A 260,036-nucleotide genomic window follows, 5' to 3' on the forward strand; every position below is an offset into this window, starting at 1 on the left:
AGTGATGTATGCCAAGTTGCACAGTGAGCAAACATAAGAGATAAATCTTCTAGTGTTTTTCCCATCATGCTATTTAACTTCTAAGAGCTAAATTCTACAATGGAACTGTTGGAATAGACATTCTTATGGACACATGTAGATTTCAGATGTACTAAATAATTCTATAATATTTTAAAACTGAGTATCATTAACATTAGGATACCCAGGAAATGAGGAAAATAGAGAATTTAACTATATATATACATATTTGTATAATGATAAGACCATTTTCACAATGTTTAACAAACTTCTGCCCAGCATACTGGCTGTCAATCTCTATGATCCCTCGTGCACCTAGAGGGCCTCTGAGAACACAAACTGCTGGAACTCACCCCCAGAGATGCTGACTCAGTAAGTCTGAGCAAGGTCTGAACACCTGCATTCCTAACAGGTTCCCGGCTAATGCTGAGTTCACAGGTCAAGAGACCACACTGTGAGAAACACTGGCCTGGCATTTAGCAGGTACTTAGTAAATATTGGCCAAGTATTATAGTCATTTAAACTGTAATCTCACCAAAGACTGAAATCTCACATTAGCAGAGTGATTATAATGCTAATTCACACAAAGGAATATAATCATATACTGGTAGAACCAAAACTAATTTACACCTTATTCAACTCAAGTTCTACACCTTAAAAAATGAACAAGTCAATAGTTTTAATGCTGATTACCAGAAAGAAGAATCCCTTTAATGATAAGCAATGGAACCAATATTAAACAAAAATAATTTTATATAATTTGAGATAGTTTTATCTCTTATGTATCTCTCTTTATATATGTATATGTATGTATACACACACTCAAAGAGTGTAAGTATGTTTTAGCATATATTTCTTATTTTTAACATGATATTTCTGAAGAATACCCCAAATGCCAAACTGAGCAAAACTTGAACTAATGGAGTTTGTATGCCAAGCTATATCTATGGGAAAAATGTCTATTGACATCAGTAGTATAAAAACAGGCCCTGAGGGACCATAACTGTCTCTTCAAATTATTTAGGAAAACGTGTACATGTTTAATCAATTAAATATAGCATAAAAGCAATATATTTTCATCATAAATAATCAATGTGATACTGTTAATCATGTTTACTAGAGTGAAAATACTCCTAAGGAAATTCATTTCAGTAACACCCATTTTCATTTCTTTAACTTAATTTAAAAATGCAAGCAATTTCAGGTACATTAAAACTATCTGTTTACCTGGAGAATGTACTGTAATTAAACTGCCTCATGCCTTTCCTCATTTGGAGAAACTCAAGCCGATGACTGACTAGTCAACTTTCCACTTAGCTTTTTGAGATAATGTAGCAAGTGTGCACAGTCTTTATTTTCTTAACTCATGGCATCCTGCCCAAGACAAGAACTTTGCTTGCCAAGGCCAGGTAGGAAGCCAAATTCTCTCAAGTAGGCTGTGTTTGCCTTTGACTTTTTAAATATCCATCTGTCTTTCCTATTAGGTGCCATCTATGGCATCATCATCTCTGATTAAATTTCATGAAAATCTCTGGCCAATCTCACAGTGCTGCTGAATTCTTACCCTGTTACTTCTCCAGTCTTTTTTGCAGCATTTGAAGAGATCCTGCTGTTTTAACTAATTCCTGTAGCAGGACCCAGTGTGAGAGTCTAAACGGGAATCCGTGTTATACTGTCTCTACTTTTACTCACAGAATGTGTAACTGTTCACTTTAAACCTGGGCTCTTCCCTTCAAGCCTCCTGAACACAAACCCTTCTGAGCCAATGCAGTTAATCCAGCATCATTCTGTGCTAGCATGGAATGGCGCTTGTACTGCAGCATTCACCTTGAAACTAAGTAGGCAGGATTTATTACTGGTTGAAGTCACATAACTGCCACGTTACTCAAGCTCCATGCTTACAGTATCACAAACAGTCACAACAGAAGACAAGGACAGGCAGACCTAAAGCTCATTTGCAAGGGCAGCAAATTTGCAACCAGAGACAAGGACAACGTAGCAGCCAAGAACTGCAGTAAATCTCTTCAAGCTAGTAGCCACTCTAATAATGCTCTCCTACAATATCTCCAACAAAATAGATTGTATTTAGAACTTAAACATCAAATCAACATTCATCCTTGATGATTAGAAATGATAACTGATAAGCAAATTCTAATTTATGAATTGTTTTACCACTTAACTGTCTTAAGGCTAGAATTACTAGAAGACTTTCTATGCTTATTCAAGCATGCTGAGAGAACTGGAATCTCTTTGTAATTTGTCCCTGCACCTCTCAGCATGGCTGACAGGCATCTGTCAAGATTGTAGTATATAAACCACTGAATCATGCAAAAATATTTACCCCCAAAAGATGTAGCAAAAGCTCAGCTTCCTCCAGCCTCCATAGCCCCTGAAGTGTTAATCGGAAGAAACAGTTCCATGAGTTTCCACAGGCCAGCAGTGAGTCTCCTACACTTGACCTAGACAGCCTTACATAACGAAGCATCAGTGCTGGGGAGCTTGCTGTATGTCATCACCAGCAAGAATAAGAAGAATTGGCAGCAGCAAGCAGGCAGGCAGGCTGAGAGTTTGCATGGAAATCGTGAACTCTTTCTTGTTTTCCTCTTTTGAAATGTTTTGGAAGGAGAGTTAAGAATAGCTCAGAAACTGGTCTCATTTTTTTTGTGTGGGAAGAATGGCCAGCAGCATAAAAGCTAACTCTTCCAGGAAGTACAGGACACCTCTGTTGGTGTCTGCAGTAAACCTAACAGGACAAATTGACGTCTCTTAAAGTCCTGTACCATGACACCTAAAATGAGGAAATGGGAGAGCAAAGCTATAACACAAAGGCTGGCACCGAGAGCTTTGGCTCACCCTTAACCCATTGTGGTAAGTACAGGGGAATGTGTGTAGATGAAAAGGGTTGATAGTTGGGATCTGCGTTGTTTTGCAGAATATAAACAGAAAACTTGTAAAGAGTTTTCATGTTCCTTAAACATATTTTTGTAAGCAAGATGATAGCATTTTTGCTCTCATATATCAAATTCAGAATGTGGTGGGTTAAATTGTGATTAATGTATTTCAGCTTCTAAAATTTTCATGCAAGTAGTAAGAAAACCAAGTACCTATCTATAAATGTCAGATTTGCTAACTGATTAATTCTGTTTTCTATATAAAATATAAGGGCTGAATTTCAGCATCAGATTTTGAGCTCTGAAAACAGCTTCTCAGAATGGAGAAGGGATTGTTGGTCTTTTGAGATGATTTTTGATAGACTCACTCCTAGATATCTGGGGGATACTTTAAACAGTAAATTAAAAACAATGTACCCTACATCTAATTTTCATTCAATTATCTCAAATGTGTGGAATACAAGCTATAACCTTAAAAGCTAGAAATAATATATTCAGTCCTCTATTCTGATTAATATAAGATGAAACTATGTTGTTTAATTATATATATAATTGTGGTTTTATATGGGATGCAGGATAAGATGTATGATTTCTGAGGCAACAGAAATAGAAAAGTCATGCATCATTTAAAAATAATCTTAATGTTCTCTCTTAGCTGGGGAGCTCATCTGCTAATGCAGCACAGCGAGAATGGAGTAGGGAAGTGAGAGAATTTAGGTCTATAAAAGATCATGTAGATCTAATTCCTTCCCATCATTTAACTCATAGGGAAACAGATAGAATGAAGTTAAATCATGTGACCCAGAAGAAGAGATGAGTGGACAATGGTTTTCCTCAAACTTACCCAGGATTTTGCCACCACAGAACAGTAAATAGTTTTCCTTTGATACTGGAGTAAAGGCCTTATGCCCAGAGATTTTATTTTTTTATCACAGTTATGATAGGAAACAAAGCAGAGGCTCACTAAATATCTGCTTTTGGCAGCAGTCTTATTTTGGAAAGGCAAGTTCTGTCACGGATGGAATAAGACATTTTCTTCAATTGTTTCCTGCAATTGTAAAGAACATATGGGGCTGCATTTAGGTAAGCTTTCAAATTATGAAATTGTATCCTGAACATGAAGCAATGTAGACATGCTGATGGTTCAGCTCTTTTTATTTTATAAATGATGATTGTGGTGATTGGCTTCTCCATCTCTAGAACAGATAATGTACATGAAAAAAACAGGAAGTGGGGAACCAGAAAATGAACAAATGAAGGATGGAAAGTATTCATAACCTGCTCATATGTCAGCTGCATTTACTGTGGCTTAAATGAGTTGTCTGGGGGGTCATTTTAACTAGTGTGTAAAATGACTTATTACTATATAAAATTTTAATAATTGCCTAAGTAGATAAATGTTTCTAAAAGATAGAAACTGTTCTTATAAAAAGTTTTTAAAAGATTTTCCTAATTAGGTCAGCTTGGGATGAGTTTGGCCACTCATGAGTCAATCCAGTATACACTAGACACTAAATAGATGTTCTGCTTTTCTGCACTGACATTAAGTCTGGTCCTAGGGATCAAACCCAGGGTTTCAGTCAGGCATGCTAGAAAAACACTCTACTGCTGAACCATAGCCCCAGCGCCCATTCTCCTATATGTTGTCTCACGGCCTCAAGCTGGATACCTCATCTCCAGCACCCTGACTAAATTCTAGGCAGGAAGGTAAGAAGAGCAAATAGTGTAAGACATTTCTCAGCTGAATCAGTTCTCTCTTTAAGTGCTTTCCTTAGAAGACCATCTAGAGGCTGACTTACATCTTGTAGCTCTTAAATGTGAAAAATACCTCCTACAGTGGAGTTAGAAATAATTGTGGTTTTAGTTGAGTCCATTGACATTGACAAATAAAGCTGGGGTTGCGTTTTTAAGGCAAATGGGATATTCCCCCCATTATGTAGTCTCTCTTAGTTATATAGTTTTGGTTACTGGTAAAATCTGAAAGCATTCAGTATGATTGGTCAGTTTAAATTGGTTTATATTCCAAAAGTACAAAAAAGCTCCTCATTTTATATCTGAGCTTTTTATGGAAAAACCTATCTTAATTTTGCAATCGAATGCTACTTGAGTAATAGATTTATAACTACACTGGTCTGATGGATGCAAAGTGAAAACTGTAGACAGACTTTTTAGAATGAAAAAGACCAAACAACTCCATGTTCTGCCTCAACCCATATTAATCCACACTTTAAAGTTGTGTAGTTTCTTTCTTAAAAGAATTTGACTGTGGAAGAATAGATGAATACTGAATTAAAACTCTGATATCTAATATCTCTGCAGTTAGCAAGATGCTTTCTCACTAATTTGTGCTCTGCTTATTTTCTGGTTAAAACCATGTGACTCATCCTGACCCAGGGAAGGGTTCATATGTTCTCCCAACTCAGTTTCACCAATGTTTCTCTAGACTGGAAGCCATTTTGCATTCTGGACAAGGAATAGTACTGACATCTTTGAAAGGGCCTGGAAAAAAATAGTTTTTTTATCTCCAAACTTTACCTCAGACATGTACCAGGTTTCCTGGCAGAGTGGAATCAAATTTCTCTAATTTTAGAGGAAGAAAATGATTTTTTTTAGTTTTTATTAAATGAACTCTTTTTTAACCTTAATAATGTCTTTCATATCTACTTGTGTAGTTTTTTAAAAATTTTTTTATTTTATTGTGCTGGGTAGGGATACATACATTGTGGCATTTACAAAGGTTCTTAACAGTGTATCAAATATATCATACTTGAAGTCATCCCCTCCACCATTCTCCTTCATACCCCCTCTCCCCAATTTGAGAAATAGTTTCTACAGGTATCTTTTTATTCCCATTTAATTCATGTGCACACAGTATTTGCACCATATTGCCCTCTTACACCCTTTCCCCACCTCCTCTCCCCCGCCACTGGTATCAAGCTCACTTCCCCACTCCCAGGCAAGGTCTGTTCCAGCCTCCAGTTCTCCGATTTTGCAAAAGAAAGTAAAAAGAGATGACATTTTTGCTTGTTTAAGATAGCTACACAGGGAATTTCCTTGTGGCACTTCCATGTATATTTGGTTCATCTCTTCTATTTTTCTTCTTTCTACTTTAGTCTATCACTTATGGTTGTTTCAATCAGTTTAAGAATTCTATATTTATTCTTGCATAGAGAGTACATCAACCTATTCACCTTAACTTCCTTCTTTTACCCTCCCCTTCTCATGTGTGACCTTCCCTTGGTGGGGCCTGTTTTTCATAATATTGCAACATTTGTATTAGGTCTATATTCCACATATGAGAGAAAACATGCAGCTTCTGAACCTGGCTAACTTCATTAAGATGACATTCCCCAGCCCTATCCATTTACCCGCAAATGATAAAATTTCATTTGTCTTTGTGGCTGAATAGAATTCCATTATATATAAATTCCACCTTTTCTTAATCTATTTGTCAGTAGTGGGGCATCTTGGCTGTTTCCATAGCATAGCTGTTGTGAATAATGCTGCAATAAACATGGGTGTGCAGATGCTTTTGTTATAGCCTGACTTACATTCCTGTGGGTATATCCTTAAGAGTGGAATTGCTAGATCATATGGAAATTCTATTTTTAGTTTTCTGAGGAGCCTCCATACTGTTTTCATAGTGGTTGTACTAATTTACTCACCAGCAGTGTATGAGTGTTCCTTTTTCTCCACATCTTTGCCAACATTTGTTGTTGTTTGTGTTCTTGATGGTAGCTATTCAAACAGGAGGGAGGTAAAACCAATTCTTAATGTGGAAGATGTGTGACTTCCTAAGCTAAATCACGAATAGCTTGAAATGACCTACTCAAAAACAGTTCCATAAAACCACATGGAATATAATATTCCTTTTAATTTCTTAAGGAATAAATAGATAAAATTTTTAGTATAATGTCAGATTAAATTCAGCCTAAGTGAAGACTGAAAAATTTTAAGATATTTAGTACCTGGCAAAGATGAATTTTATAATTCACAAATTAAAAAGAGAGCAAAGCTGTAACTATCTTCATTTTCCTATAAATTAATTTAATTTCTAACTCAATGTCCCATTTTTACCTAGTGGCAGTACTTTTAATTATGTCAAGTCCACTCAACCATGTCAGCACTTTTTCATTTTAGGTTTAACCAGTCAATGGGGAGATTTTACTTTTGTCCTTTATATTTGAGTAATACTAACTCTGGCAACAAATATACCCCAGTGTTTGGATGGCTTAGTAAGAAGAAATTACATTTCTTATTCATGCAAGTTTCTATAATTACTCTTGGGTAGCAAAGGGCCATGATGTCAACATTTATGGATTCAGAATCTTTCAGACTTCTGCTGCATCTTGCCTGTAGAGTTTGAGTCCACTGATAAGACAGAAAGAGATCATGAAGAATTATGCCTATCTCTTCAACCCAGAAAAGACCCATGTGACAAGCATGGGGAGAAATAGTTTCTATCTCCACCTAGATGCAATGGAAAACAGAAATGTTGTCCCTCGCTCCACAGTCTCTAGAAAGGAGCATGAGTTTTGGCGGTCACCCAGCTGTCTCTGCATATCTTTTGTGTTCACATTTGAAGCATCTTTAAAAAACATGTCATTTTTTTTGCCAGTTATTATTTTTCAGATCAATTTTGAAAACTTGGAGAAGTTAATGTGTGTGTGTTTAGAGGGCAACCATTCCTTGTGTTGGCAGTATTATTGATTATACTTTGTACCTCAAAATAGGATCACCTCCATTTTCTCACAGAGACCAGAGGAATTTTAGTATAGATTTTAAGATTTTTGCACTATAGTACCTAGGACTCAGGTCTCTCTTACATTTTAACTAAATAAGAAGAATAACTCAGCTCCCCTGAACCTTTAAAGTGTGGTTTCTGAGCCCACTTTGATCATGGTGTTCAACTGTGGATATCATTTCTGCATTTAGTTATGATGTAAGAAGAAGCAAAGATGAAGATGTAGAGCTGATATCAGGACAGCAAGTTTCTCCTAACTCCTTAATAGATGTCTTCCCATCTATTCTCATTGGCCAGAATTCTTATATAGCTATTCATAGGAGCAAAGGGGAAGGCTGGGGGAAAATACAGTTTTCACATTGGATTCATAGATGTTTCAGACAGAATTCATTTTTCTTAATAAGGAGGAAGGGGAGAAAAATATACATTAGATAAATAACAATATCCACCTCAAATTCCAGGGAACTTTGAGATGAACTGCAAATAAATTATAGGTATATTCTGGAATAATGGATAAATAGATTGCAAATCAATATAAACATAGACACATGTTCTGAAAAACACATCTTGAGCAGATACATTTTGTTTATGATTAATGCTGTGAGTTCCCCTTTGGCCTGGGGAACCTGGTTATTCCACATGTACTATTTTCTGTAGGAGTGAGGGGAAAGCAACTCTACTTAAGTGATGCTACAATCCTGCATCCAGTTTGTACATCTAGACATTGGACAACAAATCAAAAACCAAAGCAGGTGTTTTACCACATGGGCCATTTTAATATGGTAACTAAAGTAAGTGGTGGCCCACACTGAGGTCCTTTTAGCTCTGGTCATTGTTGGAGTTTTGAGTATCTGTTGTTTTCCAATATACCTTTTATTTTGGGTCAGATTTGTAGCAAGATGGAAGGAGGAAAAGTGGAAGGAGAAAAAGAGTGTGAAAGAAACAAAGATATAGAATCAGAGACAGAATGAGAGGGAAGATTAGCGCTAAGGATGAGTCCCTGGGCAATCCAGACACTGCTTTCATTCAAAGTGGCTAAATGGCTTAGTGACTAGTGAGTCAGAGTGTTTGTAAATTATGATTTTGCTATTCCATATTTTCAGTCTTAAATCTCTTCTGAACTTGCTGGGAAAAATACAAAGTTGGTGTTCTTCTTAGTCTAAGAAGAAGTACCCTATAAAGAAGCTTTTCATTCTTGCCTAATGCATTCTTGCCTAATGCAAACTTCTGGTTTTTCAGATAGAAAGGAAATTCAAATAGGTTAGTGTATGTGTGAGGACAGGAAGACAAAGTTCACTTTTTGTGCTTTCTGACATTTTTCTCTTTCCAAGTTGGTTTTCTAAGAGGGACCATTGAATGTGCAGACCCTGGTTCCTAATCCACTGCATTGGGTCAGCTCTAATAAACACCAGCATGCCTGGCACAACTGCACTGTCTTCTTTCCCAATCCTATTTCTAGTGAATCTCCATATAGTTAGCCTTGCTCAGGAGCTCCCTTCCAGAACTTTGACTAATTTTCTTACCAGATCAAGAGAAATGGGAATTTACCTCTCCCCACAACTCCATGCTTATTTTGGAGACTGTTCCAACCTTGTTGAATTGCTTACAGATGTCAGAAATCTTCATGCAATTTCACGGTCTGTGAATATACGCAGGCTTTTCTCTCTGCCAATGGAATTCATCTTCCTTCACCCCTACCTTTGGCTTTACCATCCTATCCATAGTATTTTCCCAAAAGCCAAAGGACATTGATACACTAATAGTCATCAGTGATACCTCTGATACTTAGGGTCTAGTTCTTTCACACAGACTTTCCCAATCCCTCTGTCCCCATTTGAGAGGAAATTGAAATCTTACTATGGCTCAAAGCCCTAGTGAGTTTGTATTTCATCATATTGAACACATTTCCTTATAAATCACCAATCTCAACTAATTGGCTATTTGAAAACAGCAGTTGTGGATTATTCACCTTTACATTTCTAGCACCTAAAACACAGCCTTACTGAGACAAACTGTTCATTGAAATAAAAATTGTGGTTACTGGTAAGAATGAAGGTGAACTCTACCTATTTTAAAAAGACAAAATATATGTAAACATGGATTTATTAAATATAAAATGTTATGAATGTAAACATGGATTTATTAAATATAAAATGTTATGAATAATGATGCATTTTATAAAAAGATACTTCACTTTGTAAGATATTCCTAAATTTTCATTTAAAATGTCATTTAAAAGTTATCTTTACACTCTGTTTTTCCAGAAAAAAATATGAAGATTTAAAAATAATATATTGTGGGTATGATAGAAAATCCATTTTGACTTTTTTCTACATATTATATTAAATACTATGTAATAATTAAATATTTTTCTTTTAATAAGCTAGACATTGGTAGTCTACTATTAAAAATAGTAGAAATGACACAAAGACTTTAGGACACTGGTCTTTAAATTCAGCATTTTTGGTCTATATTATATAAGATGACTTAGTTTCCCTAAACTCCTACATTTGGTTTATTATTTTATTATTATAATAACCTAGTAAAAGGTTAAAAACATATTTCGTTACTCTACCTCACATCACTCTTTAAAAAACAACAAAAACCAAACAAACAGCCCCTCCCCCCTCACCCCCAAGGAGAAATAGTGTATATGGCTTTTTCAAGATCTTACAGGTTTGTCATATATAGCCTTTACACTGTTGAGGTATGTTCCTTCTATTCCTAGTTTTCTTAGAGCTTTTGTCTTGAAGTGGTGCTGCCAGGCTGAAAAGACCAAAACTCTTATGTTCTCCCTCATATGTGGACTTTAGATCTAGGGCAAAGGCAGTAATGTCGGATTTGGGTCACATGCTAAGGGGAGAGCACATATGGGAGGAATGGGGACATGTAGGAAACCCAAAACTTGAAAATGTTTGATGTCCCTACTGCAGAGGAGCTAATACAGTAACTTTAAAATGACAGAGGTCAATATGGGAAGGTGACCGGGAAGTAGTGAAGAGGTCAGGTAGAGATGAATCAATTCGGGTTGTAATACACTTATGCATGGAAGCAATGCTAGGAATCTCTCTGTATAGCTAGCCTTATCTTAACTAGCAGAAACACTTTGTCTTCCTTATTATTGCTTATGTCTTCTCTTCAACAAAATTAGAGGGCAGCGTGGAGAAAAGACCCAAACGATGAATGCACATGTGAATAAATGAGCAACAAAAAATAAAATTTAAAAAAACCCCAAAAATTAGAGAAAAGGGCAGAACAGGTTCTGCATGGAAGTGAGGGGGGAGGGGGAGAGATGGAAGGGGCGGGGAGGCAGGGGGAAGAAATGACCCCAACAATGTATGCACAAATGAATAAAGAAAAAAAAAAGATCTCACAGTTAGGTTACTGACTCTTCTTTCTATCTCTTTGTTTCTGCAAAGTCTGCAGTCATTTTTAGTAAGATTCCTCAATTAAGCCACTATTCTTTGAACCCAGCTTTGGAAATGCAGTATTCAAACAGCAAGTCTCTAAATCTGTGAGCTCACAGAGCTGCAAACCAGCAAAGCTCCCTCTGTTGAAGGCCAGAGTTCTCCTAGAGGTGGAGAATGAAACTGAGGCTATTATTCTCTGAACTGGGTAATCTACACTGGCCCATGTCTGTCTTTTTGCCTGATCTCTTTTCAATCCCCAAACTTTTCAGTTGGAGAAAAGAACTGGAAAAAATTATATGACCTTCCTGAGGTCACATACCTAGTTGGCAGTAGGATTACAGCTGGATTGTGTAAACTTTAAAATGTATTTCATTTAGCAAAAGTTCAAAAGATGCTCTTTATAGTGACTATGTATACTGGAACATTATCTATTTGCCATTTTATAAGTAAAGAAGCTGGTGAGAATGTCAGGTTAATGACAGATAAGTGCTAATCATGATATGCATTTTGCACGAATAGGTACAATACTTTAAAAAGCACACTCATTAATTTGATCCACTGGTGGCCTAGATCCTTACCTATGAGGTGGGTAAAGCATTTTCTGATCAGATTACATGTCCCTGTGAGGATGGGGCCCAGGATGAATTCCAGCTCGTGGAGCTCTGTGCACAGTGCTCTTTGCAATGTGTCATCATATCACACTGTAGGGTTCTGTCAGCCATATGCAGACCCACATGGATATGAGGCAGAAAATGTCAGTGAAGAATATCTAATTCTAACCCAAACCTGCCACACACAGGCTCTGTTACCACTCACTCAGATTTCCACTTGGAATTTTGAAAGTGAATCTCATAATTTCAGAGATGGGATCAGACTTGTAAAATTCAGTGACGAAGAGCTTGTAATAGAAGCTGTGATCTTATCTTATTGTAAGTAACAATTAGTACCCAGATGATTTTTATTTTGGGGAAGAAAATCTTAGAAGTGATTAGTCAACTAGCTGAACAGCTGCAAATAACTTCAGATTTGAAATCATTGCTCTCTTTGCAGAGGACAAGGAAACAGGGCTCCAAATGCAAGCACAGTTTCCACTACAAGAACTATGTTATCAGCAAGCTTAATTAGGTAGCAAAAAACTGCCTGTAACTTCAGTATTAAGGCAGTTAAGTCAACCAATCATAGGATTCAGGGGCTGAGAGAAACATGAATTTTGCCACAGTTAATAAAGATGAAATTTCACTTCGATCAATGTTATTTTAAAATGTACTTCTAGAATACTTTCAGACACAATCTTTCTTTGGTAATATAAGACAAATTTTAAATGTAATATGTTAGTGCTTTGATAGTTTGGGGGACCTAATGAATTACTACTTTTGGGAGGGCTGGTACTTGGGTTTGAATTTAGGGCTTCACACTTGCGTGAGGCAGGTGCTCTACTTCTTGAACCTTACCTCTAGGCCTTTTTGTGTGAGTTATGTTGGAGAGACAGTCTCACTTTTTTCCCAGGCTGACTTGGAATATGATCCTCCTGTTTTAAGGTCTGGCCCTGTCTCTGGTATTACAGGTATACCATTTTTTTTTTCCTTAAAGAGTCCCACAAACATTTTTTGACTAGCATTGGCCTCAAACCACAATCTTGATCTCAGCCTCCAAAGTAGCTAGGATTATAGGCATGAGCCACTGGCACCTGGGTGATTTATTACTTTTTAATAAACAATAGTACTTGATATATTCTTTTGTGTTTAAAACTTGTTTATTTATTTATTTTGGCAGCATTGGAGTTTGAACTCAGGGGCTTGCAATTGCTAGGCAGGCACTATACCACTTGAGGCATCCCCCTAGCCTCTTTCTTTTGTGTTTAAAAACAAATAATTTCTTAGCAAACTTATTTTATAGGATAAAACATGAAAACTACTACTTATAAGAAATACCACATCTTGACTATATTCTCCTTTAAATTCTGGTTCCTTAGCATCCAAGGCAAATTTTGCAAGGGGTATTAGAATAATAATACCACACTAAAAGAACTGTTGTAAACTTTCATGGTAAAATGTATTCCAGTCAGTAGGCATGATGATAGGCAGTCAATAATGTTCACTTTTATCCCTCTCGCTGCCCTCACACAAAGATGAGAATATGTTTAGCCAGATAAATCTTCAGATTCAAGTAAATTAAAAATATTCTCTTTGAGTTCTTAAGACTTCTTTTCTGTTTTCACTGATCTGTTCTAGGAAAGGTGAGAGGGCTAGAAGTATTTCTTATTCATAGAGAAAACCCACTTTCAGCATATGTTCTAATAGTAATCAATGAATCTACTTAATTTTCAAAGTATACTTGCTTGTGATGCACTTACCATCTGCTGTGTTCACACTACTTAACAGCATACAGTATCTGTTGACTATGCACTGTTTCCTCCCATCTTTCAGAAGCATACAACTAAATTCTTTTGAAATGTCTCAGCTCTGAAGAATATGTGACATGGACAATATTACATGGCATGATCAGTGTTGGGGGCTGGATGTATAAAATACATTGGAGGTTTTTTCTTTACTGTTCTGTTGGGTGGGTGTACATTATGACATTTACTGGTTCTTACAATGTATCAAATACATCACAGTTGAATTAACCCCCTCTACTGCTCTCCTTTATCCTGCCTCCACTAATTCCTGGAACAGTTTCAACAGGTATCATTTTTGCATTACTTGCATATATGCACATTTTTTGCACCATATTCACTCTCCTATTCCCTTTCCCCACCATCTCCCCCCTCCCACTGGTGCCAACTCTCAGTCCCCACCCCCAGCAGGACCTGTTCCTCCCTCCTGTTGTCTGATTTTGTAGAAGAAAAAAAAGATAAAGGAAGAACATGATGTTTTTCTTATTTTAGATAAGGATAGCTATACTGGGAGTTCCCACGTGATATTTCCATGAATATATGTATTAGAACCCCAATTGGTTCATCTTCTCTAATCTTCTTCATTCCTCCTTAGTCTCCTTCCCATGGTGGTCCCAGCCTGTTTAAGACTTTTATAGTCATTTCTGTACAGAGAGCACATCAATCACATTTAAGTTCTTAACTTTCTTCCCTTGCCCTATCCTTCCCTTGCACTGCTCCCCTAGGTGTGACCCACATCCCGTAATATTGCTGCATTTGTTTTAGATCTATATTGGAGTTTCAAGAAGAATAAAAGTACTTTGTTCTTTGCTAGTCTTAAAAATCTTTGGAAAGTGAGAGATTTAGACAGGGGAATGGGAATGTCATAGTAGAGAATAGAGTAGTTAATCTTTGAAGGAAGAATGTAAGGAAAGTAATTTTCCAGAAAAGAGGAATAGTATGGTTTTATGTAGCTCAGGTTTTGTGCATCACATGCTTAATCACAAGAACAGTTGCCAAGATCCCATCATGAAAATATTCTCCAGGAGAATTCATCAGGTTCTCTTGCATATTAATTTCTATTGATGTATTTCGTTTAGCATCTTCAATGACAGAAGACACTTTTTTTTCTAAATGAAGGTTAAAAGATAAAGTTCATTAAAGAAGTGATTTATATATGATATTAAAAACTAACCAATGTTGACGTCCCAAGCAGATTCTGAGTGATTAGTTTTAGTAGGAGTTTACTGTGTGTCCTTGAAATCTCTAAATATATTACTTGATTTTTTACTTAATATATATTGATTGATAGTCTTTTGGTGTCTCATACTTATTATTTATCAAGAAATAATGAAACATGACAATTTAGAGTAAAAATAGCTTGGTTTATAATCATACTTTTAGCATTAAATGCTCTTTCCTTGTATGACTTTAAGCGTATTTTCCATCTGTGGATGCATGCAATCAAGCAAGAAATAAGTGAGACTTTTAAATACCTTTTAATCTCTTCAATTTCTAAAAGTATATAACATTACATTTTCTAAAAAGTCACAATCTTCTTTTGTTTTCATCCTTATAAAACATTCATGATGAATGGGATCTGCACGGTTCAAATCATTTTCCCCCCTTAGGCAGCAAGAGAATTTTTCCAAGGCTGCAAACCAGTGTAACCTACTTAAATCTTAATGTCAAAACCAACTTTCCAAAGAAATTTAATGAGTAAAGGAAGATTTTTTTAAGGTTGAAGGCTTGCAAGCAATCCTGAAATATGTATAATTTAACTTTGATCAAAGCATAACGCTTTTCAATTCAAAAGTGTATCACAGATACAATCACACTTGACCTAAATGACCTTTTATGAAAGATAATGAAGTATTCAAGCCTCAGTCTGGAACTGGTGAAGGGATGCTGTCCTTATGAAGAATTTATGCTGTCTTCCACAGGAAGGACCACAACTAACCCACCTCTGATAGTGTCACCGTCTCTTGCCCATTCCCCAGCAGGAAGACTGAACTCCAAATTTTGATTCAAAGTGTGTGTTAGAGCAGCTACTCACAGACAGAACTAACAAAGACTGTTGACCAAACATTGCTGATCCTTTCTAGCAACAAAAGACATGGGGGTTTTCTTACAACTCCTGCAAGAAAGTCCTAATGGATTAATGCATAGTCATAGCTTCTTATAGCTGAGGAACTCAGGCATTTTCAGAAGCCTGGACCATATATAGGCATGTAATTCTAGCTACACATAAATAAATAACATCAGTGCTAATAGTACATACACATTTTGTTGTGAGGTAATTTTCCCTAAATGCCTATTGCTATACATTTTTAATTCCCTCAGAATAAATCAAAGCTTTCCTTTACATAGTGGTTAATGAAAAATAAACCCTTTTATTCTGTTTTGCATTTGATAAGAACAAATGTATAGGTTGTATCTTTAAGGTTTGAAAATATAGAAGACTGTATCTCTATTCCCAAAAGTAGATTTAAATTTTCTATTTTGTAATATCAGTTTTTTGGTTCTTTTTTTGGGGGGGGTGGTACTGAGGTTTGAACTCAGGGCCTTGCACTTGTGAGCCACAACTTCAGTCCTTTTTGATCTGGTTACTTTCAAGATGGGGGTCTCGCTTTTTGCCAACATCCTCCTATTTTACACTTCTTGCCATAACTGGAATGACAGGCAAGCACACCACATCCGGATTTCTTTTCTGTTAAGATGGAGGGGGTCCTTGAAAACTTTTTCCCATGGGATGGCTTCAAACCTTGATCCTTTTGATTTCTATCTCCTGAGTAGTTGGGATTACAGGTGTGAACCTGGTGCCTAGGGTAGTATCACTTTTTAACATTTAAAAGGGCATTAAATAAACTAAAATAAGACTATGATTATGAAGAATCATAATTTATAATAATTCAGCACTACATAATCATTTTAGTTAGCTATTCTATAGAGTCCAAATCATAGTGAAACATAGGCAGATCTAGATTGGATTCTGACTTAACCAACCAATGCTATTGTGACTTCTAGAACTTCCTTGGATTTTCTGAGTCTTTGTCCTCATCTGCTAGATGGGGATGAAAATCTGAAGTCACATGGTTATAAAATAAAATAATGAGATAATGTACTTGGCACATCAAAGGTGTTCAAAAACACTCTCTTAAGTTGAAAGAACAGGGTGAAAATGTAATGAATGGTTCATTGACAAAAGAAAAAAATCCTATGATTTTTATCCTAAGGCTTCTATTCTTTGCATTTTATAAATTTACCTGGACTATTTTGATCTCTTTGCCAGCCACAATTAACACCTATACATTGCAGCCCTGAAATGTTTATCGCCTGTCTTTCATCAAGATCTTTGATCTATTTTGAATTGATTTATACATAGCATGAGAGATGGGGTCTAGCTTCAGTCTTTTCATGTGGATATACAGTTTCCCCAGCACCACTTGTTAAAGAGGTTGTCTTTTCTCCAGTAAATATTTTTGGTACCTTTGGCTATGGGATATTTCTAGAGAAATAACCAAATATGCTCTATTCCACTGGTCTATGTGTTTGTTTTTATGCCAGTATCATGCTGGTTTTGTTACTGTGACTATAGTGTAATTTAAAATCAGGTATTGTGAAACCACCAGTGTTGCTCTTTCTGTTCAGGATTGTTTTGGTTATTTGAGGTCTTTTGTGCTTTTATATAAAAGAAGATTCTCTTTTTTCTAGTTCTATGAATAACATCATTGGTGTTTTCAAGAAGATTGCATTGAATCTGTATATTGCTTCTGGTAATGTGACCATTTTAACAATATTAATTCTCCCAATCTATGAACATGCGGGAGTCCTTCCATCTCTTAGTGTCTTTTGAAATTTCTTTTTTCAGTGTTTTATAGTTTGCATTATAGAGTGTTCACCTATGTTAGGTTTATTTCTGGGTACTTAATTATTTTTGAGGCTATTGTGAATGGGATTGTTTTCTTGATTTCTTTTTCAGATGACTTATAATTGGTACATAAAAATCTACTGATTTTTCTATATGTTGGTTTTATATCTTGCTACTTTTCTAAACTTTCAGGTCTTAAAATTGTTTGGTAGAGTCTTTAGGATCTTCTAAATACAGAATCACATCATTTGCAAAGAGGGATAATTTTACTTCTTTCTTCCCTGTTGGGATCCCTTTTATTTATTTATTTTTCTTGCTTTATTTCTCTGGCTAAAATTTCTAGTATTTCATTGAAAAAGAGCAGGGATAGTGGACATCCTTTTCTCATTCCTGGTTTTAGAGGAAATGCTTTCTGTTCTTCCTTCCATTCACTATGATTTTGGTTGTGGCTTTGTTGTGTCCTTTATTATGTTGAATCTGATGCTTTCATACAGGATTTCTATTCTGAAGTAATATGAAATTTTGTCAAATGCATTTTCTGCATTTACTGAGATGATCATGTGATTTTGTTCTTGATTCTATTCATGTGCTGTGTTAAGTGTTATTTATTAGCATATATTGCACCATCATTGCATCTCTGGAATGAAACCAACATGACAATAATGATGTACAGTCCTCCTTTGGTTTCATTTTGTTTTTCAAATTGGGTCATACTAAATATCCCAGGCTGGCCTCAAACTCGTGATCCACGTGACTCAGCCTTCAGAGTAGCTAGGAATATAGGTGCATGCCACCACTCCCAGAACAGGAAACTTTATAAGGAATTGCTTACTAAGATAAAAGACTAGTTACAAATTGACTTAAGAGGAAATCAGACCCTGAGATTTCTGCAGAATTTGCCAAAAGCAAGTTGGCTACAGGGTTATATTAAAAAGCAGACTGTTATGTTGACCTCATGTCATTTTGTCCTCATATCCCATGGAACTTCAATTGGTTGCTTATTTTATCCATTGCAACTGCAATTGACATTGTGTCAAGATCTGATCCCTAACTTATGGCACAATGTTTCATATGTGATCACAGGTAGTGAACTTTCAGTTGTGGTCAGCCTCTCCAGAGGCTGTCAAAGAGACAGGAGATCCAAACCATGAGAAGGGCTGAGCATTAGATCTCCTTGGAGAGAACCTTGACTAGGAGGAGGCAAAAGGTGGAGGGAGCCAGCAGGCAATTACTTCTCCTTTCACTCCTTTTATGGACATCTCTGAAAAGCATAACATGCATCTGTAGCTTGTCCAAGGGCTTCCTGCATGACTGGGTGATGAGCTGTGTTTGTCTGTCAACCCTGTAAGTATGTCTTTCCTTCCCTGACTCACTTTCCCCTCCATTTCATTTGCTGCTTCATGATTGCTTCAGGCTTTGCTTTGTTTTCTGGTCAACAATGGCTAAGACTAGAGTATCCTATAACTTACGTTTGATGAATAATTATGAAATATTGTAAATTCCAACCACATATCAATATTTTATAACTCTAGCTTAATACTTTTTCAGGCTTTCTTGTCATTAAGGAAGTAATACTAACAGAGAAAAATGTGAAAGACTTACAGTGGTTTTCAATTTAAGTTTATAGGTATTTCTAGTTTCTATTTTCTTTTTTTGTGTATTGCTGTTTCCCATTTTTCTGTACTGTAGGCTTAATATCTATGTACTTAAAGAACAATAAAGACAATAAACGGGAGCATTTTCTATTTTATTTTTAAGTATAGCCATTTTTATAGCTTTTTTTATTCTAGAGATTTTTTTCACTGTTGTATTTCAAGTACGAAAAAGAACACTTAGTAGGTGCTCAACAAATATTGAAGTGATTTTTTTAAGTGACTATTGAAAGAAGTATGTAAAATAGGTATTACACTCATTTACAAAAGATCATCTTACCTCTCTACAACTGAAGCTACTTACCTTTGATTTCCACCATTTTACTACTTTAGTCCAACTCTCTATCATCTGTGGTCTAGACTATAGCAAAATCTTCATGATTACAATCCTTGCTTGCATGCTTGCTTTGTTTTTGCTCCAGCTAGTAGCCACAATGATCATTTAAGAGTACATAAAAGTACTTCATTCCACTTCTTAAATCTAGAAGAAAACCCAGATCCCTTATCAAGTCATCCAAAGCCCGTATGATCTTTCCTGACTGCCTCTGGTTTTGTTTCTTGTCATTCACGCCAGCCTTCTTTTCTTCTAGTAAGTGTACTCATTCCCACCTGAGAGGATTTGCCATACTTTATCTGAGAAGATCTGACACTGTATCTTTTAATTAACTACATTTACTAGTCATTCCAACTTACCTTGGATAGGATCTCTTCAACATGGTGTTTCTATAGCAAACCAGCAAAGCAATCCAACTTAACCCTTTTCTTCCCTGTTCCCACTCATAGCTTTCTTCCTTCCACCTCAGAACTTACCACAAGCCCAAATTATCTTGTTCATTTGTTTAGCTTAAAAATTTGGAAGGAGGAAACTTTTCTGCCCCTTCACCCAGCATATATAACACTAGAATGTATATTACTTGCATTCTGTTCAGTACCTAGAACAGTGCCTAGCTCATATCAAACACTGAATATATATTCATCTCATGGTATTTCTGGAGGATTGGCTCCTGGATCCCACACTGAGATTTTAACAAGGACTCATATTCTCTACATAAAATGGTATAGCTTTTTTCATATAACCTGTAAGCATATTCCCGCATATTCCCACATATTTCCAATCATTTCTAGATCACTTATAATATCTAATATATTATAAAACAATGTAAATTGTTGTAATGCAATACTATTTAGGGAATAATGATAAGAAAAAAGTATGGATAGTCCTGTAGCAGCAACTTTTAAATAATTTTTCCATCAGTGGTTTGTTAAGTGGACAGATGCAAGACTTACGGATTTTGACAACTGAATACAGTACTTTTTCTATTGATAATGGTTTCACTGCTATTTTATAATCTGCTTATTTAATCTTAGAAATTTCATATTCTGAATACTCCAGAAGTTTTTTCCTGAACCCAGTGAGAGGGAAAATAACATAGTGCAATATTTCTTAAAGTGCTTCATCAAAGAATTAAATGATAGCTACTTGTTTTGATCAGTTGGGTAAAGGATAGAAAGATCCTTAAGGACTACCTGCTCATTGCTCAAAACTCTCATATTTTGTTATCTCTTGATATTGTTTTTAAAAGGCATATTATAATATTTCTGGAATTTTGAAATACACTAGAGTACTCATATTTTAAGGTCAGTGTTTTCTACGTCTTATGGAAATTTTTGAGATGATCTTATTTGGGTTATCCTGGAAGCAAACACTTGAAGGTATTTCTTTGCAGAATAAGAATGGTTTCCTCAAAGCAATTTAGTCAATTCATTTTTCCACTGTGATCTAAAAATCTTCCCCACTGCTGTTATCAGGAATGTGGCATCTTCAAATAGTGAATCAAGAAGTGGTGATACTAAGGTTGGGTATGGTTGTACACATCTGCAATCCCAGCTACCTGGGAGCAGAGACAAGAGGATCATAGTCTGGGACTAGCTGAGAGATTTAGGCACTACTGGTAAGGAGCTAGTAATTCCAAACTTCTTACAGAATAAGCTTTGTTCTCACCATTTCTTATGATAATAGAAGCAGTGAAAAGTAAGACAAACATGAGATATAAACTATAGAACATTATTCTTCTCAAAAATTTTATATACTCAGTTTGTATATTAGTTTTTCCTAATCTTGTTATTTATTCTTTTGCCAGAGTAAGATCAGTTGGCAAATATTTTATAGACTTATGAGTATATCCAGATACAAAATGGGAAAAAAAGAGAAGCATTTCTAAGATATTTGCATTTGTTTGCAGATGCCTGATGACAAATTAGGCACCTTACCTCATGAAGTGTCTATGTTCCTATTACTTGTTTGTGGAACCCAGAGGTCACACAGTTTAGAAAATTCTGGGCATTAGAGATTGACCTCAGGTATACATTGTTATATTTTGTTGATTTTTCTCTTGCCACCTTCACTATGAAATGCTTATCTTGCCCACACAAAGTTCCTATTCAGTGTGAAGCGGTTAGAGTCAGTAACAATGTGACCTCAAAAACTTATCTAAGTGGAGAATGAGGACTATAAACTAAATGTATCCTCATCTGGCAACCTGCCTACTCTGTGCTTTCATAGTCAACCCACTTGTGCTTCTGATCTCAAAGCTCATATTTATGTTATAGGCTAATTCTACCTGATGGTAAAAGCCTCAGTACAATATCCCAATTTTAAATAAGCCTTTGAACTATGATCATTCCATCAGGTTATTTTTCATCTTATTATAGAATTTGCTTATCAGAATGAACCTTGATCTATAAGACCTCAAAGTTCTGTGCACTGGACTGTAATGGACATCCATTCTTCCAGTTGATCTTCATTTGGAGGCAGACCTTTCATTATTCCTCTTCCAGTGAAAGTGATGAGATTCTCTTTGGGCAAATCAACTCTCCTCATTTTTATACAGTCAAGGTGTCTTACTTTCTGCTGGTCAAAGTGAAGAGCAAGTAACTCCAGTTAGACCAATTGTTCTCACCTAAGTATGAGAACTTGAGCAAATTGAATATGAGAATAGAAAGGATGGCCAGAACCTGTTTGCTTTGATGATGGTGCTCTATTGCATCTGTCACTTGGCTTTTTAGAGCCATATTTGTATTGTGATTTTATTTTTACTTAACATTTGCATTTTGGTTTAGCTATCAGTAGTTGTATCTTATATGGCTTTATTAGACTGTCTAATTAAAACTTGTTTTGGTATGGAGATTATATCTTTTATTATTTTATATCTTCCTCTTAATCCAGCACAGAAATATATTCTAAGCAGATATATCATACAGCAATCACATGATTCATTGCCACATGAGCTATAGAAGCAACAGGTACTGTGTTGTCAGAGGCAAGTACAACACCTGTGTGCTGAAGTGATCTGAAGTTTCATAAAAGCTTGAAAGAGATTGTACTGAACAAATTCAAGAAGAAAGGGACATCTAGTGAGTCTCCCCCAACTCTGGAGAGCATGCTGTACCACAAAAAGGGGACAGCTGTGGAAGGTACATAATCACAACACTTTTGACTTGCATTCTGATGCATTGATACCTCTTTGTTCTTCAAATCATCTTCACTTTGGCATTCTGACTTTCTCTTTGCTCAAATTGCCTGACTTGGCAACTCATTTGGTCAGCTATTAGAGCTTTTCATACTCCTACTTTTCTTGCAAGTTGAGAATTACCTCCTTCCTTCAATATTGATTTTGGAATGTCTCCTTGGTAATGCCCTTCTTTCAATTAGATCCTCTCCTGATATAAAACTGGCCTTTTGAGCAGCACTTCCTGGCTGCACACCAAGCTTGTCTCCTTTACAATTCCCAAAGGTTGTATTCAAATAACTGGGAAGGCTTGGATAGACAGCGGGAACCATATATATTTAAGAGAGATAAAACACCAGCAAAATAGCATGAGTTAAAGAGCAGAAGAAGAACAGTATATGATATATTCAGGGGAGGAGCTCTGACTGACTGAGATGACAGTATTGAATGGGGAAATTGTGGAGGATTAAAATAATAAAGCTGATTGAAGTTAGTTTATAAGAGCATAGCACCAAAAATAATCAGTCTGGGTTTTATCCTGTTGGTAATGGTATCAAACTGAATATTTTTAATCAGTACTATTTATATAAACAATGGGCTTTATACAGATTAATTTGTGAACTTTATGCTCATTAGGTTGAAAACAGGAAGGTCTTGCAGCAACCTATACAGGAGATGAGAACCTTGGCTAGAATAATAATATCAAATATGCAAATAAGGAACTGACGCTGAGAGGCAAAATGATGTTGCTGAGATACTCAAGTGGTTTTTATTGTACTGTGCTTACACAGAATAAATTGTTAACAATTGTTCTGTAGTTTTCAAATACAGCCATGATAATAATAAAAATTGCTCTTACTATTTTGTTCTTCCTAACTGCTAATAATAACATGATTCTTCAAAATTGTTTTTCTTAGCCTATTCTAACTTGGATACTTTTGATTTCCTTCTCTTGCTCCATTGCTCTGGGATGAGCTAATAATATGTTAAATAGACATGGTGGAAGAGAGCATTTTTGTCAATTTCTAGAACTTGACATATGATTGCTGTTATAATATTTGGACAAAAAGCTTAAAAATTTTTTCTTTCAGTGTGGTATTAGCTATGAGCTGGTTGGACATTGCCTTCATCATGCTGCAGTATGTTTTCCCTACACTTAATTTGTTGAGAATTTTATCATGAAGGGGTATAGAATTTTGTCAAATGCTTTTTATGTATCTATTGAAATTATTATGTTTTAAATAATTTATTCTGTTAACATAATGTATCATATTTATTTATTTTATTTGTATGTGTTAGACCGTTCTTGCATTCCTGGAGTCTATGCCACTTGATCATGGAGAATGATGATGTGTTTAATATTCTGTTGCAATTAAACTGGCTCTGCTTTCAGATGACATTATCTTATATACAGAAAACCTTAAAGATGCCACCAAAAACAGATCTAATAAGTTAATCAGTAAATTTGCCAATTTAAAAAATCAACAAAGTATACAGTATTTCTAAAAACTAATAGCAAACTATCTGAAAAAGAAATCAAGAAAACAAGCCTATTACAAAACAAATTTAGAAATAAATTTAACCATGGAGGTAAAATATCTGCACAATGAAACTATAAAACATTGATGTGAGGTAAATTGAAGAAGACACAAATAAATGAAAAAACATCTCATGTTCATGGACTGGGAGAATTAATATTGTCAAAATATATCAGTAAAATTCTTCACAGACATACTACAAACAATCCTAAAATTTACATGGAACCACAAAAGACCATGAATAAACAAAGTCTCTGTGAGGAAAGAAAAGAACTGGACATGGTAATACATACCTATACCTTCTGAACTTGAGAGAATAAGGCAGGGAGGATGATAAGCCAACCTCACTACATAGTGAGACCCTGTCTCAAAAGAGACAAACAAAGCTGGGTCATATCACTACTTACATGACTTAAAAAAATATATTTTCAGAGTTTAATCAAAACAGTCCAGAAATAAAGCCATGAATTTATAGTCATCTGATTTTTGGCAAAGGTGCCAAGAATGTACATTGGGGAACAGATAGTTTCTTCAACAAATGGCATCGGGAAAAGTGTATATCCATATGAAAAAGAATGAAACTAGACCCTTACCTCTCACCATATACAAAAAATTAATTTAACTATATCACTTAAATGTAAGATCTGAAACTATGAAACTGTTAGAAGAAAATATCAAAGAAAATTCATAACATTGGTCTTGACAAGGAGTTATCTTGATAATATCTCAAAAGCACAGACAACAAAAGTAAAAATAGATAAATTGGATCACATCAAACTAAAAGTACTTCTACACAACAAAGGCAGCAATTGTCAGAGTGAAGATACAATTTATACAATGGGTGATAATATTCACAATTTATACACCTGACAAAGGATTAATATCCAGAACTCAAAACAACTCAGTAGTAAAAGAAAACAGGAAAATCCATAAATAAACCAATTTAAAGAATGGGGAAAATACCTCAATAAGCATTTCTCAAAAGAAGATATAAAAGTGACTAATGGATATATGATAAAATTCTTTTTTATTTTTTTTTCTTTTATTATTCATATATGCATACAAGGCTTGGGTCATTTCTCCCCCCTGCCCCCACCCCCTCCCTTACCACCCACTCCACCCCCTCCCTCTCCCCCCCACCCCCTCAATACCCAGCAGAAACTATTTTGCCCTTATTTCTAATTTTGTTGTAGAGAGAGTATAAGCCATAATAGGAAGGAACAAGGGTTTTTGCTAGGTGGGATAAGGATAGCTATACAGGGCATTGACTCACATTGATTTCCTGTGCGTGGGTGTTACCTTCTAGGTTAATTCTTTTTGATCTAACCTTTTCTCTAGTTCCTGGTCCCCTTTTCCTATTGGCCTCAGTTGCTTTTAAGGTATCTGCTTTAGTTTCTCTGTGTTAAGGGCAACAAATGCTAGCTAGTTTTTTAGGTGTCTTACCTATCCTCACCCCTCCCTTGTGTGCTCTCGCTTTTATCATGTGCTCATAGTCCAATCCCCTTGTTGTGTTTGCCCTTGATCTAATGTCCACGTATGAGGGAGAACATATGATTTTTGGTCTTTTGAGCCAGGCTAACCTCACTCAGAATGATGTTCTCCAATTCCATCCATTTACCAGCAAATGATAACATTTCATTCTTCTTCATGGCTGCATAAAATTCCATTGTGTATAGATACCACATTTTCTTAATCCATTCGTCAGTGGTGGGGCATCTTGGCTGTTTCCATAACTTGGCTATTGTGAATAGTGCCGCAATAAACATGGGTGTGCAGGTGCCTCTGGAGTAACCTGTGTCACAGTCTTTTGGGTATATCCCTAAGAGTGGTATTGCTGGATCAAATGGTAGATCAATGTCTAGCTTTTTAAGTAGCCTCCAAATTTTTTTCCAGAGTGGTTGTACTAATTTACATTCCCACCAACAGTGTATGAGGGTTCCTTTTTCCCCGCATCCTCGCCAACACCTGTTGTTGGTGGTGTTGCTGATGATGGCTATTCTAACAGGGGTGAGGTGGAATCTTAGTGTGGTTTTAATTTGCATTTCCTTTATTGCTAGAGATGGTAAGCATTTTTTCATGTGTTTTTTGGCCATTTGAATTTCTTCTTTTGAGAAAATTCTGTTTAGTTCACTTGCCCATTTCTTTTTTTTTTTTTTTCATTTTTCTTTTATTATTCATATGTGCATACAAGGCTTGGTTCATTTCTCCCCCCTGCCCCCACCCCCTCCCTTACCACCCACTCCACCCCCTCCCGCTCCCCCCCCTCAATACCCAGCAGAAACTATTTTGCCCTTATTTCTAATTTTGTTGTAGAGAGAGTATAAGCAATAATAGGAAGGAACAAGGGGTTTTGCTGGTTGAGATAAGGATAGCTATACAGGGCATTGACTCACATTGATTTCCTGTGCGTGGGTGTTACCTTCTAGGTTAATTCTTTTTGATCTAACCTTTTCTCTAGTTCCTGGTCCCCTTTTCCTATTGGCCTCAGTTGCTTTAAAGTATCTGCTTTAGTTTCTCTGCGTTAAGGGCAACAAATGCTAGGTAGTTTTTTAGGTGTCTTACCTATCCTCATATCTCCCTTGTGTGCTCTCGCTTTTATCATGTGCTCATAGTCCAATCCCCTTGTTGTGTTTGCCCTTGATCTAATGTCCACATATGAGGGAGAACATACGATTTTTGGTCTTTTGAGCCAGGCTAACCTCACTCAGAATGATGTTCTCCAATTCCATCCATTTACCAGCGAATGATAACATTTCATTCTTCTTCATGGCTGCATAAAATTCCATTGTGTATAGATACCACATTTTCTTAATCCATTCGTCAGTGCTGGGACATCTTGGCTGTTTCCATAACTTGGCTATTGTGAATAGTGCCGCAATAAACATGGATGTGCAGGTGCCTCTGGAGTAACAGACTTTTGGGTATATCCCCAAGAGTGGTATTGCTGGATCAAATGGTAGATCGATGTCCAGCTTTTTAAGTAGCCTCCAAATTTTTTTCCAGAGTGGTTGTACTAGTCTACATTCCCACCAACAGTGTAAGAGGGTTCCTTTTTCCCCGCATCCTCGCCAACACCTGTTGTTGGTGGTGTTGCTGATGATGGCTATTCTAACAGGGGTAAGGTGGAATCTTAGTGTGGTTTTAATTTGCATTTCCTTTATTGCTAGAGATGGTGAGCATTTTTTCATGTGTTTTCTGGCCATTTGAATTTCTTCTTTTGAGAAAGTTCTGTTTAGTTCACATGCCCATTTCTTTATTGGTTCATTAGTTTTGGGAGAATTTAGTTTTTTAAGTTCCCTATATATTCTGGTTATCAGTCCTTTGTCTGATGTATAGTTGGCAAATATTTTCTCCCACTCTGTGGGTGTTCTCTTCAGTTTAGAGACCATTTCTTTTGATGAACAGAAGCTTTTTAGTTTTATGAGGTCCCATTTATCTATGCTATCTCTTAGTTGCTGTGCTGCTGGGGTTCCGTTGAGAAAGTTCTTACTTATACCTACTAACTCCAGAGTATTTCCTACTGTTTCCTGTATCAACTTTAGAGTTTGTGGTCTGATATTAAGATCCTTGATCCATTTTGAGTTAATCTTGGTACAGGGTGATATACATGGATCTAGTTTCAGTTTTTTGCAGACTGCTAACCAGTTTTCGCAGCAGTTTTTGTTGAAGAGGCTGCTATTTCTCCATCGTATATTTTTAGCTCCTTTGTCAAAGACAAGTTGGTTATAGTTGTGTGGCTTCATATCTGGATCCTCTATTCTGTTCCACTGGTCTTCATGTCTGTTTTTGTTCCAGTACCATGCTGTTTTTATTGTTATTGCTTTGTAATATAGTTTGAAGTCAGGTATTGTGATACCTCCTGCATTGTTCTTTTGACTGAGTATTGCCTTGGCTATTCGTGGACTCTTGTGTTTCCATATAAATTTAACAGTAGATTTTTCAATCTCTTTAATGAATGTCATTGGAATTTTGATGGGAATTGCATTAAACATGTAGATTACTTTTGGGAGTATCAACATTTTTACTATGTTGATTCTACCAATCCATGAGCATGGGAGATATGATAAAAATTCTTAACATCACTAATCGTCAAGGAGCTGTAAATCAGAAACACAATGAGATATCACCTCAACAGACTGAGAATAACTTTTTATCAGAAAGATTGAGATAATGAGTGTTCGTGAAGATGTGTAGAAAAGGGAATTCTTTTTTTTTCATTCCTTAAAAATTTTATAGTCTTGTAGGACTATATATTGAACCCTACAATCTACAAATATTGACAAATCATGATTTTTCCACATATTCCTACATGTATAGCAAGTACATCAACCATTTACCCCTTTTTACTCTCTTCATTTACCCTTCCCCTTGTGTCCTCTCCTTAACATGACCTGTTGTACATTCCTGTGTTTCATTGTTTGAGTGTCAGTTGTTCAGTGGGAATTTTGCTTGGGTATTTTACCTCTAAATGTATTGTACTTAAGTCAGTCTAACTCCCTCCACTTCTCTTCACCCCCTCCTTTTCTCCCTACCCTGTATTATTCATACATATATATATGTATAGATAGATAGAGAGAGAGACAGAGAGAGAGAGAGAGAGAGAGAATTTTTTTAGTCCATTCATCAGTTATAAGACATATTGGCTGTTTCCATAGTGTGGCTATTGTGAATAATGCTGCAATAAACATGGGTCTGCAAGTATCCTGAATTGCATCCCTTTGGATATGTGCCTAGGGGTGGTATTGCTTGATCATATGGTAGCTTTATTTTTAGTTTTTTTTTTGAGGAACTTCCATACTGATTTACATAGTGGCTGTACTAATTTACATTCCTACCAACAATGTTGGTCCTTTTTCTCCACATCCTTGTCAGCACTTGCTGTTTGTCTTCTTGTTGATAGCCATTCTGACAAGAGTGAAGTGGAATCTTAACTTGGTTTTGATTTGCATTTCCTCTATGCTAGGGATGTTGAGCATTTCTTCATGTTTTCTGGTCATTTGTACTTCTTCCTTTGAGACAGTTCTGATCAGTTCACTTGCTCATTTCTTCATTGGCTCATTGATTCTTTGGGAGTTTAGTTTTTTGATCTCTGTAAATTCTGACTATTAATCCTTTATCAGATGTATAGCTGGCAATTTTTTTTCATTTTGTGGGCTACCTCTTCAGTCTGTTGACCATATCCTTTGCTGTATAGAAGTTTTTAGTTTCATGTAGTCCTATTTGTCAATCCTTTCTCTTAGTTGTTGAGTTATTGGAGTTCTATTTAGGAATTTGTTGCTTGTGCCTATCTGTTTCAGTATATTCCCTATTCTTTCCTGCACTAGTTTCAAAGTTTCAGGACTTAAAAAAGGAATTCTTATATGCTGTTAGTGAAGATGTAAATTAGTACAGTCATTACCGAAAATAATACAGAGATTCCTCAAAAAAATTAAAAATAGAACTAACATATCATCTACTAATCCTAATACTGGGTATAAATCTAAAGGAAAAGAAATCAGTGTGTAAAAGAGAATCTGCATTCCCATGTTTTTTGCAACATTATGCACAATAGCCAAGGAATGGAATCAATCTGGGTGTTCCACCAGTAGATGACGGTAAAGGAAATGTTGTATGAGGCTGGGAGTGTGGCTCCAAGTGGTAGCATACTTGCCTGGCAAGGTCCTGAGTTCAAACTCCAGTACCACAAAAAAAAAGACAAACTATAGAGATGCAAAATAGAATACAATTCAATCATAAAAAGGGTGGAATGCTGCCATTTTGACAACATGAATGAACCTGGAAAACATCATATTAAATGAAATATGTCAGGCACAGAAAGAAAAATACCATATATTCTCACTCATATGTGAAATCTGAAAAGGTTGATCTCATAGAAATAGATAGTAGAAAAGTGGTTTGCATAGCTGTAGTGGTTAGTAGGATGGGAAGATGTTAACCAAAGGAAATACGATTGCTATTAGATAATGGAATAAATTTCAAGGGCTCCATTGTACTACAAGGTGGTAAGAGTTGATGGTAATACATTGCATTCTTGAAAAATGTAAAGAGGGTGGATGTTATGTGCTCTAGCCATAAAAATGATTACCATGGGACATGCTGCATTTGTTAATTAGCTAGAATTAATCATTCCACAATATAGTTATACTTCAAAACCTCATGCCATATGCAGTCAATACATATATATTATCTGCCAGTTAAAAAACTCTTTAACTTGGGCTGGGCAGGCATAGAATAATAAATAATGTATTATTACAGTAATTAACATTCTAAAGTGTATTAATGATGGTTTCTCACAGACAGAAATATTTTTTCCAATTTAAACATAAATTAAAGAATTTATTATAAGCTCAGAATTACTTTTTAATGATAAAGAACACATAGTGGGCTGGTGGGGGAAGCTCAAGGGGTAGAGCATCTGCTTAGCAAGTGCTAGGGTTCAAATTCCAGTACCACCACCACCCAAAGAGCAAGTACACAAACAAAACACAAAATGAAGAAAGCAACCACAAGAGTATGCAGTTTTTGAGCATTTTCAAGAATATGGTATAATCAGTGTAGAATGCTATTTACCTAATCCTTTTGCAGTTTGGGTTAAAGCTTTTTAAAATCCTTTGATCTTAAAAGCCATAGAAAGCCATTAAGTCTCTGAAGTCAGTCTAGGAAAAATAAGATATTTCTCATGTTGCTACCGTTTTCAGAAAGCCAAATGCCACATGATTCTCACTCCTATTGTTCCTGAACAAGGGTCAGATTGTAACTGAGTCTTGTACAATGGAGCCAGGCCTGGCTTTGCTCCTCCCTGTCCCTATGTACACAACCATCTCTGCCTCCAATGCCTGGACTGTGCAGCAGAGCCCCAGGAGAGGTTTTATGATTGAACTTAATCCTGCATTTCTTAATCCTGTATTTCTTTTAATAAACTAGAAAATCTCTTTTAATTGCTGATAATAATAACCCACACTGAGTTTCTTTTAGAAAATTAAGACATAAAATAAATTCATAAAAGTACAAAAGATATAAGAAAACATGTCAATCTCATTATCAAGAGATTTTAATATATGATTTATATGCTTCTGGACATTTTTATGAATTTATACATAAGTGAATTTATGAGAGTTTTAAAGACTTGAAAATGGTTAAAATAAATAGAAACATTATCAAGTAATTCCTCTTTCTCCCTCACCCCGATGGGCAATATTTTCAAACTCATTCTAATTGTATTTCAACAACACTTGAAAATGTATGTGGGCCTGCTTATAATAGAAATTTAGATCTCATGTGATACTTAGGATCACAGCCTAACTCAGTAAATGTTTGTAACTCAAGTTTTTGCACAAATTTTTTTTTTTTTAGGAGTGTCTCCATTGGTAGAGTTGACCTTTGAAAGCAGTACTACCTGGTGTTTTTTGTTTTGCTACTGCTAAGAAAAAACAAAATTCAGGTTTTATTCTTCTGATTGTACTAGTAAAACAAATTAAATAGTATGTCTGCATGCAAAAGACTGGGGAGTGGGACTGTTGGTTAGGATCAGAGCTTTTACTAATAAGAGACAGAAGATAGATGACAGATATGCAGGTGGACAGATGAGGCAGAGAGAGCATACTCTGTATGATGAATCAACTGTAGCCCTGAGCTGATAGCACACATTTTAAAGAAATAAATGGTCTTTTATTGTTATTTAACATCCTGATCCTCACCAGATAATATGAAAACACAAATATCAGATTTGTTTATCTGCATAAGAAAAATAACTAGGAGGAAATGCATCCAAATGCACTATTTTTTAAAATCTCAAGACTATATGACTTTGTCTATGTTTTCTTGTTTAGGGGATTTTTGTGTTTTTCAAATTTCTACAAATAACACATATTACTTTTGCAATCTATAGAATTAATACTATTAAGAAAACAATAATAAGTGTATCTTTTACACTTTATGAATGTACTCCCCAAATATGTCAGACAGTGCAGACTCCTTTGAAATTAATGGTATGATTTGTCTGGACTGGTGAAATGTTTAAGAATCCTCCTGGCCTTGCCAAACTACAGAGGACTAATCTGTAATCAATGACTACTGAATGTATTGCTATAATTTGGTTCATTGTTGCTCTTACTTGGATCAAGGCAACAAAGGATAAAAACCAGATATGGATATAAACACAAGAAGCTGCATCTCTCCAGAGCCCTCTTTCCTCCCTAAAATACCTTAAAGAGAGATACTTGTGAGCAAAATGAATAACCTATGAGGACATATGAGTCTAGGACTGGCTGCTTTTTATACTTTTGGAAATCTAGTCACGATTTAAGACTTACCTACTATCATACAGAGGATTCTTGGTTCTTTAAAATCCATATCTTCTAGATCTATTTCTCATAAACTCTGAAGGTGTCTATTACATTGAGAGCTATTTGACCAGTGCTATGTTCCTAACCTGTTTCTTGTACTGTTCTACTTTCCTTCTCCATACTTTACTTTTCCTCCCTTAATTCAATTTACTTCTTGGGCCATTTTAGTGGGAAAAAATAATTGTGTAAGTGCTGTGTAAAGATGAAAGTAAATCCCCAGAAAACTGATGGATGCTCAAGTATGTCCTAACAAAGAGGACTAAGGAAGAGGATTCAGGACTGAAATTTAGTGCAGAAGATTATTAATTATTAGCAATGTCTCCTTCCACCTTCAAACTTGCCTGGATAGTATTTATTCCTAAAATTTTATTATTTAGCTAACTTCTCACATATACTTTATTTCAAGAGATATGTTGATAGTCATGTCATGGAAGGAATAATATCCTTTTATTGTGGCTAAATACACTGTAAATCAATCAAAACTAAATCATAATTGCCATAAATAGGGGTAAATATAATATCTGTTTAAGTGACTGTCTCCCCATTCCAAGAAAATATTCTGTTCCTTTTATTTAAAAAGCAAAAACAAAACAACAAATGAAATGACAAGAAGCCTCAATCTGAATCTCTAAAATACTAGCTAAAGTGTGTATTTTAACATTTAGATTGAATCAATTCATACTCACTAAAGCTGGAAGACTATTTAAAATTGTCTGTTTTAAAATACTGTATGGGCCTGTAGAGCCGCTGCTCCATATGCGTGGGATCTCCGATCCTCCAGCCCTGCTCTTTTGCCCCACCAGGGCTGTGCTATCCCAAACTCCCACCCCTCAGACCCGCAGGATCTCTGTGGGATGAACCCTTAATGCCAGGGATCCACAGACAAGCCACGCCCCCTCAGGCCTGCACAGCCCTGCAGGAGCTCCATCTCGCTGGGCCGCACTCCCCAGCCCTGCACGATCTCTGCTTTGCTGGCCACACCCCCAAAGCCTGCACAGCACTGCACAATATTCACTCTGCAAGGCTGTGCTCCCTCCCCAAGCCTGTCAAAGCTAGGGATCCATAGATACTCAGGATATCCACTGCACCCTTCAGGCATGCCAAGCCCATGCTCCAAAAGCCCGCTACTTTATCTCAGTAAAGGCCTCCACCCGAAGGCCCATGGGACCCCACCCACCATCCACTTGCCACAGGAAGGTTCCAAACCTACTTAACAGATACACACAGATAGGTCTGGATGCTAAAGAACTAACATCAGAACAACTAAGACTGCAATTCTACTGCTCCAGAACTGGTGTTTTTTTTTTTTTTTTAATTTTTTTCCCTTCTTTAAGGGATTTGCTGCCTGGTTTAGTGTTTGATCATCCACCCTCTCTACCATTTGTTTTCTCTTTTTCTCTCTACTCTATTCCTTTTATCTTTCCATCTCTCTCTCTTTTTTATCCTTCTCTCTTGGTTTTGTTAGTATTAATATTGCTACCCAGCTAATATTAAATTACACGTAGTTCAGGGATAGAAATGTTACCTACTGGAAATATGGGAAGAAGAAAAAGGGAAGGAAACTATTCCCCCTCCAAAAATAAAGTACTGCAGGATTTAGAGTGAAATGAAGAAAATGGATATCCAGACCCAGACTCCAAAAAAGATAAACTATACCAAGGAACCCAATGAAGCCAACAAGAACACTCTGAAAGAAGAAATCCTATAAGTAATTAATGAGAATTTCATAGGGATGTTACCAGACATGGTCAACCAAAATGTACAGGAGGCCTCAAGAAATTCCAAGAGGACAAAAATAAAGAACATGAGAAAACACACAAAAAAATAAATGAAATCATAGAAGCCCTAAAAAGATGCCAAATTGAAACTGAGACCACCACAAACAGAGAGATAAACGAATTAAGGTCAAAAATTGACAATATTAAAAAGGAAGTAACCCAAGATATGGAAAAACCTCAGAAAAAAGAATGAAATAGAAATACAAAACAAAATGGAAGGCCATTCCAGCAGAATAGAATGAAGAGAAGATGAAATGGCAATTAAAGGAAAAACTGAAGAACTATTAGTTAAACAACTCAAGACCTGTGAAAAGAAAATGCAAGAACTCACTGACTCCAACAAAAGACCAAACCTAAGAATCATGGACATTGAAGAAGGAGAAGAGGTGCAAGCAAAAGGAATGCATAATATATTCAACAAAATAATAACAGAAAACTTCCCAAATCTAGAGAAAACTATGCCCATTCAGGTACAGGAAGCCTCCAGGACACCAAGCACCAAAATAGAACTACCCCACAACATATTATCATTAAAACAACAAGTACAGACACTAGAAAAAGAATATTGAAGGCTGTAAGGGAGAAAAAACAAATAACATACAAAGGCAAACCCATCAAAATCACAGCAGACTTCTCAACAGAAACATTAAAAGCAAGAAGAGCACGGAGTGAGGTTTTCCATACACTGAATGAAAATAACTTCAACCCTAGGATACTCTACCTAGCAAAACTATCATTAAAAATAGATGGAACAATAAAAGTCTTCCATGATAAGCAGAAACTAAAACAATACATGACCACAAAGCTACCACTACAAAAGATTCTCTAAGAAATTCTGTACACAGAAAATGAAAGCAAACAAAATCATGAAAGGGCAGTCAGTACCAAACCACAGGAGAAAAAAAGGCAAGAAAGCAAAGAATAACATTGATTCAGCTACACACAATCAAACCCTGTATCAACAAAGACAACTACATGACAGGGATCACCATGTATTTATCAGTACTAACACTGGATGTTAATGGACTAAATTCCCCCATCAAAAGACACTGATTGACAAGCGGGATTAAAAAGGAAGATCAACAATCTGCTGCCTATAGGAGACACCCTCATTGACAGAAATAAGCACTGGCTGAGAGTGAAAGGCTGGAAGAAAATTTACCAAGCCAATGATTCCAAAAAACAGGCAGGGGTAGCAATATTTATCTTGGACAAAGTAGACTTCAAACATACTTTGATAAAATGAGATAAGAAGGACACTCCATACTAATAAAAGGGGAAATACACCAAAAGAAAATAACAATAATCAACCTATATGCACCCAACGTAATGCACCCAATCACTACCCCCCTATCACCAATAGATAGGTCATCCGAACAAAAAAATCAATAAAGAAATCCTAGAACAAAATCACACCATAGTTCAAATGGACCTAGCTGATGTCTACAGAATATTTCATCCAACTTCTTCACAATATACTTTCATCTCAGCATCCCATGGAACCTTTTCCAAAATTGATCATAACTTAGGGCACAAAGCAAGCCTCAGCAGATATAAGAAAATAGAAATAATACCATAATTTCTATCTGATCACAATGCATTAAAACTAGAAATCAACAACAAAAACAGCATTAAAAAACACACAAACAATTGGAAGCTGAACAACACATTACTTAACAATGAATGGGTCACTAATGAAATAAAAGAGGAAATTAAAAGTTTCTTGGAAGTTAATGAAAATGAAAACATGACCTACCAGAACCTATGGGGCACAGCAAAGGCACAAGCAGAAGGAAAGAAATAATTAAGATAAGGGCTGAAATCAATGAAATAGAACCAAAAAGAAACAAAAAAAAGCTGGTTCTTTGAAAAAAAAAATAAGATTGACAGACCCCTGGCAAACCTAACTAAAATCAGGAGAGAAAAAACCAAAATCAGTAAAATCAGAAATTCAAAAGGAGAGATAACAACAAACAACATGGAATTCCAGGAAATCATCAGAGACCACTTTGAGAGCCTATACTCTAATAAATTTGAAAATCTCAAAGAAATGGACAGATTCCTAGAAACTTACAACCACCCAAAGCTGAACCAAGAGGATATTAATCACCTGAATAGTTTCAAAGAAATTGAAACTGCCATCAAGAGCCTCCCAAAAAAGAAAAGTCCAGGACCTGACAGATTCACTGCTGAATTCTGTCAGACATTTAAAGAAGAACTAATACCAACCCTCCTTAAACTGTGCCATGAAGTAGAATGGGAAGGAACACTGCCTAACTCATTTTATGAAGCCAATATTACACTCATCTTAAAACCAGACAAAAACACCTCCAAAAAGGAGAATTACAGGCCAATTTCCTTAATGAACATCGATGCAAAAATCCTCAATAAAACAATGGCAAACCGAATCCAACAACACATCAGAAAGATCATTCACCACAACCAAGTTGGCTTCATCCCAGGGATGCAGGGGTGGTTCAATATACACAAGTCTATAAATGTAATACAGCACATCAATAGAAGCAAAGACAAAAACCACTTGATCATCTCAATAGACACAGAAAAAGCCTTTGACAAGATCCAACACCACTTCATGATAAAAGCTCTAAGAAAACTAGGAAAGAAGGAATGTACCTCAACATTGTAAAGGCTATATATGACAAACCTACAGTCAACATTATACTTAATGGTGAAAAACTGAAACCATTCCCCCTAAAATCAGGAACAAGACAAGGGTGCCCACTATTCCCATTCCTATTCAACACAGTACTGGAATTTCTAGCCAGAGCAATTAGGCAAGAAGAAGAAATAAAAGGAATAGGAATAGGTAAAGAAACTATCAAAATATCCTTATTTGCAGGTGATGTGATCCTATACCTTAAAGACCCAAAAAACTCTACCGAAAAATTCTTAGACACCATAAACAGCTACAGTAAGGTGGTAGGATACAAAATCAACTTACAAAAATCATTAGCTTTTCTATATACCAACAATGAACAAACTGAGAAAGAACATATGGAAACAATTCTATTCACAATAGCCTCAAAAAAAAAAAATCAAATACCTAGGAGTAAATTTAACAAAGGATGTGAATGACCTCTACAAGGAGAATTACAAACTCCTGAAGAAAGAGATCAAGGAAGACTACAGAAGATGGAAAGACCTCCCGTGCTCATGGATTGGTAGAATCAACAATAAACATGGCTATACTACCAAAAGCAATCTACATGTTTAATGCAATTCCCATCAAAATCCCAATGACATTCATCACAGAGATTGAAAAATCTACCCTAAAGTTCATTTAGAAACACAAGAGATCACAAATAGGCAAGGCAATACTCAGCAAAAAGAGCAATGCTGGAGGTATCACAATACCTGACTTCAAACTGTATTACAAAGCAATAGCAATAAAAACAGCAGGGTACTGGCACGAAAACAGACATGAAGACCAGTGGAACAGAATAGAGGACCCAGATATGAACCCACACAACTACACCCACCTCATTTTTGACAAAGGTGCCAAAAATATATGATGGAGAAAAGACAGCTTCTTCAACAAATGTTGTTGGGAAAAGTGGTTACTCATCTGTAAAAAACTGAAACTAGATCCATGTCTATCACCCTGTACTTGTATCAACTCAAAATAGATCAAGGACCTAAATATCAGACTTGAAACTCTGAACTTACTACAGGAAGGAGCAGGAAACACTCTGGAACAAATAGGTATAGGCAAAGACTTCCCCAATAGAACCCCAGCAGCCCAGCAACTAAGAGAAAGGATGAATAAATGGGACTTCATAAAATTAAAAAGGTTCTGCACAGCAAAAGAAATGGTCTGTAAACTGAAAAGACCGCCCACAGAGTGGGAGAAAATATTTGCCAATTATACATCAGACAAGGGACTAATAACCAGAATATACAGGGAACTTAAGAAGCTGAACTCTCCTAAAATCAATGAACCAATTAAGAAATGGGCAACTGAACTAAACAGAACTTTTTCAAAAGAAGAAATTCAAATGGCCAAAAAACACATGAAATAATGCTCAACATCTCTGGCCATAAAGGAAACGCAAATCAAAACCACACTAAGATTCCACCTCACCCCTGTTAGAGTAGCCATCATTAAAAACACCACTAACAACAGGTGTTGGTGAGGATGTGGGGAAAAAAGGAACCCTAATCCACTGCTGGTGGGAATGCAAGCTGGTGCAACCACTCTGGAAATAAATTTGGAGACTTCTTAAAAATCTAAACATAGACCTGCCATATGATCCAGCATTCCCACTCCTGGGGATATATCCAAAGAAGTGCAACACAGGTTACTCCAGAGGCACCTGCACACCCATGTTTATTGCAGCACTATTCACAACAACCAAGATGCCCCACTACTGATGAATGGATCAAGAAAATGTGGTACTTGTACACAATGAAATTTTACTCAGCCATGAAGAAAAATGTAATCTTATCATTTGCAGGTAAATGGATAGTACTGGAGAACATTATTCTGAGCAAGGTCAGCCAGGCTCAAAAAACCAAAAATTGTATGTTTTCCCTCTATGCAGACTTTAGATCTAGGGCAAATGCAGCAATGTTGTTGGACTTGGATCACAAAAAAAGGGGAGAGCACATACGGGAGATATAGGAATAGGTAGAAAACCCAATACATGAAAGCATTTGATGTCCCCACTCCAGAGGAACTAATACAGAAACCTTAAAATGACAGGTTATCACTAGCAGGGGATCAGGAACCAATATAAAGATCAGTTAGAGTTGAATCAACATGGGTCATATCACATGGGTACATGAGAGCAATAGTAGGAATCTTTCTGTATAGCTATCCTTAACTCAACTAGCAAAAACTCTTTGTTTTCCTTATTATGCTTGTGTCTTTTCTTCAACAAAATTATTCACAAGGGCAGAACAGGACCTGCCTGAAATTGAGGAGGGGAGGGGAGGTGGGTGGAGGAGGGGGGCATGGTGGAGAAATGACCGAAACAATGAATGCACATGTGAATAAATGAACAAAAAAATTTTAAAAAAAGAAGTTAAATTGTGTGTGTGTGTGTGTGTGTGCACATGTATACCTCTGTGTTTATGTAGAAAGTGTTGCATGAGACATTAAATAATTATTTATGCATTATAGCACATAAGTAATATCTTACCTGGGAATACAATTTCTAGAAGTCCCAAATTTAATGGTCATTCTCCTCAACCTTTGGGCTATGACAGGTATGTTAACACCTACTTATTTTCTTTATTTGAGAGCTCTAGTTCAAACTTAAAAAGAAGGTAAATTTTCTTACAGGTGAATTAAAATAATGGAATCTATTTTAGACACCAATTTATATTTTTCTAAGGTCTTATTTGAAAGTTATAAAATCTGAACCAGGTGAAAACTAAGTAAAATGTTGAATAGGTCAGAATAATTTTATGTGACCTATGTCACAGAAAAAGGAAACTATCAAAAAAGAGAAATGTGGCTAGTAGAGGTTTATTGTTTATGAGTTATGGTATTGAAAGAATCAAAAGTTAGGATTTAGCCCTAACTTTAATCAAATGAAGTGAAATATTTGTTTTGTTATTTCTTGAGATCTAGTAATAAATGATTAAAGATCACTGTATGTGTAAGTGTGTGTGTGTATTTGGTAAAAAAAATAAAAAAAAAAATAAAGTACCATATACCCTAAAGAACAAGGGTAAGTACATCATACTGGTCAAAGGTGCATCGGATAGACTGGGAACAAGGAGAGTGAGAAGTTTTCATAAGATTTATATTCACAATAATATTTTGTTCAAGTACACATCTTTTACATTCATTTAAAATTAACTTTGTTTTTCAGTAAGTTTTATTTCTACTAAGTTAAGTACATTGAACATCAAAATTTTTTCTGTACTTATTGGATCTAGATTGATTAAAAGTCTTTCTGCTAGACAGTAAAAAACAGCATGGTACTTGCATAAAAACAGATATGAAGAACAGTGGAACAGAATAGAGGACCCTGATATGAATCCACACAGCTTTGCCATCCTTATTTTTGACAAAGTCACCAATAACATATGATGGAGAATAGACAACCTCTTCAATAAGTGTCACTGGGAAAAGTGGTTATCTGCCTGCACAAAACTGAAACTACATCCATGTCTATCACCCTGTGCTAGTATTAACTCAAAGTGGATTAAGGACCTTAACATGAGACCCAAAACCCTGAAGTTAGTACAAGAAAGAGCAGGGAATACTCTGGAAGCAGTAGGTATAGGCAAAGGCTTCCTCAATAAGGAACTCCAGCAGCCCAGCAACTAAGAGAAGGGATGGACAAATTGGATTACATGAAATTAAAAAGCTTCTGCACAATAAAAGAAATGGTCTCTAAACTGAAAAGACTACTCACAGAGTGGGAGAAAATATTTGCTAGCTATACATCAGATAACAGACTGATAACCAGAACAAATAGGGAGCTCAAAAAAACTAAACTCTACAAAATCAATGAACCAATTAAAGAAGTGGGAAACTGAACTAAACAGAACTTTTTCAAAGGAAGAAATCCAAATGGCCAAAGAACACATAAAAAAATGCTCACCATCCCTGGCCATAAAAGAAATACAAATAAAAACCATACTAAGATTGTACCTCACTCCTGTTAGAATAGCTAGCATTAAAAACACCACCAACAAAAAATGTTGGTGAGGATGCAGGGAAAAAGGAACACTCATACACCTCTGGTAGAAATGTAAGTTAGTATAACCATTTTGGAAAACAATATGGAGTCTTCTTAATAATATAAACATAGATCTACCACATGATCCAGAAGTACCACTCCTAGGGATATACCCAAAGGAATGCAACTCAGGTTATTCCAAAGACACCTGCACGCACATGTTTATTGCAGTACTATTCACAATAGCCAAGTTATGGAAACAGCCAAGATACCCACTACTGATGAAGGGATTAAGAAAATGTGGTATTTATACACAATGGAATTTTACTCAGCCACAAAAAAGAATGAAATTTTGTCATTTGCAAGTAAATGGATGGAATGGAAAGCATCATCTTATGTGAAGCTAGCCAGGCTCAGAAGGCCAAAAATAGTATATTCTACCTCATATGCAGACTTTAGATCTAAAACAAATGCAGTAATATTATTGGACATGAGTTACATGCTAAGGGGAGAATGCATACAGAAGGAATAGGAAAAGGGAAGGAAACCCAAAACTCGAAAGTGTTTGATGTGCCCACTGTAGAGGAGCAAATGAAATAATCTTAAACTGGCAGAGGTCAATATGGAAAGGTGACCGAGAAGTAGTGAAGAGGTCTGGAAAAGATGAGCCAATTAGAGTTGTAATACACATGTGCATGGAAGCATTGCTGGGAATCTCTCTGTATAGCTATCTTTATCTCAAGCTAGCAAAAATGCTATGTCTTTCTCATTATCTCTTATGTTTTCTCTTCAACAAAAGTGGAGAAGAGGGAACAACAAGTTCTGCCTGGAGTGAGGATTGGGGGAAGAGGGAGGCAGTGGAGGGTAGGGGGAGAGATGGCCCAAACAATGTAATGCACATATGAATAAATGAATAAGCAATAAAAAAGACTATCTGCTAGATATTTCACCTCTAGAAATCAAGCATTATTAATGAGTCATTGCAGCCATTCATAATTTCTCATTGCTATTTTAGCATAAATTTTATAACTTTTTCCAAGTTATAATGAAAAATTGGAAAGAAGGCATGTAAGTTTGCTTAAAGTCTCAGAGACAGCCTAGCAAGGATTTTTTTTGGTTGGAATGGAGTTTGAACTCTGGGCTTTGTGCTTGCAAAGCAGATGCTCTACTGATTGAACCACACTGAGTCCATTTCTGTCTGGAGATTTTGGAAATGGGTTCTCTTGAACTATTTGCCTGGGCTATCCTTGAACTGCAATCCACCCAATCTCAGCCTCCCAAGTAGCTAGGATTACAGGAATGAGCTACCAGTGCCCAGCAGTAGCAAGACTTTTGAGTGCCAGGGAAGCAGTTTCAAAAAGTAAGAGTGGGGAGTGATGACTAAGGAAATTGGAACAAAACAAGTACAACAATCTCTCTTGAATACCTTGCAACATTAGAAAGATGAAATCAATGTAAACAATTAACAAAGTAAATTCCCAAGGGAAAAAATAAGTCAAGGTTCTCATATTTTTCTGAGTAAAAAACTACCTTGTTCTTTTTTTTCATTCATGCTGGACTAGCTTGTTCATGGACTATGAAAGCCAAATTCATTTTGGATCCTGAAGTCTTATTTCATTTGCCAGAAGATGGAGCTATTATATAAAGAATTTTTAAAATTTATAGGTCACACAATGGAAACACAATTTCTCCTGACTAGATTATTATTATTTTTCATTTATTCATATGTGCATACATTGTTTAGGCCATTTCTCCCCCGGCCCCCCACTCCTTTCCTCTCCCTCCACCCCCTTGCTTCCATGAAAAACCTGTTCTGTCCTTTTCTCTAATTTTGTTGAAGAGAAGACATAAGCAATAATAAGAAAGATAAAGCATTTTTGCTAGTTGAGATAAGGATAGCTATACGGAGAGATTCCTAGCATTGCTTCCATGCACAAGTGTATTACAACCTGAATTGGTTCATCTCTATCTGACCTCTTCACTACTTCCTGGTCAGCTTCCCATAGTGACCTCTGTCATTTTAAGATTACTGTATTACCTCCTCTGCATTGGGGACATCAAACACTTTCAAGTTTTGGGTTTCTTACCTTTCCCCATTCCAAGTACAACAACATTACTGCCTTTGCCCTAGATCTAAAGTCCACATATGAGGGAGAACATATAAGTTTTGGTCTTCTGAGCCTGGCTAACCTTGTTCAAGGTGATGGTCTCATTTACTTGCAAATGATAAAATTTCATTCTTCTTCATGGCTAAGGAAAATTCCACTGTGCGTAAATACCACAGTTTCTTAATCCCTTTATCAGTAGTGGGGCATCTTGGTTGTTTCCATAACTTGGCTATCGTGAATAGTGCTATAATAAACATGTGTGTGCAAGTGCCTCTGTAGTAACCTGAGTCACATTCCTTTGGGTATATCCCCAGGAGTGGGATTGTTGGATCATATGGCAGATATATGTTTAGATTTTTAAGAAGCCTCCACAATGCTTTCCAAAGTGGTTGCACTAGCTTTTATTCCCACCAGCGGTGTACAAGGGTTCCTTTTTCCCCACATCCTCATCAACACCTATTGTTGTTGGTGTTTTTGATGATAGCTATTCTAACAGGGGTGAGGTAGAATCTTAGTGTAGTTTTGATTTGCATTTCCTTTATGGCAAGGGATGGTAAACATTTTTTCATGTGGTTTTTGGCCATTTGAATTTCTTCTTTTGAGAAAGTTCTATTTAGTTCAGTTGCCCATTGCTTTATTAGTTCATTGATTTTGGAAGAGTTTAGTTTTTTGAGCTCCCTGTATATTCTGGTTATCAGTGCTTTGTCTGATGTATAGCTGGCAAATATTTTCTCCCACTCTGTGGGTGGTCTCTTCAGTTTAGAAACCATTTATTTTGTTGTGCAGAAGCTTTTTAATTTTATGAAGTCTCATTTGTCCATTCTTTCTCTTAGTTGCTGAGCTTCTAGGGTTCTATTGTGGAAGTCCTTGCCTATACCTATTGGTTCCAGAGTATTCCCTGCTCTTTCCCATACTAACTGCAGAGTTTGGGTCTGATATTCAGGTCCTTGATCCATATTAAGTTGATACTAGTACAGGGTGATAAACATGGATCTATTTCAGTTTTTTGCAGGCAGATAACCATTATTCCCAGCAACATTTGTTGAAGAGGCTGTCTTTTCTCCAGCATATATTTTTAGCACCTTTGTCAAAAATGAGGTGGGTATAGTTGTGTGGATTCATATATGGGTCCTCTATTCTGTTCCACTGTTCTTCATATCTGTTTTTGTGCCAGTACCATGCTGTTTTTATTGCTATTGTTTTGTACTATAGTTTGAAGTTGCATATTGTGATATCTCCAGCACTGCTCTTTTTGCTAGGTATTGCCTTGGCTATTTGCCATTTCTTATGTTTCCAAATGAACTTTAGAGTAGAGTTTTCAATCTCTGTGATGAATGTCATTGGGATTTTGATGGGAATTGCATTAAACATGTAGATTGCTTTTGGTAGTATAGCCATTTTTACTATGTTGATTCTATTAATCCGTGAGCATGGGAGATCTCTCCACCTTTAAGACTTCTATGATTTCATTTATTTGTTTTTGTGTTTTCTCATATTCTTTACTTTTGTCCTCTTGGAATTTCTTGAGGCCTCCTGTACATTGTGGTTGACCATTTCTAGTAACATCTCTATGAAATTCTCATTAATTACTTGTAGGATTTCTTCTTTCAGAGTGTTCTGGTGGGCTTCATTGGGTTCCTTGGTATAGTTTATCTTTGTTTTGTTGGAGTCTGGGTCTGGATATCCGTTTTCTTCATTTCACTCTAAATCCTGCAGTACTTTATTTTTGGAGGGGGAATAGTTTCCTTCCCTTTTTCTTCTTCCCATATTTCCAGTAGGTAACATTTCTATCCCTGAACTACGTGTAATTTAATATTAGCTGGGTAGCAATATTAATACTAACAAAACCAAGAGAGAAGGATAAAAAAGAGAGAGAGATGGAAAGATAAAAGGAATAGAGTAGAGAGAAAAAGAGAAAACAAATGGTAGAGATGGTGGATGATCAAACAGTAAACCAGGTAGAAAATCCCTTAAAGAAAGGAAAAAAATTAAAACTTAAAAAAAAATCTCATTTTAGTCAGTTTTGCAAGGATCTGTCAATCTTGCTTATTTTTTTCAAAGAACCAGCCTTTTGTTTCATTGATTCTTTGTAAGTTTTTTTTGTTGTTTCTATTTCATTAATTTTGACCTTTAATATTATTATTTCTCTTCTTCTGCTTGTTTTGGGATTTGCTTGTTCTTGTTTTTCTAGCAGTTTGAGATGTAGCATTAGGTCATTGATTTCAGATCTTTCTGTCCTTGTACTATATGCATTCATGGCTATAAACTTTCTTCTTAGGACTGCCTTTGCTGTGTCTTATTGGATCTGGTAGGTTATGTTTTCATTTTCATTAACTTCCAGGAAACTTTTAATTTCCTCTTTTATTTTATCAATGACCCATGGATCATTGAGGAATGTGTTGTTCAGCTTCCAATTGTTTGCATGTTTTCTACTGTTGCCTTTGTTGTTCAATTCTAGTTTTAATGCATTGTGATCAGACAGAAATCATGGTATTGTTCCTATTTTCTTATATTTGCTGAGGCTTGCTTTGTGCCCTAAGATATGATCAATTTTGGAGAAAGTTCCATGGCCTGCTGAGAAGAAGGTATATTGTGCAGAAGTTGGATGAAAGATTCTGTAGACATCAGCTAGGTCCATTTGATCTATGGTGTGGTTTAGTTCTAGAACTTCTTTATTGATTTTTTGTTTGGATGACCTATCTATTGGTGATAGGGGGGTGTTAAAGTCTCCCACTACCATTGTGTTGGAATCTATATATGTTTTTAAGTCCTTCAGAGTATGTTTGATGAAATTGGGTGCATTGATGTTGGGTGCATATAGGTTGATAATTGTCATTTCCTTTTGGTGTATTTATCCTTTTATTAGTATGGAGTATCCTTCTTTATCTCATTTGATCAATGTAAGTTTGAAGTCTTCTTTGTCCAAGATAAGTATTGCTTCTCCTGCCTTTTCTTGGGGTGGGAGTTGGGGGGAATTTGCTTGTTAAATCTTCTTCTAGGCTTTCACCCTAATCCTGTGCTTGTTTCTGTCAATGAGATGGGTCTCCTGTAAACAAAATATTGTTGGATCTTCCTTTTTAATCCAGTTTGCCAAATGGTGTCTTTTGATGAGGGAGTAAAGTCCATTAACATTCAGTGTTAGTATTCATATGTATGTGGTGATTCCTGTCATTTAGTTTTTTGTAGTTGTTGTTTAAGTCTTTGATTGTGTGCAGCTGAATCAATGTTACTCTGATTCCTTCTCTTTTCTTCTCCTGTGGTTTGGTACTGCCTGTCCTCTCATAGTTTTGTTTGCTTTCATTTTCTGTGTACAGAATTCCTTGAAGAATCTTTTGAATTGGTGGCTTGGTGGTCATATATTGTTTTAGTTTCTGCTTATCATGGAAGACTTTTATTGCTCCATCTATTTTGAATGATAGTTTTGCTGGGTAGAGTATCCTAGGATTAAAGTTATTTTCATTTAGTCCTCAGAATACATCACTCCATGACCTTCTTGCTTTTAATGTTTCTGTTCAGAAATCCACTGTGATTTTGATGGGTTTACCTTTGAATGTTATTTGTTTTTTTTTCTGTCTTACAGCCTTCAATATTCTTTCTCTATTCTCTGTGCTTGTTGTTTTAATGATAATATGTCATGGGGTAGTTCTCTTTTGGTCCAGTCTATTTGGTGTTCTGGAGGCATCCTGTACCTGAATGGGCATAGCTTTCTCTAGATTTGGGAAATTTTCTGTTATTATTTTGTTGAATGTATTACGAATCCCTTTTGCTCTTCTCCTTCTTCAATGCCCATGATTCTCAGATTGGTCTTTTGATGGAGTTGGTGAGTTCTTGCATATTCCTTTCACAGGTCTTGAGTTGTTTGTCTAATAGCTCTTCAGTTTTTCCTTTAATTTCCATTTTATCTTCAAGTTCTGATATTCTGTCTTCTGCTTGTTCTAGTCTCCTGGAGTGGTCTTCCATTGTGTTTTGTGTTTCTGTTTCATTCTTTTTGCTGAGGTTTTCCATATCATGGGTCACTTTCTCTTTAATATTTTTAGTTTTCATCTTTAATTCATTTATCTTCTATTTGTAGTGTTCTTTGTTTCACTTTGGTGTTTATTTAGGGCCCCTATGAGTTCATTTATTTGTTTCTGTGTCTACTCATATTCTTCATTTTTGGTGTCTTAGAATTTCTTGAGTGTCTCTTGTAGGTTTTGGTTGACCATGTCTAGTAACATCTCCATGAAATTCTCAGTGATTACTTGCAGGATATTTTCTTTGAGGATGTTCTTGTGGGCAATGTTGGGTTCCTTGGCATTGTTTATCTTTGTTTTGTTGGAGTTTGGAATGGGTATCTACTTTCTTCATTTCCCTCTGAATCCTGTATTAAATTATTTTTGGGGGGAGAATGGTATCCATCCATTTTTTGTCTTCACATTTACTCCACTTGGTACAGTGCAACTATGTTCTTAATAGGCTATTGGTGGTGATTTCAGTCACCTGTTTTCTTTCCCTTGGTTAAATTTTGTTTCGTGGGTGCATTGGATTTTTAGCTTAGTGTATGTATGCTATTTGTGGCCCTGATCTGGGTGTAATTTAACTAGTATTATCTAACTCACAATAATAAAACTAACAAAACAAAACAAAAAAATCAAAGAAATCAATGGGGAGAGATGAACAAAAAAACAAGAAACAAAACAAACAAACACAAAAAACTCCAAGTTCAGGAACAATAGAATTACAGTCTTAGTAGTTCTGATGTTACTTCTTTAGCATCTAGTCCAGGTGTTGGTATTTAAGCAGAAGCTCTGTCTTAGTCTTACCAGGTAGTTGGGGAGTCTCACCAGTTTTTCTTTTGTCTTTTAGCAGCAGCTGCTTTGTCAGCTTCTCCCTCAGTGACGTGTGGCTTTTCCTCAGGTTCCAGAGATCAGCTCTGTAGCCCACCAGCTATTCTTTTTGGAGTTGACTTTTTGCTGTGTAGGTTTACTGGGGGCTTGTTTCTTTGCCTCACCCCCTTTCTCTTGGCAAGGTCAGTGATCTGTCAGCCGGACCCCTGCTGTCAGCATATTGTGATGGTTTGCTGATTGCTTTTCAATTTTGCAGTGTTGTTTGACTTTGGATGTTGCTCACTGGCTCAGGAGATGAGTTTTGTGGACCGCTACCTGCTTTATTTCAGGCAGTGGCTTACCACCTGCCTGGTGTCAGCCCTTCTGCCTTTCCAGCCATTTGTTTGCTGAAAGTTTGCCTGGAGATCAGCTCCTTGTTCCTCCCCCTTCTCCAGTGTGCTTACAGCACCCCGCCCCCTCTGCTATGTGTTAGTTTTAGTTCCTTGTTTTTTTTTGTTTTGTTTTGTTTTGTTTGCAGGGCAGGGAGGTCAGTCTGCACAGGCCTCTATGCTGGTTTATCACAGGGGTGGCTGGGGAAATGCTGCATGATGCTTGGTGCTCACCTGTTGGTCTGCTGAATGTCTCCCAAGCAGGTTTGGAGCCGGCATCTGGTGACACGGGAGCCCTCCTCTTTTCTCAGTGTAGCATGGTGTGGAGAAGTTTTATATGGGCTAGGGGTTCAGTGTGTTAAAGTTTTGATTCTTTTTGGTGCTTTATTTCTGACACGTGTGGCTCCAGTGTCTCAGCAAGATTTTTGATTTACAGAGCTCATGCTGTCTGCTTCTGCACCCTAGTTGCCATCTTGGAGCCTCATCTCATGACTAGATTACTATTATAAAACACTTTAGGGAGAATGAGTGATCTATCATCTTGTTTTTAGACTCATATATGCAGATAAATAATATAGTATTGAGTACTTGGTACTTAGTTTGAACATGGTGGGTTCATTGCTTCTGTTATCAGTGGGTGAATTTTATAAGGAAAGACATCTGTAAGGTAAAACAAGTTATTCCATATTTATACCATAGAATTTAAAATCATATTAGCTACCTTGGAACAAGAGAAAAAACATCAACAGTTAGCATTTGAACTACCACTCTTTAACATCCTTATTTGGGCTTCTCATAAAACAGGTAATTTGAGATTATATTTTAAAACTTTAAAATTAAAATTCTTTTATTGTTCTTTTTAAGTGGAGGTTTTAGTAGTGGTTGAACTTGGGATCTCATACTTGCAGGGCAGGCATTATACCCCTTGAGTCACTCTGCCAGCCCTTTTTGTGTTGGTTATTTTTAAGATGTGTCATTTTATGCCTGGACTGGCCTTGATTGCAGTTTTTCTATTTGTGTTCCCTCTAGTAGTAGTGGGAAGATAGATGCATGCCATCACACCCAGCCATTAGTTAAAATGGGGCTCTCAATAATTTTTTGCCAAGGTTAACCTCAAATTGTGATCCTCCTAATCTTTGCCTCCTGAGTACTCAGATTCTAGGCTTAAGCCCACCACATCCAGCTTTTAATATTTTTTAAATCTTTAGTGTACCATCTATAAGCACTACTCTCCTTATATTTATTAGTACTAATTCTAAGCATTTTCTAAGTTCCTTTCATTACTGCTCATGAAAACCTATAGTTAATCTAGAACAGGAGACAAATAGAGAAGGTAAGTGTCATATTAGAACTTGATAAGATCACACACTCAGTAACAGAGACAGAGACCTGAAAGTGAATTTTCTAAGTCATGGCAGAGGCACAGTATACTGAGTCTCTCAGCTGGCACTGAACAGAACACATGCTTGAGACAAACTGGAATCACTGAGGCCAGTTTTAGGAAGGGATACCAAGGATTATCTATAAAGAATATAGCACCTATTAATTAAAATCTGGGCAAATTTCCATTGGTTATCATGCTTAAGTGCACACTAAAAGAGCTTTAAATCTCTTTTTCTTTCAATGTCTGTTCTCCCAGATGTCTAGAATGTTAATGCTATAGTCGGGGAGAGATGTGTTTAAAAAATAAGCTGGCAAAGAAGGGAAGAAACAGGAATAGAGAGAGTGTGTTCCAAGATGCTGGTGCATTGAATTCTGATTTATTTTCTGCTTTTAGGATTCTCATTCCAACTAATTATACACTCCACAGATAGCTGAACCCAGAAATAAAATTTGCATCATCTCATTTTTGAGACTTCTAAGATATTCATAAAATAGCCATGATTTCTACTACTTAATAAAACTCTTATTATGTTTATTGATTTTTTTGATTGTATTTTAACTTTTTGGACTACTACTCTCTGATTCAATGAAGGGTAGGGTCCCTGGAGTTAGAAAGATCTAGCTTTAGATTCTGTTTTTATCCTTATCATGATGAGTACTCTTGAGCAAGTTGCCTAAGATTATTTCTTTGTCTCTTACATGTGGCTAATCAATTTTCTTGTGTGGTGCTAAGATAAGAAATAGTGAATATGGAAATCCTTCATATTATTATGGGCACATGGTAGATATCAGCTGTGTGCTGGGCCAGCTGAAGAGGGCAATGATGTATAGTTCCTCCCTAAACCACGAAGAGTGACATTGATTGCTTGGACTTGATCATGATGTATTTATAAAATAGAAACTGGCAAAAGGTACATGCAAGGAAGAGCTCTATCACCTAACATATGTGAGACCCTGGGTTCAATCCCCAGCACCACAATGAAAACAATTTAATACTTACACAAAATCTTCATCTTGAGGAGAACTGGTCACTAAACTATCACCAGCACACCATTGATAGTCATTCCTTTTGTGATTATCTGCTCATGGGCTGATTTTAGAAGGCAATTTGCTTTTTTTCTTATGGAGCAAACAAAAATAGCAATATAGCCTAAATAGATGATATGAACAGAAGAGCCCCAGAAAATCCTGCCCCTAAGATCCCTTTCCTCCAATATATTAATCACAGATTCCCAGGATTTTTCTCTTAAATTCACAGACCTGTGGAAAATGTAATAATAAATTGTAAGCAAATGCTGAAATTTTCTTGAGATTAGTTCATTAGATATTCTCTTTTAAGTCAAACTGACTGAGTCCAGGGCTCTGAAAAACTCCATTTGGTATTTGCTGAGCATCTACTGGGTATCAGGCAATCTAAGGATGGAGGTAGTTAAAAACCAATAAGGTCAGAACTTCATGAGGCTCCATTTGTCAGTGGGAAGGGGACAAGCAAACATTTAGATCAAACCAAAACAGTTTTGGTAATAGTAAGTGGTGAGATGAAAATAAATCTGCTTACTGTTGTAGAGTGACTACAGCAGTGAACTGATTGGGGAAGATCTCCTATGGAGGAAATATTTGAGCTGAAATATAGACAGATGCATCTGTGTTCAGAATCAGAAGATCATTCCAGGTGGAGAAGAACAAGAGAAAGACCCCAAGGCAAAAATGGAAAGAAGGTCAGTGGAGCTAAAACCCTGCTGGTTTATAGGAAGGTGGTGTGACATGGGGCAATAATGTTAAGCAGGAGCCAAATAGGACAAGGCCCTTTATGGTACTAAGAAGTCTGCCCTTCATGCTAAGTGCCACAGAGAATTCTGAAAAACCTTATGAATCAGGGTAATGGGGACAATGACTTGATCTAAATCAGAGTTTAAAAAGATTGCTGTGGTTGTTCTGTAGAGAATAGAGGGAAAGGAGTCTAAAGACCAGTTAAGTGGCAGTGTAGCAGAAATGAGTGATTTGGTATTAGAGATGTAGAGAAATGATGGCTTTGAAGGTACATTTTATGAGATGAATTAGCAGAAACTTGTTGATAGATTAAATGTCAGTATGGGAGGAAAACAAGAATGTTTTTCCTAATTTTAGGAGCAATGTAGATTTGTACATCAACTCATTTCTAGTTTGAGGTAGGTTGTGAAGAGAATAAGCTAAGTCATGAAGAAAAGAAAATTTTTATACTCATTGCAAGTTTGGAGAAAACAGATCTGCTCATTTTGCACCCATAATTTAAGTCATTCTTCCAAAGGTAAATGAAGAATGCATTTATGATATATCTAAGTTCTCAGATGACTATGTGCTGTTAGTAAAATGCAATTAGAATGCAGTAGGAAATAATCTTTGAATCTGATTACCAAATAATTACCCTCACATAAAATAATTAAAGTATTATATAAATTTACAAACTTGAGTTTCAGGCTTAATGAGTCTTTTTGAGACTTTGTCATTTCCCTTGTAATTTTTAAGCCATTTCCAGTTTTCTCTGAAGTTTTTAGGAAAAAAGAGAAAAAATATTTTGAAAGCCCATTACACTAGAATATCCTTAGTTTTTATGATTCTAAGGCAAAGTTACAGGAGATTTCTAGACAGGAAATTATGTAATGTCAATTCTAGTGACCAGCAATTAGATGATTAGATATCTTGAAACATTCTTATGTAAGATATTTGTGGATGAAATTTAATGAATATTCTTTTGAATAAAGGCAAAGCTTTCAAGAAATTAAAGGAAATTTCCAGGAATCAAAAGCAAGAGAGTGTTAAGTAGAAATCACTGTTTTAGCTGCCTGGAGACTGTGGTTGATCTCAGTAACTTAAAGCTTTGTTTGTTGATGCAGTTATCATTTAAATCCTATAGAAGAAAAAAAAGTGTTTTGTGTTTGCTTTATTTTACATATTTGGTTAGTTTTATCAGTGATCTTTATTTCTTCATGTGGACTGAAGTTGTTATCTGCGTTATTTCATTTTAGCTTTGAGACTTCATGTAGTGTTACTTGTATCGCAGATATAATTAGCAACAATCCTACAGTTTTTATATACTTGAACATGTCTTGATTTGTCTTTAATTTTTGAATGTTAGTTTCCTGAATGGGAATTTTGGTTAAGACTTTTATCTTCCATAATTTTATTTTTTTGATTTTTAAAAATCAGGATATATTTGTTATACAGGGGGGATTCATTGTGACAATTCCAAATAGGAATTTTCCATTGGTTATATCACCCCTACCATCTCTCCCCTCTACCCCTTCCCTGCCTCACTTCAAGTAATTGCAGGAGGTTTCGTTGCTCTATTTCATATAGGTATATTATGTCCATCAACCGTATTCTCTCATCTTAATCTCCATTTGTTTACCCTCCCTCTCCCACAAATACCCCTCCTGCCACATACACTGAACTTATTTTCCACTGTCTTTTGGAGTCTAAGGTCTCTAATGATAATGAATGAGTCCTTTAGGATAAGCCTGATGGATAAGTCCTTTTCTCTTGCTGCTTTCAAGAGTCTGTCTTTGTCTTTCATTTTTTTAGTTTGATGATGAACAGTTTAGGTGAATCTCTTTGAATTTTTGCTATGTAGACTTCACTGAGATTCTGGAATGTATATATTATTTTTGAATTTAGGAAACTTTTGGCCATTATTTTTCCAAACATTCTTTCTGCTCCTTTTTTCTCTTTCCTTCCTTCTGGAACTACCTGTTAGGTACACTTGATGGTTTTCTACAAGTACCTGAGGCTCTGTGCAGTTTTCATCACTCATTTTCTATCTTTTCCTCAGAGAAGATGCCAATGGAACTTCAGTCACATGCATTTTTCTTTCTGTCTGATCAAATCTGCTTTTGAGCCACTCAAATAATTTTCTCAGTTTAGTTATTGCAGTTTTTAAAAACAGAATTTCTCTTTAAGCCTTTTATAAAATTTGTGTCTACTCATATTCTGTATATGGTAAGAACTTATTCTTAATTTTGTTAGCTTTTTTATGCATGGTTTCCTTTAGTTTGGGGATCATATTTAAAATGTCCTTTTAGAATATACTTATATTTCGTCTTCAGAGTAGATTTTAAATATATTTTAAATCTTTGTCCAGTATATAGAGTCTTGATTGCCTTGGGGACATTTTCCATTGTCTGCTACTTTTCTGTTTATTTGCCATATTTCCTTATTGTTTTGCATGTCCCATAAATTTGTTGAAAATGAAATTTAAAATAACACAGTGAAGCAGATTTAGACAATAGATTATTCCTTTCCCACTGGTTTTGTCATTTTTCCTCCTTGTTCTTGTATTTCTTCCTGCTGCCACTGTTCACTCAGTGACTTTTCTGGGCTATATCAGTGCAACCTCTCTTCTTTGCTATTCATGGAACTTGATGTCTCAAATCAGTTAGCCTAGTTGTCAGCTAATGATTGGACAGACATTATTTTAAATGCCTTGGACCAATAGATCGCCCTGTTTTTGTTTGGGGGATTTGTTTACTCCTTGGGTCATGGTTTTAAGACTCAGGCAGGTACTTTATAACTTCTTGCTTATACAGCACCTGAAGGTCAACCAGAGATGAGACTCTGCACAGCATGGAATGGCTACAGCTCTGTGTTTGCACATGGTCTTGCAGATTCCCAGAAATATGTTGGAACCTCATAAAATCTATTATACATCTCATTCCCTAATTTTCCTTTTGATAATTTATTTATCATTTTATGTTATTATTAGTTTTTCTTTTTTGGCAGTACTAGAGATTGAACTCAGGGCCTCATGCCTCACTTAAGCCACCTTCCCCCCCCACCAAGTCCTTTTGCTTTTAGTTTGTTTTTCATATAGGTCTGAAAAACTCTATAGTGAACTATAGGAAAAATAACTAAGTTTGTGACCATGATCTCTGCTTTCCAGCTTGCTAGGATTATGGGCATGTTACCTTTCCTTTCAAATGTCTGAATCATCTCATTTATTCCAACTCTTATCACTTTCTCTCACAACTGTAATGTAAAATTATTATAAACAAACCCAGGAATAAGTCTGATTACCCTGGCTGAGCTCTGATTCAGACAAGGTAAAGATAGTCTTGCAAATGTGTTTTCCAGGGAATGACCAGACAGATAAATACTGACACTTTTAGGAGCTCCAAACTCTTCTGTCCTTCCAGTGTCTTGAAGGCTTCAGATTTTCACTGTGTTATGATTTTTTTTTTCAAGGTTTCTTTGGAACTTGCTGTTTTTACTAAGATCCAGCCATTTTCCTTGATTAAATTCTCTTTTGGTTAATTCCCAGGGTTCTGAAAAAGTTTGCTTTAATTGTTTTTGCTAGCGTTTCTGTTCTTGTATGAAGAAGAGACTCTTTGGAAGTCCTTTACTCTGACATCTGCACTGCTGTCGTGACAGTACAAATTCATTGTCTTTGGTAGAATTGCCAAATGTGACACGAGTCACTCACTTATAAGAGTAAGAAATAAATATTAATAACAAAAAGTTATCTTCTGAATGATTTTGTCTGGAGAAGTAGCTTATAAAGTGTTGAAAGGAGTAACTAGATGGAGTATTTCTGAGTTACAAACTTTTGTAAGTTACAGGTCCTGGGAAACCTATGTCTGTGTCTTTTTTCCAAGTAGAATTTCCTATAACTTGTTTGGTCAAATATACTCCTTTAAAGGAATGAGTACTTGATGGTCCCATACTGGCAATAAAATAGCATTCAAAGGAAGTTGAAGCAGAAGTTACCTTTGTTCACCAAAAGTACCATAAAAGATAAATATGCCTTTTCATATGTAATGAAATAAAGTCCCATTTATTATTCATTTAGGATGCAAAAAGCACATTTGAAGTTTTGTAAGTTGGAATATAGAATTAGTTTTTCTTGAAAAAAGTTCTTTAATTGTTTTAAAGTGCAAAAGATAACAAAATGCTAACACTTAGAGACTCTCAAAAAACTTTATTCAACAACTAACTCCATCTCTATAACTATTCCATGTAATTATTAGCAAATGTGATCTAAGTCATTTGGATTTGGAAAGATGATGTCAATCATGAACACTTATCCTCAACTAGAGAAGAGTTTTGTTCCCCAGGGAAGATTTGGAGGTGTCTGAAGAATATTTTTAGTCATGTACTGTAAGACAGGTGGTGTAGATTGACATCTAGTAGTTAGAAATCAGGAATATGGCTCAGTAGTCCACAATGCACTAGATGTCTCTCTATAACAAAGAATTAACAAACCCAAATATTAAGAATGCCAATATTGAGGAATCCTCATGTTAGAGAAAGTGGTGTTTGGTTTTAATGTATAATGTACCTTAAAGTTTTTACTTTTCAGAAATATTATTTTCTGCTTTATGTTGTCTGGTTGTTTGTACTTACACTTAAAACTGTTGAGAAAAGTAGTTGTTAACTTGGTACTTATGAACATGTCAGTTTTCTTTACTCATTTTATAAGCAGTGGACATCAGTTCCATATAAATATGTGAAGGGCATGTGTATCACCTGTTCTAGCTCAGACAGTACTGGGACTTAATATGGACAACTTAAGTGTGAAAGTTGTCAGAATCAAAATGGAACCACTTACGTCATTTTAAGAGTAAATGAAGCAAGAGAATTAAGAAGGAAGAGTTCTCAGACATGATTGTCTGAAAATAACTATCACAAAACACTGACCAGCTAAGACCTTATGCAAAGGGTACCACAACCTTTAACAAAGAAACTCTCCTACAAAAACATTTGCTCAGTAACTGTCTGTTCAATCCCACACTGGCACCACCCTGTTACTAATCCTTGAAGCCAAGAATTATTATTTTAAAAATCTTATTTAATTTTCCTCATTTTATCTTTAAAAACTTTCCTCACATCATCCTCTTTGAATACACTCATTGTACTATGGCACATATATTTCCATTGTAATGTTCTGCTATTTCTAGATAAATATCATTTTTCTTTGGAAAATCTTTCTCTGAGTGTTATTGAGGTTGAAATAAGCCTGTACTATCATCCTTTTGAAGACCCTGAAAATCGAAGGAAAGCTATTGAAGGTGAAACACACATAATACAAATAGAAAAAGAGGCAGAGTAAAAGGCAGAGTGTGGGGTATTCAGAGCTAGTAGAGAGTATAATTTGGAGCTGGTAAAACTCTTGCTAAGGGGTTTGGAAGCTACTATAACAGCAATGGAGAGCTATTACAGAGTTCCAAGCAGGAAAATGAGAATATTTTCAAGCACTGAAATAACATAATCTCATAAAATTCACTTGGATTACTATACTGACAATGGATTTGGAAATGAAGCAAGACTGAATTTAGGGATATGGAATAAAAATGTATCATATTATGTATTACAAAGAAGTTAGAGGTGATGATGGATTACATTAGGAGTTAGCATGGAATTTAGGGATAGTCAATGGATCTGCATTATGATCAAGAGGAAAAACAAACAAATCTTAGTGACTGAATATGGATGGGTAAGGCAGAGGATTATTATGAACAATGGATGGATGGTGATACTAATCACTAAGAAGGAAAATGTAAGTGTGATGCCACTGAACAACTGTGGTGGGGCTGTTTCCCTATGTCTCTTAAAGAATTAAAAGACAGGAGACCAGAAAGTAGCAGGACAAAGAAAGTCTTTATTGCAAAGCAAAAGGAAAGGCTTCTAGAGGAGAAGCAAGACTCAGAAAACATTGGGCTGCTAAAGTGCTCAGGGAGTTCCCTTTTTATGGATTCTGTTATATTTACTTCTTTTCCCTCTTCCCCTCCCCTGTATCTGGGTGCTCTTTTTGGCACTCGTGCCAGGACTCTCCACCTGTATTGGCTTAGACTTGGCAAGGAAGGACTTTGACTAGGGGAGAGTGTAAAGGTGTCATCTTCAGGCACAGTCCTTTGTGAAGAAGACAGCTGTTCCTTTGTGAGCACTTTCATGGCAATCTTTCAGAGGTTCCCTTTCAAGTGGAGGAGAAGCAAGATGGCAGATTGTTGACATCCTCTAAATCCTGGCACCTAATAATCCCTAAGAAGGAAGACACTGGGGACCCCAGAGGACACCCAGGAGGTTCATAACCAGTGAGAAGCAGAGCTCTCTTTGAACCCACAAAGAGAGAAGCAACTAACCATGTGAAAAAACAGCTTGCAGGTCAGCACTCCAGATCCCCCACCCCTGAAGGCTCTTGGTTTCTACTCCTCCTTGCTTTGCAGGTAAGTTCCACTTCCCTCCACACATAGAGGCTCTGAGCTCCAGGCTCCTCCCTGCTCCATAACCCAACATGCCACTCCCTGAAATGCAGGAACCTGCTCCCTAGGCTTAAGACCCCGCTGCTCCATGGGCGCCAGAAGGCACACACCCTTGAAATTTGTTGCCCCACAAGTAGCCTGGAAGCCCACTGCCACAGGGACTCCACATTCCTTGCTACTCTGGGGGCACCAGGAGGCCTAATTCCCCACTGTGCGCAGAAGACCAGAGCTCCCCACCATGAGTCAGAGAGTGACTGCTCCCTTCTAGCAGAACAGGAGTGCCAGCTCCTCCACCAAGGGAAGGAAAGCAGCAATCTGTGTCACAAAAACCTTGCTCTGGGCAGGGTATAAAGTTTCCAGCATGGCACAGTGTAAGGTTTCCCATGTGACCTCCTTTTCCCTGAGGAAAGTTGCTGGAACCTCATAAAAGAAAGCTGACACGCTCCATGTGACTGCCTTTGAACAAGGACCTTCCCTGGGCTGGAAGAACATGGGGCCTTTGGCAGTGAAGGCCTCCCAGAAACTGCTGGCACAGAAGTCTTCTGTCAGTGAGGACATTTGGCAAAATCCCGCCTCTGAGTATAGCAATATATTGGGGAGCCTGAAGAGGGGGAAAGCTGCAACATGTGATGGCATGAGACCACCAAATTGACAAGAGACTCAACTTAGATCTCCAAACACCTCCTCCGCATCCTCAGACACTGCTCCAGAGCCAAGTATCCAATTAGAATACCATATAGTAGACTGAAACACTCAGTCATAAAGGGGAGGGGAAGATAAGTTGCTCTTAAGAGCACTAGAAAATTTGTGTTTGTCACTGTTAAGACAAACACAATATGTGATGTAAATATTTACATTCATCTACTTATATCCTCTTGTGCTCTGTACTCCAACAGCAGCTCTGCATTCTCACCCTCCATTTTTCTCTCAAACCCCATCTTCTACCCATCCTACTCTGGGTCATCATCACAGGAGAGCCTTGTAACATGCATTTCAGTCTTTAACCTTAAACCATTTCTTCTTCTTCTTCCCTTTTCTGTCACCCTCCCCTCTTTCCACAATAACCACAACCTCTCCTTAGCTCTTAATTTCCCCTTTTACTGCTCACCCATCCAGAATCTTCTTTCACTATCAATATTATTCATGGTTAAACTGACTCCCAGATCAGTTTTTCAATTTTGTTGTGTCCAAATCTGTTTGTCTGTCTGTTCAGCTTTCTCTATTGTCATCACCCCCCTTTTCCATCCATTTCAACATCTATTGACTCTCTTCACCACATCTCAGTTTCCTTCTTAATCATTCCCTTCTAATTCCTAAGCTACCATCCCTTCCTGCTACATAAACTTCTCACCTCATATAACCCACTAGAGCTTTCCCTCTGCCTCCCTCCCATCACAACCCCTACTCCCTTTAGCCTTTCAGGGGCATGATGGTGCATCCTTTCTCCAATAGACAACCAAGATCCTGGAAAAGTAACAATAACTGATCTTCATGAGCGATTACTGTAATTTTAAGGCTTCAGTTTTTTACAACTGTAGCAGCTTTAGTGGCTAAGCCTCCCTGCTCTAAGTGGAACAGGGGGTAGAATCCAGCACTCTGAGAATAATAAGGAGAAGACAGTTCTATTGAGTCCCACCATCTAGAGACAAGAAAAAATATCAGAGCTCAACCACCATCCAGTCCTGTACAATCCTTCATAAAACCACAGCCACAAGGACATAAAGGCTAAAACCCCAGATGTGTAAACCTCAACACAGAAACATGAAGTAGCAAGGCAACAACTCTCCTTCAAAAGCCAACTCCACCACTAAGGTTCTAAACAACAGCAAAGATGAGGAAATATCAAATATTGAGTTCTAAAAAATAATAGTAAGAATGGTTAATGAGCTCAGAGACACAAAAGCTAGTGTTTGATCTCAAAGAGGATGTGAATAAACAACTAAATGAACTCAAGGAGAATACAAACAAACAGATGAATAAAATTAAGAAGACCATTCAGTACATGAAAGTGGGAATCAATAAAGATATGGAAATCCTGAAAAATAATCAATCTGAAATAAACAGCTCAATATCCCCAATAAAAATCTCAATAGAAAGTCTGGCAAACATAGTGGACCAAGTTGAAAATTAAGTATCAGCAACAAAAGACAAAGTAGAGGAATTAGATCAAACAGTAAAAAATCATGAAAAAATACTAAGAAAACATGAATGGAGCATGCAAGACATCCAAGACACCATGAAAAGTACAAACTTACTAATCATGGATATAGAAGAAGGAGAAGAGATACAAACTAAAGGAATAGGTAGCCTATTCAATAAATAATAGCTGTAAACTTTTCCAACCTTGAGTAAGAGAGGGTCATCCAGGTGCAGGAAGCTTACAGAACACTAAACTATCAAGAACAAAAAAGAAACACCCCTAGACATATCATAATCAAAACACTCAATATACAGAACAAAGAAAGAATATTGAAAACTGCAAAAGAAAAAAGACAAGTCACATAGAAAGGCAAAGCAATTAGAATAATAGCAGATTTCTCAACACAAGCTCTAAATGCAAGAAGGTCATGGAAAGACATATTTTAGGCCCAACAAATTTTAAAGAATTGAGATAACCCCCTGTATTATGTCAGATCACAATGGAATAAAACTGGACCTCAGAAATTAAAGAAACCACAGAAAATATTCAAACACATGGAGACACAACAACACACTGATGAATGAACAGTATGTGACTGAAGAAATAAGGGAAGAAATAAAAAAGTTCCTAGAGTCTAACAGAAATGAAAATACAACCTAAAGAATCTGTAGGAAGCAGCAAAGGCTGTGCTAGGGGAAAAGTTTTAGCTATAAGTACCTACCTTAAAAGACACAGGGACTTCTCAAATAAAAAGCCTAATGATGCACCTTAAGCTTCTAGAAAAACAAGAACAAATCAAATCCAAAACTAGCAAATGGAGATAAATAATAAAGATCAGGACTGAGATCAATGATATTGAGACCAAAAAAACATACAAAGAATCAGTGAAACAAAAAGTTGGTTTTTTGAAAAGATTAACAAGATTGACAGACCCTCGGCCAACATGAGAAAATGGAGGAGGAAAAAGACCCAAATTAATAGAATCACAGATGAAAAATGGTATATAATCCAAAATACTAATGAAATCCAAAGGATCATTAGAAAATACTTGCAAAACTTATGTTCAAGTAAACTAGAAAATATAGATGAAATGTATAAATTTTTAGAAGCATATAACCAACCAAAATTGAACCAAGAAGATATTAACCACTTAAATAGATCTATAACAAACAATGGAATTGAAGGCATAATAACCTTCTCCCTACAAAGAAGAGTCCATAACCTGATGGATTCATGGCCAAATTTTACCAACTTTAAAGAAGAACTAATACCAATGCTCCTCAAAATTTTCCAGGAAAGAGAAAGGGAAGGAGCACTACCAAACTCATTCTATGAAGCCAGCATGCACTCAACCCAATAAAGATGCAAAAAAAAAAAAAAGAGAGAGAATTATAGACCAATATTTTAATGAGTATACATGCAAAAATTCTCAACAAAATACTGGCAAACAGAATTCAATAACACATAAAAGATAATACAACATGACCAAGACAGTTTCATTCCAAGGATGCAATGATAGTTCAACATAATTTATAAATATAAATTTAATATAATTTATAAATCTATAAATGTAATTCAGCATACAAACAGAAGCAAAGACAAAAACCACATGGTCTTCTCAATAGGTGAAGAAAAAGCCTTTGACAAAATTCAACACCCTTTCATGAGAAAAGCTTTGAAGAAACTAGGAATAGAAGGAATGTTTCTCAACATAATAAAGGTTATATACTACAAACCCATAGCTAACATTATACTAAATAGAGAACAACTGAAACCATTCCTGCTAAAGTCAGGAACAAGACTTTCTCCACTCTTATTTAATATAGTTTTGGAATTCCTGGCCACAGCAATAAGGCAAGAGCAAAAATAAAAGGAATTCAAATAGCAAAGAAGTCAAACTATCCCTATTTGCAGATGACATGATCTTATACCTAAAAGGTCCTATAAACTCTACAAAAAAAAAAACTATTAGAAATCATAAAGTCATTTGGCAAAGTAGCAGAATATAAAATTAATATACAGAAATAAGTAACCTTCCTATATACCAACAATGAACAGTCTGAGAAACAAACAAGCAAAACAGTTCCATTTACAATAGCCTCAAAAAAAATAAGGTAACTAGAAATAAATTTAATGAAGAAAACCAAAGACCTTTTCAATGTATACTATAAACCACTGAAGAGAGAAATTGAAGAGAATATCAGAAGATGGAAAGTCCTCCCATGTTCATGGATTAGTAGAATTAACATTGTGAAAATGGCTATACTACCAAAAGCAATCTACATGTTCAATGCAATCCTCATCAAAATTTCAATGACATTCTTCACTGAGATAGAAAAATCAATCCTAAAATACACATAGAAACACCTTGAATAGACATAACTATTCTGAATAAAAAAATCCAATACTGGAGGTATCACAACACCTCAAAATATACTATAGAAACCATAATAATAAAGACAGCATGGTATTGTCACAGAAACAGACATGAAAACCAATGGATTAGAACAGAAAACCCAGACATAAACTTAAACAGCTACAGCCAAATGATCTTAAACAAAGGAGCCCAAAACACATGATGGAGAAAAGACAGCCTGTTCAACAAATGTTGCTGGGAAAACTGGATATCCAGGTGTAGAAGACTGAAACTAGATCTCTGTCTCTCACCCTGTACCAAAATCAACTCAAAGTGGATTAAAGACCTTAATATAAGGCCTAAAACTTTGAAACAACTACAGGAAATAGTAGGAAATATACTGGAGCAGAAAGGCATAGGAAATGACTTCATAAGCAGACAACTCAAAACGCTCAACATCTAAGAGAAAGAATGTTCAAATGGGGCTGCATCAAACTAAAAAGCTTCTGTATAGAAAAAGAAATAGTCACTAAACTCAAGAGACAGCCTACAGAATGGGTGAAAATCTTTGCCAGCTCTGCATCCAATAAGGGACTAATATCCAGAATCTACAGGGAACTCAAAAAATTCAACCTCCAATGAATCAACATCCTAATGGAGAATTAAACAGAGAATTCTCAAAGTATGAAGAACAAATGGTTAATAAATACATGAAGAAGTGTTAAACTTTCCTGACTACAAAAGAGATGCAAATCAAAACTATGCCATGATTTCATCTCACCCCAGTTAGAATGCCATATTCAAGGGTAATCACAGTAACAATGCTGGCGAGGATGCAGTGAAACAGAAATCCTTTTACACTGTTGGTGGGAATATAAATCAGTACAACCATTATGGAAAACAGTATGGAGATTTCTCAAAAAGTTAAAGATAGAACTGCTATATGATCCAGTGATACCAATTCTGGGCATCGACCCAAAGGAATGTAAGTCGCATACCACAGAGACACTTGTACACCAATGTTCATCACAGCACTATTCACAAGAGCCAAGCTATGGAAACAACCTAGATGCCCTACAACTGATGAATGGGTCAAGAAAATGTGGTACATATACACAATTGGAGTTTTACTAAGCCATAGGAATAATGGCATGTGATTTGAAGGTAAATGGATGCAATTGGAGGACATCATGTTAAGTGAAGTAAGCCAGGCTCAGAAAGACAAAGGCCACATATTTTCTCTCATGCATGAAAGATAGGACCAAAAGACAAACATATACACAAAAACAAGCATGTCATATACAAACTTTCATGTAGAGCATATTTGTAGTGGTGAAAATAGTCTACGGAACTTGGGGAAGGAAGGAAAGGAAAAGAGAATGGTAGAGCATTAGCAGTATCATAAAACATAACATCTGTGAATACAGAGAATAGAAGTTTATATATGGAAAACTGTTGAAAAATGGGGATGCGAGGTAAAGAGGTAAAGAGTTTTATGGAAGAGGTTGAACAGACCAAAGAAATGTATACTCATAGTGGGGATACACTGAGAAATCCTTTTGAACATTGAATTAAATATTAATAATGAAAGATAGGACTGTAAAATACATACAGTGTATGTGTCTTCACACATACTTATAGACATGGGATGTCTGGGGCACTTGTGGGAGATGGGAAGGTGAATGAAAGAGATTAAGGTGCGAGAATATGGTTGGTGGACTTCATATACTTATATGAAATAGAACAAAGAAACCTTTTGCAGTTGCTTCAAGTGGAGCAAGGAGGGGATTGAGTGGGAGAGAGGGTGAGGGTGATCTACCCAATGTACAATATAAGCCTATTTGGAATTGTCACTATGAATCCCCCTCTGTACAACAAACATATCCTAATAAAAATGTGCAGAGTGCCTGTAAATTAAATGCTTGAGTTATTGTGAGTTATCAGTGAGCCCAGACAATTCAGATCTGAATGTCCCTTTGTATTTTGCACAAGTCGAATGTTCTTTTAACTAGAATTTATATATCTTGGTCCTTAAACATTGTTATTCTTTCATAAGTGTACTAATGTTATTTTCTCCATAAATTTTTCTCACATTTAACTTCAAAATTGTGACTGATGCATCAAAATACAGAACATGAAATAGTGGGGAAGGTAAGGAATGTAGAGTGAGACAGAATGAAATTAAAATCTGAGTTCCATCATGGTCTTCCTTCCTCTGACATCAGGGTTAGAGTTTGGATCCAAGTCAGGACCAAGTGATTGCCCTCCTAAGTTTTAGTTTACTTGTTTGTAAAATGTGGGTAATAACATTTATCTAATAGGGCAATGATGGTAGTAGTAGAGAAGTGCCTGATACTGATCATCCTCAAAAAACTGAAGCTATTGTAAGTCTCATTACATTGTACGATAGTATGATATCACTTAGCAAATGTGAGTTTAGGTAATGCGAAATGACTGACAGTTCTAATTTCAGTTTAAATATCTGACTGACTATGAAATTATGCATACTATGATGACCCTTTCTGTCACACTTTAAGAGATTTCTGTTTTGAGAACAAAACTTCTAGAGTGTCCAGAGAGTGTTAAATTTGGAGTTGTAAACTATTTTCTCTGAATGAATTGAAAGGTTTAGATGTGGAATGGAAAACATGTGTGGGTTATGAAAGAACAAAGCAGTAAGAAAACTAATTCAAGAGAGAAAAATAGATGCATTTTCTGTGAATCATGCTTTGTTCTTCATGCTACAAGAAGTATTGCATCATTAGTTATCAAATAAGCCAATATGCATGTGAAAAATGGAAAATGTAGTAAGTATTACGTGTGTGTATGTGCATATATACATATATATCTATACCTCGTCATGGAATTTTTATCCTTATTAAAATAGGAAGAGAGAACAGAGATAGCTCTGTTTTCATTTGAGGACCCAGAAGAATGCAGCACTCTATAATCCTGGAAAGGAATGCTACCTGGAAACCAAGTTGACTAGCATCTTAATCTTGGTAGACTAATGGAATAGAAGATCCAGTAATAAACTCACACAGCTATAGTCATCTGATTTTTGGTAAAGGTGTCAAAAACATACTTTAGAAAAAGGGCAGCTTCTTCAACAAATGATGCTGGGAAAACTTGTCATCCACATGTAGAAAAATAAAAGTAGACCCCTGTCTCTCATCCTGAATAAAATGAATCCACAAAGGATCAAAGATCTAAATATAAAGCCTGAAACTTTGAAAATACCAGAGGAAAACAAGAAGAAGACTCTTTTTTTTTTTTTGGAGGAAGACTCTTGAAGAAGATACAGGCATAGATAATTATTTTCTGTATACGACTCTAATTGCCCAGGAAATATAAACATGAACTGAAAAATGAGATTGTATCAAAATAAAAAGCTTCTATACAAAAGGAAATAATTACCAAAATTAAAAGATAACCTACAAAATGGGAGAAAAGTATTTGTCAGATATTCATTGGATACAGGATTAATATCCAGAATATATAGAGTTCCAAAAGTTAAACACCTAAAGAATAAGTAATCCAGTTAATAAATGGGCAAAGGAATTAGACAGTTCTTAAAAGAAGTGCAAAAGGTCAATAAATAAATGTTCAACATTTTTAGCTGTAAAGGAAATGCAAATCAAAATTACACCAATTCCATCTCACCCTAGTCAGAATGGCAATCATTAAGAAAAGAAACACCAAATGTTGGTGAGTATGTGGGGGTAAAATGAACCCTTATATACTGTTGGTGGGAATGAACAAGTGCAATCATTATGGAGATCAGTATGGAGATTGAAAAATCTAAAAATACAGCTACAATATAATTCTGCTATATCACTCCAGGCATTTATCCAAAAGAATGTAAGTCTGCACACAATAGAGGTATCTGCCCAGCCTTGTTTATAGCAGTATAATTCACAATGGTCAAACTATGAAGTCAGCTTAAGTGTCCATCAACAACTGATGAGTGGATACAGAAAAGGTGAACTACATACACAGTGGAGTTTTATTTAGTCATAAAGAAGAATGAAATTATGTAGTTTGCAGAAAATGGATGGAACTAGAAATCATCATGTTAAGTGAAATAATCCAAAATTAGAAAGACAAATGTCACATGTTCTCACTCATATTTGATATCTAGACTTAAAAAGAAAAATGAATAACAAGAGTATAAAATAGAGGAGTCATAGAAGGTGGAAACCAGAAATAGGGAAGGGGTAGGGTTATAGAAGAGGGTGGAAGGTATTTGCATATGCATGTATGAAAATAAAATAATGAAGCCCATTAAAATTATTTAGAAAAGGGTGAGGGAGGTGGGTAAGTAAGAATAACAGAGTGGTAAATTTGATCAAAGTACATTATATGCATGTATGGAAATATCCCAATGGAAACTTTTTGTAATTCATATATGCTAAGAAAAAGAAATACAGTATACAGTATAAAGGGGGAAAAGAAGCAAATTCTTATTGTTAAAGCCACCCAGTCAATGGCATTTATTTATGGCGGTCTCAACTGATTAAGAAAGGAATCAATTCAAAAATGATAATCCTCTGGCTACTGCTATTGATTTAAGTATTAATCTATACTTTGTCTCTGACTCAAATGTCTCATGTTTTTTCCCAGCACATGAAATACCATGAAGTGAGTCTACCTAAGAGTTAAATGTATTATGTACTCCTCACTAAAAGATACTTGACATTGAAACATTTTTGTGTTCCACATGAAACATTTTGGATACATTTCTCTAGATCCCCTGGCCTACATTTTAGAGACATGACTGGGTCAAAAATATTTCATATTCTTATTGACCTGGAGAAAATATTCATTATGATTACCCATTTTCTTTGGCTTCTGATTATAAATTGATTAGGTGCATTGATACTAAGAGTAAGTTGTAATGAATGGTGGACATGAATGGTATAGTAATCAAGGAAGAACATCCCTTCCTTAAATTTCTGAAACTAAGATTGGCTTTTGCTTTACATACATAGCTTTTATAAATGAGATGAGTTTGTCAGGCAGTCTCTCTCTCTCTCTATCTCTCTCTCTCTCCCGCCCCCCGGTGTCCCTCTCTTTTTACTTCCTAGTCTGTGAGAACATTGTAAGTTGATAAAATAACCTTTCCTATAAACCATTTTCTCATCTGTGTGGTAGCACTAGCATGGCTCATTTGGAGTACTTGAAATGTATTCAAGTCCTAGTCCTTCAAAACAAATCATCACACATTTAGCAGTTTAAACAATACAAATTTGTTTTTCTCAAATTTATTATCTTTTATGGGACTGCAGCCTAGGTATAGTTGTCTGTCTATTCTGTATAGAGAAACAGGTCTCTTCCCCCCACTGAATTTTTTCATTTCTTTTACATGAGATTAGTATGTCACAATTGGTTTATAACCTTTCCTTATATGAAAAATGAAGTTCTTAAGAGTAGCCCAAGTGCCAGAGAAAGCATGTATTTAAGTATTTGAATAGACACTAGAGAAGACAAGAAATTTTAAAAATATCATGAGAATGAACTTTGAGATTCTTCAACACCTGAAGGGTCAGAAAGTTTTTCTTTAAACTAGTAGAGGGGTATTCAGGTAAGCTTAAAATATTTGGTAATAATTATAATTTAATGGGGAAAAGTTCTTGATATTAGGTATACTTCTTATAAATTCCATACTATATATGTGTGTAAACATATTGTGGCATTTTAGAGAAGAATTATATTTTCATAAAAATAACATGACTGAAGTAACTTAACGATACTTTCTTTATAGGAATAAAACAAAATCTAGGACATTCCAACAAATATTACATCTGCAATAGAATTAGTTCTTTTTATTAGTTCTACCAGACTTTCAAAATTTTTAGCAAGTTATAACTCTTCTCTATATACTTATTGTCCACTGTTTTATTTATTGTTTCAATGGTTTATAAAAGTACTAAATGACATTCAATTTAAAGCACATGATATAGACATTACACATGTTTCATAAATCACTTAAAATTACTTTTTCCTTGACAGATCAATTGTTAATGTAGGCATATGGCTTTCAGAGTAATAGAGAAAAAGAGCTAAGTGTAGCATGTTTGCCACATTGCTTGGTTATGGGTATTAATTATTCATATTTCCTCTCCTGTGTCCCTCGAATGTTATTGCAGCAAAATTCCCATCTGCTTGAGCTAGTCTGTAATATCGTCTCTCATGAGAGATATTACCATGGGCTCTATAGCTCATTTTGCTTGAAATATGTCATAGTGTTACCATGGAAGAAATTCATTGCATATCAATCAGCTAAGTTGAGATGGATTGTGGTACCATTCAGTGACTATAAACTTATTTTGCACCTATCATTACACAGGTGCCCAAGAATGTTTTAAACTTTTTACATGCCATTGAATTAACACAAGGTTGAAAAATGGTCCAACATAGCAGCAATTACACCTAGTGTATATTATTTAAAGACCATTGACAGGACTGGATAGTCATAGCTAACATAAAATAAAAATCTGTATTAACTCTTTAGCTAGAGATGGGAAAAATACCTTCAATTTCTTTCTTGTAAATATAAATGTTCTGTGATTTTAGCATATTGTTTGAATTCACAAATCTCAAAGTACCTAACTTTGGAAATATTTTGGTGTGTACACCAGATCACTAAATGTTCACTATCTAGCAATAGGAGGCACTGGGTCCTATATTTACACTTATACTCATTGAGGAACTACAACCATCATTTAACATTTATGAAGACTGCATTATGCTCCTGCAGCATATTAGTAGCACATTGGCTTCCACAATACTACCACCACTAATATGAATTCTGGATTCTGCATTGTAAGGCATTGCTCTAATTGCTTCATGTGGATTGTCTTACAATCATATAGGGTGGAACTCTCTATTTTATAGATGAGAAAGCACAGCCTGTATAGATTAAATAATGTATTCAGGAAATTTAGATGATCTTGGCTGCTTGACTGGGATCCAAAGGTAGTTCTTTCTCTAGAACACATGCTCTTAGTTATCCAACCTGTGTATGCTATGCAACCTCTCAATGCTATTACAACAAAATAAACATTACTCTATGGACAAATGTGTTTTCACTTCCTGTCTCAATTTTCTCCTCCTACACAAACCCTGTTGTGAGTTTCAAAACTCTATATTCTTCACTTTTATATTTTTATCCAGGAACAGTTCTTATAGCCTCATGGAAGATAATTGAAAATGTCTGTGTTTAAAAAAAAAAAACAAGAAAAAAAAAGAGAAAATGCTACCAATGTCTATTAGAAATACAATAAACTCACCCTCATAAAGGATATTCTCACCAAAATAGAAAATACATGAAAACATGATTGCATTTTTATGACTTTATTTTTAGATTCTATTACAATGTGTAAATCTCAAGTATAACTACAGTATACTTTTTGACAAACTTGAACATTTTGAGCATTCATAGATCTATGAAATCTGAAAAGAATTCTATGTAAACAGCCTTATATTCATAACTATTTGCTTATTTTCATGAAGCAACACTTGATTTTTTTAAAGAATATAATAACATAATAAACCACAGGTATTTTAAAAAGTGGTGGTGTCTAAATACAAATGCCAAACCGAGGTCAATTACTGGGCCATCCTAATTTAGCTGGCCCTCTTTTCATTACTTCCATGAACATTTCTGTGAAGTTTCTAGTAAGGACTGCTTTATTTACAGATGCATTTTTATTTTCAGTCTTCTTAATAAGGCTACCAAAATTCTACAAATTTTTTGAAAATTAGTATTTAGAAACAGTCCATGAGTCACTTTATTCTTTTGCAAACTAGGTTAACAGACAAGGTAAAATGAGATTCTCCCATTTTCATCCAAATTGTATGTAAGGATTTGTGTTCAAACCTGCTTTCTTTAGTTTTTCTTTTTTATATTTTGCAGTGTAAAGATTATATAATTTGTGCATATTAAGACAGTGCATTCAGAGGGTAATATTTTATAATCAGTACAAACAGTAATCTACATGAAAAGAGAAATCTAATTTTATTTCAAGCTTTATTTAATGAGCTTAGTGCCAAATATCAATGTTTAACTGAAAATGTCATGAGGAGGCATTTCAGGGACAAGCATATATTTATAAAACTTAATCCTGTTATATATTTTAAAAAATTATACTTCAGCATGAAATAGAAAAAAGAATAACTTCATAAATTTTTTGAAATGCTAAGAAAAAGTTGTGTTGTGGAACCACTTGCTAGTATTTTTTTATTTACATAAAAATCAGGTGATGTAAAAACATCAACGGTAAACCACAGATCAACCTGCTCACCAAACATCTTTTTATACAGCATTATATAAAAATTATAATGTAATTATGTTTATAATATTATAAAATAATAATGGTAAACTGAATTCAAATTTAAGGGGATGTTAATTTCTTAACTGAATGTATTAAAAAACCTTACGAATGTAATCTATTTTGGATAGTGCTCTAAATTGTCAAAACATACTTTCAACAGGCTTAGTAGGTATGTGATACAATGCCCTATTATATCTACTAAAACACTGCATGGTATCTTTCATATTAAATTAAAAATTGGTTCAAATAGCCTAAGATGAATGATTAAACATAGGTATAAGAATCTTTGGCCCTAGATTTAATTTCTCAGGTACCTTAGGAAAAGGTCTAAAAGTAAGAATCTCCTATATGAATGCTGCAAAATACATCCCCATTTAAAAGTATTCTAGATATAAAGTTCTATGTGTCTCTCACTTTGTTTTGTTAGTCTTTCTTAGGTTGTGTATGTTAATTTCTTCCCTTCTCCATATCTTATTCTCTATCTGTATCTCTTCGTCTCTCTAGGTATGTTTAAATTTCCCTTAGTTAAACTGGGAAGAAGAAAGAATATATATTTTAACTGCTTATTGTATAAATTATAATTTATTATTTAAAATCTAAAATCAAATATATTAAGTATATTTTATATACTTGTTGCAAAATTTCCTCAAAAACCACCACCTACTACATATATTGCTCATTTTTGCCTATTCATGCCTAACTTGATAGAGGAAAGATTTCATGTTTCTAGAATAAACTCATGAGAGAATGTGCCAGGCCCATTTATTTTTAAGTTCCTATTGACAAGGATTTTTTCTTTAAAAAAAAACCCCCTGGATTTCTGATCCTTGGTAGGGTTACAGCTACAGCAACATGAATATGTGCTTTCAAAATTCTAAACCTAGGCTAGTTTACTGATTAATGCAAAATATACTTAATATAATAGTATTAAAGAAAAAGTGGCATCTTCCTTACTTTATAGATGAAAAAAGTAGGTGCAAAAGCATTACTTACACAATTAGTGGCAAGAAAGCAAATTGGCAAGCTTTGCTATTTGTATGCTGTTCATTCATACCGATCACCTGGCAAGCAGGTGTTTAAAAGCCTCTCATATACTATTTAGGATAGTATATAAGTGATGTAGTAAATACTGTGTCCAAGTCTTTATCTGTTCAAACATGTACTATGGTACCAAGTAGCTAATTGCCTGTCAGGAAACATATCATTGAAGGTAAACATCAAATTTGCATTGAGCTTGGGGATGACTAAACAAAACTGCTTAAAGAAGAAGATAAATGTGGTATAAGAGATTAAGAATTGGGCCATTATTCAGTGTTATTGGGCAGCGAGGTCTAGTAGATTGTATAGATAATAGCAACTAGAGCATTTGACAATTGTTTTTTTTCCTTAATTATCTTTATTTGTTTTTCTTTTGAGGATTGTGATATATTCTTTGAATATGTTTTCAAGATCTTTGGTTATTGTATAAATAGAGTGGGATAAAAAATTTAAAAAACAGGATAGTCTGGCAACAGTGGCACGTGTCCCCACTACCAGCTACTCAAGAAGTTCAGACAACAGGACTACTTGAGCCCAGGAGTTCAAGAGCAGCCTGGGCAACATAGCTAGCCAGTCTCAGAACAAAAGAAAAAGACCATCTGAAGCACAATACTCCATAGGTAAGTCTGCGAATCAAGGTGAATGGATATGAGTCCAGGTATATGAAAAGCATTTATTGAAATAAATATCCTTTTATGTTTTTAATCCCATGGCATTTCATAGGCACAAAGAAATTGGTTCTGATGCAATGTAGAATAAATTTAAGCACCTCCGGATATAGAATGACATCTGTATGTGGATAAAGAGTCTACATTTCTTCTATCAGGAATTTCATTGCAAAAGCCAAGACAAAATACTTTTGTTGATTTCCAAACAATAAATATTTTCCTGTGTGTGTTTGTGTCTGTGTGTGCAGGTGTATGAGCACGTGTGCATGTCTGGGCTTTTGTATTTACATGAGCTATGGGGGTAATTATTACCTAATGAAAAGATAACAAGACAGATGTGAAAATGCTCTACATGGTTCTCTGACTTACTAAAAAATCAATTCACCTTTGTTTGTTGCAATCAATAATGTCACCATTCTTACAGAGTAATTTACCAATGCAAAAATAGCCATCTGCTAATGCTTCCCACCATCTTAGTGAATCAGAGCTAGTGACGCACTGCCTTGGAGAATATTTTGATAAAAACTTTGGCATAGACCTCCTTAAAAGAGTCTCGTTAACACAAATAAATCACCTTCCCAGGCTGTAAACAATATATCAAACACAAAGCTCTATTATTTGTCTTCTCCATCTTTCTCTTTGTCTTCCTTTTCTGTTTTGTCTGTTTCATATTTCTCTTTGTCTGGCTTTGTTACACTATCATATGAAGGTGGAGAGATGGTGGATGGAGTTGCATCTGCTTTCTCTGGGCTTGAGTTCTCATTAGCATTATCAAAAACTATATCTTCTTTATTGGGCAAGTCATCATCTTTGTCGCCATCTTTTATGTATATACTTGATATATTTTTGACATTTTGCCTTAAGCGGTAACGTTGGTAAGCACGCTGAATGACAGTAGCAGACACATCCTCTTGTTTTCGTTTTAGTGTAGTTGTGATAGGTTCATAGGACACTTTCGAAGGATTTGCAGACATAAATCTTTCTTCCATCTGTGAACGAAGGACATCCATCTCTCCACTCTCACCCAAAACACGCTTTGTAAAAGCAAATAAGATGTCGAGGCAGTGGATCCGGTCTCCACTGACCATGGGCAAGTCCATGGCAATGAGCTGGACTTTGTTTGGTTTTGCTATGAGAAGAGGAGGATCCAGGGCAGCTGCAAAATCTGAGAGTTTGCTATATTCTATGAACTGAGTCGCATCAGGATCAAACTTCTCCCAAACCTCATAAAACATCTCAAAGTCATCCTCACTCAGGGGCTCTGTACTTTCTTCAGTGGCAACACTGAAGTTCTCCAGGATGACAGCGATGTACATGTTCACCACAACCAGGAAGGATATAATGATGTAGCTGACAAAATAGAAAATCCCAACAGATGGGCTACCGCAGTCTCCTTCAACTGAAGTTCCTGGGTGAACTTTTTTGGGGTCACAGTCAGGAGGTCCACTGTTGAGAATGGGTGCCAGCAATCCATCCCAGCCTGCAGAGGTGGTAATTTGGAACAAGCAGATCATGCTGTTCCCAAAGGTTTCAAAGTTGAGCATGTCATTAATTCCAGCTTCCTTTTTAACATAGGCGAAGTTGGACATTCCAAAGATGGCGTAGATGAACATGACCAGGAAGAGCAGGAGGCCGATGTTAAACAATGCAGGCAGGGACATCATCAAAGCGAAGAGCAGCGTGCGGATCCCCTTTGCTCCTTTGATCAGACGTAGGATGCGACCAATCCTGGCAAGTCGGATCACTCGGAACAGGGTCGGGGACACAAAATATTTCTCGATCAGCTCTGCTAGGAACATTCCTATAGGGGAAGAGAAACAACAAAAAGGAAATACTTAAAAATTCATGTTGCAGAATATCACTATTCTCAATAGTTTTATCTACTGTCTTATCTCCTATGAATTCAGACTTAATTTTATATTGAACTCAACTTCTTAGCAATTAACCAATTGAGCAATTACAAAGGAAAATAATTGTAATTACCATTGTGACATTTTCCCACTTTTACCAAGCTCATGGGTTCCTTTTTTCCAAAGTATGTGTGTGTCTGTGTGTGTGTGTGTGTATTTGAGAGCGGTCTTACTATGTAGCCCAGAGTGGCCTTGAACTCGTGAGTCTCCTGATTCAGCCTCCTGAGTGCTGGAATTATAGGCATGTTACCACCACATCTGGTTGCCAAGACATTTCTAAAATTATGTAATGCCCAGTCATATAGAAAATTCAAGCAACGCTATAAAATGCTAAAAAGGAAATATAAGTCACCAATCATAGCTATCTAATAGTCAATGTTTCGCTGAATATGATTCCAGACAGTTTGATATGCAAGCACATCCATACATGCACATATATGTCACATGATTTTGTAGCTATTTGTAATACATTTTAGTCACTTCAACATATGTCATGCAATTCTTTCTGTATAAAGGACAATTCTTATGATTGTATAATAGTCTGTCAAAAAATCACATATAGAAGAATAGCATTTGTTAGTTCCAATGTTTTAGATGAACTGAGTATCTAAATAGGTACATTTTCCTACTACATGAGTATGTGCTTTGATCACCATAAACAGAAGTTGTGTCAAAAAGCATATTTAAAATTTTGTTTTGTATTGTCAAGCCTATGCCCAGAAAGTCTATACACTTAATAGCAGATCAAAAATACTCCTACCCAGGTTCTTCATTACCAAGGACTACACTTCTTTACAATTTTTAACAGAAATTTGTTGACATTTAAATTTATCTTTTATTGTAAATTATTTCCATTTTTAGAAAGTCTATGGTTTTCTCATTTATTGGATATTCTATATCCTTATTTGTTGTCTTTAAATTTTCTCTTTGTGGTCAAGTGAGATTTTTGTCTATTTTTATTTTTTTCCATGTTTTTATTAACTCAGTTAAGTGTACAATGTGGGGATTTCATTGTTATATCTATGTATTCATATCATATACTTTGATCATATTTGCCTTCAATTCTTGTGTGTGGTGAGTGTTCTTCATTTGAATATTGACATATTTTCAGTTTATCACTCTCATTGTGCAAAAAGATGCATTGACATTTACATTGAATTTATAAATTAATTTACAAAAAATAGTCCTAATTTCAGCAAGTTTTCTTATCTAAATAAAAGATAAGCCTTGCAATTATTTGAGCATTTTTGAACCTTCTTTTTTTATAGAAATCTAATACATTATATGTCAAAGTTGTTAGCAGATTTTCTACTTTATTTTTATTGCAATTGTGAGTTGTTTTTCTTCAAGTATATTTTCCAATTTTTTGTCTAAGTTGCAGAAAATTATTAATGTTGGTAAATGCAATTTAAAATTTGGCCTTTCTAGCTGGGCATGGTTGTGCATGTCTGTAATCCCAGAACTCTGGAGACTGTAGCAGAAGGATCACGAGTTCAAGAGCAAACTGGGCTACATAGAAAGTATCAGGCCAGCTTGAGCAACATAGCAAGATCCTATCTCAACAAAGCCAGATAATCCCATTTTACCCTTTTGGAACTGTAATTGAGTTCAATTTTTAGTTAATGATTTAATACTTTATTTTATATTTATTTATTTATTTACCTATTTATTTATTTTTGAGGCACTGTCTGGCTATGTAGGCCATGTTGGCTTGTAACTCATGATCTTCCTGCCTCAGCCTCCTGAGTGCTGGGATTATTGGTGTGCGCCACCACATGCAAATCTCTTATTTTCAAAGAATGTCATAATATGGTGTGGATAAATGTCATTTGCTCCTTGGTGTTAACATATGAACCTCTTTGTTTTCTTATCTAAATGAACTAGAAGTGACAGAAAGATGCTCTTTTTTTTCTTCCTTTCTTAATTATTATTAGTGTTAGTAGTACAAAATTTAGTTTGTTTCCTTACATCTTAACTTTTAGTGCCACCTCTGGTGATAATTTTTTTAAACTGATTTTAAATACCTTTTCTGAGTTACGTGGCTCTCAGCATTGTACTTCTAGGGTGCATAACCTTTAACTTCTCTGAGACTGTTTAATCATCTGTAAGTTTAATTTGTATTAAATTATCTCCACAGTACTTCAATTTAAAATTTATAGTGTTAAAAATAAATGTAATCCCCAAAGATTAGGCATATGTGATAATGACAAAAAAGCAACACAGTTATGATAATGAAGGGGAAGTCTAAAATCATGTACTGTGATTCACAGACATGACTGGTTGGTTGAGAAATGATTGCATTTTATAGACTGGTCAAGTCTTAGGCTTTAAGAAATCAAGGTAGCATATTTTGAGACTTTAAATTTGAGAAGGGCTAGTGGAGTGGCTCAAGTGATAGAGCGCCTGCCTCGCAAAGCCTGGCAAGCATAAGGCCCTGAGTTCAAGACCCAGTATTGCTCACCCCCAAAAAAATCTGGTTGATAAAACTGGAAATGATTTCATATTCTTGTGTTGATTTTTTTCCAGACATACCTATAAATAAATGTACTAGCCAGCTTTGTAAAGGGTAGACCTGGAAACTGAGTATCGGCAGGAGTTATATGTTCCAGGAGACAGAAATGTTTGACTTTAAGGCCTGTAGTGTGGACCAAGGAATTCTGATCCAGATGTTTTGCCTTATTCCTAAGGTTCCTTCATTCTTCATTGTACTAATTTACCTAAAAGTAAATTTACACTCAAATGCTCACCTTTCAGAATACATGTGCTTATTCATAATTTAAATTTAATTAAGAAATGCCCTTACCTACAATGGAGAGGATCACAACCACAAAATCAAAAATGTTCCATCCCACAGTGAAGTAGTAATGTCTGAGGGAGATCAGCTTCAGCACACATTCTCCAGTGAAAAGGATGATAAAGACCACGTTTATCCAGTACAAAACATCAGTCATGTATTCACTTTGTCCCTCTTTTTCAACCATCATGGTTATCATGTTGAGGCAGATAAGAACCATGATAGAGATATCAAAAGCCTGGTTTGTTACTAGGTCAAATATACATCCCTGGAATTTGTTCTGCAAATAACAAGAATAATAAGTGAAGTAGAGTAAATTTTTAAAGTATTATCTACAAATTAAGATATGCATTAAAGACACATTAAAAATTTAAAATCAAAATGATAACATTATGTTTAATATATATATGTGTATATGTATGCATGTGTATAAATATATAAAACCATATTCATGTGTATACATCTATTTATCTCTCCATTTTGCTTTTTACCCCTGGCCGAGGAATTGGCTTTTGTGGCTTCTTGGAACCCAGCTTTTTCATTGCATTATAGTATTTCTTCTGTTCTTCTGTCATAAAGATATCTTGACCTCCAAGGTAAAGAAATAAAAAATAAATCTAGTTAAAACCAGAATAAGTGTGTAGTTTTTTTCTTTTGGTCCATAAAATAAGTTAAATGTATTAACATAGAAATGAAATCTACATTTTTTGTACATAGTAACTATATATAAAATCTGGTTTAAATGATTGTCTACACATAGGCACATGAGTCCTCATATATAATGTAATATACCTATATAAAACATATACATTACATATAATAATGAATAATTTGATTAATTTTTGATATCCTGGTCCAGATTTTAGACTATTTTCTCATCTTGCATTTTATCTGCTACTTGTCCTATCAGCAATTTTTTAGTTCTTTTCTAAATAACAAATAGGTAAGATTGGAGATAAGGGCAAAATAGTTTCTGCTGGGTATTGAGGGGGAGGAGCGGGAGGGGGTGGAGTGGGTGGTAAGGGAGGGGGTGGGGGCAGGGGGGAGAAATGAACCAAGCCTTGTATGCACATATGAATAATAAAAGAAAAATGAAAAAAAAAAAAAGATTGTAAAAATCAATAGCAGTAAATATCTCCCTTGATGAGTTGGCAAATGTTTAGGACTCTTAAAAGTAGTAGAGACCAAGAAAATAACTTAAGTTTCATATTAATTTGCATTTATTTTCATATGTCATCATTCCCTTAACAGAGAAAAAATGAATGCACAATAATATGTATGTAGTACACATTTCATTTTCTATGTCTATATCCACATCTGTGTCTAAGTCTATATTTCTAACTTTTTGGATTTTTAATTCTAACCTCTAACCTCCCATTTCAACGTAAATTCTTTATTGAATTTATATTATACATGATAAAAGTTTTTCGTACTGAGGATGTTACTATTAGCCAGGCCTGAAAGAACTGAAAGATTTTTCCAATTGATTATATAAAAGAAAATATAGTCATTAAAATTCAACAGTAAAAAGCTGCCATCCAAATATGGTCTTTAGTTCATTCTTTACTCATGAATGGTGGTTAGAAGCTGTGTTTATTTCTTCAGGTTCTACTAATTTCTTAAAGTTATCTGTAATTTTTATAGCTGTGCATATTCCACATTGATCTATAATAACACCTTTTAGTAACAACATAAATTAGAACAATCCAAGTAATTAGGAATTCATTTTAGAGAATTTATGGTTCTGAAATCCTTACTTAACCTGTTGGATCCTGGAGTTGAAGATAACCTGGTTGGTGGTAGGGTGAGTGAAGCTAAGAGACGATTTTGAGATGTTCCAATAGAGAGCCTTATGTTGTTCTGTTTGGTTTTACTATAGATTTATATAGGCTTTGTACAAAATGCACTCCTTTAAAGTGCATATGTGGGAGAAATTGTGTAACTCAGACTGTTGTAGAAGACACACTCTAAGTCAATGTACTGCATAGTTAAGACTCAGCTCTGGTGTCAAATTACCTTTTTGCAAATTCTATCTCTTGTCCTAGAGTAAGTTTCCTAATCTCAATAAGTACAAATCACCTCATCATTATGAAGTAAATACATCATTAATTTATTGAGAGGGTCAATTGCAAGAACACATGCCAAACAGTGAGCACAATACAGGTACATGGCAAGCATTCATTTTGGTTACGACAGCTTAAGCATCCTAATGTGAAAATCTGTAATCTGAAATGTTCCAAAATTGGAAACTTTTTGGGAATGGATATGATACCATAAGTGGAAAATTTACACCTGACCCAGTATGATGGAGAGTAATCAAAATGGAGATGCACACAAAATACTGTATAAAATCACCTTCATCTCTTTCATTTTATGTGTATATGAAACATAAATGAATTTCATGCTTAGACTTGGGTCTCATCCCCAAAATATCTCATTGCATGTATGCAAGTGTTTAAAAATCTGGAAAAATCTGAAATTCAAAACACTTTTGGCCTGAAGTCTTCTAGATAAAGGATACTCAGACTGCTTCAAGGTAGTTGTTATTATTAAGGTTGTAGCTACTGAAAGGTTGTTGTTACTTAGAATTTACTCAGAGGTATCCAGGTCTGTACATTTGTGTGATGTGTTAATTTTTCATATTGCATTTATCACTATCTCATATTTAAGGATACAGCATAATATAGGGTAAAAACAATAGACTAAATATTTAAGATATATGAATCTGACTGTTTGAACTTTATTACTCACTAGATGTATGATCTTGGGTAAATTATTTAACTTCTCTGAGCCTTCTATCATTTCTAAGACATTGTCTATAATAATAAACTTTATGGCTGTTCTTACGCATTGAGTTGTGTCACTACAGTATGTCAAAGTCCCAATCCCTAGTACCTCAGGATGTGACCTCATTTGTAAATAGTTCTGTCAGAGATGTAATTAAATTAAGGTGGGGTAGGGTAAGGTAGGTCCTTAATCCAGTATGACTGATGTCCTTATTAGAAGAGGAGAGAGACACAGAGAAGGAACAACATGTGATCACAGGTCTAGAGATCAAAATTACGCTACCATAAACCAAGGAATCCCTGGACTATCAGAACCTGGGAGATACAGCCAGTCATGGTAGCTCAGGCCTATTATGCCAGTTACTTGATAGAATTGTGGTTCAAGGCCAGAGTGGGCAATAGTTAGCAAGATTCTATCTTGTGAAGGAACAAGCTACACATGGTGGAGCACATATATATGTGGGAGGTGGAAGTAGGATCATGTCTGAGGCCAGACCAGGTCAAAAGCACAAGACCCTATCTGAAAAATAACTACAGCAAAAAAGGCAGCTACTATGGTTAAGTGGTAGAGCACTTGCCTAGCAAGCACAAGATTTTGAGTTCAAAACCCAAGAAGGTATTCTCTCCTAGAGACTTTGAAAAGAACATCATGGTTCTGCCAGTACTTTGAGTTTGGACGTCTGTCTTCCAGATGTGTAGGAAAATAACTTGCTGTTGTCTTAAGCCATCTGGCTTGTGGTGTTTTGTTATGGCAGCACTAAAAAAAGAATAGCGTTGGTGTGAGGATTAATGATATAAAAATCTCAGAAGAATGACTACCTTTCCACATTCAACAAATCCTAATTTTCCTTTGTTTTACTATTTCTTATGCCATAATATAATTTAATGACTCTTTTTGCTCAAGAGTCATATCTTTCATCATTCCCACCTAAGCACCATTCTAACACATACTGCACAAAATAGTAGCTCAGAAGAAAATGAAATAGTTGGTTGTGAAATGTGTTTTGAAAAAATAATCAGTAAATCTTTCTGAATTAATCAATCCTCTATACAGAACATCAGAAAAATGGAGTAATTAGTACATTTTGCTTAAAAAGTTATGATATAAGTACTGGGGGCTTAAGTGCAAATGGTAGAGTGCCTACCTAGCAAGCACAAGACCCTGAGTTCAAATGCCAGTAATGCCTCCCCCAAAAGTTATGACTTAGGAAATTATTTTCTGTACAAAACTTAATAATTTTAAATATACCTATAATTTTATACATGGGCAATTACTTGAAAAAATATATGAGATGCTAATAAAAGTAATTACTAATTGATATAAAATTAAATGATATTTTTGGGAGAATAATTGTTCATTTCTATTCAGTGAAATGAAGACAACACTTGAAATACTTATCTTCTTTTTCTGTTGGTTGAAATTATCTATGATGACACCAATGAACAAATTCAAAGTGAAGAATGACCCAAAGATGATAAAGATGACAAAATAAATGTACATGTAGAGGTTGTATTCATATATGGGCTGCTTATCTACCTATAAAATTAATAAAAGTTAGCAGTATGTTAACAACGATGCTCATTTTCTTTTCACATGGTTTGACAAGGCAGTTCTAAAAGTGCTATCATAGGTAAATTTTATATTTCAGAAGCCACAACATTGTTGAAGCTTAACACAGTTACTCATAAAAACTTACAAAATAATGAACAAGTGTTTAGTAGGTGCTTATGCTTACTATTCACTTAGATACAATCTACAAACAACTATAAAGAACCTATCCACATGTGGTACTTGTTCTCAGATTGGTAGATTAATTTAGTAACTAAACGACCTATGGTATGTACAGAAAACCTGTACAAGAGATGAATCCAAATTTATGTAATTTTTTCTCATTTGGTTATAAAGACATCTTCACTGGACTTCATGACAATACGAACTAGCCAGTAAGTTCTCAAGTTTCTTAGCATGGAATTAATTTTACATAACTTCTTGCAAGATGCTTTACAATATTAAAAAAATAGTACAAACTATGAATAAAAATTACTTCATCTTACTTAATATTTACTAAAGATTTATTATTGCTAGCTTATGTGAAGTACTCTACTTGCTTTATCTTACTGGTAGGCCCTGGATTATGTCATTTTAAAAGCATTTTAGCCATTTTTATTCGGAATAAATTAAGGTTCAGAGAGGGAACGTAATTTGGTTGAAGTAGTTTCAGGGTTTGGACAATGAGCTAGAGCCAGAACCTGAATCGGGCTCTGTCTCCAAAGGCTACACTCATAAACATCAGGTTACAGCCAAATGGGAGTTCTTCATTGTGTTTGTCCACACCAAGGACTCAATAGAGCTATTTGAAAACTACTGAACTAAACTAAGAAAACTTTAAATCATAAGGTTTAGTGTTATATTAACCAATACTTACATTAACAGAATCAACTGCTGCATACATAATATCCATCCATCCTTTAAATGTTGCCTGTAAATATACCATTTACAGAATATGAATATGAAGCTCATACTCTATATCACTGATATATTTTTGTCTATTTACTCTTACAACATTTAGTAAGTAATATTAAATTAGTAAGTTCTTTTGTATTTTAAAATATTAATTCAATATAAAGATAATATGTTTTTTAAAAGACGACAGATTCCCAAGTCACACTCTACATCTTGGTATTAATGAAGTATTCCCAAACTGTCACAATTGCCTGTGAATTTTGCATATGAACTTTTATTTTCCAAGAGTGGACAGAATTTTATGATTAATGCAGGAAAGAATTTTTCTGCATTTTTTAAGGATTCTCCGTGCCAGGAGGAAGTCCTCATTCCATTTTAAGGTAAAACTGAAAGTCCAAAATTGACTACCTATTTGGAAGTAGTATTCAGATGACACAATGATGGGGGTTAAATTACAATAAATAATTAATTCTGGATTAATATATGTCAAGTACAGTAAAACTCTCCTTTAACCACACATAAGTTCTAAGAAAATCCAACTTTATTTTGAAAGTTACACAGTGTTTTATGTTTAATTTCTAGCTAATTGATTATTTAAATAATAACTTATGTCCTTCATTCAACATCTGTTAAAAACATTAAATATTCATGAAAGAAACCACTTACAACTTGAAGCAGAGACAGGTAACCAAGTCCAACATTATCAAAGTTCACTTTTAGGTTTTTCCATCGCACATTTGTGCTAGCATTCATAAGAGCAAAGCACTCGGAACGATTTTCAACTTGATTTATAGGAAACCTTGTCCCATCTGTGGTGTTAACACACTCATAGAACTTCCCAGCAAACAAATTTACTCCCATAATGCTAAATATTAGCCAGAATATCAGACATACGAGAAGCACATTCATGATGGAAGGAATTGCCCCTATAAGTGCATTCACAACCACCTAATATCCAAAAGAAAGAAAAACATGATTAAGACTAGTAGAAAATATTAAATAGGCAACATTAATGAAGAATTAAATAAGTTAGAAAAGCCACCCTTATATATTTAAGATAGCAAATCAACTATCTGACATATATGTGTGTATACATATATATGCTCAGTAGTGTGCCAAAAACGACAAATGGAGACACAAACCCTGTAATCAATGAGTTTACAAATTACGTGATTAACACAGAAAACTATTAACAAAATCATAAAGCAAAGATGACGTTACAATTTAAAGAAAGAAAGAAAAATAAAAAACCAAACACCTGATATTGACAAGATGCACACTGTAGGAGAGAAACATAAAAATATAAATTATAAAAAATTAAGGTCTCATAATTTTAGAAGTAGCAGCATTAGTGATTATCTAATACCTACTAGTTTGTATTAGGTGACATTAAAATTGGGAAGCTTTCAGTGGTTTGAACTTTTTAGATTTAGGTGATTCCACAAAATGAGAGCAATCTTTTCAAGCTCATTATTCTCAGTTTAAAAATACTTTTTATTTAAGTCCTTGGCCAAATGTAGATAAGGCGTATTTTGTCTTTAACACTTCCTTTATTTCTGCTTTTTGGCATTTCCTCTGCTATTGATCACCGATGATCTTGTCACTTCAACTTTCTTCTATGGCAACTTCTGTAGTATTTCTCATTTTCATTTCCTGCTATCCTTCTCACTATGCTTATCACCTAAGCTCATTGATTCTTCTAGTGTTGCCCCAAAACACCTCCACACTCTCTGCTACTGACACTTTTGTCTAGAATGCCTACTTGCCTATGGCTTGGGGCTTTCTTTGCCCCAAAGAAAGCTTCATTGTCACCTCATTGGAAAGCTTTCTCAGACTTACCCAGGCTACTCTGACCTCTGCAGTATTCCTGCAGCATTGTTGCTTATTATATTATATCAGGTACCACAGAATACTGTCCCATTGTCTGCCTGTCCTGTGACACTGGCTCTATTTGTTCTGGTGGACCACAGTCTATTTACCATTCTACTCTGTGCTTTTCATAGCACCACAGCTGATAAATTCTTGGCATTAAAAACCTTAATAATGGAATGATGAGATGTGGGTACTTATTACTGTGTTGAGAAGCCACTTGGTAAAGTTCATTAGCTTAAAAAGTCTTAGTACTCCAAGGAAAGTAGCTACAAAATGTCTCAAAAGCGTTTTTTCATTTATTCTCCAAAATGACCCTGCCATCTAAAGAAATATTTCTTTTTACATGAGAAGCAAACATAAATAAATACATTTCTCCTCCAAATATTTTAAAAACACTTTTCTAAGTTCAACTCAACTATGTTACAGGAAAAAAAAACCCAAAGATCAAATAGTGTAAAACTACAGACTGGCTTAATCATCAAAGGTTTGGTTTTGTAGGAACAAGCATATTCTCTGTTTATGAAAATGCTATATACCATTACTCAAATCCAAGGATCAATGATTAGACTGGGTACAGTCTAACATACTACTAATGCTAAAATTAAGTTAATGTCAAGAATTCTAATACCACCTTTTAATATAAAATTAAATGCAATTTTTCAATTCTTATATAATATATTTTAATTTTGGTTATAAAATCCATTTTGAATAATCATGACCCTCATAGACTTGAGAGTCATATTAACTGGATACATTAAGTAGCAAAAGTTATAGTTGTACTGAGGATACCAGGGCTAGTGATGAAGATCTTGTAGTTTGAAAGATCTCTAATATTCACATGAAGCTACATGAAGCTCAGATTTCTAAGCCCCAAAGTTCTGATTTAGTAGTGTCTGCAATAGGACCCAGGAATTTGCCTTTTATTATCATTAATAATAAATATTATTAATTAGTAACTATTAATTATCATTAATAATAAATATTAATTAATAACTATTAATTATCGTTAACAGTAAATATTATTAATTAATAATTATTAATTTATTAATGATGAATGTTATTAATAATGCATATTATTAATTATCAATTATTAATAATGAATGTTAATTAATAACTATGAATTATTAATAATAAATATTATTAATTAATAACCATGAATTATTAATAATACTTTTTTGGTGCTGGGAATTAAATACAGGGCCTTGTGCATGCTAGACAGGCACTCTTCCACTAAACTACAACCCCAGTCCTTGGTTTTTTGAAATAGGTCTTCACTATGTATCCCAGGGTATTCTCAAACTCAGTTTTCTTACTTTCACCTTCCAAATGTTGGGATTACTGTTGTGTGTCACCATGCCCAGCTAGAGTTTTGCATTTATAATAAGTTCTCAAATGTTACTGATAGCTGGTCAGTAGAATCAGCAAGCTAGATTAATCTCCATGTTAAATTGCTCAGAGATTACAGGTGGTGAGATTGGGAAATAAATAAGTAAAATATAATGTAATAAGGTCTCAGGTATGTAATCATAGAGGAAGAATCCCCATTTATCCCTGGCGGTATACAGACAAAGCAAATTCAAATTAAGACTAAAGGTAGATAGATGTTTGTATTGATAGTGTACTGATTGGTATAATGATGGTGATGAGTTGGGGTGAAACATCAGGCACAAGCATTCCAAACTGACAGAACAACAGAGGCACATGAAAGCAGGTATAAGTTTGGAGAGAAGAAAGCTGAGAAGAATAGTGACAAATGAGGATATGGATTAATTATAGAAAGGACACTCATTGTCTTCCATGTGTGTTATGAAGAAGTTGCTGATTTAACACAGCCCTTAAGGCGAGGTTGGTGGTAGTCGTTATTTAGGTCACTTTGTTTGTCTCTGCTAAATGAATCTCTTTAAAAATACTATGCAGCTTAGTGTAAATGAATTAGAAACTTTGGGAACTTTAGTTTTCTTTAAGTGTAATTTTGATATAATTCCACATTGAAGCATTATTATAAGGACAAAACTAAATACCATGACTATTGTTACTTCGCTTCCTTCCCTTATTTTATACTCTCTACCCAGGGAAGTTCACTCATCAAATATTATTTGAGAACCTGATATAGGCAAGTCCTCGACTTGTATATGAGAAGAGAGGTGGCATCAGGACTAACAATGATCTAGTCACTTGAATTTCTAGCATAGGGAAGATTTCCACTTAGAAAGGAAAAAGTCACTTATTTGGATCATTTGATTTCCTAACAATATTATATAAAGGCGAGATTGCTGTGTTGATTTATTCCTTGTTAAATAACATGCACTCTAAAGTACTGTGTGTATGTGTGTACATACGCTTATTATACACAACCAGCCCATATGTGTATATAAATATTGATACGTGTGTGTAAATAGAAACAGTTCACAATTACATTTTATTTAAAATATTTTATGCCACATTTAAAAAATAAGAACATTACATTAAGAAGTTCAGTATTTTCTTACCCTCATTCCTTCAAATCTAGATAAGGCTCTTAGAGGTCTTAAAGCTCTCAGCGTCCGAAGGGATTTAATGGGGCCAAGGTCTGAATAGCCAAGAGTGCTGGCTACTAAAGTAACCAAAGAAACCTGCAAAAAACATTTATATTAATGCTTTTAATGAAATGATGAAATATAAAGGGTAAAAGTCAACACCAAAGCTTTCAAAGAAAAGCTCAAAAAGAACAATATAATTTTCTGTACAAAGTTATATAGTCATTCCCCCTAAAATAGGCAATATGGGAACTTTTGTGAAGGTGATAGATTTCACAGAAGGGTAAATAATAGAAAGAAAGTAGACTATTATATCTAAATAGAAATACACATAATTTTCATATTTTTAGAATCTAAATTAGTATACTTATTAAATGTGAAATTTAATCATAGAAATTGTCAAAATTTTAATTGAAATAAAACCCATAACAAAACATGTGATTCTGAAAACACCATAAAAGTGCTACATTAGCTCAACCAAATCTAAACCTGAGTATAAACCTATTCGGAAGCAGTCCAAAGACTCGAGATTTTGAGATTGGGCAAATTTCTGAATGAGATTGCTGCTACCCTTCAATTTCTCAAGATCAATACTAAATATCTACCTTTCAATAATTTACAGAAGGAATTCTCAGTTATATTAATGACAAAGTGAGACTAGATGATCTTCCTGGCTTTAGAATAGACCCAAATATGTAAGAACTTTGACATGTTAGGTGAAGTAGCCACAATGACCATAACCAGTATTCAACAGGAGTTGTTTTCTTTTCATAAGTTATCTCAAAAGAAAGAACATGGGACAGGAAAGAAATCAATCATCTTAGGCTTAGAATTGAAAATGTATTAGTCTCTGAATGCATTTCAGAGACTATGCCTTCATGTGAACTAAGGTAGTGACTAAGGACTGAATTTTTCCAGAGAAGAGGAACACCTAAAAGTCAATGTTCTTATATTCACCTTTTAAGGAGTGAAAATATTTGTCAGTTACAAATTCACTGTTGCTGTTGTTTGAGGCAAGTAAATTGATTCATAAAATAGGACATGTTAAAGTGCCTTCATGTAATTATATTAGAATATCTCACTAAATGTAACATTATTGTTTCCTTTGAATTACCTGTGATTTGTAGAATTAATTGCTTTTTTTTAACCAGTCTTGTTAATTCAGTCATTGAGGTCCACTATTTCTCACTTAAGTACCCGTTAGAAAGTAGGTATACTCATAAGACAGTTGGAAGAAATAAAAGGGATTGCAATAGAGAAAGAAGTCAAATTATCACTATTTTCAGATGACATGATATTCTACCTAAAAGACCCTAAAAATTCCACAAAAACCCTCTTAGATATCATAAATCTTTTTGGGAAAGCACTAGGGTACAAAATTAATACATAAAAATCAGTAGCTTTTCTCTTCACCAACAAGGAATAGACTGAGAAAGAAATTAGGAAAAAATTCCATCAAAATAGCATCAAAAGTATCAGGAATAAATTTAACAAAGGAAGTGAAAGAACTCTACAATGAAAACTATAAATTGCTTAAGAAAGAAATCAAAGAAGACATCAGAAGATAGAAAGCTCTCACATGTCCATGGATCAACAGAATCAATATTGTGAAAATGGATATACTACCAAAAGAAATTTGTATGTTTAATACAATCCCCATCAAAATTCCAATGAAATTCTTCACAGAGATAGAAAAATTAATCCTAGAGTCATGTGGAAACACAAAAGACCTTCAATAGCCAAAGCAATCCTGAGCAAAAAAGGGCAATGATGGGGATATCAAAATAATTGACCTCAAATTATCCTAAAAAAGCATGACAGTAAATACAGCATGGTACTCACAAAAAGACAGTATAGAATAGAAGACCCAGACATAAATCCATAGAGCTATAGCTATTCAGCAAAGGAGCCCAAAATATACGTTGAAGAAAAGACAGACAGTCTCTTTACCAAATGATTCTGGGGAAACTGGACACGGCACATAGAAGACTGAAATTAGATCTCTGTCTCTCATCCTGGCTAATATCAATTCAAAGTAGATGAAAGATCCCAACATAAGGCCTAAAACTCTCTAACTGCTACAAGAAATAATAGGGGAAAGACTGAAACATTAGGCACAGACAATAACAAACTCTGATAGCTCAGCAAATAAGAGACAGGGGACTGCATCAAATTAAAAAGCTTCTGTACAGCAAAGGAAACAATCACTAGACTGAAGAGACAGCCTAAAGAATGGGAGAAATCTTTGCCAGCTATACATCTGACAAGGAATTAATAACCAGAATTTACAGAGAACTCAAAACCAAAACTCCAAAGTAATCAGCAACCCAATGAATAAGTGGGCAATGAGCTAAACACTTTTCAAAGGAAGAAGTACAACTGGCCAATAAATACATGAAGAAATGCTCAACATCCTTGGGCAATCAACACAAATGCAAATCAAAATGACATTGAGATTTTCACCTCATTCCAGTCAGAACGGCTATCATCAGTAATTCAAACAACAACAAATGTTGGCAAGGATGAGGGAGAAAGGAACCCTTATGTATTGTTGGTGGGAACGTAAATTAGTACAACCACTATGGAGAGCTGTATGGAGGTTCCACAAAAAAAAAAAAAAACTAAACTAAACTAAAATAGTTCTATCACAAGATTCAGGAATACTGCTCCTGGGTATATATCAAAAGGAACATAAATCAGGATGCAACAGAGACACTTATACACCTGTGTTTACTGCAGCACTATTCACAATAGCTAAGCTGTGGAACCATTCAGATGCCCCACAACTGATCAATGGATCAAGAAAAAAATGTATATGTACATGTACACAGTAGAGTATTATTCAGCTATAAAAATAAATGAAATTATGTCATTTGCAAGTAAATGGATGAAACTGGAGATCATCATGTTAAGTGAAGTAAACCAGGTTCAGAAAGACAATGGTTGCATATTTTCATGTTTTCTCTCATATGTGGATAGATCCAAAAGACAGATGTATACACAAATATAAACATAGTCATATATATATGCATATATATATGTATGACATGTTTATAATAGTGAGACTCTGAGTTGTCTCAAAGACTAGGGAAAGGAAGGAGAGGAAAAGAGAATGATAGAGAATGAATGTTGAAATTAATTTCATCTGTGTAGGAAGATGGAATTTTAACAGGACTATTACTTAAATTATAAATTTTTAAGTTACATTTCTTTTGATTGCAAAAAACATGCAAAAGTACATTATAAATGTTAGAATGGCACAGAAGAGAATTCACATTGTTGAAGAATTTCTGTTCTACTATTTATCATACATATGCTGTTAGTATTGCTAAAATGTAAACCTATTCCTGAATGTACAAAAATTAAAATCTGATCATATATAACATTGGTGAATATTTCCAAGAATAAAATAATGATCATTTAAAGTTTATTGAAAGGACTTACATCAACAATTAAGAAATCCAGCCAACACCAAGCATTGGTGAAATATGTTTTATAACCATATGCTACCCATTTTAGAAGCATTTCCAAAATGAAGATGTAGGTGAATATCTTGTCAGCATAATCCAGGATAGTCCTAATAGTCTTTTTCTTTTCAATATATATATCTTCAAAAGCCTGTAGGAATAACATTAAATTTCAATTCATGCACAACTTGAAATTTAAGATTTATAACAGAAGCAGAAAATACAATTCTGATGGTAAGACAATTGCAATACAATACTGTTGGGAGCCAGCCATTACTCCTTTAGTTTAAAGCTACTGCATAATAATTGGTTATAGCCTTTTACCAGTTGCTACCAGAGGCAAATGGAGGGAATGAAATTATTTATAATCCTCTGAGAGAAATGGGATTTCTGACATCTGTCGTGATTTTTACCTTCATCTGACTCTTCTTTTCTCCTCATTCTAATTGAAGGAGTCCTGATATTTAAAACACCACCAGGGAGTCTCAGTTCCTCTTATAAACCTTTTCCTTTCTACACTTTCCTTTACATCTCACATAAGATTTAGAATCTCTTTTTGGCTCTTACATGCTTGTGCACTCCAGTGCCCACCACTTTATCAAGAACATAGCAGGAGGTGAGGAAAAGTTTGCTAAATGAGGGTTGCAGTAGCTATTGAACAAAGAGGAATCTTCTTTCTAATTTGCAGCCATGTTTCATAAATCATCAAAAGCTTTGACTCTGCTAATCACTGTTACAATCACTCCATGGATGTGCTACTCACATTTTTCAAGAACTTTTAGTAAGTGACAGACAATGATGTTGTGGTCATAGTCATAAATCCCTTAGGAAATAATTTGAATGGACCTAAAGAATTGAACTCACTGAGACACTGGAAATGATTCCTGATATAAACAGGTCTAAATAATTACAATTTTCTTTCATGATGAAGCACTACTCACCTTATAAGAAGAAATAAAGTCCAAGTGACCTTTAACCCTAGTGGTTTAACACTGTATTACCTGTCTTAAGATAGAAGGGTGTGTGTCATTCTCATTCTATTGCCCCAAGTTCTACTATCAATACTTTAGAAAATATCCTCAGAGTTTCTGTAACTATTGATCACAATATCAAAGAAAACAGAGAAGTTGAGGCAGAGAGAATGAACAGATTTGGAAGACGCACAAAAATGGTACCAGCAGCTGTCCAAGGCTCTCAAATACCAATTTAGGGAGCAAGAAGGCAAAGTTGTCATTAAGTGAGTACTACCTGATTTATGACTTAAGCTTTATTGATACTCACTTTTTTTTAATTACCTCTCATTTATTTATTCGGTTTTATTTATGTATTTATTTATTTATTTTGGTATATTCTCTTTTTACTGTGAAAAAACGTAGCCTTCAAAATTAGACCTCAATTAAGTTATAGCTCTGTCATTTACTAGTTTTGTGACTTTAAGTAACTATTTGAATTCTATATTCAGCTTCCTCATTAGTAACATGAGGAAAATACCATAATTCTACAGAAGTATTTAAAAATTAAATGGGAAACATTTTAAATACAATAAATATGCACCAAATGACAGCTATTACTTTTTATTGATCTTTAAACAGGTATTTTTAAAACTCTAGCTTAATTGGCAAAGTCCCTGAATAAAAACCACCAATTCTTGAAATCTTTTTTCCTTTTCTCTCTCATATGATTAATTTGAATTCCAGCTCTGAGAATGCTTTCCCCTAAAGTGCCATCTTAGTTTTTTGAGATTTTTTTTTTTTTTTGGCAATACTGGGGTTTGAACTCAGGGTCTTACACTTGCTAGGCAGGCACTCTACCACTTGAGCCACTCTACCAGCCCTTTTTTGACATTTCAAACAGGTAATAGAAATTGCCTCTCAGAAAGTTTTGGACATACATGATGCAGCATGGAAGAAAAACTTCTATAGTTACTGAAACATAAAATGTTATAACTAGTATTAAGATTCTTACTTGCATGATACCAGATAAGGTAAAATAGCCCTTTTGTTATTATATTTCCTGTTTTCGAGAGACAAGACATGTCTGAAGAGGCAGTCCTCTCAGGGCCCTGACGGTCCCTGAGTGTTTTTGCTAGATATTCCAAAATGTAAGGCTTTCACTGCTCTTTTCCCAGGCACTTCTCGGGTTCAAGTTTATGGCAAGTAAACATGAAGGAAGTACTAGTGTTTCCCTCTGGAACAGAGATCATATATAAGCTTACTGCTTGTTAAAAAAGGTTGGTTTCCTTAAGTTCAGTGTTCCTCTGTTAACCCTCCATGTGTGCAGCATTCATCTTGGATCTTACACATAGGACCTGGGTGTAGGGGAACCAATGCCAAAATGAGGTAGCTCATGTTACTGTCTGCTTGTGTGCAAATGAAATCCTATGTCTTAGCATCTTTTATCTTATGATAGCATTCACAAAATGGCAACAGAGTAACATGTTAGCCTTTGGGCAGAGCAAAATTAAGTTCCAGATCTGCGAAGGCTGTCTATAAAGCAACTTGTGAAGTCTTGAGCATTCTGTTTTTAGAATAATGGAACCTCTAGTAGTATACTTAGCTTGATCAGGGTTCCAAAAGGCTTCTAATGGCTCATCTCTATTAGTCAGTAGGAAAAAAAGATAATTATGAAAGGCTCAAGGAAAGTTGTAACTCTCCTAGATATTTTTCAGAGCAGGTGCTTATATATGTGCAGGAATGAAAAACTTGTCTCATTTTGCCCTAAAACTACCATCTGCTTTTATAAAAGCATGGTATTGCTCATGACTTGAAACTGCTTATTTTTCTCGTAGTATGTCTGGCCACCTGTACTCGTTCTTCCTCCCACAGTATTCCCCATAGTTCAGCAAATTTTAATTTCCTGAATATTTCATGCTGGTATGTTCTTTCTTATCATCCTACACTTGTTCCCCTCAACTCATGTTGCCTGGATGAAAAATACTTGTTCTTTCTAGACCTTGCAAAGCATCATTTACCTTTCTGAAATTACAAGTGAACAATTGTTCTACATGCTGGGAACTTTATGTATACACTTCCCTTATAACTGCATCCCAGTTTTGTAATCACTGCTTGTATCTCTCTTCCCTCTTACCCTCTCAGATTCTTGAGAATAGCACCTGTCTCTTTTCAGTCTCTGCATTCAGGGAAGCATGAATAATGCCTTGCGTGTGGGAGTGCTCAGTAAATATTCATTCAGCTCCACTACATTTTTGTTCTTGGTAATGATAAGGATTCATTCTTAAGTAAAACAGGTGGCAAGGCCATGATATTTTTATCTTTTGGATCACTTATTAAGTATACTGACAATCAATTCACTGACTTAGATGTCAGATCACTTACCAGAGCTCCACTGCTGAGAAGGATCATAAGAACAATGAAGCTTTCAAACCAACTGTGTTCGACTATCCTATAGCAGGTTTTCCTAATGTTCCACCAGATTTTTCCTTTGCCTGACTCTACGTTAACTTGGCAGCATGGAAATCTCCGTACACAACCTGGCAAGAAAGACATGCATGCAAAATCTTGATATTCAGAATAAATAAAATGGTTAAAAATAGATTATTAACTGAAAACTTTCTCTCTGATACTCTCACAATCCAATAATTTCTAAAACTATCCCTATAGTTTCAGGTAGATTCATTTTTTTTTAAATAAAGCAAAACAAAAAAGTTAATGGGACTTTTCACAATGAATTGTTATATACATAGACTGTATAGCTATAAGGTCATCTTTTTTGTATCACCCAAGTTGTCATGGGAATCAATAAACTGCAGTTATCTTGCTGTTATAATGGATTTTTACTATGTCTTTTTTTTTTTTTTTTTGAGGCAGAGTCTTCCTGTGTAAAGCCATCCTCCTGCCTCGATTCTTGAGTGCTGGGATTAGAGGTATAAACTACCATGCCTAGTTTGACTGAGCCTTACTGGTGACATTTTTTCTCCTGGTTTCTCATTTTAAGAAAAAAATTCTTTGAACACTTGTGATTCCTTTTTTTTTTTGGTACTACATCTTGAACCACTCCACCACTCCTTTTTTTGTGATGAGTTTTCAAGGGTCTCATGAACTATTTGTCCAGGCTGGCTTCAAACTGCCATCCTGATCTCTGCCTCCTAAGTAGCTAGGATTACAGGCATGAGCCACCAGTGATTTCCTTTTAAATTACTTTAGGGGAACACAGCTGTATATTTCTCATGTAACATGTTTTTTAGGGAAAATCACTGCAAAATTGATGAAAAAAATACTGTTATTTCTATCTCGGTCATCCATGATGTTCCCTCTGGGGTATATGATACAAAAGCAGTGAAGACTACTGGTGATTTAATAGCAAAGGAAAGCCTATTAAAATATAATGCTGTCCTTCCAAGTTGTAAGTAGCAGTGTCTCAAATGTAAACATAGATTCTGTTTGGATGCCACCTTTTATCACCTTCTGAATTTCATGGCTCTTTCCTCACATTTATTAATAAATTTTAACCTATAAGGGATTGTTGTTCTCTGTAATTCCCTAATTTCTACTTCCTTTCTCCATACTGTTTAAACCACTTTTATTTAATAAATGAGCCAACTAAATTCTGAGGGTAAAACGCATTTCAGGGCCTTCTTTCTGACAGATAGATAATATATGTGAGATGATTCCACTCCTGTTTTAAAAACTTTTGAGAAACATCATCCTAAACAATATTATGGAAAGTCATGGAATGTCATTAAAAGATGCAAATGAAATTGTTTAAACTACTTTAAATTTACAAAATCTGACTTGGTACTACTTGGTATAAAACCTAATGCAATGAAAAAGTGAAGAAATTTCTATGTAAAAATGTTTATGCTTATGTATTAATCCATTCATTTGTTCATCAAGCATATGTTTATATGTCCTATGTGCTCAACTCTTTAGGTAGTTTTCTCTCTTCAGGGAATTTATTTTTCATTTTAGTTAGGAAGACAAATGCAGAAATGAATGTCTATAACTGGCTATAAAGGGTATTTTGAGAACATGGAAGGCATTCACCTAACCTGGCTTGTTTATTGAGAAGAAGAGATCAGAAGAGGTTCCCTAGAAGAGGTGGAACTGAAATGAATCAAGATATCAGTTTAAGGAAAAAAACATCAGGAGGAATTCCAGTACAAGAATACTGCAAAAAAGAGTTACATGTAAGAATTATATTCAGTTCCTAATCATGAGGAAAACAAGATACATAGGTGAGAGTTAAGGTTAGAAAAATATGTCAGATTATGAAAAGCATTTATCTTAACTTAAGGAGTTAGATCTATGACTTAACAGAGGTTGAGGAGTAAGTGAAGGGGTTTAAGCAGAAAATGATATGGACAGTTTATGCAATTTAAATGAATATTTCCAACAGAATGTAGAGTAAGTTGGGAGGGGGAAGACAGAGATGGGTAGGAGTGAAGAAAGACCAAAGCCAAAAAAGCAGTTAAGATTCTGATACCATATCCCTGTCAAGTGAAATAATTAGTTACTTTAGTTAGGAACTAAAGCAACAACATATTTAAGACTTGTCAGGTCAAATTAGCAGGATTTGGTGACCGATGTCAGCCATGGTCATAAAAGTAGGAAATGATTTGGATGATGATAAGTTTGAGATGCCTGTGAGACATCTAAACACATATATCTGGTGGATATTTGGAGGCATGAATCTAAACCTCAGGGGAAAAAGCTAGCTAAAAGTGAGTATGTAAGAATCATTAATAGACATGTGTCAGCTGAGGTCAGGATCATTTTTAACAGTCACACAAAGTATGTGGACTGAGAAAAAAGGTTCAAATCTGGAATGCTAATAAACACTAGAATAACAATATTAAAGGACAGAATTCAACGGGGTCCTGCAGCAAGCCCATACTGCTCCATAATCACTATTAAACTGTCAGGAACTACTGTTAGTCTGTTGTTAAAAGCAGCCATTAGTAAAAATTAAATTACATAAAGTTAGAATTAAATATTTACTTAAAAAAGGTAATAAATGTTAACAATTCATTTTTTTTCTAATTCACTGATTTCACTCTTATCCAGCCTTTTTTTTTTTTTTTTAAAGCTGGAGCACAGGAGCTACAGGCAGAAAAGAAACTTTATTGATAGAGAAAGGCTGAGGGGAGAGATGAAAGCTGAGTCCAGAAACAGGGTGCCCCCTGAGCACTGGAGTGGGAGGTTTTATATTTTTTCTCTTTAATTAATTTTTTTATTCATTTATTCATATGTGCATACATTGTTTGGGTCATTTCGTCCCCTGTCCCCTAACCCCCTCACTTCCAGGCAGAACCTGTTCTGCAATTTTCTCCAATTTTATTGAAGAGTAGACATAAGTAATAATGAGAAAGACATAATGTTTTTGCTAGTTGATATAAGGATAGCTATACAGAGAGATTCCTAGCATTACTTTCATGCACAAGTGTATTACAACCCGAATTGATTCATCTCTACCAGACCTCTTCACTACTTCCTGGTCACCTTCTCAAATTGACCTCTGTCATTTTAATGTTACTGTATTAGCTCCTCTGCAGTGGGCACATCAAATATTTTCAAGTTTTGGGTTTCCTACCTTTCCCTATTCCTCTTGTATGTGTTCTCCCCTTAGCATGTGACCCATGTCCAATAATGGGTCACTCAACAAAAATGCATTTGTTTTAGATCTAAAGTCCACATATGAGGGAAAACATACGATTTTTGGTTTTCTGAGCCTAGCTAACTTTGCTTAAGATTATGTTCTCCAGTTTCACCCATTTACTTGCAAATGATAAGATTTCATTCTTCTACATGGCTGAGTGAAATTCCATTGCATATAAATACCACACTTTCTTAATCCATTCATCAGTAGTGGGGCATCTTAGCTGTTTTCATGACATCTTAGCTGTTTGGCTATTGTGAATAGCACTGCAATAAATATGGGTGTGCAGGTGCCTCTGGCGTAACCTGAGTTGCATTCCTTTGGGTATATCCCTTGCAGTGGGATTGCTGGATCATATGACAGATCTATGTTTAGTTTTTTAAGAAACTTCCATATTGTTTTCCAGAATGGTTGTACTAGCCTGCATTCCCACCAGCAGTGTATGAGGGTTCCTTTTTCCCCACATCCTTGTCAAGATTTGTTGTTAGTGGTGTTTTTGATGATAGCTATTCTAACAGGGGTGAAGTGGAATCTTAGTGTGATTTTGATGTGCATTTCCTTTATGGCCAGAGATGGCGAGCATTTTTTCATGTTTTTTGGCCATTTGAAATTCTTCTTTTGAAAAAGTTCTGTTTAGTTGCCCATTTCTTTATTGGTTCACTATCCAGGATTTTGAGACACACTGTCTTTTCCATCTAGATGGAGGAATTATGTTTAACTAGTTGGATGATGTGCATCTCTATCTAACTTTACCTCAGCAAAGTCACAGATATGAAACCAGCCATCATGGGAAACTGCACATTGTCAAAATCATCATATGCTTCTTGATATTTTTAGAGCACATACAAAACAGTGATAGAACAAGCATTAATAACTCATATAAATAGCAAAGCACGTCATGTTAGAAAACCATTACACTGTGAACAACACAAATAATCGAGAAAATATTCTCTCACTATTCACATTCTACTGTCTGGTTAACAAAAAAATTACTCATGTCATTAATGCATAAGTGAAATTCTGACATAGTTTCTTTGCTTTATTCTCATTTTACTGATTAACATAAATGAAAACATCAACCAACCTTCATGTCAAAACTGCACTTTTTAATCAAGTGCAATTGCTGGTTTTCTATTAATACAACTTGGCAAAATTCAACAAACATATTCTATAAGACACAATTATATATATGGAATGTATAATAAAGAAGGTTGGATATAATATTTGTAAATTGTGTTCCCCTCATTGTTAATGTGAGCAAATTTTAAAATAAAATGATGTATGCACGCATATTTTCTTTCCCCTGAAGAATCAGTTGTTAAAAATTGACATGCATACCACTGGGACAGGTGGAAGAAGAGAAAACTTTAGAGGAGAAGGAGACAAAGTAGGAGAACCAAGACTTTGGTAAAGAGAAGTCAGGAAGTAAGAAGTTTCATGGAGAACAGACAAAGAATCAAGAGCATGAGAGGTCTAGAATGACCATAATCGAACATTTTTAAATTAATTGGAAAAAATTTAAGTTGATTAAAAAACTCCAGTATTATTTCAAAGAAAAGAATTTAAAAAGCGTAACTTTAATTAGATCCCCTCAAAAAATTTTAGATGACAATAGTCATTTTAGATGAAGATATCATATGCAAAACAAGATTGGATAGCAGGGATTTTTTTTGATACTGTTTCAGAAGTTTGAATTTTAGGTAGTTTTAACAAATTATTTTCCTTTTCTATAATATTACTTATTTCAGTGTTGGGGATGTGCTCAATGGTAGAATACTTGCCTAATATATGCAAGACCATGGATTTGATCCCTAGCCAGACAAAAAAGACATAGCTTATTAAAAAAAATTGACACTTTCAAGTGAAAGCTTCAGGTAATAGTAAGTTATTTTTCCTGAAACAACAAAGCTAGAATTTTCTTTTTAAGTTACATTTATTAGACAATGTCTTATTATAGATTTTCTCATGATTCTAAAGTGAAATTAACGAATGGATTCAGTTGATCTGAGCTGTTTCCTAGCACTGTAGTTTCCAACTCTATAGAACTGTGGCAAGCTAGATTTTCCCTCAAGTCTGAAATGTTTTTGATATCATGTACATTTTATGTATTCCTGTCCTTTTTCTACAGAAGGTTCTAAGTTCCCAAAAGCAAAAACTGACTGTTATGCCCTTTCATTCTGGTCACAGAACTCTCTGTCATCCTCTACACTATGCTCTGTATAGTTGATTTTAAAACACTCAATCCCCAGAGAAAGAAATTTATTATTTTCCAAGCATTGTCATAATGTAAGAGGTCATGCCTCCATGAATTCTAGAATTTACATAAGGGTTAGATGGAGAAAATTTTTAAAAAGGTGAATGAAAATGTAGAAATGGCTTCATTCATACAATGGTAAGGATAGTTAACATGATCTTGGACCCAAAAGGATTTGTCATCATTATAGTTAAAATAAGTACCTTATACCTCAAATAAATTTAGTTAAGAGAGAACATGTGATAAAAAGATAGGGAAATACACTGAAAAGATAGAGTAAAAATTTGATTCCAAGATAATCTATAGTAATGCAGTGGAAAAATTTGAGATGGAAATTTTTATAGTGACTATAGAATTTATATTAAACTTAACAACAAAGATCACATGCAAAACAGAATCTACCTGCTTCAACTAAAAATTGTAAGAAAAGAAAATCATCCATTTAGTTAAGATTTTTGGTGTTTTGTATTCATTTTTGATGGTCATAAAAAAGAAATATTACACTTATGATTGAAGAAAGAAAAAACACACCATGCATTCTAATTAGAAAAGTAAATAAACTTTTTATCTTAGATGAACCTTCACAAATATTACCCTTGGGGTTTATCACACTTCAGAATATTTCTCTCTCTTACTTGAGACTGGAGAGCTCAGTCACCTGTCTGGCTTTTATGCAAAGACATATCCCAAGAGATTTTCAACCTAGCTGGTTAGCAACGTGATCACACCTTCTCTTTAAAGGAACTATTAATTAAATGCAAACATAACAGAGAACCTCTCAAACACTCTAATGAGTCCTGGTGGGTAAATACTGTGTCTTTTGGGTGGCTTCATTAATTTGCTCTCATGATACATTAAAGTCTGTGGTTTCATCATGTTAAACCAATGATCTCAAATAAAAAAGAAACCATTGACCTCTTCACAGACAGATTACCCATTAATAAAACTGTAACTACATGGTTAGTATAATTAATGTAAAACTGACTGGGAAAACAAATTTTTTCCCTCTTTTTTTCAAAATGTCTCCATCCTCTTAAGGAAAACATTTTATTCACATTTTCCTTTCAAAAGATAGAAACAAAGACAGAAAGTAGTTGGTTATTCTACTATTGAAGTAGAATTATTAGTTGTCCCATAGGAAGTTGATGAACTCAGAATATTTTTGATAAGTTGGGTCCACCAACCAATCTTAAGAAAAAAGATGTATTCACTGACTTAAGTTCTGATTGTGTAATTTACTTACTGTGTTGCTCAAAGGAGTATAATAAAAAACTAAGTGGCATCAAAGAATCATGTAATATTCCTAATTATATATGTTGTTGCATAGATATGCAGAACTGAGGGTAGTAAAGACCAGTGCAAGAGGTAGGGCAGAAGTGTGAAATCTTGAATTATAAAGCCATGGAACAGAGTTAAGGAAAGACATGGCTTAAGAGGAAGGAGAAAAAAGGGATGAGAGGATCAAGCCACAATGCAATTTATGGAACACATTAGTAAGGTGACAGTTATGAAAAGGATCAGTGAATGTAAGGCAATGAACAACAAAATCGCTTCAGCACTCATCTTCAATGAAAGACCCACTCTGATTTAACTATCTCTCATGCTTTCTTTGATTTTTCTATTGCCTTTCTGCTAACAAAAAGTATCTCTGAAAGCTAAGTGCTGCTCTGAATTGGTTCCAGCTAAGCTCTTGTGGATCAGTCATGAATTTGTAAGAGTCATTTCCAATGTAGGTTAATGAGTTCATAATTTCTCATCCTGATTAGCCTACTTTTTTCAAATTTTCATGTGGAAATAGCGTATTTACAGTTTCTGAGTTTCCAAATAGGGACTTACTTTTAACTCGGTTCTTTGGTACACTCTATGCAATCATTAATAAATCTCTTCAGCTCTAACTTCAAAATGCTCAGAAACTTACACTCTCACTATCCCCAACTCTACCTATTAGGCTAAGATCCCATCAGCTCTCACCTGGTTTACTGCAGGAACTTTCAAGTTTCTGCCATTGTTATCCACCATTTACCTTTAAGATTCCATGTTGTGAGACTTTATAAGCAGATTCTTTGAAGGCCAAATGATCAAATGTACCCTTTATAATAAAGGGTACATGATAATAGGTTCTTACCCCTTACTTTTGGTATTCACTTCTCCCATAATTCCATGTTTATTTGGGTAAGGGACACTGCTTTTTTCATAGCTCTATCTTCCTATAGTGCCAAGAACTGATATAACATAAAAAAGGTGCTTAATAATTGTTTATTGAGTGAAGGGATTAACAAGTGAATACATAGTTCAAAGATTGAGTGAAATGGTGACTCTGTTGTATTTATCAGACTGAGCCTCTAAACAGGTGTGGTAACTATATAGTCTCCAGTGGAGCACATGAAAGTGACTTGATACAGATATGTCCTCTCAGTCAATTTTCAGTGGCCAAGACCAAGGTTTATTTAAAATGTGCTTTTATAACATCTTTTCTACACTTGTCTCAATTTAAAATTATGAACAATCACAAAAGTATCTCATTGATGTTTGTAGATGTAAAAAAAACTTTGTAAAGTTTTATTTAAGATAACACAAACAGGTGGAAATAGTACAGCATTATACTATTTCTGTAGAATTTATACTAATTATATAGCATTATACTATTCTGTAGAAAACCTGAATTTTTTCCGGAGCCTTTTTCTGGCTTGAAGCCTTAATTGGTTGGATTAGTATAACTTTTTTCTAGTTATAGTTAAGTTTTATATAAGAGTCACTCATAAAATAAACTGGGAAAATGTTTATAGCATTTGTAAAACTTTAACTTTATAATTCTGCTAATCAATTTGTTCAGATACAGTCCACATATTTAGATGAAATTCTTGGGAGCTTAAGCATGAATACTTCTAAAGTAAAGTCCATATTGTTTGTTTGTGGCATTAACTTCAGCAAACACAAAACTTATATTGATTATAATACTCCTTGCTTCTCATATAAAATAAATATGGTAGGTATTTAAAGGAAATCCATGCACTCATTGCATTTTGCAGATATTTCTATTTTCTATTTGCTTTGCTTAATGCATGAGTGTCTTAGGGGAACTCCTGATGAAATCTTGGAAACCAAAATCAAGTCAAGGATTTTTACAAAAATGATGATGTTGATGGTAATAAATGAGCAGATTGTCAGTCATTAACATCAGTGCTAGCACAGATTCTACACGGTCACTAACAAAATATTTGAAAAACTAGGGAAAGCAGAAGGAAAAGAATCATTGGCATTGTGATAATTAATCCATAAACATTATTTCATTAGATCCCTGCAACATTTCCATGATGTGTTGTTACCTCCATTTTATAGACGAAGCAGCTGAAGTACGAGATTTAGAAATGTGCTCACAGTTTCAGAGATTGTTAGTAGTTAGTTAATTAAAACTCATGCTTAAGCTTGGATTCTTTATTTTATCAAATTATACTACAACCATATTCTAGGTTTGTGCTCTTAGATGATACAATAATTGCTTAGAAAATAGTGCACACTTTCCTAGACTTAGGTCAAAGTTACCAGTACTTTCAATAAAATCTCTGGAAAATTCCATTAAATAGGGCATAAAGTAAGGAACAGGAAGAGTTACTATTAGAAGAAATAATTGAGGATAATGTAGAGGGATTTACGTGCCAAGTCACAGACTTCAGATTTTATCCTATATATCAAGGTCTCTTATATTTTAGCATGCATCACCATCTTCTGGAGGACTTGTGTCTTAGTATCATCATTTATAATGAGCTGGTGACTATAAGAGAAGAGGTTAGGGCTCTCTTCAAAGTTTTTAGCTGGAGAGGTAGGATAGATGATGATGTTACTGAATGATTTAAAGTCTGGAGAAAGCTCTAGATTATGTGAAAAGACCTGACTAAAGTTTGTTTTAATCTTATTAAACTTGAGATATTTTAAGACAACAAATGGAGATGACCCAATGGAGTATTATAAGAATTCAAGAGTAAGGTAGGGGGGAAAGAAACTGATTTTTGGTGCCAATATCATAGAATTGGTCATTCAACTCACAGACATGTTTGAAACCTTTTAGATGTTAAGAATAAGAAAAGATAACAAGGATCAAAAATGTGTGAATACTTCATTATTCATGGGATGTGCAGAAAATAAGCATTAAAAGAAACAGGAGAAGTAACTTAGAACTCTCAGAAAAGTAAAAGAAGAACAATGGTAGAGTGTAGCCTCTGAAAGCAGGGAAAGGGAGAGTTTTGAGATAGACAATGGCCAATAGTATCAAATTATTGACATAGTGTTTAGTGAATTTCTTCAATGTTTGATGAAAAGACAGTAGTACCATCTGTCCTAATAACTTGCATTCCAGTGGTTCCATGGTGTTGGGAATACGAATTAAGAATGCAAAATGAGAGGCATGAACATCCTATATTACTGAAGAATGCTACAATGTAATGTGCTGTCATTGGAAATTGTTGTTAGTAGAGTATAATAACTGTGGGAACTGAAGTTTAGGGAGATCCAAAGACTTGTCCTTCATCAGAGCCATAGCTGAGTCAGCGGGAAAAGGAGTTTTCTGACTTGATAAACAATCCCTAGTTAGTATTATATTTTAAGGCAAACTTCAAAACACTAGCAACTGTGCTTTGATTTTTCTCTTACCATCTGTAAAACAGGCTTCTGGTTCATCTGAATTCACAGGTTCAGCCTCCGCTTCTTCTCCTTCTCCTGGCAGAGGGTTATCAACTGTGCTGCATTCAGAGGAACTCGACTGGTTCAATCTCTGAAAAGGAATTCACCATCCCCACCAAACATATAATTTAGGGTTCATTCAAATCCTACATTTAAACCTCATGTAATCATCAGTCATGCAAAATGTTATGAAAAAGGTTTAACAGTATGATGGCTAAAAAATGTATAAACACACATTGAGGTCAAGTGACCTTTCAGTGCGTCTATACTTGATCTTTCTATCTACACATCCTATGAAAAATATTTTTATTTTGATGATGCTAAAATTGGCATAGGCAATATTTTGATGTTAACAATAATTTCAGAAAGTATTGGTCACACTTTATTATTATTTTATGTTTAATAAAGTGATGTCCAACAATTATTATTTTAGGAAAACTAGTATTTTAATAGCAATAATATACAAGTGACAAATTGCCAAAGCTGGACAACTTGAAAATTCAGATCTGATAGCAGAAAAACTTGTAAATATTTGAGATTTAAAAATTGTACAACAAAATCCAAACTTTATCTACTATATCTTGGATTTTGGAATATGTAGCAGGATGATATAGAGAGAAGATCTTTAAATAAGATCAAGAAAGTTAACATTGTTTTTGAAGCACAATATGAAAGACCATATCAATACCAAGTGTTTTAGTCCAAAATGTTATAGTATAGTAGAAAAGATCATAAAGTATTATTTTCAATCTCAAGATAGTGGATACTAAAAAGAGTACCACATGCAAACTCTGAAATAAAGATTCAATGAAATTAAACATGACAGACTTACACATGGGAGCAATGAATTCAGAATCATTATGATGATATAACTGATCATAACACAAACAAGTTTTCCCTCCCCAAACTTTATGATCAAACATGATGTCAACACACAGTCAGACATACATAGATATTTTTGAGAAAATACATACAGTAATTGCAGCAAAACTCTGTCAAAATTTTCCTAATATTGTTTTACAAAAGGGTAGAGAAGCATATCAATGGTAGAGTTCACTTTTCTTTCTCATTTGCTAAATGAAATGTGAATATGGAAAGCTAATAGTTATTACCACATGTGTTTCTTTTATTAAGATTATAGCATGTTTTGTAAAATTGTTTAACCAAATTTAAGTGCTAAAATGAGAAAATACTTCAGTTAAGTTGACTTTCAATCTATAAATTTATATTAAAATCATAAACTCAATCTAAGTTATTAACATTTAGAGATCAACTTAGAATAAAGAAGTATTCTTTATGAGTACTGCATTAAATTCTCAATGTTGTCATTAGCACAAAGCATAAAACATCAGTAAAATGGCATGGATAATATATTGTGGATGTGGAATGATACAAGCAAAGTCCTTTTTAGAATTAGAGTACATAATTATGAATATCCCATTAAATGAATACTTCTAATCTATATTAATATAGAAGTATTAATCCTATTAGGTTAGTTATGAACAGCATCAGTATACAATTTCATTTCAAATGTGTTAAACTGATTGAATTCATCTAAAACTGCCTTAAAATAAGAGAGGGAACTATAAATGAATTATAACTGAATATTCTATAAGAATATTTATATAAAATACACACATTCCACAGAATAATAATTCTCCAGGGAAACTTATAATCACTAAAACTTCACATTTTGTCAATTACCACAAAAACCAATTTAAAATTCTATATCTTAAAAGCTTTATTTGGTGGGTTCACTTCTTCATATTTCAGCTACAGTGAATTGTCACCAAAAAACTGTAAGTCAAGGCCCTTTATTTCTGTGGAGTTGAGATTAAACCCTAACTCTAGAACAGGAATTATAATGGCCTGGATTCAAGAATGACTTTAGAACCTTTTATAAAATTAAATATACACACAATATGGATGTCCTAGAAATACTGAGTTTTATTCTAATCTATTCAGCCTTTGTAATCTATACACTTTAATAGGGTCCTAAAAATGCCTTTAAATAAGAAGGCTAATACCTATAATAAAACTTTTTCTTGAAGTGAAATTTACTTAATTGTTATATCAGGTATATCTAGCTTTAGTTATTGAAACTTGTTTCTTTACTGTACAGAAAAGTTTATGCCCACCATTTGTAGTATTTTCTATAATTAATTCATAATTATTTTCAATCTTATAAACTTCATAATTTTTGTTTTCCTTTCTTTGTAGTGTTAGAAATGGAGAAAATAAAATACAATATGAAGAAAAGTGAAGTAAATACTTTAACATGATGAATTCCACTTTGTTGTTGCTAGGCCATTCTATAATTTTTACATGGGTTTGATTTTTAATATGAAGTAAAATATGCTTTTTTCTATTATGTATTTGTCACCAAACATGATTTTGGTTGACATTCTACATATTAATGAAGTAAAAGAAATTGTAAGCATAGAATCAAGAAGATTAACTCATTATTATTAAGATTAGGAAGTGTGCTATAGTTAGGATTCCTCCCTTTTGATTTGACTATAGTACAGAATAATATTTTTTCTTTATATAAAATCAATACACTTCACTCAAAATTATACATTTAAATGTGTAGTTATACACAGAGAAAAATAAAAGTCCCCTACACCACTATCTCCTCAACTTTCTTGAGGTAACTACCATACAGTTTGTAATAAATATAATTATATATATATATATATATTTTTGAGTATCTTTCCATCTTCAACATATATCTCTAAAACTTGGCAGTTGTAAAACAATTCTATCTTTGGCATATATACTTCTGTTGCTTCTAAGAAAACCCTTGAAATATGATCAAAACCATTCCTGAAAATATGATCAAAGTCTTATTCTTCATAGTTTGCTTTTTGACTGCCATGTGTTTTCTCCAGCATTTCATGTGAGAAGACACTGTTAAATATGTACCATATTAGAAAAATGCCCTAAATTGATCACTTACATATTTATTATTGACATTTCCTTAGATAGATATTTGTGCTGTAAACTATTTTGCATTAGAATGGATGGTAGTTAAGGCAAGTTGGTCATTTCTTACTCCAAGAGCTGTGAACTAAGAGTACTTATTTCCGTGATAACTTGCCACTCAAAAGCGGAAAGCCATGAGACAAACAGCAGCATTGTGGAAATCTCATTCAAGTCCTTCTCAAAGAGCAGGGCTCACACTACAAACATCCTGAAGATGTTAGCACATTCTGCAAAACCGTTTTCTTCACACAATAAAAGAAAGATACTCTTTAAGGAGCAGAACCTAGAATTGTTATTTCATTTGAGCATCAAAACAATGACACATAAAGGACAGAAAAAAAGTTGAGAGAACCAGACAAAAAGAAGGGACTGATTTAAAAAAGAGAGAAAATTGTAGGAGACATTAGTTTAAGCTAAGGTCCATTATGTGTCAAAAAGCAAGAAAAACATTTTACTAGAGTCAATCAATATCATTCATCTTTAGCAGCCTAATACCTACAATTCATACCCATAATGACGCTCCTGAATCATGAAGGAGTAAAATGGTAAAGTTCAGAATGAACATTCATTTTACAGGAGAATTCCGTAGGCTGCTATGCTGTGTGAGTCCAATGATTTCTGTTTACCATTCTATTAAAACTTGAACTTAAAATATTTTTTCTACTGTAGAACCAAATAAAGCTTCATCTACCTTGTAGTTGTTTAAGTTCTTTCTTTCCCTTCTGGAACAATGCAAACATTATTTTCTTCACTGCCATTTAAAAGTTGGAGATCACCTCCAATACTACTATTTGTATTTTTCATCCTACGTATAATAATACTCAGTTTCTTTCTTTGATTTATATTTGTGGCTCTTTAATCTTCCTCTGGTTCCCCATAAATTTCTCCAGATTATCTTTAAAACATTATGTCACAAGTTAAAAAACACCCCAGATATTCTTGGTCAATGAAAAAAAATCAACATAACTGTCGTCTATCTGAATTTTCATGTTACTAATTTAGCAGACAATTTTTAATATATTTATAAGTTGTAATAAAATGTTGGCTAACATTTTTCATCATGAGCAACTAAAGCTGCCCTTTTTCAAATAAAGGGCAAAAAACTGAATTTTTCCTTTTCTAGTGTTCTCTGTTTTTTGCTACCAGAGAAACCTAGTGTGGGTACTTGGGAGACAGCTGCTCATTCTTCAGGAGAGGCAGCTAACAGTACCCTCAGAGGGTCAACATGGCTTACAACATGACGTGCCAGAGAAATAACTACACAAAACACAGTGACCACAGGGAAATTCAAAGTAAAAGCAATAATTTCATCAAAAGCTTCAATTTTTTCCTAGCATCTTCTTCCTAGGACACTTTGTATCGAATAATATGATAACTGATATAACAAAAAACAAGACCTTGGATATTAAAATAAACAAATCAACAAGAGCAATAAGGTCTGGCCATATAAGAAGGCTGGAGGCTGGAGATTCCTGCCAGATCCTACAGCATCACATCAGAGTTTCTTTCTAACTAAAAGGGAAAAAGGTGTTTGCCAATTAGGTTCTGACATGTAAAGTACCCATTGGTTCTCAAGGTCTCTGTGACAATCACAGAACTACTATGCTGACTATTTGCAAGGAATACACATTTAAATAAAGCAACAGTGTTTTAAAAACGTTGGAAACATATGTAAACATTGCTACTACTGAAACCTATTTAAAAAACTTGCAACAAGTGGGTAAGCAAAGATCAGAACCTAAGCAAGCACGAAGATAGCCTGTGAAGTCCAGTGTAGATTCTAAGACTCAAGCTTGCTAAATATTGGTCAGAATTTTAACACAAGCCAAACATCTTGCACATTTAAATCATTTCATTATCCTCTATAACTACCCATAATGCAAAACGGCAAAGAAAGACAAATCCCAATGGCTACAATAATTATGAGGTTTTTAAACATGTGGATTTCTAATATTGAGAATTTGATGTAAAGTATAAATTTTACGTGGATAAAACACGTCTCTGGTAACCTTTAAGTAGACAGCTTCTACTAAGATGCCATATTTCAAGTCATTCCTTATAATTGAAGAGTTCAGTTTTTACTTTCTCAAGAGAATGACTGTTTGTAAACACGTACCTCATCTTTTTATCACTAGTTTGGTAAAAAAATGATTTATAAATTCACAACCTATATATGCACATGAATATACATGTATATAAGTATATTTCTGAAAAGTTATGTTTTTACTTGCATCTAGATAGACACAACTGTATATATGTTCATTGTTATTTAGCCTTTAGCTGAAGAACATATACTATAGTTTTAGTTAACATATTGCCTTCAAATCACTACCGATTTTAAATAGGAAAACATACCTTTAACATGAACTTCAAGTAAACGAAACACTAACACACTCTGTTCTCACTATAAACTGTTAGCATTGTTGTCCTTAGAATGTGTCAATTTCAGGATAAAGTTTTGCTTTCTTTATTGCACAACGGAGAACAAATAAAACAAACATTTCAACAACTGACAGAGAAGTTTGAAATATGAACTGGATTATAAAAAAGGCAAGATTCTTAACATGGACTCCTCCCCACAAGAGTCATTAAAGTTTAGTATTCAACAAGGAATACTAATTTTAAAACAAAATATTATTGTCTATCTGAATAGTAAAGCTATCTTTTATACTTTTTAAAAATATTAGAAAAAGAAATCCCTATCGATGTCCCTAATCCTGGCAAAAGTGTTTTATACATTACTGATAAGTAGATTTAGTGTTTACTTTGTAATATGCTCTACTTACACCTAGTTTTTAGAGGCCTACTCTGATTGTATATGCATAACCAGAAACTTATTCTCATCTGTGAGTGATATTGTTCTGGAATCAAGTTAGACATTTCAAGCAGTTATCACTCATTCAGAGGTAGAGCCTATTAACTTAATTGATGCAATTTATATATGAGAAAACAGATGTAAAGTACTGTACCGGTTTGAAAAAAATAAAGCCCTTTAATCACTGTTTAAGAACACTTCAAAATATATTCAAAGGTTAGAGTTAGAAGTTGGGTACTTTGGCTCTGCCCCTTGCTTCCCAGATGTGTACTCAGAAAGCAACAGAATGCTAAATGAGTCTCCATTTCCTTATCTGTAAATATAGGACTAAAACTATAATGATCCGTTTCTGCTCTGAGATTTTATGTTTATATCTGAGATAGTTCTCCCTCAAATTTTATTTTTAATAGATATTTAATCTATTCAATTCCAAGTTAATAAATGTTTTAAATGGTTTTTGTTACTGTACCTTACTTTTATAATCCATCTAGTAAAAGTTTATAATCATGCATTCAAAATCACCTAAGACATGAGATATATCAAGGACGTCATCAAGAGAGTCACAAAAAATGATGGAATTGCCTCAGTTACATGCTGTGACGTCAGCTCATCTATGGAACATTTATATATGCCGCTACCTTCTTGCAATGAGTCAGGCAGAAAGATTTTGCAACTGAACAACATGCAAAACACTGAAAAAATATCACATATGTATAATTTTTTTAGGTAACCTGTGCAAAAGTGGTCACATATGTCTTTGCCTGGTTAAAGCACAGAGCCGCAATCCTTGACTGATCCGCTTTGATTTTACCCCTGTGAGAACTGAAGTTAGGTCCTGAAATTTAGAAAGGCAGCATGATGAAACAGCTAGTCAACTGTGATTTTAAAATGTTTAACGCCAACGTGTACCTGTAAGTAGAAATCAATTCTGTTTGCAAATGCATGTTATATGCCCAATGTTGAGTAACGATAGTAGGATTGAATATCACGATAATAGGATTGAATATCATTCAATATAGACTTAAAAATAGTCAACCAAACAGTTACATCATTCTACTTCTTAGGAGACTGATTTAAATATTATAATGTGTTAATACTGTAATCTTTTACATTCTGTTTGCTCTTCCATACAATCAGCATTTAAAAATAGGCACCCATAGGGTGGAGTGAGGTAAGAGAAAGTGCATATTTCAAAGCAGGATATTCTAAGATTAGAATCTTGATTTGGTTTTAATTGGTATATTTAATTGATTTGACATTTCAAACATCATTGCAGGAAGGTGGTATTTCCAAATTTATCAAAACACATGGATAAGAAACATTTATTTATTTATTTATTTATCAATGTTTTGGTGGTATGGGGTTCAAACTTAGGTTCTCAAGCACTGCCACCTGAGTCACAGCCTTATTCCTTTCACCTTTATTTCACTTTTAGCTTGTGTTTCAAACAAGTTCTCATACTTCTACCCAAGCTGGCCTGGAACTCGGATCCTCCTACCTGCTTTCTTCCTAGTAGCTAGGATTACAGGCATGCATCACCACACACAGCCCAGAAAGATTGATTTAAATATGTCAGACCTATATTTCATTGTTTTTAAGCAATTGAACAAACCCAATAAAGATGGAAAGATTTTTCAAAGAATTTGGAATGAACATATAAAATAAAAATAAATAAAATTCTGTTGAAGAGTTATAATTTTTAAAAAATATCTAAGCATGAAAGATGGGATCAAAGGCCAACATCCCCCCCAAAACAAAACATAATACCTAAATCTTTCCATGTAAAATGTATGTCTGGAAAAGGTGATTATATTTTGTCAAGTTAAAGTTGAATCAACATGGGTCATAACACATGTACACGAAAGCAATGCTAGGAATCTCTGTATAGCTATCCTTATCTCAACTAGCAAAAATGCTTTGTCATCCTTATTATGCTTATGTCTTTTCTTCAACAAAATTAGTGATAAGGGCAAAACAGGTTCTGCCTGGAACTGAGTGGGGGAGGGGGGAGAGGGTGGGGGAGGGGGGAGAGGATAAGGGAGGGGGCAGGGAGGAGAAATGACCCTAACAATGTATGCACATGTGAATAAATGAATAAAAAATAAAATTAAAAAATTTTTAAAAAGTTCAATAATATGTAAAAATCTAAATACTCTTTTAATGGAATAACTGCCTCCCTGAGGAAAAATCTTTGATAAAACATCTAAACAGGTATGGCCCTGATAACAATGTAATTCAAACCACCATTATAGTAAAGGGCTATAAAATATTTAATCTTGATGACTGTACATATTTAAGCAACTTTATATCAAATCAGTAAAATGAATGCATTTCATAACAAGTAGGCAGATTTAGTTCTTTTCAAAGTTGATGGATTTCAAGCTTGAATATTGAGGAGATGAATGAGTGAGTGGATATATGAATGAGTGAATCAGGTGAATGATATGAATACCCATTCCTCCGCCTTAGATTTCCTTCTGTACAATATTTTCCCAGGGGATTTACTTCCATACTTTAGGGTTTAGCTTAAGTGCCACCTCTTTTCACATGCTCTCTGGCTAATAGGTCCCTTATTAGGTGCATCCCCAATGTTTCAGTTTATTACCCTTTTATGGAATGTGTTTTTTTCTGACTGTTATAATTGTTTGTATATTTACTTTAGGTGCAAGTTATTGGATTATAAACTTCTTGAGATCATTGCTTATTACTATTAACTTTTGGAGTACATGTACTATTAATGTGTCTTTAAGAAACCAAATAAATAACGCATGTGTGTGTGTATAAAAAGACAAAAATATTCGATGACTATAAATTTAGAAGAGACTGTGAGAAGCAGTCACACTCCCAACAGAATAGGAGAAAAAATCTAGAACTATTTCAAGTTTTATCCTTTCACATATGAATATGAAATAATAATAAAAAGCAAAAACAACTAGCAGAGAAAGAGTCTATCACAATGCTAGGCATAGTCATAGAAAATCTTAATGTATTCTCTACTATACATAAATATAAGAAATAAGGTTGAGCATATTGGCTTAAATCTATAATCCTAGCTACTCTAGAGGTGGAGATCGGGAAGATTGTGATTTGAGGTCAGCCCAGGCTAAAAGGTCACAAGATCCATCTCAGCCTATGGGTGGGTGTGGTAGCTTCTGTCATCTATGCTACATGAGCAGCACAAGGAGGAGGAACATTGTCCAGGCAAGTCCAGGCAAAAATAACTAATGCAAAAAGAGCTGGTGGAAGGAATCAAGTGGTAAAGTGCCTGCCTATCAAGCATGAGGCCCTGAGTTCAACCACAAAAAAAAAGAAAGAAGAAGAAGCAAAGCAGGAGTATGACTGGTCTGGTTCCGGCCTGATCCCTAGCTTCACTTAGGTCTTCTCCAAAGGGTCATCCTAGCACCAGAAATGCTCTAGGTGCAACTGAGACAGCTGTTGCAATTGCTGCAGCACAACCTCTTCTTCCCTTCACTCTTTCCAGATGTTAAGTGTTGCTCCTGAGCCTCTCCCCAGGAAGTCTTCTACACAGAGATTTCTCTTTGAATAACACCACGATTAACATAAGTCAGTATACAAAATTCCAACCTGTCTGCAACTTTGATTTCTCTTTCTTTTAGACCCATGTTTCCAGATATTGACTGTCAGCTTCATTTTGGCTGTCCTGCATGTAGCTCTAAAGTAAGAAGCCCCAAAGTGAACTTTGTAACTTCCCTCTCCTTCTCTAATTTTATTCTACTGTGGATTTTTCAACAGCATGAACAGCCACTATGACTTCTAAGTCAAATCTTGTATAAGGCTTGCATCTCTCCCTCCAAAAAAAGATACATTTTAGTCCTAACCTTGGTACTTTTGATAGTGATCTTATTTGGAAATAAGGCCTTTGCAGATATAATTATGTTAAGATGAGGTCATTAGTGTGAGTCTAACAGAATTTAAATGGTGTCCTTATAAGAAAAGGAGAACACAGAGACACTTAGGGAGACCCACAGGAGTTCAGGGCCAGAGACTGTAGTGACGCAGCTGCAAGGAGCCATCAGAACCTTGGAAGAAGGAAGGAGTCTTCCCTAGAGTTTCCAAAGAGAGTGTGGCTCAGACAATGCCATGATTTCAGACTTCTAGCCTCCAGAAACGAGAATAAATTTCTGTTGTTTTGAGTCATCATGTTTGTTTCTAAGCTCTCAGAAACCAACACATGACCTCATCTATCCAGATCCCAAGTTCTTATATTTTCACTTGCAAGTTAAACCAGATATTAATTTTTTACAGCTGAATGAGAGCAGGGTTGTTTTCCTTCAGCAACTCACTACCATGCCTGCAGCATAGTAAGTTGCAATAAATATTTATCAAATAAATGGGTGCATTTCATGCTTCACTTGAGGCTTGTAATGGGAAAGCACTTCGTGGCTAATGGTAAAATCTGTGTAGTGTGTTCATGTTGGCTGGGTGCTTAGGGGCTCACTGCACCTCAGGAGGAGGCTGACTGGGATGAGCCATGAACCCAATGCCTGCATTCTGAGATGCCATGACAGGAGTTTAGCTCTTATGTGTACTCTTGAGATGACAGTGTGCCTTTTGTCGTTTTCTGCAAGATATTATACTATAATATGTTTTTACTTGATTCTGAAAATCATATTTAACCATCTATGTGGACAAGCAAACCTGCCTGCCTGAGAATTAACACTACAAAGGGACTTAAATGTCTACACAGTAGACATAGGGGAAATAGGATGCTAAGCCAAAAAGAGGGAGGTATTAGAGGGAGCCAAAGGTCAGTAATGTTCTTTCCCTTTGTTACAAATGCAGCTCCTTAGATAGGCAAATAAAGAAATATTTAATAGTCCTTAAATAAAGAAAATGATATCTCAGAAACCTGCATCTAGGCCGGGGATATAGTTTGGTTCAGTGTCCATGCCAACTTAATCTACCACAGTGGTGACCAGGAACACTTGATAAAGATCCTGAAGCTGGATTCATGTTAAGGCATAGCTCAGAGGATATGGCCCAGAACAAGCTCCGGGCACTTAGTTTTTAATAAGCACTGTGTATTTACTTGAGTCATACAATCTTACAATTCTATTAGAATCTTCTGATTCTATTTTACATGTGAATAAACTGAAGAAAAAGATGTTTTTGTAAATTTCTCAATGTCATTGTTAGTAAGCATCAAAGCTAGGATTTGAGGTGAACATTCTTCAGATTTAAATCACCTAACTGTACGGAAACTGGAGTGAGTTTGTATTGATTAATCAAAATCTGCTTCTTTAGCTTATCAAGCTTCATTTGGCATGTAACATTCACTATTTTCCATGTAAGGAATGGAAAAAGGAGAAAATTGCAAAGGATGTAATAATTATATTAAGAATCTGAAAATTAAAGTGGGGGCTGATGATTATGGGGATTACAGCAGGGAAGGTTTTCATGAAAGAGTTTGTACTTTAACTATATAAAGAAAATCTGCATTTCTTAGTGGTTTGAATTGAGAAACTAAACAATACAAAAATTCAAAAGTCGTACCAATAACATTTAATCTAAAGCAGCTAGAAAGAAAGACCTAGAGTTTCCACAGTTGGCCATAGCTTAATATTTTTGATTTATCTAAAATTTTCTGTAGCTTGAGCCATTATTACTGCCATTTCCAGTATATTGTCAGCCTCAAATGTACTCAAGATGACACTTTGAGATATGCAGTGGAAAATTTCTTATGAAAAAGTGAAAAATTTCAAAATCCATAATTTTATGTCAGTGGTACTGAGAATCTGAACTTTCAGGTGATAAAAGTGGTGGTGAATTCAAGGATAATAATAACAAACTAATTTGTTGGGCTTACTTTCTCAAATTCTGTGCTAAATGATTTAGAAATATAAGCTCATACATTCCTTATTACATCTTCCAAGGTAGCATCAAGGTCTTATATATTATACTGTATAGACTACAGAAATACAACACAATAAAATATGCATTTTTCAGCATATAGATATGACCATGTTGTTCGTAGGAAAGAAACAAACCACAATCAAGAAAATTAGAATATTAATATCAACTGGAAGATATTTCATACTTTTTAGCAAGTATTCTTTGGGAAAGTGGCAAGGTAACTTTATGGATGGTTCAAATTGTCTGTTTATATGCTATAAATCAAATAATTAATTATAAAAGATATCCAGTGACTGACATCAGAGCCTTCTTCTGTGTACCAAAAAGCATGTAAGTTCTGTAACCCAGGGGAGATAAATTGGATATTAAATCCAATAGAAATTTGTGTTTTGCCTCTCAAGTAGTCAAAGACAGAGGAGGGAGGTAAAAATGTCACTGAACTGTGAATCACAAGAGCAGAATTCTTGTCATGGCTCTGCCTTAGGCCAGCTTTGCAACTGTAGATGAAGTCACTTCCTCTTACAGAGTTTATTTTCTCAGTTAGAAAACAAAGTGTTAAATAGAAAGATCTATAAGGTTCCTTTTAAAATGTAACTCAATATACTAAGTGTAAGGATTTTGTCAGCATCTAAGCCAATCCATTGTAAGGTCAGTCATTGATGTTGAACAAATGGAAAATGACCAGACTAAAAATAGTTCTTCTCAAATATTAAGAAGTATCTTTGGGATCTTGGTTGACTTTCCTAAACTCCTGACGTGTGTTCTCTTATTTAGAGAGTAATTGTCAAGTAATTGGGGTTTTACATCTTTCATCTCTGTTAGCAGAAAAGTGGTAACTTAATTTCCTTTTACATATGAAACAAAACTCAGATATCTGCTGCTGACAAGGTGTAAATGAAATCTGACTTTTTACCTTTAAGATGTAATGAGAATTTTTTGGAGATTATTAATTCTTCCTTGTAAAGGATTTAAACATTTACAAAGAAAGCATTTTATTCCTTACTTTGCTACCTTGTAAAGAATTTCTTTAGCTACTTAGAAATATGCACTCATTATTTATTTGATACTTTATTCATTCAATAAGTAATATTGAGCATTTACTACATACATGACAATGACTATATATGTATACATGTATATATATGTATGTATGTATATCCATATATATGGTTGTATATTAGTCATTATTATTCCATATAATCTTTTTTCCAAATCCAATATAAATTCATGAAGAGCAGGTCTTAGTAGGGTAAAAAAAGATAGAAAATATTTGGTAAATATCTGTGAAATAATTTCTAACATGACCTAAAGAAAAGAAAATTATTATCAAATAATATCTTGAAACTTTAAAGCAGTGCCGCCATAATTTCTCAAAAAATGAAAACACAAGTCTATTATAAATACAAGAAGAAGGATACAATCATGTGGGATTCAAAACAGAAGGAACTCACAAGCAAAATCATACAGGTAGAAACTGTTCATGGCCTAGAAGGAAATCAGTTTGGTACAGGACACGGATCTACAAGCAAGCATCAGGAGACACAGTTGATCGAAGCTGTTTTGGGCACTAGTAGGAAGTCTTTACCTACCCGTGCATAATTTAGGAGACACTGAGGACCCGACCATGGATATATCATAGGTTGACATGAGTTGCACTGAATAAGAGTAAAACTAATCAAATAAGTAGACTACAGAAAGTGGAGGCAGAGGGACAAGATAGGTTCAATGTGTAATGGTTAGGCAGGTAGTGGGTGCAAAGGTTAATAAGAGAGGTAGATTCAACAGACCTTGTGTGGAAAGATGTTACATGTGACTTTACAACTGCCAACAAACATGAGATAAAGTACGGGAAGATTCAGGATATCTGATGCTTTCAAATACAGCTCAGTTAAGAAATCCATTACTAAGAACCAGTAAGAAAACTTTAGCAAATGAACTTCAGAGTTAAATTAAAAAAAAAAAACCTCTTCATCAGTACATATAACGTTAGACAAAATAGATCTGAAGTTCTGATGCACTTAATACTAGTTAATGTGAAGAAACATGTAGAAAGCAACCTTACCTCTTTGCTGTAGTCACTATCAGAATCACTGCTAAGTTCCTCAGTATTCATGATTTCCAAATCAGACTCCCCAGGTGCAATTGGCACTGTCACTGTGAGGCTGGGATTATGAATGAATGATTGATAATCACTTTCTTCCATCAAGTTTTTGTCCTCACTGCTTCCATAACCACTGACTTTATCTTTTCCCTTGTGGAAATAGTGATCTTTGTTCATCTCAGCCAGTGTACGGTTTGAGATACAGTTTTCCTTTTTGTTGCTTACATCTTGTGCTTGTCTTTTCTCCTTAGAAATCTTTGACTTTTTGGAAAACGCTTTTAGAATGAATTCACGTAAAGTCTGTTTCACATAATTTATTCCCCTTTTAATTCTGGCCACTGCAATCTGGAGGTTGTTTGCATCAGTGTCTTCCTCAATTGCTGTAAGATTGTCAGAACTGAATGAACTCAATAATAAAGCCAGAAATAGGTTCAGGACCTGTATCAGGGTAGGCATGGTATGTAAAGAAATAGAGAGACAAGAAATTAAAAAGAAAATATGCACACTTTTCTCCAATTTAGCCCACAAATAAATACCCTCAATGAAGAAAAGATGAAGTACTCTCAACGAAGAAAAGATGAAGTACATTTTTACAAACAGATAAGTACACATGAGAGGTGGAGGAGAGAGTAAATTTCTCAACACTTTCTCTACATTCTGGGCCTGAGGACTCTGGGGAGCAGAGAATCAGCCTTGCCCTTGCGAACAACCATGGGAGAGGATACAGGTCCCTCACCATTATCACCATGTCATTTCTAAGTACAGGAGTGCCTTGGTCAAATTTCCTTCAATGAACCTAAAGTGTTCTCCTAACAATCACTTGTAATTGTTGTTACTTGTGAGAAAGAAATGGAATAAGGAAATTGGACAATTTTCTATTGTGCTGAAGTCATTCAGGACAAGATATTTGTTCACTTTTCCCAGAAGATAAATGTCACTCATTGCAACAAATAACCCAATAATACTAACAAAGTTCCTGTAATAAATTTTTTTCAAGTATTATGCTAGATTGCAACATAATGTGGCCTTTAAAGTACAGAAGGGGACCCATCCATTGATCCTGATTCATATAAGAAAATTATACTGATTGCTGACTTCATTGCCTATAAAACTGATCCCGGAAGAGGTAACAGAAGAGGTCAGGACAACTTGTACCATTGAAGAAAAGCCTATTTCTGGTATTCCTCCCTAAAGTAAGGACCTTGACGAATTCCAAGTATTAAAAAGGAATTGTCACAGACAGCAGGAAACATGTAAATTATATTTAAACAATTTTATTTAGGAAACAAAACCATAATTGAATTACCATTAGATATGTCTCTTTATGGCCCAAATCATCTACTTCATATTTTATAAAATAAATCAAAATTACACTTTTGGAAAATGACTTTACCTCTATGTTTGGCCATACTTAAAACAATTTGTCAAAACTGTAAATGTAAGAAAGCAAGTTAAAACTGTGGGTCAAAGAAACTTCTTGAGGTAGAGTCTTAAGAATTAGTGATGGTTAACTTTGATTGTCAACTTGATTAGATTGAGAAATGCTTATGAGATTAGTGAAACAGTTCTGACTGTGTCTGTGAGAGTGTTTCTGAGAGGATTTACTAAGGGGTAGACATGATTTGGGTGTGGGTAGCACAATCCATTAGACCACAGGCCTGAAAGAAATAAAAGGGGACAAGGGAGAAAAAAGTCCATACATTCTCTGTCTGCTTCCTGGCCACCATGGTGTTAGCTTCTCTGCATCAACACACCCTCTCCACCATGATGGACTGAATCTTCTCAAACTGTAAGTCAAAATAAATCTTCCCTTCCCTAAGTTCATTTATATAGGTATTTATCACAGTGTGCATAATCTAACCCAGAATCATAGAAAAAACATTTGGTAGTTACTAAGGAATACTAAATGGCTTGTTTTAATTCTGGTCCTTTTCATATTTCATTGTGAAATATGCTTGTATGTTTTGGTTTTAATATTGATGAAGATCCAAAGATCTACTCTATAGCATTAGTCTACTTACTCAACACAAGTGTTAGAATATTTTTTCAATAATATGCTTATATTGTGTCAATTTACTGAGATGATACTGTAACAATTTTTTTATTTCAAAAATCATTAAGATCTTAATATTTTATAATAATTCAATGAATATCACAAATAAAAATAAAAGTATATTCACAAATGAAAATAAAAGACTATGTCATATCACTTCTATGTTAAGAAAGAAAATATTCATTTAAAATATTGGATTTATAGTCTCATGTCAATTATGGCCTTGATCAGTATCCTGATAGACTTGAGCAAAGTAAAATCTTTTATTTTTCTAAACTTCCTTCTAAAACTTAGCTATTTTAATTAATTTATAGTAAACTGACATGAAGAATAAATATGAATTAAAAAATTAGACTAATTTAGCATATACCCTCTAATATGGAGGTCTATATCAGTTACATAATTTTTAAATTTGTTCTCAGATTCTAATTTCATATTTTTGGTACTTTCTTAATTATTCAAGAATTTTAAAAATCAACTTTATGAGTTATATTTCTTTTTTATTATGGATCAATAACTAATGAGTGATAATACAAATCAGTTATTATTAATTCTATATGATTAGCCATTGTTTGTACTATAAATCTATATTGCCTTTCAAAGAAAAACATTTTCTTCACACCCGTGCTCATGCTTAAATAATATTTTATGTATTCTTCAAAACCTTTCCTTGATTCTCAATCTAAAGTTTCTCTTCTTTTTCTGTGTCCAAAGTATTTTCTTTCAAACTCACTAATTTCTCTTATCACTTCTTCCTTGTCCAGTGATTTTTGTTTCATGTTTGTGTGTCCTAACAGACTATAAGCATATTGAAGACAAGGATTACATCATAGGCATTTTTGTCTTCCTACGTAAGTCATACCTAAACAATACCTAACTATATTTATTTTTACAGAGAATTTACTAAAATATTAAATAAATAACTTGATGAGAGTCCAATAAATCTCTACCTTTTCCACATGCTAAGTAATAAATATTTAAATTACTTTAATTGCTTATCTTAGTATAGCATATTTCACAACTTATACCTTTGACTATTTCAATAGTCTATGTTAAAAGTTTATAAGAAGAAATATACAATAAACTTTGCTACAAGAAGATAAAAACTTAAGCTCAAATAACAAAAGAAAATATGTATTTTATTGCATATTGGAAATGCTTATAAACCTATATAAAGCTAAAAATTTATCACTACAGCTTGAAGATGATCGAGAATTACAGAATGGAAATTCGTGATGTGGACTTTTTGTCCAGTAAGGGAGTCTAGAGTTTGCATAACATAATTCGCCCTGTACATTTTTGGCATACTCTCACATAGTTTGCGATTTGATGAATGTAGGTTTCTGTCCTGACTTGTGAATTAGTATTTATATGGGAACTGCAAGGACAAAAACAAGTAACACATTTTTTTCTCCCTGCCAATGGGAGGTGCAAGTACTTACCATAGGGTTGTTATTGTATCCTACCTTCTGGGATAACTGATGAGTGATTTGAAGTCAAGCAGAACATTAAGACATGCCAACATGGTAGATTTGAAAATTGAATGGAATAGCTTATGAAAAACCATTTTACCCCAATTTTCTCTTGTTTATAAGCCTTAAAGTTTCTACCAATCAGCATAAAGAAGAATGACACAGAAAACAAATAGAAGCTAAGAAAATGTTAATTGGAAAGATAGGAATATTGTTAGGTAAAAGAAATGGTATGGACTAGTGGTTGGCAAATAGCAAATATTTGAATATTTATAGGACATAGGATCTTTTCCTCCACAGAATAAAAGCAGCCATAGACAAAATATAAATGAATGAATATATCCATCTTCCAAGAAAGCTTTAGTTATGAACAATGAAGTTTGAATTTCATGTAATGTACATATGCTATAAATATTATCCTTTTGATTCCTTTTTTTTTTTGTGGGACTGGGGTTTGAACTTAGAGCTTCATGCTCACAAAGCAGGTACTTTAGTCTTGAGCCACACCTTCAGTCCTTTGCTTTGTTATTATTTTGGAGATGGGGGGGTCTCATGAACTATTTGCCTGGGCTGGTCTTGAACTGCCATCCTCCAAATCTCAGCCTCCCAAGTAGCTAAGATTATAGGTGTGAGCCACTGGTACCCAGCTTCTTTTGATTCTTTTTTAGCAATTTAAAACTATAAAACTCCTTCTTAGCTCATTGGGCCATCCTAAAACAAGCATTGGACTGGATTTGCTCTGTGGGCCATAGTTTTCTGATCATTACCCTGCCAGTCTTTTCATTTGCTTTCATCTATTATGTTAACTTAATCATGAATTATTTAGTAGTATAGTTTCATGTCTGAAGAGATCACATAGCTGTTAAGTGACAAGAAAACCACAGATTTGATTCATGACATCACTATCAAAATAAGAGAAAAAATTGGAAACCACATTAAAATGAATACGAAGTGTTTTTAAAAATATAAGCACAGGTTATCTAGCCACAGAAATTACATTACTATTTTTGGTTTTTTTCCCTCTTCTTCTTTAGTATCCATTATATTTAACAATTTGAGATCCAATTAATTTGAAATTATAAAAATAACACACCATAACATCATAAAATACTTTCAATAGAGAATTTGAAATATGTGAACATCTGTTACATACCACTAGGTTTCCGATCACCATGACCATCATGTATACAATAAGGCACATGGCTTGGCCAGCGACCTCCATGCAGTCCCACATGGTCTCTATCCACTCTCCGCACAGCACACGGAACACGATCAGGAAGGAGTGGAAGAAGTCATTCATGTGCCAGCGTGGGAGTTCGCAATCATCATTGATCTTGCAGACACAGTCTTTGTAGCTTTTGCCGAAGAGCTGCATGCCAACCACGGCGAAGATGAAGACGATGATGGCCAACACCAAGGTGAGGTTTCCCAGAGCCCCCACTGAGTTGCCAATGATTTTTATTAGCATGTTCAGCGTGGGCCAGGACTTTGCCAACTTGAAGACGCGGAGCTGAAAACAAACATAAAGCTTAATATTAATCATTATGAAACATGTTTAAATGTTTCCAATCTCAATTTTTGTTGTAAGTTTAAGGTGGAATTCACAACCTATTCTATTGTCATTATTGTCTGGCTAACCTCAATTATTATTATTTTTCATTTTCCATATTCCTGTTATTTTGTTATACTTGCCACAATATAATTATAGCACATTTTATTAAGGTAGTGTATACTTTTAGTTCAGGGATTCTGATAGAAACTTCTTATCATGGCTTTAGATATTATTTCTTTTAGAACTGATAATTTAAACTTTATTTTCTAATACTTTTGTAGTGTTTTTCATGCTTACTTTTGGATGAAGCCTTGATGTTAGGGAAAATGCTTTAGAAAGTATTTATTTTTATATTTTTGATATCAGACCATTGTTCTGGAGGAATTCATTTAATCTTTATCAAATCCATAAAGATATATAATGGATGAAATTATATAATAAATGTCTTTGGGTAAGAATGTGTTTGTATTATACTAGCAAATATTTCAAATTAGAATTGGACACTTTGAGATCCTAAAATTAAAATATTCATGGGATTTTAGTTATGTAAGGACATTTGTAAATGAATGGACTTTATTCTATTCACTATCAAAAACCTAATCTTGCCTTTAAATTCAACTCACAAAAGTTTTAAAAAATAGTAATAATTCAAAGCCCAAAATGCCTCATTAGTATAAGATATAATGTAGTTTATATTTACCAGTCTGAATGATCGCAGAACTGATAATCCTTCCACATCGGCTAGAAAAAGCTCTACTAAACTTAAAGTCACAATGATGCTGTCAAAAATATTCCAGCCTACTTGGAAATATTCATATGGATCCATAGCAATTAATTTTAAAACCATTTCAGCTGCAAAGATTCCGGTAAAGACCTACAAAGACATATGATATTTTCCTGCTATTATCAGAAGGTATGAAATCAATATAATGATGATAACAACTATTAGTTTAGCATTTACAGTGCTCCAGACAATGTGCTAAATACATTACAAAAGGATATTATGGTTTCATTTAATCCCATAGACAAGGTGTAGCTATTCCTATAACTTTCATGTAAGCCTTGGAAGGTTAAAATGCTCTAATTGTCCTGTCAGCTTTCATCATCATGAGATATAAGAAGATCACATTAGAATTCCAGAGAAGGAAAACGCTTGACAATTAAAACAGTCACTCTTCATGAAAGCATGTATGTGGGTCACAAGTTGTTTTGGAGTAAGATAAAAAAAGAAACATAGATTGATACTGAAATTTTTAGCTAGTCCTTTTTGTTGTCTTACTACTCTTAGATTAATAAAGAAGATGCTGGCTCACTTTTAAAGATTTAATCACTAGAAGAGGAAAAAATATTTAACTCACACAGTGACAGCTAAAGTTAGACTTCTAAAACTTCAACATAAAAGTGGATAGTAAAACATATTAAGTCATGAGATTGGTATCAAAATACTCACTTAAAGAGGTAACAGTGAATAATTTGCTTGTGACTCATTTGGGTTCACTTTGACTCAAAAGAATTTGGCCAAAGATGGTTCAAATGGAAATGGGCAGGTCTATGACTCCATGAAACATTTTTTTTTCCTGCATCAAGAGATTAGCAGGAAGCACTTAAACTTGGGGTTGTGGCCATACATAAGAGACATGATGAATCCTCTGAGTTCACAGTGATGTAGTAAACTCAAAGAGTACTGACTGGCATGATTTAGACCTTCATCAACAATTAAAAACTAGATGGTCCTGCTTTTGTCCAAAGATAAAGAGAAGGAAAGAAAAATGCTAACTTAGAGTTAAAACATTTGCCTGTATTTTTCCACCTCTTCTTTTTTATTAGTTTATAATAATTATACAATATATTGGGTTTCATTATGACATTTTCATACAAGTATATAATATACTTTGATCATGTTCCCTCCATACTACCTTCTCTTGTACCCCTCCCTTCTCCTGTTGGTCCCCTTTTTTCTTCCCAAATAGTCTCTTTCTGCTTTCATGTCTTTTATAAAATCTAGATTATCTATGAGAGAAATGATGTGATATTTGTCTTTTTGAGTCTGGCTTATTTTCATTCAACATGATGATCTCCAGTTCCATTCATCTTCCTGAAAATTAAATTATTTTTATGGCTGAATAAAACTCCATAAAAGCCAGGCATGGTGGTATGTTCTGTAATTCCAGCTACTCAGGAAGTGAAGAGTGAGAAGACTGCAGTTTGAGGCCAATCTGGGCAAAATGTTAGTGATACCCATCTCAATTCATAAGGTGGGTGTGATGGTGCACACCTATGATCCCAGCTATGTGAGAGGCCACAGAAGAGCAGTCTGGGGCCAATCATGGTCAAAAATGTCAGATCCTATTTAAAAAATAACCTAAAAGGTGGCTGGAGTATGGCTCAAGTGGCACAGCAAGGCCTTGAGTTCAAGCAACAATGCCACCACCAAAAAAAGGATTCAAAAATCTATCAAAATTTCAGCACAGACAGACTTGCTGGCAGACAAAACCCACTATTAACTCCAAAACTGATGACACAAGTGGAAATAGTATTATTTATAGAACTCAACATCATGCAAAATTATTTAAAACAGTAGATATCATTAGAAGCTGGATTCTGTACATAGATTCATATAGTATATTCTAGACATGTATAGTTTCCCAAATGAAGTGACATTGACTTGAAAAATAAAAGGCAAGTGACAAAAATGAGAAAGAGAAGCTGTAGGTACATAGCACACTGTGAACACTCACCAAATTTCCCACACTAAGAACATTTTTGAATTCTTCAGTCATTGGGTGGTGCTCCATAGCCATAAATAATGTATTTAAAACTATGCAAATGGTAATTGAGAGATCTACAAAAGGATCCATTACAATGAAATGAATAAACTTTTTGAATTTTATCCAATATGGAGAGCAATTCCAGATCAAAAATGTGTGTGCAAATCTATACCACCAAGGTGGACATTTTTGTCTGGATTCTTCAAGTTCTGGGAGGAAAAGCACAAGAGAATATGAAATCATTCATTTGTATATATATATATTTTTATAACCAGATACAAATCAGGAATGCACTCTAATACTCAAACAAGACTTGTGGCCTGGACTTTGCATAAAAGTGATGTTTCTATGAAAGCATAGCATTTTATATAAAAATCTTGTGTCACATTTACTGACTAGATCAAGCAGAGGGGAAGGTAGTGAAATAAATGACTGATAGCAGGTATGTGGACATTTCTCAGATAAGAATACACTAACATATGATGAGAAACTGATGTTCTCTTAAGGAAAAAATGTTTGTTTTTCTCCAACATACATATTTTCCCAGTGTCTTTAATCTCATGATAGAATTCTATCCAGAAAAGGCTTTTATTGGTATATAAGTGAAAGTAATCCCAGAATCAATAGACTAGAAATAATTTAAAGAAGGTCTCACAAAATAGATAATTTACCCCCCTTACCCCCTTTCCTTCTCACCTTAAATTTATAGGGTGGGAAGAAACTTCAAGGCCATGGTGAGAATGTGAGGGGCGAAATGTTAGTTTGAGGACAAGATCAAACCTAGGGCATATGGCGAGGGGACAGTGTGGGAGCCAACAAATCTTTAAAAGTTGAAACCCTTTGATTATCTTTGGTTATTAGAAAAGAGAAATTCAGAGAGATTAGGTACTTTCTAAGATTGTACAGTGAAAGAATTACACAGCTCTGAAGTAATCTAGCTTTATGCATCAATTATCATTGTTATTTTTCTTTGAAATATCATTTTACCCAATATCTGTTTTCATTCACAGATAACATCATCCATTTTTTAAGCACATAAAAATGATTCCATCAGTATTTGTTGGTTATCTTTATTATTGTAAAAAGCCATTTTATACTCTTTGAATCCTAAGAGTTCATGTACCTATTTAAAGATGAATTTACATTAATTTTATTTAAGAACTGTTGGGTAAAAACATTATCACATACCCTCTACAGTATTTGTTAGGATGCTTGCTCTACTCATTGCTCTCTGTCTGAGCTGGGGATCATTTAGCATGTCCTCTGAAAGAAAATAAGAACTGGAACATCGTTTTTTGCGCATTTGAGTGGTTGTACCCTGAAAAAAAAAGAGATGATTAATTAAACTCTTAAATTTTAATAAAGCATAGTTAGAAAATAAAATCTTGCTTAGGTAGCCATAGTGAATCATGAAAAGTAGAGACTAGATTGTTTGGTTCAAATTATGCCTCTACTAGGAGAATAACTTAACTCTGTTTGATCATGGGAAAAAAAAGGGTGATAATAGTATTCACTTCATACTCTTACATGAGGGCTGAAGGGATTAATACTTAAGTAAAACAACTAGCTGCTTTTATTGTTATAGTACTGTCATGATCTCCATATGTCTCTGCGTGTCCAACCTATTCAGAAGTTTATTAACAGAGACCTACATGAGAACGGCTGCACAAGGCTTGCAGTATTGTGTGTGCTAAGTGGTAGGACTCACTGTTCTCTAGTAAGTTCCCATAGTTATTCTTTTGAAAGCTACTGTAATGATTGTTTCTTATTGCCAAGAAAGCACCATATGAAATGAGCTGAGTATATGAGATAAATGTTTCAACTTGAAAAGAACACTTAAGACTGATGGGAGTTGTAGCAAAACAGAGAATTAAGCTGCATCTGAAAGAGGTGACCACTGTTCAACTCTAAATCTCATTGCCATGCAGGAATATGAGCTCAGGCATACAAGACACATTCATTTTTTTAAGTGAAAATGTCTTGCATTTTTAAGCATGGAAGTTAATTTAAATTTAAAACATTACACTGGGTCAATGTAGGCCAAAAACGCACACACACACACACACACACACACACACACACATGCTCTCACATACACATATACACACAACTGTTCAACTTTACAGCTCTCATCTACCTGTTTTAATGTGATATTTGGTATGTATTTTACAAACGAATATATATTGATACAGTTCATATAAATGTATAGTTTTAGAGTTGTAAAGTTGTATAGTTTCATAGTTGTATAGTTACATATAGTCAGATATGTATGTGTATCAAAACATAGACATACAGGTATAAATATGTGTGTGTATATATGTGTGTGCATATACACACAGACACATACACACATAACTGCAGGTGACATTCTATAGTACTCTGCCAAAATCTCTAATTTACTGACTTTCCGGAAGCAGATTATTTTCCTCCAAGTCTAACAAGAATTTCTTTGACTAAAAAATCTTTGCCATGTAGACATGTCTCTAGTGTAAACATTGTATCATTTGTCATGCAAGTTTTTCACCTAAATTGTATATTATGTCACATTTTTATGTTGATTATATTTCTAATTCCTGGGTTTCTGATCTTGATTTTTGTGTGGTAAAAATAAACTCTTAAATGAAAAATTTTAAATTATAATCTCCAAATCTGATACAATTTGCATAATATTTTACAACTTACATATATCATGGAAAAAAATATAACATAGTATAGCTTCATGGGAATTTAGCATGCTTGTTTGCAAGGAAAACACTTTGACAGGAAGGCTGAAGCTGTATCATGCAAGCATGGAGGTCACACACGACCTCAGAGCACATGCATTCATTCAAACTAAAATGTGTGTGTGGCCATGGCTTTGATGGGACTTGATTCTCACTTGAAATACACATAGTACGCTAGTAAGAACATACAAACATGAACATATGAGTATATGTTGGGAGATTGCTGGGATAATCCTAGCCTTGCAGATATTTGAATTTGATAATATGGCATAACATCCAGAGTGAATGGGCTAAAGAAGTATCCTGGAAACTCCAGGAACCAGAAAGATCTTTTTTTTGGTGGAACTGGGGTTTGAACTCAGGATTTTGCCTTAGAAAGAGGCATGCCTAATTAAAGACTTTTCTCTAACCACTTAGTACTTCCAGACTCTTGGAGTTGTTATTTTGCAGATGTATTGGTTTTGTTTTTATGTTTGTTTGGATCAGTGTATGTGTTTTGATTTTTTTTAATTCAATGCATACAAAAGATTTTTTTTAAATGAAAGCAGTATATTTCAATTGTGTGGGAGAATTAAGCATAGCCACTCTAAATTGTTTCCAAGGTAAAAAGCCTACTGTCTACTGGAGAGACAGCAAAGCATAGAGGTTATTAGGAAGAGCTATGAAACACAAAGCTTCTATTTAAACCTCAGAGCTATTCATTATTTGGGTCATGGGGACAAACTGATTTATTTCCCTCTGCCTCAGATTCTCCATTCGAAAACAATGATAGTGATACATCATCTCACAGAATTGTTGATATACTAAAGATGTGTTTGTTGTTATTATTATTTATTGTTATTATTACTAACTCAAATCAGATTCCTTGCAATAGATATATATTAGTTACCTGAAAAAGCAGGAGGTGGTAAAGAATCTAAATGTTTTTACAGAAATGGAGCATATTATCAACTAATGCAATTACCATTCTCAGTGTACTTTACATATTGCATGTATACATGTCTTTTATAATTGATTATAATCTCCATTATAGTGTTAAAGAAAGGTGCCTTTATTAAAATGGTGCCTTTATCAAAATGAATTAGGTGTCTACAACACATGGTATGCAGATTAGGTTAATGAGTTAAAGGTGTGTTTCTACAGAGAAAGTATTGGGAACTGCAGAGCCATTCACAGACCAGGGAGCTGACCCCTCCAACAGAGAGAATGATGCAGGAATAAGGGCCCAGCCATGCCTGAGCTATGGAAAATGTCCTTACACTCTCATCAGAAGTTGCCTTATCTATTATCACCTCTGGCAGAAGCTGTCCATTGGGGAGCATGAGGGCTGAGGGTCCGTCAACCAGAGACACCACACCATTGCAGTCCACGGCACTGTGCATCTTCCCATTCACCGGCAGCATTGGGGGAGACCTACTGGCCTGGCTGATGTTACTGCTGCGCCGCTCCCAGGGTCTATGAGGCACGAACAGTGAACCCCGTCTGCTCTCATTGTCTCCAAAAATGCTGTGCTCATCGTCAGCAAATTCAGTCTCAGATCCTATATCTTTTCCCCGACCTTTGAAACTGAAAAGACTTGTTCTGCTGCTGCGCCTTGCAGAAAACAAGGAGCCACGAATGCTGAGCGGTGACTGCAGAAAAAATAAAATGACATGGATTTGCTGGAGTTCCTGCAAAGAGCAATGTTCTTTATAAGATTACCACTGAACTCATGGTCTGGGGGCAGGTAACTCTGCCAGTTTAAAGGACACATATTTAAAAGCAAAGTGGTTCAGAAAGAAGACAATTTTTCCCAAATAAAGGTTGAAATAATTGGAAGAATTTATCCTTTCAGGACCAGCTAAATTACTTGTACAGCTCTAAACTGTGATATTTTACAGGGACCTCTCCATTAACAACATACTATCTATCACTTAAAAACAAATTCACTATTGATGACTGTCATTTAGCTTCTCATATATCAGTCCCTAAGTGCCACAAGAAATTGAAATTCTTAAGGTCAAAGACCATACTGATGCTTATTTGTCTTACCTTCTTTGCAACTCCACTTTATGCACTGGAGCCCAGTTAAGTTGTGTTTTAAAAGACCATTTAATACCAGTGAACTTACAAAGTCATGAAATACTAGAACTCAGAAAAGAAGTTGTTCATGATCAAAGAGGGGGAAAAGGTCACCCTAAATTATCTCATGCCCAGAACAAACTGTTTCTATAAATCAAAATCCAATACAAATTCTTTGGAAGTATCAAGTTCAAGTTCAATAAACATCAGTGCTTGCTATGTAGAGGGCAAAATGACAGACACTGTGAACAGTGGAAAATGAGCACGACAAGGTCTTTGCCTTAAAGCCAGCTTGACTGTTCTTGCCATCTTTCTTTTTACTGATGTCACGTGTGTTCAACTTGCATCTCACCGTTGAGATTATGAAATCTCTGAAGACAGGGATGGTTTTTGTCTTTTATTTTTGTTCATCTGGCAGAGTCTTGCAAACCTAAGTGGTAGAGGCTGGAAAATTTAAAGGAAGGCAAAGATGAGGAGGGTAATAATTCTGGGTGAGGCATTGGAAGACTAGACTGGAACAATGGAGAACAGAGGAAAATGTGTAGGATGAAGGATACAGAGCTAGTGGGGGGAAAACAGGTGGTGCTATGCCAGGGGTGAATGAAGGAGAAAATGATTAGAGTTAGAGAGAAATGTGTGCACTAGCTAATACAGCACAGAAGGTTTGAAAGCCTGCAGGTAAGAGTGAACACTCCAGTTTGAGGAAGCAAGGGCCATGAGGCAGAGAAAGGGAGGAGAGTCAACCCGGAGACAGTAGGGGCATGGATCAGATGTGGACCTTGTTCTTAGTGGCTATTCAATGGAGCATTTTCAATTCTTTTTTCTTTCCTGTTTTAAAAGCTAAGCTGAGGGAAAACTAGATTTTTGTTTTAGAGAAACAATTTGGGTGCTTGTCTAATGGAAGGAAGTATTAGTGTGGAGGTAGTACAGAGAAGCAATAGTTCATTTTAGGGGTTTGCGCAGAACTGTAGACAGAGAATCCTGAGGTGTGGTGGTTTCAGTGATTAAAGCAAGAATGAGAAAGAGAAATTCCACAGAAGCAGAATTAACAGATTATGAGACCATAAATAAGAAGGTTTTTGGTGGGAAGTAGAGGACATCAAAGGCATCTACAAAGTTCCAAATTGGGTACTTGATATTCTGCTGATACCCTTGCCTATAGGAATAAAAAAAAAGAAGAGAAGCTAGCCTAACATTACTAAGATTAGTTTTTTGACTAATGACGTATTTAAAATACTGGCTAACTACAACTATAAAAGTTCATATATAGTGTGAACACTCTCTTCATTTCTATAATGGTTCTCAGGAATATTGCATTTCAGAAAACTTGATTATTAAAGAAGGTTGTTATGCTGAAACTGTAAGTCCCTTCAAAAATGAACAACTTAAATTGAAAACTGGGCATCTGCTTTCCATAAGTGAAAAAATATATATATATAGGTTTTACCTAAAATATACCAGTGAAATCATCCTGCTCCTGGGGCACCCTGCCATGGAATAAAACTTGTGTGCTGCCTTCCTGGCAGTGATGACACAATCTGAGTGTCTGTGTACCTGATTAGGGGTAGACAGTCTCTTCTCGCGTGCCCTTCTGTGCCCTTCAACACCAAGATGGACACTCTTTCTTCTGATGCTCTCGTCTGATCCCGATTTGGACAACTTCTCATCATCCCCCTTTTCCTCACTGGAGAGTTTCTTTTGGTTCTTTTTCTTTCTTCTATTTCTTCTTTCCTTAGCACTTTTTGAACTTAGTTTGGATGTTTCAGAAGAACTCTCTGAGAGGCCCATAAGTCTGCTTCGCCCAATACTTGTGTATTCAGCTGCTGCCATTGCTATTGCCTGTTGGATCAAGACATTTCACATGTGTAAGTCATCTCCAAATTCTGGGAAACCTTATTAAAGGGCAGTTATCACAAAGTGACAGTTTTCTTTGCACTGTGATCAAAAAGCATTCAGAACATATTTGTTTCTACACTTGCATTGTAATAAAGCCCTATCTTAGTTTGAAATAAAACTCTTATTTGTTACTAATTTGCTTATAGTAAAGCAAACTTAAATATTGTATGTTAGAGTTTTACTAGCTTTGAGATATAGGACTCAAAGATAATGAGATTATACATCAAGTAATTTACTCAATATTAACAACATAATCAGGTACTCTACAGTTTAATGAGATCAAGTTATTTGAAAACTGAAATGAATTATTAAAAAATAATAGCATCTCAAGAAAATGATGGGGGGTCACTGATTATTATCTAGGGGTTCTCTAAATAGTAATTGGGATAGCCCAGCACCTGAATCACCTTTTCCTTAAAAAATGTGTTTTTAATAAGTAAACAATTCTTATAAAAAATGGGAATATATAAATAAATAACAGAAAATATTCATAATCTTACTATTCCAAATTCCTGGTGTTGAAATTTCTTCCAGCCTTTATATATTTATAATTTTAAAATTGATTGTATCCTATTACTTAATCTATTTTTTACCAGATTTCTCTCATGACATATGCTTTTCTTAAACACCTTATTTTATGGATAAATAAAATTCTAAGATACAATATATCACAATCCTTTTCACCATTTTCTAATTTTTAAAAATGTAAATGTTTTCTGATTTTTTAATGTTAGTAAAATTCTGTGCTACTTATGTTTGTGCATCAGTTTTTCTGCATCACAGATTATCATCCTTATTCAGTAACATTAAATTCCTTGAGACAATTTAACCAGATTGAATCATCAAACAAATTTTAGAACTCTTGCAGTATATTTGAAATTATGTTTGTCTTTGAAAGCTTCTCAGCCTTTCTACTGAAGTATCATTTTAGAGAGTGGATTATAGAGGAATCCTCAAAGACATGTGATTTAACCTTAAGTGGTCTCACCATTAGTATGACTTTCTTAACTTTCAGGTTCCATTTTAAAAAATCCTTGCAACATTAACAAAAATTGGATGTACATATTGCTCTCTACCCCATAGGCTATCTGTTAACATTAACATTAAAATAATTTTCTTAAACTTCTGTGTTCAATAGTTACTTTGGGGAAGCATATCATTTATATTTTGGGACCCTGCATAATCTCACACACATTGAGGCATTGTGGGTGATGGATTTAGGAGCAACAGCCTTAGAGCATCTTAGGTACAACATGGAGTTTAGTATGGGGAAGGTGTCAATTCTAGTTCAGTCCAAAACTGGCTCCTTCACCCTATATTAAGAACGAAGATGCAGTTTGTATAGAAAAATTAACTAAAAGAAAATGTATCTGGGAAACGTTGAGCATAGGACCACAAGGCCTCTGTTGTTACTCTTTACTTTTCTAATTGTACAAATAATTTTAAACCATATAACAATACCTCAGCTTCTTCTTGCTCTTTTTTGAGTCGATCTAACATCTGTTGAAATTCTAACTCTTTTTGTTTAGCTTCTTCAATGTTTGCCTGATTCTGTTCTTCATAGGCCATGGCAACCACAGCCAGGATCAAGTTGATGAGGTAAAAGGAGCCCAGGAAAATCACCACAACAAAGAAAATCATGTAAGTTTTGCCAGCAGCACGTAGTGTCTAAGGAAAAATGAAATTTGTTATTTTAACAATACAGAGTTTTTTTTCAGTAAATGGTATATTAGGCATGGATAAATTCTATATACTCTCATGTTATAAAAATATAAATGGACAAAATTAAATCTTCATAGAAAACAACGAGCATTCAAAAAATACATTTTTAGTACAAAAGATATACCAGTATAATCAAACCTGAACTAAAGTTAGGTCTGATTCTCAACTACTATTATGTAAGATAATGTAATAACTTCCCTGTGTTTTTCCCATAGTCTGGAAATTTTTACTAAACCTAGCTACTATTCTTTCTTTTGAATTTTAGAAGCAAATAATATCTATAGATTCCTTTATTGTTAAAAATCCTATCTTTCTTTAACATGAAGTATTAATCATACTTTTTAATCTTAATGCAAAGCAAATAACTTTATTGAATGAATTCATCTATTCATGTCATAGGCATTTATTTTTAACTAACATTTTCATTAATAATTTAAAAATGCAACATACCTCCTTCATGCATTACACTTTAAATTAACTCAAAATAATACAGACAACTGTTGTAGTGGCTTAAGTGGTAGAGCACCTGCCTAGCAAGTGTGAGGCCAAGTTCAAACCCCAGTACTGCCAAAAAAAATTAAAAATAAATAAAAAACCAAAATAATACAGACATTAAATGAAAAAAAAAGTCTTCCTCTAAAACATGTCATGCTTTTTTAATCCTTTTTCTTTCAGTTTGCTTTTAGTAACCTCTTTTTCTGAATAATTTCCTAAAAGGGTAATTGTTGAGTCTATGAGTGCATTCATTCTAATTGTCATAGTAATTCTTGTGTTACCTTCTCCAGTGGTTAACCAATATTGCATGAGAAAATCTGCCTCGTCATGTCTCATAATTTGTCTCTGTTTTGGCCTCCCTTTTAAAAATTTAATTTTTGTCATTGTGAGAGGTGAAAAATAATGTTTTATTGTTTTAATTTGCATTTCTGGAATTTTTAGTAAGGCTGACTTCTTTTTGCATATTTAAAGAATTGGAGACTGGTACAATGGTATTCGTCTGTAGTCTCAGCTCATTGGGAGGCAGAGGAAGAAGCATCGCTTGGGCTCCTTGGACTGTACACCTCCAAAATTAATGCATTACTTTTCTTTTCCTGTGATGTGTATTTCTGCATAATTTTTATGTTGATTCATAATATTCTTAGAAATTAAGTAAATATAAAACAGGCCCAAAGAAGAATCTGTGGCAATTCTGAGAAAAGTGATTCACTATCAGTTGAAAGAACAGAATAGTCATTTCAATCTCTTCTTTTGTGACAGGATGCTGAGGATATATAATAAATAGAGGTTCATATTCAAGTTGGAGCAGAAGCCATGTGAATGATGTGAATGAAAACATAGTACAAGAGATTAATGCTGTAAACTGAGGAATACTTAGAGGGTCACAGAAGCCTACAAGAGGAAGCATTTGACTTGGAGAGAACAATTAAGTGAGGTAAATTGAGTCTTCAATTGTAAATAGGAGTTCAAAATAAAACTTGGTGACATCTAAGAGTAGTACAGCCTCATGTCTTCAGGACCCACTGGTGCAGGAGGAAAACAGTGCATGTGTAGGACTATTTTGAGAGACTATGACAGCACATTTTTCTACTTTTCTAGGACCCCATGGGATGATATAATGAGGAAGAGGGAAGACCTAGAAATCAAATATGAAATTTATTTATAACAATTTTTGATGGTACTGGGTTTTGGACTCAGAGTCTCATCATGCTTGGTAAGTCAGGCATCCTGCCAAAGAAATTTATTTATATTTCAAGAGCTACCCACTCCAATCATGCTGGGGTAAAACATTTTTAACTTTAGTAATAAACAATAGAGTTTTCTATATTCTCAACTGAATAAAAAACTCAGAAAGATGGTAGCAACATGCCCCAGACTTTCATGTGATTCATAAATGCGCACTTCTCTTGACACTCACTTGTTGGTAAAGGTTTTCCCAGTAATCCTGAGTCATCAGTCGAAACAAGGCTAAGAAGGCCCAGCTGAAAGTGTCAAAGCTTGTGTATCCATAATCAGGGTTTCTGCCAGCCTTCACACAGGAGTACCCTTCTGGACACTGACTACACATTAAAAAAATAAAAGACATTGCAGGTCAGAGTGTCTTTAAGATACAAGTTAAAGAGCACTACAGAAAAGTTACAAATTTAAGAGGGGTAGTATTGAGTAATGACTAAGAATTCATTAGCATTATTTGGAGTCAGGAAGAAATGGGTATAAATCCCATCCTACTAATTACTAGCTGATGACCTTGTCAAATTACTTGAAAGTAAAGTTCCTTCTCTGTATGAGAACAAAGTAATAATAGTCGAAAGGATAATATTGATATTAAATTTAAATAAGATAATTTGTATCTATTCTTTAGCCTACTTCCTGCACATAGAGAACATTTAATAATGGTAGGTTCAATTAGCAATACCATCATCATCATCATTCTCAAAATTTGTAAATAATCAACAGAGTTATATAATAGTTCTTGGATCAATACGGATTGATATGAAGGTCTATATCAACATTGCTTCTCCAAAAATTATTCTTGGAGTGAACTAGCATTAAAATTAGTCAAAGTCAGCATTTGTGAAAGTTCATAAAGATTTTTTTTCCTTCTAAATCTGGTGGCTTGTTTTTTGTGGTGGCATTACATAAAGCCAGTGTTCTGAAAGTTTTTTTGGGGAGAGGCAGTGACACCTTCTTGTTGATTTTTGTTATCCCATTGTTCACACACCCTGATGAAGATACATCTACATAGGAGGAACAACAAGAACCAATGCCCTGCTACAAAATGAAGTTGCTACATGGGAGAAATAGCCAAGTGGATATTTGCATAAATACGATGTTCTTTAAAAATTCCTGCCCAAGTGCATGGGATGTTTTTGTACAGACCATCCAATACACTATGCTCAGTTAACTATGAGTCATACTTAGTTGAGCAATAAGTAGAACGTTAGTATGGAAAGACAAGTTGATTTTGCTACTCTTCTTTCCATAAAGAATAAAATCCTGAAATTATCTAACCAACTTGAAGAATATTGTTGTATTTGAGATTTCTACTATTTTATCTTATTTTAATTGACTCACTATGCATTCAGGAGTGTGCAGTAACTATAAAAATTTTAAAGTCTGGATTCACTGTGGGATAGAATGAGTAAAATAATGAGATATATTAAAACTGTATAGAATCAAAGGTCCTTATCAGCAAAATAATTGAGCATGGTTTCCTTCTTTTGTAGCAGTTAGACTAAAAACAAAACAGATGTTACATACCCTGAGTCTGTGCTGAAACCACACAGGAGAGCATCTTTGGATCCCTCCAAATAATAAAAATATTCTGTTTAGGAAGAATTTGAACAACAAACCATTACAGAGTGTAAGCATTAAGAATGAAATATCAAGTAAGTTTATAAATATAGGCACACACAGGTTACATATACATATATATGCTGTATTCCAGGCAATAAACATTGACTTGTTCATATATCAGCCATCAAATATGTATTGATAATATCTTATGGACCACACAGTGAATATGATGGCAAACATGACAAAGTCACTAGTTTTGTGGAGTTACCTTTATGTTTGATGGGGTTGGAGGTTGAAGGTGAAGAAAAACACTTAACAAGTAAATAGATATGTATACATGGTAATTTCAGATAGTGATTGTTTTGGTGTGGATGTTAAGTGTTCCCCCAAAGGCTCATATGTTGAAGGCCTGGCCCTAATGCACAGTATCCAGAAGTGAGCCTTTAGGGTATGATTAGATAAGGAGATCTCTGACATCATGAATGCATTAAACCAGCTATGGATTTATAGCTTAATGGGTTGGTGGTGTAAACTTTAGGAGATTGGACTTAATTGGAAGAAGTAAGTAATTGCAGACATACCCTTGAAAGGTAAGAGGCCCCTTCCTCTTTCTCTTGCTCTTTCTACTTTTCAGTTACAATGAAGTGAGCAGCTCTGTTCTACAACACACTCCCTATCGTGATGTTCTGCCTCATTACAGACCCAGAAACAACAGAGGTAAGTGACCATAGACTGGACCATCTGAAATATGAGTGCAAATAAATACTTACTCCTCTAAGTTGGCTTTCCCATTTATTTTGTCATAGCAAAAAAAGTATTTTCATCAATATGAAGTTCTTAAAACATTTTCACTAACATGGTAATAAACGCTCTAAAGAAACTAAGACAATCAGTTATGAACAGCATATCAGCAGGATGGAGAAGTTGGCTATTATGTGGTGAGTGGGGAGGAGTGTGGCAGCAGAGACAGGCAGGGATTTTCATATCATGAAAAGAAATTTAGATTTTAAGTGTGATTAGAAGTAACAAAAGTAGGAAGTAGTTATATGAGCTATCAGTAATATTTTTAAATGCCATGTGGTTGCTTTGTGTGTATAGAATAATGGTGTGCAAACAGAAGATCAGTAAGTGGCTAGAGTAAGAGGTGGAATTCCTACAGCTCAGAAAATAGCTATGTTTATGGAGAGAAGAGGATGGAATATAGTGGACTGGAATTGCTGATGGAGGACTTTGAGGTGTGTGCAAGACAGAGAACCTGGGGAGATGGTGGTGCCAGTTACTGAGATGAGGGGACCAATAGAAAAACTAGGTGCCTTTTAGCTATGCTTAGTTTGAGGTTATTGTCAGCGATTAAACTATACCTTAAAGTAGACTGACCAATATGAGAATCTGAAGGTCGGAGGAGTCTATAAGTCAGTATCAAGGAGATGGTTTTTCAAAACCATGGGATTTGAGGAGTTTGGCCAGAGAGAAGGTGTAGGTAAGGAAGGGGAAGGAATGGTGGAAAGGTAAAGGTAAAAGGAAGGAAAAGGAGGAAATGAGAGAACAGAGAAGGAAGGGAATCCTTAACTGAATTCCAAGTATTCCAGACAATGAAAAAAATAGCGAGGCAATAATATAAATGAATAAAATTTGTTTTCCAAAAATTCCCTTATTTTTCATTCACCAATAAGTATTTTTTATGACCTACAAATTCCAGATGTTGAGGATATGACAGTTAAATAAATGCATATTTTCCATTTTATACTTTTTAGGGTACACTTGTGCTCATTTTCACTGATAAAAGTCTCTTACTTTCCATCATTCATTGTTAAGGCTTATTCCTACCATTGGGTAGACCTACCCTTACAAAGTAAATGCATAAGGGACTAAAAAAGATTTTTTTTTATCATTGCTCCCAAATATGTATTCTTTTAAATGAGGTTGCAACTTCCCAATTGGTGCATTTAAAAGAAAAATATAGTTATTATGAGTCTTTTGGAATAATAGTGAATTAGACTTTGAAGTGAAATATTCTTGGATATCAGTGTTTCTTGCACCTCATCCTACTCAAGTGAATTATCTTTAAGCCTTTGAAACCTTAACTGCTGCATCTGTAACATGTGGTTAAGAATATCTGCCTCATGGAGTTTTAGAATAGTACAAATAAGACATTGCAGGTAAAGCAATATTGGTGATCCACGCATTGTATATTATCTGCCAAAGACAGAAGCAATTGTTAATAAATGATATACAATGCAAAAAAGTTTAATCAACTGGCTTTTATACACCATCACATTGTTTTACTTGTAATATGCAAATAAAACAATGAAGTATCTTAGTTTGAGGAAGAAAATTAGGTGACCAAGGGCATAAAAAACCTTTCTCAAAACAAATCTTGCGCTTCAGTGAGGAAGGGTCTGGCAGTCTGAGGATTTGAGGGACCAAGATACAAGGTTTCATACACAAGACATTTCACTGGGAATGATTACTTTTAATCATCTTTGAAAACAACATTTTTAATGTTCACCAATCATCGAAAGACTGCATTATAGGAATGAGCTCTCACACTAATGTACCAGAACACTACCATGCTACCATTTAATTCAGTTCAAGGGGGATGAAAGGTGAATCAATTGAAGCAGACTACTCTGGTATTACAGAACACTTGACAATAATTTGTAAACAAGAGGCCATTAAATTGTTAGAATAATTCTTTCAAGAGAATTCAACTTTAAAATCTAAAGAAAAGGGAAAATAAAACACTTTTGTACACAGCACACATAGAATATTTCTAAAAGATAAAGAATGAATTATGATTCATTAATTCTACTCCTAGGTATTTACTGAGAGTTGAAAACATATATCCACACAAAAATTTGTACATAAGTTTCATAGCAATATTACTCATTATAGCTGAAAATGAAACAACCCAATTGTCTATTTGCTATGCATGCATAAAAATTGTATGTACACAAAATTTAATATTGTTCAGCAATATAAAAAAATTAAAGGTGATATATACTGCAACATGGATGAAATTTGAAACATTATGCTAGGTGAAAGAAGCCTGATACCAAAAGTCACACATTGATTGATTCAAGTTGTATTAGATGATAAAGCTATGGAGATAGACAACATATTAGTGTTTTCCAAGGGTCAGGGGATAAAAGAAATAGGCTGTGACTACTAATTGGCAATGAGTTTCTTTGGGAGGAAGAGGAAAATATTTTAAATTAGATATTGGTGATGGTTTTGCAACTCTGTAAATATAGTAATAAAAAAGGAACTGTATACTTTAATGGGGAATTCTATAGAATGTGAACTATGTTCTCAGTAAAAAGTCCAGTAAAATAGCAAATGTTCTGCACTGTGGTAGGATAAATCCCACTTCCTACTAAAATACATAAAACAAAAAAAATTGTCAAAATTGACAAAAAATCTAGAATTGACACTCTAACACAGAGTTTTGGGACACTATTAATTTTAGGACCAGTGGAGCAAACTGATAAAACATCATTTTATGGTTAGGTCTACCTGCCCTAACCTAACTACACTTGGCTTGGACCTTTGGAGGTAAAGGGCATATTTCCCAAACAAGGAGGAATAATACATCTCTGAGAAAACTAGTGCAGGTGGTAAAGTTGTGGCAGAATGTCTGCAAATGGTACATTGCCTTTTGTGAGATGGAGTCTCACCAGGAAAAGAACTGTAGCTGGAGACAGGAAAAGCTTTGGTAAGCAGTGAAGACCAATAATGTAGTCTTTTTTCCAAAACAACGTTCTCTATTAAGTGTCAAACATTTCAAAAATAAGAGCAAAAAACATACTACTTTAAGCCAATAGAACTGTACTATATTAATTACTATTTATTGGAAATTTAGCTACCTATAAGCAAACTTTCATCTGTGGAATCAAAAAGAGTGTTTGATAAGCATCAAAGTAGACAGTGAGTGACATCATGTGAAATCTATAACTCATATATTTTTAAAAAGTCTATACACTGAGTTCATTTGTTTGATAATGAATTTTTAAAATACGCTGAAGAGGTTTGTGGATAATCTTCAAGCTTTCTGTGTAGGTTGCCTTTGATCAATTCTTTGATCTCTTCAGGATTGCCAACTACCTTCCTCACCATCTCTTATGATCTATCAACCATCTCTCAAGTTTTCTTCTTTCTTTGTCCAGGTGAAATCCATGGGCACTCATTCTCATCATTGCCCTATAAATTTCTCATCTTCCATACATATTTCTGTTTATCATACTAATCTAGCAGAATTCCTACCTACACATAATCTAGCCCCCATCATTTTCATGCTTGCTGCAAAATGAATGAAAGTTGGAGAAATTCTTACAACCAAATGAATGGTTACTTTTTAAAAAATGATCATACATATCAAATTAGCATTCAAAATAGGCTTGATTTCCCATTCCCTAATTTAATCATATCCTGCATGTCCTTCAAACTCTCTGTAAATATTACCTTTGTTTTGCACTCCCAGCCAATTATTCCATCTTATACTTCTCTGGGGAAATAAAATCTCTTGAATTTGAACTTAATCACCTTTCAATAGCTCTGCAGCCCGTCCCTCCTTCTTTCCTCCTGCTTCAGTAGAGATGTCTCTCTTCTCTGTTCTTTCAATTTTTCAGAGGTTTGACTTCTTCCTATCACTTTTGAATTAACCCATATAGTACTACTCATTTATTTCTATCACTAGAAAATATCCTATCAAAGGGATGTTTTTTTAAAAAATGCTATCCATTGCCCCATGATTCTGATTCCCTTCACAGAGAAATTTCTTGGAAGAATTGTCTAAACATAATATCTGTTCTTCTTTCTTGTCTTTATTCAGCTCCATAACTGCCCTTGTGCCCCTACTACCCACAAAATTTTGTCAGAAAAGTATTTGATAACTTCTGTGTTGTTTAAGATAATGCATATTTCTCTATTTTATTGTCACTATTTATTTATCTTGCAACATTATTCTACATTAAAAAATTCCATTTTTCAAAATACACTTTGTTCTCTTGGCTTTACTATTTATATGCTTGTTTGCTTCTTTTCTGTCTGTTTCTTGTGTCCTTTCTGTTTGAATTCTAAACATTACTATTGTGGAGCTGAGCATCTTAAATTATAAAATTTTCTTAAAATACCAGGTTTCCCACCCTCTACCTGCTTATAAATATTAGGTATGTTCAAGAGACTGTCCTTGAGTCCTGTTGGAAAGGGCCATACCAAGGTTGCCTCACCAGCCACACTGAAGCAAAACTTCAGAACTCCAAGTCTTGGATCTGCGCTTTTCAACTCAAAAGAACCCTTCCAGACACTTGCAACTATACATCAATTGGAGACTTGAGTCTAAAACTGACCGACAGTGTTTCTCCTCAGAAGCAGGTGGTTTCCTAGATGTGGGCAGCTTTCTCAAGATCATGTATCAACACTTCTGTTCTCTGTCAACATGAAAATTTGTCCCCCTTCCTCTTCTCTCTGTATTTTTTTTCTGCTTATGTGTAGAAGATAATATGGTAATTAGAATTTAATAAACAACAGCTTATTCAGGGATTCTATGTGTTGGATATATCATGTTAAACCTAAATCCTTTCATGATCTTCAGAGATTCTCTCATTCACACTGTCACAAATTTCATTGATATCTTATGTGTGACTCTTTATTTGAATTGCACATTTGTTCCTTTCTTTAGGATTAAGTTTTCAGACTCAAATATTCATATTCTTTGCTTAAATATAAGAGTATGGAAAACCTGTATTGAGGGATCTACAGTTGAATTCTGTCCAAAATTGAGTAATAAAACATATAATTTGAAAATGTGAAGCAAAGTTAAAGCTCTAATCCCTTAAATCTTGGTTGCCATGAAACATGCAATGATTCAATAATAGAATCTTTGGTAAATGTCACTACTACTTGCCTAGCAGAGCCTCTTAATGCCAGGCATTTCACAGGAAACAGTCTATTGTACCTTTTCAGTACATATTTTTATCTGTGGATAATTTTAGCAATGTAATGATCATTTAACCACATGCATGTGCAACTTCCTGTTTCAATAAATAGAAAATATGGTATCCATGTGAATTATAGGCTCTAATAGTACCACTGTCGATCCATAGCCAATTGGAAACTAAACACTGGTCTATAGCTCTTAATTTGCAATATGGAATAAAAAAGAAATTTTCCAGCAGGCATGAATTCCCTGGTATAACACTACTTCTGGCATAACACGGTTGTGATTAGAAATCTATCTCAAACATCATCTACTTAACTCTACTGCAAAACCTGTAGTCCAGCAAACTTCTTTAAATGTCTTATCAAAGTTGTTTAAATAATAGGACTGCTCTGGACTACCCGTTGGCTGAACAAGTAGCAAACATCTCCTTCAGAACTTTGATAACTACATCTAGTATGGTAGAAACTCAAAAGTTATAAGACATCAAAATACAATGGAACTGAGGATGTAGCTCACTGGTAGAGCACTTGCCTAGCTTGCAGGAGGTCTTGGGTTCAATATCCTGCACAACCAAAAAGAAAAAAAGAAAAGAGGCAAGAAAAAAAAAACTACTTGGTTAAAACAATTAATTCTTGTGGATCATTTTTGACATATTGGATTTTGATCAATTAGTTGTGGAGGCCCCTGTTATGGGGTACACTTCAATGTCTTAGTATTAACGTCCTGACAGTCATTGCACTACCATCTCCCTGAAGCACTGCATTCTCTTAAGAATCTTAAGTGCTCAAATGCAGCAGCAGATCATATATCAATGGTCTCACTACACTTAAAATAATGAAAACACAAACAGAACAAAAATACTCTGTTGACCAGTTGTTGAATACTGTGAATTTCATACTCAGACGAAACAATTCAGTTATGACGGCAACAGAGAGTGGCATTATGCCTAAATTTTCAGCCAATCTACCAAAAGTGAGGCACTGTTAAACTTAGTCTAAAGCTGCCTCTGTACTTAGGGAACCGCAGCCTAATATAGTACATAAACAATTTGTAACCTAAATTAAGAGAATATTCTTTTAACAAGTAAATGAGTGAGCTGACCACAGCAGCTGGGCTTCAGCCAATCACAGGCTGCCAATTCTCAGACCACTTCCATATAAGACAAATGGAGAACTCTAAACCAGTAAAACTGTTTCTGTATGCCACCTCCTGTTTCTCTCTATAAGTACAATCTTGATCTCATTTTCAACTAATATTCATCACCACTTCCTGTGAAAAACACAGTATATGGAATAATTATTTACAGACATGAAATTCATGCTTTATGAATGATCCTCTCACAAATACTTCTGACTTCTGAGATTATATGCAGATCATCTCCTGCTGTACCTATAGAATTACTTCTACTGACTTAAACTCTGATGTTTAATTGTATTGATGGAAATCATTAGAAACATCTATGAAACTTATCATTTGGTTATAAGATAATGTTGACAAAGCTGAGGAAACTGTTTTGCTTTCTTCCAATCTATAGAATTATTATCAAGAGAGATATATTTCAGTACTGAAAATCAATATTATCATTATGTTATCACTAATTTAACTGTAACATGTTACAGTTACAAGTATAATCTAAATGTTAAAATGCAGTTATATTATATCTCACATATGAAATAACTAGTATGTATTATAATATTTGAAATATGTATATTTCATGTACATATCCATAAGCTACATATACATATGTGTACATATACATAAACTACAATATATGAAATATGTACCATAAAGTTAAATGCAATGGCTAATAGTAATATTGGTCTTTAGAGTAACTTGATTCTTTTTTATCATACAGAAATTGGAAGTTATAAAACTCCCATGTTCCTGTTAACAGAATTGCTAGAAAACAAAGAACCAAGCAGATTTATTAAAAATAAATCATTTGTAACATGATAAAAATTGACACTGTAGCAACTTTCAGTGTATTTGACAGGTTTGAAATAATTAAAATAAAAGCAACAGTTCATTGGTAGAATACAACAATGTTTTTTGCATTATTTGCATCATTTCAACCAATTAACAACTACATTCTTACTTTTCAAGTCTTCGCCCTCAATGGTGTTCATTATGATCTCTAATGTTTCATTTTCTTCAAGATGATTCCGGAGACATTTATGCTTCAAGTTGCCCATGAAAAGCTGCAGGCCAATCAGAGCAAACACACTGAGGCAGAACACGGTCAGGATCATGACATCTGAGAGTTTCTTCACTGACTGGATCAGGGCCCCCACAATGGTCTTTAGGCCTGAAAATGGAGGGAAAAAGCTCATAATGACAGGTTCATAATCCTAGTCTCTAAATGAGAAACAAAAGCAAAACAAGCTTTCCTAGAAATGCATGCATTTGTCAAGTCAATGACCTTAAGTAATTTAATTTAGATAAGCCTACTAGCTTGAAAGAGTGGAATTGACATTTTTTTATGCACCTGATTTTATATATTACAGAAAATAATTAAAAATATTCCCTCAAAATAGTCAAGTGGTCAAATGAATAATTTGTTTGATTAAACCATATCCGTACTCACTTGTAAACATGGTTTTTAAGATCTCTAATTCAATAAATGCTTGTCAGATAAACCATTTCTTTCAAGGCACCAAAATAAATAAGAAACTGAATTTCAGCACATAGTGACAATTTATAATGAACAAATTTTCAATTAAGAAATGGTTTGCTGAGAGAGATATAAAACAGTATGCCATGCGATATCTCCATGCTGATATTTCTTACTGATATTCTTAACTATATGAAAAGAAGCTAAAATTAATTGAAAGTTTCCCTCCTGGATTAAGTAAGTGGAAAATGAGCCTTAGACAGGAGGGAAAATTTCAAGTGGAGATGTAAGCCTTGTGGTCATTTTCATCCTCCAACACCCATGCAATTGATTAAACTCAAAGGCCGACTTTTAATAGTGATTGTGTTATTAAAAAAAATGTAAAACGGAAGAAATGAAATTTGACTGAAATTACACACAAAATTTTTTATTTGTCTTACTTCCAAAAGATCAAAGTCAGCCCTTGTGTTTAATCCCACTCTCACCTGGAATGACTGAAATTGTTTTCAATGCTCGGAGAACTCTGAATGTTCTCAACGCTGAGACATTGCCCAGGTCCACAAACTCTGTCACATATCTGTAATAGGGGAGTTTATACACAAACACAGTGACAACACACACACAAACAAACAAAGAACAACTCCCAAACAGTTGGAGTTATGAGTGGCCTAATGCTCCACACCAATCACTTCTTACCTGGGATTACAGAAATAGTTTTCAAAGCTCTCAATACTCTGAAAGTTCGAAGAGCTGAAACATTGCCTAGGTTTACAAATTCTGTTAAATACCTGTAGAATTAAATCAGAGTTGTTCAGAATTTAGATAGAGTCTATGATACTTACCTGTGCCTTTAGTTAAGGTATTTTCTATGTTTGGAATTTTTTTTTAAAATATAAAGTTCTGCAAGTCTTTTATTCAAACTAATTTAATCTAATTTTCTTTAATTTGACTCGATGTGGTTTCACAGACTTAAATGCTTAAACAAGAAATTAAATACTTCAAATATTAGCTCCTCAACATTATAGCCACGTAGCTTTTTAATCTCCCATAGAAACTAACTATAGTATGCTAAGTGAAAAGAGACTAGACATGAAAAACTTCATACTACACGGTTCCATTCATATGTAATGTCCAGAATAGGCAAATCCGTGAAAGAAAAGAAAACACAGATGACTGGTTTCCAAAGGGCTTGGAAAGAAGGGAGTGGAAGTAACTGCTATGGCTGCAGGGTTTCTTAGTGGAGTGATGAAAATGCTCTCAAATTTGATAGTAGTAATGGGTGTATAACTTTGTGAATACACTAGAAAACAATGAATTGCATTATTTTAAAAGAGTGAATTTCATGGTACATAAGTTGTATCAATAGAAAAGGAAGAACCACAAGAAAAATAACCTAGTTTTGCAAAATGTTTTCTTAGCAGGAAACAGATAGAACTGTAGCCATCATACATGACCTTAAAACATGGAAGTCCAGTAAGTAAGGAAATAAGTATAGGTGAAAGAATCAGAGACTAGAAAATCTTAAAACTATTCTGAATTGTCTAAAGGGGTCCAATAAACATGGGCTACTTCTATAATTCAAAATTATAATGGAAAAATACTGTATCTATGTATGAAATTTTAAAAATGTGTCTGACAAATACATTTGGAAAAAGAGTAGCAAAAAGGATAAATTAAAATTCTACTTAATATAATAATTTCCCTTGAACGTAAACTATAGGCAATGTATATACAGTAGATTAATATTAAGTTTGGTATGCAGTGACTGTTCTTGGAAAAATTCCTCTTTTATATTTCAATAAGCTTATTAGCTCTCAAACAGTAAAATTAAAGGCCTGAATTGTGTGTGTGTGTGTGTGTGTGTGTGTGTGTGTGTGTGTGTGTGTTTCTTACAGGATTTTTAGTTTTTTTTTAAATAAGAACTTGGAAAATGTGTGAATCAATTGGCACTGCATAGATGATCTCCAGTGCTGTGTAGGAAGGAAGATGATCAGTCTTGATGTCAGGAACTTTTGTGTGGAAAATACTCTTTTTGTAACTTATACATGATTAGCCTTTATTTTCCTTTAAATTATGGAAAAACCAGACACCAAAGATTGTTCTTATTGGAATACTGTTCTGAGATTCTCATGAATTTACCATTAAAAAAAATACTGAGACAACTTACGCAAAAACAATGACGACAAAATCCAGCCAGTTCCATGGGTCACGAAGGAAAGTGAATTCTCCTACACAGAAGCCTCTTGCAAGGATTTTTACAAGGGATTCAAAAGTATATATTCCAGTGAAAGTGTACCTAAACACAAGGTTCCATTGAGATATTAGGGGTAAAAAAGGATACAGTCTTTTGAAAATTTTTATAACTATTTCCTTGGATTAACCACAAAAAGGTATCTATTGGAGGGTGCTGTTGACGTATGGACCCACTCCAGCTGTTAGAATGCACTCCAATGAAGGTCTTTCCAGGAAATCTTAAAAATGTACATGTTAGAAACACTCCCAGAAAGTAGAGGTACTTAAAACCTAATTAAGAACACAGGTGTTAGATCTACCTAGAGAAGTCCTAAATTGCTCCTATGGAAAATATAGCCAAGAATAAGACACATGTAACATGCTTAAGAATAGGGCAGGGGATCTGATGAGTGCATTCTTCTAGAAAACATTGTAGCATCTAAATTACTGCTAGTGAGTTAATACTATAGAGGAGAAAAAAAGCAACTATTTACCATGGGAAGATAAACATCACCATTTTTATGGATGCTGCTCACTTTCTGGCAGGAAAAATAAAGATCTAAAACTATATTGAAATATACTTATACCCACTTACTCTACATTTTTGGTCCAATCCGGAGGGTTGCTCATAGTCATAAAAATGCAGTTCGTCAGAATAGTGCACATGATAAGCATGCTGAATAAGGTGATTTAGAATCAAGGAATATGATAGATTAAAAGACCAAACAGGAACTTGGCACAGATGATGATGACATCTGACAAAATGCTAAAACTTTTCCTTAGACAATAATCTTAATGAATTTATAGATTACTTTTTCGACTCTATGAACAAGAAAGTAATAAATAAAAGTAATATATCCTAAAATGCTAATAATGGCATTCTCCCAATCCCACTACAACATGCCCCAGTTTATATTGAAATTGATGATCTATAGCCAGGGCCTTTCAAGGAGACAAAGGACTAGTATCTAAAAACTACACCTTAAGTTACCATTTTAAGTAAGAATTTTGGAAAGGATATGAGTGTACTAAAATCTTAATAGATACTCTTCTTAGAGGACTGAAAGGGGATAGCATGTACAAAGCAGGTGTGGCATTGAAACGGAAGATTGCTTTCCCTTTGTTCAATACTATAAAAGTCTGTAGAAGGAAAAAGAAAACAGGATGAAGGTGAGAATACAAAGTTTCAATCTAGCATGAGGTTCTGTCAGTTTATGTCTCCAGATGGCAGTGTTGTATTAGAGCAACAGTGACCTCAAAATGGCAGTGTGGTTCTCATACTATTGATGGCTGTGGCCAGTGAACTCTAAGTTCATTCCTTTTCAGTACATTAAGAATTGAGATATTTGTAAGCAAGTATTGCTTATAAGCATGATATTTATATTTTATACATAATATATGATATGTAGCATATATTTTACATATAATGCCTTCTCTATCATATTTCCTCAACAATAACAATAATTTGCGACTATTGAAATTATTGAAAATACAATTTCTCTGAATTTCATTATACTGCATTTTAAGCAAACTGAATAGGAACTAGCTGTCTCTGATTTTTACCACAACAGATTGAGATTTTAATACTTGCTAAGAATTGTCATGAAAATAAGTTTTTAAAAAATATTTTCATAAATTTATGGAATAATCCTTCCAATTTCCCTGCTTTATTTGTAGCATTACAAGTAGTACATTACTAACTTAAAAAAAAGACATAAAGAACTTGCTTGCTATTATTTATAGCAATTTTTTAAAATAATGAGTAGAACTAAAGATTCTTTACAATATTTTACTTTACCCATTGCATAATAAGCAATATTCTCCCTGACATTATTCTTTAGTTAAGAAATAAAAGCAAACATACAGACAAATAGTAGTGACCACAAAATATTAAGACAACCTAAGGCATTGACTTAGAAATCAAAAGGACCAAGTTTAACCCCATTATGTTTTTTTGCAGGTGGCAGGCAACTACTTGCGTTGTCAAGAAGGCATGGGCATAGTCTTCTGCTTGTTTTGTCTGAGTTTTACATAAGTTTGTGAGTGGTTTGTGGCAATAAGCATTTTTCACCTAATTGGAAGATAAATTCATGAATCTGGCTTTCTACTTGCATATGGCACATTTTCTCAAGAAACAAACCAGAATGTATTATTTTCAGATCCTCTTTTATTATCCTGTTCCCTTCTACCACCTTAAACATAAAATCCATTTTGAATTGAAAATTAGTCTTAAAATTAGTACCCAGTTCTTGAATACAAATTTTCCCTTGATTTTAACAAACCATGCTTTTGAGAATCCATCCATCCATTCAGACTTTCTACAAATGTGTAATGAGCAATTATGTAACAAATAGCAATGAATGGAATCTGAACTAGCTGGAAAATAACATTACTACACAGTCTTGGCAAGATCGAGTTACCTTGTAGTTGAAGCTGAAAAAAATTTAAAAAGAGTGAGTTTGGTACTTAAATTAGCAATTTTCAGTTGCATTAAAAATTTAAAGCAATTTTTTATTTTGTACATGCACAGGAGTCAATTAGAAAAGAAAACATAGATACAACTATAAAACTTGGGGACCAGTCTGTCATATCCATAAAGGCAGAACATTATATTGAACATCTTAAAAAGATGAAAGAAATCAAATTAGCATGCCAATGCCACAGCCTGTTTAAATGAAATATTCAAAAAGTATGTATTCTAAATACCCTACATATGTGTTTAAATACTGTCAGGATGTGGATGCTCACTAAATTCCTCGTATCTAAATTTAAAATATCTTTTACACAGAAGGAAGAGAGCATAAACCTACCACCAATGTCCCACTCACTTTTTTGTCTGCATAGTAGGGGTCCAGGTCCTGCAGGGGCTCCGACACCATGCCGGGGGGAATGTCTCCATAGATGAAGGGCAGCTGTTTGCCGGCTTCCAAGTCACTGCTTGGCTTTGGGGCTTCATCATCATCTTTCTTTTCTTCTTTGGGTTCCTTTGCTTTTTCTTCAGCAATGCGTTGTTCAATAAGAGCAAGAGACTGTTTTGTGAAGTGGACAAAACTCTGAGGTCCTGGGGGAGGCAACATTGCCATCTTTTCATCCTGTATATTTTATTTCCTCTTCAGCTCTTTACATAAGAGGCCTGGGTAGAAATAAAGAAATACTTAAATGTTTGGTTGCAAAGGGAGACATATTAAAAACTAACAAGAGGCAGGGAATGTAGCTCAGTGGTAGAGCATCTTCCTAGCCTACCCAAGGACCTAGATTCAATCCCATGCGTTACGGGACTCTCAAGCTGAGATAGGGGACACTGAGGCAGTTGAGCAGGAAGCAATGTTTTATTGTGCCGACACAGACCCAGAGGACTCATGTCCAAAAGCTTAGCCCTGAGAACAAAGAGATCTCACTTTATATACCCTTGCAAGCAGGTTAGAGAAGAGAAAACAAAGCTCAACCCACTTGTGGCTGCATGTAACTTGACTATTTCATTTTCCCAGTGCTATGTGACCTTCTTCATGTTTTAATTCTTTAAGTTTTATCTCTCTGCTTTGACATTCCTTCCCCCGCCTCATTATCAGAACATAGCCTGTCTGTTTCTCTTCTGGCCCTTCTCCCTGCTACATTACTAGTACTGCAAGAACAAATAAATAACAACAAAAAGCATATTCAACCATTAAAGGTAATGATTTCATAGTATCATTATCAAACTGTTAAGTGACTACTATATGCCAGGCAATATGCAGGACTTACTTCCCATGGCTTCTAACAATCTTTAAAAATTTGAGCCTAACACATCACAGATCTAAAGTAAGAAAAATGACAATCTCCTGAAGAAGTTTTTCTCAATTCCTTTTATTGTATTCATTTTTGGGAAAATGAAACCCAATGTTCCTTTTCTAAGTCTTTATGACATTGTTTGTGGTAACAACACTCTTGAGCTCTCCTTTGTATCTCTGATTGCCCTCTTTCTTACATCTCTTACCACAGTTGCACCCTCTGCTTCTCTTTTGTTCTTGGGGAGGACCATTTATGTGAAAGGAGGCAGTGGGAGATTGTTTTACTTTATTTTACATAGTTCATTTTCTTTCAATAAGTAGGTATTATTTCTAAGTCAGAAAAATATGTTTCTATTTTTAACTAAAAGCAATTCATGAAAATCTTTTTGGGAAGAACAAAGAGAAAAAAAGGAACTTGGGAAGTTTTTGTGATAGAGTAAGTATAAAAATTTGTATTATATGCATTCAGACTATCACTGCTCTAATTTACATTCTAATGCAAAAATGTTTCAAAAACTACAGGAAATAAAAATCAGAATTTGAATACTTTATATATCATTGTTTTGAAGTGTTTTAAATAAAAGAATATATAAATGGTAGTTTTATTTTAAAAATTATAAACATTATTTTAAGAAGTCAAAGTAACTTCATAACTCTTCCATTAGAAAATAAAAGTGAGTTTTCTTCTTCCTTTTCCTTTTTGCAGCAAGTTTGTCTAAGAGCTGGGAAACATCAACTTCTAATATGGCAACCCATTGTGAATAGCTTGACAGATTGTATGTATGTTAAGTGGTGTCATCACACACAGAGGGAAGGAGATTTAAGAGGCGCCATATTCTCTGCCCCCCCAATAGTAAATATAAATATTTAAATTGTAGTAGTGACAATGAAAGATACATAGATGGATTGGGGGGTTCTGAAAACAAATTATTTATGCTCAGGATTTTCCTATTCACGTCAAACAAAATAAACTTCAATTTTGAACAAAATAGATGGCTTTTCCCAATTACTTGGGCATAGTACAAATATAACCTGTTACCAGAAAACTATTTATTTTGAAAAGACATGGTAAATCACTTTAAAAACAAGACAAAATATTGAAATATAATGATGCTTTAAAAATTTATAAAATTCAGCCTTTCGGAAAAATGTTCTTTTTAAGGTTGATAATGTAATTGACATGTCATGGCATATATCATCACATTTTCTTCTTAATCTGATAACCCATCCTTATTCACATGACTTTATGTATTTTACCAAATACTTCACCTGGCCATATTACTATGTCAAATGGTCACAGATGTGAGAATAAGAAGAAAATACAATTTTGTCTTCAAGGAACTTAGATTCTAAATATGGACACTAATCACACTGAGTTATCAGCTAACACAAACTTGGTTTCTCTGTCATAAAGGACCATACAATTAACATACATAACTGTATCACTTTTTTCTACCTTGGTATAGAAACAGAGGCAGAGATATGGTATGTGACAGCAGAATATCTGGGTGATGATAAGAAGTGGTGACTTGCTCTGCACTTTCATACATTTTTTATATAAATTTCAGGAAGTTTTTCACTTTCTTTATTCACTTGAAAAGTTGGAGAATTAAAAGACTTTGAAAGTAGGTAGACATACAGCAAATTTTTACAGGCGAGAATATATTGGAACTTATGCAATGGCAAACTTGGAAATAATGCACCTCTGCTTATGGACTTGACACAGTCCATAAGTATATTAGTTACACCTATAGCCCCTATAACAGGCAGAGGTAGGAGGATCCTGGTCCAAGACCAATCCCAGGCAAAAGTGTGAGACCCAATCTAAAAAAGAGAACCAAAGTAAAAAAGAGCTGGGAGCATAACTCAAATGGTAGAGAACCGTCTAGTAAGCCCAAGGTCCAATGTTCAAAAACCCCAGTAACTTCCCCAAAAGAGATGACATGGAATTTTATAATTGTAAACACTGAAGAATGAGATAAGAATACTCTGCTGGCCACAGGAAGCTAATATCATTATTGCTTAAGAAGAAAATTGGAATTGATAATTGACTTTGTGTTGGCTTATTTGACCTTTGCTGTTAAAGTATTTTTCTAACATTATTTGCCCTCATGAGTTCTATATTTCTACTTCAGTCAAAGGAGATATATATTTTGATAGAAACTAAAAGTAGATTTTTTTTTAAAAAGAATGTAGTAGTAAGGATGTAGCTCAGTGGTAGAGCACTTGAATATCATGCCCAAGGTCCTCAGTGCTATCCCCCAAATAAATAAATAAATAAGAAAGAAAAAAGAAATGAAATGAAAAAATAAGAAAGACTGCATATACAAATTTAAAAATAAGATGGGGTTCAGAAGTATAGAGTCTTTGGGAGGTTAATAAAAATGCTATAATATTAGATAATGGTGATGGTCACATAATTTTGTGAATATACAAAAAACCACTGAATTGTACACTTTAGTATGGTGACTTTCATCTTACATAAACTATACCTCAATAAAAATGTTATTAAAATGGACTTGAAAAAATTTAATCAGAAATATGTGAAAATTATCCTTAAAAGAGGGAATGGTTTAGTAGAATGGAAACAAACCAACACCAACCACCTTTTGGGTTTTCATAGGCTCAGTAAACATGGGTTTGCTCTTGGTCTAAGGTGAGTTCAGTGAAGCTAAGTTCACTTCTACTGCTTAGACCAAGTTTGGTATTGTATATAGAACTTTGATCACAAACCAGGAGATTTGGTCCAGATGTCAGTGACCCTTCTGAGAAGTAAGGCAGTTAGCACAGTTGGCACTTGTGCTTCAGGGATTGCTCATCACTTCTGGAAATCCTAAAGATGAAGGGATGAGATTACCTGCCTGAAAAACTGGTGTTTTTGCATAATCTGTATTCAATGGTAAATTGTCACCTTTTGCAAGAATTACTTGGCAAGAATCCAGGTAAATAGATTTCATAAACTCAGATATCCATTAACAGTTCCACACTTCCAATATTCCTGTGCTCATTTTCCTCCTCTCCCCTCCCCTCCCCTTTTCTTTTTCTTTCTCCCTCTCTCTCTCTTTCTCCTCCCCCCCAACTTGCTCTGTCCAGGCACATCCTCAACACACAATTCCTGAATGACTAAAGTACATTCAAACAATAGAGGTGAAGGGTGATTGATGTGAATGGTACCATGCACAATATTTTCCTGATCAGGGAAAACTGAACAAACACACTAAGTACCTATTAAACATCATAGTCTTTGGAAAGTAAGTTACAGAGATGTTGATCAGATTCCATTATTATCATCTAGACTAGAGAAGAGAAACTTCCTTTTATTTAACTAATATAATAACTTTAAAAAAAAAGTTCTGGTTGGCATCTAAGTTTCATTGGAAATTATAGTACAAGACTGGTGAGATGGCAGGGTGACAGGGTTCCAGTGGGCAACTAAAAATAAAGTCCTGTATTTCTTTAACATATGCAGAGAAGATGCTAATGATGGGGTTTGGCCCATCTATAAGTACAGTTTCTTTCCCCTTCCCTAAACCTGCTGGGTGGTTAATTAGATAACAGGATGTTTTTATCAGGAAGGCATCCAGTTATTTTAAGATTTGAGATTTCTCTGTGGACTATACATTTAAATGGAAAAACAAAGCACAAAAATTTTAATAGAGCTGAAGATGATCACTTATGTAATGTAAAAGTTAGTTAATAATAATAATGTAATAAATACAAGTTCATTAATTAGGATTAATGGACCATACTAATGCAAATTGTTAATACTAGAGGAAACTGGGTATGGTCTCTCTCCTTATTACCTATACATTGTTTTCTCTAGATCTGTTACAATACAGAAAAGTTAATTTGGACAAAAAGAAATTATAGATGTACATTATAGTAGTATGGTATAAAGTTAAAATTATCTCAGAGAATTTGAGTTTACCAAGTCAATACATTGTCTTTATCTAAAATATACCTGACAACTGAATTAGAGTTTGAACTACTTTTAATTAAAATGAGTAATAATTAATACATAAAGATTATAGTTCACAGAGCTTGAAATAATATTGCTTTCATCAATCAGAGATCCATTAGAAACGCTGATCAATTTTTCAGTCATTATGCTTGGGAGATAGTTTTACATAAATGCATCCTCTTGGGTCAGGAATGAGCTTACAGCTTAGAAACATAGAACGAGACTGGAGTCACAATGTCTGATTCCTAATTATACTTGAGAGTCATTATGACTCAATAGGCTAAGAAATGCACTGTAAGGAATTCTGTGTGTGTTTTATTTTACAATATGAACAGTTTACGTACTTGATATTGGTAAACATACTAAATTTATTTTTAAGATGTTAAATTAAAGCTTTATTAAATATCCATCTTAGTAATGTTGCTGAGGCACAAAAGGTCCTTTTTCTTGGCTTATGTTTTGGGAACTGTGGGTAACAAAGAAACCTATCTGATTGATAAATTTTCATTTAACTAATACTCAAACACCTGTTAACATCATCAGAGCAAGTCCATAGACAGTTCCATTCTGGTTGCCAAGGATATACTTAACCTTGGCTTATAAACATAAAAGCCCCTTTTGTCACCATGGCATTTAAAATTTTTCTCCAGTGTTTAGTGTCGTTCCCTTCACAGCTTTTGTATTCATAATACCTAAAGTCTAATGGCAAAAATAGAAAGACATCTCATAAGAGATGAGAGAACAATGTTCCTTTCCATGGGAATGGAAAAACTTTCAGATGGATATTGAAACTTTTTGATAAGTATGATAGCAAAAGAAATATTGGGGTCCTTCATCCCACAAGCCTCAGCACCAGCGTGGAATATCAAGACTGTAAAATTCTCATCTGTTAACAACAAACAAGTTAAAATTGAAGCATTAAAAAACTATACACTTTAGATAAGAAACTCAAAGATTATATAGAACTGAACCTGGAGAATGTAGGAGAAAAGAATAACTAAGCCAGGTTTCAAACTATTTCTTTTTGCTTCCCAAATTGTAATTAAAAGAATCTCCATAGTTTCTAATTTTACTGATTTGAATATCTGATAACATCTTTGAAGGAAGGAAATAGTCTACATGGACTGTCAGGATTGCATTTATAAAAGTCTAATTTCAGTCAGATGACCACAGTGTTTATGTTCCAAACCAAGGATTTTTGTCAAGAATAAATGTTCTTCACACAGGGCACCAAAGCAGCTGGCATAAACCAAAAAAAATATTCTGGGCAATGATAGATATATTTTAGTTTTGAAAGCTCCTCAGCAAAATCACCTACCAAATAGAACTTAAGATCCTGGCACTGCCTTGCAATATGCTTCTTTTTATTAAATCATAATATGCCAACCATTTTGATCATCAATTTTTTGTAGTACTGGGGTTTGAACTCAGGGCTTCATGTCTGTTAAGCAGGTACTCTGCTACTTGAACCTGTCTCTACTCTTTTGTTGTTGTTGTTTTTGCTTTAGGTGGTTGTTGAAGAGGGTCTTGTGTTTTTGCCTAGGGGTGCATTGGATCATAATCTTCTTACCTATGCCTCCCATGTAGCTGTGAATAGAGAGCTACACCACACAGCAGGCTTATTTACTGAGATGGAGTCTTGCTAACTTTTTGCCTGGGCTGGCCTCAAACTGCAGTTCTTCTAATTTCTGTCTCCCAAACCACTAGGATTATTTGTGTGAGCCACCACACCCAGCAGATCATTCTTTATTAGGATATGTGACAGTTATCATGTAATTTTCTGAAAGATAGATTTTGTGACTATACAGCACTGCTAAAATAAGCATAAGCAGAACTGATGCTTAAGTTACTACTGTTTGGAAATCCTGTGCCTTGCATGAAAGGCATCCTAAAGGAACCAGAGCCTGACCATTCAGAAAACTGAAGAGTCTCAACTTCAGACTGAATGCTGGAAGCACTGTGGATTACATCTATGAATTGATTAACTTTGTGTTTAATATGAGAACAAACCCCTTGATTCAGTTTTTAATTTGCAGTTGTGAAATTTCTGTCCTCTTTTTATTAAAATAAGCCAAATATGATCTACTCCCCAGAGGGAGGCAGCTGTAATCTTGACAGATTCTACAATGCATTCTGAGTCTGAGTTTATGCCATTTGTTCTAGTTCTGATGCTTTATCTTACCCTGTTTCCAGTCTACAATAAGTAAAGCCAATGGTTGCAATCCATTATATTTAGAGACTTAGATTATTTGTTTTGTCACCTGAAATTTAAAAATTAGCCAAAACCTATACATTTACATTTGGAATTAAGAGATTGGAATTAAGCCACTTTTTAAAATCTCTATATAATCCTCTATTTCCTCAATTCAACACTTTAATTTGCTTTTAACTTTGCAACTTCCTGTAACAGAATCAGAATTGAACAGTAGCCATTTTAATCTAATAACTTTTTTGGAAAACTTCAAAATTATACAATTCATTTCTGAACTAAAATATGCAATAAACTGAAGAAAGTTCTTCAGGCATAAGGAACAGATCTTAAACAGAAGAATGGGAATTTAGCAAGAAATGACGAACAGCAGTTCTGGTAATTACCTATGTACGTCTAAAGGAAATTTACGCACAAAAGGGAAAACTGACTAACCAAAACAAAAGTGGTTACGCTTTGTGGATTTTCAAATGATACAGAATAGAATACATAAGTGAATTCTATTGTGCATATGTTCTTGAATCCTTCATCTTTATTTTTGTACCAACTATATTTCCATTTATTTTGACTTTCAATTATTTCACTCTACAACATGTCAGTGGTTTTATTGATGAAATAATTGCTCTTAGATCACAAAAATGTAGATGGAATTTTTTTCTCTGGTGTGTGGAAAACACTATCCATTAATTCCTTTAAAATAAAATATAGTATAAAAATATTTTTTAAAAGCAATCTTATTTTGAAATATGTGCAATGTAATTAGAAAATGATTTTTAATTAGTAGCCATCAGCTGAGTTGATTCTTTACATTATTATTTGTATTGAAATTTATTTTAAAATATCATCATAATAGTACACTAGCAAAATTAATAAAAGATATTTGGGGGTGGGTTCTTTATTAAACTACAAAAGACTAAAGGAAGAACATCTGTACAAATTGCTAACACAAAGTGAAAATAATCTTGATTTTAAGATTACTCCCACAACAATTTATGCAAATAATTATTGCATATGTGAAATTATATGATACTGATATACCTTTAATATGTTTGTTGCCTTTCATTTACTCTTCAACAAATATATTGACTTATTTAAATTTTTTTTGAGACAGTATCTTGCTATGTAGCCCAAGCAGGCCTTGGACTCTGGATTCTGCCTCAGCCTCCCATGTCCTGGAATTTACAACTGTGTACCACCATGCCCAGCTAGCAAATATTTTTAAATATATTTTTTGTAGATATTAAAGGTATAAAATATGATGTTAGGGGATACAAATAGAGGTAAAAGTGTTACTATAGTGACACAAAGTAATGAATTCAGTATGTCATCTCTGTTCTTTATTGTTTTTGTTTTTTGATGCAAGAGCAACATTTTCTTTTTATTTTTAAAGTGGCTGCTAAGTGCTAAACTCAATGCCAGATGCTGAGGACACAAATACAAACTAGGCTTTCTTGGTCCTTCTGGGGCTTATAGTCTACTGGGAAATCTGAGCAGGTAAACAGTTGTAATATTCCTATCATCTAGGAGCAATGAGAACACCAGGAAAGGCATGTGACTTGAATGCAGGAAGAAAGACTTGGTCAGGCAGGGAAAATGAGTAAAAGTTAGATAATCTGTAATGTGAATTATGTGTCCTCTCATTCTTCATACTTGTGGCTCTTCCTATACAAGATTTTACTATGGTCAAGAAGCTGGATTTTGTTTTTGTTGTTATTTTTATTTTTTTGTTTTTATCATTTTAAGTTTGTTCCCAGTATAATTGTCCTCACTGCTCTAAATTTCCTGAACAACAAAACTCTTCTTTGGCTTTGTTTTTCCATGGAATTTGAAAAGCATAACTTAAAAAACTCTTTTTTTCTAACTTTAAACAAATTTTTATTACACAAAGGTCACATAATTGGATATTTCTCTACTTTGTTCACAATTATTCTTACTCTCTGTAGAAAGGCTGCTTCTGAACTTCTCGTCTGGCAATGTCAAACATTAAAATCCTATTTTAACAGAAGAGTGGTAGACATGCCTTGGTGATTAGAGATGAAAACAGTACACTGGTACAGCTCTTGTACCCAGGAGCAGGAGTTCACAAAGGCCTTTCATTGAAAAGTACAACATAAATTATCTGTAAGCATGGACAGTGGTAGCAGTAAAGCATTAATATATGAAACAAGTTACCAATGTCTATATAGTTTTCTTAAACACCAGCCAGCCTTTTCTCTAGTAATTTTCTTCAAAATTTTCTTTTTTTTTTAGGTCTAGTTTCTGCATATGAGGAAGAACATTTGATGTTTGTCTTTCTCGGTTTGGCTTACTTCACTTATCATGATGATTTCAAGTTCCACTCATTTTCCTACAAATGATATAATTTCATTCTTCTTATGACTGAATTATAATACATGTCACATCCTTAGCCAAAAAGGAAATACAAATGAAAATCACCCTGAGATTTCGTGTCACCCCCGTCAGAATGGCTATCACCAAGAAAATGGCCAACAAATATTGGTGAGGATATGGAGAAAAAGGAATTCGTATATACACTGTCAGTGGGGATATAAATTAGTTCAGCCACTATGGAAATCACTATGTAAGTTTCTCAAAAAACCAAAAATAGAACTACTGCATGATGCTACTATACCACTCTTGAGCATATATCTTGAGCATATCTGCAGGAATATAGGTCTGCACACTCATGTAGTATGTAGTATATGTTAATTGTACAGAAGGATTTCATTGTGATTTTGCAGAGATACCTACAATATATTCTAATCCAGTTCACTCCTCTATTATATTCCTCTAATGCTCCCTTTTCCTTTCTCCCCTTTTCCATACAGTATTGAATGGGTGTTCTTCATATATATGTAATGTACTTCACTCATGTTCACTCCCAACTTGTTCTTCTCCCCCTCCCACTATTTTCCCCCCAGACAGTCTACCTTTTACACTCATGTTCCATCATCATTATCATCATTTTAAGTCTAGGTTCCTACAGATTTTTTTTAAACCTCAGGTTTAGAGACTTAAACTCTCAGTTAATGGTCCATTGTTATCACTGGGTGTGCAAAGGCTTTCATTATTTTTTTCAGTATCACCATATACTCTCTACCACTTTACTCCCATCTCATTCTCATCTGAGACATTCAATCTAATGTTTCCACTGCACATCACTTTGTTTTCCTAAAAATCAAATATTATCTTAGGTACGTATATCTCTAAATCACATAATTTTTGTGTCTTACACCTCTCTCTCTCTCCCTCTAAGTGTATTATTTTACATACTTATAGCATCCATGTTGCCAAAAGTATATGCAATCTGTTATTCTAACAACTGCATAATACTTTAATGTATATTACCAGATATTTTGCCTCTTTGATCTCTTAGTGAGGATATTTGGCTCACTAACTCTTTATAACCCAAAAGCAGATCTAGTTTTTATGGACCTTATACCATCAGGGGAGAAGGATTGAGAAAAATGCAAAATATAAATTAGACATAAAATAAAAGTACAAATTAAACATGAAAGGGAACATTTCTTTTAAAAAGAAATTAAATGAATCATCCATTTTTTTACAAAAACTAGCCAATACCACAAATACAATAAGTTCCCAAATCTTATAAGCTTACTCTCTAACATACCTCTTTATCACCCACTCACTCCCATTTTTAGCTCTGTTTGGTTATCTCTTCACATGGCAACAGTTTAATGGAAAGAACTGAAATAATTCACCTTTAGAATGCTGTTGTAATGTGTGCATGTTTATTACAGATAGTTGAGCACATTTCTTTGAGTTTCAATTTGTTGGTGATGGCATGCAAAATTTTAGTAAAATTGAGAAAAGTCCCAATCAAGTTCTTTTCATATGAGAGTCATAATATATCAGAGCATTTAGTGTCTGCATTGACAGCACTCATGAGCTGTTTTGTCAATCAATATCCTCAATGTAATAACAGATGATGAGTTTAATATAATCTCAATATATGTGAGTATTTAAATCTTATTTTAGTTCTCCTTGAAAGTATTTTATTAAAGATTTAAGTATTTTCCCCAACATATGTGATTAACCCTTCTTCATTAAGATCCAAAACTTATTTAATACTTCTATAAGAAATGTACCTCTTCTTAGTGAATTAGTGTCCCTTACTTTTGCTTCTGATTTGACACATTTTGCTGTGTTTCCCTGTTCAATGTTTGTATAATCTCTGTTGATTTAATTATGCATCTTTATAGACTCAGAAAATAAATGAAAAATCCAAGTATTCTTTTGTGTTTAAAATTATAAATTTGTGAAATGCTGTCAGGAATAAACACATGTAACTGTTGAAGATACATAATTAATCACTATATTTTATTATTTTTTTTTATTTTATAGTTGCTAAACATTGAGATCAACTAATCATCTTGTAAGCAAATGAACAGTCACAGAAATACTTTCAGATTTGGAAATGGAAGATGTATTATTACCACAATGAACCTCAGTTATTTTATTTTATTTTTTAAAATTTTTATTGTTTTATTATTCATATGTGCATACAATGTTTGGGTCATTTCTCCCCACTGCCCCCACCCCCTCCCTTACCACTCACTCTGCCCCCTCCCTCTCCCCCACCCCCTCAATACCCGGCAGAAACTATTTTGCCCTTATTTCTAATTTTGTCGTAGAGAGAGTATAAGCAATAATAGGAAGGAACAAGGGTTTTTGCTGGTTGAGATAAGGATAGCTATACAGGGAGTTGACTCACATTAATTTCCTGTGCATGTGTGTTACCTTCTAGGTTAATTCTTTTTGATCTCACCTTTTCTCTAGTTCCTAGTCCCCTTCTCCTATTGGCCTCAGTTGCTTTTAAGGTATCTGCTTTAGTTTCTCTGTGTTGAGGGCAACAAATGCTAGCTAATTTTTTAGGTGTCTCACCTACCCTCACACCTACCTCCCTTGTGTAATCACTACATTTTAATGTAGTGAGGAGGGAGTTTGTTTTTCTCTAGCAAGATAAAAGAAAAGTGCAGAACATGGCACCTGTGCTACATTCTTATTAATATCTTTAATAACTGTGTCATGATTAGTGAATGTAGAAGTGACTGCAAACCACTTAATTGTATCAAATTACATTTATATTCAAATCCATGTCTCTTTGCTACAAAGCAAATGTGCCAGTTGACACTACGTGACAGGAAGGAAAGTATGGTAATAGAGAAAATGCTCACTTTTGTAAATTTTACCTAGTATCCCCAGTAAACTTACTTCATCAGTAAACTTACTTCTTTCACAATCACAGATCACATTTTATGTGTCCTTTTTCCTAACAAAGCTGTGTAAGAACTCCTTGGCAATCTATACTTGGAAGTATAATTTTCCTTTGTTAGAGTTTTAAAATCTTTTACTTAAGCTTTTGTGTATTCTTGGCTAAATTAATCCTGCTTTCTATATAGTTTTATTTGCTATTGTGAGTGGTATCCTACTTTAAGAGCATATATTCTAGTTGGTAAATGCTAGTGATTTGACCTTAATAAAGAGATATGCTACTTAAATCTCATTTCTAATGGTTTGACAATTATATTTTCTGTATTGATGACAACTTCTAAAATAAAGATAATTTTACCTTTTACCCTTTTATTTCCTTTTCTTTTCCTGGATTATCAATAAAGAATATGAACAACCACTTTATGCCAGATACTAGAAATTCACTGGAAATTCAGTGATAAATAAAATGCCATGCCTTCAATTTTTACTGTTCCTTTTAAATACAATTTACTAGTTTATAGCATTAATGCACTCATCTTTCATACTTCTGCCTCACTCACTTGTCCAATTAGAGAATAGGCATAGTTGAATGTAAGTTGTTTGGGGATTCTCTTGATTACAGACTTAGAATTTCACAAGTTAGAAAAGCACAAATATCTCTTCCCTTGGTGGGATAAGGAATGCTAGACATTGCCACTAGATGGCACTTAAATTCAAATGTTACATTACACTATTTAAACATTATACTGCTAGAGGCAAAATGCTTTCCTTTGCATAAAATATTATAAAGTATATCCACTTGAAATATTCAGTCACTCTGTATATGACAACCTTAGTTGATCAGATATTATTTTCCTTTGATTTTTAATCCAAAAACAAATTAGAGATGCATATATGCATGTTTATATGTATAAATACATGATCTCTCTTTCTCTTTCACTCTGCACACACACACACACACACACACACACACACACTTTATCAAACATCCAAGCTTACTTCTTATCTGGAGTTAATTGGAACTGGAATTGTATGCAGTGGTGATTGGACTCAGACCCCTACTCTGACTTTAGATACATAAAAATGAACTATATTTCTTTTTCACCCCTGTGGAAATAATAACAACGGTGAGGCCACCTCATGTAGGCTTATCCAAATGGATTATTTCCTTTACTTTGAACCTTGAATAACTAAAACGAAGCTGAAGATATGGTTGGAATTTCTTTAAACTAGAGTCTGTGTGCAGCTGTGGCAGAAGTGCCCATCAGTTCTGGCCAGATGCATCTGCCAAACAGCTTCCAGTTCTCCCTCCTCATTTTCCTTGTCCAGATTGTACATTTTCTCAATGCCTTGAGATGACTGAGGGGACCCAATACCTTATAAATCTCCAACTGTCTTGAGATATTGCTTGCAACCAATATCCAGAGTTTAATTTGAGAAATTACTTTTGACTCACTATATGGGAACTATTTTATTACCAGAACAAGCTAATATTGAACATGACTGTTTTTCTAAGTGATTAAAGCATTTCTTCTGAATTATTTGATTATTACTTGACCTCAGAAGTAGTGATTTGAAAGGGAAAAAATAATGTATCCTATAAATGTAGAATACATTTCAATATTGTTCCTATCATATTACTCCTTGGTATATAAATAGATATGATGAATTTGCTTATAATCTCTATTAAAATATTTCTGCAATATTAGTAGTCTAAAACTTCTTTTATGGATTAAGTCTCATCCATAAATTCCACTTTAAGTATATTGCTGTTATATTCCCTTACTCTTATTTTGGGTCTTTAAAAATGGAATCATGGACATGTGGCCATAACAAACCCAAGCCCATTCTTTGATGTGTTAGGACTATAAGTTTTCAGTGAATAGTGGGATGATTTCAAAGAGCCATAAAAAGCCCAAATTATTAATACTCTATAGTATTTTAAACTTTCTTTTTAAATTATATTTTTATTTTAAATTAAAATACAGTATTTATAGTTTTATACTCAAGAATATATGGTATCTATAAGAATATTATTAAACAATAAATACAATTGTAAACATTGATATTAAAAATACACTGAGTAAATAATAATCACTAGTATTAAATCTTAGTCTAGATCAATGGTTCTCAGTGAGGCAATTCTCCCTTATCCTCCAGTTAAAGCTGGTGGATTCAGTAAATAAAAATATATATTCTGATAAATTTGAATTATTTCTAGTAGCCTATCCACATTTTGTACAAATGGAAGAATTATGTGGAACATACTTGCTCTTAAAATGCATTCATTATTTATCTGAATGGGGATAGGTAAGAAACTCAAAACATGAAAGTATTTGATGTCTCTACTATAGAGGAACTAATACAGGAATCTTAAAGTGACAGAGCTCAACATGAGAAAGTGATCAGGAACTAGTGAAAAGGTCAGTAAGAGATGAATTAACTTGGGCTGTAATACATTGGCACATGGAAGCAATGCCAGGAATCTCTCTGTATAGCTATCCTTACCTCAACTAGCAAAAACGCTTTGTCTCTCTTATTATTGCTTTTGTTTTCTCTCCAACAAAATTAGAAATAAGGGCAGAACAGATTCTGCCTGGAAGCGAGAGGGGGTGGGAGGGAGAAAGAGGGAGTGGGGGGGAGGGAGGAGCAATGACCCAAACAATGTATGCACATGTGAATAAATGAATATAAAAAAATTATTAATATCTAAATTACATACATACTTCTTTTCTGAATATTTCCTTGATGATTATGTTTCTATTAAGAATTCTTTGTTTTGAGGAATTGGCTTATAAAATTCTTTTCAGTTAGAATCCATATTTCATTTACATTTCAACATGTCTTCCATAGTGGTCACATGCAACTTATTTTCTTCTTTTGTCCATTGAACATTTACTAATGAGAACACACGCTCAATATAAGTCTTGTAAATGGGTTTCTGAACACATATTGACATGTTTGCAACTCAAAACTATCTTTTGATGAGGCACATATTATCCTCTTTCACGTAAAAACTTTTTTTCTATTCTTCAAGGTTAAATTGTACCTCTGATCTGTAACACTTTCAAATATTGTTCACTGACAAAATAGAACATTGTTCTGACTTTTTATTCCCTTCTTCTTTGGCTACTTATGATGAATCCACTCATTTTATACTTGAAGAGTGGTCAGTAACATCCATATAAAAGAAATGAAATTCTTCAAGGGATTAAAAAGCCATTTCAAAGTATACTTAGGAAAAATGCCACAATAACAGTCTGCTTTAAGATAGCTTTTCCCCACATTCCTAAGTAATATCGTTCCTTTTAAAACAGCTTTGGTATTTAAGGATAATTATTTTTCCTTAATACATTCAACAACTCCTCTTAAGAAATGCAGTACTTCAATAGCAATCTCAACTTTTCTTTCCAATTGCATGATCCTATTGCTAAAAGGATATTAAAATGCTATGAAGAGAAGGTAAGTAGGCTTCGCTCAATGGGTTATTTAAAAGTCAGAAAAAATTTCTGTGACTTGGTCTTCAGAATTACAGTATGATGTCACTGTTTTGGACAAACTGAGGATTCTCTTCATTGCATTTGTTAAAGAAGATCAGCAACTTGTAAAATGCAACAGAACTTAAAATACGGAATTAAAACAAAATGCATAAGTTATTTAATAGTTCAGTTTGAATAGCATAAATACTGAAATAAGAGAATAATATATGATAAATTCATTATTTTCACTACAACATACGTGGTATGGTTTGGATATGATTTAATTCTATCCCTTAAAAGTTCATGTGCTGAAATTCAATACCCATTGTGAGGTATTAAAAGGTTGAAAATTTAATTTTATTCTGGTGTTTGTAGATGGGGCCTCTGGCAGGTGATAAGATGAGATAAAGTCATCAAGGTAGAGCCCCATGATTAAATACTGGTGACTATATAAGGGAGAACAGAGGATGTACACAAACATGTGGTCCTTGTTTGTTATCACTCAATGCTCTGCATTGCCTTGGGACTCTGTCAGCACAAAAGCCATCATCAGATTCAGCTCCTCAATCTTGATCTAGATCTGTGAGCCAGAAAGCTTCTTTCTTTATAAGTTAGCCTCAGATGTTTCTTTATAGTATCAAAAATGGACTAGTTAGGATATCAATGCTGTTTGTAAGCATCATATAGAATATAGTAGAGATGTCTATAGATTGTGCTTTACTTTACTTTGAATAAATATTCCATTTTATGCAAATACTCAGCACATTTTTATTTATATTATCAAAGACAAGTATAATTTTTTAAGGATTAAACCACATTTCATCTAGAAGCCTTTTCCATTTAACACTGCCAGGGTTCTAGAAATCTTACTTGCTCCTTTGATTCTGTTACTAAATCAATAAGGGGGACTGTGAAAAAATTTGAAACTGTTCCTGAAGATGTTACAATGGACTTGTAAGCAAATCATTTTCACAGGGAAAATATTACATAAGTAAAGGAAATTTTTTTTCAAATCCTGATTACTTACATTACAACTATGCAGAAAAAGGTGAGATGTTTGATCTGTAATAATCTTTAAGATAGTAAGCAGAGCTATTACATTTCTCGTTCTTGAATTAGATTTTATTCTATGCCACTTGATAAATGGCTTATAATTTTGAATAAAAATAATTATGGTAGTAGTAATTCTGTCTTTTGAGCTTAACAGCTGGTGATGACATATGCAATAGAAGAAAACATCTGCTGTGATTATTTTAACTTCATCTGACTTTCTCATAATAAAAATGTTATTTTATCACTTTTTAACAAGTTGAGGAAATCACACATCTCTTATACTTAGCCATTAGGTATTCTGGCTTAGTTGTTTATCCTTTTTGATACTGAATAAAAAATTACATACAGCATGAAGAAATTCAAAAGAATTTTTCTTTGCCTAATCTATACCCATTATTCATAAAAATTCAACATAAAATTAATGTAACATTTAAATATTTTGGGAACACAAATGAAATGGATAATAGTAATTTACACATGAATCCAGAAGATTGGATTTGATAATCACAGCCCTGTTGCAATTGGTCACTGATAGGTACAAACTCAAACCTAAATGTAAAGAACAGTTGACCATTGAAAGGGCTGCAAACTTGTGAACTAGCAATAAATTGAACTCAATATCTGATGGTAAGAAAAAGTAATCTTCTTATTTGTTAGCTAAGGAGAACTGTACTTGTGAAGTACAATCTCCTGGAATAAAGGGCAGCAGGTGTTACCGTATGTGAAAATAAGGTTCAGTGACTGATGGACTTTTAGAAGTAGGATTGTTAGGGAATAATGTACTTTTGGGTGTGCTAGTGGACACTGAAGTAAGACTGCTATTGACGGGTAGAATATGGGACACACAGTTAGTAGGGAGACATGCTCTGATTGGCTGACCACCAGAATCATAGTGCTGTTGCTGGCTGGCATTTAGGAGTAGCAGCTTATCATTAGTAGACTTAAAAACTTGGGAATTTCTGTCACTGACTTGTCAATTATGCCAAAAATAAGTCTTAATATGCATTTTTGGTGTTGCCTTAGCAAAACCTTTAGGAGAGACTATAGGTTTTGCATACAATTTCATTTGTGGAGCTATGCCTTTCTACTACTGATGTCATTTAAGTGATTGTTACTATATCAGAAAAATAGATTTGACTGACAAATTTTTGTAATTTCTTAAAAATCACACAGAAATACAGAAATTTCAGGGCATATTGACAAAGCCAGAACAGGAAATAAGATGAAATCATACAGTATACTTCCTTTGTACAATTAGTATGTGCTAATTTAAAAAGAATTGTTTTAAGCTTCAAAAATATAGAGTACATCTCATAGTGCTTCTTTTTTTTATTGTTGGGATAAGTAGGGGTACATTGTGGCATTTACAAAAGTTCTCTGAGATGTCTGACAAGTCTCCCAATGTAAACATTGAGGAAAAAAAGAGGTGCCTGCTATGGGCAAGTGGTGGGTAGAGGCCAGGAAGGTAGCTGAAGATCCTACAAAAATGCTGCCTTCATTTTGACAAAGAATTGTGTGACCCCAAAAGTCAATTGTGCTGAGGTTGAGAAAGTAAGCTTAAATCACAATTAATCTGAAGAGCTTTTCCAATTTAACACTGCCAGAGTTCTACTTGCTCCTTAGGCTCTAATTACTTTGTTTACATTATTTAATTGCTTTGTTTGCATTATAGAAGTATTTTGCTTACATTGTAAACACTCTGAGGGGATGCTGTTTTAGGTTCTCTACCTCTTGAGAGGAATTGGAGATTGTCAATACATTCACAAAGGCTAGTTAACTAACTGTTTTAACCATTCCATTGTCATCAGATAATTAAGTTCCGAGCTTTGGTGTTCCAACTCTACTAAATACTTCTGCTGAGCTGTAGACCAGGGCAAGGACACTAATTCACTTGGGAGATTTTGACTATTTTCATTACTTTTAAAGCAACAATTTCCTTGAAAAATGAAGTAGAAAGAAAAAAGGTTCCAGAAGATACACATGAATATGAAGAGAGTTAGCTAGAAAATGATGAAATATGTGTTTTATGGTACTCATTTAATCCACATTGTGGATAATGAATTTGTAGCAGAAAGGTTAGTTACCAAGTGAATGAGGCATGACCCAGTGACATACTGAGGTGAAGTTTGGTTATATTGGAGAGATAGAGAAGTGAGCATGACAGGTGGATATGGGAGTAACATAAGCACCAAGGCTACTTTCTAGAATCTGACTTGGTCGACCAAGTACATGTTCTCATGATTTCTTATGATAAGAAACATAGGAAGATGAAGCTTAAAGAACAGGGGAGGAAAATGATGGGCCCAATTTTGGACCTGCTGTTTGAAGTGCCCAGTAGACAAGCAGTAAACAAATCCACTAAGGGGTTAACCACATTGCTCTGAAGCTCAAAGTAGAAGCCTGGTTGGAAATAGAGACTTTGGAGTCACCTGAAGACATTGAGTAATTTGAGATTAGCCAGGAAATTTTTTATTCCCAAAAGAATAATAGTATTTAAGAAAGATCTGTTCATAAATTATCATAAAACAAAGCTTCAATTTGCTTGACTGGAAGGATTTTAAAAGTATATTTGCAAAACAATGAAGTAGAAGTTTGTTAGAGTTGGTATAGGAAAGATGAGTCAGAATTCAGCAGAATTTGCTAGGTTGTAGATTTCTCAATTTAGATAGTACAAACCTGGCTACCTCCTTTTAAATACAGCTTACAACAATGAAAAACTGTCACCGTGATCAGGTTAATTAACTTTACATTTCAATTTATTCATTGAAGATTTAAATGAGTTTATGCATATAAGTTCTCCAGAATAGTACTTGGACCAAGAAGTTCTTACTAAATTTCTATGATTATTACAGTTATTATTATTATGTTATTATTATTAATCAGCCATAGGGAACAAAATGAACAGAAGCATTAATGCATCAAAGCCCACAGAGCCTTCACCAGCTATTCAATAGATAAAGGATTAATATCCAGAATACACAAAGAGTACAAAAATATTAACAGCAAAAGAACAAATAACCCAATTCCTAAATGGGCAAATGCACTGAACAGAGAGTTCTCAGAAGAAGAAACTCAAATGGCTACATAAAGAAATGTTGAACATCTTTACCCATAAAGGAAATGCAAATCAAAACTTCACTAAAATTTCATCTGACCCCAGTCAGAATGGCAATCATCAGAAAAAGAAACAACAACAAATACTAGTGAGGATGCAAAGAAAAAGGAACCCTCATACACTGTTGGGGGAATGTAAACTAGTGAAACTAGTGAAACTACTGTGGAAATAAGTATAGAGGTTCCTTTAAAAACTAAAAATAGGCCTACCTTATGACCCTGCCATACCACTCTTGGATATATATTCAAAAAAAAAAGGGTAAATCAATATACAAGAAAGATACCTACATGCCCATGTATATTGTAACTCTGTTCACAGTAGCTAAACCATGGAATCAACAACAAATGAATAGATAAAATAGTACTTAGCCATAAAGAATAAAGGAAATTATGTCATTTGGAGGAAAATGGTGGAATTGGAGATCATAATTTTGATCAGATAAACCAAGCGCAAAAAGTCAATTATCACATGTTCTCACTCATTTGTGGATCTTAGACCTAAAATGGTTATGATGGTGATAATAATAATTAATAATAATAGTTGAACACGAAAAGGGGGACAGTCTGACGGGCTCAGTGGAAGGGGAATAGGAGAAAAGAAAGGATGGTGAGATGTGAAAAAGATTGAAATAGCTACGTATATACATATGAAGACAGCATAATTAAACTCACCTAACACTTTGAAAAAGGGAGTAGGAGGGTAGGAACAATGGGAAATATAATGGAAGAGGAGAACTTGTTGAAAGTACACTGTACACATGTATGGAATTATAACAATGAAACCTCTCATATCACTAATGTATGCTAACTCAAAAATGTAATAAACCTATTAGAAAACAAACAAAACAAAAACCCCATAGAGCAGTATAAGGTGAAGAGGAAGTGTCTATGGATACTTGGCAGCACCTTTCCCTACACAGAAGAGAGGAATCAAAGCTTGCTGGTTGTATTTGTTTTAGACATTCTTCTTTACTCAGTCTTTCCAGCAATTTTGTAGCAATCAGTGCAGCAAAGAACATCCATCTACATACAAGGAGATAAGATTCACATTGAGCAGGAATGGGAGTTGCATACTTCAAGCTGCTTGTCTCCCATGAGTCAACATCAGTAGTAAGAATTCTGTATGAAAAGGGATGGCCACTCAAATGAGTACCAAGGTAATGGGACCAAAGTAAAATGACATCATCAGGCATTTGTAACTCCCCCAGTTCAAACAGAGCCTACCAATCAGGGCTCATTTTTTTCTTTCATGTACCTTGTATTCAAGATATATTAGATATTACTATTACAAACCACCTAATGCACATGTGTACAATAGCACTATACCTATACCATTTGTTCTTCTTCTCTATAAAACGTTCATTTATTTTTTAAACTTTTTACTATAAAATAGTTTTAAATATTTAAGAAAAAAATACAAATGGTACAAAACTTACTTTCATATGTCCACCCAACTTCCCACAATGTTAACACTCATCATAATATCATTAACAAGAACATAAATTTATATTAGTATAATTTTATTATTTAAATTGTAGGTCCTACTTGAATTTCACCAATTTTTCATTGTATTTAGTAGTTCTGTCTCCGTAGTAGCTTTCTGACTTTATCAATTTTTTAGTCTTTTCTTTCAAGACCTTGACGCTTTTGAAGACCATTGATTTTTATAGACTACTCCTTAATTTGGATTTGTCCAATGATTTTTCATGGTTATAGAGAAGTTATGACTTTTTTGGTAGGAATACTATAAAAAATACGTGTTCGTCTCCGTGCATTGTGTAAAGTGGTTCATGAAGTTCCTATGTCCAATTACTAGAGATGTTAACATAAATAACTTCGTTTAGTTGGGGACTGCCAAATTTCTCCACTCTCAAGTTACTAGCTTTCCCTTTCTTGGTAAGTATCTTGGCAGTCTGAGACCATGGAAATCAAGTTTCTCCTCATATTTTTGTCAATAACTTTAACATCTACACTAGACCTTGTTTGTAATATTTATTGCTGTGCTGTTTGTATACTGGTAATCCTTGATATTGCAGAAGCCATTGGTAGGATGAGCAATCTGGCTTAATAATATTATTGACACATATCATCCTTACTTTTTCCCAAAGAAATGGAAATAAGAAATTAACTGAAAGCTGAGTTGTCAAGAAGAAAGAAAAAGAGTACAGTTAACATTTTGCCCACAGGAACTTAAAGCTTCTTGAGTTACAGAGCAGGTTGTGAAACTCAAATGCATGTATAAGAGAAAAGGACATAATGGAGAGGAATGAGAAGTTTCTAAGTTGGATGGCAGGAAATAGCTGAAAGAGATACATTAAGTGAATTTTTCTGGGGGAAAGAAATGCCTTTTATGCTTATAGTCCTTATCTTTGTAGAAACTGGTACCAATACTTGGAATGAAGCAGAGGTTGGAAGTTAAGAATGTTTGTATGTTTGGCCCTTTTTGTTTCTGTCTCTCACCTCATAATACTATATTTATTCCAACCTCTTCCAGCTAAAATGTTTTCTTGAGATCATATTCTTTTCTGAAGAACCACTCATCGCACTAAATTACTTCTTTAATGTATGTCATCTTGTCTAGACAAGGTTATAACCTAGTGTATTTTGTACCCAGGATATACAATGCCTGAAACAAAATGTTGATACTATTAAATAGTTACTAAAAATGAAACAATATATTTGCAACATTATTTGCATGCTACCTCACATACATCAAGGGTTAAATGGACTTCTGTGGTTCAGCTGTAGAAACACTAAATGAATGAATGCCTTATAAACACACTTCTATAATGCAATCCACCAGCATGTTTCTGATAAGACTCTTTCTTTCCATGAAGAAAGCTTAAAAAGAAAAAAATGTCCTCCTTGTAGCCTGCCTTATTTCATCTGATTTGCATAGATGTTAAAATATTTATATTCTAATGTTCATTTAAAAGAAGCAAAGTGCAAAACACAACATCATTTAGTCAATAAAGAGCATCTTAATGCAGTAGATAGAGCAGTGGCGTGAACCTTAAGTCATCTATATTCATGGTCTAGCTCTTACTCTCATACTTATGAGAGCCTGAGCAGGTCACCTAGCTTGCCCTGGTGCCAGTTACCTCACTTGGAAAATGTAAAACTTTGACCATGATCTTTAAAGTGCTTTTCTGATCCAAAACCTTTATTTAAAGTACTGATTTTTCTGAAATTGTAATACATGAGAATTTGTTTTGAATAAAACCATGGTATTTATAAATGCTTTTTGAAAGCAATAAAAATTACAAAACCAAACAACCCTAAATATAACCCATTATTTGCAATTAAAGAAAAATAGGCATGTTCTAATATTCATTCTCACCTTGTGTCTTTACAGAGAATTCTAGGTAATCTGCCTGCCATGATTTAGCTGTGGCTTATGCTCCAAGGGTTCATGTGCTGGAGGCCTGCTCCCCAATGTGGTGGTAGTAAGAGGGAGTGGAACCCATAAGATACAGGGTAATTGTTTCATTGGGGGCACCACCTTTGAAAAGGATATAATTTAAAGGACACCAGTTAGTAACTGGAACAATGAGTTATTATAGAAGCCAGGAGTGACAGCACACTCTTGTAATCCAAGTACTCAGGAGACGGTAGGAAGATCATGAGTTTCTGGCAGCCTGGGCTACATAGTAAGACAAAGAAACTTTGTCTCAAAGGAAAACAAAACAAACAAACAAACAAAAAACAGTGGCTAACTATAGAAAGAGCAAGCCTGACCCCTGAATTCCAGGCTTTGTTGCTCACAACGTGATCTCTTGTTCATGCAGCCATTTCTCTTCCAATTTCTCTGCCACGGTGTGAAACAGCCAAGGGGGCTTTCATCAGAGACTGAACTAATGGGATCACTCAATCTTGGACTTTCAGTCTGCACAACTGTGAGTTAAGAAAACATGCTTTCTTTGTAAGTATTTAGCTTCCAGTATTTTGTTATTGCAACAAAACACAGATTAACATTCTGCCCAATTAAAAAATTACATTTCCCATTTCCCTCTCAGGTAGAGGTATAACATGTTCTGACTACAAAAATATGAGAAGTGTTGTACACAACTTCTGAACAAATGCTTGCAAAGGAGAGGTGAGCCCTTCCTTCTTTTTGTTGCTTTGAACTTGGATATTTGCACTCCAACAAAGATATTAGGCTACAAAGTGACAATCAGGTTGGAGCATAGACAATAGATAAGGAACACAGAATGTATTCTGACTTTGTGCAGTCACTCTCTGGGTCTGGATGTCACTCTCTTTGGCTTCTATTAAGTAAAAGCCATAAAATGTAAGAGTTTAAGAAACTGTGTGCAGATCTCTTAAAAACAAGTGAAACAATTTCCAAACAATGGTTAAATTGAGCAACTATCAATTTTTTTAACTGATTTTTATTTTGTCATATTCAATTTTGGAATTACATATCTAATCATAAGTTTTATTTATTTTTTATTTTTTATTTTTATTTTTTTATTATTCATATGTGCATGCAATGCTTGGGTCATTTCTCCCCCCTGCCCCCACCCCCTCCCTTACCACCCACTCCACCCCCTCCCTTACCACCCACTCCACCCCCTCCCTCTCCTCCCACCCCCTCAATACCCGGCAGAAACTATTTTGCCCTTATCTCTAATTTTGTTGGAGAGAGAGTATAAGCAATAATAGGAAGGAATAAGGGTTTTTGCTAGTTGAGATAAGGATAGCTATACACGGAGTTGACTCACATTGATTTCCTGTGCGTGTCTGTTACCTTCTAGGTTAATTCTTTTTGATCTAACCTTTTCTCTAGTTCGTGGTCCCCTTCTCATATTGGCCTCAGTTGCTTTTAAGGTCTCTGCTTTAGTTTCTCTGCGTTGAGGGCAACAAATGCTAGCTAATGTTTTAGGTGTCTTACCTATCCTCATATCTTCCTGTGTACACTCACTTTTATCTTGTAATCAAAGTTCAGTCCCCTTGTTGCGTTTGCCCTTGATCTAATGTCCGCATATGAGGGAGAACATACAATTTTTGGTCTTTTGGGCCAGGCTAACCTCACTCAGAATGATGTTCTCCAATTCCATCCATTTACCAGTGAATGATAACATTTTGTTCTTCTTCATGGCTGCATAAAATTCCATTGTGTATAGATACCACATTTTCTTGATCCATTCGTCAGTAGTGGGGCATCTTGGCTGTTTCCATAACTTGGCTATTGTGAAGTGCTGCAATAAACATGGGTGTTCAGGGAGCAACTATCAAATTAACTGATATTAATGTGATTTATATTAAATTAAACTTAACTCTGAAAAAGGTTATTCTTAGTAACCCCGTTGCAACATTGAAACATTTTGCATACTTGTGTTCTTTTATAATTACCAAATTTTATTTCATTTTTCATGATTATTCCCAATTTTAAAAGATTATTGTGCTAAGCGTTTTACATGTTACCACCCAGATTGCTTCTGTCAAAAAATATAAGCTTTATGAATTGCAAAGGGCTATAAAAACAATTTCATAATTGAACTTTAATGTACAAGTAAGTTTATTTTTGGTGGTATTTAAGAAGTTCAAAGCAAAACAAAATACTAGTTTCACATGTAAGAGAACCTCATGGATTATACCCATGAATTCAGAAGTAATATTTTAGTAAAACTTCACAAATTACATTGCAAAAAGACATTGGTTCAAATGGTATATATAAAATGGCTATATTAAAGAAAATAATTTGTTCCAATTGATGTTTTCCAAGATCAACATCACTCAAATCTATTTTATAGCCTAGACATGAAGAGAAAATTTAAGTGCTTTAAGAAGATAACATTAATTGCTACTTACTAAGGCCCAATAATTATTAAGCCATCCTGATTTAAAATGCAAATCTCAGGCCAGAATTATCAGAGTCATCTTGCTGAAGGGAACAGGGTGCAACAAAGCCAACATTAAAATTTAACCACCCTCTGACTTTTAGAATTAGTAAATATTTAAAAATGCACCTCACATTTTTATAGCAAAACTATTTACTGCCATAAAAGCATTTTTTATTTTTCATGGCTAAATATAATCAAATACATCTATATTATGTCTATCCCGGGCACGAATGATCCTGGCTTATGTTCACTTTATTTTGTGGTTTATCATTTTAGGCTAGGGTATTTTTAAGGCTGAAATAATTAAAATTCTATTTTGGGAACAGATGGGACATTTTTAAGTTTTCATTTGGAAACTGGTTCATAAACAGAGTAGAAATACTAATTAAGATTCTGGAGAAATTCTTTTCAAATTTTTTGAACACGACCAAAACCAAAGTCTATATTTTACTCTAGTGGCTAAGCTTACATATTTATGTATACCTGAAATAAACTTTTATGAAAAATACTGATTCTTACTTTAAGTAATGCTTGCTGAAGTTCTGTATTCTTGTCTACCCCATTATATTTGTTTGCCCGTGTGATTAAATCTATACACTGTAAAACACAGTACAACACAACAAATTCTGTTTAAAAATTTTGCTCCATAGTGATCAATGTTCAGAAGAAATCTGTGTGGAGTCTTCCAGTTTTCTCATAAGGAAACTGAAGTGCCACCTTCAGTGTTAGTGACTTTCCCCAAGCTAACAGAGCTGCATATGACAGAGCCAGGACTAGAATTAAGGTCAATTGATCTACAGCCCAGTAGAGGAAAAATATAACATTAGGAAAAGATGCCTGTGTGCTTAAAAGTTCAAAATGCAGTAGCACATGGTTTGGAATATATACCTGTCATAAAGGTCTTAGCATTTGAATCACTGAAGTTTTCATTAATGACTCATTTGGCTTTATTCAGCAGACTTGGGTTTTGAAATTCAATCAGTGAGTAGTTTATCTGGTGAGCTGCCCTTGTAATTAAATAAAGCAATCCCTAGAAACTTAATTGAAGAATGCCTGCCCATCAGGAACATCTAGAAGCTATGCTTTGTTGGTCTGTTTAGGTCAAATTTCTGACACACTGTTCTTTAAAAATCAAATTTACCATGACAGGCAAGTTGTTCTTAACTTCTTTAAGGGCATGAACATGTAATTGTAATCCTCTGATATCTAACATGTCACAGAAAAGCCTCTATTCTATGAAGTAGCCTTGTATTAGCTGTGACATAATTTGGGAAATTTAAAATTTTTAGTTTATGCCTCACTTTAATTAAAAATATGCAAAAAAGTAAGAGGAAGGGAGAAATTAAAGAAGTATCTTGAGAAAGAAATACATTTACTTATTATTTTGTTAAAATGTAATGAATCTTAATGAATCTGTATGTCCTTGTACTTTTATAAGGCCCTGTCCCTAAGTGAAATGATTTTATGAAAGTGGATGAAAAGTTTCATAAATCTTTTAGCTCATTGTATGATATCAGCCTTTATATTTAAGCAAGCCATTTCTTGTAACAACAAAAAAATTGAGCTTCTTACATCTAACCAAGTGCTTGCTCAATAAGTCTTGGTTAATTACTTGCCAGTTTACCTTTGCAAACAAAAAAAATAGTTAATACTAGTATAAAATCACTTCAACAGGCTGGGAATTCGCTTACTGATAGAACACTTGCCTAGCATGGCCTTCTGGGTTGTTTAATCCCCAGTATCACCAAAAAAAAAAAGTACCTTAACAAAATAAATTGCATTTTTAAATTAAATAATGTCTATGAAATAAAATGTTAGAAAAAATAATAAACCAGAACCTTATTGCTGAATATAAATATACGTGGTATTTCTGCTGACATTTTTCTTAGAAATTAAAGTCTATTGTCTGGACAGTCTGTGTGTTATAGTTGGGAAATTGTTACTTGGTTTTCCCATTGTTATGAACTTGCACAAATAACTTAGTTTCTGAGATATTTAGGAATTACATATCCTATTTAACTGGGGAGGAAGTTATCTGGATGGGGCATGATGTAAAGCATGACAAGAACCCAGTTATTTTTATTAAAAGCTTCATAGCTTAAAACAGAAGAAAAGAAAGAGAAAATAAATGTGAAACTTGTCTTTCTGTGAAAACCAAGGAAGACCAAATCCCCAAGTAATACAAACTGGAAAGATGAACTTTTAGAAAATTTATACTTTATAATGATTTATTTTAGCAATATATGACTTGTATTGACCATACCTAGAATTTATTCCAAGATACACATTTTAACATTGACATGTATTATAAATGTCAAATAAATGTGCATTTTTACCATATATTGTTTCCACATTGGTTCCATTGTGACATCTGATTTACTTTCCCTCTCTCTTTCAATTATAATTGCTGGTTCTTTGTTTCACAATTTTATGTTTTTTCTTTATTCATTTATTCATATGTGCATACATCATTTGGGCCATTTCTCCCCCCTGCCTCCTTACCCCCACCTCGCTTCCAGGCTGTTTCCCAATTTTAAAAGTCAGGTTTCTAATCTTTTAAATTTGTTCTTCTAATCATATCATGAAGTCTATTTCTTGATATACAAATGTGTACTAAAGATATGCAAGCTGTGTGTTTGTCATTTATTTTATTTTAGTAACTATATTTCCTCATAGTATTTCACAGACAATGATAAATCAACATTTTTTTTAAAGAACCATTTCCTTTGGGAGCATCTCTTAATTATAGCTTTTTAAGAAAACAATTTAAAACTAGATTGAGAAACATGGAAAACAGGGCACTTATTCATGCATGTAATGGAATGACATTTTGTAAAATATATATGTATATTTTACATTCAAGAAAAACAAAGATATACCTACATAAAATATAGTATTTTATAGCAGTTTTTATAATTTTCATAGCCCTTTCACAGGCAGCAATGCTCAGAAATAGAAAAATGCAAAGGCTCCTCCCCATGTCATTTTTGTTAACAGATGGTGACATTGAGCATTGAGGTTTACCAAAACTACTAGTAGAAAATAAATTTTAGCTTTGAGTTCCAGTGGTTCACACCACTTAATACTACTTAAAATTGATCATTTTGATAGCAAATGATGAAAAAGTTGGAAGCCATAGGCCTACAGATGAAAAAAAAAAGTACTAGTTTAACCAATATGCCTAAATATGTACATAAGTCTTTTTGTTTTAGAATTCCCACAAAGGAACATAGTAAGCATTCCTTGGAACAAACAAGGACTACTTTGTGAATAAATTTGTAGTTCACAGTTGTACTGGGAAAAATGAAAAATCTGATTGTAAAAAGCATGGAAGGTTTCCTATCAGTGACTTTTACCTTATTTTTGCTTCTGACACAATGTAGAAGAAAGGAAAAAAAGTGAGAGGAATTAATATTTCATTTATTTTTTATTTTCTTAATTTCTTTTTCACTAACAGCCTGTGTCTCAAAGACACCAACCCATAATCATTTTATCAATAACATTAACCTGTCATTTCATCCAGGAAATATGATGAAAGCTTAGGTCTCAACTTTGAGAATAAGATCTTATCTCTGTCTCAGAAGCAGAGGTTCAGAATAACTTGGTCAGTGCATGGGAAATGTTGCAGACTTGTGTTCCTGTGTGCAGCATGAATATTTACCAAAATAAACTTAGTGATAACTGAATGTTATGATACTCCAAAGTCTTGTCTTGATGATATTGTACCACATGCTAGGCCAATTAGGACATGTGCCTAATGCCAGTAGTAAATTAATGCAGCTAACATTTCTCATTTTCCTTAAGATGACAATAATGACAGAAGCAAGTTTTTAATTCTTATCTTTAAATGCCTCAACTTCATAGCTTTAATTATTATGTCACTCATTTTTAAATTTTTTTAAAGATTAGTCTATTAGAGTCAGTGAATATTTCCTACTTACTGCTTGGAGTCTTCAACCATTCTTAATAATAGTAACAATAAAAATAATAAACTGACCATGTCCCAATACATGAATTTATACATTTGCTGAATTATAAAGAAGCAATATTTAAAAATACACAAAATGAAAAAATACTAAAGAATTAAAAACAAAAATTCTCCCAGCATTCTTCTTAAGTGTATTCAACTTTGGATACCACAGACCATGCCCTCCCCATGTCCAAATCAAAAGCTATTTGATGGGTCGGCTTAGGTCACAGATCCACCACAAAACCTTCCCAGAGAACTCTGGCCAACATGTCCCTAAATCTCTTGTGTCTTCCTATTGCAGAAACATTTTAGCCTACAGTATACATTCTACTGTTTTATAGCTAGAAGTTTTCAACATCAGATAAATGGAACATCTTCTCCTGCATGACATATTTCCAGAACTTACAAAATTAATTAACCCTAGTGCATGTTAAAATTCTTGCTTATATGAGATAATTATAAAAGTAATTTTTTCTTTTTGAGGTAGAAAAAAACACATAATTTTTCTCATATATTTACCTAAGTTTGTAAAAAAGTTATATATTTATGATAATCCATCTAAAATTCTAATTGATTTTTGCTATGAAAATAAGAAGTAAAGACTTCACATATGGAAACCCCAAGCTTTTTGGAGACTATACATAAGAATATTTTAAGAACTGGGAATGTTTGTATTTTTAAAATGTAAGTTCCTAATTTACGCAAAATACTTGCCAGGTGCTTTCTTGTGAAAAGGAAATATTTTTCTTTCTTTTTCAAGCAGTATTCTGTATATCTCAAAGTCAGGCAAGAGGGAGTCTTTGGTTTGAGGAATACAATGTAGAATTAAGAACTATGAGGCAGAGAGATCTTTGTTGGAATTCCAGTTCTATCATTTTCTGCTTTTGTGTGATGATGTCTTTATTTCTTTGAGTCAGTTTCCTCTTCTAAAAAGTGAAGATAGGGTCAAGAACAACTGTCTAGAGATATAACATGTTTTTTCATGAAGAAATGCCAGTGTCCCTATAAGGATTCAACTCATTACATTAGCTTCAGCAGTGTCCTACTAATTACATATCTTGAAATATCTTTTACTTTAGAAAGTAATTTTTTAATCACCTTTCATTTTAAGCTGACAATAGTAAACTACTGAAAAGACCCCGTGAATTCCCATTTTGGAGTTAACACAAATATAAAATGCCAGAAACCACAAAGTAATGCCTTTTCGGCATCTCATAAAGCTAAAGATTTGTAACTTTCTACACTGGCTTTGAAAAGGGTCCTTCTGGCAATTTGTAATTAGAATCATTCAACCATACAAGAGTCCTGAGTTCAATTAAAAAAAACAGAATAAATTTTAAGACCTGTCTAAGCTATATAAACAATCATTCTAGTAATTCATCAGTATGTGTTAGAGCTTGTATAAAAAGCAAAACAAAATCTCTAGCTGCTATAATTTTTCTCTCCACTACAAAAATCTGATTTATTTTGAAACTCTTTTTAGTCATCATTTTCATGTATGTTTACTGGAAAGCTAACTAAGTTTCTTTCTGCAAACAGGAAAAGCAAATCAATATAACAATCTCAGAAATGGAAATTTCCATCACTGATGTGATATCACAGTTGTGCCTTTAGATGAGAAAGCCCAAAATATGTGGGAGGAGAAGGTCACTAACCATAAAATTGTCTGCTTCAGACATGAAGCAGGAGGGCAAGTCACAAAGCATTTGAGCCAAGTTCTTTGTTATCTTGGCAAGCAGCTTTTTCTTAAGGCACCAAAAAGGAGCTTTGACCACATTTCAGCCCCATAAAATTGACAAATTAGGTTTGAGTTTATTTTATTGTGAATATGTCCCAATTACTAGAGGAGTCAAAGTATAACAGCCTCTACTTAAGATGGGCGTCTCGTGGCCTAAACAGACTTTGGCTAATCATGTATGTGGGAGAAACACAAGCAAATCTGTGCTATAGAATATCTACCATGATTTAGTGGTTCCCAACATTCTTTCACAAAATCTCTGTTTAAAGATATATTTAGGGTGTCTCAGGATCAAAAAATTGGCACTGTCTTGTGTGGTGCATAACTTAAAAAATGGACAATGATAAGCTTTTATTAAACAGTAAAGGCCACAAAGAGATAATATGATTTCTTGCAGTGGATGGGTTTGGCTGTGCTATCAAAGAAAACTAACATTTATAAAGCAACTACTCTGGATCAGGTACCATGTAGCTTTTCAGCAGCACTGAAAGTGTGTTATTATCTTCACTTCAACTCATGGAGATTTAGAGATATTTGTGTGACACTGCAAGAGAGGAACAAAGTCAGGCTTTAAACCTAGTCTGCTTCTTTTGACAACTTTTACTGTGTTGAGGTCAGTATGCTCTTGAAAAAGAGGAACAAACCTAGATAAAAAGGAGATTACTGGTTGAAGTGAAACTAAGGTGCAGGAAACACAAGGAAAATAAATTTATTCCAAATCAACAGAAAACAAACAAACAAACCCGAATAGAAAGGTGAAGACATTATTGCTTTTCTTCTTTCTGAGCTGTCATTACTCCATGCTGTCATCATTAGGCACAAGTATGGTATCACCAGTTGTACTTTTTGTTTTTGTTTGAGACAGGGTCTCATAGGTAGCTCAGGTTGGCCCAAAATTTACTATCCCCCTGCCTTCTCCTTCCCAGAGCTGAGATTACAGATATCATCCACCATGCCTGGTTTATCGGTTGAACTTTCACTTACTACCACCTCCACTCCAAATAAAACTATCTTGTTTCTTTTTATTCTTATCTCAAAAGAATATCTTCCAATGATAGAAATTACATCTTTTTAGAGCAAAAAGATTGTTTAAACAACTATAAATTATTCTTTCCAATATTACTGAAAAATCGTTGGATCCCAGCATCCTCCCTGAGTCTTGAATTAAATGCAGTTAAATGGCCACTGTGGACCTCATCATGAAGTTCTATGTCATGAGGTCAGCTTTTGAGATTTATAGGCTAAGGGGCTTTTGTCATCTGCCCTGAAAAAACCCAGCAGGATGGAGAATACCACATTGAAATATCAGTAAAGAACGTCTCATATTCTGGATCCTCTGGGCATGCTGATTGAACCAGTGCTACTACAGGAAGCAATCTGTCTTGCCACTTTGTCAAGACAGTAAAGGAAGAAGAAAATCAGGATCAGTAGTGCCCCACCAGCCCACCTCCACCTTCTTCCCTTATCAGTTTCTCCTGCATTCATAGGTTTTGCCATGGGATATAAAAATTAGACAGCTCACATTGGAAATCTTCTCATTATTTGGATTATATCTTAATTCCAAAATTTAATAGCAAAAATAGTACTGTCATGAAGCTTTTTATCCCCCCAAAAATGAATCTATCATGACTTGGCATTTCTCATAGATCATTTCTGTCTTACCCTGAGGATCTGAACACATTTTATTTATCTTATCAAACAGGATTTGGTAAGATTTTTAATGTTTTAAAAGAAATATAGTATAGTAGAAAATACATTAGACACCTTAAAGTGTATACCGCTTGAACCATGCTGGTGACATAGAGATAGGCCTCTAGGGGCATTTCTCCTAATGAATGTGAAGTGCTCTGCTCAAGCTGGAAAAAAAAATTATCACCTGTTTGTGAAAGATATGGCTCAGCTGCTACCCAGACAACAAAACCAAGCACATTAGTGACCTAAGGGACTGCAGACACCGACTATTGTTTGACACCAAAAGAAACTAGAAACTTACTAAATATGGTGCAACCACAGAGAAACCTATCACTGTTCTCTCTGAAGCATGGGTTCAGGTGGGAATCTAGCTCATAGAAAATGTGTAAAAGTACATAATAAAGCATGTAATTTCTGATAATTAATTAAGAGGCCAGGAAAGGAAAGACTCAGACATAAAAATAGAAAAACTGACATCTGCGTATAATAGTGTTTTGTTGGTGGTGCTTTTTTTTTTTTAAGTACTGGAATTGAACCCAGTGCCTTGTGCATGTTAGGTGAACACTCTACCCTTGGGCTACTCCCCCAGCCTGTGCACAATAGAGCTGAGATTACTTATTCACAGCATTTGAGATTCACACTAAATAGACCTTCAATTATTTGAAAAGCTAGATATTTCAAATGGAAAATAAAATAGGGAATTGCGACTAGGACTAAGTCATCCATGTGTCAGTCACAAATTTCCTGATTGATTTGTTGATACCTGCCCGGTCCACTTTTTGAAGTATTTTTATCTCATGGTAATACTGAATTAAAGGCAGTTGTGTTTAGAAAGACCACAAGAAGTTTTCTTATTAAGGATTAATCTAAAATCTTTAGGCAGGGGTTCACTATACTCTTCCATCTTCCTCACCCATCCCCCTCTCCTCCTTCTTATTTTTCTCTGGGATGGTACCTTGTCTGAGTATTCTGTTATTTCCACTCATACCTACATTGCTAGCTCAAAATATAAAATACTTTAATCACATAAAGTAATATTTAAAAATACAGATGAAAATATGATGAGACATTGTTCTTAGTCCAGGGTGTTTATGAATCATCGCTCTTAGAAAGCCTTTGACACCCAGGGGTTTTTTTTCATGCAGGCAATCACTCTGGGAGATTAGCATTCCTAATGGGTAATGTGCTTTGTATACAAGTTGTGTTTGTTTCTCCTGGCTTAATAAAGTGCTATTTAAGAGGACCCCCAATTGTGGTGAAAATCCTTGAGTTCTATGCTATTTAGAATGCCTCTCAACTAAGTGTTTCATAATTAACTAATTATTGCTGAAAACGTACCTGTGGCACTGTTAGTATATTTCACACTTTCTGAGGTATAAACACATTAAGACTCTATATGAATTAATCAATAAATGAGCACATTGAAAATAAATCCAGGAAGCAGTGTCCAAAGCACCTGGAATTAATTGGTGGACAAACCTTCTCCAACCCCATTCTTCACATGAATTTAAGACTCATGTTCCAGAATTTAAGGGGTCTGCTAGGTTCTGATTTAGAGCTTATACACTAGAGTCATAACGAGACAGAAAAGGATGATCATTTTTAAAAATGGTAATCAACCATGAGCCAATAAATGCTAGCTAATATCCCACCCTTTGTCCATTTTAATTGTTTATTGATTACCATATAGTTTATTTCCTACAAACTAAAGGCATTCAACTATAAAAATCAGATTTATAGTCTAGACATGTCCTTCAAGCTCATCAAACTCTATTTTTTCATATGCTTTTATATCACCTTGCTCATTTAAATCATGGTCAGTAGCCAGTGCCAGAAATGACAAATATTGTTCACTTCCAACAGATATTTGGAAGACTTATCTCGTCAATAAGTCTCATTGATTATATTTTGCAAATCATCTGAAAACCCACTCCTTTTGGTTTTCTCTTACTTCTTCTCCTGTTATATGTACTATCATAATATCTTCCAATCTCCAGATTTCCATTCTCTTTTTCTCTTATCCAGCAGATACAATTTATTGTCAGAGTGATAATGAAAAATTGATCATGTCACTTCTCTGTTTAAAAATCGAGTAGTTTCCCCACAGGTTCTGAGACTAACCCACAAGTTCCTTTCCTAAGTAGTTCAGGCCCCATTTCCTGCTATTCACTCTTACCCTGGACCTGCTCCAATGGAGTACATGTATTTATTCTTCAATCACCAGTCCAAGAGTTATTTTACCAATGACTACCTTCTTTAATTCTCCAAATCAGTTAGTCTCATCATGATTTCATGATGAGATGTCTTTGAGCATCTTAGTCATCTTCTCACTAACAATATTTAACCAGTATGGTACACAGTAGGTACTTGATAAATATTATATGTAAGGGAACATAAAAAGTGAGAAACAGATCAAAACATAGGTCTTAAGGAAAGAAAAAGAAAAATGTTGCTGGAGCACAGTGGTGCATGCCTATAATACCAGATAGTCAGAAGGTAGAGATCAGGAGGATTGTGGTTCAAGGTCAGATGGGGTAAGTAATCCTGCAATGTAGGAGCACTAAAGCAATTACTTTCAATATTAGAGAAAATTAAAATGTTGTCAATTCTTCAAATTAGTGTATCCATTATATTTTAAATTAGAGCATAATTTTACTAAAAATCCTAAGTAAACAGTGGGGCAGTATATTATAGGAGCTTAGTGTTCCCATGCTGTGTTTTTCAGCAAAAGTCTTTGTGATCTTGGTTTGTAGACTTCTCTCTAGCAGACTAAAGTATCTCTGGCCATACAGAATGAGTAGTTTCAATTAGGACATCTGTCAGTTTCTCTGTAGTATAAAATTCTGTGATTCTTTTTTTCCTGAATGTAAATTTTACAGGTAATTTGAGCTTTTTTACTTAGCCAGAGAAGATTATCTAAATGATTAGTGAAGATGCTCACCCCATCCAGGCATATTGTTTCATTCTTCTCAGTTTTGTGTAATTTTTTGACATTTTTGGGACTCATCTGGAGTCTCAAAAGCCTCTCTGGAAAGCTAATAGAAATTTGTATGCAATATATCTACTTTTTAATAATTAGATACTTATATATGACAAAATATCTGATATTTACATTTGTGTGGGGGTGGACAGAGAGACAGAGAGAGAGAGAAACAGAAGGAGGGGAGAGAAAGAGACAGAGAATCTAATTTGGGAATACAGAATTTTCAGGGTAAGAATTTTCAAAATAACTTGATGTATGAAATGCCTAAAATATAAAGGACAATAATACAAAACAAAAACTGACATGTCAGGGTGGGAGATAAGCAAGTTAGAAATATTTCCTTTACAATGTTTATCAACACACAATTGCTATGTGGGCCACAGAAAATCATGAACTGTGTATACCTCTTCATGAAAAATTGCTTCCAACAACTGAACTGAGAGATTTAAGGATGATACATGTCAAAGGTAAAAACATGTTTCTTTTTCAACCAAGAAAGGGTCATGTGGTGATGTTCTACTGCAATAACTTCATGGCTCTCTTGCAAAAGGACTGATGCATATTTAATCACTGTATCTAATGGATGTGAGTTTTCAAGTCACAGTTACCCATTAGGAAAGTGCTTGCTCTGGTTCAGCTGAGCACTCTGATTACATTTCCTGACTTTGTGGTTTCAGAGAAGCAGAGCTGATGGAGAATTCCCTGGCTGACCCATCTTTGTTGTGGGGAAGAGAATACAACCAGAAGATCATCCAAGTGAGTAGACTTGAGAGTTAGGTAGAAAGAACTCATGGATTCACCGTATTCAAACCTTAAGAGATAAGTGCCAATGTGGTGAGCATTAATTTTCAGAGATAGGATTATTATTATTACAAAATGTTTTATCCTTCTTTATTAGATGGGAACAAGTTTTATTCTGTAATTGTGAATAATTTCCATAAAGCCTATCATCAACATAATCTGATATTGCCTAGGAGCCTAGGAATATTTTCATATGCAATGACACTTAAGTTCTTTTTATATTCCAGAATACTGTGATATGTTTACTGTTATAAAATACAGTAAAAAAATAAAGGAAAAATGGACTAGAGCTAGATTTTATCAAGAACACTATTCCTTATTGTCCTCCTTTATGGCATATTCTTAAGGAACATACAGAATGTTAAAGTTATATTTGATATCTCTTGGAAATAAATCCTATGCATATAAAATGGAAAAATCCTAATAACTTGGAATATTGGTTAAGTTTCCCTATCATAACTTGAATGAAGTGTCAGATTTACATGGTTCTACATTTTAAATTAACATAATATTGTACGTATTCATCATGTACATGTTTTGACATGTATATATACAATGTACATACACAATGTACTATGTCTAGCTAATTAACAAATGCATTACTTCATATGGTTATAATTTTGTGGGGAAAGCACATAACATCTAATTTTTTTACATTTTAAAACTACCACATGCCTCCACTAACTGTACTAATTTTGCTATACAATAAATTTCTTGAATTTATATCTAATTTTAATTATGTATCCTTTGAGCTTCATCTTCCCAATCCCTCCTCAATAACTACCCACTTCTGTTAACCACATTCAACTCTCTACTTCTGTGAAATCAACCTTTCTTAAAATTCCATGTGAATGAGGTCATGCAGGATTTATTTTCTGTGCCTTGTGTATTTTACTTAACATTATGTTTGCCAGGCTCAACCATATTCTTGATTCCTTATTTTTATGTTGAATAGTATTCCATTGTGTATATAAATCACATATCCTTTTATATTATTTGCAGTGCTGGGGATGAAACCCATGGCCTCGCACATGCTAGACGAGTGCTCTACCACCAAGCTACAGCCCCAGCTCATATATCACATTTTCTTCATCCATTCATCCATGGATGCACACCTATAGTGATTTTCCTATCTTGGCTATTGTGAATAGTGCTGCAATAAGTGAAGGATTATAGATATCTTTCCAAAATAACTGATTTCCTTTGGATAATGTGGGACTGCTGGTTCCTATGGTAGTTCTGCTTTTAATATGTTGAGAAACCTCCATACTCTTCCATAATGGTTACACTAATTTACTTTCCCACTGAAAGTGTGCAAGGGTTCCCTTCCCTTCTCATCGTCACCACATACTTGTTATCATGGCATTCCAACTAGAGTGAGGTGATGTCTTTTTGTGTTGTTAATGTCCATTTCTATAATTAGTGAAGTTGAAGATTTTCCACATGTCTGTTGAACACTATTATGTTTTAAACATCATAATAGAAAATTTATAGCAGATAAATCCATACTGACTGAATAATACCCTTCTAGAGATTGTACTGTTGAATAAGCATTTACATGATTGATTTGTGCATTCCTTTGCCATGAGATATGAAATAACACATGTACAATGTGACCTAAATAGTAAGTTAAGTTAAAAAATGAATCACCATGGCAAATCAATGATGGAAATAAATGGAAACAATAAGCCTACTATAAAAGCAGGATGCAGGAAGAGTAAAACTAAGAAATCAAATGCTACGTGAACACGGACCATAACTTCTGCATTCTTTGTATGGATTTAGAATTTTAAATAGTGAAATTTCTTTAATTCAAATGTCCATAGTCTAACTAAAGCTACTAATAATACACATTTGTATACATGTTTTGGTTTGAAAAATACATTTACATGGCTCATTCATTCATTCCAGATATATTTTAGAGGACCTATTTGGATTATCATCTTCAATTTCAGAGATATTTAACTTCAAGTTCAGCATACCGTTAAGTTGAATAGCTGGGTATAGGACTTCTAATCTTTCCTTAAATTTTTATATTTATTTATTTATTTATTTATTGGAACTTGGGTTTGAACTCAGGGCTTCACACTTCCTAGGCAGGTGCTCTACCCCTTGACCACTCTGCCAGGCCTTGTTTTTATTTTTTAAAAATAAATATACCCACAGAACTAAAAAGTATCTATAAAATGAAAAGTAATTCTCTCTCTCCATTCTCAGACACCCGAATTCCTGCCTGATAGATAACCACTATACTAATCCCTTGTATATCCATGTGTTTCAACAGCAAATATATACACACAGTATTTAACACCTTATTTTCAATTTTCATCATTCAGAATTTTAACCTGGAAATCTTACAATTGCATAAATTTCTGTTAAAAGGATGTACCAAAATTATTTAGTTATTCCTTCCCTGTAGAACATTTAGTCTGTTTCTCAAGGTTACATAATTATTTTCTCATGCATAGTTTTACAGTGTGAAGTGATGTTTATGAGACAAATGACTACTGAGACTGGAACTGCTGAGTCATAATTGTATTTGTATTTTTAATTTGGAAAAAAAATTGGCAAATTCCCTGTCTACTGATTCACACACTCCTCAAACATGGTCAGGGATTATTTGCATTTGTCTTCAACAGAGTGTTTTATAATATTTTTTCCTACTTTTGCAATTCTAGGAAGTAGAAAATGGTAACTCTTCTTTGCTAGAGGGGAGACAGTAACGGGACTTGAAATCCAGGCTTGTGTCTCCAACCCGCTTTGCTCTGGTTATTTCAGAGATAGGGTCTTGCTTTTTGCCCAGGTTGGCCAAAATGGTGAGCTTATTTCATGCTTCCCTTTGTAGCTGGGATGACAGATGCACACCACCACATCCAACTTTTTCTCCCCAGGAGATGGGGTCATGAATTCCCTTCCTCCCTCCCTTGGACTAGACTGGAATCAAGATCTTCTCAATCCCAGTTACCCACACAGTTTGGGATGGCAGGTTGTGCTGCACCATGCCCAGCTCCTGTTTGAGATGGAGGCTTCTGTGAACTTATTGCCTGGGTTGGCCTTGAACCTGCTCTTCCCATCTCAGTCCCCCAAGTAACTAGGATTACAGGCATAAACCAGGGATGCCCATTCCCTGCACATCTTGTCATCTTTACTGCTATTTTCTCTTATGAATGAGATCAGAGAAACTTTCCTATCTTTAGAAACGATTTGTGCTTTTTTCTGAGTACTGTTTTTATAATGAGTTTTAAACAAAATTACTGGGAATTTCTAGCAAAATACTAGAATTGCCTTTTTTTTCTGTGGTATGAGATGCAAATATTTTTATCAGTTTGTAGTTCATTTCTTTTGACTAATGGTAATTATTCCCTTCAATGTATTTTTTTAGTATTAAATTGAATTCTTCTTCAATGGCTATAGTGTTTACACAAGCTTTGAAAAAATTCTAATTTGAGATTTTGAAAATTTTCCCACATTTTCTTCTAGCACTTTTGTGATTTACATTTAAATATTTAATTCATCTGAAATGTATCGTGGAATAAGTTTTAAGATTATGATAGGAATTTATCCATATGGTTACCTAGGTATCTCAATGACACCTACTAACTGATATTTCCACTTACTTATTTGAGATGCTATCTTTATCATTTTCATGTGTAATTATGTTTATTTCTAGATATGATATTTTCCTTCACTGTGCCACCTCCTGGGCCAGTATTACACTATTTTAATTACTCTAATTTCATAAATTGATTTAATAGTTAGTGGATTAGTCCTATCAGATATTACTCTGGTTTTTGTGTTTTTTTCTTTCCTAGCTAACTAGAGTAAGCTTATCTGATTTCAAAGAGGAAAATTTTTATTTTTATTTTTATTAGCATTGCAGTCAATTTACAAATTAACTAAAAAGATATGCTATATGTTATGAGTTCCTTTCTTAATATTTCTTCTTTGGATTAGAAAAGTAAATATACCATCACAATGAGAAAAATGAGCTGAGCTGACTACCCTCTGATATTAAGCACATCTATAAATTAAATGTAATAATGAATATTTAATCAATAATTTTAATTAGATATATTCCTCATTATTAAAATTTTGCCTTCATATTTAGCATTATATTAATCACACTAAGAAATTCTTAAAATGACTGTTAATTTATTAGAAATGGTTAATTTGGTGGTTGATAAACAGCTTGGGAAAGACTAGTTCAATATCCCATGTCCCATGGCACTTGATAGTATTTGAACAATTGGTATGCAAAAACAATCAAGATGTATATGTGATAGATTAATAGTTATCAATCTATTTCTACATTCTTTGATGAGAAAAGCATTTCATAAGAGCCTGCAATGACTATAATTTAAGACAAAAATTATTTCTTTAAGCATAGTTTTACAAAATATAGTGTTCCTCAAATTCATAATAATTAAAGATCACAATTTTTAATAAGTTTATTACACTGGATAGTAAGAGCATTGTCAATGATTTCTGGCATATCTGAAAGCTTAATAGAAAAATTCATGAAATTTCATCTACACATCAGGTATGATGGAATTTGAGGAAGTATTTCATAGCTCATATTAGATTTTATCTCCCAGCTACTTGGGAGGCTGAGGCAGGAGAATGGAGAGTTCAAGGTGGGTTTGAGAAGCACAGCGAGACTCTGTCAAAAAAAAAAAAAGGTAATGCATCCAGAGTGACAGAGACCTCAATTCAAAGTCCATCTTTACTGCTTACTTGATTATGTCTTTGGAGAAGTTCACTCACCTCTTTAAAGCTTGCATTTTCCATTAGAAAACTGGGCTGAAAATGGTTATCTATGATGTCATTTTAAGGATAAAACATGAAACACTACAATATAAGTAGCATTACACACTCCACTCCACAGTATATATCACAACATACTATGGATGGTCCATGACCAATGATTGAATTATGATCTTTGACTTAATGATGGTGCAAAAGTGACATTCATTCAATAGAAACCACACTTTGAATTTTGATCTTTTTCTGAGCTAGTGATACGTGATATTCTCTTGTGAAGCTGGGCAGTGCAGGGAGCCACAGTCCCAGTCAGCCACACAATCTGGGGTATAATCAATGAATGCTCTACAGCACGCTGTGTTACATAGCTATGATAGTCCATAGATCAGGTGTATGAAATCCATTTTTGGCTTATGATATTTTCAATTTATGTTGACTTTATCAAGGCTTAACATCAAAAAAGCGTTGAAGAGAATTCATATAACTGCTATTATTAATGATATTTATCAACTTTTATATGTTAATTTTATATTACTCATGTTCTTGAAAAGGTAATATATTTGGCTACTTCATGATAGATAAACTTTTGTATTATATATAAAGAACATTTTCTTGTTCTTTGGTGATTTCGTTATGTTGTTTCATACATACATATAATTCACATCTATAATATCCACACTTCCCCCCACACATCCTCTCCTTCTTTGTGGTTTACATATAAATATTAAATTCATATGAAATGTATCTTGGAATAAGCTTTAAGACTATGATCTGAGTTTATCTTTATCCACATGGTTACCTAGGTATCTCAATGATACCTACTAACTGATATTTCCACTTACTTATTTGAGACACCACCTTTATAATTTCATGTGTAATTATGTTTATTTCTAGATATGATATTTTCCTTCACTGTGATTGAACTATGCTAACTACAAAAGCACAATAAAATGCTTCCTACCAGGAGATGGCAATATATGTTACATACAACCATTTTAGTCCCTGCCAACACAAGTTTCACTAGTCTACACAGTACAAGTTGGATGTGCGTGTTGATCTTAAGGTGATTAAAAGTATTAAATCCATCAGGTTTAGCAAATGCAAATATATCAGTAATATTTAATATTTAATAGACAAAGACACTGGAATGTGATGGGAACCAAAATAAAAATAATAAAAGTGCAACAAAATATTGAATGTCTCAAGTCCAAATATGATTTAACAGTAGAAAGAAGTCTTTGGGACTGAGCAGGATTACACAATAAACTAAATGCTGATTTCAGGAAATAGACACAATACACAAGAAAACTTTAAAAAAAAAAAAAAGAGGAAAACATTCTAGTACTCGAGAGAAGAGTTTTCTTCATTAGCCATGGATGGCCCAGAACTGAATGCTAAAACAGAAGATGGCCGGCATTCAGTCAAGGTGAAAGCCAAGCACAATGACAACTGCTGATGAAATATTCCTGACAGGTCTGAAATGATTCAGTAGACTCAAGGCTCTTTAATTCAATATTAAAACAAGTGAGTTAACAAGTAGCATGCATGCCAAGGATTCTTTGCATCTTGTGTGCAGACATTGTCAAAATATTGTAACATCTAATGGTAAGATTTTTGGTGTAGACATTGTTTCAGGACACATAATAGCAGTGTAAAGGGATACTCTGGTTGTATGCTTTTAAAGGAACACTTTATTAAGTGAAAATCCATCAAAGGATAGTAAAATATTATGGAATTAATAACAGGAACTTGTAAGCAAGCCTTTCCATGCTAACCTGTAAGGAACTTTTATGTTTCATTTTCTCTGCTTCTTCTTGGAATTAGAAGATATAATTAATCTGGGAATACACTAATGCCTGTATTATATTGTTCAAACATAGTTTACATTTGTTGTTTAAATAATATTGAAAGGATAAGCCAGGTGTCAGTGGCTCAGGCTATAATTCTAGCTACTCAGAAAGCAGAAATCAAGAGGATCATGGTTTGAAGCCAGCCCCAGGGAAATAGTTAAAAAAAAAAAAAAAGCCTGGCAATGTAGCTCAATGAGTAAGAGCATCTGCCTAGAAAGTTTGAGACCCTGAGTTCAAGCCCCAGTGTTGTCAAAAAAAAAAAAAAAATCAAAGGATGAAGGGAATGAGCTGGGCACAGTGCCTCCAGCCTGTAATCCTAGCTACTTCAGAAGCAGAGATCAGGAGAAGCATGGCTGGAGGCCAGCTCAGTCAAAAAGTTTGCAAGACCCCATCTCAACCAATGACTTGGCACAGTGACATGCACCTGTACTCCCGTCTATGCAGGAAAGCAGAAATAGGAGGACTATGGTCCTGGTTGGCCCCAAGGCATAAAGTGAGACCCTGTCTAAAAAATGACCAACACAAAAAAGGGCTGTCAGAGTGGCTTAAGTAGTTGAGCACCTGTATAGCAAGTGTAAGGCCTTGAGTTCAGAATCTGAGTATCAACCAAAAAAAGAAGGGAAAAAAAAAAAGATGATGGCAATTTTTTAAAAAGGTAAATTAAATATATGCTAGCATTCCTTGCTTTCTAACATTTTGAGGAATGATTTTTAGAGTCTTATAGATGTAAATAGTTAAGAAAAATTTCAAATAGTGGCCACAGAATAACAAGTGATGAGAAGAAAAAAATTTCTGCTCTTCCTTAAACTTTTCTTCAGGAGACTTGGATTTTGACAGTAATATTTAGACAAGAGCAAATACAACAATCCAATGGCAAGGGTACTTTACATTTATTTCCAGACTTTACTTTTTTTAACCACAGCTCTAATCAATGAATTGAATAGTTGATTAAAAAAGATATTCACATGTCATATTTTCATGGCAATATAAACCATATTCAATCACCTTGAGTTTCCTTAGTCACCTTTTTTCATTTGGTGATAGCTATGCAATGGGAAGTTAATGTCTGCTGACCTAAGCTGTACAAAGACTAAAAGAATAAGAAATATTTGTGGGTACATACTCTAACCTACAATCTTTAGTTCTCAGCAACAAACTGTGCTTCTAACAAAATTAGTGAAAAGTTAGTATCTTCTCTAAGAATTAAGGAAAAGAAGAGAGGAAGCCTTCAAACTGGTTTTATTAAAGTGAATCTAAGAATACAAACAGTAGAAATCATTGGTTTCTTGACAATTAAGAGAGTTCATTAATTGCCTCATGTGTTTACTCAGGTATTACTGAATTTCCATTCTGTGCAAAGTATTGTGTGATGGTCTGTAGAGATTATAACCATATCAAGACAGCATCCATGTTTAACTTAATCATAACTTCTAATAACTTAGATTGGAAATACAGTACATGAATTTTTTTTTAATTTGCTAGATAAAGTACCAAGAGGTCCTAGACACTTTGCAAGGAACCAAATCCAAACATTTTTGAGCAATAGGATTGGTCAAAAGATGAATGAACCCTACCAGTGATTATGAGAACATGAATACATAATATTCTTTCACAACCAAGAATCACCCCAGGTTGATGGTATACTCTTTTAACAGTTTAAGAATTTGAACCTATCTCACAAAACAATACAATACTAGAAGTGGACTATTCAAAGAGAAGGCAAATATTCAGAGTTAGGCATATTTAGACTAAATATCTGAGCTCTGGGAATAATGATGAAGGGAAGTTGGAGATTCTCAGAACACACAGTAAGGTAAGAACTTTATCAAACTCATCAATTGATCATATACCTACACATAAGAGCTAAACTTATAAAACTCTAAGAAGAAAAGAGGGATAAAACTTTAGGATTTTGAATTTAGCAATGATTTCTCAGATATGTCATCAAAAGTATAAGTAAAAGAGGAAAAAATAAGTAAATCAGATTTCATCAATATGAAACCTTCTGTGCATCTCGCTATCTGAGAGTAAAAGTAAGAAAATTAAAGTATTTACAAATCATATCTGATAATTGATTAATATAAACAACATTCAAAGGACTAAAACTAAACATAACAATAACCTGACTTGAAAACAACCATAAAACGATGCTCAGAATCACTTATCAGTAGGATATTATCAAAAGAGAAAATAATGTTGTTGAAAGTGAGTCGAAATTGGAACCCTTGCACATTGCTGGTGGGAATGTAAGAGAATGCAGCTGCTAGGAAATCTGTATGATGGTTCCTCAAAAACTTAAACCTAGAATTATCATATGATGCAGAAATCTCACTTCTGGATATAGAGCCAAAGGAATTTTAAGCAGGTTATCACACAGATATTTGAATACCAATGTTTGTATTAACATTGTTCACATTAAGGCGGAAACAAAATGTGGTATATACATATAACAGAATAGTACACATCCTTAAAAGAGAATACAATTCTGAGCTACGCCACAACACAGATGAGTCATAAAAACATTACACTAAGAATAGTGAGTCAAATAAAAGGACAAATGATTCCACTTATAGGAGGTACTTAGAATAGTAAAATTCACAGAAAAAGGAATTAAATGGTTGTTACCAGGTGCTATGGGTAAGAGGAATGGGAATATTACTATTGAATGTATACAGAATCAATCTGAAATGAGGAAAAGTTCTGAAACTGGATGGAGGTTATGCATGTACAACATGTTGGGAATGAATTTAATGTCTTTGAATTGTATACGTAAAAGTGTACATGTTATATATATTTATATTATTAATATTTTACCATAAGACCTCTTTAAAATTCATAAACATTTCCTGAAACTTGCAACAAAGAGAGAGTCAGTAGATACCAAAAAGTCATGGCAGCTAGCAGCGTGTGAACACTGAGAGATTGGGGGTGTGTTTCCTGTGTTTATATTTGAGGAGCCATAGCCCTTTCTATCTATATGAATGATAGACATAAAGATTTATTACAGTATGCAAAATATTACTTTATTCTCACAGTGTCTACAACTGTTTTAAGTTTCTGGAATTTAAAGGATTTAAGATACTCTTTTAAGTTTAACCTTTGTCACATTAACTCCTCCCCCTTTTTTAAACAAATTGGTAATAAGGGTTTTGTGTTTTCAAGAAACTTATCTATTGCAGGTGAACTGGGAGAATAAAACATTTACATATAAGTTACCAAAAAGTGTCAAAAATATTTTGTATGGGAGTTAGGGGTTTCTTAAGCATTTATTCTGATTGTGTCCAGAAATGGATTCAATTAAAATAAGGCACATTTGTGCCTTCTCAAAGTTTATTCCATTCTTGTCATTGTAGCACTGGCTTATCTGAACAATCTCTAGACAGGGTTAGTAATATTTACAAAATTAAGGAAAAATCTTCATCTTCTACTATTTTCATCCTTATTTTCTGTCCTTGCTTTCTGCAGTTCAGCCACCCTAGCATCCTTGATGCTCTGTAAGCATAATGGCTACTCCTTATAACTGGAGCAATTGGCTAGTTACTTAGCTTGCTCCCTCACTTCCTCACCTCCTTCATGTTTCTGCTCAAATATTGCTTCTAAAAGGGTCTTCTAACCATCCTTATTAACTAGTACCTCCTTCCTTCTATCTTCTCTGTCCTGCTTTATTTTTCTTCATATTTCTTACAGTACAGTCATGAAGAGCAGTGAATATTATCATTCAAAACTCTCATCAAATATCCATGTTTTGTTCACTGCTGTGGCTACAAATAATGACTTCAGTAGCTTCTCAATCCAAATGTCCTGAAGGCAGGGAGGGAATAAAGGAAGTGGAAAAGAAAAAAGGGTTATCTTAAATTCTAGGAAACAAATACATGCTGAGAGTAGTCAGGCTGAGCCTTCTGAGAGCTGCTCTGAAGAGACTTGGCATTCCTTCACCACTGCCTTTAGGGCCACTGCCAGGGCTTTCCTTTCCACAAGCCTGGATGCCATCTCCTGACCTACACATTTTGGAGGCCAGCTGGATGGGGTTAATGATTGATTACCATTTCAACACAGATCAATCGGAGATTTTAGCTTTTTTTTTTTTCTTACCTACCAGTCCACTCTTTTTTTTTTTTTTTCCTTCTCTTTTTGGTACTGGGAATTGGCTTTCAGCTTGCTAAGCAAGCACTCTACCACTTGAACCATGCTCTCCCCGCCCCAGTCTTTTTTTGTTTTTATTCCTGTTTTCCACATAGAGTTTCTAATGGAAACTTTGTCCCAGACTGACCTTGAACCTTGATCCTCCTGTCTCTGCTTGTTGAGGGACCACAAGAATGTGCCAACAAGCACTCTTTTTTTCCTTTCCTTTTCTTTCTTTCTTTTTTATTGAAGTCTGGTCTCACACTTGCAAGGCGAACACTCTTACCACTTGAGCCACTTCACCAGCCCTTTTTTGTGATAGGTTTTTTTTTGAGATAGGGTTTTGTGAGCTATTTGCCCAGGCTGGCTTCAAACCGTGATCCTCCTGATTTCTGCCTCCTGAATAGTGAAGATTACTACAGGTGTGAGCCACTGACACCAGGCCTCCAGTTCACTCTTAAGTGAACCCTCCAACTGATAACCCTCACTCATTTTTAAGAAATGATTTGGGATTTAACATTTTTAATGAGCTCACTTGAGTAAGTGTTAAAATATTTTGATGCATTTGTACAAATAAGGCTAAAAATTGTCATCTGGAATTGGTGAAACGAAACTAAGGTGGAAAAGAAGCAGAAGTGCTGTTCCTTTCTGAGTATGAAGTAGAAAACAAAACGATCTTTTTTTTTCAGGACCTAGCAATGACACAAAGCTATTCACCAAATTATTGTTAAGTTATCTTAGCCATTTTTAGAAAGTAAGTTTCAGTGAATAGATTTAAAAAAATTTGATCACATAGTTGTACCATTTATTTATGAGGAAGAGCATATAAGATAGGCTTATCTCACTTAGTTTAATGTCTTCCAAGTTCATCCATGTTGAAACAGATGGGAGGATTTCCTTTTTTTTCTTAGACTGGGTATACTCTATTGCATATATATCACATTTTCTTTATCTATTTGCCTTGATGAATCTGGGGATTGTTTTTCGTAGTTGACTATTGTGGTTAATGCTTCAAAGAACATTGGAGTATAGTTATCTCTTTAAGATCCTGATCTCAATCCTCTGGATATATACCTAGGAGGATTGCTGAATCATGGTAGTATGGAAACAGCATCCATACTGTTTCTAATGGTGACTACATCATTTTACATCCCTACCTATAGTGTACAAACATTCCAATTTTTCTATATCCTCACCTAATACTTTTTTTTTCTTTGATAATGGCCATCCTACCAGGTATGAGATGATATTTCATTGTCATTTTCATAATACCTTAAGTGTCTAATCCAGAAACACTATAACAGATTGACATAGAATTCAGGGGTCCAATTTCCCATGGTTTTGTTTTGGTTTGTTTGGTGGCACTGGGTGTTGAACTCAGGGAATTGCACTTGCTAGGTGGGTGCCCTACCGCTTAAGCCACACCTCCAGCCCTTTTGGCTTTGGTTGTTTTTTGAGATAGGACCTTGCTTTATTGCTGGGGCTGGCCAGGACCTTGATCTTCCTACATAGTTGGGATGATAGGTATGCCACCACACCCAATTGTAGGATGAGATGGGGTTTTGCAAATTTTTGCTAGGATTACAGGCTTGAACCACTGTGCCTTCCATGTTTTTTAATATCCCACTTGAAGTACAGCATTTCAATGAAGAACAGATGTTAAAAAAATTATTTTTTTACAAAAATTATTATAAGCATAGTATAAGATAAATTTTATAAATTTGTCTTAAAAACTCTTAAGGTCTAATTTCTTGAATTACTAAAGTTAAAAGCAAACATTAATTGACAAATAATTGAATCTTTGAAAACAAGTAATATGATTCAGGTTACATTTGAATATATTAATTTGTGATATTATAAATATTTATGCAACTCTAATTAAGGATATCTAAAGTCCTTATTTCCAGGATATAAAACTAATTCAAATGAACACTGTCTTCCTTTTTCCTTATCTCCTTTTAAGAATACCACTCTTTTTTCTTCAACTCTTGACTACTTTGAGAAAGTCCTTTTTTTCATAGTTATTCTGTCATATTGAAACAAATAAAATATTCTATTGGTGCAGAATTCAGTAGTATAGTGACACTCCTAGACCAGGATAGCAAAGTCAACTTCTAAAAGATTAATTGTACCCTTACTCTTCAAACTTCCAACTAAATCTCAATTTTGGCTTAACTCAAATGCCACACAAGATTCAGTATGTACAGTATGTAAGATGAACACTTAATCTTTAAACTTTGTTTTATCTTATTCTCTAGTGTTGTAGTTACATGGTTTTCACTATTTAATTGCAAATATAGATAATTTTAGCTCCATTATGTGTTAAAAAGTCTTTATAGACTACTTAGTAGCATAGTCACCAGGTGTATCTATACAAGGTAAGGCATTGTGTTTTATGGGGAATATATATATATGTTTATTTAAAAGAAATATTTTATGGGGATTATATATTATACATCTTTTTATTTAAAAGAAATGGATGCATCACTCATACTCAGTGACTACTGAGACTTTGGAAAGGTTATGCAATTTCTGTGCCTTAGTGTTCTGATCTGAAAGGATTGTGGCATGTAAAGAGAGACCTTGCAAATTGCTAGTGCTATACTCAGTGTAAATGAGATTATTATTATTAGTCACACCAACAAGATATACATTTTACCATCAGTATTTTCTCACATGACAGGGTTCCTGTTATCTACTCATTTTTTACCTTTATGATATTGCCCTGCCCTGTCTCTTGCCACACATAATCTGTTATTCTCTGAAACTGAAAAATTGTGGATTTCTGAAGAAAACAATAAACAAAATCTTCCTAAAATATTACCTTTACTTGATGACTACTTTACATGCTTCTGGTTTTTATTAAGTTATCACTAACAAAAAAAAGTAAGTAAAAGGATATTTTGGCAAATAATTCTCTTTATGCGCAGAGATTTTATTTGGTTCTTTAAATATTTGGTTATATTTCTGATGAATAAATTACTGGATCAAATTTGATTTCCAGGTATATGGCTTTAAATTTTTCCTATAAAAGTAGATATTAATTGTAAGATGCTCATATAATAGAACTTCTGGCTGGTAGAGCAAATTAAAAAACATGAAAGGTACATAGATGAATGTTTAACAAATTCTTCATTTTGAATATCCTTCCATGTTTTCCTACTGATCACTCTTTAGATTCTATAACTGTCTGTAAAAATAGGTAGGAGAAAGAGCATTATCAGTATCCACTGGAAATAGATTTATAAAAGTAACAAAGACAAACTGGATTTGAGAACTTAATATTTGACTAACACAACATGGTGAGCAAGAGAAATATCTGGAGTAACGTGTTTTTATTGCTACACCAATTTGAACACAAATTTCTTTCTGTGTGCTTTTAGCATTTGTCAACATGTCGAATATAGATTCTTAAACCTAGAAACATTTTCAAAGGCACTTCTCTGCATAGTCATTCCATAAACATTCATTCCTGAATGTCGGTCAAAGGATCTCATGGGATTATAAGATTCTTGCTCTCAGTGGATCCTGGAAGATAGTACTTCTTTTCTCCTTACATGAATTACCATGAGCCAAGTTTGCACATACATGAATCTATATAGACATATATATGAGTCTTTATACACATATGTGAATATATATGTATATGCATATATATACATATACAAATGTGTGTATATATATATCTATATATACATATATAGCCAAGTGTGGTTGTACACATCTGCAATCCTTGCACTCAGGAGGGTTGAAGGTCAATCTGTATTACATAGTGAAACTGTCTCAAAAAATAATAGTAAGGGGTATGTATTATGTTGAAAAAGAAACAAATACTTCACTTCAGCTTTGTAATATTTTATTCTATGGGAGGATTATTTAAGTTGGATATCACTGGGCACACGAGTTATCCCAGCTACTTGTGAGACAGAGGCAGGAGGATCTAGAGTTCACAGCTACTCCTCACAAAGTTAGTGAGACCATATCACAAAAACAAAAATAAAAAAGAAATCAAGAGTTGAGATGTACCCAAAACAAAAAACAGAATGGACTAGAAAGAATGTTGATTTCTTTAAATCATCACTCAGAGAAAGTTAAGGCACATTTATCAATAAAATATTCTATTTATCCTATTCAAGATGTACTAATAGCTAATAAATCAGCCTTATCCCGAGTCCTAAAGGAACTACTGTCCATTGGACTTAAAAGAAGAATCATTTAGTGAAGTTTAAGCCAATTCATGAAATAAGATATTTTATTATCAAACATTTCTCCCACTTCATCTTATTTTACTTATCTATATGGGATTGAATGTCTACACCTATTTCTTTTTGAATTTCTAAAGTTTCACCCCCTCAAAAAGATGACATATTTTAAGATAGTTACTTTGGCCTCTAAAACATAGTTTGTGAGCAACTAGTGAAAGTTGTCAGACTCTAAATCCAGTGAAATCATCTTTATATTTTTAAAAACAAAAAACACCAGATGATCTATGGAGTCTAATTTGGCATGTAATATATACAAAAATTCATTTAAAATCTCTATGACATTATTGTACTTATATTTTAACACATCTGTCTAGTCTCATTAATCCTTCTTTAAAAGTTTAATCTTCCAATAATTTGTACTAAATATTTGACCTGAAAATGAACTGTACAATGTAATATACATCAAATGTTTAGAAGAGGAGCTGTCAGAGAGGAGAAGAAAGACAAAAAATCAGTTTTAAAACGTAGTCACACTAGGGCAGGATGTTAGGTTAATGAGAATGTAAATGTACCCACTCTCTCTAAATTTCCAATGAACAATCATAGGTGAATTTAGTTTTATTGTACTTTGATAAATGACTCAGAAAGCTTTGCAGAAAATGCAAGGAGATGTTTTAAGGAAATGTGTGATCAATAATAATATTCTCAAATACTTGATACAACAAAAGGAAATCATAAAACGAATAGCAATAAAATGATAATGGTAGGTTTTAACAAAAATATATGACATTTTTTGCTCCCAGTTACATGACTTTTAAAATTTAAAAGTGTTCCATTTCCTCCATTAAAGAAGTAATGACAGCATATTTTACTTATAATAAATTGTTGTTTTAAAGAAAGAAGAGGAAAGAACTATTTTCCCAATGGGGCTAAAAAGATATAAAATAATTCAATGCTATACATATAGACAACTCAAATTCATCTAGGGCAGAATTATGTTTCCTGGCACTGTTCAAGGCATTCCCTCTTCCTTCCCCTTTATCATTGTCTGGCATTTGTCCTTATTACCCATAAGGGTTTCAGTCCTGCAAACTTCATTCCTCTTTCAGCTGCCAAGAGCTGATGGCTTTCCCTGTTGCCTAAAGCCATTTCCTTCCAGCAATGCAGAGAGGAAAGAGTAAGTAAAACCTTCAGTGAAGAAATTTCATTCTGTAGGATGGCAAGACACCAAAACAGTTCTCTCATATTCCACAAACTATGCTACACACATTCTCTGAATGTTCCCGTAAATCCTCGTGCAAAAATTATTTTTATAAAATCTTACAAAACTCATTTTATTATGACCATGCCATTTCAAATGGTGATTTATCTGCATATAGTTCTAGAAGCCATACCACTTCCATAAATAAACTAGCTAATTTACTCTAAAATGGAGGATCATCTTCAATTAGTGCATAGATATATATACTCCAACCCTTAGCAGCAACCACAATGTGCCATTTTAATGGCAAATTTTGCAAAATCCCTGGTGACAATTCATGAAATAATTTCATTGTTCAAAATGAAACATGAGTGCCAAATTTTCCACCAGGAAAAAACCCATAAAATAAAAAACAAAACCATAATAAACCCACACAGAATATGGTTGGTCACTTACTAGACAAAAATGTTATTAATCAAAACTGGTCACCTAACTGAAAGATAAATTCTCAACCAAATACTAACAGTGAAGCTATTTGTTTGATTACTATCTTTAAGTGTAGTCTTGAAAAATAAAGGGGCTGGCGAGGCTTATTGCCATACGTAGTGTCTCTATGAGTATATATATTTTTATGATACTATCTTCAACCAGTATAAATTTTAAAGCCTTCATCTCTGCCCCAATAATAGTGATGAGTCTTCAAGACCCACTTCTCTCTGAACCTTCCTTAGTGAGTGCTTTGGATTTCTGAGTTAATTTCTCCTTGTAAATACCAACTGTGATCATATGGACACTCGATCTATGCTTCAGGCTCATTTCACCAGGCTTCCATCAACCTACCTCACCTATATTTATTTAAAAAACAGTATTTTAAATTTAGTAATTTGACTGATCCTCAAATTCTTAGTTAAAGATAAAGATGTAAACATAATAATGTCATCATTGTAGATTAGGAATCACTCATACTAAAATCATATTTGTTTATGCACTCCAATTTTTCCTTAAAATATATTGTAATCCATTTGTGGTCACTGCTTTCATAAGAATATATTATAATCTATTTACCTTTGAGCACATTAGTGCCTACTCTGCTAAAAAATGGAAATGCATCTCAGGATATTTTAATTTTACTTCTTCAAAAACCATAGGACAGAGTTGTAAACAGACTGGCTGTGCAAGGAACTCAAAAATTTGAATCACAAAAATGCATGAATTTCTAAGATTAATGAATGCCATGGTGAAGTAATTGATATATTTATGCATTAGTATTTGCAGAAATATCTACAAACCCTCTACTAGTTTATTCCAGGTACTACTCTGGAAACTGGGTCAACAGTAAAGATGTTCTCTGGGTTCCCATTGAGCATTTGGTACACAAATCTGCAAAATACGTGTATAGAGTAATAAGCACTATAAAGGAAACAAATGAGATATCAAAATCAAGACTAAAAGTAGATAACATACTTTGACAAGGTGATCAAGAATGATCTCTCCAAGACAGAGACCTTTGAGCTGACATTTAAAGTTTTAGATGAAGCTGGACATGCAAAGAGGTAGGGGAACAGTCTGGGTATTGGGGACAGCACTTGAGATGCCCTTTGGGAATGATATTGCTTCATGTGCTCCAGGTAACTAAAGACCAGTGTGGCAAAAGCACATAAGTGACAGGAAGCTGGGTTCTGTTGAGACTGGAGAAAGGGGACATATGGGAGAGTAAACTGTATGCTGAAAGGAGATTGTTATTGTTGCTCAATCTCGGTTTCTGTTTGTTTCTTATGCAGTCATGAGTTAACGCGTATTTTCAAGGGGATACATGGTAATATTGCTTTGAACAGAGAATGAATTAACAAGAAAGCAAATTTTGAAAGTGGAGAGACTAATGAGAAGGTTGTAATAGAATTCCAGGTAAATTATGATGATGACATGGACTAACTGGTGGCAGTGTGTGATGCAGAAAAGAGTGCAAAAGAGATACATTTAAAAAGTATGATGGAATAGAGACATGATTGGGAGATGCCATTGATGGATCTGTATATAGGTGAGAGAGAGATGAAATGGGGTCAGCAGGAAGAGAGGACAATTAAAGGTAACTACTACACTTGGCAAATGGTGGAGCCACTAACTCAGAATATGAAGATTTAGAGAAAGACTTTGAGGTAGTGTTTTAGTAAAAATCATAAAGTGATAACTAGAATGATCTATTTGTATTCATAAACTTTAGTTCTTTACAAGGTCATGACTTTTCATAAAAATGTCATATAAATTCTTCTAGCATCTTTAGTCATTTCATAACCTATAGGAATAGAAATTCAATAAATATAAGTTTTTATTATCCATGTAAATGTAAATTATGTTTTTCCCTTGTCACAGAGAAAGTGGTTGGAAACATTAAGTAAAGTGACTAGGACACCACTCATTCTTCCCCCTTTCTTTTTCTTTGCTGCGAAAACTCACCTCAGCAACAGGTAGCAAAACACAAAAGCATTACCACAGGTAAGCTCCCATGATTATCTGAGAGCCCTAAGAGAATAAGGAAGCACAAAGAGACTTTTTGGCAGAGAGCCATACCTGACTCAGCTTTCTTCTATAGAAGCATCAGGTACCCTGTCAGCACAGCTCTGCACCATAGGATACATAGAATATTGTATACCCAGCTTCTGTAAAAACATGTCTCTGTATTCCATGACTGTAAAATGATTTACTTCTAAAAGGAAACCTTCTTTAAACACCTACAAACATTTTAAAAATGTATCTCAAGCAAAATGATTATTAATTGAGTAGATGGTATATCCTATGTTACATCAAATGCCATATTTTTGTCATGAGTGAGATAGTCTAACAATAATGAGAATGCCACACATAGGAATGAGATAAAACTAGATTTTGAATGTTATTTTAATCCTACTTACCATAAATTCTAAGAAACTGAACTCTAGTTTAAATGTTTTCAAAATAGTGTGAAAAAATTTTGAAGACTTTTCAATAAAATAGGCAATTTAATAACTGGGTCTGGATTGCTGGTTACATATAGTGGGTTTCATTGATGTGAAAGCAAAAATAATGAAGACATATTTTAAATTACCAAAACAGAAAGAAAATTAACTTTCTTCCCTTCAGAGGGAAAGAAATAGGAAAGAACATTACAGTATTTCTAAAAAGAACTGAAAGTCCCAACACAGACTTGGCACTCAGTGACTTAAGATGTATTATTTGTTTAAAAGCTTATGTTAATTTGCTCTTTATCAAATTGAAGTGGACTTTTAAAACAATTCCCCTCAGTTTTTCTCTCATTAAGACTGCCATTGGCTTCAGAGGAGATAAAATTTACTGTGAATCCTAAAACTAAAAAAGAAAATAAATAAATAACGTGTTTTGATTACAAAATCTGGCATTCATGTTTTTAGTTTGATAATCTTTCTTTGATCTGTTGTCTCTAATGTAAGGAAAGAAAGTATCTGAGCTTTTTTTTTCTAAAAGTGCATGACAGTTCAGACGAAGTGCATAAAAAATTCAGATGATTCTGAATCTCCTCTCAGTCTCACTATGATGTGCTTATTTACTTGAGGAAAATAAACTGCGTTGAGAAATGGGCTGAGCCCTCTTCCCCACTAGTATGTGTGCTTAAGGGAGGCGGCGCTTTTCGGATCTCCCACAGGTAGTATCAGCTTAAGCTGGTTCTGCGCGCTCAGCTTTGCAGATGGGGACTCTACACATGCTTTTTGCTGGTAAAGTAATATGAGCTGCCCCTGGTACTGAAACCCATTTAACAACTCTGCTAGAGTAGACAGAAACAATTGAAAGACAGTAAACCATTAGGTATCGCGACCTTTCCTTTCCACATTTTCAGGACCTCGCATGAAGTTCGCATGAGATCAAAACCCCAAAGAAGCAGTCTTGTTATTAAAATAGTTGTTTTTCCAGCTCTTCCTACAATTTCGAAGACCACATTACCAAGGTTCCCCCCTCTCCACTTTCCAAGTGGCGTAAAACAGGGTGTTCAAAATGAAATTAATGTGAAAATGGACACAGGTGGGTGTGGCAGTGAGGCGAGAATAGGCGAGAGACTGCTAGCTTCCCTTCCCAGGACAGCACTGGAGCCAGAGAAAAGGCACTTACCTGCGACCTTTCCCGCAGATCATGCCCACCCAGTGCACCTGCAGAATCTGGCTCCAGGGAGAGCACCGGCTGCAGAGACGCTCCCTGGCTCCGAGCTTCTCAGCTGCTGCTGCTTCCTTTTTTGCCTGGATCCTGTTGCTCAGCTGGCGCCCGCCACAACTATCCTCTGGTTCCCAGGCTAACCCAGTCCCAACCAACCGAGCTGACGGAATAGCAAACTAGAGAACCCCAGCTGGAGCGCTGTCCAGGGCCTGCTCGGAGACTGCGCCCCTACTTGCTAGGCGCGCCCAGGAAGGCAGCGACCCCGCCCTCGGCGAGCCGCGCTGCTCTTTGGCCTCCACTCCTCCTTCCGCACCCGGTCCCCACCCTCGCTCCCTCCCTCCACCCTGCGGGAGGCGCAGGGCGGGGACCAACTATGGGCGCGGTTGTGGCGATGCTGCAGCCTCTTCGCTGGACACTAGTTGAAGGCAGAGGAGGGGGTCGCGCGACCTCGAGCCCAGGGCCACCTCTTTGGGTGGGCTGTGTGCAAGTATGAGCTCAACATTCAGAATAGCTCTTCCCTTCCCTCACTCCGCCCCTCCTATCGCCTTCCTCCCTTCCTGCTCAGCAGAATCTACTAACATTTCCGAGAGGCCACTTTGTGAGGCTGGGTGGCAGAGCCAGAGAAAAACTCCGGAGCGGAGTAGCTGAAGAGACCAATGGCAAAGGGCTGGGGGAGCGGGTGGGGAGCCAGACAACATCGCATGGCTGTGCCTCCTAGGCCCTGAGCTCTGGGATTTCAGGCTGGGAATTGGTTACTTCCTTAGGATTATTTTTTTTAAATAATCGATCTAGTTGCAGTGCAGCTTTCCAGGCAGGCAAAAAATGCATTTCCTTTCGAAGATGGAGTGAGAGACAAGAGGTTGTCATAAGTGGGGAGGGAGAGTCTGGGAAGAATCTGATTTTGCCAGACTTCGGATGCACTCATTGCTCATCTGAATATACAATTACCCATATGGGTCCAGAATTTCCGAGATGGTACGAACGACGTGAAAAAATATCTGTTTAACTAGGTGTGTGTGTGTGTGCGCGCGGAGAGGAAGAGCAATGAAAACAGAATTGAATTTTCTTTCTCAAAGAAAGAAAATTTCCACTAAGGGACGAAATCAAGGGATGGCACTGGGGCAGGCTGGATTTCAGGATTGGGCCTTATGAAAGGGCAGAGCTCTGCTGGCTAGACACTAGAGACAGGCGTTTGTAGCTACAGTTGTTTTTTGCTCCCACATCTTCTATCATGGAAATGATGTTTTTTAGTGTTAAACACAGAGGATATGAAGCCCTAAGGCTTACCTTTCCCTGTGGCTTTCTGAGCTGCTGGGGTTTGCCCTGGGATTTTGTGCCTCACATTATTGACTTGAAAGATGCAGTTATTGAAGGAAGGAATCTTTCAGTTTTGGGGGCTTTACTCTGGAAGTGACAGTGAGTCACTTGGGGAAGGTTCTCAATATCAAGTCACCTGCGCAAGTCACCTCTCTTCTCTGATTGGTTGCAGATATGAGAAGAAGAGTTCAATTGTAATAGGAATGATGGCAGTTTTAACCAGATACAATCAATGCCACGTTCTTTTTGCAACTTTACATTTTAAAGCAGTTAATGGCTTCAAAGCAAAATAGAGAGATTTCCTACATCCTTCTTGCATACCTAGATAATGCATAACCTCTTCCCATTATCAAAATCCTTGACCAGAATGATATATTTGTTAAAACTAATGAATCTGCTTTGACAGCACACCATTAACATTTGGATTTGTGGATTTTCATTAATCTGAAATCCACAGTACACAGTAAGGCTCACTCTGGATGTTTTACTTCTACGAGTTTAGACAAGTATATAATGACATGTACCCATCATTATAGCAGATGGATCCACCATTACATTTTACAGAGTAGTTTTCACTATCCAAAAAATCCTCGAAATACCATCTATTCCTCCCTCCTAACTCCTGGCAACCATAATATTTTTAATATCTCCATAGTTTGCTTTTTCCAGAAGGTTCTATAATTGGAATAATACCGCATGCAGCTTTTTCACTTAATAATATATGTCTAGGTTTGCTCTATGTCTCTCCAGGACTTCATAGCTGATTTCTTTATAACACTGAAGAATATTGCATTGTCTGGACGTGCCACAGTGTGTTCATTCCCCTACTAAAGAATATCTTGGTTGCTTCCAAACTCTGGAAATTATGATTAAAGATGCTGTAAACAGTTTTGTGAAGGTTTTTGGGTGGTCATAAGATTTCAACTCCTTTTAGTAAATACAAGGAGCACTATTACTAGATAGGATAGTAGAGTAGGTTTAATTCTGTAAGAAACATCCAAAGAAGCTGAACCATTTTGTATTCTCATCACCAATGAGTGAGAGTTCTTGTTGCCCAACATCTTCAGCAGCATTTGGTGTTGGCAAGTGTTCTGGATTTGGCCTATTCTAATAGATGTGTAATAACATTTCATATGTATTGATTTTAATTTATAATCCCCCAATGATATAAAATGTGGAACATCTTCTCATATATTTATGTACAGCTATAATATCTGTGGTAAGGTGTCTATTAAGTTCTTTGACCCATTTCTAAATTAGGTTGTTTGGGTTATTCTTACTGAGTTTCAAGAGTTTGTACATTTTAGGTGATAGACCTTTAACATATATGTCTTTTGCAAATACTTTTTTTAGTCTGTGCCTTGCCTTCTCATTCTGATGATATTGTCTTTTGCAAAGCAAAACATTTCACTATAAATGAAATCTAATTTATCAATTTTTTTCTTTCATGGATTATGCCTTTTGTGTTGTATCTAAAATGTCATCACATGAGCTAAGGATGTAGCTCAGTGGTAATTACTTCATTGTTTACTTAGCAAGCACTAAGCACTGAGTTCAATCCACAGCAACACACACACACACACAGGAAGGAAAAGAGAGACAGAGAGAAGGAGAGAGAGAGAGTGAGAGAGAGAGAAGCAATCAAAGTCATCACCATACTCAATGTCTTCTAAATTTTCTTCTGTGTTATCTTCTAGGAATTTTATAGTTTGAGATTTTATATTCAGGTCTATAAACCATTTTGAATTAAATTTTGTGAATGTTTTCATGTTACCTTGCTGAAGTCCCCTTGCAACTTAGTTTTCTGCTACACAGTCACTGAGAAGAAAAAGCAGTGCAATCAACTTATTCTCTCATAGCTCTCTGACATCTGATCTTTATTCCATCAGTGAATAATCTGTATGACATTTAGAACAATTAGAACTCACAAGATTTTAAATTTATGTTTTTCTTTCCATGTAAGGATAAATTAGAACATAAAGATCCTAGTTGATTAAGATAACAAAAAATGAGCAGTGCCTCTAAAATTGCATAGTTATGAATATGGTAACCACAGACTTGACCAACAAATACCCAAACCCTTTAAAGAAGCAAAATTGAGAACAAACCAAATTATTATATTATAGACTGTAGAGTGAGCTCATTGGATTTGTTATTCCTAGAAATGATGCCAAATAAAGACAAAATTGGATCTAAGATGAATTGATAAATGATGGTACCACATGGAATCATTATAAGAATTTAGGGTTACTTTTCATGCTCCATAAAGCACAATCCAGAAAATATCAATTTTAACATAATGACAGGATATTGGACTGGATGATCCTTTGGATTAATAATGTGCAATTTTTAATATTAATTTAAACATGAATATTAGTATTTAATGAGAAAAAACAATTTTCCACCTGTAGGTTGGAGAGAGATTTGATGTCCTTCCCATATGCCACTAAAATGATATAGACATAAATTATAGATTATCTACTTTCTATATGCAATACATATCCCACTGTGCACATCCATTCACAAACACATACTATTCTTAATATACGTAGGTTCTAGTAACCTGACCCAAACAGGATCTGTTTTACATTCCTGACCTTCATTATTTAAGTGTATATTCATTGTTCAAAAGGGTTTTGCCATTGTATTTATCTAGTGAATATATGATACTTTAATCAGTCTAATCCCCTCTATTACTTTTCCTTACTCTTCCCCCCACTCTCTATTATTCAACTGTTTTCAATATGCCTTCTTCCTACATAGATGCAATGTATTTCAATATTTTTTATTGTCATTCTCTTTTCATCTCCTCCTATTATTCTCAAACAATCCCACTACTGAAGACTTGTTATATATAATATAATATATTATCATTAATATATAATATAATTATCTATATAATTATTATTTATAGTATATAATATTATATATAATATATAGTATATATTATAGTATAGTATATAATCATATCCTATATATGCATATATGATCATGTTTCTTTTGTGTATATGTTTATCTTTTGGATCTATCTTCTACATATCAGAGAAAATGTGTGACCTTTTTGTTTCTGAACCTGGCTTATTTGCTTAACACCATAATCTCCAGTTCCATCCATTCATCTGCAAACAACAAAATGACTGAATAATAACTGAATAATATTCAATTGTGTGTGCATATATGTTTGTGTATGTGTGTATACATGTATACATATATATCCATTCATCAGTTGTTGGACACATCTGAGCTATCTGAGCTATTTCCATAGCTTGGCTATTATGAATGGTGCTACAATAAACGTGTGTGCAAGTGGCTCTTTTGTATCCTGACTTATATTTCTTCTGGTATATGCCCAGGAGTGGTACTGCTGGATCATATGACTGTTCTGTTTTTGGTTTTTGGAGGAACTTCCATACTCCTTTCCATAATGGTTCTACTAATTTACATTTCCACCAGCAGTGTATAAGGGTTCCTTTTCCCCATATTCTAGCTAAATTTGTTACTGTTTGTGTTCTTGATGATAGCTATTCTAACTAGAGTGAGGTCAAATCCTATTGTGGTTTTGATTTGAATTTCCCTAATAGTCAGGAACAATGAACATTTCTTCTTGTATTTATTAGTCATTTGTGCTTTTCCTTTGAAAAATTTCTGTTCAGTTCATTTGCCTATTTCTTCATTTGGTCATTGATTTTTTTGAGAGTTTAGTAAATTCTGGTTATTAATCCCTTCTCAGATGTATAGTTGGCAAAGATTTTCTCCCATTCTGTGGCCTACCTCTTCAGTCTGGTGACTGTTCCCTTGCTATGCAAAAGGTTTTTTTTTGTTTTGTTTTGTTTTTTGTAGTCCCATTTGGTAATCCTTTCTCTTAATTGCTGAGCCATTGGAGTTCTTTTCATGAAGTTATTGCTTATGCTGACATGTTCCATTGTTTTCCCTATTCTTTCTTGTTGATATCACTTCCAGTCGATATTAGTACAGGGTAAGAGACAAGGATCTAGTTTCAGTCTTCTACGTGCAGCTCTCCAGTTTGTCCAGAACCATTTGTTGAAGAGGCTGTCTTTTCTCCAACATATGTTTTGAGCTCCTTTGCCAAAAATCAGATTACTATAGCTGCCTGGATTTACATCTGGGTCTTCTGTTTCATTGGTCTTAGTGTCTGTCTTTATGCTAGTACCATGCTGTTTTTATTGCTATAGCTCTGTAGTATGGTTTGAAATAAGGTATATTGATACTTCCAGCATTGCTCTTTTTACTCAGTGTTGCCTTGGCTATTTCAGATATTTTATACTTCTACTTTGTTGAAAGTACTTATGATGTCTAAGAGGGTTTTTTTTTTGGTGGTTTTTAGGGTCTTTTAAGTATAAGATCATATCATCTGCAAATATGGATAATTTGACTTCTTCCTTCCTTCTTTGTATTCCCTTTATTTCTTTCTGCTGTCTTACTGCTCTGACTAGGCATTCCAAAACTATATTGAATAAGAATGAGAAGGGTGAATACAGAGGGTAAAGAAGGGTGAATATGGTCAATGTACTTTATACATGAATGACTGCACTTCATAAATGTTTATACACATAGGATGATAGAACATTGAAACCTGCCAAAATTATATTAAGTGGTGGGGAGATGAGGAAGAATCATGGTGGAGTTAAGTAGAATGTGCCTAACTAAGTTATGTTGTAAGCATATATGGAAATGTAACACTGAACCCCCTGTGCAACTAATATATGCTAATAAAGTTTTAAAAAATAAATACATAGGTTCTTGTTAGGAATTTTTAAAAAAATGTTCTTGGGCTGTCTGAGGGTTCCCTCATAGAATTTTGGTGATAAGCTTCCTGGAAAAGCATCTTCTATATTATTCATTATTTTCCCAATTCTCTTTCATCTTCCAACTATTTACTTTGCCTCCCTGTATTTACCTTATATGTCATTCTCAGTCTCTGTAAAGTGTTGTGCTTAGGCTATGTGTGTCTGTGCTTTTATTGCTATTTCAGCAGCTCTGAGATTCTGTCTGTTTAAATACAGAGAAAGACTGGCTCTGAATATCTTACTGAATATTACTCTGAATACCAAAAGTTCACCAAAAATACACAATGGCACCAGTTGTGGACATAAGTAGACACTGACTTTGAGAAGGTTTAAGGGTAGGCTTCAATTATGAGATAGAGAGAACACCTGGTCAAACCAGCCAGAGTCCATCAAATTCCTAATATTAGTCACAACCAATCTTCTGTAATTTCAGGGAGAAAAAAATATAGAGATGATTGTTCAGATAAGTTAATCAATAACATACTTCAGAACCAGAGCAGGAATAATGAATTTTATTTTTTTTGATAATATCAAAATCCACACCTCTGTCTTTTTCATAATTGACATTCTAATTTTTGAAATTATAGAATTTTCTGGAGGAATGATAGGCAGCAATATTAGTACAATAAAGTTAAACCACTATAGCATTGGGTTTATTTTTTCTAATTAAAAATAATTAGAAAAATAAATTTCTCATCTAATATGGTCACATGGAAATGTGCTTTCTTTTTATTTCTTCTTTTTTATTCCTTTTTTTTCTTTGTGCTAGAGATTGAGTCTATATCCTTACACATATTCTAATGTAAGAAAAAATATGATCTTATGAAAGTGAAAACCTATTAAGATTTCTTATTTGTATACATAGCCCAAACTAATATTCAAAAGTAGGCTTTCAAAGTAGGATTAAAATGAAATGGAACCATAGTTAAAACATGGAGATTTCATTGTCATAGTAATTGTCCGACAAAATTGGAATGGTTGGTTGGAAAAATTATGCACAATGAAGCAACTAAATAAAAGTGGCTTCCTAAACATACCAACATCCAAGTGAGGTTTTCTGATTTAATTTGACTTGGTCTAGAAATTTTGGTCAGTAAATGAATATGAAAAACAATAAATATTTTTTTTCATCTCCCATTGTAGCACTTAGGAGATATTTGTTAATTATTCTTGAAGAATTCTTCCCATAAGATCACACAGTGTACAGATGGGTTGTTCACTGGAACAATGTTTTCACTAACAATGTGCTCTGTGAAGTATTTTTTGAGTGAAACTGCTGGTATTTATGTTCTCTTCTTGCAGAATGAAGCCTTACACTAGACAAAGAGACAAAATATATAAAACAGAAAAGTTTTTTTCTATTGTTGTTGATGATTTTTGTTGTCTGTTTGTTTGTTTGCCAGTACTAGGGTTTGAACTCAAGGCTTTGTTCTTGTAAGTACTCTACCACTTGAGCCATGCTCCCAGAACTTTTTACTTTAGTTTGTTTTCAGATAAGGTCTAGTGCTTTTGCCTGGGCTAGCCTGGGACTCCAATCCTCTTAGCTCCACCTCTTGAGTAGTTGGAATTACAGATATGAACCACCATACCCCATCTGAAACACTAGTTTTCAGACACAGTGCCATGTGATATATGACTGTGATCTCAAAAGAAGAGAAATAAGGTGAATCTATGAGTGTCCTGGATTAATACAAGGAGATTGTTTCAGGACTGCACCTTAGAAAGAAGGAAAGCCAAAAAACCCCAGATATTTACAACTTGAGGAGATAGAAAAGTAGAGTTTCAGACAGTGAGGCTTCTACAATTAGTGTGGCAGAATAACAGAGAAGAAGGAAGTACAGAAAGCACAGCACACAAGAGTTCTGCAGCAGAGTACCCTAAAAGTTTTGGTTGATCTCCAATTGTATGGGAACAAAAATACCAAAAACCAGAAAAATAACTAATGTTAAACAGCAGGATTAGAAAGTCCCAGACCTCACAAGGGCTAGAAATAACTTTTGCTTCCCCTAGTCAAAGTGAAAAAAACCTTATAACACATGCAATACTAGGGAATCCTAAGAAGGGTATTATTTTAGTAATGGGGCTAGCTGCAGACTGAAGTTGCTCTGGACTTCCCCTAACCAAGCTTAAAAGCAAGTCTTTTTAAAGGATATGACCAATTTCAGCTTACTTAAATGCTAGGCAGAATAAAATCCAACACTTTAAAAAAAGATTTAATAACATAAAATCTGCATTGACTAGCATCTATTAATAATAATAATGATGATGATGATGATGATGAAAAAGATGCCAGCCATGCAAAGAAAGAAAATGTGTTCTGCAGCCAGTAAAAATGTTGATGTACAGGACAGATGCAGGAATGGCAGTGACTGAATTAACAAGTAAGGCCATGAAATTCTGTAATATAAACTTGTTATGTATGCCAAATGTAAAGGAGAAAACTCTGAACATGGTCAGGAGAGAAATAGAAAATATGGTAACATGAAAATGGAACTTCTATGTATGACAAATAGAAATTCACTCTCTACAAAAAGCAAATTACTACTTGAAAGAATATTTAAGTTACATATGAGTGTGTGTGTGAGTATATATATATATGTACATATATATATATACAATGAATCATCTCAATAATTTCAAACTTCATGTGCAATCTGTTTTGATATTATCTTTCCAGACTTGTCTTTATAAAAAAAAATCTACTATTACTATTATTTGAAACAACAAAATGTAAATGCAATGTTTGTTTCATAGTTGTAATAATTCCACAGGGAGTCACCTTTATTTTTAACTTTGAATACATAATGTACTCACTTACCATGTTATATTTATATTATATTATATTTTTACTAAGTTTACCTTTGAGAATCAAATGTATTTCTCCATCAAAGATGGAGAAATATATCCTAAAATAGTTTCAAAAGGGAAGTTTAAAAATATTTCAGCAAATTTATCACTAGTAACATCAAGATGTAACTTCCTGAATAATTATTTGAAAGGAAATAACAGCTATTTAAATGTCTTAATTCCAGTATCTTTATGAAATTGAAAGTTCTGTTATGTAATATGAAATGTAGGATTTTATTTTCTTTTGATTTCTTTCTAAAGTAAAATGTTGGCAAGTTTGTATTTGTGACCTAGCATGTGGTAAAAACTTATTCTTGCCAGTGTAGTTGATTCTAAAGCAAAGATGAAGATAGAATATTTGAGAAAAAAAGAAAAAAATGCAATGATTATTTCCAGTACGTGGATCAAGAGTCCTAAAGTATTTAAGAGCCTAAGGCAGTGGTGAAGCTGCATCCAAGGGTCTAGGATGCATTCATAAGTGCTTGTTCGTGAGTTCATGCTTTATTTTTTGTTGTTGCTTTATTTTTTGTCATTGTTGTTTTCAGACATGTCTTTACTCAGTAGCCCAAGCTGGCCTCTAACTCCTCACGCCCTTGCCTCAGCCTCCCAAGTGAACAGGATAACTAGTGTGTACCACCACACTTGGCTGAGAGTCCTTATGTTCCAAGAAGTGAGTTTGTTATTTAATGATTCCTGCAGTGTGTTTTATCATGTAAAGGATGATCATTTAAGGTTTAACTTTGAAATCCTAGATTTTCAAATTATTACATTACCATTATTGGGGGTTTTACTTTTCAATATATCATTTGCCTTTGATTGATTTTTTTGTTTTACTGTGGAAGGAAGGCAGGGAGGGGGAAGGGAGATAATGAGAGATAATGAGTGCAACAGTGAAGCAGAATAAACCAGATTTGAGGAATGTCACCTGGGGTGAGACCAGAGAAGAGTCACCTTGCCCCAGAGCTTAAAATGGCCAATGAAATATTATGTGACCATGTATGGGACAAGCTGTACCCCCATTTCTGTAACCAACTCTAAATGATATATAAGGAAAACCCCCTTGGTTCTCAGTACTCAACTTTTGGATGTGAATCTATTTAGTCGCTGCCGGCCTGCTTAATAAACTTGCTTCCGAAAAGCTTTGGTGTCCTGTCTCTCTGTCTGAGCTGTTCTACAACATTTCTGGGGGCTTGTCTAGGATTTGGAGGTGGTGTTTCACCTCCTTGTCACTGGTTTAGAGCCCCCGGCCTGCTGGGAGGGTTGCCCCTGCCAGGCACCACCAGACTTGTTGATCTGAGGGAAAGGAGTTTCTCTCCTGGTGAACCGAGGAGGTGAGTTTCAGTCACACAAAGGAACACAGAAAGGCTTGGAGACCATCTTGGGAGCCCCGCTCATCAGACTAGAAAGAACCTGGGTTCAAATTTAGGCCTCCCTTACAAGGCAGAAGGGGAGTCTGATCAACTCCCAGCAAATACACCTTAGTAATCCCCTTTTGGGGTGAACTCATATGGTCTAGGGTGAGCCCTAATAAGACCTCCAGTACAGGGTTTATATGGACTCACTTCAGCTAAGAGATACCTAAATCCCCATGAGGGGAATGGCCAGAGATGGACAAAGAAGTGGTGTTATTTGTTTTCCACTGTGTGCCAGAAAGAAGGACCCCTTACCTTCTCTCCACAACTCTCTTCCCTTCCATTTCTGTCCTTGTCTTGACATCTGGTAACAGGAGGAATGGGGGGAGGTCAGAGTAAGAACAACCCCTAGAGTGCATGCTTAACAACTTTAAAAGGGGATTTAATGGAGATTCCAGAGTCAAGCTGACTCCTGGCAAGCTTAGGACCCTCTGTGAAGTAGACTGACTTGCTTTTGGTGTAGGATGGCCCTTGGAGGGGTCATTAGATTAATATCACAGCCAATAGAATTTTTGAAGTGGTTGTATGGGATCCTGGACACCCAGATCAGTTTTCTTATGTTGACTACTGGCAGATACAATCCTCAGTCAGCCGATGTGGCTAAAGCCCCATCTAGAGGAACCATGTAGGGTCATGGAAACCAGAGTGGCAGCAGCTTCCAAGTGCAGGGAAAAATGTAAAAAGCCAGAGAAACCCATACTAGTGAGGGACCCTGAGGAGTCCCCTCACCCCTTATGTACCACTGTACCCACCTTTGCCATCGGCTTCCACCCCTTTGCTTCCAACCTTGGAAGGGGAAGCATGATCAGATGGAAAAGCCCCAGCAGCAAATATGCCAGCAAGGCCAGCACCAGGAGTCCTTGAGATTGCAAAACCCCACTTTTCTCAAGTCCCATGAACCTCATGCTTACTCTGAGACCACCAGTCCTCACTCTGCAGTTTCCTGTGAGACTGGCCCCTAGGTCCAACTAAGATAGATAACTTTTGACTCTGATGACATGGCAGCCTTAAAGCTGATAGGGCTGGAAGCCAAGATTCTAAATCACACAGTTGCACAAGAGGAAGAATGGCAACTCTATGCCTCTAAGAAAGAGATTCCTGAGATGCCTGAACTTCTCTTTAAGATTCCAGGAATATGGGCTGAGGACAACCCACCTGGACTGGCTCAGAACATAACTCTGGTGGGGGTAGAATTAAAGCCAGGAGCCATTCCTGTTAGCCAGAGACAATATTACTTTCCTTGCAAAGCCTAAATTCAGATCCAAAAGCATCTTGACAGACTTCTAAAGTATGGGGTCCTTCAGGCTTGTCAGTCTCCCTGGAACACACCTTTACTTCCTGTCCAAAAACCAGGGACTGAAGGCTTTAGGCCAGTTCAGGACCTCTGTACAGTCAACTCAGCAACTGTTACTTTACACTCTGTGGTCCCAAACCTGTACACGCTTTTGGGCCTTATCCCAGCTGAGGCAAAGTTATTTACCTGACTGGATCTTAAGGACATATTTTTCTGGCCCCACAGAGCCATCCCATCTTTGGCTTCCAATGGGAAAGTTCTAATACTAGAGAGAAGGGACAATTGACTTGAACTCAGTTGACACAAGTCTTCAAAAACTCTCCCACTATTTTTGGTACTGCCTTGGCATCTGATCTAAAGGCTTTCTCAGCCAACCAGCATGGCTGCACACTCCTCCAGTACATAGATGACCTTCTGTTTGCTGGACCAACTCAGGAGGATTGTATGAAAGGAACTTGCCTTCTTCTCTCCCTTTTGTGAAAAGCAGGATATAGTTACCTGAAAGAAAGCTCAGATTTGCCATGATACCATCGAATACCTGGGGTTTCACTTGTCACAGGGACAACATAGACTAGGTTATGAGAGGAAAGAGACTGTCTGTTCCCTTCCAACCCCCAACACCTGTCAACAGATTAGATAATTTCTAAGGGCTATAGGTTTTTGCAGGATCTGGATCCCCAATTACTCTCTCGGCAAAATCCCTTTATGAAGCCACAAAGCAGGGAGAATGGGAACCCATGGTATGGTGAGGTAGCAAGAAAGGGCCTTTAAAAAGATTAAGAGGGCACTCATAAACGCCCCTGCTCTGGGCTTGCCAGATGTGATGAAGTCCTTCTTCCTATATGTACGTGAGAGACTGGGGACAGCTGTGGGAGTCTTGACCCAGCACCTAGGTCCTGGCACCACTGGTGGCATATTTATCAAAGCAACTTGATTCAGCTTCTTGAGGCTGGCTGCCCTGCCTGCACATCCTGTTGGCCACAGCTGTCTTGATGGCTGAAGCAGACAAACTTACTTTGGGACCAGAACTAACAGTCTGAGTTCCCCATTCTGTTTTGACTATTATGGTATATAAAGGAAATTACTGGTTGACAAACTCCCAAATAGTCAGATATCAAAACATGGTATATGAAAACCTGCATATCCAACTAGAAGTTGTTAAGTCTCTAATCCTGGCCACCTTATTGCTGGTTGATTCAGTCCCCCTGGAATATGACTATTTAGAGGTTATGGATGAGGTGTTCTCCATCTGGGCAGACTTGACTGATCAACTTATCAGTCAACCAGATGCTGAGTATTTCACAGATGGCAGCAACTCTGTCTGGCATGGCAAATGTTTTGCTAGATATGCAGTAATGACTCTGGACACCATTATTGAAGCACATCTGCTGCCGGTTGGAATCTCTGCACAAAAAGCTGGGCTTATTGCTCTCACATAGAGGCTGCAGCTCACTGCAGGAATGCAGGCAAATATCAATACAGACTCTAAATATGCCTTTACTACCATTCATGTCCATGGAGCTCTATATAAAGAAAGGAGGCTCATTAACTTGGGAGGAAAAAATATATGGACAATATGGAATTGCTAAAAGCTGTGTAGGCCCCTAAGTGAGTAGCAGTTGTACAATGAGGAGAGCACCAGAAGGAAGAGACAAAAGCTATTCAGGGAAACCAAAAAGCTGATAAGGAAGCCAAGTGAGCCGATTGAGGTTTGTCCTCCTGTGAGGACTTCTCACTGACAGCTGTGTTGTTCCCATGCCCTGTATTTGAATTCATCCCATGTTATACTTCACAAGAACAGGGTTGGTTTGAGACTAAAGGAGGAAGTTTCATGCTAGGCTGGTGGTGGGAATTCACTGATGGCCAAATTGCCATTCCAGAGTTGCTGGCTCCCACATTTGTCAAGCAGTTCCATGAAGGAACTCATTCAGGGCAGACAGCTCTAGAGGCCACCTTGGTCCAGTATTTTTATGTCCCCATTTTCTCTGGCATAAAGAAGGCAGGATGTGAAAAATGTAGCCTGTGAATCAAAAACAATCCCCTACAGGGGCCAAAAGTACCACCCCAGGTGCAAAGTGTTGGAGGAACTCCTTTTGAGAACTTGCTTGTGGATTTCACTGAGACGCCACCAGCCAGAGGATGCAAATGTCTACTGGTGTTTGTCTGAACCTTCTCAGGATGGGTGGAAAGCCTGGGAAGTTGCCAGGTGCCTGTTAAAGAAAATTATCCCTCAGTTCAGAATACCTGTTTCTATTGGATCAGACAATGGGCTGGCATATATGGCTGAGGTGGTATAGTTGGTGGCTAAGGGCTTAGGAATAACTTGAAAGTTACACACAGCCTACTGCGTCCAGAGTTCAGTGAAAGTAGAATGTATGAACAGAACTCTAAAATTGCAATTGGGAAAACTATGCCAGGAGACACACCTACAATGGGATCAGTTACTGCCCTTAGCCTTGTTCAAGATTATGTCTAGCCCACCAAGCAGATGGGTCTCTCCTCTTTTTAAAATCTCTTTGGCACCCACCCCCATTAGTCAGGTGCCTGTGAGGGACATTAAGGAAATAGGTGACCTCATCCTGAGACAGAAGATTCAGGCCCTTGGGTTGACACTCTCAAAAATCAATGACTGGGTAAGAGAGAGGCTCCCTATTAGCCTGACAACTCCCACACATCCTTATAAACCAGGGCATTCTGTTTGGGTAGAAGAATGGAATGTTCAATCACTAAAGCCCCACTGGAGGGGCCCTTTTGTTGTTTTATCCACCCCCACCACAGTTAAGTACCAGATATTGTCCCTTGGATCCACCACAGCTGAGTGAAGCCTGCCTCCCAAGAGTGGGAGTGCATTCTTAAACCAGCTTCACTGTGCAAGATCACCCTCTGGAGTGCCTGAACCCTTCCTGGCAGGACACTACTTCCCAGGAGACAACAGGAAACCACAAATGACGAGACTTCAGCCCTGCTCTAGTCACTCTGGAAATTGACTAGTCTATGCACAATGGGAGTTTGAAGAGTTGCCCATCTCACCTTCGAGGATGAGTCCCTTCTGTGTTTTCTTTTTGCTAATCTTGGTCAGCTCTCTACCTGGGGATCCTCAGGCCTTGGACTGTGAGATGCTATATATATAGGGGAATGGAAGGGCAAGGAATGGCCTCCAGAGTGGATCACTCAACATTATGGTCCCACTACATGGGCAGAGGATGGCTCCTGGGGTTATTGCACCCCAATCTATGTGCTCAACTGCATCATTCGGCTTCAGGCAGTGGTTGAGATTATAACTAATAAAACAGCAATGAAGGATCCAAAATGGTGACTAGGGTGCAGAAGCAGGGTGAGCTCCATGAATCAAAAATCTTGCTGAGATGCTGGAGTCACACTTGGTGGAAATAAAGCAGCAAAGGGAATCAAAACTTTGACACCCTGAACCCCTGGCCCATAGAAAGATTCTCCACAACACATTAACTGAGAAAACAGGAGGGCACCTGCCACCGCCAGATGCCAGCTTCAAACCTGCTTGGGAGACATTTGGCAGACCAAAAAGGTGAGCACCAAGCATTATGTGGTATTGTCCCAGCCACCCCTGGGACAAACCAGCATAGCCCACTGGGCAGACAGACCCCCCCCAAAAAAGACCTGAGTAAACAACAAACTGAAAACAAGCACACAGCAGAGGGGGTGGGATGCTGAAAATGCACCTGAGAAGGGTGGAGGAGCAAGGACCTGATCTTTGTGAGAACTTCAGTAAACAAGTGACTGGAAAGGCAGAAGTGCAGACAGTAAGCAGGTGATAAGTGCTGCCTGAAATTGGGCAAGTAGCGGTCCACAAAGCTCATCTCCTGAGCCAGTGAGCAACATCCAAAGTCAAACAACACCATAAAATTGAAAAACAATCAGCAAACCATCACAACACCCTGACAGCAGAGGGCCAGCTGGCAAATCACTGACTTTGCCCTAGAGAAAAGTGGCGAGGCAAAGAAACAAGCCCCCAATAATCAAGCACAATGAAAATCCAACTTCAAGGCAGGACAGCTGGTGGACTACAGAGCTCATCTCCTGAACCTGAGGACAACATACAAACTTAAACTGAGCAAGCAGCTGCCTCTGAAAGACAAAAGAAAAAAAAACAGAACCCAACCACCTGGTGAGATCATGACAGGGCTTCTGCTTAACTATGAGCACCAGGACTGGATGCTGGAGGAGTAACATCAGAACTTAAAATAAGACTGAAATTCCATTGTTCCTGAACCTGGAATTTTTGTTTGCTTGTTGTTTGTTTGTTTTGTTTCCTGTTTGTGTTTGATTGTTCATCTCTTCCCATTGATTTCTTTGGTTTTTTTTTTTTTGGTTGGTTTTACTATTGTAAATTAGCTAATACTAAATTACACCCAGACCAGGGACAGAAATAGCACAAACGCACTTAGCTACAAACCCAACATAGCCACAAAACAAAATTAAGCCAAGGGAAAGAAAACAGGTGACTGAAACCACCAACTAGTCTACCAAGAACATAGTTGCACAGTATCAAGTGGAGTGATGGGAAGATGAAAAAGGGATGAAAACCATTCTCCCCCACAAAATAATTTAATACAGGATTCAGAGGGAAATGAAGAAAATGGATACCCAGTTCCAGACTCCAACAAAACAAAGATAAACAAATCCAAGGAACCATATGATGCCCAGAAGAACACCCTCAAAGAAGAAATTCTGCAAATAATCACTGAGAATTTCATGGAGATGTTACTAGACATGGTCAACCAAAACAAACAAGAGGCACTCAAGAAATTTCAAGACACCAAAAATAAAGAATATGAGAAGACACAGAAACAAATAAATGAACTCATAGGAGCACTAAATACACACCAAAGTGAAACAGAAAAAACTATAAATAGAGAGATAAATGATTTAAAGGTGAAAATAGACAATATTAAAAAAGTGACCCATGATATGGAAAACATCAGAAAAAAGAATGAAACAGAAATACAAAACACAATCAAAGGCCATTCCAGCAGACTAGAACAAGTGGAAGACAGAATCTGAGAACTTGAAGATAAATGGAAATTAAAGAAAAAACTGAAGAGCTGTTAGTCAAACAACTCAAGACCTGTAAAAGGAATATGCAGGAACTCACCAGCTCCATCAAAAGACCAAACCTGAGAATCATGGGCATTGAAGAAGGAGGAGAGCAAAAGGGATTCATAATACATTCAACAAAATAATAATGGAAAATTTCCCAAATCTAGAGGAAGCTATGTCCATTCAGGTACACAAAGACTCCAGGACACCAAATAGACTTGACCAAAATAGAACTACCCCACGACATATTATCAATAAAACAATAAGCACAGAGAATAGAGAAAGAATATTAAAGGCTATAAGACAGAAAAAACAAATAATATACAAAGGTAAACCCATCAAAATCACAGCAGATTTCTCAACGGAAACCTTAAAAGCAAGAAGAGCATGGAGTGAGGTATTCCAGGCACTGAATGAAAATAAATTCAACCGAGGATACTCTACTCAGCCAAATTACCATTCAAAATAGATGGAGCAATAAAAATCTTCCATGATAAGCAGAAACTAAAACAATATATGACCACCAAGCCACCATTACAAAAAATTCTTCAAGGAATTCTGCACACAGAAAATGAAAGCAAACAAAACCATGAGAGGGCAGGCAGTACCAAACCACAGGAGAAGAAAAGAGAAGGAATCAGAGAGTAACATTGATTCAGCTGCACACATCAAAGGCTTAAACAACAAAAACAACTAAATGACAGGAATTTCCACATACCTATCAATATTAACACTGAATGTTAATGGACTTAACTCCCCCATCAAAACGCACTTTGGCAAACTGGATTAAAAATGAAGATCCAACAATCTGTTGTTTACAGAAGACCCATCTCATTGATAGAAACAAGCATTGGCTTAGGATTAAAGCCTGGAAGAAGAGTCACCAAGCCAATGGCCCCTCAAAACAGGCAGGAGTAGCAATATTATCTCAGACAAAGTAGACTTCAAACTTACATTGATCAAATAAGATAAAGAAGGACACTCCACACTAATAAAAGGATAAATACACCAAAAGTAAATAACAATTCTCAACCTATATGCACCCAACATTAGTGCACCCAATTTAATTAAACATACTCTGAAGGACTTAAAGCATATATAGACTCCAACACAGTGGTATTGGGAGACTTTAATACCCCCCTATCACCAATAGACAGGTCATCCAAACAAAAAAATAAATAAAGAAATTCTAGAACTAAATCATACCATAGATCAAATGGACCTAGCTGATGTCTACAGAATATTTCATTCAAATTCTGCACAATACACAACCTTCTCAGCAGTCCATGGAACTTTCTCCAAAACTGATCATATCTTAGGGCTTTAGCAAGCCTCAATAAATATAAGAATACAGAAATAATGCCATGTATTCTATCTTATCACAATGAATTAAAACTAGAACTCAACAACAAAAACAACAGTTGAACACATGCAAATAATTGGAAAGTGAACAACACATTGCTCAATGATCAATGGGTCATTGACGAAATAAAGAGGAAACTAAAAGGTTCCTGGAAGTTAATGAAAATGAAAACATGATCTACCAGAACTTATGGGACACAGCAATGGCAGTCCTAAGAGCAAAGTTTATAGCCATGAGTGCATATAGTAAAAGGACAGAAAGATCTCAAATCAATGACATAATGCTGCATCTCAAACTCCGAGAAAAACAAGAATAAGCAAATACCAAAACAAACAGAAGGAGAGAAATAATAAAAATAAGAGCTGAAATTAATGAAGTAGAAACAAACAAGAAAACATACAAAGAATTAATGAAACAAAGTTGGTTCTTTGAAAAATAAACAAGATTGACAGACCACTGGCAAACCTGACTAAAATGAGGAGAGAAAAAAACCAAAATCAGTAAAATCAGACATGCAAAAGGGGAGATAACAACAAACACCATGGAAATCCAGGAAATCAATCAGAGACTACTTTGAGAACCTATATTCTAATAAATTTGAAAATCTTGAAGAAATGGACAGATTTCTAGATACTTATGACTTTCCAAAATTCAATCAAGAGAGTATTAATCACCTGAACAGATCTATAACACAAAATGAAATTGAAGCAGCAATTAAGAGCCCCCAAAAAAGTCCAGGACCTGATGGATTCTCTGCTGAATTCTATCAGACCTTTAAAGAAGAACTAGTACCAACTCTCCTTAAACTTTTCTATAAAATATAAGGGGAAGGAAAACTGCCTAACTCATTTTATGAAGCCAGTATTACACTCATCCGAAAATCAGACAAAGACATCTCCAAAAAATGAGAACTATAGGCCAATCTCCTTAATGAATATCCATGCAAAAATCCTCAATAAAATAATGGCAAACCAAATCCAACAACATATCAGAAAGATCATTCACCATGACCAAGTTGACTTCATCCCAGGGATGCTTGGATGGTTCAACATATGCAAATCTATAAATGTAATACAGCATATTAATAGAAGTGAAGACAAAAACTACTTGATCATCTCAATAGATGCAGAAAAAGCCTTTGATAAGATCCAACACTACTTCATGATAAAAGCTCTAAGAAAACTAAGAATAGAAGGAATGTACCTCAACATTGTAAAAGCTATATATGACAAACCTATAGCCAACATCATACTTCATGGAGAAAAACTGAAACCATTTCCCCTAAAATCAGGAATGAGACAAGGGTGCCCATTATCCCCACTCCTATTTAACATAGTTCTGGAATTCCTTGCCAGAGCAATTAGGCAAGAAGAAGAAATAAAAGGAATACAAATAGGTAAAGAAACTGTCAAAATATCCCTATTTGCAGATGACATGATCCTATATCTTAAAGATCCAAAAACTCCTAGACACCATAAACAGCTACAGTAAGGTGGCAGGATACAAAATCAACTCACAAAAATCATTAGCTTTTCTATACACCAACAATGAACAAATTGAGAGAGAATATATGGAAACAATTCCATTTATAATAGCCTAAAAAAAAAATCAAATACCTAAGAGTAAACTTAGCAAAAATGTGTGAATGACTTCTTCAAGGAGAACTACAAACCCCTGAAGAAAGAGATCGAGAAAGACTACAGAAAGTGGAGAGATTGCCCATGTTCATGGATTGGTAGAATCCGCATAGTAAAAATGGCTATACTACCAAAAGCAATCTACATGTTTAATGTAATTCCCATCAAAATTCCAATGACATTCATCACAGAGATTGAAAAATCTACCCTGAAATTCATTTGGAAACACAAGAGACCACGAATAGCCATAGCAATACTCAGCAAAAAGAGCAAAGCTGGAGGTATCACAATACTCAACTTCAAACTGTATTACAAAGCAATAACAATAAAAATAGCCTGGTACTGCCACAAAAACAGACTTGAAGACCAGTGGAATAGAATAGGGGACCTGGATATGAAGCCACACAACTATTTCCACCTTATTTTGACAAAGCCATAAAAAAATACAATGGAGAAAAGACAGCCTCTTCAACAAATGTTGTTGGGAAAAGTGGTTGTCCATCTGCAAAACACTGAAACTAGATTTATCTTTATCACCCTGTATTAGTATCAACTCATAATGGATCGAGGACTTTAATATTAGACCCAAAACTGTGAAGTTTGTACAGGAAGGAGCAGGAAACACTCTGGAAGTAATAGGTATAGACAAGGACTTCTTCAATAGAACCCTAGCAGCTCAGCAACTAAGAGAAAGAATGGACAAATGGGACTTCATAAAACTAAAAAACTTCTGCACAATAAAAAAATGGTATCTAAACTGAAGATCCCATCCACAGTGTGGGAGAAAATATTTGCCAGCTATACATCAAAGGACTGATAACCAGAATATACAGGGAACTTAAGAACTAAACTCTCCTAAAAATCAATGAACCAATTAAGAAATGGGCAACGGAACTAAATAGAACTTTTTCAAAAGAAGAAATTCAAATGGCCAAAAAACACATGAAAAAATGCTCATCATCTCTAGCCATAAAGGAAATGCAAATCAAAACTACACTAAGATTCCACCTCACTCTTGTTAGAATAGCTGTCAAAAACACCACCAACAACAGGTATTGGCAAGAATGTGGGGAAAAAGGAACACTTGTACACTGCTGGTGGGAATGCAAACTAGTACAACCACTCTGGAAAACAATATTGAAGCTTCTTAAAAATCTAAACACAGATCTGCCATATGATCCAGAAATCCTACTCTTAAGGATGTACCCAAAGGAATGAGACTCAGGTTACTCCAGAGGCACCTGCACACCCATGTTTATTGCAGCACTATTCACAATAGCCAAGTTATGGAAACAGCCAAGATGCCCCACTACTAACAAATGGATTAAGAAAATGTGGTATTTATACACAATGGAATTTTACTCAGCCATGAAGGAGAATGAAATCTTATCATTCAAAAATAAATGGATGGAACTGGAGAACATCATTCTGAGTGAGGTTAGCCAGGCTCAGAAGACCAAAAATCATATGTTCTCCCTCACATGCAGACTTTAGATCTAGGACAAAGGCAGTAATGTTGTTGAACTTGGGTCACACGCTAAGGGGAGAGTATATACGGGAGGAAGGTGGATAAGTAAGAAACCCAAAACTTGAAAGCGTTTGATGTCCCCACATCAGAGGAGCTAATATAGTAATCTTAAAGCGACAGAGGTCAATATGAGAAAGTGATTGGGAAGTAGTGAAGAGGTCAGGTAGAGATGAATCAATTTGGGTTGTAATGCACTTGTGCTTGGAAGCAATGATAGGAATCTCTCTGTATAGCTATCCTTATCTAAATTAGCTAAAATGTTTTGTCTTTCTTATTATTGCTTATGTCTTCTCTTCAACAAAATTTGAGAAAAGGGCAGAACAGGTTCTGCCTGGAAGTGAGGGGGGTGAAGGGGAGAGGAAGGAGGTTGCGGCAGGGGAGAAATGACCCAAATAATATATGCACGTGTGAATATATAAATAAAGAAAAAATCATAGAATAAAAAAAAAACAGCTAAAGCCCTTAATATATTAGCCAAACAACCAATTAAATTACACAATGCCATTTACCAAAACTATTTGGCTTTGGACTATTTGCTAGCCTCAGAGGGGGGATATGTGAAAAATTCAATCTAAGTAACTGCTGTTTACAGATAGATGGGGAGGAAAAGTTAATTAAAGAGATTACCAGCAAGATAAAAAAGCTTGCTCATGTCCCTGTGCAAACCTGCAAGGGAGAGAGTTCCAATGACCTGTTTGAGGGCTGGTTCTCAACCGTGGGTGGGTCCAAGACCTTAATAGGGCCATGTTTCTTGTCTTAAGAGCATTCCCTGATATCACCCTGCCTAATCCCCCTGGTACTGCAGTCCTTCAGGACCGTTATGGAAGCCACTCTAGAAAGGAAGACAGCTGTTCATGTAATGAAGCTGTGGAAATATAAACCCTTAGTTCAAGATGTTGCTCTCTGACCCAGAAGTGGGTCTGAGCGTCAAAGGAGGGAATGTGGCAGGAAGGCAGGGAGGGGGAAGAAAGATAATGAGTGTAATAGTGAAGCAGAATAAACCAAATTTGAGGAATGTCACCTGGGGTGAGACCAGAGAAGGGTCACCTCTCTCCAGAGGTTAAAATGACCGATGAAACAGTATGTGACCGTGTATGGGTCAAGCAGTACCCACCATTTCTGTAACCTACTCTAAATGGCATGTCAGGAAAGCCTCTTTTGTTCTCAGGGCTCAGCCTTTGGATGAGAATCTGCTGAGTTGCTGCCAGCCTGCTTAAAAAACTTGCTTCCCAAAAGCTTCGGTGCCCTGTCTCTTTGTCTGAGCCATCCTACAACATTACTATTTCTACCTTGTCTTTCAAGCGTTTTGCCAGACTCAAATTTTCACAGCAATGAGTACAAATTTTTAAAAATGTAGTCAGATCTCTTTAAAGCAGAATTTATTTGAAAAGTCATTGAGAGAATATCATAAATTTTAACTTGGAGGCCAGATTTAGCAAAGGGTAAATTTACTTGTTCCTGGAAAACTTGATATTCTCATAATGTATCATCATTTGAAGTATAGCAAAGACAAGTTTAATGGTAAATAATACTATATAAGTCTGATACTATATAATAATATGTCAGTATGCTATATAAAAAATTCAGGAGAGTCATAGATTTAACTTTTGAAATTATTCTTGGTTACTGCCAGTGAGGTTAAGGATAACACTTATTTCAAGTTTCAATGTGTAGTGTTAAAGGCCTGCCTGTGAGTTTTACTCCTCAAAGTACCTCAAAAGAGTTTTTGCTCTTTTATGTATTTCAAAAACTAATTACTTGACTAGCAGAGTGACTCAAGTGGTAGAGTGCATGGTTAGCAAGCAGGAGTGCTGAATTACAAGGTAGTACTACCAACTCCACCTTGACCCCCCAAAAAAACCCCTAGTTGCCATGACAAGTGGGGTGCTTGAGATCCCAGGTGATCAACCTTTATGTACACCTCCAGGATGAACTGAAAATTCCATAAAACTGTTCTTCTGTTTGATGTTCCTACGAGATCACTGCAGACAATGAGCCAAAGTCTGACTGATACTTCCACTAAGGCTGTAGTGGTTTAGAATACCCTAGAAGGACTGGAAATGCCAAAAGGAACAATGTGTCTTTTTTCCCTTGAACTCAGATTTACTCTCATGTATTTTTGTTAAGATCAGACCTTAGAGGGTCAAGTTAGATCTTAATTACAAAGTAAAAAATGCAATTGCAGTTTTCAAATTGTTCCTAATAAATTGGTTGAAGAAAAGCCCCTTCCTTCAGTATCCTCACTAGCAACCAACACTGTCCTCAACACTGTCACATTTCAACAACAACACTGTCCTCATTTCAGACCCACCCCTTCTGAAAAGGAAGGTGAATGTAGTACCCTTTCCTGTCAAGGACAGAGACAGAACTTTTCTATTAACAACAGCTTGAATAAAGCCCAATTTCTATAACCAGAGTTCTAGGCCAGAGACCCAATTCCATGGGTTCCAAACTGTCAGGTCCAACCACTCATCCCAATGCACCAAATAAATAGACAAGTGGTGGCGAAAAACAGAGAAAGGAGATTAATTAGACAGCACAAGCATACCATGGGAAAAGGCAAAGTAAGCATTTTAGCACATATTTAGGATATAGTCATGAGTTTTAGGTTTAAATAGTAGAGGACTGGGGAAGGAAGAGAAAGGTATGCATAAACAGTCACAGTCAAAGTATAGCATGATCATTTTCTCAGTTCTTGTTCTGCTAGGGGATCCAAAGTTATTACAGCAGTCATTACTGGGGGAGAACAATCTGGATCCCATAAGATGATTGCTTATGCTCCATTTATCAAAGATAAATGTCTGTCCTGTGAGCTTCTGCTGCTCATTTCCTAGGGTGTAGGAACAGTCTTTTCTTGTCATAAAGATGTGATGGATCAGTCCTGTTCTTCATGGATTCAAGGTCATGTAAGGGAACTATTTGGAACAAAGACAGATATAAAATGGAGGCAGGGATGCCAAACTGTTTATGTTGCTTCCAGTTAACTTGGGGTCCCAAGTAAGGAGTCAGTGCTTTCTAGTAAAAAGCAGTTTCTAAATACCTGTTACATCTAAACAAAAATCTGGGCAATCTGAATCCCAAGAGTGCTCATTACTGCCTCCAAACTGAACTCCAGAGATGGAGAACACAATGGATTCAATTCTTGGTTTGGGAGCCAAGTCTGAAAAGAGCCACTGGAAGAGTGAGGAAAGTCATTTTGGGTCCCTTCAGGGTCATCAAAAATGTCAACAGGCAAGTTCTGGCAAACTGAGTGGGAGAAAAAAGTTTTATTAAAGTCAAAGAGAGGCTGACCACCTGGGATCCACAAATTCTAGTTGCCCAGAATAATTCTGTAAACTGAAGTGGTAGAGATCTGCTTATACAGACTAAAAAAACAAAACAAAGAAGCACACAAAAACCAGGTTATGGGGAGCCAGTTATTACAATTGCTTTGGTCAACAAAAATAGCAAAGGCTTTTGCTTGATTGTCAGCCATTTATGTTATGTTTTCAGTTAAGATCAGGCAGAGTGAACATAATTGCAATGTCATTTGAAACTGGCCTGTTTGGGAAATGTGGCTGTTATTTCTCTAATCCTAATTTCTCAGGAGGATTTTTAAACAGTTTAGTGTCAGCTTGGTGATGGAGAACTTTTACTGCGCATAACACCACTTTAATTTTTAGTCTGGTCCATTAGGGCCTAGTGTAGGATCCCAGTCCAAAACACTAACTTTCTATAATGTTTATTTAACAGTACCAGGATTATATATAAGAAAAAAACTTTGTTTAATCCATATAACATCTGTTAGAGATATATAATCTTACTGTCATTCCTATTTTTTCAGCTCGGATTACTAAATTATCAGATTACATAGTTAATATATGACAACCAAGTTGTCTATTTAAATAGTTTGGCTACGGAGCCTGTGTGCTTAAGCACCATGTTACACTAACCCCATAGGGAAGTGGCTATTCTGTCTCAATAAAGACAATATATGCATGTAGAAGATTTTGGCCAGTCCACATTTATGAGCTGAAAATCAAATTTGCTATATCAGAAGAATAAAACACGAAGTAAAGCTGACTGAAGTTCATTTATTCACAAATAAAATTGTTGTCTGAAGTAAAAAATGGACAGAAGTTCAATTACACAGCAATATGGAGAACAGAGAACCAGAGCGGTTTGGATTTGCAGATCACTAATGTGTTCTCCAAGCTTGAAACTGTGTGGTTCAGTTTCTTCTTGTGTAAATGGGAAAATTTGTGCTAAGTTATTTTCAGATACTTTCTTCTTTCACATTTTTTGTTTCTTTTCATGAGTATGTACACTTTTCTAAATCAAAGTTAAATCACATATACTTACATTGAATCATATTACTACTTGTATAACCATTGTGTACAATGTATTCACTGTGATGGTCATTTTCGGGAGATATTGCCAAAATGGCTAATGATGTTTTTCCTTTTTCAGTTGGTATTTGTTTCTTAAAAAAAAAATTTTTTTTTAGTATACATTAATTGTACCAGGGTTTCATTTTGAGTTTTACCTTGGTTAAACTCATTCTTACCATCATTCTCCCTCATCATCTTCCCCCCCCAACTTAAAATGATTATGATGGGTTTCAATGTTCTATCTTCAGACATGTGTATAAGGTACATCGACCATATTCACTCCCCTTGACCATCTCCACTTGGTCTTTCACCTGTGAACATATTGTACTTTAATCAGTCTAACCTCCTCTATTGCACTTCCTTACTCTTTCTCCTTTCCTCCTATTATTCAACAGTTTTTAGTGTGTTTCATTGTGCCTTCTTCCTACACAGATTCCATGTATTTCAATATTATTCATACTCTATCATTCACTTTTTCTCTTTCTCCACTCCAAATTGGCTAATTCTGTCTTTCGATGGAAGTTAAGAGAAATGATCTCTGAGACTTAAGTGAATAGAAGCAATAGAAGCAAGTTGAGTTTTTGTTACAGCACTGGATTATCACGGTTTCCTTCAGAGTTCCTTCTTAGTACAAATTCTAGGACAAAACTTCATACAGTGGACACTTTGTATATGTTACTACTTTGAATGCATGAAATTCAAAATTCTCCCACATTTATTTTCTGATAAACACTACCTCTACTGCCACCTGGTGTTCAAAAGAAGCAGAATGTTTTTTGAAGTCTTTCCACAAATTATAAGGATGGAAGTACGTTTTGCTAGTGTTTAGACTTAAGATTTAACTCTAGATGAGATGAAGGTAACCACGCTATTTACAAGAATAATTTTCAAGAAGTTAATTTTGGATATTATATTTTACATATCTGATTTGGATTGTTTTCTTAATTTTTGCGATGCTGGGGTTTGAACTCAGGTCCTACACCTTGAGCCACTCCATCACCTTTTTTGTGATGGGATTTTTCAAGATAATGTCTCGCAAAGTATTTGCCTAGGTTGGCTCAGAACCATGATCCTCCTGATCTCTGCCTCCTGAGTAGCTAGGATTACAGCTGTGAGCGACCAGATCCCGATGTTTTCCTTTTTTTTGACATAGTTTCAACAATTTGTAATTTTACAAAGTCAATCTTTCCTTTTGCTACTTGTGTTTTCTCTACAAATTTTCATACAACTAATGGGAGGGCACATCTGATACAGTAAATCCTTCAATTCTCTTGATTTAAAACAAATGAAAGAAAGCATGGCATGTCAGAAGAGACACACAATGTTTTGAAGATGTAAATTATCATTATCATATCTGAATTTTAGAAGCATTATTCCTATCTTAAAAGAAAAATGCATATTACCTTAGCAAAAATACAGTGAAGAAAAAGTAAAGACCTAATGAAATTAATGAAGTAAAAATGAAGGAATAAGGTAATAATTGATAGGCTATTTTTCTGTGTATAACCTAGCATAATTAAGTATTTATTGAATTCAAATAGGAAAGTAAACAAAGATATCTAGTATAAATCAGTTTTTGATTTTAGTGACTATAGATGGTGATGATGGTTTTATTGGCAAACCATTGTCCACCCCCAAAAAAAGAATATTGTAAGGGAAATAGATTTAGTGAAGGAAATAATGAGTAAATTTTCATACACACTGAGTTTGAGATGGGAATTGGTTAGGAAAAAGATGAATGGGTACATAATGTCATTTAAAAATTACCAAATATGATATTTATAACCTGTTACAAATTTTTTACAATGTAATTTTAACCCCAAAGGAGTATATAGAACATATTATTAGAATAGAGTAATATCTTTAACAGGAAAAAAAACTTTTTAAAATCTTTCTCAATAATTCTTATTTTTAAAATTAAAAGGTTAGAACAATTTTATTTTGCCATAGTACATCACATGTATTTAGTTTCTTGACTTAAACTTGTCATTTTAGAGATCCATATTTTAGAGCATACACAGAGAAGAGAAAAACAACATCCAAGGAACTAGAGAAAAGGTTAGATCAAAAAGAATTAACCTAGAAGGTAAAACACATGCACAGGAAATTAATGTGAGTCAACTCCCTCTATAGCTATCCTTATCTCGACTAGCAAAAACCCTTGTTCCTTCCTATTATTGCTTATACTCTCTCTCCAACAAAATTAGAGATAAGGGCAAAATAGTTTCTGCCGGGTATCGAGGGGGTGAGGGGGAGAGGGAGGGGGCAGAGTGGGTGGTAAGGGAGGGGGTGGGGGCAGTGGGGAGAAATGACTCAAGCATTGTATGCACATATGAATAATAAAACAATAAAAATTTAAAAAAAAAGAAAAAGAAAAACAACATCCAGTGTCTCCTGGAATCCAATATACCACAGAAATATAAAGAAGAAACTAACTATGTTGCATTGCCCATCCCCCTTCAGGAACAATGGACTCATTCCTCAAGTGAGAGACAGTGTGGGATAGTGATGGTTTATAGTTGTGATCCTATTTAGGAATTGTCCATGAACGAAGATAGCAGCCTCATGCAAGTTTGTGATCTCTCTGAAAAGGCAGCTCACATCCAATGAAAGACTGATTTAGGAGTACCAATGTCTTATTCTTTTGCTGGGTATAGGTTAGAATTTCCTGTGAGTTCACTGAGGCTGCTGTAGCAAATACGATGCAGTTCAGCCTCTTCTGCCCAACCTTGCTTCCTATCAGCTACAATCCTGGTGAATACTTACCAATGAACTTCCATAGAAATCTTTCTTTCTGACTCTTCTATTTCAGAAGCAAATCTGCATTGTACAATAATATTGAGGGAAAAGGAATCAACTGTTCTATGTTATAGCACTGTGGGAAAACTGCAGGAATTTTGATGAAAACATTCTCCAGCCTCTAGCATTTGGCACTATTTCTGAATTTTCAAAGGAAGTGTTGAAGGCCAGAGAATGAATTGGCTAATTGATAGAATTTAGGCACTGTGGGAAAGAAACAGGAGTGTCCTCTAAGCCATAGGATTGGCTATTTATAATGAGGCTCTAGACTGAAGATACTGATACCCACTGAAGACAAGTCAGAAGTTGAGGACCAGTGAAATTCTTCATTGATTGCTACCAATCATGGGCCGGAGCTGACAGGTCCTGATTTGGAGATTCTATCACTCTTTTTATTTGACTTTACGATATACTTTGCAGTATATTTAAAACATGTAGTATCTTTCAACTTAAATCAGCCCATCAGAGACATGCAGACTGAAACTCAATTGATGCTACTGTTTTCAGTGACCTCTTAGGCCACTGGCCTATCTTAAGTGATGTTACCATAAGTATCAGCTTCATTGGACATGGAAAAGGGAGGGGATGGTGACAGAAGGCTGAGATCATGGCCAGTAGTGGCTCACTGTATCTTTTAATGATCTACAAGTTTTGATAGTCTCCATATTATACAGACTCTGACATCAAGTTGGGTTGACAAAGGTGCTGTAGTTCTCAGGAACTAAAAACATAATGATTTGATTTTGACCAGTTTATTTTCTTTAACGTACATCTCTTTATCACCTTGATTTCTATCTTGTTTTCTAATAAATTCACTATGTACTATGTCTGGTAGTAGTTGAAAAATAATATAATACTATCTTGTTTCTTCTTCGCATTTAAGATCAAAATCCTTATATCTAAACAAGGTTCAGTATGTTCATGGTTGGTATTACAGAATACAATTTTACTTTTTTTCATGTTGGGGATTGAAACCAAGGTCTAGTGCATGCTAGACAAGTGGTTTATTACTGAACTACATTCCCAGAAAAGAATAATTTTTAAAGAAGATAAAAGAAACAATTTTATGAGAGTGGAGACATACTGTTGTGTTCCAAAGGCCTAGGCTTTAGAGGTGAGTGAAGTTTGTCAACTGTGTAATCATGAGAGTTATCTAAATACTCTGGGCTCTAATTCTGTCACGGGAACATAACACCTACCTTATATGAGTCTTTGAAGGATTAAATAAGATCACATCCATATAAAGACTTAATTGAGCATGGTACATAGAACACATAGTTAATTTTCAATGTTAAATACATACATAAATAGGTAAATAGATAGCTAAGTGTTTTGGCCAAGATTCTGGGACTTATCTTAAGCAAAAAAAAAAAAAAAAGTGCTATGCAAATATTAAGGCAAGCAGCTGGAGTTTTAATGTAGTCTTTGATTCAGAACTATATGCTTTGACATGACACTATACTACCTCTTTTGAGCAGAAGGAAACCAAAATCAGCAACCAAAGAGGGGGGACATAGAGAAGGAATAGAGAGAGAGGAAGGGAGGGTTGGAAGGAGAGAAAGGAGAGAGAGAAAGTGAGAGAGAGAGAGATTATTTTCTTAAGGATGAACATAAAATACTTCTTTTCACTTCAAAGGCTTTTGTTAATGCAGTGTTCCCTGCCAGGAAGGCTACTGTCATTCATGGACTAACTATTTTTGTCAGTTATTCTCAGTTTGAAGCCAGTTCTCAATTCCCAAGAATGGTTTAAATTTCCATGCTTTACTTAGTCATAGTACTTTGACCTTGTCTTTCATCACATTTGACACAGTGTAATTAATTTATTATATAATTGTTTTCAGTTTAATGTGCTACATCAAAGCACTGTGAAAATAGGGAGTACATCTACGTTATTACTATTCCCTAGTGCGAAAGCATGCCTGGTAAAGAGAAGCAGCTCGATTGTTAAAGGAACTAATAGCATAATAAACAATAAGAATTAGACAAGTGAATGTACAGCTGGTGGTGGCATGACATTCCAGTGAACACCACATGAAGACATAGGCCTGAGGAGTAAAATGCCACATTAGAAGAATTAAATTCTGTTGGATGACTTTTATTTGTGTGACGGGGGTGGGGGGTGGATGAAAATAAAGTTGAAAAGATAAGCAGAAATAAATCATGGTGGGACATATACTATATGCCAAGGAATATGTCAATGATGGACAATGAACTTCATTTCTCTAATGTGCACTTTGATTCATGAGTTTTTTCTTTGCACAAGATGGTAGAGAATTGAGAACAAAATCCATGATCTAATTCTAACATGTGCAAGGGACTCTACAACGTATATACACACATATATGTGTGTGTGTGTGTGTCTGCCTGTCTACATATATAATGTATATATAATTTATTTATTTTTATTTATAATATATGGAGTACAAAGTGATGTTTTGATTTATATATATATACATTGCAGAAATATTAAATAAGCTAATTAACATATTTATCACTTTACTAACATCATTTTTGGAGGGTTGTATTTCCTTTCCTTACTTTCTTTTAGCTTCATTTTCTTCTTTCCTTACTTTAAAAACTAAACCATAGGTTACTTTTCTAAATAATAGGGCCCTTGCCTATATCTTCCACTTCCTCACTTACTATATTCAAACTCATGGACCTTTTTTTCTGGATTTAGACCAAACTTTCCAAACTGTACTTGTTTCCTAAGGCTGCCTTAACAAAGTTCCACTTACTGGTTGCCCTTAAGTAACTAAAATTTATTCTTACATCATTCTGGAAACTAAAATCTGACATAAAGGTTTTGTCAGAGGAAATTCTTCTGCAGGCTCTTGAGGGAGTATCTTTTTTTTTTTTTACATTCTGCAATTTATTTTTTTTTCATTTTTCTTTTATTATTCATATGTGCATACAAGGCTTGGTTCATTTCTCCCCCCTGCCCCCACCCCCTCCCTTACCACCCACTCCACCCCCTCCCGCTCCCCCCCTCAATACCCCGCAGAAACTATTTTGCCCTTATCTCTAATTTTGTTGTAGAGAGAGTATAAGCAATAATAGGAAGGAACAAGGGGTTTTGCTGGTTGATGCTCCCTGCTTTCTCCTAGCTTCTGGTGTTTGCCAGTAATCCTTGGTCTTCTTTGACTGTGTTTCTGTCTCCAAATTTCCCTCTTTCTGTAAAGAAATCAGCCATTGAATTAGGGCCCATCTTAACACATTATTACTTCATCTCAACTTGATTGCATATTCAAGGACCTTGTTTCCAGATTTGGTCACATTTAATAGTTACTGGAGGTTAGAATTTAAACATGTGCTTTTGTACAACATAATTTACCCATAACACCAGTCTGGAGTCTTACTGTTAATTTTTATCTTATTATTACTACTGTTATTTTCTTATCTTGTTGCTGTTCCATACATCTAGAGCAAGTTGATTCCAGATTTTAACATAGCTAACTCTGATTATTAAGTACCACTCTAAATGTCACCTTTTCAAATCAAAGTGATACCATACCAAAATGTCCCTTCATTCCTTGAACACATGCTGCTTACCTTGCATTTTTCCATTCTCAAATCATTCTCCATTAGAACATGTAGCTTGATTTCTTCATGAAGTTTTCACTATGTGAAAGTTTCTTGTATTTTTTTCTGTGTTCCTTTATAATCTCTGCAGGGATTACCACTGTAATGCAGCAGCTAGGAAATTGTGTGGAATGGAGTGGATGCTCAAAGCTGTACTAAAGGAAACTTGCTCTATGTTTTGTGGGTTATTTATGGTACTACTAATAATAAAGATAATGATAATAATATATAACACATAGTTACAAACCTTTCACGGCATATGACAGTATTTATTGTTCTCAGTCAGGAATGTACTATGAATCCAATAGATAACCCTGTTGATTGGGGCTGTATTTACTTAGCTGGAGGTTTACTGGCTGTGATTAATATAGGATAATGTATACTTATGGTGAGGGCACTTGTGCCAAGTCAATTCTACTGGACAGCAGGCTAGCCTAGGCATTTTTCAGACACAAGATAGGAAGTGAAAACATGGAAGATCTCTTGTGTCCAGGATCAGAATGATGTTCAGGGCATTTCTGTTGTGGCCCTATTGTGCAAAGAAAGTCACATGGCAAAGCTAAGATTCAAAGGTTGAAAGAATGAACTTATTTTACTCTTTAGTGAGATAAAATGCAACACCACTAGGCAAACAATATCAGTACGTGGGACAGTGAAGAATTAAAACAAGAAATGCGATTTAGTGCCTAAAATTTTTGTTTTTCTTTTCTTTTTTCTTCTTTCCTTAGCATATATTAATTGTACAAAAGAGTTTCATTGTGATATACCCATACATGCATATAATATACTTTGGTCAAATTCACCCCTTCTATTACCCTTTGTTATCCCCTGAATCTCTTTCCTTGAAATTTTTTATTAGTTTCATTATTTTATTTTCCTACACATGGGGTCTTTCTACACAGTCGGGTATCTCCCAGACTGACCTGGAACTCACAATCCTCCTGCCTCTGCCACCCAAGAGCTGAGAATCCAGATATGAGCCACCATGCCTGGTTTCACCTAAGTGATTTTGAATGTCAACTTAACTATATTCTGGATGAAGATGGGGTACAAATAAATATCTAGATGATGCAAGTTTTCCCTTATTTAAGAAAAACAAGTAGGGAAATATTTCACATGTTTTACTTAGAAGCATTAAAGTATAGAGTTGATTATGTAGCTTTGACTTTTATCTAGTCTAACAGTTAGCAGTAGAATGATAATAATAAGAATACTTATGTCACTGAGGTTTGTGTAGATCTATAGCAGATAATAAAAGTAACGTTCTTAGTAAACATTCAACAAATGATTGCCGCTATTATTATTTATTATTTTTTAGTAACTCCCCACCATTGGAGAGTATGTGAGGGCAAGAAGCGTTCATAACATTTTGCCTAAAATGATTTCTACAAATGTTTCACTACTTTCAGTATTAATGGCTACAGTATGACTTTATTTAAAACACTTTTAAAAGTTTTCTTGTTGATAATTTGGTTGATAAAACATATCCCCCAAATCAGCTGCCCCTCACATATTTATCACACTGTAGATTGTATAGAAGAAACCCATAATCAGAATTAAGGTAAGACTAGTATTTCCCCCTAAGAAAGTGATGTTATCTTATAATTTATTAAACTTATAAGTTATTCATCTATGATAACCCCTGAATAGTACTATTTCATGAAGTCACTAATTCAACAATAGTGTAATTTGGGATCCATCTCACTATTTGAAAAACATTACTAAAGAGACACTCTTTCATTCAGATATATTTGATGACTCAGCAAAAGAACATCAACTACTTCTGTTTCAAGACAAACATTCTTGAAATTTAATTAAGTAAGTCACTGAGGGGTTATGAGAGCAGTTACTACTCAGAATATTGTTTTCTAATACCTTGGCTGAAGTTACTCTTTTCCCTTATGAGATTAGGTTACATAAATAAATAAAAAGGAAAAAAGAGAAAGGAAGATACACAGAGAGCACAGGTTGAATTTTGGGAAAGTAGAAGGGACAGGAGAAAGTAGGAAGGAAGGAAGGACAGAAGGGTGGGAGGAAGATAGGGAGACAGGAAGGTAGAAAACAAGGAAAGAATGGAGGGAGAAAGAAAGAAAGGAAGGACAGAAGGAAAGAAAGAAAGAAGGAAGGCAGGAAGGGAGGGAGGGAAGAAGGAAGGAAACAAGGAAGAAAGGAAAGAAGGAAGGAAGGAAGGAAGGAAGGAAGGAAATTGTGTCTATTCTTTATGCCTGAAAAGTTTATTGCTTATTTATCTATTTGTTTTTTGAAATTGTCTTTACTAAACTTGGAGCATTGATCTTTTATATAAAATTTAGGATCTAATGACCTAGTTCCAACAACAGCAACAATGAAAGCAGCTGATAATTAGAATTATATTAATTTTAGTAGCATTTACATATTTTTGATATTGAAGTTTCCTTACAGTGTAGTTATTCATTTATTCTTTTGAAAAGTAGACATAATAGTCCTTAAAACCTAATTCTCTTGATTGTTTTGTTGTTGTTTGACAGTACTGGAGTTTGAATTCAGAGCCTTGCACTTATCTAGCAGGTGCTCTACCATATGAGCCATGCCCCAGCCCTTTTATGTTTTGCTTACTTTTTAGGTAGGGTCTTGTATTTATGTCTGGAGCCAGCCTCAGACCACTATTCTCCAGCTATTTTAATGCCACACTGTGAGTTCATGATTTATTTTCATTGTATACTGTCTACTTTCATCTGTACTAATGCCTTTTAATTTAGACTTTATATCACCTGTTAATATTGCTTCACTCCTTTTTGTTAGCATTTGTTTTTACTTCACCACATTTCTTGCTATTTTATTTCCTTTTATATCTATATTTTGTGAGTATTATGTACCTAGTATTTGATTATTTTATTTTTATATTTCATTTTTACAGTCTTTAAAACTGCACTTATTAAGGGGCCTGGCGTGGTGGTTCACACCTAAAATCCCAGCTATCTTGTAGTTAAAGGTAGGAAGATTGCAGTTTGAGGCCAGCTGGGCAGAAAGTTAGCAAGACCCTGTCTCAAAAAACAAAGCTGGGTGTGATAATACACATCTATAATCTCAGGTATTTGGATGCAGAGGTAGGAGGACCATGGACCATGGCTGGCTGAGGCAAAAGAACGATACCCTATCTGAAAAACAATCTGAAGCAAAAAGGGGATAAGGCTTTAATGGTAGCATTGGCCTAGTAAGGATCAGGCCTTCAATTAAAACCCAAATTGGATTTTTATGAGACAATTTTATGCATTTGATTCTTGATTTTATGTCTATTTTTATGGATTTTATTTATTTACTTTTAAAAAACAGATTTCTTTTACTTTTGAGTAAAATAAATAAACATTAATTTGTATTACATATATATTTATATTTCAAAGTATATTTATAATACTTTGAAAATTTAAATTTTACAATTAAAACTTGAGCAGTTTTGGATTTATAGAAAAAAATGACAAGATATTTTACTTCCAATGTATTCCATACTCAATTTCCCCAATTAATAAGGTATATTTAATTAATAAGGTATATTTATTACAGTTGAAGAATTAATATTGTAGATAATTATTAACTAATGTCCATAGTTTGTTTTGGGTTCATTAAATGTTTCCCAATCCCATACAATAGAGTGACATCAGCAAGATGGTAGGGTAAAATGCCCTATCTCTTTCCTCCACAGTAGCACCAATGAACTAATGATATTGATACAAAGATATATTGCAGAGAAATTCAGAATCCAGTTAAGAAGTGGATGCACCCCAGAGGAGTATAAACTGAAAGCTGTCCTGTTTATACAGGTAAGATGAGCAATTTCACTTTGCCTGTGTCAACCCTTTCTGCACACTGGCTTACCTCTACACAGGAAAGACTGTCTCAGCCCTGTGAATTCTCCCACATGGTGAAGTAAGATTGGACTATGCACCTGACCATCTGGCTTCCTAGCCTGTCAGGCTAGGAGGGTACTTTGTGGGGTCAGTTTCTGTTTTTCCTCATATTGAATCTTTTTTTTTTTTTTTACATTAGTCTCGTATAGTTATTAAATTTCGTGACTCATGATACATCATTGTTAACTAATGCCATAATTTCTCCAGATTTCCTAGTTTTAAGCCAATGTCCTTTTTCCCCTCCAGGATCCTATCTAGGATTACCTTTAACTGCAATGTCTCCCTTGGTTCTTGGCTGTGACAGCTTCTCAGACTTTCCTTGCTTTATACGACTTTGACAGTTCTGCAGAAGCGTAGGTCAGGTTCTTTGTAGCAGGCCCCTCTGTGGGAATTCGTCTTGCTTCTCATGGCTAGACTGGAGTTGAGGCAGATGTTTTATGAGGAGGCATCACAGTGGTGCTCAGCGTTCTCTTCTGTTTCCACGCTGTTTCCTTGTGTGCCATAGAGATTATGTACCATCTCTATCAGATTAGGGACGGAGGTGTGGGGACGGAGCTCTGGGTGGATTAGGTGATTCTCTGTATGCATAAAAAGTGCCCCTCTCTTTCCTCATTTAGAAGGATCAATGTTACCTTCTTATTTCATAAGCTATTCAGACTGCAAAGCGTAACAAAATAATGGCTCCATAGTATTTTGATCTCTGTAGACAAGCACAACCCTAAAATATATTATGAAAAGAAAACTGCCAAGTGTGGTGGGGCACACCTGTAATCCCAGCCCTTGGGAGGCTGAGGCAGGAGGATTACAAGTTTCAGGTCGGCCTGGGCTACATAGTGAGATCCTGTTTAAAAAAAAAAGATAAGGAAAATAAAGTAGAGCTATGGAGGCTGTGAAATGATCAACTATACAAATATAGATTTTTAACTTCTGAAGCAACTCAAGAAAAAGGCCACATTTAAAAACATTTCCTTACAATTTAAAAATATAGAAATGTTGAGAGATTTGTACTATAAACATCCATGTACACATTATTATCCAGATTTAGAAAATTGTTAATATTATTGTATTTGTTTCATTCATTCCTTTTTTTTTTTTTATTCAATTTGATTGTACTGGGGCTTGAACTAAGGACCTCATGCTTGCTAGGCAGGTTCTAGTTTTTAAAATTTATTTATTTTTTCTTTTTCTTGTTTTTTTTTTTTTTTTGGTAGGGCTGGGGATTGAACTCAGAGCTTCACCCTCACAAAGCAGGAGCTCTGCTGTTTGAGACATGCCTCCAGTCCATTTTGCTCTGGTTATTTTGGAGATGGGGTCTCCACAACTATTTGTCCAGGGTTGGCCTCAAACCATAATCCTCCCAGTGAATGACTGGAGCCTGGCTAGATCCTGATTCTTTAAAAAGTCAACTCTAAAAGACAATTTTAGATAATTAAAAAAGTTTAGTATAACCTGGGTATTAGTTTAAAGGAAATACTAATATCTGATAGAACACAGTATTGTAACTTTGCAGAAGAATGTATTCATAGGAGATATATGCTGAGGTTTTAAAGGGGAAGTATTAATGATGTCAGCTTTGAAAGAGTCAGGCCACAAAAAGAAAAAGAAAAGAAAAAAAAAAGAAAGAGTGAGGAATGAATGAAACAGGACTGTGGAGTGACTCATATTGAATCTTAAAGGACCTACAGTCTGGCTCCCTTGGGACAGTTAGGAAAATGGAAAAAGGCAGAATGAACCCTTTAAAGCCAGTGCTCTTTGTGAGATTGGAAGTAAGTGCAAAAAATGAGTTTTTCCTCCCTTTATATGGTAGGAAATGTCCAGTATTTCAGGGTACCATCCCATGGATATAGCTTTTATCTCACCTCAGAGTAAAGCCCTGAAAGTCTACAGAGCTTGGTTAGCTGAGATAGTTAGGAGCAAAGAAAAAAGGAAGGACTTATCTTCTTGTCCCTGCCAATACTGCTCTGTGAGACTGACTGAAAAGCAAAACAAAACAAAAACAAAAACAAAACAACAAAGACCCCCACAGAACTGAGAATTTTCTTCAGGACAGAGGCAAGGAAGAGAAGGGAGACTTGCCTCCAAGTTTATAGTGCAATCCTACAGGGGATTGGTCTCCAACTTGCCTTATCCCAAGTACTGCTGATGCTGAAGGTCTCTCACAGTCTAGACTGGCATAAACAGTGAATTCTTCAAATGTTCAGACAAAAAAGAAAATCTCCAATGAACAAGGAAAAAAAAAGCACTAAAAATAAAAGGAAGAAGACAAGTTCTAGTCACCAACTTGAAAGGGATGGAGCTCTGAGAATTGCTAAGACAAAGCATTCAAAATAGTTGTTTTAAAAGAGTGCAGTGAGACAACTATATTAAGAAATCTATATAAGAATGAAATCAGAAATTTTATAAAGGTATAAAAATAATTTTAAAAAACTCAACAGAAATACTGGAACTGAATAATATTAAAAAAAACCTTAAAAATTCATAACAGAACTTTGATTTAGAAAAGGAAAGAAACAATCATTTGAAACTATCCAGCCAAAGCAAAATGAAAAACAGAATAGGAAAGAGTAAAGAAAACTCTAATGGAGACACAGGACTCCATCAAGTGAACCAATATACCTATCATGAGTTTTAGAGGAAAAAACAAGAGACAAGAGCAGAAAGTGTATTTAAAACTCGATGGCTGAAACTTGTAAAAATCTGGGGAAAAAGATACTGACATCCAGCTTTGTCAAAAGTCAAAGGATAAGAAATTTTGAAGTTGGAATCATCCACAAATAGGAATCACATGAGACCATCAGTGGATTTCTTAATGGAAACTTCCAGATCAGGAGAGAGTGGGATGATGTAGTTAAAGTGCTGAATAGAAAAACTGCCAACCAACACGCTACCTGGTGAGGTTTTCTTTCACAGACGAAGGCGAAATAAGGACTTTCCCAAATAAACAAAATTTGAAGGATTCCATCATCACTAAACCTTCTTGATAAGAAAGTTTAATAGGATTTCATCAAGCTGAAATGAAAGGATACAATGAGACAGAAGGACCCCTGGAAACCTCTGTTATGACCTCCCTGTGACCTTGGAGGGTGGAAAGAAGGAAAGACAGGAGGAACCAAATAGAACATTGCAGACGTAACCAACCAAAATGCTCCTAGCTGTATACCTAATTACCATAGAGATTGAGCACTACCCTGGAGAAAATGTCACTATGTCAGACTATGTCGCTTCTTGGCATCCTTTCTTGGGACCCCTCCCTCAACTCTGGGGGCTCTATTCTCCCATTTTATACTTTTCTATCTCAATAAACTGTCCTGCTTTACTCACTCTTGTTTGTGAAGTTCATTTTTCAGCTTTGCAAGACAAAACTCCAGTCTCAAATCTTCCTTTTCACTAATTATCAGCACGAAATTTATTGTTAAACTTAAGCATATAAACAAATGCAAAATATGATAACACTGTAATGGCAGTATGTGAATCACATTCAACCCTAGTATGAGAGTTGAAAGACAAAATTATTAACAATAATTAACAATTTGTTAATGGATATAGAAAAGAAAAGACATAAAGTGACATCAACAACAAAGTATAAGAGCATGAGAGAGAAGTAAAAATGTAGTTTTTTAATGTAATTGAAGTTGATAAACTGTTAAAACTTTAAGTTTTTTTTATTTAAGCCTCAGGGTAAAGAAAAAAATATCTAATAGAATGCACAATAGAATGAAAAGGTGTAAGGACTGAAGATTTAGCTCAGTGGTAGAGCACTTGTTTGCTTGCCAAGGACCCTGGGTTTAAGCTCCAACACCTCAAAACAAAACAGAACAAGATAAGGTATTTACCAGAAATAAAATCACATTGTGAAGGAAAATAGGAGAGAAGATGAAATAAAGGAAATACAAAAAATAACCAATTTTAAACTGACAATAATACTTATCAGTAATTATTTTAAATGCAAATGGATTGGATTCTATCAATCAAAAGAAATGGTGTGACTGAATAGGAAAAAGAGAAGCAAGATCCAGCCACCAGTTGCTTTCAGCACACACAGAGATGGAAAATGAAAATTTGGAAAGAGATATTGCACACAAATGGTAGCAAATGGAGAGCAGAAGTGTCTATTCCTATATTAGACAAAATAGATTTTAAGTTGAATGCTTTCACAAGAGATAAAGAAAGTTATTATTTAATGATAAAGTAATTAATCCTCTAAGAGATTATATCAATTACAAAAACATATTCGCCCAACTTCAGAGCCCTTAAACATACATACTAAATATTAACCAAAATGAAGGGAGAAATCGATTATATCTAATATATCAAACTTTAATACCCAACTTTTAACAATGAATGAGTTATATAAAAAACCCAAAAGGAAAAGCAGGCCTGAGCAACACTTTTAACAAATGGACCTACCAGACATATTTAGAACATTTCATTGAACATGGCAAGAATATACATTCTTTTCAAGTGAACAGTGAACTTTCTCCAAGAAAGATCATCTATTAGGCCACAAAACATGGCTTACCAAAATTTGAGAACATTAAAAGCATAGAAAGTCATTTCTGACCATAATAGGATGAAACTAGAAATCTAAGAGTAGGAAATAGAAAAAATTTACAAATATATGGAAATTAAATAATATAAACCTAAAAAAAATCCATCACAGAAGTAATCAAAGGGGAGGCCAAAGAATACCTTGAGATAAATGCAAAGGAAACCCTCTAAACTAAGATTTGTGGGATAGAGCAAAAATAGTTCTAGGAAAGAAATTTGTAGGCATAAATACTTACATAAAGAAACTAGAAAGATCTCTAAACAACTTAATTTTATGTCTCAAGGAAATGGAAAAAGAAGAACAAACTAAAACTCTATTTAGCAAAGGAAATAAAGATTAGAGAAAAAATACAGATTAGAAAAATGAGTGAAATTAAAAACTTGATTTTGGGAATGATAAACAACACTGTCAAACCTTTAACAGAATAAGATAAAAAGAAAAATTCAAATAAATAAAATTATAAATCAATGAAAGTACATCAAAAGACATGCAATAGAAGTGCCACAAATCATAAGCTACTACTATGAATAATTATATACATACAAATTTGATAACTTAGAAGAAAGGGGCATATTTCTACAAACATACAACCTACAAAGACTGAATCATGAAGAGGCAGAAATTCTAAAGAGATCAATAATGAATAAAGAGACAGAATCAGTAATCAAAAACCTCCAATAGAAAAAAATACCAGGCTTAGGTGGTTTCTGATGAATTCTACCAGTTAAAAAAGAATTAATGACAATCCTTTTCAAACACTTCCATAAAAAAAGAAGTGAACAGTAGGGAAAACTTCAACACTCCTTTTATGAGGCCAGAATCCACACAATGGTGCTATAAGAAAATAAATTTATAGGTCAGTATCTCTTACAAACATAGATAATACAAATCCTGATTGAAATACTAGCAAATCAAATTCAATAGCACATTAAAAGGACCATAATGCTATAATCAAGTGCATTATATCCAGAGGATGTAAGGATGTTTCAATATATACTAATCACTGACTGTGATATAGCACATCAACAAAATAAAGGATAAAAGTCATTATTTGGTTGTTTTCAATTTGTTTATAAATTAGTTTTGGCAGTTTTTAAGTGTTTTTACATTACCATTTAAATTTTAGTATTTTCTTGATGATTTCCACTGTGATATTGCTATTGTGCTAAACCTGCAGATTAATTTGGAGAAAATGTACATCTTAGTACTATTAAATTTCCCAATCTATAAACAATGTATCTCTTTCTAGTTATTTGCATCTTTTTCATTCCTCTCAAAATTATTATATAGCATTTAGAGTATAATTCTTACACGTACAGTTTATTAAATTTATCTCTAAGTTCTTAATCTTTTTAATGTTCCCATGTATAGTATTATTTATTTAAAATTATTTTCCCCAAATTAACTCATATTATTCAGAAAAGCTTTTGTTTATTGACCTTGTTTCTTCCTCAACTTTATTCAATAGAATGCTTTTTTCTAAATAATTCATGAGATTTCATATGTTGACAATGTTTTCATATATAAATAAAGACAAATTTACTTCATCTTCACTTTGATTTATCCTTTGACCCATATGTTGTTTAGATGTAGCTTCCCATTTTTCAAAAAGCAGGATTTTCTCTATAGTTTACTCTTACTGATTTCTGGCTCAGTTTTGTTAGGGCCCAAGAATATGTTGCATAATTTCCATCTTTTTCAAACATTTGTCAAGACTTGTTTTATGACCCAGGTTATTGTTTCTCCATGATTAATTCATTTGGAATAAAAAAGAATGTGTATTCTTCTCTTATGGTGGAAAGTTATAAAATGTCAGCAGAGTCAGATTAGTTGGTCACATATTCTACATTTGCTTTGGTTGTCTTCTATACCTTCTATTTATTACTGAAAGAGAGGTGAAAAATCTCTGATAATACTTGCAGATTGTTTATTTTCCTTTTAGTTTATTCAGTTTTGCTTTGTGTATTCTGAAGTTCTGTCATGATGTTCATAACACATTTATGCTATTCCTTGTGGAATTTGACTCTTTTATTGCTACAAAATATAAATCTTTATCTCTGATAATATCCTTTTCTCTTAAATCTACTTATTTTTAATATAGCCAGTATACCTTTCTTTGGATGAGTGTTTGTATAGTATATATTAATCCCATTTTTGCTGTTAATGTCTTTATATCTTTATATTTAAAATGGGTTTGCTATGTTTTAATCTACTTGATACCTTTGTCTTTTGTGTAGACTCTTTAGGTCATTTATACTTACTATAATTATTGACATTGTTACCAATATATAATACAGCATTTAAGTCTACCATATTGCTATTTCTTTTCTATTTGTCCAACCTGTTTTACTTTTGTTGTTTTTCAAATTTCTTTTTAAAAATTAGTTTACTATTTTTAGGATTCTACTATTTCCACTCTACTGGATTATTAGGTTTTCATGGTTTTTATGTTTTGTTCCTCTACAAGTTACAATATGTATTTTTTAATGTGTCACGGTTTGACTTTAGATGATAAAATGTTATTTCATGGATAGTATGCAAATTTTACTTTAGTATACTTTTGTCTCTTCAGTCTTATACTCTATGCTACCATTGTTAGCATTTTTAAATGTATATTAACAGCTATGAAAACATATTATAAGAAATATTGTACATTGTTATTTTTGTTTACACAGTAACGTTTAATACGTATGAAAATGTATCTTCTATATTTACCACAGGCTTATGATTTCCAGTGTCATCATTCAGTTGTTCACATTCACATTTCAATTTGGTGTCCTTTGCTTTCCACCTGATGAGATCCCCTTGACCTTTCCTATAGCACACCACTACTATTGATAAAGTCAATTATATTTTATTTGTTTTTAAAATATTATCCTCATTTTGGAAATAATATCAATACCTTAGATTGCTAGATATTGGCCAACAGGTTACTGAGGTGTTGGCCTTTAATTTTTTTCTTTCTCTGTTAACTTTGAGTAGTTTTATCCCCACAACTTCAAATTCATTGTTTTCTTCTGCAATGTGTAATCTGAATTGAAACTTGTTTTTCATGAGTTTATTTTTCATTTCAGATGATTTTTAACCTCTAAGACTTCCATTGGTATTTAAAAATCCTTTTAATTTCTCTGCTTATTATGGTCTTAGGTTACTTTACAACCTTCTCCATAGTTACAGCATTTATAATACCCATTTTTATGCTCTACTGTGCTCATCCCATCATTTATACTATAATTGAATCTGTCTATTTTTACCTATAGTTTTGAGGGAGTTTTTTGTTTCTTCTGTTTTTGAACCTTGACTATGAAGATTTTGATTGGATGCTAGACAATGTGAATTTTTTATTATTGGGCTATTTTTTCATATTCTTTAATACAGCATGCACTTATGCTATTTTTTGATTAATCCTTTTGAGGCTTGTATTGCAGTGTATTGCGTCATGTCTAGAGTAGTGTTTAAAATAGGACAGGGATCCTTAAATTTTTTGTCTCAAGCTGTTTTCTGTCATGTTTCATAATCCTGTGTTGTCTATTTTTTAATGTCTGAAAATTTTCTTTCATACATCTTATCCAGTTTTTCGTTATAATGAGCTAGCACTTTACACAGCAGTTAATTTTTCATAAATGAAAGCAGAAGAACCTGACTTTACTTTTAAATAACCTTAAAGAAATTCTACTTCCTAGATGATTACACCACACATGGACAGCTGAGAATTTAAATTTTTGTCTCTTTCACATTAGTATATTTAACTTTTATGTATTTACTCAACAAAGACTAGCAGGGAATAAGTAAGTAGAGAACATAAGTGTAACAGAGCAAAGCTATAAATAAAACTTTAGAAGTATTCATCAGCATAGAATCTCCAGAGCACCCAGATGAATGACTACATTCATCTCAAAGAAAAAATATTAAGTACACAGTTATTAGTATACGGTGTATATTGATAATATAATAATCACCAAGGTAAAGCAATGTAAAAACAAAATTAAACATAAAGACATTACAATGCAGATTTATGCATGCCTATAAGTGCTTCCTATCTAATAATTCATGGCACAGTTAGGGGAGTATATCAATTACTCCTTCTTGTTGAAGATTTGTGTAAAAGAGTCAGGTGGCTTATATCTGCAATATGTGTACTAACCTTGTGGGCTATTCCTCTTCCCTCCACCAGTAGAAGTAATTAAGCTTAAACAATTGTGTTGATAATTTTGACTAATTAAAGTGAATGCACAAATATTGTAATATTGTAAATTTAACACAATCTATGATAGGGAAAGTTGCTCCTCATTTTTTTCATGTATAATAGGAAGAAGGTAATGTGGCCAAAGTGGAAATTAATCATAGCTATTCCAGGAAGGTTCTTGGAGCTTCCTGAGCCTTCTTGTCATTGGTTTAAGAAAATGGACTAGAGTAGATTCATAGTCCATCAGCTGTACCATCAGTGCACCTCAGCACTGAAAACTATCTCTCAAGCACTTACCCAATTATAAGGTGGTTTCATGGTAGCTCTTTTGCTTCTTACATATGCTGCAGTGAAAAAATTGCTCTAGTTTTTCATACTCGAGGCTTTAAAATTCTTTACATTTCTTTTAGTGTCACATTTCTAGTTATTGCTCTGATGCAGGCAGTTTTCTGCAGAAAGTAATGTAGGTCAATGCAAGCTAATGCACACAAAGTCGATGCCTTGCAAGGCTTTTGATCACACTTTCTTCCTGTACAGATCAATTGCTAAGGAAGGTATCCAATTACTTCCCTCCCTCAGAGTGTATTAGGGAATAGCATTAAAAGAAGAAAGCTTGATCTATCCACCTGTTTATAACTGTACATTATTTATGAGACAATTCCTGTGTGCATCAAATGCTTCTGCAGCAGAGCTCCCCAGCAGACCTTGGATCATCAGGCGTCAGATGCACGCAGTAGAATATTTGTGTGCACTTGATGAATACAGTGTTTCCTTCTGCAGACAGCAATCTAAGGACATAGCAATATATTTAATAATTTAATGTTCAGAAGAAAAGCATACATTTTACAGATAAATCTTTGTCACTTTCTGTGACATTAAAAAATAAATAACATATCTCCTTTAAGCTGATGCTACTATTGTGGAGTCTTACTTGTTCTAAATATGTCAGTGCTTACTTTGGCCTAAAGATATTTCACCCAGTTTGAAGAACATATATTCTCCTTGACCAGAACTATTAAGCATGATTGTTATAATTATTAAATATTTATTCATCAAATCAAGTAAGCTGTTTCACATACTGAAGCAATATGATATACTCAATGCTCAAAAGACAGTATCATTTCACATCACACTATTTGTTTTATGAGTCAAGATAATTTTCTTACAATTAAGTTGCTGTTTAGGAATTTGGAGGGATTTAAACTTAGAGAAAAGTGAAAGTCAATGCAAGGTTAAAAACCACTGCCTATAATACCATAGGGTGAATAGAGTAAATTATAATGAAATAATACATCAGAGAGCTATGCTGTTTACTAGTACTATAAAAGTATTCAGATTTAAGCTCCAGGTAATATGATACTAGTAATAAAAGGTACAGATTTTGGGGGGAATGTTTTGGATCTTTACCTGGAAACTTTGGGGACAGCTTATGGATAATATTTCAGTGTCACTTAAGTATTGTTACTATTCTAGACAACCTAGTTAAAGATGACAAAATCTTATCTACTTCCTGATCCTTTATGGTTTTCTGAATCAGGCTCTTCCAGCTTATTTCTTATCATTCATTGTCTGTTGGCCTCACTTGTTTCATAATGCATAGCTTAACTCTTAACCCAAATTCCAACCAGTGAGAAGTTAAAAAGGATTAGTTATAATATGATTAGATTTAACTGAAAAAGAGGTGTGGAATGTGATAATCTTTCCAGAAGGCTATCTGTCAAAGCATCAAGAAAACTATGATTATAGGAGGATAGGAGAATGAATTTTGGAGAGCGAACAGTCAGATATATTAGTGTACCCCTGTAATTCCAGCACTCTGAAATTACAATGAGAATCAAGTTTCAAAATGAATTTTGGAGGGGCCACATTCAAACCATGGAAACTTCCATTTTGAAGCAGAAGGATTTTGAGTTCAAGGTCAGCCTGGGTTATACAGTAAGACGCTGTGTCAAAACTCAAGGCCTGGGGATGTAGCACAGTGGTAGAGCACGTGTGTAGCATGGACAAAGTTCTGGGTTTGAGCCCTAGCACCTCAAAAAAGGAAAAAAATAAAAAGATAAAAATAAACCTTTTTATTCACTTAAAACTTACTTCTAAATTAAATTATAATTTAATTTAATTGCGGTGTCTTGTGTTGTTTGCAAGTCTGCCCCTTTGACAGAGCACGGTGCTCACTTGGAAAAGAGGCTGCTTCTGTTTCTGCTAGACAGAATGAAGCTTGGAGAACATTAACACTTAGTATCCTTGATAACAGGTTTTCAAGTATTTAGGCTGGGCTGTAGCAACAAAGAGATGATTTTCTGAGCAGAGGATTCAGTAAACTGGGAGTCAAAAGAAGAGAAGAAGAATTAGGTGAAAGTACTCTTTTACCCTAGCTATCTGCAAATGGTTTCAGTGTACTCAAGCCCCAGGGCAGGTTTTATAGTGTTATCAATTTAGCATCAGTCACTTTACTCCCATTAATAATTTGGGTTGATATAGTTTATATCTCTTTGTTCATGGTCTTTTATCCTACATAAATGAAAGCTTCTTGAAGTAAGAAAGTTTGCAGTTTAATCTTTGTTTTGCATCTAAGTATAGAGCTGAGTAACAAGAACAGACTAGCTAGTTGATATCCATAAGGGATTCTATGCTACACAAATTTTGGCATAAAAAGTGCAAGAACAGATAGCATCATAGTGGAATTCTGTAGAAAAATAAAGAACTAATACAAATCCTCAAATTCTTCCCAAAAAATTGAGTTTGGGTATGCTTCCAAGCTCATTTTATTAGGCCACCATTATCTCGAAACCAAAGTCAGACAATGACACTATATGAAAAACAAAACAAAACAAAACAACTATAGGTCAGTATTCCTGATGAACATCAATTCAAAATTCCTCAATAGCACATTAAAAAAATCAAAAGGAATTCAACAGTGCATTAAAAAGGTCATCCTTGTTTTATCCCTAGGATGCAAGAGTGGTTCAACATATATTAATCAATAAATGTGATATACCATATTAAAATAATGAAAGACAAAACACAGGATTATCTTGATAGATACAAAAGCAGAATTTAACAAAATTCAACATCTTTTCATGATAAGAAACAACTCTCAATAAATTTAGTGTAGAGTGTAGAAGGAATGCACCTGAACAAAATAAAGAACATGTATGGCAAACCAACAGTCAATGTTATCCTCAATATAAAAGGTCGAAAGCTTTTCATTTAAGATTAGGAACAAGAAAAGGAAGAACACTCCTCCCGATTCTATTCAATATAACTCTGGAAGTTCTAGACAGATCAATTAAAAAAAAAAAACCCAGGTATTCAAACAGTAAAGGTAGAAGTGAAATTGTCTCTGTTTTAGGATGACATAATCAAATATGTAGAAAATGCTAAAGATTAATTAATAGCAATTCTTTACCATACTAACAAACTATTTGACAAATAACTTAAGAATTCAATCCAATTTATAAGAGAATAAAATATTTGTAGTAAATTTAGCCAAGGAGGCAAGATATATGTATACATAAACTTATAAAATATTGATGAAATTGCATATGACACAAACAAATAGAAAAGTGTCCTGTGCTTATGGATTGAAATAATTAATATTGTTAAAATATCCATAATATCTGAAACAATCTACAGATTCAATGCTATCCCTGTCAAAACTGTAGTGACATTTTTCACAGAAATAGGACATCCAGAAATTTGTATGGAACTACAAAAGACCTCAAATAGCCAAAGCAATCTTGAGGAAAAAAAAATTCAAAGTTGGAGGCATTACACTAACTGACCTCAAAGTCTGTTGCAAAGCTTGTGGCAATCAGGGCTGGGATCTAGCTGAATGGTAAAGCACTTACCTAGCAAGTGCCCTAGTTTCAATCCTTAGCATCAAAACAGAAATGGGAAAAAAAAACTCCACAGTGATCAAAATAGAACATATGACTAGCATAAAAATAGGCATTTTGGTCAATGGAATATGGCAGACAGCCAAGAAATAAATCCACATATTCATGACTTTTTGACAAAGGATTAATGACAGTTTCTATAGTAAATGCTGCTGAAAAAAACTGAATAGCTACAACAAGAATTCAATTGAATAGTTATCTCACATCATATGTGAAGCTCAACTCAAAAGAGACCAAAGGCTTCAATATAAGATATGAAGCTGTAAAGCTGCTAGATGAAAACCTAAAGGAAATGCTTCATGACATTAGTCTGGGCAAAGATTCATTGGATATGACTCCAAAGCAACAAAATAAAAAAATAGACAAATGGGATTTCAACAAACTAAAAAATTTCTGCACAGCAAAGGAAACAGTTAATAGAGTGAAACAAGAGCTTATGGATTGAGAGAAAATATTTATAAATCCTATATCTGATAAGGGACAAATACCCAAAATACATAAGGAAGTCAATCAACTTATTAGTAAGAAAGTACTCATTAAAAATGTGCAAAGGACCTAAATAGACAAATTTTGAGATGTTCCTTGATATGAGTTCGTGTTTTTTAAAACTTTTTCTCTACTCTTCCCCCTATTTCCAATCATTCAGACAGAGGAATGGTTTCTTCTTTCTAAATTCACATAAGTTATATGTCAATACAAAAAAAGGGAAACAGCTTATAAGTACTCTGGTCTTTTTTTTTTTCAAAAAGCCTGAGATTCTTCAGAAAACTTACAAGGTTCAGGTAAATTCTATGTTTAAATATAAAATATCTTGAAAAGGCAGAGGGGGGATATATTTCTCCTTTCACCAAACAGAAAAAACCATCGTTTTCCCTGATTAAGTGGGACGGTAATGTTTGTTTCACTGCAGGGCTGTAAGGTAGGTGGGGACATCGGAGCACATTAATTCCTGAAGTCTCCACCAAATACACCACTTCTCCCCAAATTTATCTGGTCCAACTCTTCTATATTTAAAATTTCTTTCCTACTCCTTATGTTGTAAGAACCATGTATTATCTCCATTGTTCTGAGCAATTCCACTGCAGCTCAAATTTTGTAGCCACCAATAGTTCTTTCTTTCCATCTCTGTTTTCTCCCTCTCATTTTTGTCTTGATCTTAACAAACAGAAAAACATTTAAGCTTTTTCTGGGGAAAAATACTGTAGGAGATAGTATTTAAATTGTTTCAGTTTTAAGGTCAAAAATATTAGCTGGTGTATATCAAGGATACATGATTATTATGGAAAAATAAGCCTCACTCCAGGGGGATAATTGGAAGAAATTTTAGCAAAGGGGATTACACATGATGTAGACAAGGTCTAAGGAGAAATCAAGGGTTTCTCCTTCTAGGACTAAAAGTCATGGACATAGGTAGTTACCAAAAGTTCCCCAGACTCGATATAGGTGTGAGAAGCATTGTTTATTGAAAATATGGCTGTAAAATGTGGCCATAAATGAAGAGTAGTCACTAAATAATCTGGAAGAAAGCATTTTTGTCTGGTGTTTCCTTTTAGCCAAATCCAACCATCAGTCAGAAGCTAGAAGAAAAGGAAAGAATATTTTTCAAATACTGACAGAAAAGGACTACCAATTACAAATTCTACATCCAGGAAGTTTATTCTTTAAGAATGAAAAGGATATGAAAACATTCTCAGAGGAAAAAAATCTAAAAGAATCGGTTACTTTCATTGGATGGATGAAACTCTTCAAACAATAAGGAATGGATAAAAGAAGGAACTAGGGAACATCAGGAAGAAAGATGTAAAAATGCAAAGAGCAGAAATATAGGTGCATACAATGCATTTTGTAAACCATATTTGATGACTGGAATGAAAACTAGAGCACTATCTGATTAGAATGATGATGATATTTTGAATATGGAGATAAATGTCATGAATGGGAATGAGGTTTGCACTTTTGGGGCAAAGTGGTAAAATGCTTATACCAGTATACTTGTAACATATAGGTAAGTAGATAAATCAATATATAGACATAAACAGATATAGCAATTGTCAACAAATACTAGTGAAAGTATACAAAATATACACTCAAAAACATTGTAAGTAAATCAAGATGTGTTCCTAGAATGTGTTTCAGTATCATGAAAGAAGGTAAAAAAAGAGAATCAAGAACAACACAAGGAAACAAATAGTTAGTGGCAACCTTAAGTAATAACAGATCAATAATTAGCTTAAATGCCAATGATGTAAATAAACGAAAAAGTAGATTAAAATATATTCCAACAAAGATTTCTTACAATAAACTCACCTTAAATTCAATGTAGGTTGAAAATAAAATGGTGAAATGGCAAAAAATGATATATAATACAAAAATTTTAAAAAGCAGCATTGGCTATTATTATTTGACAAAGTAGAATTCAGAAGAAAGAAAATTACTAGCTATCAAGGGGATAGTAAATAGTAAGAAAAAGGCAACCTAGTAGAAAGAACTAGCAATCCTAAATAGGTATGCAGCAAACAACAATACTTCAAAAGGAAACAAAATCAGAAAGTGCTGAAAAAAGGAACAGAGTAGAATCCACAACTGTAGTGGGGATTTCCATAGTTTCATTTCAGCTACTGATAGAACCACTAGACAAAAAATCAGCAAATATATAGATGATCTGAAAAGCATAATGAATGAGTACAGTCTAACTGTCATATGGCAGAACACACATTTTTTCCAAGTGTCTTTGGAACAGTTTGCTAAGATCATATTTTAAGCCATAAGAAAACCTCAATACGCTTAAAAAAATTGAAATTACACATAATGTGTTCTTTGGCCACAATGGACTTAAACTTAAAACTAATAACATAAAAAACAACAGGAAAACTTCTAAACATATAGAAATTAAGCAGAACACTTCATGGGTCAAACAAGAAGGTTTAAAGGAAAAATTAAAAATACATAGAACTGAATAAAAAACAAATATACAATATACCAAAACATATATGATACAACCAATATAGGTTCAATAAGGAAATTTATAGTCGTAAAATAGATATGAACAAAATTTTCAAATAACTAAATGCCCTACCTCAAGACACTAGAAAATGGGCTGGCAGAATGGCTCAAATGATAAAAGCACCTGCTTAGCAAGCATGAAGCTCTGAGTTCAAACCCCAGTGTCACCAAAATAAAATAAAACTCATTATGAGGTAAACATTTTCAAATCCATTAAACCATTACAACTAAAAAGAAAAAAACCATAATATTAGGAAGAAACTAGAAAATGAAGAGTAAAATAATGTAAAACAAGCAGAAACAAAGATAATAGCAGAAGTCAACAAAATTAGAAAAATAAATAAACCATCAGGAAAACCAATGAAACAAAAGACTGTTTAAAAAAATCAGTAAAATTAATAAACCTCTAAATAAAAGTGAAGTACATCCCTGATAAGTGCATCACAAGATTCAATATTATGATTATGGCAATAATTCCCAAATGCTTTTCAAATTCAATGTGATCCCTATTAAAATCCCTGCTTGCTTTTTTGCTAATTTGACAAGCTGATCGTAAATTGATACAGAAATGTAAGTGCCTCTATATTTTATAAAGTAAGCTTTTTCTCTGATAAAATCCTCCATTTTCTTCAGAGCTACTTTAGT

General features: G+C 34.7%; 1 protein-coding gene and 1 long non-coding RNA gene across 8 annotated transcripts; one reads left to right on the forward strand and one right to left on the reverse strand.

Moving 5' to 3' along the window:
* The first annotated feature begins 2,380 nt into the window (after nt 1-2,380).
* Nucleotides 2,381-190,861, forward strand: LOC141422581 (uncharacterized). 3 transcript variants are annotated; one of them, XR_012447229.1, is made up of 11 exons: nt 2,381-2,886; nt 122,055-122,313; nt 129,082-131,864; nt 133,460-133,536; nt 134,872-135,046; nt 135,211-135,325; nt 137,543-137,625; nt 174,299-174,432; nt 174,527-174,606; nt 187,417-187,495; nt 188,543-190,861. It is a non-coding gene; the product is annotated as an uncharacterized lncRNA (long non-coding RNA). The 3 variants fall into 3 exon arrangements; XR_012447230.1 differs by having other exon boundaries at nt 122,154-122,313; XR_012447228.1 differs by lacking the exons at nt 122,055-122,313; nt 129,082-131,864; nt 133,460-133,536; ... (5 more) ...; nt 187,417-187,495; nt 188,543-190,861 and adding exons at nt 51,038-51,189; nt 73,816-73,951 and having other exon boundaries at nt 2,416-2,886.
* On the reverse strand, nt 69,547-208,519 carry Scn9a (sodium voltage-gated channel alpha subunit 9). 5 transcript variants are annotated; one of them, XM_074071016.1, is made up of 27 exons: nt 207,796-208,519; nt 150,521-150,825; nt 148,714-148,832; nt 148,288-148,377; nt 147,628-147,756; nt 145,946-146,037; nt 144,945-145,154; nt 136,873-136,936; nt 135,530-135,671; nt 133,357-133,563; nt 131,554-131,838; nt 129,198-129,569; nt 126,404-126,533; nt 125,186-125,424; nt 123,148-123,321; nt 122,049-122,405; nt 117,332-117,808; nt 103,566-103,686; nt 93,385-93,539; nt 90,027-90,200; nt 86,556-86,678; nt 82,861-83,142; nt 82,157-82,210; nt 81,130-81,267; nt 77,436-77,540; nt 76,954-77,224; nt 69,547-74,041 (listed from the first exon to the last, which is right to left on the reverse strand). In XM_074071016.1, exons 2-27 carry the CDS (start codon nt 150,773-150,775, stop codon nt 72,855-72,857), a joined length of 5,952 nt encoding a protein of 1,983 aa, XP_073927117.1. In that variant the 5' UTR covers nt 150,776-150,825; nt 207,796-208,519; the 3' UTR covers nt 69,547-72,854. The 5 variants fall into 5 exon arrangements, with proteins under 5 accessions (XP_073927117.1, XP_073927114.1, XP_020012498.1 ...); XM_074071013.1 differs by lacking the exon at nt 145,946-146,037 and adding an exon at nt 146,157-146,248 and having other exon boundaries at nt 207,796-208,517; XM_020156909.2 differs by lacking the exon at nt 145,946-146,037 and adding an exon at nt 146,157-146,248 and having other exon boundaries at nt 129,231-129,569; nt 207,796-208,516.
* Between the last annotated feature and the right edge of the window lie 51,517 nt (nt 208,520-260,036).

Source organism: Castor canadensis, chromosome 4, assembly GCF_047511655.1.
Source record: "Castor canadensis chromosome 4, mCasCan1.hap1v2, whole genome shotgun sequence".
Classification (NCBI taxonomy): Eukaryota; Metazoa; Chordata; class Mammalia; order Rodentia; family Castoridae; genus Castor; species Castor canadensis.

Bases quoted from the DNA above. Each gene is read 5' to 3' on its own strand.
- Scn9a (XM_074071016.1), bottom strand. From the start codon at position 150,775: ATGGCAATGTTGCCTCCCCCAGGACCTCAGAGTTTTGTCCACTTCACA. The intron at 103,687-117,331 runs GTAAGGTTGCTT...ATTCCTTTTCAG, and splicing joins ATAGTGACTACAGCAAAGAG to AGATTGAACCAGTCGAGTTC. The intron at 93,540-103,565 runs GTAAGAGAAAAA...CTTTCTTGCCAG, and splicing joins AGAAGCCTGTTTTACAGATG to GTTGTGTACGGAGATTTCCA.